Source organism: Lepeophtheirus salmonis, chromosome 9, assembly GCF_016086655.4.
Source record: "Lepeophtheirus salmonis chromosome 9, UVic_Lsal_1.4, whole genome shotgun sequence".
Taxonomy (NCBI): domain Eukaryota; kingdom Metazoa; phylum Arthropoda; class Copepoda; order Siphonostomatoida; family Caligidae; genus Lepeophtheirus; species Lepeophtheirus salmonis.
The window spans coordinates 7,738,423-8,026,780 of NC_052139.2; the positions used below are offsets into that span (position 1 = coordinate 7,738,423).

The 288,358-nt window shown below is 31.3% G+C and overlaps 2 protein-coding genes and 3 long non-coding RNA genes across 6 annotated transcripts; 4 read left to right on the forward strand and 1 right to left on the reverse strand.

The window, feature by feature from the left end:
• Positions 1-17,538: 17,538 nt before the first annotated feature.
• LOC121124590 (uncharacterized) lies at positions 17,539-18,753 on the reverse strand. The gene is made up of 3 exons (XR_005866347.1): positions 18,563-18,753; positions 18,130-18,357; positions 17,539-17,995 (listed from the first exon to the last, which is right to left on the reverse strand). It is a non-coding gene; the product is annotated as an uncharacterized lncRNA (long non-coding RNA).
• A 70,419-nt stretch (positions 18,754-89,172) lies between these two features.
• On the forward strand, positions 89,173-220,722 carry LOC121124580 (uncharacterized). 2 transcript variants are annotated; one of them, XM_040719738.2, is made up of 4 exons: positions 89,173-89,376; positions 158,215-158,249; positions 183,982-184,242; positions 219,305-220,444. In XM_040719738.2, exons 3-4 carry the CDS (start codon positions 184,003-184,005, stop codon positions 219,704-219,706), a joined length of 642 nt encoding a protein of 213 aa, XP_040575672.1. In that variant the 5' UTR covers positions 89,173-89,376; positions 158,215-158,249; positions 183,982-184,002; the 3' UTR covers positions 219,707-220,444. The 2 variants fall into 2 exon arrangements, with proteins under 2 accessions (XP_040575672.1, XP_040575671.1); XM_040719737.2 differs by lacking the exon at positions 158,215-158,249 and having other exon boundaries at positions 219,305-220,722.
• Positions 220,723-274,195: 53,473 nt separating this feature from the next.
• Positions 274,196-274,705, forward strand: LOC139906399 (uncharacterized). Its single transcript, XR_011781891.1, has 3 exons — positions 274,196-274,236; positions 274,291-274,430; positions 274,493-274,705. It is a non-coding gene; the product is annotated as an uncharacterized lncRNA (long non-coding RNA).
• Positions 274,706-276,439: 1,734 nt separating this feature from the next.
• LOC139906321 (uncharacterized) lies at positions 276,440-277,705 on the forward strand. Its single transcript, XR_011781768.1, has 2 exons — positions 276,440-276,841; positions 276,891-277,705. It is a non-coding gene; the product is annotated as an uncharacterized lncRNA (long non-coding RNA).
• A 4,829-nt stretch (positions 277,706-282,534) lies between these two features.
• Positions 282,535-283,649, forward strand: LOC121124483 (histone H3.3A). The gene has a single exon (XM_040719637.2). It carries the CDS (start codon positions 282,697-282,699, stop codon positions 283,105-283,107), a length of 411 nt encoding a protein of 136 aa, XP_040575571.1. The 5' UTR covers positions 282,535-282,696; the 3' UTR covers positions 283,108-283,649.
• The last annotated feature ends 4,709 nt before the right edge of the window (positions 283,650-288,358 follow it).

Sequence of the window (288,358 nt, forward strand, 5' to 3'; positions counted from 1 at the left end):
CCTTCTGCAAGGTTTTCTCTCTCCGTAAGTCGTCATTTTGTAACATATCCACATTATTTGTTCTATTTTTGGGAAAGCTATTATAATAATTTACACTTAAATGTAGATTTGCACCGTGAACTCCAATCCAAGGTAATTAATTTACTGAAGCTCCAAAATACTATGAAATCAAACCGTTATATATTTGGGAAGTTACACACCAATAATTATTTAATCAACTTAGAGAGATACACATGTTTTTAAGGGCTGGTAGCATACACAGCTTGATGAATGGGCCTAGAAAATCCTGGAAGATTATTATTATTGTAATATTAAATTAAAATCATTTGCCTTAAACAAATAATATATCATTAAAAAATGTAAGTTCCACAGTCAATGCACAAATATATGTATAGTTTATACCTTTGATATGCACTTATTATTTTCTTACTAAGAAATGCAGTTATTAGCTGGTCGGTGCAGTCTGGGGAGGATTTCAAAACTTCTTTACTTAATCTAGAACCCGAGATGTAAGACCACAAAGTTGTCATAGTCATGGGCCCCTAAGCTATTTTTTCTCTGGGGACCCCCTTATGCATCATGTTCTCCCAGAACAAAGTAATTTAACACTCATTTACTATAACAGCCTTTATTTGCTACAAACATACTACAGAAGGCCATTTAAAGTACATCAGCAAGCTTAACAAACATTATGCAAACTGAAGCAAGACATATCTGCTGCAGCAGCAGCACTGACCACCTTGCACAAATCAAGCAGTGGGGCAGAGTGATACAATTTCCAGAAAAAACATAATACAGCAGCAGAAAACCTGTGTGTGTGTGTGACAGAAATGTAACAGAACTGCAGCCTAGTAACTACACACAACTCATTTTTCCAGGGACCAGTCTCTTGTTTTCCTGGATGAGAAGTCTTTGATGAGGCTGGTAAAATCCAGTTTCCTAAGAATATCGCTCTCAATGCTCATCAAATACATGTGATTGAGTCTATTTGGGGCCCATTGTAGATCTCAGTTTATTCTTCACAAGTCCAAGTCTTGAAAAGGAACGCTCCACAGTGGCGTTGGTAAACGGTAAAATCAAAAAGAGTCTCAGTGCTATATCAACATTCGGAAACACTGACTGTAGTCTCTGTCCTCTTATATGACTCAGCAGTGACCTAGCTGAGGTGTCATCCTTCCCCTTAATGAATTATCTGAACTGTCCAATTTCATCCACAAAATCTTCTTCTAGATCACCTGAATATTTCCTCTGGAGATCAGCTGCTCCTGAACAGTGGTCTTGTGTGGAGATAGATGGAATGATGTTCAGAAATCCAAATGTGTGCTGAACATGTGTGGAGGAGGGATATCTCCGATCCATTTCAGCAAGGAGACGATCTATGGCAGCAATGAACACTGTCGCTCTGAACATGTCACGGCCCGACTGCTCACAGTCCGGTTCAGTTGCCTCATCTTCTTGTTTTTTTTCTTCTACTGTATCTATGTGTGTCCACTGTATATTGCTTGGAGACATGTTTTTTGCTTCACTCACAAAGTTGTCAAAATTATCACGTAGGTTGGCCACAGAATCCCTCATTGAGCTGATGAAATTGACAGCATAACATCAATTCAGTTCCACAGTTTGCCGTGCAGTACTGGTCTTATGGAAACGTTAGAGTATTATGTTCTACATATTGGACAGGAATGCATTTTCTATCTTTTCCATTTTACTATAGAGTGCCCTTGCTTCATTTCGACTTATAAGATTTTGGCTGGAGTCAACACTTAACATCACCAAGAACTCTTGGATCCTCGCATAGTCCTGGTGCAGTGCTTTTGTCGCTTATGCGTGTGCTGACCATCTCGTTTCATACTTTTTAAAGTTTCTATTCTGGGGTTATCATTCGACTGTAAACCTGCTGTAGTAACCTGCCAACGGGATATGACTTTGGAGGAAAAATTAAAAAGTGTCTGGACAAAGTTAAAAAATTCCTCCGTTTCAAGGCAGCAGTTAACACTCCTAACCCCTACTAAATTAAGTGTGTGTGTAGTGCACGGTACCCATTCAGCCCAAGGTTTAATCTGCTTTATGTGGGACTGAAGGCCACTGTAAGTACCGGATATATGGGCGGCATTATCGTAGTATTGCCCTCCGCAGTTATTTATATCAATAACCATGTTCTGCGAAACATCAAGACCAGATCGGCAGAGTGACTCTCCTGAGTCACTTTGAATGTGCAGAAAGTTAAATAACGCTCCCTCAGTATTGAAAAGTACTTTTCCACTTTTATTTGCCTTATTATCTCTGCAAGGACCTGCTCCCCCATCATCTCAATAAACTCCAAACATGTTGTTGAAGACAAATAGGAAGGATTGGTGGAGGCTAGCATATCATGGACACTAGAAGCACAACCCGCTGTGTCTGCCGAATCTGTTCTCGACCCCTCGGTCTCACACTCGAACACTGTCAGACACTCCTCATTTGAAAGCAGATACAACGAAGAGGCGCGGTGGTCGCGGCCAGCGTTATCCGCCTTCACATCTTAAACCTAACAACCAACATACTTAAAATACCACTTTAGTTTTGGAATCTTCATTAATAATTGGTTGTCCCTTTTTTCTTTCTCCCACTGCACTTTACATTTCTGAGCGCCACTGAGTTTCTTGTCGGACATTTTGCCGCTGTAAAATTGACAGGTGTAAAGATTAAAGTCTCTCTCAATAAGCAAGGATGACAAATATAGAATGGACTGTGATTGATTACTTACCAAATTATGCTGAAACACATGGTTGTTGTTGACTACAATGTAAATTAAAATGTATATTTTGACTTAATAAAAAAGGGAAGGAAAAGGAATAATTAAAGTAGAACGGGTCCGTAAAAAACCCTCATGTGCGAGGTAGGGGAAATCAAAGGGAAAAACTCTCCTACGTGGTACAGGCAGAAAACCTTATTCTTGTGAAGGGAAAATCCACGTGATGCAATCCTATTCATGATTACGTGCATGTTCGGAATTGCTTGTAGCCAGATTCCAGCAACAGGTGACAGCTGAATGAGCTGATTGCATAGAAGTGATCTATGTTTGCCGAATCAGTGCTTTTTGGCTTCTTTATCACCCCACGGACGAATAAAGGTCCATTCTTTTTAAACCACTACAATTCTAAAAAAATAGTCTGACTAGTTCAAGGGCCCCTTCATACGTAGGGACCCTAGGCTGCAGCCTAGGAAAGCCTCTGCAGTAATCCGTGCTTGGGCGCAGTGCATTCAGGTCGGGTTGTTGCCGAAAATATAGACAAGTAATTCGGGACTAAATTTATCCTCTCACACGGCAAGTACCCCCTCCCCTCCACCCCAAAGTCTTGGAATAATGTCTGTAACAATAAATAATAATTATAAAAACAGAACCTACCTGTCTGGATTGGTTAACACTGTAGATAAACTAAGACCACTTTGGGTATATCAGAGATGCACTTACAGAAGGAATTAAAAACCTTTTGAAAAAATCAGCAAAGCAATTAAAAACCAATTAGAAGCCTTGCGAAAAAAATTCAGCCAGAAAATAAAAAAATGAAACCCGACTTGGCCTGACAATTAAAGACCGACCAGACCCTAGTTTTATGTGTGCAACTTGTCTTAACTATAATGATAGAAAAATTGAGCGAGGCCCAAAAGCCAGATTATATTCTGGGTCACCTTTGTCTTCCTCTCACCCATTATGGCATCCCTCAATGAACGGCACACATGGCATTTTTTTATATTGTCTTTGCCACGGATCAACCTTTCCAGTTAATCAGGTAACTCAGAATATGACGGTTCAGTTATTTCTTAAAGGAGTGAGGCTATTAAAAATAAATTTGAGGTTGGTTTCTATTTTGTATCTATTAAAAAAAACAATTTGACGAAATTGAACACCATTTTATAAACATTGAGAGTATCATTTTAGAACCACTGGGATATCCTGTTTTGCTTTTAGTTAGCTACGCCCTTGTGGCTAATTTTTATATACTAGATAAATATTAAATGAATAAACAAAAATTGAAAAATGAACGAGTGAGCGGAAAAATGAACAAATGAACGGTGAACAGATTTTTTTTTACAAAATGAACGATTGAACGGAAAAATAGTGAACGGGTAAAACATTTTTTTATTGATGTCAAAAGATACACACATTGTATTATACATTATTATCAATGCTTTCTTTAAATTTACTCAATACTTTATGTTGAATTCATTATCAATTGAAGCCTTGATTTTAAATATAGGTACTTTTATTCTTATCAAATTTAATTTAATTATCTTAACAAATTTAGTTTTATTATTAATTGAGGCGAGTAAAAAGTACCATGAATACTGTTAATTAATAATTATATTCACTAAATTATTATATGTATGTGTACTAACAGGCAAATTTTGGTAACTCATTTTTAATTATATTTAATTTAATAATGAAATTCTGTTAGTTTTTTAGAACTAAATGTAAAATATATTTTAATTTAAAACTATCTTTTTAAAATTTGTATAAAATTAATTTTTATAGGTAATAAACAAAGATGTATAAAATATTTTCTAGAAAGTAGTGATAGGACGATTCCAACCAAAATCCCAATGCTAATTCCGATGCAATTGTTGTAAAAATTCTCAATGCCAATTTTAATTCCGTAATATTTTATATATAAAATACAAATACGTTTTTGCTATCCACAGGATTATATTCTGGTTGGATTTTAATTTTTGGATTTTTTCGGAAAAAAATAGAAAAATAGAAATTTTGGTTGTAAAAAATTTGAATATTACAATTAAATATTTAAATTTTTTTTCAAGATCTACAATTATTTACATAAATTGAAATGCTTAAGATAAAAATATCAAAAATTCAAACAATAATTTGACTACAAATTTAATTTTTGAAAAAAAAAAATTAAATTTCTAATAAAAGATTTAAAAAAAAATGAAATATAAAATTTTTTGAAATAAAAACAAAAAATGAATGAAATATAAATTTTTTTGAAAAAAACAAAAAAACTCAAATATATGTTAGTTTTTCTGAAAAAAAAATCAAAAATACATAGAAATCGACAGTAAAATCAATTTTTGGAAAAAAAAGTTCAATTATCAAATTTTCTAGCAAGAAGCACTTGAAATTTTTGAAAAAAAAAAATTAATATTAATTTGTTTAAAAATGAATTCAAATATGTAATTTAATTGTAAAATTTTTTCGAACAAATCCACAACTATTAACAAAAAATTTCAAAATTATATTTGTAATTATAGATTTTAAGAAAAAAGAAAAACCAAATTTTAAATATTTTGCTGAAAAATTATTACTTTTTAGATTCCGATTAATTGTGCCATCTTGATTAGAAAACGAAAGCTGCTTTTTCTGAACATGCTTTATAATTTTCAAAAGCTGCAATCATTATTATTTATTGTTGTCGACAGAACATCTAAGTATAAAATAATGGCTGTGCCCATGAATGACAGAGAATAACACTGAAGGTTTGCTCTTCGGGAGTTATAAGTGTAAGTACTTGTTGGACTCGGAGTAGAATCACAGATCGTCATCAAAATAATTTTAGCAAATATTTCCTTGCTATATATATGGAAAGGTTTGTGTTTATTTTCTTTCTTTCACGGCTGCTTGGAGCTGATCTACGGAAAAGTCAGGCAGGACAGATAAACTGCTCTCCTCAATTACCTTCTTTTAATTGTCAAGATTACGACGTAAACTTTGGGTTATTTTTAATTTTTACATTCTGGGAGGCTATATTTTTTGAATCACTGCTTATAACAATAATTTTTACTTTATTTTATAAAACATGGGCAGAAAAGTCATGTCCTTTACAAAAGAAATACGTTTTTTGTTAATTCAAAATGACCTTTTTTTAATTTATTATTCTTATTTTTTTCCCCGCTTAGATTTGAACTGAATTTCGACAGATGTCTTTTGAAGGTTGTTACTAACTGACAAGGAGGTGAAGTACAAAAAATAAAATAAAAAAATAGCATGTATGTGTTAAGGCCAGGACTTTACATCCCATGTTTTGCTAAGACATGTCTTCTCAAAGAAAAGTCATATTTTTTAATACTTTTCTCGTGTCTATCTTTGACAACGGCTTAAACAAACTTGAGTTAAATAATCACAAAACTCTCAAAGAAGATTTTTAGTTATCTTTCTAACACCTACACACAGAGAGAAACACATTATTAAAGCAATCAATTGGGAAATTAATGGATTTCTTTTCATGTTGATACAATTACACGTTCTAGCTGCCCGTCAATCTAAATTAATAAGCGTTTATTCATCCTTATTATTGTATATTACAAATTTTTTTGAGGACTGATAAATCCTCCTCTTACTTTGGGATCTTATATATATAATTCGTACATCTTCCTCGTTTATTTATTCAAAATTTGACTCAGCTTTAAATTTCCCTTTTAATATATAATATTCAGGTACTCCATCATAATACATATTTGTCATGCAAAATTACTCTGTCATTTTCACTCTGGAGATATTGGGATAAAGAATTACCTTGAATAAATTCTATATGAAATTATGATAATAGATCATAATAATTTCGTTTTTTCCTTCATACGACTTTAAAAATAAAGATTTATTTTTTATTAAATGTTTGTGTTGTCCTGCCAGTGAAATTTTCAACAAAACCCTGTTGCAGCGATTTAAAACAAAAGATTAAAAGGAAATCTAAGACTACAAGAACATTGATAAAATTGTTGATTTTCTTATCTTTATTCAAGAAATGTCTGTAGATATTTGCAAATGGTCGACTGCAGATAAATGGTAAAGCCTCTATCGATCAATGGTCATTAAAGATAGAACTACTACCTCTGCCAACAAAGTTGAACGGAGGTTATGTTTTTGCCCCTGTTTGTTTATTTGTTACGCATAGGATTACGGCAAAAAGTTATCGGATAGATTTTGAGCAAAGTATATACGAAGATTATATATGGTCAGAATATGTGGGCATTAAAATTTGAGAGGGTCAATATAGCACAAAACATTAAAAATATAGAATCGAGCATTAACGTACATAGCTCAAATTGGTATTCTTATGTAAGTTTAATAAATAGGTTTTATAAAGCAAAAAACCCATTTTTTGGGAAATTGGCCATAGAGGTGTGCGCTCTGTCGAGTGTCCATTATATTTTTCTAAATGTTTCAATGCAATAAAGGGAATTTGAAAGCTAATGGAACAATAGATGTTGCTAAAATGCTGTGGTTTTGGGAAACTTGAGGATCTAATTAACTTTCCTTTCCATTTATCCTATTTTAACCATATTAAACATCTTTTATGTTTGATAAAATATATTTTCTAGGAACTTTATCATTGATTTCATCAAACGGGATCATGCTTTTCCTCTGAGATAAACTTAATTAATATTTTTATTGATTATTTGGATTGATTTCTTTTGTCACTCTGATGATATTATCATATAAAAACATGTAGCCTAAAATGCTCTGACTGAAATTCAATATTAAGCTTATTTACCCTTGACAACAAATACTTCAAAAATATTTTTTATTAGCTTATTATATATGAAAAACACAAGATTATATAAATTTTCTAAACTAAACCCAGGATGTAGATATATGTAGAACCCAAAATCTTCGAGATGGAGGCAGAATCTACGCACTGGCAGTCCTAGATTTGTCGCAAGTATCTGCGGAGTCGCAGGGGAGCGTGTAACTTTTGAATATTTTATAGGACGCCCAACAAGGATAAAAAAAAAAGGAATCAAGAATCCAAATTTATTTTCTAAAAAAGTAAAAAAAAAAGTATAATTATGAAACTTATTTAAAAACTAATATTTCTTTAAAATATAGAATATTCTCGGTGAAAATTTGGAATCTCTCAAGAGTCAATGACAAAGTATGAAATTAATGAAATAGACGCAAGAGAATAAAAAGAACTTTTTTTCAATTGCTAAAATTAAAGAATAAACCGTTTAGTGAATACAATTTAAATGTATTTAACGTTTGAAAAAAGATTGATTTTGATTGATTTTTTAAGTGTAATAAAAAGTTTACTTGAAAAGTTCCGAAATTTAATTTTAATAAGTCGATTAAATCAAATATATCTGTCATTAATACTAATCAATTACATATCTAAAATAAGTTTAATATCTTTGCCTCTAAAATATTAATTACTTATTAGAAATGTCAAATAATGTAATTTCGGAACTTTTTTTCACGCAACCTTATATTGCTTATTTTTTAAATATTCTATCAGAAAATCAAGTGTTAAACTAAAAAAATAAATTAACATCAAGCTTATTTTTCAGCAAGATCTTTTTAAGGGGTAATATAAGGTTTAATCTTTAGTTTTAGCAGTAATGGAAATAATATAATAGAATAATAAATTATTCTTTTTCAAATACTGCAATGTTTGTATCAATTTGTTATTAACTTTGATTTTTATCTATAGAGATATTTCAGTTTAAAAGATGGTATTGAATTGTAATTATGGATAAAAAAATTTATATTTTGAAAAAAGCTCCAAAAATTAAATCTATAGAGGTTGAAGATAGTTTTGTGGCCATTTTCATATTCTAAGGCTAAAATATCAATAATAAACGGTGATCCTAATCTGTTGAATTTCGGGCATATTAAAAAAAAAAAAACACGCACAATGGCAACCCTAACAATTTGAAGAATGTTTTGGAGGAGATTAGCTTAGCTATCATGGCGTATTATTAAATTAGCTACAAGTAGCTATGACGAGGGGTGATAATAAAATAAACAAGAATAATAGCAAGAAGGACTCTAATGTCGATCTTCAATTCTACTCAAAGTCCAACAAAAGATTAATCTCTGTCTTTTATAAGAAAATGCAAATGTTCACTTTGCGTTCTGTATAAATCAATAATAGCTTGAGTTTAGTGCAAGAGAAAGTTCACTCCTAATGAGTTAAATAATCATGCTAAAAAATTAGGGGGAAAAAAATAATGTTTAAATTGCCGGCTTAAAAAAACGGACGAGTTAAAAAATGAAATCGATTGGCATCACAAATGGTGCCGAGGGTAGGTTTACCTACCCCCAAACTAAAAAAAAAAAAAAAACACAAACTCCGTACTCCTAACCACATAAAATATTAACCTATTTCTTTTAAATAACAGTAACCCAAACAACCTTCTCATGAAAATGATTGATGGAAACTCTGCCATAAAAATGAAAGCAAACCCCTTCCCTAGACTCAGTATTAAACCTAGATACTACCTCCTTTCCCCCTCTGAGAAGTCGAAAGGAGTAAGGATTAGTCCCCGCAAGACCTGCCATAAACAATTAAAGGCCTTAAGAAGTAAATATAAAAATATCCAGTATTCTCCTTAATAGTCTCAAACTACCCCTCAGTCCTATTAACATAAAGCCTGAGCTCCTGCCCTCGCCCAGCCAATGTGGGAATAAACACAATTAGACCTTCACCCCATTAAAAATAAAGTATAAACCCTAATGCTTATACCCGCCAATAAACTAATCCAAGAAATTCCCCAGGAGCTGTATTATTACAGTTGATAGGTTTGTAATGAAAAAACTACCTTTAGAAATTAGAAAAAGAAAAACGGTGGTTGCTTCTACTTTTTCTTCTTCTTTGTTCCTTATTTAATATGTCAACGTGGTGTTTACTTCTCCCTTTGAAGTAAGCATTATTCCCTATATTGGTGTAAATTATTTTAAATATGCATAATAAAACAAATTTAATAAGAATATGTTCCATACACAAATGCTATTTTAAAGTTCTCTATTGTATTAGGTTCTCCTTTTTATAGCATTAATTCATTTTCTCCCCATAAATCTTATAACCGGAAGCTGATATTAATAATGCAGTGGTACCATATGTCTCGCTCCCGCCTTTTTATTTTTTTTCTTAAAGAATGTGTCATCTCTACTGATAATAAATGCGTGTTTCAGGCGGTGAGCGAAAATATTGTTGCATAAAGTTTTCATTTGATAGTTTATTTAAATGATATGTGTTATTGGAAATGCTCTGAACATCTTGCTATTTTTGGAATTTTTTTATTATTAATATTGTTATATCCTATATGTTATAAGGGTCCCTGAATATTTAACAACTACAAATCCTATGATTTCATCATATATATATTTGTTCTGGAAAATATTTCTTGTGTCTATCCGTTGCTTGTATAATACATTTATTGAAAAACTATGAACAAAATCGGAAACATATTTTTGAGGAAGGAAAACAAAGAAAAACAATAAAAGTGTTCCTATTTTTCTTACTTCTTCATTCTGTATATTTTGTTACTCATATCTAGGGATGTGAAAATTGTTGGTATAGTCACGAGCGTACATTTAAAAATAGTGCAATCAATTAATATTAAAATATAAATTCTATTCCGAATCTAGAAATGATATGTATAGGCAGTAATTGCAAAGATATCGATCCTCAATTTCTACTCCGAGCCTAACAAAGACTTACACTTATAGCTCCACAACAAATACTCAAGTTACTATTCGTCACTAGTGATTATTTTATACTTACTTGTTTCTCTTCAAGAATAAACGAATAATGATGACAGCTTTGGTAAATTAAAAAAAATCTCTTCAGGTAGCAATTACATAAAAAGTGCTATATAAAAATGCCTTGTAGAAAGAACTTTTTCCCTACTACATTCTATTATATTCAATATCTGATTGAACATCCTTGTTTGCTCATAAATGACAGTAAGTAAGCCTGCGGATTACATGTGGAGTTATAATTGTAAGTCCTTGTAGAACTAAGAAAGAAATTGAGGGTCGACATCGGAGTAATTTTTGCCAATATTCTAGTTTATGTTCTTATCCCCCAGCTCTAGATGATTTTAGCAGATCTAATAAAGTATCATGACTGCTAAGCCCCTCTCCTCCAAATTATCAGAGTTACCATGTTGATTTTCGGTTTTTTTTTAATCATGTTCAAATAGCAACGTTTTTCATGAATAGTAATCTCTGTCAGCAAATATTTCGTCCATCAAAGTTTGCCAACCTATAATTTTCTTTTTGATTTACACTCACGAGGATTAAGAACATTTTCCCCACCCTACCCATATCAATTATTATCCATACATACAAAATAAATATTAATACCTATGAGGGTGGTCTGAAAAGTTTCCATTCTAACAAAGATACAATACATTTTTTCCCTAATTTAAAATAATATAATAATAATTTAATATAAAGCCCTTCTGAAAGAGGAGAATCACAATAAAAGAAAGAATGTCTTGCTTTATCCTCGGGATCTCAAAATACAACTTTCGACTCTCAAAAACTGACCTCAAGTATACTGTAGTAAAAAAAATATAATAATAGTAAAGAAAGCCACGGAGAAGGGACTTCTAGCTCTTAAATCAAACGTATATACGTATATAAAAATGAAAAATACACTTTGAACTCACCAATTCTGAATTTAATTTATAGAACACACAAAGAAACGTCTGTACAAGATACATAACACTCGTATTTTTCGTTTATGTCTGTTTTGAAGAAGCTAATAAAATTTATATGAAATATAAAACCGTGTAGTTCAAATATTAATAAATAGGATCAACAATTCGAATGTAAATTTTTATTAGATCTTTATTTGTTGCTGTAGTATTCCTGATATATCTACAAATTATCACGTTCATTCAAATTGCTATCCTTTTTGGATTACATTTTAGCATTAAAAAATACCCGAACCCTCCGGTTGCAGAAGATCCGCATGACGGTCATAAAACACCACCAAAGTTACACATACCTTTACAGAGCCAACTAAGTATAATACCAAAAAAAGTTAAATCCCATGAGTTGTGTGAATAACGAAGGTTCTTTATGCTCAATGAAGTGGTGGCAGTGGCTAATGACCCACCTTTTCGACTAGCAATTCACTTGCACAACCCATGGGCTGGTGTGTATTATAGGATATTGAAAGGGGTGTTTGATGCTGAGTAAAGCAGTGGCGGTGGGTAATGATCCAATTCTTGAACATGTGGTTCTTTTGGACAACTTGTGGGTGGTATGTATTATAGAATATCGAAAAGGGTCCTTGATGCTCAGGGAAGGGGTGGCGGTAGATAATGATCCCCTTTTGGACCAGGGATTCATTCTTACAATCCGTGGGCTTGGGTGTATCATAGTCTAATAGAAGGGGTCTTTGATACCTTGTTGACAAGTAGTTAAATAGCGTCACCCGTGGCTGAGGTATATCTTATAAAATAGAATTGAGTCTCTCGTGATTTCTTATGATAGAATAGTTTGATTGTGTGAATACAATATAATTTTCAATGAAAATAAACTAGGGTATCAAATTGCTTTCAACGAAATTGTATCATAATCAAATTGCTTAGCAATGAATTTTTAATAATCAAATTACCCACAATCATTTCACCTGACAATGTAAATTAAGTTAAAATGACAATTGAAAACTCTATTGGAAATTCTATAGATTGCCCGGGTTTTTGTAAATTGCCCTCTCTAACGGCATTTTGCAAAATGTCCGATTTTCCACATTGCCCGTAAATGATATATTTACTATATATCATTTCCATAAATTCACTGTTATGTTGAAGATATACATAATTAATGTGGTGATAAAACAATTAATTTTCTATTATTCTAGGTAAAAAAATATACAAATGGAAATGATAATATAATTTGGGACGAAATGAAAAAACCATAATTAGTGAGTATTTATATTCCAAGAATATAGCTGAAATATTTTTGAATAAGAAAAAGTTGAGTGATTTTTCAGTACAAAATGATGCGATAATATTTGTTTTTTATCTTTTTCCTTGTAGGACTTATCTCACCAACACAAAAATTTACTTTTACTTGTTGTCATTTGTAGATGTTTCTGCTTCTTTTTTCTGAATCACTGATCATGTACATTTATTGCTCGTATTCAAAATTAGCTATAAGTCATTTTCAACAATGTTTGAATAATAATTCCAATATTCGGAATTTTTCCCAGATTAAAGGTTGCGTCATACCATAAAGGTATCTAAGGGAATTAAATACTAATTAAGTAAAAAATGAATTACTTTCTTTATAATCTATTTATAGTATGAATAGGGGCGTAGTTATATTTCTTTGGGGAAGAACAAGGGTGTCCGCAGGACTATATATATATATATTTTTTTTTTTTTTTGGGGGGATGGGGAATTTTATAAAAAATTTTTTTCGAAAAAAATTAAAACTTTTCACAAAAATTAAAACTTTTTCGAAAAAAATTTAAAAATTCTATAATTGTTCACAAAAAATTAAATGCTTTGAAAAAAAAAAATCAAATATTAAATTTTCTTGTAAAAAGCAAAAATTCTTTCATTTAGGGCGGGCTGCAGCCCCTCCAGCCTACTTTCTGCGGACACCTCTGAGGGAGATAAATTCATGTACTCATTTTTCGACTGACCTCGCATTTTCCGCTCTAATAATCTACATATAGGCATGGAATTCTAGAGACATGTGTCTAGAATTTCATGATATAGCATAATAATAAAACGGGAATATTTTTCGCCCCAAGTTTTATTGGACAGGGTAATAAAACATATGGAAAATTTCTATATCATTAAGTTAATTAGCCAGTATTTCAATTATATTTCGTATATCTTCTCCTAAACAGCTCTCGGTTTATCTGTACAAAAAAATTATCCAGAGCTCATAACTTGAAGGTGGCTTATCGTCGAGTTCAACAACCCGACCTTTGCATGCTACTGCCTTTCATCGCATTACTACTTTAGATTTGGTAATTGGCTTTGGTTTTAAAAGACAGTATTTTAGCTCAGGATTGTAGTTTTGATATTATGAATCCATCCTGTGCTTCAGTTCCTTATACTTTCATTGATGCTTCAGTCATTTCTTTGATCCTCCTTTCCACTGATTGAGAGTGGCAAGAAAACTCATTTAATTATACCTTACTCTTCTGGTAAATATAATTATCTATATCTTCATCTATCATTTGCAGTGTTTGTGGTCAATAAATGTAATTCATGGCATCTATGTTTAATTTAGGTACTTCAAAAAATCTCTGAGTCTTTCTTTTTTCTAATTGTCTCACTTTTTTTATTATCCTCCATCCCAGGCTCCTTATGGCCATGTTATATCATCAATCAATGAAACAATGATGTTCTTGAGGTGTGAAAAGTGTGCATTTCTTTGAATTGACTGGGAAAACTACTTTGGTCATCCCTTCATCATGAAACCGAGTGAGCTCAATAGACTTGAACACATGCCTGGGGCCATTAAGATATGATAAATTTTGTTTAATTGAGAACCACATTGGTACATGAACATTCATTATGTCACAATGGTAAGTAGGTTTTCAGATGGTACCTCAGTGGGAATTTATAGTCGAAGTAAGCAACTGGTGATAGTTATCCAACGAGAATCGCCTATATTTCCTGGATAATGATTAGCAATATCTGGTAGACAAAATCCTTTTTTTTTATGACTTTGTGAATTTCAAATTGAAATCCACCTTTGCTGAAGTTATTTTATATGTAACAATTGCTCTTCTCTCACAAGTTTGTAATCATTTGCCAATCGGACTTGTGAATCCATGGTAGCCAGATGTTTTTCTGTCGAGTTTTTCCATCAAATGACGAAGTGGCATTTCAGTGGCATGTAGCTGACAAATGAAATGATGAATTGATCTATTACGTTTCACCTCAATTAGTCTTATGGCTCATCCTTTTACTCCGGTGTTGCCTGTAGTTCCACCACATTTAGTTCTGTCAAATCAACATTATTCTTTTGCAACATACTCATATAGTTCTTTGATAATTCCTTCAGTTGATCCACATTTCACGAAATAATGACCTATGTACCTTTTTCTGGTAACACTTGTGAACTATGTTTTTGCAGGTTAATGTTTGATCTTTTCGACCATCAAAATAAATCCCTTTTATTTTGGCTGAAACCTTATCTTTTTGGAAATAAATTTTTTTCTTTTTTCTAGCTCGTCTAGATTTGTTTCTTTCAATAATATCAGATGTATCTTGACTGGACACAATTCCAATATTCTGCAAAAGAGAATTAGCAATGAGTGCCACACCTCGATCAGATTCTTCAACACGATCACATGCTATGGTAAGCATTAGTAGATAGTTACTTTGATTCTTCTTTTGTGAGTCTGTAGCTAATTCTTGAAGGTGCCTCCTAGATTTTGATAGTGCAGTATATACCTCCTCTCCATGTTGGTGATCAGTTATACTCTCACCGTCAGATGATGTATATTCCATTAGTGTGACATTTACTGTTTCATCTTTCTGTTTATGTTTGTCATATAAATATTCATGTTTTCTCTCTTTTCTGCCAATTCGGGCAGATGTAATCTGTAATCTGTATATATGTTAATTGGTATTATTTAAGATCAGTCTTATCCGGGTTTGAATATAAATATATGTGTGATACGTGTGTAGTTGTATAGAAGTATCCCATAAGTGTCCAAAGACTGTATCCGTGATATAATCGGATAAGACATGACACAGTCTATAGTTTTAGAAGAACATTAAAGAGCACAGATCTGTGGACTCATAAGAACGCGATAAGATGTCGAATGAAGAGAAAGATACCATGCTTTTCATTGTGAGAAGATCACAAGGGGCAAAAAAAAAAAAAAAAATTTGAGTCGCAACCTGATAATTTTAACAAAAAATTATAAGAATAAGAAAATTCGTGCCCTCATAGAATTTGTCGGACTTTAATAGGTATAAAAAAGAAGAAAATAAGTATATTGAAAAAAAAGAAGATGTTTTCAGTCTTTTGGAAGAATCCTTGGAAGAGAATATGAAAGAGAAAAATAATATGAGAACAATGGGAGAAAAACTCGTTGAAATTGAATCTTGAGTAGATATGTATTTGGAAAGACGTTTGAACAATTCCACAGACCCTTCAGTAACGAGTGTAACATCCAAATCAGGGAAAATTACCCAACAAAAGTGATGAAAATATAAAACACGCAGACTTCCTGAAATGGATTGAGACCTGGGATAATTTTGTAAAGTTGACTCATTTGGAAGAGAAGACCAGAGAAGAGAAGATTGCAGTATTATGGACGTTCTGCTTGCATGGATTCCTTATTAAAGTACGCCACTTGTTTGAAATTCCAGCTAGTACTGCCAAAACATTGGGAGAAGTAATTTAAATGTGGGTAAATATCTAAAAGATAAGAAACAAATTGCAGCAGGAAGATATAAATTATTCAGACGAAAACAAGCGGATTTTGATGAGTTTTATCGTGAATTAAAGATGTTGGTGGAGGAGGCAGAAATTTATGAAATGCAATGAGAAGATTGGTTTGCCACTCTAGTCATATGTGGAGTCAGGAATGCTCGCCAAAAACTTTTAAAAAACACTAATCAGCTTAATTTGAAAGATACCATGACCTTTTGCAGAACAGTTGAAACTTCAAAGAGTAATAAAGAAAGTTTAAATGATTTAGTATTAAAGGGTATTAATAGAATTTCAAGGGTCGATAATTTTAAAAAAGTGTACTTGAAAGAAGAAGAAGTAAGAGTAGAGAAACCACGGATGAGAAAGAGATAATTAATATGTAGATAATGTGGATTTGGAACGAATCAATATGGAAGACTATGTCCTGCTTAAGAAATGAAATGCCGAAAACATAGGAAGAAAGGTCCTTTTGCGAAAGAATGCTGTTCCAAGAACAGAAGTTCAGTATTACTCGTCAACTCAGTTCGTAGATGTGAACTAAATATATTGATATTATGAATGAGCGTGGGGAATAGATTGAAAATAAAATTTCTATATGTGATGGCTTCTCTTGCAGGTTTGAGAGTTTACAAAGATTTATATTTGCCATCAAAGAGACTATGGTATCCATCTGCTAGCCCCAAGATATTCAGAATGAACGGCTCAAGATCGGATGTTATTATTAATGTTAAACTAATATTTAGACTAAGTAATCGTTAACATTAAGAGATTGTTAATTTTGTGGGGAAATTGGCCAGGAGGATATATGTTTAACACAGCAACTTTGTATGGGATTGGGAATTATTCACCCAGATTTCCATATACAATTAGAGGAAGAATGGATTAGTCAATCGTTAGTGAATGCAAGCATTAAATGTAATAAAGGTCTACATTTAAACATATCAAAAAAAGTCAAAAAAGGATCTTTTACGATACTTGAATTTTCAGATGTATTAAAGACAATGAAATTCCCTCCGATAAAAATATAACTTTTAGATAGATAATGCCAAGCGATATGCCCTTCATGGATCGAGAAAAACCCCATTTTACAACAGAGATCAAGTTAAAAGAACGTTAGAAGACATAGTGGAGAAAGACGTAATAAAGAAGATTGACGATGAGGTGTAATCCAATTATTTTTTGACCAAAAACCTAATGTAAAAATACGCTTAACAATAGATTTTATTAAATCAAATTCTCAATTAAGAGATTAGGTCACCCTATGAGGACATCTAAAGAGGCCGTTATGAAAATTAATCCGAAATCAAGATACTTTACCAAATTTGATGCAGTAAATGTATATTGGCAAATCCCTCTCAATGAGAGAAGTCAGATCCTTAAAATACTTATAATACAGTGTTGTAAATTTTATTTGAAGAGAGCATTAATGTGTGTCATTTCTACTGGTGATAGATATAATTGTACATGCGATCAGGTATTAGAAGGAATTCTAATACTCATAAAGTTGTTGATGACGTCCTTATGGATTATGAAAATTTCGAATGACATGTTGAAAGTGAACGAAAAATATTATTAAGATATAGAGAATATGATATTACGCTGAGCAGGAGAAATTTAAATTGGCACGTGAAGAAAATCAATTTGGTTGCCTATAAAATTTGTAAAGATGGGATAGCATCGGATGAAAGGAAGTTATAGGCGATCAATGAATTTATATGGAACAATACACATACTAAAGCTATGGAAGAAGTAAAAGACATATTGACAAATAACCCTATCCTCGTCATTTTCGATCTGAAGAAGGAAACACCCCTCAAAACGGATGCATCCAGGTTAAAAGGTCTTGGACTACAAAAACATGAAGAAAAATTGAGATTAGTTGAATTTTCTTCGAGATTTATCACAAAAACAGAGTCAAGATATGCGATGATCAAGTAAGATGCTCTTGCCATCAAATGGACCATTAAAAAGGTCATATTTACCTGGACTACGGGACTTCGAAGTAATAGCTTATCATCATTCTCTCTGGATTATCTTCAATAACTATTCTTTAAACCAAATTGAAAAAAGCCATAGTATAGAAAATTAGAATGTGCCTTCGGCATTACCAGCTCAAAGATTCTTTGGATATCCAATGTTAGTGAACCATTGGAATAAATGAAAATACCATATTATAAGAAATGCTTTGTCACGAGCTCCAGTAGATGATCCTGGAAGAGAAGTAGAAGAATTAGACTATGGAATGGAAGACATGATTAAAACTAGCAATAGTTAGATAAAATCTGATATATTGGTTTTTTGGATCTAATAATTAAAGAGATACTAAGTATAGCGAAAGCAGATGAAGACTAATGAGCACTCGTGCAATTCGTGGAGTGTGGTCTGAAAGAAAAAGAAAGAGCAGAAAATCATTACGTAAGATTATTTAAGAATATGATCGAAGAATTAGCTGTTGAGGACGGTTTAGTATTGAAAGGAACATGAATTGTTGTTCCTAAAGCTTGTCAGTGAGACATCCTTGCTAAACTAAATTCGTTGCATCAAAGAATGACTAAAACCAAGAGAAGAGCGAGAGAGTCAATTTTCTGGCCTGGAATGAACAATGAAATTGACATGATTATTGAGAACTGTAAACTTTTCAAAAAAAAACAAAAAAGCACCTTCACACTCCCAAGAGACTTTGAAACCTGTCGATATACCCCAACTAATAATATTTAAATCCATGTCGACAGATTTATTTATGTTAAATGGACAATCCTACCTGGTATGTATGGATGCATTATCAGGGTACACTGTAGTTGAAGAATATATATATAACCCCAAGTACGGAGAAAATTAAAGAGACATTTTCAATATGGTTCACTAAGATTGGATATCCGAAGAATCGGAGATCAAATCAAGGCACAGTCTTTTCGTCCCATATGTTCCAAGAATGTTTGAAAAAGAATGGCATCATTTAGTAAACTGACATATGAATATTTTTGTTTGCGATTTAAAGAGAAGGGAGATTGTAATATATTATACATGTTAATTATTATTATTTATGATACGTCTTACCCGGTTTTACAATAAAGAATATATGTGTAAATGTGTGTCATTTTCCTCTCTATTTTTTAATTTATTTTGAAGGTATGCTCTGTTCTGAGATTTTTTTGTCTTTGGGGTAACAACAATTGCGAAGCAATGCACAATTAAAGGCTGCAATATCAAAAAAACTTTTTCTATGCTTCTGTCTTGAATGCCTTAACTGATTTGAGAATATAGCAATATTATTCAGGGTAAGCCTTCAACATAGTTTCAATTCGTTGATACGACATAATTGGGATATAGTTATTCTTCCAAATACTTTTGAGTTTGTCAACACTTCTTTACAATTTTCTGACACTGATGGATCTTTATTTTTTGCTGCTTCAATGACTGTCTTATGTACAAATAGTATTTCTTCGCATTGTTAAATGTTGGAACCTGATAATGATTTCCCAGATCTTTACCACATCTTAAAATTGGGCAATTCACAGAGATACGAGTTCGCTGTTTAGTAGCCATTTTTCTTGATTAAATTCTGAAAAACAAAATGTCATTCTTATGAACAGAGACATAGAATGGTCTCAAAACTATAGTGTTTTTTATAACATGATGCAATAGAAATAGATTAATATTTCCTTATATAATAACATTACCTATATGAAATACCTACTGCGTCTTTTCAGCTCAAGCAATACTAAGCATATTGTCTTATAGTAACTGTGAACATTCTCATAATTTCTATTTTTTTCTCGTAATTTCATATATTTTGAACTGGGTTGGGGCACCGGAACATGTATATATACAATATTTAAACTACACTTTGCATGCTTAAATTAATCCTTATCCAGCACCTTTTCCATACCAATAAAATTAATTATACAAAAAAAAGTTTTTTTTGGTCCACGCATACTCCTATATTTTCCCCGACTCCGAATTTTTTCATGAAAATTTGTAATTTGCTGTATTTTTATGAGTAAATGGTAGATTCAGTTTTAATTTAATCCGAAAAAATAAATTGAATTTTCCAGGACCAAATTAATGAGCGTCAGTTTAAACTGACGCCGGTAACACGAGGATAGCAGGTGTTTTTTTAAAGAAATATTAGATTATTTTATGATTGTTCATCTAATATTTTTTTTATAAAAGAAAAATGAATGTTTTAGAAGCTTTTCAATATAGATATATATGTATATTCATCATCTGCAATTTTCTACAAATAAATATATTTAAATTTTTAGATATTTAAACATTATTAACACGACTTTGTATGAAAATCCTCAAACCAATCAGGATGAAGACCTACATTGCACTTTTCACAAAAATATTACCTAATTTTAGAGAGCATTGTACACATTGTCATTTCTCTTGTCTAAACCCTAAATTAGTGATTGAAATCTTTTATAATAAAATTCGACAATTTCGTTTTTTTCCTTGATTATGAGATTGTAATCGATGAAGCTGATATGCATTGTTGATTGATATATCGACACAAAAGCGGAAAAGTGGCCACCACCATTTCTTGTTTCGAAGATTTATCATGTAATTGCGTATGTTTTGATCCAACCTGTCAACACCACCCATGTGCCTGTTATATACTGAAACTTTATGAACCATATTTAGGAAACTGTCAAGGAACGACAGTTAAAGAACGGTATGATGTTGATATTACAAACATGATTGAAAATTCGTGTGTACTTATAAAAGACGAAGATCAACAATGATGTTTTGTTAGGGAGTTATTAGTATAAGTCCTTGTTGGACTCTTGGTAGAATTGAGGATTGACATCGGAGTAATTCTTGCAAATGAACTTTTTTATTTCCTTCTCCATCTCTTCCCTTGTCACAGCTGCTTGTAGCTGATGTAATGAAACGTCAAGACAGCTAAGCTACCCCTGTCCAAAACTTACATCAAATTGTCAGGGATATCATGCTGACATTCAGATTTTATTTTTTATCGTGGCCAAAATACACATAATTTTCATCCCTAGACTGAAAAGTGGACTCTACCAAAAATTTGAAACCCACATAACACTGGTCAACCTTTACCTCCCCGCGGCAAAGGCCCTGGATATGTAATACTATTTATACCTATATAAAAAGAAAACCATGAATATTGAATCAAAGGAGTGTAATCTCCTAAACTATGTTTATTTAGATACACAAAGCCACATTTTCTCCTCTCCTTTTTAATCACCCATGGTTCAAATCGTAATATATTAAAACTTACTTTATGTTTTCCTGGAAAACCATTCTCTTTATCTTCCTTTCTCAATCAATGTATGTATGAAAGGAATGATACAGAGTCATTATTCTTTTTGATTGATTTAAAGCTGAAAAGAGAAAACCTATTACCGGGTGCGGTGAAAAAATATTTACACTTTCAATCTAGAAATTTATCAAGATGTATTTCAGCAACCAGTTGTAATAGGGTATGTCAATAAAATAAAAATAACTAAAATGATGTATTGTCTACCCTAATCATCGATGCTCCCCTCCTTGGCAGCAATGATGGCTTCCAGGCTGGCACGGAAGGCCTTGCACCCATTGTGGATGTAGTCATCAGATATGGCATTTCCAATGAAGGTTGACAGTATCCTTGAGGTTGTGGATTTTTGGGTAACGGACGGTCCTGACCTCGAACTCAACATGTACCTAAAAAGTGAAGTCAATAGGTGGGCAACTATTGAGTAGGGGCCACATTTTCTTTGTCAGAAAGGCAAGTTGTCCTCCAACCACTTCTGGGCCTTTTTGAACGTGTGTGCAGTCGCACCATCCTCCTGGAACACCAATTTGATGTCTGAATAGTTGGTCTGGACCCATGGTATCCAAGAGAACTTGGGGTTTCACACCAAACTGTCCAGAGAGTTATGAAAAAGTGGGCGGAAAGAGCCTTGTGAGGGCGAAGAGGGCACTATTGACACCACCATTGAAAAAAAAACTCATCTCATCTGTTGCAAGATTCTTTTGAGTACTTTTAAACTCTTTTTTGTTATTTACACTTTTGGCTCCCTTAGATCCCTAATGTCAATCCCTTCTAGTACACCTTTTGGGTACATGTCGAGGGGATGGGCTGCAGTGTCTTTTATCCAAACACCTTGGCCCTCAAAGCCACTGCCAGCCAGCACTAAGACACCATGACAGAGGACTACATTGCCGCCTGGAAGCATAATGGCTGCTAAGGATGACTAAATTAAATGATTAAGAGAGCTCAGATAAACATCTATTTGTAGTATTAATTTTGGTGAAGTTTTATTGTTAAATAATAAATTATATCTTGTTGAAGTTTAGAATTAAAAAGGAGTCAGATTTTAATGGACCACTCGGTAATTGAATACAGATAGGTCTTCTAAGATATGGTACAGTGAATAACTTTTATAAAGCTTGTGAATTTATGATGCATATTTATAATTTATGATCAATTTAAACACCTAGATTTAGATGAACTATTCAAAATAATTCATTTTTTTAAATTCATGTTAAGATTTAAATATCTTTATTTTAACTGAGTAAAAATGATCATTCCTTTATACGAAAAGAAAAAAGAAAAAAGAATACAAAGTACTATGATGAATATTTAATATCATCTAAACAAGTTGAACTCCTACATTCATAAATCTCTCTAGTTTGGTATTTCATGAAACCTCTATCGAAACCATTAAACTCCCCTTACATCTCATAAATTTCCAAGGATCTATAATGATTAATTACTAAAATGTCTAATTGTACTCGGGATATATTTAAATAGAAGTATCGAATAAGTCATTTACATTCATGTAAAATTTAAATCGGTGTTATCCCTCCATAAATACAATATAAGTAATCGGTTATGATTGTTGAAAAATGAATTGATTAGTTGAGAAACCTTATCTCCAATTGGACTCCTAAATAAATAATGGATGTATCTTTTTGTATGCATAATGCTCTGAAAAAACGCTCCTCCATTATTTAGTGACTAACAATTTATGAATATGTCATCACTAAACTTAGAAAAAGTTACACATTAGGATTTTTTTTTTTGAAGAAGAGTATATTTTTTCAAATTTTTCGATTTATATCCTTTTTTAATAATAAACGACTTTTTTTCGGGAAATAAAAATTGGCATTCGATATATTTAATAAAAGGTCTTTCTTTTTGATTTACTTAATTTTTAGCAAGAGTGTTTTAGTTCATTTTTTAAAAAGATCTTTCTACCCTTTTTAATGAACCATTTCAATATCTCATTTGATGACTTGTTTTTTAAAAAAGTAATTTTTTATCTATTTTAAAAGAGGTAATTTTTAAAAAGTTCAATTTTATGGATTCAAAAGCCCTTTCTATTTAAATTTTCTGAGGGACATTTCATTTTTTTTGAATAGGGGTCTCTTCGTGGCACTTACCTTGGGAATACGTCATATACAACATATGCCTAATTAGCTGTAGCTGTTAGGAACTTTCAATTAATTAAGAACCTTTATTTGATTATTTTCGCATTTACTGATTTGTTAGTTTCTCTCTCTCCATCACAAACAACTAATTTATATTTAATTGAGCTTTTCTATTGATTTATATTGAGTGACTATCTATTATTAAGAATGTTTATTATTGAGTTTTTTCCAATATTGCTTCTACATCTACAAATATGTAGTTAATAAGTGTTTATCTGTAAAATAAAATAGCAATAATCTTCTTAAACTTTGATAATAATAATTATTAATAAGGTACTTGGAGGTTCCCTGTTGAATGAAGCCATTAAAGAAAATTGATTTAATCTCATGATATCTGTATTAATAAAGCAATGTTTGTCGTCTCATAGGAAAATAAATATGAAGAGAAGACAAGTCATTTTTTTAATGTTACTTTGGCATTGTGAAGTATTTTTGAAAATAAAGCCCTGCTGGAATAACTAAACTGCTATAAAAAGTGACGGGTAGAGATGTGTTTAGCTTAAAGAACAAGTTTGGACTATTCAATGTTGACCCTACTTTTTTTTTTTTACATCTGCTGAGTTAATTTATGTTCATCAAGAGACGTTCTTCTCTAATACAAGCGAAATATGATAATGGAAATATGTAATTAGAAGTTAGACCTCAAAGGAATAGAAGGAAATTTTGTATAATTTTTTTTTTTCACAAAATAGAATCAAATCTGATAATTGCATAGGGAGTACTCTTTCAAGTTTCATCCCAAAAAATGAATTTTTCCAACGAAACATTTTGTATTTCCACAGCTGCATTATTTATCACTTAAATCACAAATAAGGATTTTCAATTAACGATGGGTACAGATGGTGGTTTTTTAAGAGTGCGAGGAGGAGGGAGGAGCGAAACATATAGTACACTTGTTTTAATACCATTGTTAAGGCTGACCATCGAGCGAGTGCCAGTAAAAAGCGGGAGCGATACATAGGGTACTTTTGATTAAAGTTACTGTTTTGGAGGATAGAATATCGAGTGATGCTGGTATAAAAATGAGAACCTTCTATATTTTAAATAACACTAGAAGAATTAATATAAAAAGTAGATGAAATTTTCAAATTCAGGAATACCTTATCATGAAAAAACTTCCAAATTTCTATATTATAGATTTATTAACAAATATTAATAAAATTTGCAAATATTATATGTGTCATACAATGAGCAAAAACTTCAAAATTTATGATTATCACTTTACCCGTAGCAGCCGATTACTAGTAAATTTATAATTTTTATTAATTTAAAATATTATTGTTATATTTCAATTCATAAATGTTTATTTTATAATACATTTATAAATCAATTTACACCGAAGATAGGAGAGAATTCTTCTTTTAGAGTGAGATGTTAACACCCCCACTAAATATTAAATAATGAACAAAAAAGAAGAATACACGCAACAACCGTTTTTTTTTTTTAATCGCTCTACTTAGTTGTTTTTTTTTACACACACTTTGTATTGTATATTTGAAGTTTAATTTTTGAAATTCTTCTAAAAAAAAAAAACTTTTCTGATTTTTTTTTTGAAAAAAAAAATTCCAAAAACTAACCCTAGCTTAAATATTATCCTGTGGACGCCCTTGATAGCAAAAAAGTATTTTTTAACTATTATTTAAAATATTAAAAAATAAGCATCGCATCAATATCTGAATCGGCATCAGGAATTTTTACTAGAATCGTATCAGCATTGGGATTTTTTTTGCAATCGTTCCATCACGAATCTATAGTATTCTTTTAAAATCAATATATATAAATTTCAGCTAGATGGGATGTCCAGCCACGTTTTATCAACACTGGAATTTATCAAAATGTCATATCGTTTCAAAACTTTCTCTCATTTTCAATAAATTTTCAAAATTTATTTCATGACATATTGTAGATTTTATTCGTGACCTTTTCCTTTTACTTTGAATAACTTATAAATGAGCTAAAGAAACCCTAATAGACAGATCAGCTTAATGCAGTTGCAGAATGCTTGAGTTTATCTTTGCAAGAGTTGACCCAACATTGGAAAACTCCAGAAAAATGTCTCTCTAATCTATATTGTTCACTCCTTTTTTTTTTTTTTTTTTTGTGAAACTTAAATACAATGAGAATTTGATTGTTGTATTAACTATAGAACCAGTGTGAAGGGGTGGGAGTGACCCCTCCCCCTTCTTAAAGATGATTAGATTAGGGAAGAATGGGAAAACTGTAGGAAAATATAGTTGATGATTTATGTAATTACCATAAAGAAAATTAAATATCACTCTAAAAAAATATTCTTTCATTTTGATTCTTACAAAATTAAATAAAATGGTCTTTTTAGATATTTAAAAATATTACAATATTAATATTATAAAAGGCTTTAATGTTTATTTAGAAAAATGAAACAGCCCATTTTTTATTTGAAAAAAAAGCCTCAATAGATATTCAAGCCAGAAAAAGTAAGATTTCTGTTGAAACAAGTGGGATATCAGTCCAAAAATTTGAAAATTTCCTCAAAGAAAAATCATAGCATCGCCTCTGGTTGACTGTTAAAAAATAATTAATATTCATTTACTGAATCATATGTTTACATTATATAACATAATAGAAATATAATATTAAACTAATAACGTATAAGTTTTCTGTCTCGTATCTGGGAGAATAATTGATAACCGGGTCTTAATGACGTTGTATGTAATTGATAAGTATTAGTATAAAAGGAAATGAAAAGGCATATTTATTTAGGGATTAATTTATAAGTTCCCTTTGTACATGTAATTCTTACATCCTTTTCCTACTGAATAAAAAAAGAAGATAAAAATTGTGGGATCAAAGCCTGAAGATAGTCTTTGTTCCTGCTGTCATGGAAAAGTTGAGATTTCCTCCCATCTACATATTTTATGATTGTATTAAAGTTATTCCAGTCATATGAATGGTATCACCAAAGATTATATCAGGAACTTAGATCTTCTGCAAAATATGGGAGAGGAAGATTTTGCATTCTCTGAAAATTATACAAGACTTTTAAAATTACTTAATTACAAACATATTTTAGATTTGAGGCAGATATTGGGAAGCATGGATGCTACCTTGTATTATGTTTAAAAGAAAGCAGAATTCTGATGAGGAAAACGTAATTAGTGCAGCTATTAGTGACTGTAAAGCATTTATTGCTCAACAGCTCACAGAAGATAGATTGATTGACGGGAGAGGTGTGAGATCTGTCTAGATATCGACTGAAGCTAGATACCTCGCTCCAATCCTAAGGATTCCACAACCATAAGACTTACCATGGCATTAAGCCGCCAAATTTATTAAATATTTTCCATCAATATCACTTCGGTATGAAAGTACATTTATGCTACATATTCATCGATATAAGAAGTATAAGGAATAAACTACAGACTGAGTTCTCTTATTGTTTTTTTATTTGAGTTGTTTTGCTCAGTTTTTTTTTTCGTTAAGTACATTAAGTTTTAAAAAGTAAAATATATTTTTTATATAAGTTTGTCTCAGTACTTGTAACTTGGAGAGGTCATAAAAAGGGAAATTAATTTTAAACTAAAAATGTTATTTATTTCACAAATTTCCTTTATTACTTTTTGGCCTCGTAACATATATAACACATGGATTGAAAAGTTACAGGATTCACACATAGATGGTGCTATTTTTTTATTCACCTCATTTTCATTTAGTACCAACCATCATAAGAAAGCTGTCAAAATTCCAAGGCAATCTGTTCTTTAGTTTACGAGTTATTCTGCCAAGTGTGACGACGTTACTTTTGTTATTTCCAAAACAATACATAAAAAAAAGTATTTTAATTTTAGACTGCTTCTTGATAGCAAAAAATACTGTTCAAGCTAAGCAATGCCTTCAAAATTGCTATGGGGAACTCCCCTCCATGAAGCGAATAAAAAATAAAAATTAAGTAATTTTTTAATGATTTAAAAAAAAAAACACTTTTGACCCAAAAAAAATCCTCTGTTTTCTTTGTTAAGTTTGGGACTTTGGAGCCCATGTTTTATCTAACTAGTTACTTTTGAGCCCCAAGGATACTAACATGATATATTTATTTAAAATTTTCAACCTAAAAATGTTGTATTAAGAATGGTTTTTGTACACCAGCAGATTAATATTTGTTCTCAATATTAAAAACTGTAGAATAATTTTTTTACGCTAAACTTTGCACAAATCTGCAAACCTGCATTAAATGTGTAGTATTGAACTATAAAATAAAACCAAAATTGACAGACATTAAAATGATAAAAAGTAGAATACTGTAATAGTTAAATAGTTAATGAAAATGCATTAGAGTTTCACGTTTACTTTCCTCTTTGAAACTTATCATACTAAAAACAATTGTATTAAATAATTTTTTCCTTTAAATAAGGGGGAAAAAAAAAAAGGAGACATCCAAAATACTACAATAGTAAGTATACAAAGAAAATGATTGTCCGAAAAAAAAAAAAAGGAAAATGAATTCAGTAGGCTCCTCCTCAAAATTTTCCGTCCTTGTTATCAGAAGTCAAAGCCATTTTTGACAACATTATTTGGTAAACATTGTTATTAATAAAATTATAAGGAGTGAGACCCATGTTTCAAATTATGCTTCACAGTACTCACTAAAAAAATTCAAAGTCGACAACATATACTAAACATATTCAGCAATGAGTTCTTACGAAATATTAGACGTGTATGATTTTTTTTTATTTTTCAAAAATTGGTCAAAATAATGACATTTACAGTATTGTGTAGGTCCTTATATCGAACTGCAGTCCAGTTTGATGCAATCAGTCCTACCTGACAGTCCTCAAAGAAGGTAAAATTGATCCCTGTGACGTCATAAAGGTTGTTTTTCCTTTTTTAATTATTCCGTAACAAAAATTATATAAATACGTAAAAACATAACATATTCGTATTATATTAAAAACAACAATATTTTTTGCTAAAATTGTGAAATGCTCTTCATGTATATTTTATTTGTCTTATTAAATCATCGACATATTCATAGAATATTCCATGGACCAACATTCCTAAAAAACTGATGAGACCGGTCCTAAGGCTGGACTGGACACAATGAATAACCACCGACACAACACTAATGGCATTACAGCAAGATCCAATTTTTCATTATTAAGAAAGTAAAGATTTACATTGTCAGGGGCGTCTGCAGGGTTGTATATATACATATATCTATTTTTTTTTTTTTTTTTGGGGGAGGGTTGGGCTTTTTGAATTTAAAATAATACATTTTTTGAAAAAAATTTGAAAAATGATATTTAAAAAAAAAAAAATTAGAAAAAGGACATTTAAAAAAAACCAAATTTCGAATATTAAATTTTTTGGAAAAAAATATCACAAATTCATAGCTATATTCAAAAAATTAAACTTTGTGGATTTATTTTTAAAAAAATTATTAATTTTTTTGTAATGAAAATTAAAAAATTTAATTTCAAATATTAATTTTTCTGGAGAAAAATTTCAAAAATCCATAGTTATTCACAGAAATTTAAATTTCTTGGAAAAAAATTCAAAAATTCAATTATATGTCAAATATTAAATTTTTGAAAAAAAAAAAAAATTTAATTTTAATGTAAAAATTCCAGTAAATTTGACGTAGCTCATGGACAACAAGCTCGAGATAAATTATTCTTGTAAATTCAATGTGCCTCGGAATTTGAGATAGTGGATAGTTGAAATATCCACTTTGCAACTTTTTAATAATAAGGAAATGACTTTACAAAACGAAAAATATATTTTTGGACAAAGAAAAGAACGATCTCGACTCAATATGTCTAAAGTAATTTTTTTGTCTGAGGAGTTAATTGGATTGGATAGTATTGAAGTTCATCTCCATGGTAACTACTACGTTCATCCTGTAATTATACAGTTGTGATTCACGGTAGATACAAGAAAAGTCGTAGTTATTTACTTAATGAGATGTGATCTTATGCGCCCTCATCTCTCAGTCACACGGACCAACTCCGACCTTCCCCCCCGGTAATATTTCATCAAGAGACAAACTCACAACTTCCTTCACATAATGAGACCGACCTTCCATTTATTTTGTGATCCACCAAAGTGCAAATTTGTCCGAATATCTCGAAAAAGTGGAGATTCCTTTCTTCTTAATCCAATAATAAATTATTCACTTTATTACAGGGTTGCAATAATTGAAATTTACTATGAAGGAGAAGCCATTACCCGCCCATCAAATAAGGCAGGTACATATCCATCGTTGCAAGGCCTCCCTCAACTGCTTGAAGTCGGCGCATACAGGTAGTGTCCTCATCTTCAACGATGAAAACACACGGACTGTGGATTCAAGATAGGAGCAATAAATCGGAGTCTGATAGGATCACTGGGGGTTATCATTCTGTATGAAGATCCGGGTTTAAATAAATAATATGTTACCGTTTCATTTGTCATTTTCTACATTTTTTATTCCACCACCTCAAAACGAGTTTTGAAAGCAAATCATTTTGGAGACCCTTTACAATACCTACACTTACTCAAATTAAACTTCAGTAAAATGAATGTGAATCATAATTGATTTGAAAAATTACAAATTTATTTGCCCGTTTAAAAAAAATTAATTAATAGGCTATTAAATACATAAAGCTATAAAAAGTAATATATATGTATAAAACGAGGAATTTAAATGCTAATCTCAATTCATAAATCAACAATACTATTGCAACTATATATAGGATTTTTCTAGTATTTCATATGTATTTTTCTCACAAAACATCTAAATAAAATCATCAAAAAGTGAACCATTTTTTCCATAAAAATGAATACAATCAATCTAATTCAACTATTAAGGGATCAAACGATAAATCATATATGTACCATATATTTCAAAGAAGTTTTTCAATCTAATAAAAAATAAGTGAAACTTTTGATATTACAAGATAAAAATGCTTGTTTATATTTTGCAGTAAAAAAATGAATTATAAATAATTGTAATTATAGAATCAAAAATAAACAATGTTATTGCATTGCATTGTTTGTATGAATGTTATTATTTGTACTTTTCAGTCTTGACATAATTAATTAATAAGTTGCAACGAAGAAATTATGTAACCCAACATTCTATCTGATATGGGCTTTTAACGGCTATTTTCCGGCTCAATCCAGTGTGCCATGGTGTCGGAATTCGTTCCAGTACACTGCTTCAATTAGACGTCAGTTTTATTCATTATAGCTAACTCTTGTTTTTTTTTCTTCTTCTTGCAATCAAAAAGAAGAAACAGAAGGAAAGATTAAAAGATATAATAAATGGTACAAAATTAAAAGCAAAATTTTTATTAAACTACTCAAAAATATCAATATCATCACTACTACTTAGTCACAGCCTTGGAAGTGAAAACGAAAACTATGTTGTTGAATGGCGCTTCCGACAAGCACTTTTTTTTCTTTCAATAGTTACTACTTTTATGTTAGGAGGAAGGGGTTCGGTAGACCCTTCAATCATGCTTAATAAGCGTTCATCCTTGCATTGAGTTAAAACTCCCAAAAAAGTGAGTGAATTTTCGGGAAATCCAGTTCCCTGCTTTCCTCTCTCTCCCTGTTTCTCATTCTCATCTCCTTCTTCTTTTCCTTTTTTTTCTTCTTCTTCTTAGAGTGCCGAACAAAGAAGGAAATTCTGCCAAGATAGCATGGAGTAGTGTGCTTTAACCACGGCAAAGTTTTGGAAAACTTTGGTTGCAAGAGTGTAATAATCAGATTCGTAATCAACACGCCAAGTACTACTAGAATTAAATATGGAACTTTAGTTATTTTTTTCTTGACTTGATCTATTCATGAAGATTGTTTGATCATAACGTATCAAGGTGTGTGTGGCTGAGAAAGTTTTCGAGGCGAGTTGCGAGTTGTCAGATGGAGTAATTGTAATACTATTATGCTTACATATACTTAATCAATCCAACTCCATCTGACCAATTAAAAGAACATTAAAAAAATATGAATAATTCAATGGATCTAACGGTTTTTACAATTTTTCAAAAGTAAGCATTCAGTTTAAACTTTAAAAAAGTGAAAATGGCTTTAGTTATTACCATTGAATATGGTAAATACAAGGAAAGAACGAGAGAAAAACAAAAATTTTGGTCTCTTGGTACAGGGATGATCTTATCTAGTGGTATACATTTTATTATTTTCAATTTTTCAAGTGTAAAATTTACACAGGAGGTCTTGTGAGGACATTTACTTTTAAAAAATCATTTGAAAATAGTGCATGGCACAACTTTTATTCAATATGTGACACCTCAGCTCTAATAATTACCTCAATAAGAGACTTAAATCCCTTACAGGCATTGACTATGTAGTCAGACTCGAGTTTGGTCCACTCCTTCTAATTGGAAGCCTCTAGAGACTGGACATTTCTATGAGGAGTAGCACACAACCTCTCTTCCGGACACATCTAGATAGAGTAGTCCAAGGGGTTTGTGTCTTTCGAGGAAGGTAGCAACATGTTGAGGTTCCAAAAGGTCGAAAATTTGCCTTTGGGGAAGGACTGTATCTTAGCCGCGTCATGACACAGAGCTCCGTCTAATTTGAAAGCAAAGTTGTCCCCGAACATTCTAATGTGGACAATGCCATCCGAAAGGCAGCAGAAAGGTCACTTAGAAGAATTGAGAGGCCACTCCTGTCTCAACGTCAAAAAGAACTCCATCTTCAGCGATGTCAAGAACTGTTGAATACAGTTTACCTGGAGCCGACTAATTGATGGTGTTGAAAGAAAATGTGGTCCCATAGATCACTAAGACCATGAATAAGTCCAACAAGGCCACTTACGGGTTTTAGCTGGACTGGGCTCTGGCCTACACTGCTAATATTGTACAAGAGTGGATGAGTAGCAACATGAGCTTCTGGTCCAAGAAACTTTGGTCCCCTCAGAGCTTAGAATTGAATCCACTTGATTACTCCATTTGGTATCAAATCAAAAAGAAGGGCTGCAAAGTCTGCCACGTGAATATTAATGCCATTAATACTACCTCTTTTAACCACTAATGGAGGATCATAAGAAACTATTAATGTATGCAAGGGGTTCCGGAGGCGGTTGGAGGTTGTCATTGGGAGTGATGGTGGCCAGAATTAATGTGCATTGTTATAGTAAAAATATTATAAAATAATTTTTTTTATTTGCAACATCATCCTTACTACTTAGAGTCAGGTCATAGTACTTTTTCTACACCCGGTATAATCAACACCACAGATAATTAATAATACGGTAGCTTTGGAGATTGCTGACAAAGATAACTTTAAACTATAGTGCTCATTGCTGGCTTGAATTTTCGAAATAGAGAGGAATAATTAATAAGAGTACTAATTTCTGGTAAGTGCATTATTTCCTTTCCACTTATATCAATTACCAACTATTAATCGATAACATTTTTTATTTTATTTTGAACTATTCAAATTAATTACATATTATACACGTACTTAGAAGTAATGTAATTTTGCGTTCGATATTTTCGCTGAGCTCTTTTACCTTCGTCAGCTTTATAGCTGAGACCAATAACTTCACGTGACACCAAATAAAATAATGTAATGATCGAGGCGGATAATCAACTGGTCCATTTCTCGAAATAACGCACTCACCAAATTTTCTTTGTAATAAGTCGATGTAACGTTTGATTGTGACAAATGGCACTGTTTTTTTTAAACTACATATTTTACAGTTCCATACCGTGTAATTGGGGCAAAAAAGGAAAAAAAATCGTTATCGTGGTGCAATAGCGTTTTCCATTTACAGTAACGTGGCGATTATTATCATGAACGAAAAAATATGGAGCAATAATCCCTCCAGAATGAAGTCCAAACTAAAAAGTAATTTTTTTCGAGATGCAATGATTTCTTGCGAAGCATTCGTCGATTGCTCACGTACCAATACTGCATATTTTGCTTATTAACAAAGCTATTAAGCCGAAAATGAGCTTCATCACTGATGCTGATTTTGCAATAAAAATCAGCATCACCATTGAGCAGTTATTTTGATTATAAATTTGGATGATTTGGAATCGAGGATCAAGTGTATACCCCTCTATGATGAAATGTGTACTAATCAAGTTTCTAAATGTCAAAGGAAGAAAAGAAACAAGACATTTTTTCCCCTAATGATGCAAAAAAAAAAAAAAAAAAAAAAAAAAATTGCTTTCTCTAATTTAAAATTATTTTTATGATGGATTAATAAAATATTCCATTAATGCATTATCATTATCTCATTTACTCTAAATTCTTCTTTTTTTGTTTTTGTTTCAGCTTGTTCTATTCGCTTATCTGGGTGGTCTGAAAAGCGTCTCAACGTGAAAATGGCAGCACTGGTAAATAAAACCTAGTCACATATATTTATAATCTGTTGATAGTTACTCACCAAAGTTTCTGCCATTTTGGACGTGTAGTTGTCATATAACCGTCGTTTGAGTGAGTGCATGCGAGTGTTTTTGTGAAAATTGACAAAATCGAGTATCGAGCTGTCATTAAATATATTTTTTTTAAAAATGCATCCTTTAAATGAATTCAAACAATAAAAGACATATAATGGTATGTGTTAAAATTTGACGCATTTAAGTCATTTAAAATTGGAGTAATCGGGACAAAACATAAATTGTCTCGTGAGCAATTATTGTGCAGAGAAAAACGCCGGGTACTATTTGGATAGATTACAGAGATGGAACATCACTGGAAGAATTACTTAGAGTGATAAGAAGACTATGTAGAAAAAAGTCAGAAAAAATGTCTTGTATCATTGTTAGGTCGGGAACTTTTCAGATAACCCTCGTGCAATTTGTTTGTATACAAGATATAAATAAAAAAAATCATATCTAACTTTCTAATAATAATAATAAAAACAACAACAACATCTCTATTTCTATTTTTTGATATTGACTCAAATTTATATTACATTTGATTATGAGGAAATACGAAACCAGAGTACATTTTGTAAAAAAGACCTAAACAAACTGCAGAATATAGTTACTCGAAGGTGTGATGAGTAGAGGGTAAATATAACTACATTATCCTTTGAAAGGGGATACGATAAGTATAAACAAGCAACATATATACATAAATGTGTTTTTTTCCCTTTCTATATTTAGAACAAATATAAGTCCAAGGATAGGCTATGATAAACCAATGAATACTTAAACAACAAGGAAGGAAAGGCTGCCGTGGGTATTTACTAGTGTTGTGTCGGCCTTTATTTATTCGGTCCAGTCTTAAGACTGGTACTTGTAATTCTTCATCAAAATATCAATGGATTATTAAGCAAAACAAGATATATGAAATATGATTTTAGATTATTGATCATATCTTGCAAAAAATATGTTAATAAAATACAAACATATTATATTGTTACAAAGTTATATAATTTATTCTATTAAATAACGGAATAATTAAAAAAGGGAAAAACATCCTCATTGAAGGATCGATTTTACCTTCTTTAAATGACCGACAAGTGGGACTGGACTGGATCCGGTTTCATCACACCATTTTCTATATCACACCCGAAAAGTTTTATTTTTATTGTTAAATATTCACATTTATTATCATTTATTGACAACCCATACTTATCTATAACTCTCATACAAGATTTTAGATAATTATTGTGCTCATTTTGATCTTTTCCACAGATAGTAACGTCATGTATCCGTCTTTACCAGATTCTCTTCAGCTATAATGAAATCTATCACACGTTGAAAGCTAGAAACTCTAATAGAGAACCCCAAATGGTAAACGATGAAATTGATATAATAGACCACAGGCTTCAAATGTCGTATATTCTCTTTCACTCTCTTCAATCACGACCTGGTGATAAACACTTTTAGGACCCACAGTTCTGAAAATTTTGTTCCTTTCAATTGTATCTCTTCATTTTGTGGAAAAGGATAGGCATCTAACAAGATTAATTTATTTATAGCTTTTGAATAGTCGGTTAACTTTCATTTCTTATTTCTTTCATTTTCATCAATCAGCACTTGAGCCCTCCATGGTGACGTACTGGGCTCGATAATTTCCTCGTCCTTTAATCTCTTCACTTCTTGATGAATAAACTCTTTATCCTCTTATAAACATTTGGTGACTTTGTTATGATAGGTTTAAAACCTGGAATAAGGGTTGGAAAGGAAAGAAGGTGAAGGAATACCCTTGATACACATCAACTTGTTAATTAAAAAAGTCCTCTTTCCTGCTAGAGTCATGTGCAATCCTGAATGAAGGCCTAAAACATCCAATCCTAAGATCACATCGAGATATAATTATGATAGAAGAAACAACATGACACACTCATAGAATTCTGCATTATTTGAGACCTGCCCATGAACCAGGCCCAAGGTATTAGTTTGAAAAACATTAGAAACCATCTTAATTAATTTCTCTGACTTTTTTATTTTTTAGATTAATCTCTATGACTTTAATAAGACTAATAAAATAAATAACTAAATGAAACTATCGGAGCTTCCAGAATCTCTAAGAGCCCAATACCATTAACAAAAATCTTGACCATTGATTTTTCTAATTTTCTTATGGATATGGACACCACAACAACGTGTACGTTCAGTTCAACCTCTCGTGTCTGATGGCTTCAAGGTTGAATTCTAGATTTGCACATACGGGCAAAATGTCTTAGTTTAGTGTACTTTCTACAAGTGTCATTCTTAGCAAGGCAGCTGGACCTGGCATGCCATCCATTCCCACAGAATAAACAACGATCATTTGCAGCCATAATTGTATCATTGTTTTTCCATGCCTTCCTTTCATTTCTTGCAAGGGTAGCCACACGTACAGAATCATAGATCACTCAATGTTGTAGTGCCATTTCTAGAGATTAACTAAATCAAACGTCTCGTTAAAGTGATTTTAGTTAATATCCAAGATTCTTTTTATAACCTAATTTATGTTTATAATATATATTTTCTTTTCTTTGTATATTCTATATAGAAACAAAAAAAACAAGAACGGAGACCGATAAACGATATATAGCGGTCTCGGTTTGACTTTGTCGGTTCCGGTTCTAGCACAAGGCACAACCTTGCATATCACAATTTCATTATCATCCCCCATGCGTCCGTGGAAAGGGCAGGCTCCTACTAGTCGTTACGTACATAAATACTCTTATACGCACACTCAATATCAACTGGATAAATAAAAAATGACTACAAATGATAGATACAATAATATTATCACACTACCTTAAGTTTTGAACAAATTGATACGCATAACTCTAAAGAATATTGATTTTTAGGGGAAAATATTGAAAGCCAGGTTTGGGTTCTAGCGAGTGCCCATTCTAGCTTCTTTTGTTTTTTTTCGTAGGAAAGGTTGTGAGCTACAATAAAACTAACGACACGTCAAATATTATCTGTGAATATCCTTATTATTAAATAAAAGATAGTGAAACAGTTGAGAGAATTACTTAATTAGCTAATAATAACCAAATTGATATTTATCTTCTTTTTTTTAAAGAAAAGGGTGAATATAGATGTGAATAAACTCATGATTAACTTGACAACATAGACTTACCCTTTTCATAGTCTCTCTTTAAATCGAAGCAAAAATAACTGAAGTTTTAAATAGCAAATGGAAATTGAATTTCCAAGTATGATTTGATTTTCCTTAGGAAAATTTAAGCGCTCAGAATAAATTAAGCTCAAGGCTTTCTCCGCAAAGATTTGTTCGTTTAATTTGTATATTGATGAGATGTTGACTTGAAGGATGTCAAGCTGAATTATTATATATGTTTAGAGAAATAAATATGTTACGTTTACACAACTCTAAATATGGGTACACAAAATTTTTCCCCGGATTAAAGAACTAAACAAATACAAATAATATTAAACCTTTATTAACAAAAATAGTACTTGAATGTAGATATTGAATAAATAAAGAATAAATAATAGATCACATACATACAATCTTTAAACATTGAATTTCTTCACTAGATCCGGAGAGGTTCTAATATAAAGCTTCTCCTGGAAAAGGCCTCTGAATCAGGATAAATATTTGGAAGGATATGTACTTTTTTTTAATTAATTGTGTAATATTAATTCATTAATCATTTGGATAAATATAACACAAAAATTATGTTGAACAAAAATCAAGGATAGAAGAAAGTACCTCTATATTTTTTTTACATCATTTACCGGGTGGAAACTTGAAACTAACACACTTCGAAATAAAATCAAATATCCAGCCATTTTTTAATTATAAATTGAACAAAAATAAAAATAAATCCTTTTTTTTAATATATATTCAATGTCAAATGGATTTATTCTATTGGGGCAGCAATGCCCTCACAGATGGCGACAAACATCCCGGGAGAAGAGTTGCAAGTATTACAAATGAAGTTCATGGCAGCCCACTTCTCGTCAACGGGCATTTTTAGGTTTCAACGTTCTAGTGAAGGATGCTACAGGCCGCCTCTCGATGTTCAGCCAGAAAGAAAAGACCATTATGATCAATTCCCGTCAGTCTATGGCCACCTCTGTTTCAGTGTGATCTGCACGGAGAAGAATTGATGGCATAAGCCTTGAATCTCGTCCGATTTAAAATTCAAAAAGAAGCAGGTGCTTGGGACACATGATTACCCATACAATTACAGACAGTTTTAATTTCCTCTCACATAACCTCTCAAATCAATATAATGCAAGTGTGTAAGTTTTAATTTTTATACTTGGTATACAAAATTAAGTCCAATATTTCATAAACATATTAAAGTATTTTTATTCGAATTTCTGAGGGGGAGTTATGATACCCAAGAATGTTAACTATTGAGGGTGTACCCTAAATACTTTAAAATGAATAATTGTATGTTACTTTTTTTATATTATTAGATACCTAAATTTATACATGAATACTTCCGACTATCTCAAAAAAATAAATACAAAATGGTCTGAAAACTACAGTTTTGAGTCTGTTAGGGAAGATATCAAAGCAGCCACGGATCATATTCACGGGAATGTTGTCTCATTCTCGAAATAAGGAGGCTTTTGGGTGAGGTTTTATTCAGGCCCTGTTCTCCGAAATGTGCCAGATTCTAAAATCAATCTTGATATATGTGACTTAATTTGGCTCTGTTATAGTATATAAAATCTATTAATTTCAAGTATTTCATTGTGACGACATATTTTGGAACTTTAAGTGCAATTTACTAGTTCTCTATGAGCATTTATAAAAACAGATCGAGGATGCCCCATTTCCATTAGAGAACTAAGTAGTTCTTCACTATTAAAGTTGTAGTAAAGAAGTTGATAGAGATGACTATACAATAAAACATAATATCACTTGATCTTTTGAGGCCACCTCTATTGATGCAGTTAAAAAATACACCAACATCTTCTTCTATATCATTTTCTTCTACTTCAAACTTTCATTTTTCTTCAGATGGAAGGAAGATTCATGGAAGGGGGACTGCAAACTCTAGAATGCTTGGAGGGGACAAAATCCTTTCGAAGTATTGCTCTCAACCACTGTTTCTTCAAATCCTCATCTTTGGGAAATAAATGGAGAGAGCCTTTTGTACTTGTACACAGATGAAGCTTCCTCTTATTTTTCTGTTTTGTAGGCGCTGGATACCCAGTCCTACACCCCGGAACACAGCAAGTTAACATGTTCGAATTCATCGAAAACGGCTCAATTTATCACTTAATTCTTAAGTTCAAAAATTATTAATTATAAGTTATAACACTTTTGCAATGAGGAAGTTTTGTATTCAATCTAATGTTTATTTTGGGGATCGATAATTTCCATATCGATGACTTTTTAATCGTGCAACCTCTTAACGCATAACATGTAACTATTGTGTTTATATCAAGGTTGCGTTCACTACTATTTCCATGAGTCCATATACAATATGCAAGAAAAGAGAGAAGTAAATCCCGAACAGTGAACAGTAAATAGTGACAAAAAAAAAAAAAAAGGAATTTCTTATTTCTAAAGACTGTATTGAGAGAAAAAAATTGATTATTCCATATATTTAGTATTCCTTGTTCCTTGTGTAATCCCACATAAATTATAATATTATCTTTGAAATTAACATAAGTATTACTTTACATAAAAAAAGAATATCTTTATGTGAATCTATGTTTCATATTAAAATACAAAAAAAAATAGAAAATTTGTATTTGAAGAAAAATATACTTTTACAAGAATAATTTAAAGTAATAAGTGTTCTTTTATATTTATCATAATTTATTCATAAATTTTGCTATATTATATCGACAAATCAAGATATTTAGAAAGATTTTCTTACATTAATTTTTGCCTTGATCAGTATTGGTAGTTGCCAACTTACTTAAAGACGTCCAATTTAGTAGATGGAGATGGTGTGATCTTCAGGATTCTTGTTAGACAGAAGCGTCTCATCATTACTACCACTGATTATACGTCCAACTTTTTGCATAATTTGAATATATGGATTTTGTAATTTGGCGCAAAAGTATTTATCCTTTAATGTAAATTAATGCAAGATTCATAAGGGATTATTAGCAGTCATTATTTCCCCAAATATCCCTTTCCTCTAATTGGCTGTTTTGGAATCTGGCTTCTAACATATTTGATCATGTGATTGCTTCATATACATATTTTTACCTCGAAAAAGAGCCCTAATATAAGAGCGTTTTTCCCCTCATCAAAAGCTGTTGTGTAATCTATCTATAACTCAAATTCTCTCTATTTAATTCGTTCCGGTTTATAAAATGAGCAATTTTCAAAAAAAAGTGGCAAAATGAGTAGTTTTTTTAGGGATTGAACAATTGCTCACAAATCCTAAGTCGAATGATCACACTTAGTTTGGTAGAAACAGGATATAAATGCCATGTAAATGTTGTCCTTTCCTTCTTTTAAAACCATTTCGGTTTAATAATAATTAATTAAACCAAAAGTAATTAGTGTTATAATTATCATTGTTGATGCAAAATATAATTTGCAAACTTTTTTATATTTTTTCACACCAATGATTGATTAATCATATACCGTGCAAAAGTTTTGAGACTAAAATGAACGAATTAAACAATGAGGTGTAATTTTGGATACATTTATTATCCTACACTAATTTATTAATATAATTTATAGAAATTATATTCAGGATAATTGATCTTCAAATATGACCACCGTAGGCAGAAATAGAGTTTTCTGGTGCAGGTGCTTTTCATGCAGGTATCTTACACGGCTATCCATTGCTCCTTGATAGAGTTCTCTAAGGTTTCAGCATTTGGGTGTTGGATTTTGCAGGCATAGGACTCTACTTGCCATCAGATACTATATTCTCTATAGGATTCAGATCTGGGAATTGGGGTGGCCAAGAGTTATAAACTCTAACTGCACTGATGATTCACTTTTTCATCATCTCTGCTGTTAGGAGTGGTACTTTTTCGGCTTGCAGAGAGACACCTCTAGACTCTTCGATGCGACTTGACCCGGTTGACCTAGTGGCATCCACATACATATTCAGTTCCACCATGGAGAGATCTAGCTGCTCATTAAATGCTTTGACTAGAGTTTCAGTAGTCAATTTTCTTGGACGACTACTCCTAGGGGCTACTCCGAGATCCTTAACCTTATCCAGGTACTCCTTGACACAGTAAACATTTGCATTTGAACAATATTTTTGCAATAACTGATTTTGGGGATATTACAGTGGTAAGGAATGTCAGTATCTTTCCTCTGTGTTGTCTTGCGATTTGATAACAAACTTTAATGTTTTGAATTTTGCAAACAAAAGGCTCCCTATATAAGAGAAAAGTAATGAAACTGTTGTTGTATACGCCGAGTTTGTGAGCTTTTGCTTGACCTGGTATTATAATTGCAGTTATTAGTTTTGGAACTTGTTGATTTGTTCATTTTCTAAATATATTATTCAATTTTTTGTTCATATTCATTATGAAGGCACCATGATTTTGTAGCTTTTCTCATTTCCTATGTAATATAATAATGTATGTATTCACGCTTATTCTAACAAAAAACTTATTTTCTTTCTTGACATGTCCTTAAATGATAAGAAAAATATTTTAGATTTCTTCTGATGTAACTTATTTTTAATTAATGCTTTACAACCAAATTTCAAGATCGTGAAACTAATTCTGAATTTTTCTTTACTTTTTTTTTTTTTTTTTTGAAGTAAAATATAATATAATTATTATTTTATTACTTTTATATATCCTCTCCAATATACAGTATTATTAAATGTAATTTATTTCATTTTTAATGTAATTACTTTTCTTTAATTCATTTGAGGTGAAAATTTATACACATTTATAAACGTATAAATTACTTATTACATACATCTTTAGTTATTAATTAAGTCTTGACAGTGTTTACTGCTTACAAATATATATATAAGATGTACAAACAAAGAATAACTGTCTAATTGATAATTTATCATGACTATCTTTTTTACCCACTCCTAACCTCGACCGTCAAGAGGATAAGGGAAAACTTGAAAAAAAATATAGTATTACGAGTGGACCATTTAAATCTGAGCACTTTGAATTTTAAACTTCAACAAGATATTATTCATAAACTAACGATATATTTTCAACCAAATTAATGTTATAAATAGATGTGTGTCGGTGCTTTTTTAATCGTTAAAGTAGCTGCCTGTACGGCAATGATGGCCTCCAGGTGGTGGTTGAATGCTTGGCACCTCTACGGATGTAGTCCTTTGTCATTGTATACAAGTGCTGGCTGACCATAGGTTTGAAGGCCTTAGTGTTTAGATAACGGGCGCTGCAAGCCTTCCCCTTGACATGCACTTAAAAGGTGTGGTCAAGGGGGTTGTCATCAGGGCAGTAGGGGCCCAAAATAGTTCAAAATAATCCTGCAGCGACGGAAATCGTTTTTTTTCATTGCTGGTGTCAAAAATGGCTCTTTTTTTTAATGGCTCTCTTGACATTCTGGTGTGAAACCCCGGGATCTCCTGTATAGAGTTGATGGGATTGGACTGGGCTGTTTTCTTTCACTTTTTTGGGTCCAGTTTGCCTTTTTAAGAGAGCCTTTCTTCCTTTCCAACGTTTTGGACTTGCTAATGGCGTAGATGGTGTTCCTCGAGACGCCCAACTAATTGGAGTGCCGATCGTATTGAAGGGCCGAGCTCTCAACTTGTACTTAAGCTAGAGAGCTCAAGTTATTTTTGTTTTGTAACAAATTGTTAATGGTTTAATATATCGGAATATGAATTAATTTCAATCACTCAACCTTAATTAAATATATTGAATTAGTATATTTATATTTGTCTTGTTGCCAACTGTTCATTATTACTTGGATAATAGTTTTTAATTACTACTATTAATATTGAAAATCTTACTAACGACTGAGTATGAAATGAGAGGAATGTTATTTCAAAAATCAAGCCGAGTATAAGATGTACATTGAGAAAGAGAGAGGGAAGTATAGGACATAAAACATGTCCTAGAAAGTGGGAGCGACATTTTTGAGGGGGCAATCTCAACAGTTTTTTTTAATTTTACAAAGCTTTTGTCCTTTTTATTTAATTCTTATTAAGGGAATATCTAATCTATTAAAAATGGAGAGTAACGCTGAGGTTTTGCTCCTCCGGATTTATTTGTTTGACTCGGAGAAGAATTGAGGATCCATATCGTAGTAATTGCAACCTATATTTCCTCGCCATATACAAAGTGGGATTTGTGTTTATTTCCTTCCTTGTATGGCTGCTTGTAGCTGATCCAATAAAACGTCATGACAGCTAAACTTCTCTCCTCCCGAACATTCTTCAAATTGTCAGGGTTATCAGACTCATTATGTGTTTCTTTTATTTTGGCATACCGGTGGGAAGTATTTCATGTATCATTGGAGTAAAAAGGTCTTGATTTTTACATTCAAGGAAAGTTGTCCACCATTCACCAGAAATTTAAGGTTGGATTATACTTCAATACGTACATGCGTTAATTAGATTCAAAAGAATTGCATTTACTTTTGAGTTGAATTTGAAAATACAAGAATTAAAATTGGAACCAAGTCGAGATGTCACCAGTAGTTCTCTGGTCATAAACTTCAAGTTGCAAGTGTTTAAAAAAAAAAGAAAACTACATATAATATTTTAATTATTTTTTCTAAATCCAATTTGACGCTAACCTAATATTGTTTTTCTGGTTTTCATATCTGATTAATATGGAATGACATTTATTTATATATTTCATTTTAGTTATAACTTTGTTTTAGATAGATTTGTATCAAATATTTTAGACTTGGATAGGAAATTTTTTCGTACTTAACTATATTTAGTTCTACTTCCACCATTTCAAAAATTTATAGGACAAGTCAAAGTGGCATTCCTCAAGCCCAAAACTTAAGCCTATTCACTTCTATTGGTAGGACGTGGTCTAAAGTACGCCAATACTACCAGATACAAACATTTGGGGGCCATAAAATCCGCCATTCGTAATGTTTGACCCATATTTCCTAAACATAAATTATCGGGGCCTGCCAAAGTTTCAGATCTGTTTTAGAGGATACAGTAGATGCTAATTACATTTCTATAGGATGAATAAACCGTCTATATACTCCCTGACAATTTAAAAAAAAATCGAATCGGTGATTTTGTATTCCAAATATACATATACCAAACTTAACGTCCGGTATATTTTGGATTTTTTTTGTGTTATAAATTTGTGGAGTGTGACATGGATTCACCCAAACTGAAATTTTTTAGTTGAGGACGGTCAATTTCCCCACAACTGATTTTGTTAACGTCTATATTTTGAAACTTGACACATTTGATCAGTTTTCCTTTATATAAAAAAAAATACTAGTTATTCACATTTCACGGCAGGGGCTTTTGATGTAGGATCCTGACATGGCAGTTCATTGTTCATTGATAGAGTCTTTTAAGGCCTCAACATTTGGGTGCCAGATTCTACTTGCCACCAGATGCAATACTTTCAGGATTTTCGATAATGTGATTGGAGAGCAAATGAGATTACTAAAAAACTAGAACTGAACTGATAATTCATTCTTTCATCATCTCTGCTGTAAGGAGTTGAACTGTTTGGGCTTTGTATACAGACACCAACTCCCTCTTCGATGCTCGCTGGCACGATTAACCTCGAGAGACTGACGTCCATAGCCATTTCCGTCATGGAGAGACATGCTGTTATTTAAAGGCTTTGACTATAGTTTCAGTAGTCATCTGAGGACATTCCAAGGGGCTTCTCTAAGGTCCTCATCCCTATCCAGCCGCTTCTTGTCACTGTAGAAGGTTGCTTTTGAGCCATTTTTGCCCGCAATAAAGGTTTTTGGGGACATTCCGGCGGCAAACAAGTTTGCAATATTTCTCCTTTGATGTTTTTGCAACATGATAATAAACTCTAATTTGATAAAAAAAAGAAGCAATTTTTTCATCGTTATGGATTGAAATTTGCTGGAATTGTCGAAGTAACAGTGTACGGATTAGATATGCGTATGTTCGTTAATGGTATTATTAAATTAAGTTGCTGATATAAATAAAAACTATTTATTCCTTAATAGCCCCAAATATACATACTTACATATATTATAATCAAACGGGATTTTATGGAGAATGAAATATTTTTCCTCGTAAAATAAAAAATCACTATAGATGTGTGAATATATTTTGTCAGAAAATTTGATTTAAATTACACATTATTTAATTCTATGTATGTAAATTATTCCTACTTTAGAAGTGAAAACAAAAATCCGGATTTGTTTCATTTTTTTATGCCAAACAAACCTTTATTATGTTCTTTCATAAACATTTATCAAAATATACAAAAGATAGTGAACCAATCTTTAGGCAGTAAAAATATTCACAAATTCCAAGGTTTATTACAATACTAGTGGTAGTACTCGGCATTGGCCATATTTTTGACGTCGTGAACCGACAAACTTTGTTTTAATAATATAAATGATAACTCCCCAATCAATCCTTAGTCTTACTCCCCTTCTTTCATGAGCACACTCACATGTAGCTATTCAATACTTATACGATCTCTCATCAAAAATAAAAAAATAATAATAAAATTTAGAGATTATTTTTTTCATATGATTTGATGATCCAGGGAGGTCTTTGCTCAGCCTAAATTAAAGTCACATTCATTTTTTTTAAATTTAGTATAACAAGTACTTACTTCTCTTTTAATATGAGTTAAACTAAACAATCGCCATATTTGATTTATTTTGTACCGAGCTCCCTGCACACGGTGACTGTTTTACAGACATTCATACAGAGATAAAGATAAATTAAGATAAAGGAGACAGTTGAAATAAGTGCTTTAATTTCCCTCGTATTTTTATTATTTAAAAAAACGTAGTACCTGGGATTGCCAGGCCTTATTAGGCATCGACGAAGATAGTAATTTTGCTTTTAACATGGCATAAATGAAGGTCTTTGAGGGTTCCTGAGTGATTTCGGATTTATCTTCCCAGAAGAAGACATGTAGAAAATTTGCTTATAATTACTAATGAAAACAAACCATGAATGGTGGAAATTAGAGGAGACAAAGATTTTGTGGTGACACTATATCCATCCAAAAATCTACTGAATATAGTCCTTATGAAAAAACAGAAACAACAGGCATTAGCCAGAAACATAAATTTAATACAGAAGAAAGACCTCTCTGACATGCATATTTTTCACGAAAACCCAATCATCAGTGGAACAAGAAATGAAGAGGGAAGGGTGATGGAAACATGTTGAAATTGTCACTCATTTATCTTTACCAATGTCCAAATGGTACTCACGTAGTTAGAAATGGATTAGCGATTGGAAATCACAATACTACGTAATTATCTGCTAGACAAATAATCTTGATTGATGATTAAAGATTTAGAGACGACCTCGAGAGTGGAAGTGTCGATGAGGATTTGTCCAAGTACATAGGAGCTCCAAGACATTCGATGTAAACGATTGATCCATTGACATTGTCCAATGAATCTCAATCATTGATAGATTTACTCCTTCCTTTCTTTAAACATGTTTTCTCTTTCTAATTTATTTATTAGGAGGTTGTCATGATTTTTTTTACAATTGTTCTATTAGCTGTTCGGACTAACTTTTTAAGCATTTTAATAATGAAGTGAATCAATTATTAATCAATAAACACTTCATTATTGCAATTCGTGGCAAATAATTTAACATTTTATTTTTTAAATTGGAGTAACATGATTGAGAATCATAATTATATAGTATTGTGACATGAATCAATATCAATATCATATGTATCAATTGTAAATTAATTTTTTTTCCGCAAAAAAATATGTATATATTTAAAAAAAAAATGTTTATCGAAGATCAACTCTTAATATTACATCCCATCTAATATACTAAATAACAAATATATCAATAATTAATCATGGCCTTGAATGAGTTTTGGCAAAAAAGCTGCACAAAAACTTAAACTGGTTCAAATATCTGCTGTATGGAGATGGAGAAGTTCGAATTACAGTGTAGATTTACTTTATAATTGTAACAATAGGTTGGGGAAAAATTAATTTTGTATTTCACATCCTTTTTTAAAAACTAAGCATATCTTCTTCATTATTGGTGACATTGAATCATACGATAAAGCGTTGCAAAGGTGTGAGTGTATAATAACAACGCTTTTTAGACATTTTGTTCAGGCGTAGTGAAGGTGAATCCTACACTCCGCACTGGCTGTCTTGTCGTCAAAAATGTCGATAAAATCATGGAAAATATGGAAATATACTATCATGTTAGCAGTCATGGAATTGCCCAAGAGCTGGACATGTTTAGTCTTAATTTAGATCTATGAAAATTGGTTGTCCAAGTTTTTGAAAATAGGGACGAGGGTTTTTATGAAAAGGTCAGTGTGAATTTGGACTCTCATTGGCAACAAGTATTCGTATGGAACGGGCCACACTTGACCTAATTTGGAAAATTGTAACAGTTCTTATAAAGCATTGAAATAAAGCGAAGAACACGAAATTACTTTTTCCCAAAACCTAAATATTATGCCTTTATTTTATAGTCTAATACAATCTTAAGTCTGCTTTAGAGTACATGTCAAATTAAGTTATGAGATTCATAAAAATAATAAATATATGAATTAATTTATTTATTTTAATGACTATAGGGAAATAACGAGTAATCAATCCTACTTCAAAAAGGATTAGTTACCTCCCTATGCCTCTTTTAAAACATCTAATACTCGTGAAGTCATAGTAAAAATTAATTAATATTATATAATTTGTATTTGTAACCAAACATGCGTTCACCTAGTAAGATACTTCCTCAAATCTGATGCTTTAATTTCTTTTTCATCATTTAGGAGCCGAATGAAATATACTAGCAACACTCATATTTTTCCCCCATATATTTAAATATTAAGCTAATAAAAATATTCAATCTCATATTATAATATACTAAATGAATGTTGTAGGGGAAAATATGAATTTCATTGATCTTTCATACACCTACGATGAAAGTTTGTTTGATATGAATCATAAACAAGACTAAAATTTCTTGTTAAGCAATAAAAAAAAAGTTTTAATTATTAAAGACGTTTGCAACGTATAGGTTAATAGCACGTTATAGAAATATTACTTTAAAAGTGAATCGTTGATTGAATATGCATATAGATAAATAAATGGAACTTGGAATGCAATAGGAATGACATATCTATGTACATACATTTTAGATACCTCTCAATTCAAACCAATAGAAAAAAGGAAAAAGAAAAAATGAATGACGAGAGAAAGATAGAATATTATAAGTGAAATGAGTTAATAATTGAGAACCCATCAGGAAATTTATATCTATTCTACAAAAATATGCATATTAGTGTTCATAGTATTGTTTAAAAGTTTATGATCCTATTCTAAGTAGATGTAAATATAATGTACCTTTGAAAAAATAAGCATTTGAATTATTATTAAAATACCTCTATTCAGTTTTAATGATTATGATTAGTCATTCCAAAATATTGCTTTCATGGTAGGTATGTATATTTGCAGACTTATCTCTCTAAGTTTTCTATAGACCAAAAAGGCGGGATGAAATCTAAGAAAGTGCTAAGAAAAGAGGCGACAAGAATATCCACAGAGAGAATATATGATTACATTGAGTTATAAAATATTATTTGTATTCTCGCTCCATTTCAATGATGGGCATTTTGTAGAGAAAAATAACAATTTCATTCTCTTCGTACTCTACTCAGGTCCCAAAACTACTTTTTTTTTTTAAATTGAAATTGTATGAATGAGTGGAAATAATTTAAAAACTTTTTTTTGTTTTATTATTACTTCCACAGTTTTGTTTTCCCTTTCCTTAGAGTCTTTTTAGATGAGTTGAGCGAATTTTTGGCGTGTGACACCATCGGGGGGCACTGTGCTGAACATAGGCTACAACTGCCATGGTTTTTTAAAGGTGTCGTTAAATTCAATTTATATTTCAACTCAGGCACTTTTGTAGCATTAGACCTCTTCCTGAAGATAAAAGTGCCTAGCTTGAAAAATATTAATGGAGCTACGTAGCTCAGTGATAACGCACTTTAGAGAAAATACCCTCCTAAACTTAATGTGCGTAGATTCAATACTTTCTTGCTGCTAGAGAAGAAAATATACACATTAAGGACAATTCCTGGGTTAGATTGAGTAATCATAATACAATAATGTTTAACTAAGGGATCAATCATTTATGTTTAATATATTATAGCACTAATACTTTCGAGATAAACAACTTATACATCCCTAATAATTATTTTCTTTATGCTATTTGCTGTTCTTTTCATATCATTGCTCAACTTACAACCAATAATTAAAGAAAAATATCGTGACAGAAAAAGCAGGAAGCGCTCTAAAGTAATTCCTGTTATGCTTTTGAGTAGTAAATAATATGCGCTGCCGGTATGTAAGATAAAAAAGGAAGAAACATGACGTCATCATTTTATATCACATAGTTATCACATTTTTTCCTTTCTTTATTCCAATAACTACCAGGAGCGCGGAGGATTTAAACCTCTTGAATTATGGAGTAATGCTAATACAGATTTGTATTTCTCTTTTTTTTTCTTTTAATGTGACGCGTTGAGCACTCGTTGCTACATTGTTATTTCATAGATCCAATGCTCAGGGAGTCCGAAAATGAGTCATCCATAGACCAACAGAAAAACATTGCAAAATAGTATAAAATTTAGTATCTTGGAAATTCAAATATATTAAGGCGAAAGGAGCACTATAGTTAGAATGGTTGAGACTTTAGTTGAAGTGAGTGAGTACTCCAACCGTTGCTATCTGGCTCTTCTCTTTCATTCCATGAGCTGTTTGTTATTGACAATAAACAATACTGATAGAACTGATAAAAGTTGCAAAGTACCTCCTATTCTTCTGCTTTCCTTCCCTAAACTACACTCTTCTTCCGTATTTCTCAAAAGACTTGAAGAAGGACTAGGGATATGGAAATTGTTTAAATTGCAGTCACCGTAAAAATCGCGTCTGATAAAATTGTCATAAAAAACATTGTCACTTATAGAGATGACATATATCATGACCGAAATATCTATAAACTATCGATCTCCTAGATCACTGATAGGTTTGAATTTTCTAAATATGAAGGAGTAATTACTCAAGATACTAAGAAAAAACGTATTTCAGATTAATTTTTTGATCCGCACCAGACAGATCTGACGAAAAGAAGCTACATCATAAAGTGCATTGAGTTTCCCACACCTTTCCACCTTTGGACACTTAATATACTATATAGGGGATATATGTATAGTGCATGGAAGAATTCCATGATAGTGCTCATTCTCTTGTATTTGTGAGTTTTATACTCTGAGCATAAAAATAACAAATTTGAAGATTGTGCCTTTTTTTTTTTTTTTTTTTTGGTATTGCTACCTCAAAATAATTTTTTATTTATCAAAGCTGTCATCGTTATTCTTTTTTTCTTGAATAGAGGACAATAAGGATAAAATAATCACTAATGTATGAAATACAAAGACTGTGTAACTTTCAGGATTTGTTGCAGAGTTAGTAGTGTAAGTCGTTGTTGGAATGAGAGTAGAATCTACATTATTGTAATTCCTACCTATATCATTGCAAGATTGTTACATACTTCCTTCCTCTTGTAGCTGCCTGCAGCTGATTTGATGAAACGGCATAACAATTCTCTACTCTAAAATTTTCTATCAATTCATTTTTACGACATTACTTTTCGATTTTTAACATACCAACGTTGCATATTACTAGAATCTCTCTTAAAAATCATTATCTAACAAAATTGGGTGTGCTTTTCAATTAAAATAAAACCGTCTATATAAAATATATGCCTTACCTCTAAGTATCTTGAACTTAATAAAAGGACTCATATATTTAGGTTTACTATCAAGTACTTTTTATTTTATTTTACACTTGCTTAGATTTTGACAATTTTCTCACCCCTAATAAATATTTTATGAAATAGTGTTTTTTATTCTTGTTCTGCTACTACTAGAATATCAGATTTCCCTATTAAAAATATGTTATTCATTAGTAATTCATAGGCTTGTTAGTTAAAAAGATGAAAAAGAGGAGGAAAAAGGCTGTATACTACCATATACATATACCTGTATATTATATATCATATAAATTTTATTTTTATTTATCAAATAGATTAAAAAATCCCTTTTAAGTATGTATATCTACATATTGAATGAGGTAAATCGGCTTCTATGGCTTTGTTTGTTTATCTGTTTATTACAACCTCTAGATTAATTTTATCTATGGTTATAATGCTCACTTTGATTAAAGATTCCATGTGATGCATTGAAAAATGTAGTAATCAGTATGTATCCAGATTTTATATAGATATGTTTAAATAGTAAAATTTAAGATAGTGTAATTTTTCTTCATATTTCGTAATCCATTTGTGCATGCTTTAAAAAAAATATAAAGTATGACACGAAAATTTAAGCAAGGGAAATTCCAAGCCTTGTTATGCCTATAAGTAATTATTTACCTATATATCATGCAGGAAATTAGATCACCTCCTATTGAAGTTATTTTTAAATCTGTACCAAATGGATAACGCAGTTACAAATTGTATTTGTCCGTAGCATGTATTCAATTCCATTTCAGCACAAATTAGTATACTTTTCGCTTTTTGTTAGTATTGTGTATCATGAAAGACAGACCTTGGATCTGGCAGCAAGACGGGGTACCCTGTCACACTATCCAAATAACACTTGATTTTCTTTATTATTATAATGTGATGTACATTCCGTTCTCGGCATATAACTCGGCAGAATTTAAATTTTTAGCCTATTTTATCTGAGTCAGTGTTGAATGGGTTCCCAATGAAGGTCCCCACAGCCCCACAAGATCCCTGAGAACTGGAATAAGGAGGGGATTCCTGACTTTATCCAGTAGGACAGTCAAGAAGGTATTTAGGCAAGAAGGGAAATTTATAGGTAGGCTGTGAACGTATGGTCTAAGCTAACGGCAATTTCATGGATTGAATTTCAAATTTATGTTAAAAGTTAATTTTTGTGAAAATTTTAATGAAATCGCTTGAAAAAGCAAGTCACAGCAGCGTTTTACTTTTTTACTCGGCTTGCTAACGTTTAGAGTAGGGTTTCCCAATTTTTTTCCCCGGCGAAGAGAATTTCTCTTCCAATTTGATTAAAAAAAAACCAACAAGATTTTTGCTATAAAAAAACATATATCAACTTTTTTAAATAGGTAAAATATATATTATTGCTTTTACATCATATTTGGTAGAATGGGTTACACTGAAGGCCCATTCTACCAAATATGATGTTGTAAAAGCAATAATAATTATTTTACCTATTTTTACAAAAGTTGATATATGTTTTTTTATAGCAAAAATCTTGTGAGATATCTTGATCTTTTTACTAAGCTCAATATCGTTGTTGGGTAATCGTATAAGTTAGCTGCACGTTATATTTTCTCTTTCTATCTCAAAATAGGAGACTGCAAGAGCAGATAGTTGAAATTCAACTATTGCAACCTTTTTATGATTTTGAAATAAGGATTATACAATCATTATAGTTTGTATTGTATATTTTATATTTATAGTAATTTTCTGTTTCAGGAGTTAATGGATTTGATAACATCAACGTTACTCTTCATGATACCAATTACGTTCATTCTGTAATTATACTGTTCATGGTTCATGGTAGATTCAAGAAAAAGTTTGAGTGCTTCACTTAAGGAAATGTGATCTCCAACAGCCTTATCTCTCAGTCCACGGATAACCTCCTCCACATAGTGAGACCTTCCATTTACTTTCATGATCTTCCAAAGTGCTAACTATCCGAATATCTCGAAAAAGTCGAAATCCCTCTCCTCCTATCCAATAACATATTCGTGATGATTAAAAGGTTCCAATAATTGAATGTCAACTTACACTGTCTACGCCCCCAATTTCAAGAAAGAAATAGAAAGTATGATGTGTGGGAAAATTTATTCAATCTACCCGTTGTTCTTGATTTAAAATAATTCTTACTCTACCTCTCTTGTTTTCTCACTCTTGACTTCTAAGAATGGATTGACGACCCAGTCTGGTACTATTAGCGCCATAAAATATCCTGATATCTATGAGACATTTCTCCTTGAAACTCTTCTAGGAGAGCACAATACACTTGAAGGTGATCATCAGATATGCTATTTTCACAGAAGCTTGGAAACTTGTAAAGTGCATGAAGGGCTCAATTTCTTTTGAATAACTTACACTTGAACAGGAAGGTGCGGATAACAGATCTAACTTAGAAATGATTAGCATAATTTCATTGCAACTACAAATTAATTAAATTTAATTATTTAAATATGTATCTGGAGCCTTATTTTACATATTTTATCTCTGGAAGTCTTATGAATGAATGAGAAACGATGTCTTCCACAAAAAAGAAATTCTCCTCTGTAATTACAGTATTAATTGATTTGTAAAGTGGACCACTATTTTTTTTTGCTATTTGATGCTGCCTGTGGATTATAGAAACCACTGTAAGTATATCAGGTACGGCTTTTCAAGAAACTGATGAAGCCACGATGACGAACCATCTATTGCACACGCAAGAATATTAGCATGTGGGTTGTTATTCTCTTAGAAAAAAATATTTTATAATATGAAATACCGACTCTCCTTTAGTATTTGCTATAAGATTTCTTACAAATATCATTTCTTGTACCAACTTTTCATCTTTGACAAACCAATCATAAGCAAGAAACAAATATTCAAGCCTATTAATATGGACTCATCTAACGGAAAGCTAAATTATGTTATGGCAAGAATGTTGAACAATTTATCTTCTATTTTTTCAGCCATTTAATCTATTCTTCCTTGAACTGAGTTATTACTCAGAGGTGTAGACTTCATAATTTGGTCAAGTGATATACAACTGTCTACATAACCTTTCTTACATCCCAATCGTGTGAAGTTTACCATATGTAGCAAACAAAACAGATATGCTGTGGAAAGCACACAAAACGTTAGTATATTGTTATAAAGTTATCAAAACCATATTTCCAATATTTTTTCGTGCCTTGAACTTTTTCGAAACGATTGGAAATTTTTTATATATTTGTTTGCTGGATCAAAATACATTTTTCTCAAATGTATCTAATGTCTTGATGATTTTATGTGTTAGTTTGAGAACACTTTCTCCAGTAGTAGACACATATGTAAGGGTTGATTCAGTGGTGGTGATACAGATCTATATTTCTATTATTACACGATATACGGGTTACACTTCTTTTTTGCTTGCCATTAGAGTTACAAATGGGTCAAATTTTTGGTCACAATTTTCTCCAGAAACTTTGCTTTTACTCATTGTACAAATAAATGAGTTATGTGAATTTGTATTGCTGATGCAGTGGGAAGATGGATATTTCATGACTCTCAAGGACTTGTTGTCCAATTAGTTAAAGAAATAAAAAATTGTTGATACCAAAAATATCTTAATACAGCTGTATAATTACTGAACATTCTTTAGGTACTTGCTACAAGCTTTAGGGTACGGAATTTACGTTTTCTTTTGAATCTCTGTTTTTTTGTAATTCCAAAGTTTTTAACAAGATTATAAGTATTTATTCTAAATAGTCTGTTTGCATTTTAGAGTAATAGTATACTGAATATAGGATAAAATATAAAAACTTCCAATAATGAAGTACATAAATACAATTTTGATATAACAAACTTCCATCGTATCAAATGGGTAGTATTCAACATATTCAATGCTGCAACCTTCTAGTCACATTTAAAAAAAATCTTTCGATCAATTTGTTTGTTTTATTTTTATAATATGTAACCCCTCCCCCTCTTTTGCTCGCCCCCTCTCCCCAAATAACCCCTTTTCGCATTACCGCTCCCGGAAATCAAAACACCGCTGGGAAACACTAGTTTAGATTAACCACCTTTTATAATAAAATTGCAAGATTGCATGACTAACACGTCACCATAACATTAATTGTGACTTGCAGGTAGATCCTCATTAAAATTACTCTTTCTACATTATAGTCTAAAGAGTCAATGAGAAAATGAAGAGTGACAATCCCTGGCAGATAACTTTTTTGCCCTCCCTCCTTCCCAAAAAGTTACTTAAGTAGTAATTGGAGTGGTACTGTTTTGTAAATTAATAAAAAAATATGTCTCTGCAAAAGAACATTATTTAATGTTCTATATAACAAATTTATATAGCATATGCGCCATACCTATCTATCATACTATCATGTTTAAATGAATTAAAATATATCAACCGCATATATCAATATTATTTTTCAGCAAAATGTTCTAAATTGTCCTTCAGCAATTTGTTCTTTGGTAAAATGTTTTGGCTAGTAGTTTGTTTACAGTAGATAGCATAAGAAGGGCCATGTTTTTCATCCTTCGAAGCTTCGGAATTAAAAAGAAAGAAATGGAATATTTTATTAACTAAATCAAAGAATACTAAAATAATAAGGAAGAGAAGATTGATTAGGATACATACACTAAAAGATGCAATGGAAGGAAAAGATGAAAAAAGAGAAAAAGTTCAACTGCTTGTTAATAATAACCAAGTGATTGATCGTTTTGATTTATTAGTAAGGGACATTGGTGATTTAGGTTCTATTACCTTTGAATTCATGTTTCGATATATAAACCAGCGCATTCATGTTCAGGAATTTCGTCTCTTTGGACAAGGTACTCATGTCTCACTTGGTGGATCTCATCTCCTTTAATTGAAGGATCGTTTTTGTAAAGATGCTCCATAACGTCAAGGTCTGTGGAAGTGACTTCTTACCTTTTGATCATCTTCTATAGGCTCAATAATAAATTATGAACAAAATGTTCCAATAAAAATAATAACAGAGTTTTCATCCACAATCTTCAGCTCCTTCATTTTAACACACGAATTTATTCCCACTAAAGGCAACTCCACTTCCTGGCCTACACTAAAGAAAGCTATTTTATTGATTTGAGTCCTTAATGTTCTTGATGTTAAAAAAACCAACAAATCGATACTCTCTACCACACTGATATCCATTCAACTTATAAGGCTTAGGTCGTCTGTACAAATAGTTCAAATTTATTTTGGACAATTTAAGTTTAATTTCGGATTCATTGAAAAAATAAAAAAAAAAACGGTAAGACGATCTTAGACTCCCAGAAATAATGTGAACCTCTACTTTGGATATTTTTATCCCCAAAATATATTTATTCGGCTACTATACTTATATGTATATAGGTCATAGGAACTGAAACTTCTGAATTCTTTACTTCAATAAACTAATTTTCATTGCAATTTCAAAACTTAGTGAATCCTTTTCTTAATTAGTAAATTGTTTTAGATCAACTTGGAATATTGCCTTCGTGAGGATCTTATATCTCCAAACCAGAAAATGATTTACCGACAAAAATTGAATATAAGGGTGGTTTATACTCGAAAAAAAAAACTGTAGCAAAATAATGGGATCGTTTTAATATCATTAGACAAAATGTAAACAATTGTTTTTCCTTGTGGAACATGTGTTCAAAACTATTAACATTTATTTAGGTCTTTTGATTCGTTGCTATTCCTTTTATGATCTAATTTGTATGCACTTGTTTTCTTTTTCACCAAATAGAAGAACAAATCCTTTAAATACAACAAGTACTCAATGGCAGCTCTAGTAAATAATAATTAATTATTTTTACTGCACAAAATATTATAATTTATTGAAGGTGTCAATTTTTAATATTTTTGCTCCTTATTAGTGTTTTGAACGTTTATTAGTTAAATTCGAACTAGCTCTTGTTAATTTTCTATGACCAATTCCAACCAATTATTTAGAAAATTAGCTAACTAACTTGCCTATTTCCAGTCTGTTTTCTTTCAACTTTTGGATAAGGAAAGGTTAAGTGATATAATTAATATAAGGACGTAATATGAAGATTTTATTTTGCTAGCATTGTACTGGGTGAGCCACTTTGAAAAGACTGTGAATCGTGTAGATAAAGTCTAATCTTAGATGAAATAGGATACACTGTGATCTTATTTAATGGTACACATTATATTATTTCAATCCGAAATGAAATTGGTACAAAATCACTCAGGACATCTCATCTCTGAACAGAGCAAGCTGAGATGGTAGGAAAGATCAAAGAATATTCAAAATTTTCCTATGCCAAACCAAAATTCGGGTAAATTTTTCCTTTTCAGATGAAAAAAAATTCACAGTTGATGTCACAGTGGATAAGCCGCACAACCACTCCATCACAAACAAAAATCCAACTGGAACCATGGTCTTGAGCATTGTGGAGTTTACCCTCCCATTTTTGTAGAGAGGAAGGAGCGGGTCAATGCAGATGCTTATATTGTACTTCTAGATTAGAAATTGCTACCTTGGGGAAGGGAAAAGTTCGGGGAAAACTTTTTTTTCACTCAAGGCGGACCTCCACGTAATTGCACAACTAAGACCCAGGTCTTTCTGAAAGACAAATTTCCGGTCTTTTGGGACCTCAACGTGTGGCTCCCTCTTCTGCAGATACAACCCCCTTGGACTACTCCATATAGGCGTGTCTTGAGGAGAGGGTGTGTGCTACTCCTCACAGTAGTGTCCAGTCTCTAGAAACTTCCATCAAGAACGGGTAGGCCTCCTATTGAGGTAATTATTAGAGCTAAGGGCTCACATATTGAATAAAAGTAGTACCAATCACTACTTACAGATAATTATGTAAAAATAAATGTCCTCACAAAACTTATCCTTTAAATGTTACTCTTAAAAAATAGAAAAAATAAAATCTGTAACAACTATATAAGATCAACCTTGTATAATATGAACATTCTAGATAGAGAAACCACTTGCATTTACCTAATTCATAAAATCTAAGAAGGCAAAGTAATACTTTAGAGTAAAGGACTCCTGACTACATACAATTGAGTCAAAAGCATAAAAGAGATAGCAGGATAGTCAATGAAAACGTGAATAATTCTTGGACTTACAATCGGTCCCAAATGTTACTTCGAGTTCAACAAGGACTCACAATTAATACTCCCCCCCCCCCACAAATCCTCAGAATTACTATTCGTATTTCTTAAGCAAACGCACTCGTGGTTACTTTATATTTATATGTTCTCTCCTCAAGAATCAAAGGCATAACAGGTAAAAAAAATTGTTCCGATTGGACACTACTTTTTTTTACAAATCTGTACATGGTCCAGTAAGTACTGAAGAGTAGAAAGAGAGTTTTTCCATTAACCCAAGTTAATTGTTAATTGAATAAGTGAACATTAAGAATTTTTTTCTAATGAAAAATCAACTATTCATAGAACGAACCTTTCGTATATTACCTAATTAATTGTCATTTGTTATTCCTTTTCATAGTCTTTAAGCAAATGGTTAACAGAAGCAATGACAGAGCTTAACGCATAGATGAATTACATGTAAATGAATAAATGAATGATTTTTGACTAATTAACTATTAATTTGTGTATGTGTATACATAACATGGATTGAAGAAATATATATATGTAGGTGCATAGTATATACATATTATATTCGCTGTAAAAGTATATGCGATTAAATAAATAATCGTTTAGTAGTTAGTCAATTTATGTTATTGAAATGGTCATTATTGAACGCTAATGGATATATAGGCTCCTCTGTCCAAAGTTATGGTCACTTTTGCTCTTTTTTATATTTTTGAGTATTTTCTGCAAAGTCCGAAAATGTCTTGATGCGTTTGATGAATGATATCAAAGGCCCAGTCTCAAGCACCCTCGATCGCCCTAGATATCTTCTATTTGAATTTTCTATATCTTGCCACAATCAAATTTAAAATAGCTCGAATGAGCTCCGCAACCACGGATTCTCCTACAGTTGTATTCTTTGCTAGGTAACTCTTAACATCTAATAAAGCTTTCCCTATCGACATAGTTTTAGGAGTACTTTATTTATTTTTCAATGACACGCAAAATAGAATTATCGCAGTAATTATATTATAGTTATTATCCTCCATACCCCTCATGCTTGAACTAATAAATAATCTCAATATATGTAATTGTGGACATTCCGAAAAATTCCATCAGCTATTTGGGAAGTGGAAAACATAATATTTTACATTAAATTACTAGATAGATTTAATTCCCTTATCCATCCATTACACCTTGACAACATAGAGTCCTCTTCTGAATAAGAAACATTCATTTTCAAATGACAAGGAACGGGTACATTGTATAGCTTGGCACGTCTAATGAGAGGAAAAGTAAATGTCCTGGTAAAAAAACCAAAAAAAAAGAAAGTGAACAGCAAGATCATATATTTTTATCTGAGATTTTGTGAGTGCCTCCCATCTCAAAGACAAAAGTTCTTAAAAAAAGGTTTCTTTCCAAGATTCTTATGAATAATATCCACGGTCGTTCCCACAATCGTAATTGGGAGTTACTTTCCAAAGAACTGTTTCTGTTGCAGCAAGCAAACGAAAAATTTGTCGATATATCTATTTATAAGATCTGTTCCAAGTTCCAAGTTTAATGTATTCATAGTATGGACTTGATGTTATCACATATCTCTAATCCATGTTGGGGTTCTTTGTTATCAACAAAAACTGTCGAATATATTTTTGTGATTATGTCAATTTCTTGGTCTCTTATATCCTGAAATGTAATTCCGATAAAAAAGTTCTCCAATCGACAAAATTTATACAAAACATTTGGGAAAACAAAAGTGTTATAAAGCTCATTTTTTTTTTTGAGGATTAAAATTGCACATGCCTTTGATAAATTTATCGATTCTCTTTTTTAGTTCCAGCCAATTTAATTCTGAATTACCAGAACCCACCCCTTTAATGCCAAAAAAATGTATCATTTATTTGGTAGAGCAGTTTGAGAATTTCAAACCTTTTCCCGGATGCCATAAACCAATCGGGAGAATTGCGGTATTTGATAAATTGATTTTCAATCCCCACTTTTTCTTTAGACGTCGTAAAATAAGATAAAGGGGCGTCCACAGGGTTGGGCTGGAGAGGCTGTACCGCTCCTCAAATTAACGAATTTTTATTAAAAAAATTCAAAAAACAAGATAGTTATTATATATTTCCTGCACTAATTGTAGAAGGTTCTGTTTTTTTATATAAGTTATTAATTTTCTCGCCCTAAAATCTAAACACTTATTACTCCATGAACAAGAGCAACCTCTCATATTTAATTATGTAGTTAAAAACAACTTTTGATGTTGATATACCTACGAGGGTTGTCTGAAAGTTCTGACCTCAAAGTGAAGATCGTTGCACTAGTAAATAAAAGCTAGTGACGTCTAACTAGAATCTGCTGAGAGTTACTGACCATATTTATCTGCATTTTAGACGTGCAGTTGTTATGTAACAGTCGTATGAGTGAGTTGATGTGTTTGTGAAAACGTAGAATGTCTACTATCGAGCTGTCATTAAATATTTTTTAATAAGTCTAACCTTTAAATAGATTCAAAGAATAGCAAACATATAAAGGCTTTTTTTGTTAACATTTGACGAGTCTAAGTTTCTCCCACTCGGGATAATTGATTCAAAACCATAAATTGTCTCGTAAATAATTATTTTGTATAGAAAGACTCTTAGTACTGTATAGACTGGTTAGATGGGAGAATCGCTGGGAAAAGTTTATAGAGTTACAAGGAGATTATTTTGGAAAATTAAAAATCCAGAAAAAATTTCGGATAGAACTCGAAGAAAAAAAAAACCTTCAAAAATCTTTTAAATGAGACTTAATTAGCACAAACAAAACTTCCAATTATTTATGTCTAAAATTTAATGATAAGTTTAATAAATAAGTTATGAAATGGCACATGCCCTACTTACTAAATGAAGGTACATTTAATATGCCAATAGTTATGCAAATATTCTGGAATTCCCGGTCTTGTTGCTATAAAAATATTGTCATCTTAAGATACATACAAACCTATTTGAATGAAAAAATGTCTTGAAGAGAAATCCTCAATTACCACAACGAAATGTACAAAAAACTGTTTGCTCAAATTTTGTAAAAAAATAAGTAAAGAAAACACCAATTAGCATAGTAAAGAGGAACACAAAATTACAAAGATTTTTTGTCGTATTTGCAAAACCAAAAAAGAAAAAGGATAATAATGTCGTCGAAAAAATAATCTCGATAATTTTATTCTTTTTGCAAATATTGCAAAAAAATTGACGTAGAATTTTCTCTAAATTGAAGATACTATATTGTAGTTAGGGTTAATAATTTTCTGTCAAAATGCAACGTTTTGTGGCATTTTTAAAAAAAATGCCACAAATGAAGTTTGATGTAAAAGAAGGAAAAATGAAAAATTATCCAGAAAATGACGGATATTTCAGTTAAACATTAATTTTTAAAAGTCAGACTTTATTTTATTTACAAACTAAAATTTTATTCGAAATCTAATTTTAAGCACCTGAAAAACAATACGAAAATTCAATTTTTACAGATTTCTTTTTTTAGCCCATTATTTTTCTATTTTGAATAAATTTAGAACACGTTATTATTCGTATAGTTGTTTTTTGAGACGCCAATAACTTTTTGATTTAAAAGTCAAACCCCTATCTACCAGGTATGCGCCTATGAAATGAGACTTTAAAAAAATTGAATTTTTATTGTAAAAAAATGCTTACAAATTAAATTTTCAAAGTATGCGCCTTCGCTAGCCACACATTTTCCCAATCTTTCAGGCAATTTATGGAAGAACTCACATCCAAATGTGGACTCACTAAAGTCCTCCATAGCGGCTGCGTGGGACAACTTATCAGAGGGGTTTGTTATCAACTCCTGCAGGGTCTTCAGGCGACGTGAAAAGACTGTGATTGATAATGAAGGCGGCTATATTGCGTGAACAAGGCTTTGCAAAAACCTTGTCTCTATGTTTTGTTAACTTTTTTTTTTTTGCCTATTATTGAAAGTATAAAATTATTGATGTATTTGTCTCGAGTCCACCTCTCGAGTCCACATTTTGCTACCCTATCCTGCACATGTATAATGTTCCATGATTATTTATATTCAATATTGAGAGTAGTTATGAGAATCAGTTGTTCATGAATTATGACTGTTGGATAAATGGTTATTAAATAGCTTTGGGTTGCAAAAGAATATTTAGGGAATAATGTATGAGTTATGAGAATATGCTAATATTTGGAATGACAAAAATAATACTTTGAAGTTGGGAAATATAGTATATTATTATGTATACAACTTTGGTGAAGTTTGAGCAGAGTACCTTTAAATTGGATTCTCATTAAGTCATTCTGCTTAGTTTTTAAAAAAATATTGAACATTTCATAATCTTTGTTTGTTTTTCCTCTTTCAGGATTATTTATATCATTTATACTGCTTTTCTATATAAATATTCATACAATAAAATAACGTACAATGTTCTTTTTAAGCCTTTATTTCAATATGTTTCTTGATTGAATTTTTTTCATACAATAAATTTCTATAAAATTCAATTTGTAAACGGTGTTGTGCTGGAGTATTTACGAATAAATAGGCAACAAAATGTTGCTTAGTATCCAATATAAAATGTAGCTATTTTGCTTTTTTTTAAATAGACATTGAATGATTTTAGTTACAAATTTACTTAAATGGATTTACTTCTTGTAGCCTTGCCCTCAAATGATTGAATAATGTTCTGCTACTCCTCGGGATATCCTTTTACTTGGTTCCACTCCTCCATGTAACATTCTTGTTTCTTTAAATGGGGATAACGTTTGATTATACACTTTGATCAATTTTTTATACTGTGCTTCCTGGTTCATTTTGATAATTTTTCAAAATTAAATCTTGATGAGAGGAATAAGAGTAGAATTGCAGCAAAAACACATTAAAAAAAATAAAACATGAATCCTTCATTCCTCAGTTTTCATAGATTACATTCGCCAGGTGTTCCCACTTAGAAAAGGCTGTTATATTGATGTAAGTAGTACACAATTGTAAATAAAATATATTGGTTATATTGAAAACCATTAATATACATACTTTATTTTGAAAAGGTTTTGTTGAACAGTGAAAGAGGGATCAGTTCTAAATGTGGCTGACTCCAAAATATCCAATGCCCCCTCCCTCTTCCATTCTAAAAAATCTTTAAATCGGTACACTCCCCTCCCCCCCCACCCCTTGTCGTCTGAACGTCATAAATATATGACTCCTTAGACGGACAGATGACAATTTTGCAGAGGCCCATTCTAAATTAATGACAGTATCCCCAAGGGCAATTTTCCTTAAGCAATCCTTTGTGAACAATATTAAATATATTAGGGTACCTTACTACTTTGGATAAAGTGTGTTGGTTTGATTGAATTCTATTAAAGTATTAGTTCTCTCTGCCTCATCCCATAAATCAATTATTTACTTGGAAACTTTGTTTATAGAACATAAATAAGGTACGTATGAATCATACATGAATATAAAGTATTTTTTTTTGGTACAATCAAATATAGATAAGAGCAACAACCAATTACAATTTAGTTCCAACGTACATAACGCATGAAAATCTAAAAAAGAATAAGTTGGTGTACAATTAATCAATCTAATCCGACAATGAGAGTGGAACTAGTCGGCAAACGGGGCAAAATTGTGTTTATCAATTTACAGCAAGTTTCTTCATATTGTGCTTCAGATTGATATGAGTCATCCAATTCTGAGTTGCGACACTTAACTTAATTTACAATCTCGGTGTAATTTTTTTCATATTCTTTCATTTTCGTCTGAAACTCAATAGATTCTCCAAATTTTATCTATCAACGTGCCCATTCTTTTGAAAATTGATCATAATACCGTTTGGAACCCTTGGCAGAAGGCTGAATACAAAAATAATCTTTAAAAGGAGAGGAATCATGTTTCATAAGGGCAAGGCCCCGCTATACACATCTTTGGTGAAGTACAAGAAGCTCTTGGAGCTCGGGTGGCAAGTTCTTATGCATCCATCCTACAGACCAAAAACCGGGACGAAGTGACTACCAACTGTACCTGTGGATAGGCAACGTACTTGTGGTACAAATTTAGCCTCAATAGAGGCCTATGAAAATTGGTTGTCCGATTTTTTTTGCCATAGGGACAAAGACTTCCACGAGAAGAGTATTAAGAAGTTGCATTCTCGTTGGCAACAAGTTATCAAACAGAACAGGACCCACTTGGTTTAATTTGGATGATTGTATTGGACGAAATACCTCGTGATGCTGATCATAAATTACAATTACCACAAATATTATAGTTTAATAAGTATACAAAGTTAATATGAGGACCAAGAGGAATTTATCATCAGAAACAATGTTTTTCACAACACCAAGTTGCGAGATTGGATCTTGTGCTCCTCCAGATAGTATTAGAACTCATATACTTTTCCTTTCTATTATTATCATAATAAATAATTTCATCATTTATTATTCTTTATTCTTCTTCTCCTAGCTATATAATTAATCTGATCAAGATACAACAGTAAGTTTCGAACGGGTGACCAATAATAAGATTTAATATCTTTATTATAACTGAGTAAAAATGATCATTCCTTTTTACGAAAATAAAAAGGAAAAAACAAGAAAAAGAATACAACGTACTATGATCAATAATTAATATAATCTCAACATGTCGAACTTCTACATTTCTTTCTCTAGGAATCACCCATTAATTTAATAACAAGAGAATAACTTATCCCAAGCGGGTTGTCCATAAGTGACGGCACCTCTATTGGTTTTTCTGGAATTTAATAAAAATATTTAGAGAGCTGCATAGAAAGAGTAAAACTCTTTATTTTTATGCAAATTCATTATATAATAGATAAATGGAGTTGATATTCAGTAAAATATTCTGTAGTTTATAAATGTTTGAATTCATTGAGTAGAAGAGAGAGGGGGGAGTTGTGTTGGGGTAGTGTAGGTGAGACAAACAATAAACAAAAAAAAAAAAAACCAAAAGCCCCAAAAGTTGGATTTTTAAATTCCCTTAATATTCAATAACAATTTTTGATATAAATTTAACAATTTGAAATAGGTATACATTGTGTTGTGTGAGTCCTTATTTAGGAAGGAAGGCTGCAGTCCCGTCTAGTTCAGTCACGGACCGCTCCAATTAATTCCTGTATATCAGTATAAAAATTATTAGAGTTCGGCCCTTGATGACTTTACTCACCTTTACTTCTTTTAAACACAGTTCTTTAGTACTTACAATCCGAAGGACCGATAGTCTTAAGAGCCAGTCATAAGACTGTAATGAACCAAATTAATAAGGACTGACAAAACATTAAGTATACAGGGTGGATAGGAAAAAAAAAATCTTTTAAGTAATTAGCTTTTTACGCCTAAATAAATTATCCTCCACAAATTCAATTTCGTAATTTGAATTCTTAGATTTCAAGCTTTCAACAGTGGTGAACCACGGTGCAGTTGCTCTAAAGATGGCGAAGCAATAACACTAACACCTTCTCTGAACAGAGACAAAATACGGCGAAAACGATCTCATTTCTTAAAGGCTAAAGCTGAATCAATAAAAAAGGATTAATTTCTTTTCAAGTGTAAAGACGTATTACATCGCGTTCTCGTTTTATTTTCTTTATTTTAACTTTTTACTAAATTACTTCCGTGTTTTTCTTGTGATATTACTAAGCTCGGGATTTATAGGAAGCTCCAGGCAGAGAATGAAGACCTCTAAGGCTATAAATAATCCGTACAACACTGGCATTATACGAGGAAATCTTGACTCCGAGGATCAAGGAGGAGAGGTTAACAAAAAGAACTATGTAATATCAGAGGAAGACGTTGCATCAAGGTCACCTTGTGATACTCCCACAACTAAAGAGAAGGAGGGTAATGTTTGTTCTTACTCTGATTTGCCTGTCTCTCAGGCATTTAATCGTGATGGAATGGACATCAACAAAGATTCTGAGAGGGGTTGTTAGTGATGCAAATAGTCGTAGAAGAATAACCTTCCAACATATTCATTTGGAAAACGTTGCTCTCATTGCAAGGGATACTTTAGGTCTCAATCTAATGGATGTTAGATCCGTCTCCTGTGAAACCCCCTATAAACCGGAAATAATTCTAATGAAACCTAAATAAATCACTTAGTCTTCTTGGTAATATAATATGTTTCCCTCTCACGGCAGAGTTAAATGATAAAGAGGAGAATCTCTTTAATCCAAAAATAAAATGTCGATATTTCACTGACATGATGCAAAGAGACGGAAACTTCAATATCAGATTGAAGAATAATAATATATTAGTGAAGCATGGCATCTCAAATGTGTAAAATTGTAATTTTTTCGTGACTGTGAATATCTAAAAGGAATATGATTTATAATGGCTGAACGACTCACTCACTACCTAGGGAGAGGCCCCACCCAAGAGGAAAACATTGATGGCTTTAACGACATGGCTCTTCTGTTCAGAATTGGATCCAAATCCATTGCAAAATTGCAAAACATGATTGCAAGGTCCAATTATGAAAACAAAACTTCACAAAAATATAGCCTACACTGCTCTTAATGAATTTCACTTTTTATCATGAGTGTTGTGATTATATTTTTAATTAAATATTTATTTACTAATTTGTCAGATGCTATTTTTTATTACTGTGTATATAGGTGAGGTGTTTTTTTGTTTTTTTTTCTCGCCTCCCTTTTTTCGTTTTCTTTTTAAGATTGTTTTATATCTAATATGAAGTGTTGTATTTGTTATCTTGACCCCAATCTGATGACAGGTTTATTCTTTTCCCTGCAGCACCCCTGGTTGTGGTTGTTGGGGGTAAAGAAAATTTTGATACTAGTGATAGATTGTTATATGAAATTATAACCTATTATATATTTTTATGTACACAACTCTAATGTTTGTATCTCTGTGTTTATAAGTACTAGTAAAAGTCACCTTTAGGTAATTATTAAATCAAATAAAGACAAAAAAAATATAAAAAAAATAGAAGAAGTAATCTTCTATAAAATAGAACTATTTTTGTCAAGCTTGGTGGTGAGAGTGCATGGGCAATACCAACAAGAGGTTGTCCACACAGTGGGATCCTCTCCTCACTTGCCTGGAATCATTCTATTCAAGCAGCAGTTGTACTTGTAGAAAGACCAATATATAAGATTGCAAATGCAGATGACCTGGCACTATGTGTTAGAGGGGCTGATCGTCAAACACTAACAAAATTGATGCAAGGAGCTCTCGACGGACTCAAAGCAGAGAAACTACTTTCAGCGCTAATAAAACCAAGTGTATGTTATTTACCAATAGAAGAAAAGGTTATAATTTTGCCCTTTACATGAACGGGACTGAGATACGGAGGGTTAAAACCTTCAAGTATTTTGGGTTCGTCATAAATGATGGACTAAAGGGGATTGGACATCTAAAATAAGTCATGGCAAAGAAAATCCTCTTTCCCTTGAAGGTATTCATGGTCCTGTACGGGCGACTCAACCCACTCCAGATGGGTTTATGAGACTTATGTTAGATCCTTAGTTAGTTATGGAGCAATTGCTTTCTCAGTTAAACTCCAATCTGGCGAGTTAATGAAAACTGAGCTTCACAAACAACAAAGATTAGGTTTTTTAGGAATCCTCGGAGCCATGCAGTCGACGCCAACAGCAACCATGGACGTTTTATGTGGATTAAGTCCTTTAAATCTTTATGTAATTGAACGTCCCTACCTAACAAGACTACCAACAAAAATAAACAGCCCACTTATATGGTTCGATCATTCACGTGATCGGCATCTACAATATATTGATGGCTACTTAGCGAGGTATAAAGTCTCAACCCCGAGCCAATGTACACAGGTCTCGTCATATAGACTACAGTACAAAGTGACAAAGGGTATGGAATATAGAAGAATATGATATAGTTGCATATACTGACATATCAAGAATAAATGGTGGCAGAGGTGCTGGATGGACCTTAACACAACATTGGGGAGTGTGAATTATGACTTGATGATACAAACACAGTATTACATGCTGAAGTTGAAGCTATGACAAATCTAGCAAGTAATTGTCACGAAGTGCAAGAGGATAAAAATACTATTTGATGCCTGCCATCTATAGATAGTTTAAATATAAAAATAGAGAAGAGAGAAGACATTTCTTGGTGTAAAAATCCACTCGATAATTCCAAGAATGATATCACAGTTTGATGTATCAAGGGCCATAATAATAGCACAGCCAAGGAGTTCGCTGATGCTTTGGCTACGGAGGGTGAAGAAGGGGGTACGCCAGTCTCTGTTCCCAATTCTGTGTGTCAACCTAAGAAAGCTCTCAAAAAAGCCACTTTGAAAGAGTGGCGAACTATCTGGCAACAGTTGGATAGCTGCTGCCATCATACGTAGTTTATCGTCAATCTATACATCGGAACAAAAGCTTACAAAAAGGAGAGTAAAAAAAAATCCTAGTATAGTCAGAATGTCTGGTGGCCATATACAACTTAATAGACATCTTTTTAAAATGGGTAAAACCCTGAGCCGATCTGTCGACTCTGTGAAGAAGATGAGGAAACACCATTTCATCTTATCTATGACTTTGGCCGAACAATGTAGGAAATGACTGTACTTCCTACAGAGTCTGTGGAGAATAAAAGATCAATGGAGGAGCAATTTTCGATGATTTTTAATATGTATTATAATTATGATTTATTTTTAATAATAAAGTTAGAAACTCATAGATGAACGTCTAGCAGCTGATCCCGGATTGAGTTCCGGTGTAGTTGGGTGCATCTAGGAGCTAAACAAAACCAAACTGCCCTCTCATTATTGATTGGGATAGGGAAATGATTCCTGATGAAGGAACTGTTGATCGACTCTACACCCATGTGAGTTTATCTTGCGAAAAAATCGCAGAAATCGTCGGAGTGACTAAAATGACCATCTGGAGCGTCCGACAACTGATAAAAACTATGGATGGGGCCGTCGTACGGATCAAGTTTCTAGTCTCAGTTATGGTTTTTGGTGCCATTAGATAGTTAAGTTTTACCACCCCAATTTTTTCGTACAGGGTGGAGAAAGTAAATCCAGAATAACTTTAACAACGAATTGTGAGACTTGTATAAGATATAAAAATATATATTTTTTTATTCGAAATCCACATTAAATATATTTTTTTTTATGTGAGCCCTCGTTTTTTTGTTCTCGATCTGGAGACAGCGCCTGAATACTCGGTATGCCCTAGCCACCTTTTGCGAATCCAGGTTATTTGTGGTCTTGATGAAGGAGGCCTTCAACGCCTTTAATGAGACATGATGATTCTTGGAAGGAATCCTCTCCACCCAGTTGTAGAAATCGCAGGGGCTGAGGTCCGGGCTATTGACTGGTCGATAGGATGATAGCCTAATTCTAGCACATTTTTCTCCAATAACTCGTGGACAATCTAGGTCTCATGAACACGTGTTAAGTCTTTCTAGAATGTGTATAGCTTCCTATAAGTGACCCAATTGCTTTGTGCTTTTACAAGAAGTGGGAAGAACAAATCTTTCTCTTATCAGGAAAGGCCTTAATCACGTCATAAACTGCAAAATTTACTTCTCTGTAGAGAGTCCGGAGAAGTGAGCTCTGATAATGGAAATTCGCCGGACTTACTAGGACGACAAGCTACTAAAAAAATGTTATGAACATAAACAGCTGACCCATATAGCTTGTCGTAAGTTAAGGAATTTTGTATCAAAGAACCTCTACAGTGTCTCAAAATGTGCTATTAAAGTTATTCCTCATATAGCTTGTCTACCCAGTATACTGCAAAGGGAAAAGTGCCTCAAGGAGCTCCACTCTCCCACTCATTGAACTGTGTTTTTGTCAAATGTGATAAAAAGACTTTTCTTTTGATAAGCTCATGTTCTTGAATGTGACTAATAGTGGATTTGAGGATTACATAAGGGGATTCCAAGGAAGAAAATGCATTACAAATGAATTAAGCAAATACAACGGAGAGAGTTTAATTAATGTTTCTATTGAGATATTCTGGGAATTAATGAACCATAACATCGAAAGCTGATGGATTATACAAAATTAATCTTTTTGTTTGCCAACTCAATTATGGAATACAGAAGTATATTTTTACGAGTTATACTGCAATTCAGCATGATAGAGATAGAAGCTATTTTAATGAAGTACACATAATCCTATGATTGTTGTTTATATTTGACATAATCATACGCGAATTAAATGTAAAAATCTAAAATATTATTTTAATGGAAGAAAAAAAACAGTTCCTTAAAACTGGATATACACTAGAATACCCCTTTGATTGTATATACTATGATTTCAGTTTATGTAGTAGGAATATATACAAATATTTACACTGCAGCAAATACTCAGACGTAATTTACTCCGGGGAGCTGTACTTAAAAGAGTGTAGATGTACAACTACCAATGCCACATAATATATAGCATTTGTATTTCAAAGTATTATAATTAGACTGGAGCTATGAACCAGGGCTTAGCTCTTTGGATTTTTCGGAACTCTTACACTTACAAGAAATTTCTTTCGTAATATAAGCGACATCTATATAATTCATCCAACAAAATGTTTTATACACACCTGGTGCTCCATTTAAATCTGAATACATACCCATTCAATGATTAATGAAGGTTGAGTCATTAAAATGATCATTTTTTGGTTAAATTACATATATTGTATCATCACAAATGAACGAAATAAAACAAAATTAACTTTTTTTAACCATTCCTAAAATATTTTTTTAATAAGTTTGTTTTTCTTACTTTATTTTTTTCTTCTATTGGGGCTAATGTTCTGCAGTGCCGCCATGTAAATATCTTAAGGATTTTGTTCACTAGCCCCGAGGAGACCTTCCTTGGGATTGCTAATTCTTGATGTATTTGGTGCAATGAGTCATTTTTTTCGAGATATGTTTGGCTTTGGATTTAGATGATGTTGACACAATATACTGTTCCACTTCCTGACTAAATGGAGTATCGGAGACCGCTTCACTTTCAATACTTACATGCACCACCATTGGAAATGTAATGTACTTACTATAGGGTTTTCAAAGATAAATATATATATTTTTTTTTTTGGGGGGGGGGGCTTTAAACCCCTAAAAAGAGACTATCAACGCCATTCTGATAACAGCAGTAGCAAGCACGAAAGAGGGACAATTCCAAGTCGAAAAAAGAATGAACAAACTATTTTAACGTTATGACTAACTTAATAAATAAGTGATATACTATAAAATTCTCATATAATTCTATAAAATTTGTCAGTTTGTAATCAAAATTATGAATTTTTCTAGTTCAGTTTTCAATCTATGTAAATAATGACATAAGTACACTATATAAAAACGTAAGTAAAATTGACCAAATTTTCGGAATAAAGTAACCTAATTTTGAAATCCCATAATTCCCAATATTTTTTTTTCTGACAAAATGTGGACTCACCCTTATTGAGAGAATGAATTGTTGGAATCAAGTGGTTATTCCAAAAGTAAACCGCATCCTGAGATGTACACACTATGATGAGACATTGTGCCATACTTGGTGGAAGAAATGAATTGATTTCGTGTGGCTACCAAAAACGAGCCGTTTCTTCACTCCCAAGATCTTTGGAGGCTAGGGAATCTTTTACTTAAGATTACAGTGTCATTTCTTTCTATTATCTTGGAGGAGAAGGGCCCCAATGTAGGCATTCCTGTGGAAGAAGGTGAAACTAGAAGCTGAAGGCAAAAATAATCCAGATCGTTTAGATTGGTCACCGACGAGATAAATGAATATCGTTTCAAAAAGCATACTGGCCAGCTATAGGCTTAGAGGTCCCAATCCAAGGAAATGAGCTGATTATCATAATCAAGTTGAAAAATTGAAAAATAATTTGGGGTTAGTGACAGTGGAATATAAGTTAAATGCAAGAGGGGTTCATCCTCTATTGGTGATGCAGGAGAATCTACTTCAGCAATACTCATTCAATCCCAAAATGAACAAAGACGAGGGCCCTTTCAAAGTTACCAAATCGACTATCAGGGACAACATCTCTTGGCAAGACAGACCAGTCAAATTTGAGGAGGCTGCGAAGGAAACAAAAAGAGTAAAGGACTTCATTAAACATATTAGGATACATATCCTCACACCAAAATAGATGTACTTGAAATATTGTATCTCGCCTTGAATCTTTTTCACAGAAGGGCTCTTCAAGGACTGGGGGGAAATCTGGAAGGAATTTAAAGGAAAAAAACAAAAACAATATCATATAATTTCAGGGACTGCAGCTCCCTGAGGCATATACTACAAGGAATTAGCCAAGGTGCGGAGTCCAAATTTGGTAGGAAGCAATCGAGCCACAAAGTCTTATATGGTTTTGGGGGAGCTAACAATCTCGGGTGAATTACTTCGAAAGTTGAAATCAAATTAAAGTGTTCGTTGTGTGTAGCACAGTAGCATAATGTTTTTCCTACGATTCGTTTAGCTTTGTCTGCAGTAAACGAGTTCAGGTGGACATGGTTGGCCGAGAGGAGAGACGATTGATTGGGTGAGAGAAGAGAATAAAAGAAACTATCCTTACCCGCGTGTAGGCTAAGTTTTAAGGAATGATTTAACAAGCTTCGGATAAAAAAACTGGATCATCTCATCTCCCCTTCTTCGATATATTCTCTTATAAGAACGAAGTTATTTAGGCAAAATTTTATATCAAACATAATTTTTATTTTTTTATAGTTCATGTTATTAATGTTTTATTTCAATAATCATCTAATGCCTCTTGGCTTGAAAATTTATATTTTCTCGTTTTAAATTAATCGTGATTGTGAATTATTTCATTTATTTTATTGATTAAGATAGTAAACCTCTGCATTGCCATATTTTGATGGCGAAGTAATAAAGAAATCTGTTTCTGATCCACAGTATAATTCAAACATCAAACTTTATCTGACGTAACCCAGCATTTTTAGTTTGACAACATAATGAAGTGTAGAATAAATCATATTTTCATGCTCCTTTTATTTTTGTTCAACTAATTTTATTAGTTCAAATGCCATATTTGATTGTTTTCTTAGGTAATTTTCTTTGATATAATTTTCATTTTTATTTGTGAAAAGTACAAACAGATCACGGAAACTTTTTTTCGAAATATAAGATACTACGTACAAAACATCTGCATGATAGCAGAAACCGACTCTGGAGGGAGGGGGGGGGGTGTATTATACCCTCCGAGTCAAGTCAACGGAAAAAAATGGGTAAAAGAAACTATAAAGACGAAGGCATCAGTCCTTGTTCGAACAATTCTTTACGAAGAAACCGGATAACTTGGGGTTTGCTGAAAATTGAACAAAGCTCAGGTAACAACCGATTTATCTAACCGTGATTGCAATGTGCAGCAGCAATGTTGGAATATCAATAAAAATAAATCGTGGAAAAATTCACGAATAGTGAAAAAAGTATTTCTAGTATCTCCATCTGACCTAGGAATTACTTTTGATGTCTATATTTATTAGGTATATTTCCTTTGCTAGGAACGACCAAGTATCCATTGAGCTACGTCGTTCCATCAGGACTTTGAATAACTCTCCAACAAATCACCCTCACTCATAGATACACTATATTATAAGTGTTTTCTCCTTGAAAGTTAAATAATAATGATAACACCATTGAAAAATAAATAAAAACTGCTCTAATTGACAAATATAAAAAGTCCACTCGTGAGTAAATTTATAATTCTTCTTATTTCATTGATAAAGGATTGATTCTTCAGTTGCATTTTTTTTAAATACACAAAGTGGGCGTGTATGCAAAAGTAGAAGATGAAGATGTTTTATTGAATTTATACGATAACTAAAATCACATAGTAAATTGATGATAATAATATAACGCAGGGTGTGGCCGGCTAATATCTTTTTTCTACTTTTCCCTCTCTTTTTTTGAAAGCCAAGCGGGGGGCTTCCCCTCCCTTTTCTCTTCACTCTCTATTCAATAACAACCTTGCCTTGAAATAAAGTATGTCATTTCATCTTTTCAGCTTTAAAAAAGATATAAAAAAAACAATAAAGTATTTTTTATCGTTCATATGCTTCAATTTTCGTATTTAATGACTTTACTCTTGTGCCAAATAATCATTATAAAAATATATATGGTACACCATCTTAATCAATGATCGTCTTAATGATGCATTTTCTACATCAAAATTGGAAAAACAACATAAATAATAGGTAAAAATACAAAGGAGTTGTAGTAAAAATAAATCCATTATTTTAAATTGATTTTTTCACCATTAATGTTTATCGGCTATCAAAACACTGAATACATGACGGTAGTACTCGACTATTTGCATTATTTTATCCAAATTTTCGGATTTTGGCCTTCTAGAACGTGGTATCGACTAAAATAAAATACCCCGTAATTGGGTGTTACCTTATCAGAACCCTAAATACTATTAAGATTTTCAGTTGTCTTGCTCGTGATTCGCCTTGTTAAAAAAAAACTGCAAAATATAGGGTATTTCTATTTGCTTGCGCCATCTTTGACGCGTGCTCAAATAATACTGAAACAAAGAATCACAAAAAATAAATTAGATTTTTTTTTGTAGGAAATCGGATCTTTTTATGGCTATTTAACAGAAACAGATTGCACTTGTATGACGCAAGATACACATACTAAAGGCCTCAAGTCAAAATAATAGATTTTTGTTCCCTCCATCTTTAATTTCTAACCATATCCTTCAGTTTGGCAAGTCAAGTTCTTGTAGGGGTCTGTATCTCATGATGACTATTTGTATAAGCCTAAAGGAGTTACACTCTATGTATATCAATTTGAATTGAGATAGAAACATCCAAATTTTTAGACACTATTAAACTTTTGATAGCTATTGGGCTTGGTTTAGATATAGCAACCAGGTGACATGAATTTTACACCTTGTGTATACACATCACCTTGGAATATAATTACAAGGTTCAGAAATTCTTTATAGTCATGTCGAGGACGATTTGCCGTGCATCTAAATGAGACCGGATGTTTTGCGGTGGACACTTAACAGAGATTGCAGTTGACTTCCCCAAAACATACGCCCCAATCATTTTGCCAATTGTACACGGAATCCACTAAATGTGTTCTTGTCCGAGATGAACAAAATTCGGTTTCCGTGATACTTTATATCATTGTAAAGCTTTTTGCACCTATCATATCGTAATTGTTGTTGTCTTTGAGGGAGCAAGGATCAATATGTTTGGACACCGTGGAACGGCTCAGCGACCCCTTCTTCGCCAAGTCTGTCATCTTCGGAAATTTGAAAAAACCTTTTTTTTTGCCATTTCATGCTTTTACTTGATCTGTCTTCAACTTCTATGACGATCATTGATGACTTCACCATTGTAAATGAAGTAAAGGTAAAAAAAAAAAGCTCATCATCTTTGCAATGAGTATTTCTTGATACTCGATTTCGAATTATAAAATAGATTAAGCTTCTTAAGTATTTTTTTAATTTTGTTAGAAAAAAATGTCAGTAAAATGTTCGAAAAAGGTCGGAAGGAGGTCAAACCTATCCTAACTTTACCTGGTTTTTCTATTTCGAGTAATAAATTAAAAATTGCTAATAATCTGGGACATATAAATTGTTATTATTTCTTTTAACGAGCATCTGTATGTGCCAGACTATGGACTCCTGTAAGGAGGACAGGACACTGCGCTTACGCGTTTCCAATATGGGTCTTTGTTGATTCTATATGGAATGTCTCTACTTATAGTGTTTTACTACAAAATAAAGAGTTTTTAAAAGTATTTTGCTACGGAAAATCATCAAAATAATAATAATGAGGTTCAAAATTTCTAATAGAAGTGGTATTTTATTAGTACTTTAATAAAAATAAAAATTAAAAACATATAAAAAAGAAAATGCGCTATCAAAAAGTAGAAAGTTGGTCCAAGTCTACAAGTCAGAAGATTTTGATTGAAATTTAGCTTTTTTTTCTGTTAGCTTCTCTTTATCGGAAATCATTCAGTTTAGCACTTAAATTTTTACCCATGACATTAAACAAAGCGAATGAAATTCTTTGAAAAAAAAGCTGACCAGGAGTGTACTTTACTCCCACAACGGCGATAATGTCAGAGTTTAAACTGTCATGCATCTTGTCAATGAATGTGGCAACAAATGAAGCTCTAGAATTTGGGCTGCCAAGTAAACTGTATTTCTCTTCAGGAGTAGTTGTGATGTAAGAGAACATGGAGTTTGCATAAAGACAGGAGAGGTAGAGAAGGTCGGATGGAGTCGACAACCACCCTCTGCTCATTATGTCGATGCATTTTTTCAGGTCTACATGCTGATTGGTTGGGCTATCGAAGGTTATTGAGTCCGGAGTTCATAATGTCTTCCCAGGTTTCCGTTTGATTCAATTCTTCTTTTGCTCTCAGAAAGGAAGCCGAATTGTTGGCTTGAATCACAGTGTTGACCTTGCCTTCTGAGGTGATGTGTGACACAACCTTTTTGTCAATCAACACACCAGAGTGGTTCATTTTATCTGTGTCAAACTGGATGCTGGCTGCTACTTGGGGCCCCAATTTCTCATCATGGGATAGCTTCAAGAGGGCAACACTTGGTTTTGTGATGAGGATGAAGTCTGATGGGAGTTACTCGTTATCTTACCAAACACGTTGCATTGTTTGTTTTGTTTCAATACACCTATTGCTGCACGCGTATTTGAAATCATGTTTGAGCGTGCCAGTTCCTGCTTACAGGAGTCCTTGGCTAGGCACACTATATTTGGGTAATTTATTAAATTTAAATATTTAAGCAATCTCTCTTCCTTTTTTGGGAAGATAGCCCGTTTATGATCATATAACTCAGATCAATTATCGAAAGAAAAAAAAGAGGGCAACAACGAGTTATAAAAATTAAAGAAATGAAAACAGGTGCAACTCTAGTGAGACAGGTAAGCGGATGAGTGCGAGTGCACTTATTTCCTCCTCAATCCATTCTGGCATTACTGAACTGTTTCACTGGCCTCCAGGACATTTATTTCTGTAAACATTGAATAAGAAACCCCATAATAAGTGTCTCGATCTTCATGTCTTCGTCAAATTCTGGAAACATCAAGAAAAGCCAGCCCTTTACCTCAGTGTAACTCAATAGCCTTCCTTAACCCTTATTCTTCGAGGGAGTGTTTGTAATTTGTAAAGAGAGAGACCGTCGCCAAAGGGTATCGAAATAACTTGTAATTCGAGTTTGTAAAGGTGTTACTTAAAATAAGTTTTGCGTTATTGAGAAGGGAGTCGTCAATAGCACCGCCACTATGAAGTACCCGTTTTTTAACAAATCTCTAGGGTTGTTATGCCTTAAACTCCTTGCTATTACAATTTAAAACAATATGCCGGTAACATTTCAAGTGACCAAGAGACCAGGAATTTGTGGCTCCCAGCAGTGTTGCTTATATTATTCATGACGTGACCTCTTACAAGGAAACTGTATTAAGTGAGAGTTGGTATTTTATATTGTCTAAGATGTCCGAAAGTGGTAATTCCGTCAGACTTGAGTAATTCATCTTGGTTGAATCACCTATTGTTGTATTTAGGTGCTTGTGTGGCCAAATGGAATCATATTGGAGTTCCAGACCTTAATTTTATCTAAAAGATTGAGGCAAAGTGATGAATGTAAGTTTTTGAAGTTATCTAGTTTTTACGATATTAATGACAATATATTTTTTAGCTTCCTCATGTTGGGAAGTGTCAATGTTGACACGGACGAGCAAAGACGAAGTGGAGAACTCAAGATGTGGAAATTTTCTTTTAAGAGTGAACGCTTCAGACGTGAGGACCACTTTTATTTTGAAATGTGTGATAAATGCTTCTTTGATAGAGCTTCTTAAGGTCTCCACGGAGCCTTCCATGACGGTTGTGAGGTCATCTGCATAACAGAGTGATTTATAAATTTTGTAAACATATTTAAGCCCTTAATTTTTTTATTTTTCATTATTTCTCGGTGAAGACATCTAACATCAATTAGAAAAGAAGATTGGGATAAACTATCCCCTTGTCGACACAGCCTTGTGCTAAGGAAACTAATCATATGCCCCCGTATTTGTACTATTTTAGGAACGTTCTCGGGAATAGTGACTATCATTCTTACAAACTTTTGTGGAAAGGATACTTCGAGCGATTTCCGGAGAATGAAGTGGTGGGATACCGTGTCAAAAGCTTTCTCGTAATCTTTCAGGGAAACCACAAGGCTTTTTATCTATTAATATTGTTTTTATTTCTTTTCCGATTTTTGAGACCGTCTGTTAATATCGACTTCAGTCTCGGTTATGCATATCTCATTATTCTTCTCTTGTTCGACCGTACATAAAGATTTTTTTGGACCTCTAGTATTCACAAAATGTGCACATTTTATCGTCAATATAGCCTTGAAGATAATATAATTTAGAATAATATACTGTAGCTGGCTGTGCAATATAGTGTGGATCATTTGAGATGTTTCCTGTGTTTGTTCTTAGGGTACTCAGTTTTAAAGATATTTGATGTAGTTTTTCTAGATTTTTGGAGGACATTTTTTCTTTTTAAGTTTGTCTCAATCAATTTAAACTCAAGTCGAATCATAAAACAATTTTTTCATACGCTCAAAGACATTGTTCATGTGTTAAAGTCTTTTGAATTTTCCATCAGTCACTGAATTCTCATCCTACTCTCTTTTTTCTCTGTTGCTTTCTTGAAATCAACATTTTTGAAGTTCTCTTTTAAAGAAGCTCTATTTTTTTAAAAGATATAACAAGAGGAGAGTATAATCTGTATTCTTTTTTAAAGGAGATTAAACCAAATAAATTACGCAATCAATAAAAATATTTCAAAAGAACTAAAAAGAGAAGTAAAAAATCCATAGAACCTCACCATGAACCATAACCTTTAAAATATTCTAAAACCTCGATCAACTTCTTTATAAGTTTCTCCAACCCGATGAGTAAGTTATTTTTGTAAGTTCTGGGCGCATAAATAACATGTAGGATCTTTGTCAAGATAGCTTCCCATTTAAAGTGGGATTTGTGACTAGGAGAGGACATCACTAGATATTCGTATAGGGAGATCGGGGACACATATGCGTCTACTAGCAAATTAGAGGCCACAGCTATAATGGGTAAAAACTCTGGAACAGTCCTAAAAGAGATGCTAAGACACTACCCAATTTTTTTTTTGAGTGTATGACGTCGACAGGACTCCTAAGAAGCATAGTAAGTTGGAGTTTATGGACCTGTAAATGCTATAGAGGAAGTATTGTTTCATTTTTTTATCCTCCTTAGTTGAAGGAATTTTTGAGGAGATATCTTGGGAGCATAATTTCTCAATTGGCCCATAAAGGTCAACCCCTCACTTTAGAAGAACTCATCTCTGTTGACAAACCTGGGATTGAAGTTGATTGATTCATTTTGGTCCCAAAGGGGAAGAACTATCTCTATTAATGTACTCCAAGACAATTTCATCGACTTGCTATATCCACCCAACACAGGCATTGTCTTAAAAAACTCCCGTTGGCCAATGAAAATTCCCCCATCCAATGTAGAGTAAGTGCAAGTTTGAAAATTGTTCTTCAAACGCGCGGCCCGGAAGTCTACACTACTTCTGAGCCGCTATAACCATGATAAATTTAAAGATTTCCAAACTATTTCCATATTTTGTAGGCCTAAACCCCACTCTGAAGTCGGAGTATACAGACGTGAACTTGATATACATGGACGCATCGAGCTTAAATTTTGTTGTAGTCTTTGGAGTTCTGTATTGACGGTTTTGGTAAATGGGGTATATCTAAGAAGATGGACTACTTTTGGAAGTACAACCATATTCCAAATTTTAATTAAATCCAAAGTATTTATTTGGAGTTGATCGTATCAGTTTACTAAGTTTGTGACATATTCAACCATTCTGTTACTGTTTAGCATTATTGAATCACCTCCACCGTCTTTAGTGATCGATATTCCTAGAAGCGTCGTGGTATTAGATAATTTCAGCGAAGGGAAAAGGGGTTTCAGCTTACAGGCTACTGAAGATATAACCTCCGTTTTATTGAAATTGACAACTAGGCCAGAAAGATATGAGAAGCTTTCTAGGGCAGATATCAATCCTCTTACCGACGTAGCCAAATAGTCTACATCCGTGGAACTGTATACGGTCAAATCATCAGTGTACAGGAGGACAAGTTGAGTTGAACGGACCTTTGATATTTGCTTTAAACGTTCTTCTTATTCGTTGATAGCGATTAGAAAAAGAGATGACGATAGGAGATCCCCTTGTTTTCATCCTCGAGTGACCTCAAAATAATTCTTGCTCTCCGGTGACTCTAGCCTCATTGAGTAAAACTTTAGGATCGTTGAAATCACGTTTATAAACTTAAGAGATAAACTATATATTTTTAGTTGAGATACAACAAACTGATGGGATACGGATTCAGTAGATTTTTGTGAAAATCTACAAAAAGTGCAACAAAGTCTCTTTTTTTGCTTATGTCCTGGTCAATAGGGTCTTGAATAGAACGGGGAATATCCTTGGCTAACTATTTTTCATAAACACCTTCTGAGAGTATTTGATAAAGTTTGGAAGGATTTTGATCCGTCTGTTATTTAGAACACCGCTGAGAATTTTATAGGATGTATTCAAGAGTGTAATTGGCCTATAGTTAGCAATATTTAATTTGTCTTCCTCTTTTTTTAGAATAAGAGCAAACACTCCGTCACTCAGGAACATGGGAGCATATTTGAGGTCCCAAATTTCGTTGAAGCAAGCCTCTGGTATGGGTGAAAGTCCGTCAACAAATTTTCTGAAGAATTCAAATGGCAAACCAGAGATTCCAGGTGATTTGAATTTTTTTTTAAATTATTTATATAATTACTAATTTATTTTACAGAGATTGGGAATTCCAGACCAGAACTATCTATCTCAGTAGTTTTGGAGGAGTATAATCTGTATTTCATTCAGTTCATCACTATTTCTACTTTTTAGTATGTCTGTGAACATTCATGATAGGACACATTTATTTTCCAAAACAGAAACTACGACTTCATGGAGATGGTCTAAATCTTGGTTATATTGAATGATTTGATATTAGTCGTGGAGTGTCGAGAATTCCGACAAAAGTGTATTAGTATAAAAATGATGTAATTCGGTCTTCCTTGTAACTTATATGGAATACCATCTTAGGGGTGTTTTATTGGTGGAACAAACCAATATAATGAAGTGACAGTTATGATATGATTTTTTCTAATTCACTTTTATTTCTGGTATTGTTAGAACCTCCATATTCTACAGCTTCACAATTTGGGTTCCTAGTAATGTTCAAGTCCGCTGCTATAAGAATAAACATTTTTTTTTCCGTCATGCACATCGATCAATTCCGAGAAATAGTTTGTTTTATCCCGATTGGGCCTGTAAAATGCATAAAGTTTTCTTCTGAAAAATACTCATATCAAGATCTAAATAATCACTTTTGTCACGATTTTTGCAACCACAGGTTTGAGGCCGTTTTTGACGAGAACCAAGACACCTTATTTGTCGATTACAAATTCCTTGTCAGTAGACATTTGATTATAAATAAGCGGAATTTCTATGCTATTTAATATTTAAACAATGTCAATTGGGTCCTTGGAATCAATGACTGCCTTGCTGGGGTCTATTTTTGCCCTGATATTGGAAATACTAAAAGGAAAAGAATACCCATTCTGTGGATTGCAACCTCTACGACATAATAGTTATAAATTCTTCCTCATCTGAAATAGAATTATCAAGATTTCTCACCTCTAATTTCAAGAATCGCCAGGTGTTTCTAGGAAATGCATTTAGCTTCCCGGTATCCTGCTCGTTCTCACTTTCAGAAGCATAATCTTTGGGAGAAGGACGTATTGACATCCTCATGAACCTTTAAGAAATAGGTATCTGAGTTGTACGTTATGGGAGGAAGCTCCCCCGCTGGTACGATCATTGATAGTTATATAAGTTTATTTATTATATCTAAAATAATTTTAAATATCGCTGTGCTTATTACACTTGTTGACACGTCACTCACTATTGACTTTTGGTAAAAAAAGTTTGATTTATAAAAATCTCCATCTAAGGCTACCCCGAAAAAGTTATAAAGCTTATTTTTTTACGGTTTGCTAGTTGGTATGTTTTGCACTGGGCCAAAAATTTGTAAGCATGGGATAAGTTCCAACAGTATTCTTGCATGTTTCAAGGACCAAAAAAAAATGAAAAGGACCGATTTTAAGTCTAATAATATTAATGACCAATGCAACCCTAATAATTAGTCTCTTGGTAATAGAAAAAGAAAAACTTTTATTTCAACTGTTTTTTAAATGAACCTATTTTATCTATTCGTTAGTCATTTCAATAATCATTATTTAATGCATTACATAGAAGACACAATGAGATGTAAATTGAATGTCTAAATACTTTTTTACGCTACAGCCTTTTTCTATGAATTGTTGTATGTACAATATAAATAATTTTTATTTAGTTTGTAAAAAACTTGTTTTTAAGCTTTAACAGTGTACAGTGGGCGAAGTAAAATTGTGGACTTTTTGATAACGAACAAATAGGGTGAACTTTTTTAAGAATGAGAAGAAGTACAACTTTGAGGCTTTATTACAGAGTTGTTTATTTATATATATTAATATTTTTCAAAAAGATTTTCTTTGGCGGAATAATAGAGGGGGAACAGTATGTGGAGTATATTGGGAAATGTTGACCCTTTGCTTTAACCAAGTCAACAATTTCTTGCTTCTTTTGACCTAGTTATTGGGATTGGTTGCTGTTGAAAGCAGTTGTGGATGTCTTCGTACATAAGAAGTCTTCCCCAGTCAAATCATCGACATTGAGAGCCTTGGCATGCTGCCACATTAACTTGGCTGAACTTCTGGTGATAATGGTGTCCACCTCCTCCATGATCCCGATTTTCCGGTGTCTACTGCTCCCAAGAGACCTCTCATGACTCTGATCTGATTTAAAAAAAATCCTTTAAACAAGTCTCTAGGAACCCCCAACGACCTTTATGCTCTCCTCTACACTCACCTTGCACACTACTGTATGTGTTCTTTTAGTTATAAAAAGTTGAACGACTCAGCTAAAAATAATCTGCACATGATGGAAAACGTTTACTATATTATTTGCTCAAAAAGTTTAACTACTCATTTGAGGGGATAGTGATCTGGATATTGTCGAAGGAAAATCATTATATAATTGAACAGCACAAACAAATTCAAAATGAATGAATTATCGTTTATCTTATGTTTACATATCATGTTTACTTTCTTTTTTACTTCTGTTTTTCATTGAATAAAAAAAGACTACAAAAATGTTCATACCATGTGCGTAATTGAAAACTATCATTTTGTATCTGGAATTTTAACTTGTGCAATTTAAAAAACTAGGGAGCTTGATCAATCAAACTTCAAAAAGATGTTGGCAAATGCTCCATGGACTTTGATAATGATTTTGATACTCCGCTGGAAGCTCTGAATGGTGGAAATAATGTAATCTGGACTTATGGAATTCAAATGCTCATCAAAAGAAACCTTGGGAGCTTTGCAATTCGGTACCTTTTTCTGGCCTTGACATGCAGCGAGAAGGAATAGTCGAGGGGTTGGTATATGGCAAGTATGGTGGCCACATGGTTTCGTTTTATTTGGGATGTTGGTGTTAAAAAAGGTCTTAGTAACCTTTGCTGTGTGTGCCAGTGCACTATCTTGTTCAAGCTCGTATTTGTGCATATAGAGACTTGGCTATGTCAAGTTTTAGATCTCTATTAGTTTGTGTTTCACACGAAATAGAGCAGCAATATTGATCTTTTTGTCTCTTTCTGAGGACATTTTTTGATTGATAGTATTTTTTTTTGTTTAGAAAAGTGTCAATGCACGCTACTTGTCGGCTATTGGGATGAATTATCAATTTATCTTATGTGCTTTTCTTATTCATCTCTTTAATACAGGGTTGGGTAGAAAAAAGCGGCTGTTAATTCATATTAATTTCCTCAATGATATAATAAGGCTTACTGATTATTTTTTGACATTCTGATTGAGCTATCCTTTGTGCATGAACAAATTCTATGAAAAATTTAGTAATATTTTCATCATGAGTGGGCAAGAAGCCAAAGGGTGCACATCTCAGATCTTCTAGATCCTGAAGTTGAGGTGGCGAGGATTATAGAAGAGGTCGAAGGGGGACACTGCCTAAATAATAGGCATCGTAGCCTCGGATTCCAAGACGAAGCCTGTGTTCGTCTTAAAGGCCAGAGAAAAAATCGGGCAGGAGACTTACAACAATGTGCTCCGGTACACCATCTTGCAATGGCTGAATGACTCAGAGATGCGTTCTTTCTCACATGTACAATAAGTGCCAAAAGTTCTACCCCGATAAAATGGCTGGATTCTGGTCCGAAGTTATGTGGCTGTTTATTGCCAGATTGGACTTTTCTATATGGGGCACTTTGGAGAAGGAAACCAACAGGACCTCACACCCGAATGTGGACTCACTAAAGTCCTCTATAGTAGTATCTGTATGGAACAACTTTTCTGAATAGTTTATCATCAAGTCCTGTAAGGCCTTCCGGCGACGTATAAAGGCTGTGATTTAGTCTAAATACAGCCATATTTAGAGACGAACTTTGCAAAGATCTTGTTTACAAGTTTTACTAAAATTTATTTTTTTGTTATTGATGAAAATCAAATAAATATTGAAGTCTATTGCAATCTATTGGGTGCAAGTTTTGCAGCCCATTCCTGAGGTGTCTAGAGTTCTAATACACACCCAGTATAAATGCATTACATTAGTATATTTGTTTCAAATATTTTTTTCTACATTATCCTATTTTAGAAAATGAACTATATTCGACATGCCTTCTTTAAAGCAGGTATAATAGTCTACTATTTAAGTAATTACATAGAGCCCCATTGAGTTATATATAAATGTTACGGGCAATGTGGAAAATCAGGCATTTTGCAAAATGCCTGCCAATCTATAAGATTCCCAAAAAGGGTAGTCAATTTACTTTTATTTACATTGTCAAGTAAAATAATTTTGGAAAATTGGATTTTTAAACAATGTACATCACTAAATTTATCTGCCTGCGTCCCTTGAAGACAAAAACTGCTTTAAGGGAGCCCTCTAAGTTTAATAGCAAAATATTTTAAGCCATTGAGTAATTTAGAATAACTAAGGTAATAACTAATAACAAGGAATAAACGCCGGTGGGGTTTTTGGTGCAATTATTTTTTTTAGTCTATTGTTAGAAATATTTTAGATAAAGTGAGAACGCTTTGGAGTACATGTATGATTATACAAAGAGTGATATTTCTTTGTTTTCAATCATATTTAATTTTTTTTTTAGTTTATTGTTAGAAATACTTTAGAAAATGTGATTTTTAAAGGGTCTTTGATGCTAAAGGAAGAAATGGTGGCGAATAATAACCCACCTTTTAATTATAAATGAGTTTGATTGTCCGAATAAATTTCAATGAAAATGCAAACAACTATCAAATTGCTTGCAATGAAATTGGATCCTTATTAAATCCTTAATGATCAAATTGTTTAAAAATCCAATTTTCCAAAATTATTTTACTTGACAATATAAATAAAAGTAAACTAATCACTCTATTGGAAATTTTAAAGAATGCTCGGGCAAAGTGGAGAGTCGGGCGTTTTGCTCATTTCCCGGGCATTATGCAAAATTCCCGGGCATTTCCAACATTACCCGTAACATAAATATATACAGGGTCCACAGAAAGTTCTGTTAAATGTTTGTTAAAGTACTAATGATATAACTAATTACATAATTTGCATATAATTATAGACATATGACTACACATATTTCAAAAACATATGACATAGTTTTCATTCAAAATGTTCAAGCTAGGCCTTGACCATAGTTCGAAGTATCTCTGTAAAGGACTTGCATGTTGCACGCACCATGTCCACAGGGATGGAATCCCTGACAGCCACAAGTTTGGCCTTCAGGTCGTCAAAATTCTTGCTGCGGGACACACAGGCTCTGGTCTCAAAAATGGGCACATTGAATAGTCCATGATGTTTGGGCCGGGGCTGGAGGGAAGCAGGACCATCTTATCTTTGAAAACACCCAAATTGTCCTTAGATCACCGTTGCGTCTCTGTGGATGTTTGGAAAGGGGCACCGTCCTGTTGGGAGGTTTATGGCTAATTCTGGAAGTGCTGTCGGGACAAAGGAAAAATACCTTCCTCCAGGATGATGCTGATTTACTCCGTGGTGTTGATCTTCACCCCGGCCGGTGCAAACACCAAGGGGGGACTTTCTTGTCTTAGTCACGGTCCCTCAAACCATCACAAACAGTGGCTTCTGCGCTATTTTGACTCAATCGTCACCCAAATCACCTTTTTAGGTTAGAATCCGATCTTTTTTAGGGGTTAAAAGCCTATTCCACATTGAAAGTTTTCTCATTACTAAGCCCAATGTTGGGGCCTTCTGATGAATTACATTACTTCTCTCAAGTCTTTTAGCCTTGACCTTGCTTGACAAGTGCTGCTGCCTCTCAAACTTGTTGAGGTATATCCCAAGGTCATCTCGAATAAGGTTTATCATTGTTGTTGCTCCCATGTTGAAATCTTGAGCCATCTTGGGGTGGTTCCTCCTGAGATTTCTTTTAATCCTTACCTTCACTGCTTTTACAACTCCGGGTGTCCTTTTTGACCTTGGTCTCCCTCATCTGGGGCTGTCGTTGATAGATTAAGTCTCTTCGTTATCTTGATGAGTATTGGGCTTAGCTCTAGGGTCTTAAGGTTCCTCAAGATAGCTGGTCGAGATTTTCCCTTCAGGTATCTCTCTTGGCTTTCTTTGTAATGAATAAAACTGTTATTTTATTAAAAACTGTATGTTTTAATCTGGTTCCGACCCAACTAGAGCTTAAACATAATATCTTTCAACATTGCATATAATTATATAATACAAAATTAATTTAACATGACTTTCCTTGGACTCGGTACATTACAAATAGAACGCCTTCACTAGGATAATCAATTGCATAATAAATTAAGGCGATACTTTTTTGAGGGCCTGGAGTTGATACATTTGGAAACTCAATTGGACAAAGCACCCTCAAATGGGCAAAATTGAATACCTAGAAAAAACAGTGATATTTGAGTATAATCAAACAATAGGGCTTCAAATACCCGTTAATTGGCTTAATTTTTACAGTTAATATTGCTTTTGGGTTAAGGATGAATAAAATTAGGATAGTGAGGGATGAGCGTTGCTGCTTACATAACAATAGTGTCTCCATCTTACGCCAGAATCATATTACATATAATTCAATATATTTATTATTTGTAAATTCAAATTCGAAATTATACTTGTGGCAAAAGACAAATACATTAAAAAGGATTGCTCTATATAACTTATTTTGTTACTCATCCCCTCATTGGAAGAAAATATCAAACCCTTGCAAATACTACTGGACTAAACAATTTATCTATAAAATTGGTATATACCTATAATATTTTTGGGATGTACCAAACTAGACCGAAAAAACTAAAAATATAACGGTCTCAGACCGGTCTAGGATTTCCAGACTGAAACCCAACACTAATAAATATATACATTAGGCCGGTTCTTTTTTCAACTTTTTTCGAATTTCAATTAAGGCTAATACTAAAAAGTAGTGATAATGTATGAAAAGTACCTATACAAAATTTCATTTCCCTAGGAGGTCATCTTTAGGTGGCTCATCTCAACAAACTTTGAACAAGATGTCCTCCTTAAAGTTGACAGTATAGAGAAATGAAATTTTGCATAGGTTACTTTCTTACCCAAAACAGTCGTAATCCAAATTCGAAAAACAACCACCCTTTCCTACATATTTAAAGATATTATTTAAGGACGGGGATATCATTCATCTTTCAAAAGGGGGAGGGGGGGTCTCCTCTCAGGACTTTTACTTTCATTTTAATAGAGTCTATGTAGAAAAGATATATAAACAGTGACATGGCTTTTTGTTTTGTTGATGATAACAGGAGCTCAAATCTGATGACGAGATTCAATAAGACATTTATTCTTTTGTTCATTCCTTTCGTGATTGATCACCTTATCTATCTATTGAAATGCGTCATATTATCTCTATGTGTGTGTTTCTACAGTATAGTAAGTTGTAAGAATCCACAAGAAGTAAATTGTGCATGTTACACTGACTCCTTTTTCCTCGTGTCCTTGTGGGTTTGTTGTAATGTAAAAAGCTTTCTTTTAGAGCAACAACACTACAATGAAGAGAGGGAATGTATACTTATCGGGTGGTTCATTGAAATATGAATATTTACTAATTATATAATTGATGAAGGTTAAGGGATTGAAATTATTTCATATTTCGATATTATAAAGCATGGACAATTCGTTTCGAAACAAAAGAAATCTGAGCTCTCTTGCTTACATACAAGTTGACAAAATGACACTTGAACGTGATCGACAAATTTCTATTCGCACACTCCAAGCACCATCGTCTACACCGTCAGTAAGTCCAAAACGTTGGAAAGGAAGAAGCGCTTTCTCAAAAAGGCCAAACTGGATCCCGAGGAGTTAAAGAAAAAAATCCAGGTCAAGTCCTTGAGGGCTCATGCAAGAGATCTCGAGATTTTACACCAGATAGTGTAGAGAGCTATCAAAACAGTGGTCGGAAAAATCCTATGAGGGTGGAGAGGCCATTTTTGATACCAGCAATGAAAAAAATCCATCTCCTCCGTTGCAAGAGTCTTTAGAGTTCTTTTGAAGTCTATTTTACCCTTCCGTCTCCCCCCTGGATATATAATACCAACCTGCATGTCGAGTGGAAGGCCTGAAGTGTACGTAATCCAAACACCAAAGCTCTCAATACCACTATCTGGCAGCACTGGGACGCCATCACAGAGGACAACATCCACAGAGGGTCCAGCTCCTCTCAGGGAGGATACATTAATGATTAAGAGAGCTCAGACACACATTCATTTATGGCATTATTTTGTTGAAATTGCATGGTTAACTAATAAATTATACCTTGTTGAATTTTAAAATTCAAAAGCGTTCAGATTTGAATGGAGCACTCGGTATTTGCACACTACTTTAGTAGTATAGATAGAAACAGTGAAAACTAGGGAATGGGAGAGAGAGAGTAAAAGAAGAAAAGAATAGAGTAGTAATACAGTCTAAAAAAAAACACGACGTAAAATAAGCGGTTATTTCTCCCCCCTTGAAAAAAAAAAAAACTCATTTTTGTTCGTACTATCTTTTTTTTGTTGGAAAGAAAGTTTATTCTTACTTCATCTTTAAATGGTCTTTGAAGTCTTAGACACATATTATTATATTCAAATTTTCTATAGAGAGCAAGACATTACATATTCTCTTTTGTGCTATTATTTATAACAATATTGTTCGTTCACGTTATTTAATCATCATAGAACATTGATTTATCCACAACTTGAGGTATGTAAATTTGTGTTTTCTTAAAATTTGAATATTATTGTTTAAAAGTTGTTCATCAATGCCATTATGTTTTTAAAATTATATTACATACATGAACTCTTTTTGCATGGAAAGGAAATGCTTCTTCAAGATTGATTTCCGAAATGATTCGCATATATGATTATTAAATATTCGAGTATATTTATACACAATTACCAACAATATCATGAAGATACAAATAAAAGGCTATTGAAAATAATGCATGTTGTATTTTTTTATGGTTATTATTTGTTTGATCAACACATGGTTAAAAAACACATACTTTTCCTGACTCATGCAAAAGAAAGCATTTATTGCCATGTATATAAAATTTTAAAGGCATAAAGTGGGACAAGTTTTGCAGGTTTAAGCATGTTTTTATGTGACTTTTAAAAGTATTGTTTTCATGATACAAAAATTATAAATATTGATCCCATACTTTATATATAAAATTATACTTAAATTTGTTTGGAAAGGGAATTAAAAAATGAATATATATTATTTATAGAAGGAGTAATACCTCAATTTGCAAGTGTTTTGGATAATGCTTTAAATGAGTTGATTCCTTACTTGATGTATTCCAGAGATAATCAAGCGTACCATTAAATAGAATGGGTGTCAATTTATGTGAGTCAAAACTTTTGAAGTTCGGTCTACCTTGAGTTTTTGTGCTTTCTGTGTTGAGTTGAGTTCTTGTTTGGGTAATATGAAAAATGCAGTCGAGTTTTTGAGACTTTCTACACGGCTAATGTAGTTTCTTCTTTTCAATACAATATCAACTCATCTTTTAGTAAGGAAATATATTGTTGTCTCCGTCGGTATTCCAGTTGAGTATCGGGTTGGTACAGTTCAATGCTGCTTATCAGTCCTGAAAAACTTATAAAGTTCCGTCCTTGACGATGTGGCTTAACTTTACTTCTTTTTTGTTTAATCAGTTCTTGTATTAAATAATCCATTGTTTTGGAAGTAACAAAATTAATGTCACACTTAGGAGAATAAATCACAGACTAGAGAACAGATTGGCATAAAATTTTGACAACTATCATTTCAAGGTTGGTACTAACTGAAAATTAGGTGAATATAATATTTCAATTTGGATACATAACTGCTTTTGTGACGAGAATGCTGCTCGTGATTCAAAGTAAGACACACAAAAAATCAATTTATATCTTTGGAAGAGGAAAAAATGTTTTTCTGGATACTATGTATATTTTTTTATGTTTTAATAACTCCCATTCCCTCAATATATAACTTTACTAAAACATTTTGAAGTCGTTTAGTTTAGAAATATGTATCATTCATACAAGCATATAATTATTATTAAATTGTCTAAAATAGTGTTGTTTGAATAATTATCTACCATAATATGAATGTATTATAGGCGAGGAACTCTTCTTATTATACATATTTACATTCTGTCTTGTAATAATTTAAAAATGGAATTACTACGCAATCAACGATTAACATACTCAACTGATTCTATAGTGGGAAGAGTAGAACGAGTTGATACAAAATTCAATTTTTTAAAAGGTCTTTTATTTTACAATATATCAAATAAAAACATACATCATAATAAATTGGGTAATTACACTTAAATAAAAAAAATATATTAACATTGTAGTTTAAAATTAGTGCCCAAAGACAAAAAAACTCTTTAAATAAAAAAGTAGACAATAAATAAACTTTAAAACGAAAAAAAAACAACTAATCATTGGAAAATACAACGTTAAATAAGTTTATTCGTCTATTAGATAAATAAACAAAATCAAACAACAACGAAAAATATAAAATACCCAAAAAGTCATACATCTCAAAAAATGCACCTTAGACTGACCTTTTTTTATGCAATTGAAGACTCTAATAACAGGATTTAAAAATGCAATATTTATAATACGACAGAATTAAAGTTAAGTTTGCCAAACCCGATGGCTTGAGCCTTCTTAGGAAATAACTTCACAATACAATTTTTGGGATACCATTTACAGCTTTTATAAATTGACGATTTATTTTTGCAAAGCTCAAAACAATATGGATATTTTAGCATCAATTTCATATTATATTATGGTTAATGGTACTGTAGCTGTTATATTAACATTTTTTGTGCCAAATTGCACCGATACCAATTCACAAGTTAACAAGGTAACAATGAATCATAACTAATAATATAAATAAATAAAATATTTAACAACATGGGTCACTGGACACCACACATGTGGAAAATGTATTCTTTTGAACTAAATCTACGTATGTTCGATTCCCACTCATGACGAGAGAAGAAAATATACATTTGTATCACAGTTTTACCTCGCTAACACAAAAAAAATATTTTTTGTATTTTAATGTAAGCTGTTAATTAAATTGTCTCACTTGATATGTCACAGCTGTTTCATAACTAGGCCAAATAATAAAAAACTGAACTAGATTCTAATCTGGGCGAGTATGTCCCTTTCTTTACTAAAGTGGAAATTTGGTTAGCTGACTTTAAACGAATCCGTACAAGGTGCCAAAACGAGCATTTGAAAATGTCTAACCCCAAAAAAACAAAAATAACAGTGTCATGAAGATGTTTCAATTGTGTGTTTAGCTTAGTTTCACAGGAACAACGTCTAATCTTTTTAATTAAAAAAACAAACTTTAAAAATTGATTTAAAAAAGTAAAGCTCAAAGGAAAATAAGTTCATAAATAAATCCTTATGACACTTTAAAAATTAAGATTGGACTCTTAAGGTCAAAAAGAAAAGGTCATCACAAAAAAAAAAAAAAAAAAAAAAAAATACCATGGTTATGAAGTAATCTCTATTTGCGACTTTCAATCTATTTCATAAATGAGGAAAAAAATAACGAATAATCTTTTTTGCAAAATGAATCCTATCAAAAATAATTTATGTACCTACAAGGTTCAATATTTGCATAAGATATCCATAATATAGTTATTTATTATATTTATTTATGTATTTTTATGATTTTCTTACAACTTAATAATATGTATGCGAATGGTGTACCGATACAACAACAAATATATTCATGTAAATGCAAACAAATTTTAAACTTAAGTAAAGGAAAATACTAAATATAAAGTTAATTATTAATTATCACACAAGTCAACGAAAAAAATATATTTGTAATTCTTAATTTCAATAGTACATGATATGCTGATTACGAATCTGTAATGAGTTTTTCCGTATCAAATCTGGCTGTTGATAATTTTCGATTTGAATTTAAAATATTATGAAATAAGTTGCCTGTATTATCTCCAAGACAATGATGAAACGTATCTGCCTACGGGTTGGTCCTTTGAAATCTGAACACTTACTAATTCAATATTTAATGATGGTTGAGAGAATGAAGAAATTAATTCATATTCGGATATATTAAAGCATAAACAATTTGTTACAAAACGAAACAAACCTGAGCTGTCTTGCTTACATACATTCAATAAAATGACAGTTCGACATGATCAACGAATTTCCATTTGCACAATCCAAGCATTTGGGTGTCTCCAGGACCACCATCTACTTTGACAGCAAGTCCAAAACGTTGGAGAGGAAGAAGGCTCTATCAAGAAGGCCAAAAAACTCAGGCCAATCTCCTTAAGCAAATGAGATCCCATGCTATAAATTTCGGAGGTTTACAAAAGACTGTCCCAAGAGCTATCAAAAATTGTGCGGATAGAACTTTGTGAGGGCGGTGAGACACCCTTTGAAGCAAGCATTGTAAGATACCCATATGCTCCGTTGCAATACTCTTTTGAACTCTTTTTTGACACCTTAATGCCTTGATGCCAACTCTCTCGACTACTCCTTTTGGGTGCATGCCGAGGAGAAGGCCTACAGTGTCAGTCATCCAAACACCGAGGCCCCCAAAGCCACTGTCACCCAGCATTGGGACTCCATGACAGAAGACTACTTCTGCAGTGGGTGCCAGGCCTTCTACTGCAGCAGGGAAGCCATCATTGTCACTAATGACGGCTACATTAATTATTAAAAGAGCTCTGGCACCCACCTCTTTATAGTATTTTGTTAGTATTAATAGTATTTTTGCTAATTAATTTATTATATCCTTTTGAAGTTTAAAATTCAAAGTTTTCAGAATTTAATGGACCACTAGGTATTTTTTCAGAAGTAGAACAGGCACATTTAATAGGAAATGAATCAATTGTAAGACAATATTAAACCTGAAAAAAAATATAATTTAAAATCTAATACAAATCATTGTCAGTAAGTAATTTTTTGATGGGACTTTAACCCTATATATTATTAATAGGAGAATATCAAAACATTAATAAAATACAGGAAGATGTGAATAATCTAAATTTTCCTTATTCTTATCACGTTTTTAGATTAAAAAAAACTAACTTTGAAGAAAAAAGTTTTTACATGATTCTTAATTAAAAATTATTTGAATATTTAACCAAACACATTTTAAAATTAATTAATTTATCATTAGCATCAATGAAAAAAAAGGAAGATTTTTCACAACCATATTTTTTTCTCTTTTTCAACAACATAAATAACAAATGAGATGTACAACTTGGGTAAACTTTAATCCACTTAAAAAAAAACAACAACAGATGGGAATTTTGTCATATTCAATACTACGTTGTGAATATCCATATGTAAAAAAATTACTAGTTTTTACTTCCTTGGTTAAACAGGAAATAAACATTTATGAAATATCATGTTGATACTTAAATATAAAGAGAGAATTGCAGATAAATTGGGAATTTTTCAAATTGCGGCATCTCGACTCTCACCTTGATTTTCCCACTAAAAATTGCTTTGTTGTGACTGGCGAAACTTTTTTCATATGATGCTTTGTTTACAAAGAAAATTAAGGCCACAAGACCTGATCATTGCCCAAACTTTTGAACTACTTGAAGAACTAGGGGGCTTAAAATGTCATTGTGCACGTCGATGGGAAAAAGTTTATCGTGGAGGAAGAAATTAATCGGGGAAAAATGATCACTTGTCCCACCAGTTTTGAAGTTCATAAACCCTGCCAGAGCTACGGTTTTAGGAGTTGAGGCCAGCTATAGGTCCATCATACGACAATATTTCAACGAAACTGCATTTAAGATCAACACAGCTGAGTATTTGAAGATCCTGAAGGACGTCTTGCTGACCTAGATGAAAAAGAAGTATGGTCTTAAAAATTGTGGTACTTCTGCTGGACTCTGCCCCGTACCATTCCTTCAGGGCAACTCAGTCATTCCTATCTGAGAGGGTACAATTTTTCGTGAAGGCTGAAATCGACCCAAGCAATAATTCAAAATAGAACATTCTCGATTACTATCTGTTGGGGGATCCTTTTAAGAACAGATCAGCTAACGTTCCTACAGCAGTGTCCAAGAACTGTTGGAGGACATTTTTTTTTATAGATTTTATGAAAAAAATAACCATTCTATAAATATAAAATAATTTCACCTAAAATAAATTATCAATTATTCTGCAAATCCTTGTATATTCTACATTAAAGAAGTATTTTTCTCTACCATGAAATTAATCTGTTCTTCAAGGATAAATGCAGATATAGTCGAGAGAATAGTAATTCATTTGATGGTCATTCAATACCACTGTTTTAATCAATTACTCTGAATACAAACTTTGTTATTATTAATGTAGTTTCCAAAGAAATATAATCCACTGTTCGCTGTATATACAATTACATACATACCTAAATATATATATTATTTAGCCAATTAATGTATAATCGTATTAATTGATAGAGCTCTAGTTTTATATATATATTTATAAAGACAAAGCCTTTTAAAATCAAAGAATAAATTGGTAGAAAAACTTGGAAGAATTAAAAATACAGGGGCAGCAATATAAATGCCCTTTTTTAAAAGGCAATATCACAAGTTCTATTTATATTTCATGATGATAATACACATTTAAAGTGTACCAATGCATCGGAATCGCAAGAATCGTTCCTTTTGTAGTATCAAATATCAGAATTGGCTCAATAATACTGATTCCACCGATACTTTGAATATTCATATATTTAGGTATAGTACTAAACAAAAAAATAATTGCTTTCTATTTTTTTAAATTGCATTATTTCAAATAGCCAACCAATAGAAGACGGTGATGATCATATTATAGAATACCCTAGGTTTAATTCTACGGGGGCTCGCTCCTACATGTAGGGGACCTGGATAAAATTATTATTTCTTCAATTTTTATTTTAACATATAAGAAGTGCAATAATAATAAACCTTTTGAACAAAATTAAGGCTATGACAAGTTCTTGGTCTAAAATCACGTTTATTATTGTTACTGCAAGCCCTAAAAATATGAATATGACCTTTGAAACCTTCAACAGATCCAACTCTGAGCTTGAGATCTTCTGAAACAGTTCACGTTTTTAGGATATTTTTATGATTCAGAGCCATATGAGGCCGTGAAATAACCATTCAAACAGAAATCAAAGTTAGTAACGAATTCAATAACAATACAGCATTTCCTGAATAAACTTTGAAGGCACAAATTGTACGCAACGATAAATTAAAACTTGATACCCCTATGACAACCTCTCTCAATGGATTTGATATGGCCCTCTCAGGCTGACTCCTCTAGGGGGTCAGAATTATCCGGAGAAAGAACAAAATAAATTATGTATTCTTGCAGCAGGAGTTCAAACATCAGGGCTGTCAAGTTTAATTCGTTTGGCAACATATTCACTTAGTTTTCTTCTCTCAAAAACGATTTTTTATGTATTAAATTAATATAAAATATTCACTAATCACGTAAATTCAACATTTAAGAACCCTGCATCATATTGTAACTTTATCCAATCTAAGTAAGAACCAACTGTCAACTATCACAGGGCAGGGGCTTTGATATCCAAACAGATAAAAAGTGTGAATGATGTTGAAAATCACAAATTCTTGCATACAATTCCATGTAAATTGATAAATATTAATATTCAATTGACCTCGAGTTGATAGTTTTGACAAGTATAACATATGTATATTTCACAAAAAAAGTGCATGTAAATACTTATCATGTCCACTCTCATCCATTAAAAGGAGGAAGACTTTTCAGTAATCCTAGTAAAATAAGGTGTATGAGCCAACCAGGAATAAATTTAATGCTGAGCACTGAGAGGAATTAACTTATGTTAACTTTGAATTTAAAATTACTTACAGCTAATTCTAATTCTAATATATATATTTATGTTTTTTTTTAATGTTCCTTTATTTGGTTGGATGGAGCTGCTGCACTGGTTAAGTATAAGTAAACATTATAGTACTACAATTACTCCATCTAACCTAGGAATGTTTTGGTGAAATCCATATACATAAAGTAAATTTCTTTATGCTTATGAATTTCTATTTGTTGAAAGCTTACGTTCAAAAGAGTAAATCTTTTTGGAATTGGTTGATGTAACTACTTTATAAATAATAAAGAATCGGCATCAGAATGGTCCAAAAAGATAGTAGTATCGGTACATCCATAATTTAAAGTTTTGTTGTACACAGTTTTGAAAATTATATCCTAATTTTGAGATTTTATACCTAGTAATTTTATTTTTAATTGGTCAAATGGAGTTACACTGATTAAGTATGTACACGTAAATATAATAGTATTACATATACTCCATCAGAATTAGGAAACTTCTTTGAAGTCCATATACCTAAAGTATAGGTCCTTATCTCAGAATAACCGGTGCACAAAACTACGCACATTGAGATCAAGAGAAATATTTCTCCTGAGCGCGTTGTCCCTTGAGTTACGTCGATTTTTTTCATTTTTTCATTTCTTTTTAAGTAACTTTTCATTCACAAGTTTTAAAAATATATTTTTTTTCATAGAAAAAATAATCCATAAAATCAATTTTAAAATTAAAATTTTAACCGATTAAAATTCATAATAAGAGGCAAATATTTACAATTTTTGCTTTTAATGACTTTCAATCTAAGGTCCCTTTATATATGTGTAACTGTACTTATACATAATATCCATTAATGGGAAAAAGAAAAACGTGTTTTTTTGTCCGAAAAATGAAGAGTACACATTTATATATGTCTAGAGATGTACAAATGCGTGCATGCTTAACCCCTGTGAGAATACAATTGACCAATTTGCTTCTATTATATACCTAGTAAAGAAAATTGTATGTATTTTGGACATGTTAAAATAATAATGATAATAAGAAAAATGTTTTGGGGGAGAAAACCTTAGCTTAAATGACTTTACATAAGATCAGCTACAAGCAGATGTATCCAGAGAAAAATAAATAAACCAGGGCATTGGCAAGAATGACTCCGATGTCCATTCTCAATTCTACTCTGAGTCTAACAAGGACTTGCCATTATAACTCTACAACAAATCTTCAAGATTACTCTCCGTCTGTTATGAGCACACACGAATATTTAAACTGGTTTTGAGTATAATTGGACGTAGCACAAAAAGAAGTTCACATATAATTTTGTAATTTTTTAAGTAGTCAATTGGAAAATGCTGGGGAGAAATTATTCTTTTGCATTCAATGTGCGTAGGTTCGCGCCCGGTCGTTCCTAGAGAAGGATTGATTCGTGATGTATATGGACTTTAAAGAAGATTCCTAAGTCAGATAGAGTAAATGTAATAATACTATAATATTTACTTAACCTTAATCAGTGCAACTCCATCTCACCAATTACAGGAACATTAAAAAAAAAGTTCCCTAATCAGGAGTTAAATAATAAACTCAACAACTAAGAAATAGATTAATTATTTTTCAGATTACCAATTACAAAAAACATAAAACAGATGCCATCTATAAAATGCACTCAATTTACATCACTATATATCTCACTTGTAACATTGTACAAGCTAAGTCTTCGTTTGTATCCTCGTACGCTTAAAAATGTGCGTATTTTTACATGTATAATAATGATATATTTATATATATAACATAGAACATTAAATCTGTCATTTTGGGATGAATGAGTTTGAAGGCTTCTGTTTACATGCTAACACAATAATGTGTATTTAGACTCAAAGTCGGAAATGAGCAAATATTATTCTACATTCATTTTTAGGGTAGTAGGTAAATGAAGGCTCTAATTGAATGGAGGTTGGAATTAGGTTGTAACTCAAGTATAAATTATGAACTGTACCATGTTCTACATAAAACCATTTTATAGATATAATGGAAAGTTTTAAAATATATTACGTAAACACGTCATACATTTTTTGTATTTGGCAATCTGAACAATGTTTTATATTTTTAAAAACTATTAGATTTTATTATTTAAGGATTGAAAAGTGGTGAATCTAATTTTCGTGGTTGTACTCATGAAAGACTGAGAGTAACACTGAAGTTTTGTTGGGGAATTATATGAGTTAGTCCTAAGTTAACTTATTTCAGGCGATAATTATAAGGGAAAATCAAGATCAAATAAGAAAATTATATTATTACAAAAATCTCAAAAGGTCCCTAGTACCCCAAGAGGAACAGGTTGATTAATTAACCAATAGTCAGTACCAGTAACATTAAGATGTAAGGAGAAATATATGATTTAGAGACATATTTGGTATTAAATTATCGGATTAATCTTCAAAGATTATATATGTAGACATATATGTGTGCTTTTTTTTAATGTTCTTTCCATTGATTAGTTGGAGTTTCACTGACTAAGAATAACTAAACATTATACTATTACAATAATTCTGCCTGACCGAGGAATCTTTTAGAAAAATACATAAAGTATATTCCTTTCTCAATGAATCAATCGCCTGGGCACAAACGTACATTGAATTCAAGAGAATAACTTCTCCCAAGCGCGTTGTCCATGAGCTACGGTGATTTTGTATTTATATAAGCATATTTTCAGAAAAAATACTCTAATGAGTAATTACTAATATTTGTGATAATTATAGAAGAAATGTTAATATAGCTCAATATTGCATCTCAAACACTAACATTTTGTATTTTCCTTATACCTTGGACCTTTACAGCATCTTAACTGAGAGGTTGTTGACATAATAAGGTGAAGGCAATTGTGGCCTCTCAAGCATTCACTAGCTGTTCCTTTCACCAACCAGTCATAGAGACGGGGTTAATATGACGCAGGAATAATAAATAGTGAAGATATACAAATGTTCTAGCTTTCATGAGTCGCTAGGCTTGAACGACAGAAGCATTACTTTTCCACCTAAATATAGGTCACTACCCTTTCCCTCATATAATTCTCCCTCCATAGATATCTCCTATTCATCCAAGAGCTCAATTCCTTCTATGTCCTTAGTATATTAAGAAATACTATCAGGAAATATCAAGTTTACTCTCTTACCTTAGAAAATGAATTATAATTTTTCCTAAATTTTGTTTGTATTAAGGTGAAAAAAAAATTATTATAAATAACAATGCTAACCTTGTTGGCGATAGGTTAAATTTTTAACCATCTAATTTTGAAATGAAATGTAAATGTAATAAATGAATGGAAAGGAATAAAAATCGATCTGGAGAAAAATCGAGGATCCCAATTCCAATTTAAATTTAATATGTAAACCCTACACTAATTATGAATTTAACAATACTCTCGATTCGAGCTTGACTCTTGAGTAAAGCGGCCCCCCAGTTAGTTATATATACTTTTCTTTTTTATATAATACTAAGTAAAATACTCTAGACGACATGTAAACAGAAATTAATTAATAAATGTTGAATGTAGATTCAAAAAGTCATACTTATATATACATTAAATTAATTAACCCATCACTTGTAATGGGTTAAATTCTGTTATTTGTAAAAATTTCTTTATTTTATGGCAGCTTCCAGTTAATTTAATAAAACATCATGACAGCTAAGCTGCCCTTCAGCCCAACATTCTTCAAGTATGGAGTTATTAGCAAAATAACTGTCTGCTTATCAGTAACTGATTCGAATTCAACCAATGAATTGTCAGAATACTGATAGGGGGGAGGGGAGAAGGAGAAACATCGACAGTTAACCACAAGGTATAGTGTAAACGTGAAGGTAAGTGAGGCAATGTCTTGCTAGTGATGTAAATCGTATTTATTTTTTAGCTGGCCCGTTTTGTAGAATTGGTATCTGAAGAATACATTTTTGTAGCTATTGTCGTTATAATATAACTCCTGAGTGGTAAAATTCTTCTCATACTGCATTCAATTATGTTCAAAACCTGATTGAAAATTCGTGTGTGCATATTAAGGAAAGAAAGTAAATATGAGGATTTCGTGCGGATTTATATTTCCTTGTTGGACTGGGAGCAGAATTTTGGATCAACATCAGAGTCATTCTTACCCATGTTCTTGTTTATTTCCATATCGCCCTCCTCCCTTGTTACAACTGATTGTAGCTGATTTTCATCACTAATCGTGCCATACATTTTTATGATGATACATTTACTTTAATTTGCTACATAGATTTATCTTTTTGTTAATTCTATTACAAATCTGACAGTTTTTTAGAAGCAAAACTCAGTTATGCAGTTCTTTCTTACATAATTAATAGGTTTTTAGACTCCTTCTTATCACATATGTAAAACATAAGATACCAACAGTTTTTGTTATATTTGTAAGTCATTTTTTCAAGAACAATTTACTCAAGTATTTTATAGCATAAAAGTAGGGGGTTTGACTGTAGAGAAATATAAAAATATTCCGATTTAATTTATTTGTCGACCGATTATTAAAATCCAAAAGCAAATTGATACGAAATTATAATTCAATAGTTGTTATTTAATAGAAAGTTGAATCAGACAATTATTTATACACATATTATTAAAATAACGTGCAGATAAATAAATGGTAAGAGTATATTCTTCTGAAAATACTTGCCTGATGAATTTCTTTAGTTAAATATTGATTATGTAGTTTGAAATTTAGTTTTTAATTATTATAATCTGTCATCAAATAAATGAAATATGATTACTTTTTCATTTTTCGCAAGGATATTTTTGCTATAAATATTTTTTTTTGATGAATCCTTCTTTAGAATTACAATTAAAATAAAAAAAAGTTTTTTAAGTTTAAAGTTTCTATTTTAAGTATTATTATTGGAGTGTGTAAGTCGTTAGCATTTTCGGCTATCCTTGGTGTTACCCTCCCTTTTTCACACACACATACGGAGCTGCTCACTCAATACTTGGATAGGATCTCCTCAAGAATAAAAAATTTAATTACAGATTGCAAAAAGAATAAATTATAACAATATGATTTGATGAGCCAGGGACTACTTAAGCTCGTTGTTAAACCTCATCTAAAGTCACATTCATATTTTTAAATTTGATAAAAAGTGCTTCCCACTTTTTTAATTTTTTTAATATGAGTTGAACTTAACATTTGTAAGATTTCATTCATTTTATATAGTCACTATATTCAGTGCATCCGGCGACGTGTTTTTAAGCATGCATAAAATATTATTTACTCTCTAGATGGCTCTTAAGTAGAATCAATGTTACTTTTTAAATACTTTTTCAACATTATTACTATTCATGTTTTCTTATAGAAAAACAGAAGTTTCAGTCAAATGGTATCAACTCACTGAATAGTCAATTTGTATTTCCTAATCGCATAATGAAATTCCCTAATTACCTTAATGGGACATCCTTTTAAATTGAAGGAAGCAAGAGTTGATGTTATTCTAAACACCAAGGAGTGCAACATTTTTTTTTTTTAAATAGAGATAATGATAAGAGCTATAGTAAATAATAAAACACACCTTTAAAATTGACAACAGAAAACTTGCATACTAAAAATGAAACAGAAATTTAAATTTGTTAAAAAACGAAACCCAACAAGGTAACTCTGACAATATGAAGATTATTTATAAGAAAGCAGCTTAGCTGCCATGAGGTTTCATCAGATCAAAGAAACACAGCTATGATAAGGTAAGATGGGGAGAAGGAAATAAACAAGGACATGGTCAAAAATGACTCCAATGTCTACGTCAATTCTACTCTGAGCCAAACAGGAACTGACAATTATGACTCCTCAATAAATCCTCAAGGTTACTCTCCATATATTATGGTCGCTTTTTTATTTATGATGCGTGCTTGGATGTGGTAGAAAAGGAAGTTCACTCCTCAGAAATTAAGTAATAATGGCAACAGCTTAGGAAAATAAAGTTTACTCTTCAGTTCGAAAACTCATAAAAATACGGGCGAGTTATAATTGCACCCGATTTTCATTTCTATAGCTTAGCTGTCATGACGTTTCATTAAATTAGGTTCGAGAAGCTGTGGCAGGAAGGAAATAACCACAAACCCCACTTCGTCAAATGTTAAACCTATATGTAGGGTTGTGTCCGTCCTTACTTAGAACTAAAGACTACAGTTCCTTTCAGTTCAGTCTTGGCCTGGTTTCGTTCCTTGATGATCACCCTTATTTACTCTTTTTACTGAGAGTGCAAAGTACCGGTCCTAGGGGTCAAGAATGAAAGAGTAATGATTACAGCTCTATCATGTTGCTCTAAATACAAAATTTGCACACTAAGAAATGCTACGGATTTACAACCATATATTTATGAACCAGAAAATGGCGTTTTCTCATGATTTCATTTTAATGATGTATTTTTGAAACTGTGTATTCATATTAATATAAAATAAAAAGTACATGCTCCAGGGTCTATTCAAGTCTTATTTGCTCCAAGGAAGAAGTTCAATGGGTGATGAGTACGTGTTATTTCTAAACAAAGTCAGACACAATCAATTAATGAAGAATACTTACAATCTTTCAAGTTTGAAACATTCAGACATCCTTAAGTATATTTCAATTTTCGTAGACAAAAACTTTTAAAGAAATTAATTTTCGTAAATTAAAAGTATCTTCTTAAAGTAGAAAAAAAATTTATAGACACAGTTTTCACATAAAAAAAAAGCAAGGTAAGAAAATAAATTAACAAAAAAAAAGTGAATACAACGGAAAGTTTATGTACAGAAAGTTTTTTTGTAGACACAAAGTTTTGCTAGGTTATCTTTTTTTGTGTGTTAATAATGTAAAAAGTGACATATTGTGTCTGAAAAAATAAATAATTAGTTGTTCAGTACGTTATTAGATATGATTTATGCGGCTTGAATGGTCAGTGATCAAATGGGGAAGTTAGTTTGTTTTTCTATCCCTTTCAAACTTGATTAATGTTAAGTTGATAGACTTTTACAAAATATGAACCGACATGCGTAAGCTGCTATTAATTATCATTTTTCTTTAATTCTGGAGGAAATAACATCTAAGTATCAAAAGAATTTGGCTCATGAAAGACGGAGAGTAACTCTTAGGAATAGTTGAAGAGTTGTAAGTGAGAGTCCTTGTTGGACTATAATTGAGGATCAACATCAGAGTAACTCCTGCCTTGCTGGATACAAAGTGGCATTTGTATTTATTTACTTCCTCTTAGAGCTGTTGGTAGCTAATATGATGAAAGGTCAAAGAAGACAAACTGCTCTTCTCAAAAAACATTGTTCTCATGGTTTTACATAGCATGTCGTTTTTCGCTTTCTTTTTTAAGAATAACCAATGACCATATTTTCTACCATTCTAATAATGACCATACAAGTGGGCTGGGACTTGGGACAATTTCATAGTGTTACAATTTTCAATTTGATATAAATGAGATTATAAGGAAAGAAGAGAAAAAACCAATATTACAATTATTTTTGTTGACTTAGATTTTTTATACTTCTTTAATATTTTTGACACATGTCCATGCTTTCTAAAAGTGCAAAAAATAATAATAATAACAGTTGTTTTAATTAATATTCTGGCTACCGAGTAGTTTCGCATTTTTTCATGGAATGTGCACTTAGCTAATACGTAACATAAACTAGTTATAAAATTTTTGCGGCCTCAATAAAAATTGTGTAGGAATTCGTCGAAGTTTATCGCCAATCTCATCAACCATGGATTACTAATACAAAAATCCATAGCCTAAATCCCTTGCTATCTCTTCATATTTATTTCATATGATAAACCTTCACAATTCCTTTAAATACACCTAATGTTATTATATTTTGATTGATAAAATAGGAGTTTAGGGTTTGGGCATCTAATTTTAGCTTTAAATAGCATTCTTAACATATTGCATGACAAAATATTGATACTAATTAGTTTAGTATGGCTGGTGGGAGTTCTATATTGTTACAAAGGGTTAAGTAACCATAGGGATATATCCAAAAATCAGATTCAATTCTTTTGGCAAAAAAAATAAAATAAATATATATATATATATGATTTTTGGACTCTCCCTATGTATAGTCACGTAGCCCTTTATAATTCAGTATACCACCAAGTGGATTACCATCAGGACTTAGATGAACCAAAGATCATAGAGACCAAATCTCCAAACCCATGCCTCTACACATCTTTGAAAAGGTTTTCAGGGTCAGATATTTAAATGCTATGGATGGATCAATGAGAACGCTGACAACTATCACTCGTATGAGAAGAAGACAGTGTTATATGTCTAAGTAGAATACAAATACAAAACTTTAGCAAATTTGGTTAACGTTTATCTCTAGCACAAGTGCAATTTCTAAACGTGTATGAAGCAAAAAAAGTTTATAACGGGTTTTATTAAAATCATGTTGAAAAGTATGATATGTCTATAATCAAATGAAAATTATCTTGAAATATAATTTTTTTGGTCACTTTACTTTCCTTGATTGTATCAAGCAATAAGTGATCGCGCCTAGACCGTTTATTAAATAAAGAAGACATTATTACACTTCAGTTGAGAAAAGAAGAAGAAAAGAATAATAATTTTTCTTTTTTAGTTATTTTCTTTTTTACTAATTATCATCTTTATATTATAAGTAATATAAATTTATAACTAAATTAGTAACTACTGTACACATATAAATACATAGATCCTTCATCCATTTTTAAATACTGGTTACTTTTTTTTTGCTTCCTGTTTCTTTGATTTGGATGGAAATAACTTGAACTATGCCTCTTGATGTAGAGTATTTCTCTTAACGTCAGTAATTTCGATACCATGTATGTTTTGATGTATGCCATTTCTAACTTGATCAAAAAATAACGCTAATGGTTCGAGTTCTTCAGTTAGGTACCACAAATGTCGATTGCTGCAAACCTTTATTGCTGCATCTACACAAGTTGTATAGATCTTCGTATAACTCATCAAGTTATTGGCTGGTATGAGATCATTCAAAGGTACTGCTGAAGGAAGTGGAGCTGTAAACCAACAAGATAGGTAACCAAAAATAAAAAAAGTATACAAAGCGATTTAGTTTCTGCTGCCGTCCAGTCACAAAAATAGTCATCTCATGTCATTCTTGAACTATATTTTCCTGAGGAGATCAATCTTTATAGCATAATGAGTCAAAAGTCTTAGTTGACTACGTTTTACAAAGCTAAAGGATATCTTCTTGTTCTATTCATGTCTATCGTCCTGAGGTGGATAATTGGAGTCCTTTATAGAACAAAAAAATAATGAATTGGGCTAAAGATTAGTTAAGCCCAACAGTCGAATATTTACCAAAGTATGCTCTGTGAATGAAAATTCGTCCATCAATCATACCTACTTGAAACCAAAAAATGAAAACTTACGCACTATGTAGTTAAATATGACATATGTACAGTATCTGTATATGTGTTGTGTTCAACTGACGTTATTGCAGTATTGTAGAAAGGGCCATCTGATTCTAACAATGATTTATAATTTGGGGGGGGACTGCAACACTCTAATTGTAGTTATCGTTCTTGTTGGAATATAAATACAATATTTACATTCTAAATTTAAAAGTATATTCTATTAAAAGGATAATTAATCAGAAAAAAGGAAGACAGATTTTCCTTTCTTTATTTTCTATACTGAAGTTTGATACTGTATATTATATTTAATAAACGGGCTAGCCGCGATTATTTATTCCACTCAACGATCAATGAAATTAAAGTCACAAAATTTTTTGTTAAATATCATATTTGTTCATAGAAATTTTTTATTGCCAAATATGTTTTTAAAATAACGGATTTTTTTTGTTGCATCATTCGTGCTTAGAAATTGCAATTGCAAACCAAATTGTTAACCAAAATTGCTTAAATTTTGTATTTGTGTTCTACTTACCTAGTTGCAGTACTAAAATTAAGTTCCGCTTATTTCTGACTAGATTTTCTGATATTGGGGGCACATTGTACATTATGGTGATGCAGTCTTCAGTTGAAAAGTATTTTTTTTCTTGTGAAGACAAAAATAGACTGGTCAATGACGAAGAGAGTAAAATAATTGTTTTAGCCCTACATTATCTAATTTATGCTTGAAAGTGTTCATAGTAACTCACTAAAATATTTACAATAAAATTTAACTAACTTAACTCATCCAATGCTTTTGGATGGTTGAGAGAATTGTTTACCAACGTGGGGTGGACGCTCTAGAGGGGGAGGCGAACGTATTTATCACACAGAATACTTTGAAAAATTCCCACACAAAAAAGGAAGTCTTCCTTTTTTCTGATTAATTATCCTTTTAATAGAATATACATTTAAATTTAGAATGTAAACTTGATACTGGAAGTGATTACATATTTGTAGATTGTCTCAAAAAAGATTAGTAACCACAATTATACAAGAAGAATTATTATTCTTTTAACATAACTTTCGTCATTCATTCCCCTTCCCTGCCTGCCTGACTAATATACATAGAATATCATTAAGACAAAAATTAAGACAGTATGTTTTGTTACAGCAGATCAAACATTAATTGAAGTTGACTTGTCAGCAAATGAAATAAATAACGACGTCATTTGATTTTTTTTTATTAAAAACTTATTTCCCATAAAAAGCTTCGAAATATACTTTGAGAGCAAAAATTTTACGAGGGTTCAAAAAAATAAATACAAACCATTGTAATAAGTTTGAAAATCCAAAAGTATGTAGCTTCATTTTGATTTATCTCAAGGAGTGTTGTCACAATACCCATACTTTTTATTACCGGTTCCAGTACTAATAAAGGGATCGGTATTTGATACTTTTTGATACTTTTTCAACAAAAAAACAAATGAAAATTTCAATTGACATGCACTTATGGAGTGGAGACCACAGACTTTAATTACAATTTTACCCATATTATTTTTTATTATGAGGCTTCATTACGCAACCAAACGAGAGGTAAAAGAAAAATAAACAAGTTTATTCTAATACCATGTCCCTATGTTTAAAATTTTTGTAGCAACAACAAGAAAAGACAATGGGTGTGTGATCTCCTACGGTCCAGTGTCAGTGCTGAGAAGGTTGTAGAGACTGTTAGTATCTCCATCCAGACTGCTTACAACACCAAAAAGTCTATTACAACTTCATATGGCTAACTTATCCTAACTGCTCAAATCCTGACCTCAAATCCAGACTGCTTACAACACCAAAAAGTCTATTACAACTTCATATGGCTAACTTATCCTAACTGCACCAATCCTGACCTCAACCCCTGTAATTTGCCATTTGGGGTACCTTGGATAAAGAATATTTGGTAGACAGTTTAGCCAAATTTAGATTTTCTCCGTAATTTGTCATAATGACAGCGTGGTACACCTTCAATTTCAAGAGATGTCAATCTTATCTCTGGCGTGTCGAAGCTGTTATTGCTTGGGAAGGGGGACATATTGAATAAAGTAAAAATATAGTACTTAAACATATCAGAAATTGGTTTTGAGTCGTCTATTCTAGATTGAATTAAAATAATGTGTTTTTTTGTAATTTAGTCATGCTATTAAAAGTTTAGCGTCCACATACTTTTTGTTGCGTGTGGGAGCTAGCTCAAAAACCTTTTATATGATAAGAGTTTTATTATAAATAACAATTTGGTATAGGTTAGTAGGGAGTCATAAATTGAAATGGTTACATCATCAGCGAGCAAATTTTTAGATTAGTTGGGGGAACTGAAGGTACCGGTTCAAAAATCAGTTTGATTTAGAACCGTTTATACTCATTAAGACTTTCCTACGGGTATATAGAACAATACTAATCTATTGTTTGATACTTTGGTAATGGTATTTAGCTTGTTAATGTGCTATGAAATTAATGCACCTTTTTTGAAGTTGTAACAATATAGTTCCCATTCACTCCATAAAAAAATAAGTCCGTTGAAATTTCATAACAAGAAAATTATATAGATTGTAGATCCTAATGAAATCTTATTTTTTCATATATTTCATGTCTAAAAAGCTTCATTGTTCTTAAAAATAATTAAGAGGACAATATGCATGTTAGAAGGTCACATATATATAAGCATACTTCTTTTTTTTTTTTTGAAGAAGAACAATTTGTCTTTCTCTTTCTTAAGACATTTGGAGATTATCTATCTTAATGTATCGTTTCCAAAACAATATCTATTTAAAAAAATAAAAATGGTGGCGCTGTATTATGTGTACTTTCGTCAATTATGACTTTAAGAAATTGGAAGGGAGATGAAATACAAAATAGGGTTGATCTCCGACGATCTTGGATCCAGAAATTTTTTAGAATTACAATCCTATTGGAAATTCCTAAGAATTTGATTATATATAATTCACCAAAAATAACCTTGTTCATCAGAAATTATTTAATGGGGGTCGGATCAAAAAACGGCATTTTAAAAAGTTGGACCCGGATTCTCTAAACAACAGCTCATAATTATGAAAATAAAAAACACAAGAATCATTATTATTCATAGGTAGGACTGGCCTAAAATTTATTGTTTTAGCATATAAAGAGAGATACCTTAATTTCATTTTATTTATTATTTACCAATGGAATCCTGATATTCCCTGGGATTCCGTTATATAGAGGTGTGTTTCCCGGTATCCTCCTCAAAGTCAACTTCCCAAGAACTGACAAATCCCTATACAAACAAATATTTTATGTATATATACCTCCATCAAATGATGAGTCAATTTATTATTACGTAAATTTCTACAATAATCTTATTTGCACATTATAAATAGTGTTATGATGTTCCTTATTTATTCGAACCAGTCCAGTACAGTCTAAGGACAGGCCCTTAGATATTTTTCCTTATAAATGTCGATGGTTGATTAAGTTTAATAATAAATTTTAGATACTTATTGATACAAAAGTTATTACTATTTGAAATGCAATATCTTACAAACATATTATAAAGTCTGTCTCTGTATATCGTGAACAAATTTTCCTTTGTTCATCTTTATTGTGATTTTCAAAAAGTACAATTAATTAAAAGGGAATTATATATATATATCTATATGACTGTATACAAATATTAAATATCAAATGGACCACCCTTGGGACTCTCCATGTCATGATCTTCGACCTAAAGGCCTTGTAGATCTTCTTCTCGTATTCTTTCGATATATCAGTCCATCCCTTCTCCACAGCAGTGATTACATAATCCTCATTCACATGGTAGGTGGCACATCCCTTCCTCTCAATGTATTCCCTTCCCCCGATAATACAGGGTCATTCAGGTAAATCTGCAAGATCTTTTAGTACATCCTGAGCAATAAGGAAAGAATTTTAAACAGTTATTTAAAATTTAAAGCGAGAGGTTGAGCCTTAGCTGTAAGTTAGATGTAAAATTTTTAATCGAAATAAAGAATTTACCATGGAGGACATCCAGAAGAACACAATCATCGAATTGGCTTGCGTGGGACACAGTCCAGTGCTCATCAAGAAAATACCCGGGTATCCAATGAGGACAGTCTACAACTGCTAGAAGGAGGAGGGGGCATATAACTGAAAAGCCCAAAAGTCCTGGAGTGATAAAAACGCAATCCCAGATTCCTAGGAGCCCTGAAACGTTCTGTAAAGGTATCTCCTGGTACTCCGATTAATCTTCTTACAAGAAAGTGACAACTATGCCGTGGAACAGTCTTCCGGACCATAAACACTGACCTGAGGATGAAGTCATCCACCTCTACAAAATACATATCCCTGCAGGTAAAATGAAGGCCACCCGGGCTACCCACGGAAGAAAATTGCTGAACTATTGAAATACCATGGTAACCGAATCAATTTTTATTCTGACATCCAGAATGACAAATGGTTTGCCGCAGAGATAGCTTATGTCCCCACGTCTTTAAACCAAGTTCCAGTAAGAATAATTACCCTTGAGATCATTGGGTGCAATGGCAGCAACATGTCCTTCATTTTCTTTAAGCCAAAAGAGAGGGTGAGTGCTGACAGTTACTGTGAACTCACGTTTGACCAAGTTATACCTTAGATGAAAGCTGAGGCCTATGATGTTGATTTTCTGTTTCAATATGATTCGGCCCCCTCTCACAAGGCCCGCGAGAGCCAAAACTTTAGTTAGTGAGGAAGGTCTCTGCAACTCTGCAATTCACACAACAGGATCGACTCTTTGAAGGCCTCCATCATCAAGTACTGGGACGAACTCTCTCACACGGACGTGGGCAATGCCTTCAAATCCTATAGGCTTCGAATCGAGTGAATGATTTGCGAAAATGGCAGACAAGACATTGAATAATGTTTTCTTTTGAATTATTAAAACTTGTAAATAAAATTTCAAGCCTCAACTTTCTTCTCTTATTTATCAGGATATAATTAAAGGTAATCTCGATTGACCTTAATACACTGCAATCAAGATTGTTGTAGTCTGATGAGGACAGAGGCCACATTGACCAGGGCCAGAAATTTGCCAAGTTGTTTTCACTTGGCTATTGGTCTTTCAGGCTTCCTCTCTAGGATCTTTTTGTTGTTCTTCAGCTTTTTAATCTTAGTTATGATAAATTTCAAGAGGGGACCATCTCCTGATAACTCATTCACGCGTCAAAAAGCCCTGACACACCATTTATTTTGGTCTCTATCTCACTTATCCTTGGTCTGATAAGAAATTTATTTTGCCATAATTGTTTTGCTTTTATAACTTAACCAGTTTATATTACGGTAAAAATCTTTCAATTATTTAGTAAGTCAATGAAACATTTCCAAAGTTTCATTCACAATTCGCAGGAACACAATGTAGTTAATTATTTATTTTATTATAATATAAAACAGAATAATTATAAAAAGAAAAAACATTCTTTTTGGCGTCGCAAGAGAACAATTTTACCTCCTGAAAGGATTGACAAGGTGGAATGGACTAACACAACACTAATTTTAAGTGACTTCAAATATTGGGGATATATTTATTTACACATGTATTAAGTCATAAAAGACCTTATCCATATGTTTGTATATTTTCATTATAAATAAATTTATTTTTTTATGTACATATGGGAATTCTTATGATAAATATTTAATAATGTACATATAGTAATAAATTAAATTGGAAATAAATTTACTCACAAAAAATAAACTACAATACATTGAATATTCAGACACTTGATTAATTATTATAAAAGATGTGAAAAAAGCTCTACTCGCCGAGTATGTATAACTCCAAAATCATGGTAGTTGACAAATTATAGTACAAATAATATTTTATAGTAATTTTTATTCAATGTTGTCATCATTTAACATCTATTAAATACATATATTTCACATTACAATTGAGTTAAAATAATCCCTAAATAACATTTTTTTTTGCAGTAAATATACATCAAAAATGTGTATTTTATAAGAGATGACTTCTTCCATTGTTCTCATAGCGATATATTCAATTGAACTATATAAATATGCATTGGAATAAAAACTATAAGCTCTATCGTCGTTCCTTCCCACATTCAACGATCGTTTTTTTTTGTTTAAATAAACAAAGATATAGTGTTTTTTCCTTCCAGCTGTTTTTATAAATTTTATCAAGTGGACTCTTCTATGATTTAAACAAGAGGGTCTGCCGAATATATCTACATGCTTTTTTAAGGGGGGGGGGAAATAGTTAAAAAAAATTATCCTTGTTTCCTCATTAATTTTTTTCTTCCAGAGCGATAATTTTTTCTTGTAAAAAACCCTCCTGCGGATGCCCTGTTAAAGCACCTAGCATTGTGTTGTTCCTTATTTCTTGGTCCTTAGGACAGAACAGATTAAACTAAGTAAAATAAAGCTCTGTTAGGTCATCAAGGACCAAACTTTAGGCATCTTTAAGACTGATATGCAGGAATGAGCTTGACCAGACCGAGCCTTAGCTTAAAGGAACTGCAGTCTATACTTAGTCCTAAATAAGTACAAACATAACTCTAAAAGGACCTGACTCGACGTATAATAAATCAAAAATGGTAGAACATAGTATTTGTTTTTTAATACAAATTCATCATTGATACTTATTTTTATACAACTATCAATTCAATGTATTTAATAAATAATAATTATTCTCTAAATAATCCTGTACAGTTGGCAACAAGAAAGAAAAAAAAATACAGAAGACTTACTGGCAAGCTGGTTAAGTTCAAATTAATTATTATTTTTTTTTTTTTTACATCTAGTTGAATTAAAGTTAATTTCAATTTCTATGAAAATGAACTATTTAAATTAAAGTTAATTTCGAGTTTTTTTAACTAGTTAAGTTTAAATTAAATAACTTTAGAATAATTTAAGTTAAATTAACTCACCCAACCTTGGTTAAGTTAAAATTATTTTCGATATTAAAAAATAACTATTTTAATTTAGTCTTTTCAAAGATTTAGCAAGGGTTTATAATTAAGATTATTTTGTCGGTTTCTCGACCTCAAATTTTCTCCTCTTCCAATTGAACGATCAAAAAAAAAAAATAAAAAAAAAAAATACAAATTCAAGTTACTACTAAAATGGAAGTCAAAGAGACTTAACATTGTAAACAAATTAAAACTTAACTGGTTAAGTTGAAGTCCAAATAACCTTGTTTAAATAATTAACTAGTTAAGTTAAAAGTTAGTTAACTTAACTTAGTAAGATATGTATGTTAAGTTAAGTTGCATTAACTGGCCCAACTCTGACTGAAAGTACAAGTTTGACTACTAATTTAGAATACAGAGTGGGCACAAAGGAGGACATATTGAATAAAAAAGATATCTAAATATACATAAGTTTTTTAACATATCTTAAATTACTTTTGTTTCGTCTTTTCTTGATTCAATAACAAAAAAAAAAAAAAAAAAAATCGTAGTTAAGTCATGCACTGCAAAGTTTGGATCCCCACTTTTTAGCAATGCTTTAAATAAGTCAATATCTTGCTACGATACCGAACAACACTCATAAAAAGAAAATTTCTAATTATGAAAATAAAGATGTTGCTTTCAAATTTAAATTTACAAATTTGCACTCCAAAAATGAGCCAAATTAAAAGTATAACACCGTTCGTCATATTTGCATAAGTGGATTTGATTGGACAAGGCATTTTATTTTCATGAACTATTTAGGTATATAAGCCTATATACATAGACTGACTACAATGCTCTAAAAATGATACTTTTAAGCTATCTTCTAAAATTTAATATATATGTAAATATTTCTGTATGTCAGTATTTTAAGTAAATAATGCTTGTATAATTTACCATAAAACTGAAAGAAGAAATTAAAAAAATTCTTCATAATATGCTACAAACTGATGTTCATAAAAAACTCTCTAAAATGATCCCTAATGATTGTGATAGAGATACATTCTAAATAATAACATGAATTTACTCATATTTAGGTAATACACAAGTAGTATTTCTTATTCCCCGGGAAGTTGTCTTTGTTCATTTATTTATTTTTTGAAGAATGAATGAATACATTTTTGGCTTTTGATTTATTCTTTAATTATCATTGTCATAAATAGTATCCAGGTTTTTTTTTGTCTTTTTTAGACAGTGGGATCTGCAGTTTTGATAGAGCTGGGAGTTGTTTAATGGTGAACAATACATAACCAAACTCGCGTTCTAAAAGTCAACACAGTAAGGGATGCATAAGATATTTGAGTCCTGAGTTTGGCAGATCATATTTTCAGATTTTTCAGTCTGTTCCCAGGAGCACAGCAGTATTTATTTATTTAATTTCCGCCATAAGTAGAAACGCTACTCAGTGTTCATGATGAACTCTACCGGACATTAGAGACAAAATCATTGCTGAATCGTTTGTCTGTAAAGTGAAATATGAGCTGATTAAAAGAAAAATGATAACTTTAAAGCTGTGGATACTTGAAAGGAACATTCTAGAAGGTTTTACTTACAGTGAGACGACAAAATTATTAACAAATGATTGCTGACAACTTCTTTGACTTCATGTTTGAACTTCTAAGTCACCCAAATGTAATCCCATGGCCTTCTAGGTGTAAACGTGGTGGAGGGAGATACTAACAGAAGTACCATTAAGAGTAGGATGTTGTTACCAAGGCAGTTTGCAGTTCAGACGCCGTATAGATACCGTAATCGAGACTAAGGGTAGCTTCATTGAATATAATGATTCTGTTTATATTCTTAGGCAAGGAAGCCTAAATCATACGATACACATTTACATCTGATTCAAATCTCAAATGAAATCAAATCTAAAATTCAACATTAGTTCGAAAATAAGTTAAATATGATACTTGTGAATGAATAGTAATATAATTTTTTCTAATCAATTTGGTAGCCTATTTTTCTTTTTTCATTTGCTTGCTTACAAATATTCAAATTTAACGTTTCGTGTTTTAAATTTTAAATTTATGCTAATTGGGAATCCTTACCTATTTCATGAATACATAATATGTCGATGGGTGAAAATTGTCGATATCCCAAATTGAAAAAAAACAAAAAAATATGTTGGTAATCTGGTAGATATTAACTATTCCTCCCCAAACCTGTAAAACAAAGTGACGAAAGCTTGAGAAGATTTCATTGCCTAATTAATTATGATATTGCTCTTGATATACCATAATCGACGTCATTTTCTCCTAATTTTTCTCCACAATTACAAGAGTAAATTCAAGGTACCCTCAGTTCCAAATTTAGTTGGCTACATAAGTACTTTTTGTAGCCAACTAAATTTGATTGTAAATTGATCTCATTGTTATTTCTGTCAGCAGATATGATGTGTATTAAAACTACTCTCTCAGTAGTTTTTTTTAATGGCTTAAATATATATATTCATTTTAAACAATACATTGATAAAATATTGGAAACAGTATTATCATGTTCTGTATCTAAAAAAAAAGCGACAACTGCATGTTTAATTAATATTAGATCAATGACACAAGAATAAAAACAAAAACCAGCAAATCCAGAGATCTGATAAATAAACCAAATCATGAAGGTAGGGAGGATCTTGAGCTAGTTCTGACAAATAATTATTAATAAACATTCTAAGACATTGTGTATTAGTACTATTTCCCATCGATGGAGAAGGAATTGAGGATTATTATTGCCCTAGTGACGTAATCATGGAGCCACAAAGGGAGATCTTGGTTCTATTGCTTCACTGCGTATACATTGTTGTTTGGAGATGAACCAGTCAATTATCATGGAATATCAAAATATCATGAGGATGTTACATTGAACCAGTACGAGGGACTCAATCTCAAATGAAAATTTCTCCAAAATTCTTCCTTTACCATCCTAAGGATCGGTGTAATTTTTAAACATTGGTTGAATAAATGAAAAGAGAGGTTTCCAATTCTTTCTGGGAAAAATAACAATTTCTCTCCTTATGATCTTCCTGGGACTTGTTTGAAAAAATGCAGGACTTCCCCAGCCATTTTTGACGTGTGTCAGTGAAATGGGCTCTTCAAAACGACGTTTAGATCTGCATGTTCCATGCCATCGCTAATAGAAAGCCGTTCAAACTTTCGCCTTCTCGAAACGACCAATATTATTAATCGAAGCTTGCCTTATCATTTTGTTAGGAACGACTTCTAATGCAAAGGATGCAGGGATCGGAGGACCAATATAATTACTTTTGAAACCTCGTCCAGAAAACATCTGCCGTTTTCTATGGTATAGGAAAAAGTTATTTAACTCGGGACTCCCTTCTGATATATATTGACCTGCAGAAGTAAGTCCTGTACTACTAAGGAACCCATTCCTACTGTTTAGTCGAGAATTACATATAATTAAGTGGTTCGTTTAACCTTTATAAAGGGAGGACATTCTCAATGATAGAGCTCCGTAGCTGAGGACATCTTCCTCCAATGATGACTCGATCTTTTCACCACTCCAAACATTTCAGATGGGCCTATACAGATCCATTTAGCAAATTAAAAACAAATCCGTGGGTAGAATTTTGTTCTGATTTTAATCGCCCAAAAATCACCAGAGCTTCTGGGTTGTTTTGAACAAGAGAAATTCACCGCCTTCCCCATACCTTCTATGTGGTGTTCTTTAGAGGGACATAAACTTCCATCTTTTTTGCCTTTTAACTAAATTATTATAGATGAATATTCATTCTTTTATACGTTTTGATTATTTTTTTTATATAATGACCTGTAAAATATATCTGCACCACATATATTTAACTCTTTTTTTGTCCTTAACGCATAACTAGAACTGAAATGTTTGAAATAAAAAAACTAAATTTAAGAATAACAAAAGAAATTACGCTTGTGGCGTACGCTCTTTTTATTTATTGTTCATTATTTGATAGGTCCTGGTGGTGGTGGTGACTCCACCATTCTGAAGTAAGGATTCTAGCCTGTTTTTGGTCTAAACTTCTTTAAAAACATATTCAAATAGATATATAGCTGAATTTAAATATAATTTTATTATTTTCCTGCACTAACACTATTTTAAATGTAAAAGAGTCTTCTCTTTATAGCAATAATTCATTTTGTGCCAAAATCAATTATCAGGGAGTTTATAACAACAAGGCACCTTTTTAGTTCGATGTACCATGTCTCTTTCCTACCTTCTCTTTATACTCTTTTTTTTCTTCTTCAACTCTATGTAAAACTTATGATCTTAAATTTTTTTTCTCTTGATATTTCTTCATACATATATTACCAAAAGGGACATTTTTGGACGATGTCAGACCCTCAATATTTCGGAAAAACTATTCAAGAGCCAGTACAATATCCACATTGTAAATATATGCTTTGAAATGTGCATTCATTGATCTTGTCTCACCTTCCAAAGATACATGAAAGGGTGAAAGAGACCTATCATTGTTTTTTTTCTTCATGAAATAGAAGAGTTTGAAGCCCATATTTCTATTTAACTTAAGATATTTGGTTATTGTTTTCGTAGAGCTATTCTCAGATATGTGTACTCTGACTCAAATTTCTCTTGAAATTACGTACATCTTATCTGCTCGACACTAAGCATTACCTACATACTACCGTACAAGATCAACATGCACCTCATAATCTGATAATATCAGAAGATTAACCGTTGAACGTAGTTTTTTTTACCCAGAGGCTAAATATCAAATAATCATCTTTTAATAACATAACTTCTCCAACATTATTTTTAATAAGATATATTTTTAAAAATAACATACAACATAAAGCAAAATGCCGATTTTATAAGCCATTTTCCTTTCTTTAAAAAAGTTTTTTTCAATGGTTGTTAATAAGCCACGGGTTTAAATCCACTGAAAGAAAAACTTGGTGTTATAATTACATGCACATATTCCAATATTTATTTATTTTTATATCAACCAGCAGCGATATTCAAGCCTTATAAAGAACGACTTTAAAAATATAGTTAGTAAAATGAAAAAAATAGGTTGGGGAAAAAATTAATTTGCACTTTCTATTCCAAATTAATTAAAAAATATATCAATTTGATGAATTTTCTTATCGGATGATACAATAAGGCGTTGTAAAGGTGTGTGTGATGGCTACACACACTGTAGCACTTGGTCGCTACAGTCTTTAGTCGAGTATGGAGGTCTTGAAGGAAGAATTTCAGCACATTTTACATTTTTACTGCCTTAATGGGAGAAACGTGTCAAAAGCTACTAATTTAAGTAATTTTAACGGATCAAAATTAAATTATGGCATTGAGTAATATTTGGTAATAAAAATGACTGATAATGTAATGAAATAAAGCCCAATGAAAAGTAAAAATACTAACGTATACAATTTCCTTGTACAAGTTGCAACTTGTGCACAATATATATATATGTATCATAGGTGTATAAAAAAGAAATCCATTATTCTTCCAGTAGATGAATTTAGTAATGTGTATCTCACGTTGTATAAGTGCGATCGGAGTACATTAGATGACGTTACAAATATAATATTTCCTAGAAAAAAAACCTAATTTTTTTGGAGAGTTTTGTGAGTGTTTTACACAGATTTGTTTGAGTGAACTTCAAAAATAGACACCAAGAAAGAGAAAAAACGCCATATTTTACAGTTTTTCTTTGACCAAGACAAAACTGCAAGTCATGCAGCAGAAAATATGAGCAGTGTCTATGGTCCTGATATTGGTACAGCAAATCATGCGCAATTTTGGTTTAGTAGAATCTGATTTTGATCTCAAAGCGCACGCCTTTCTTGAATGCCCATTGTCAAAAATGTGAATAAGATAATGGAAATCATCGATTCGGACCGTTATAGAAGCAACGTTATGAATGGCAATGGGATGACATTACTGGGAAAACAATTAAATTATTTCAAAAAAAAACTTTACAAATCATGTATTTCTTTTTAAAACACATATTAAATGTCAGATAAAAAAAAGATGTGAGCATAAATTGTCGGAAGTCAGTCTCACTTCTCCGATCCAAGCATAAAGGCATGGAATTTACTGATGCAAGCCCTTACAATAGGTTGTTTGTATTTTTCGCTTTATTTCAATGCTTTATAAGAAGTGTTACAATTATCCCAGTTAAGCCAAGTATGCCTCATTCTGTTTGATAACTTGTCGCCAAAGAGAATCCAACTTTCTCATCTCTTTCTCGTATAAATACTTGTCCCTATTGGCAAAATAATTGGAAAACCAACTTCCACGGGCCTCTATTGAGGCCAGATTTGTAGCCCCAAGTGCGGTTGGCCTCTGACAAGAAGAGGTGATAGCCACTTGTAGCCATTTCCGAAATGTAGGGTGGATGCAAAAAGAACGTTTCATCTGAGCTCCCAGAGCTTCTGGTGCGTCATCAAAGATGTGTGAGGCCTGGCGTTGTCTTGATAAAACACGATTTCTTTCCTATTCAACAATGTAGGCCGCTTCTGTTTGATAGCCAGCTTCAAACGATCGAGTTGTTCATATTTGAGGGGAGAAATGAGAAGGGGGAAATAGATCGAACCACTGTTGTACAACACAACCGAAAGAGTATTGGCCCCGAATCCATCGAAATTTTTCTATTATTTTTCTATTTATAATAAGAAGGGATTTTTAAAAAATAAATTATTTACAAGAAGAATAGTTATGAAAAATCCTTATATGTATGCAAACTATGGTCAACGGGTCACATGTGCTTCTATGAAGCGATATATATGAAGCTTCTACATTTTAATTTTCATTAATAAAACACAACGGATCATTTATTATATATATGCCACTTGCTATTAGTCAATTGTTCGAAAATTAACAACAAGTTAATCTGTTCAAAACACTAAGGAACACTAGAGGGAAAGAAAGTAAAAATATCGGCAGCTGACAAAAAACCATAGGAGTTATTGATGTTTTGAGGATTCCATTGTAAAAAAAAAATGTTTTCTTCTGATAAATATTCAATTTTGGTTATTTTTTCTGAACAAATTAAATATGTTAATTAACATTTAAGCAAAAAAGTTACAGGTTTAACATAGAAAACCCGTTTTTTTTTTTAATTATTATCATTATATTTGCTTTATGTAACAGAGTCTCCACAACACTGCTTAGCTTGAAAGGTAATTTTTCCATCAAGAAGCAGTATAAATTTGGAAACACAAAATTATTTTTTGGTTGTTAATAAACGAAAATGAGGGGAATTGAAAATTAAAAACTGCATCTATGTGCAAAGCCCGGGACTTATCAGCCAGTTATTAATATAACTTTAGAAAAAGTATTTTTCTGAATACGGCCCTTTGACAATGAGAATTTCCTATGTTTAGTAATTTAATTTAAAATTTGCCCCACCCCTAACCCCTCGAGGGTAAAAAAATGTGTAAGGCATGAAAGTTTTTTTCTTATTTGAATGTTTCTGAATGTGAAAGGAATTATATTATAATTAACTTGTAAACAAACTGCATGGGATATATAAATGTAATCTAAACTTATAATAACTATTTGTTTGATGCAGAGTGAAGGTAAAATAACATAATGAAAAGTTTTAGGAAAGGAACTTTGAAATTGCATCTTGTAAAGAATTACCAAAGTTCATATACTTTTTTTTTTTAATATTACGCTTGTCTGCGTATAGATTACATTAAGTAATTGATATGTGTATACAATATATGTACATACATACTTTCAGAATGAATAAAAAAAAATTACATATTTTGCTAGTAAAAGTTTGAAGTCAATATCTATTTCTACTGGACTCAGTTTGTACACCCCCATATTTTCTAATTAATTTAATAGTAATGTTTATTTTTTCTGTTTCATAATAAATTTGGAGCCATAATAACATGAAAGTGTGATTATATTAATGTTTACTTAACCTTAATCAGTGCAACTCCATCCAAGCAATTGAAGGAACATTTAAAAAAAATACATATTGAAGAATCACTCGGTTTGACATAAATTGTAAATAGTAATGCTTTTTAACTGATGCAGTATATACAAGGCTCGGTGGTCATTAAAATTAGCCACTTACTAATATGGGCGGTATTTTTTTATATTTCTTTTTTGATAGACATGTGAAAAATTTACTAGCCCAGAATACTACATATATCAAAGTGAAAGACTCTTGACACTGTTTGAACAAAACTTGAAGGCTTTATACGAATATAATTTTATTTAAAAATTGCCTTGAGTATTCTTATGAGAAGAGTAACAACTAGTGGAATTACAAAAATTGAATTTGAGTTAACAATAGAGACAGTAGATAAAATCTCTGATACTCAGTTGATAGCAAGGGATTCTCCTACATTGAGTAAGCCAACAAGACAATACTACTATAGGGATGATAGTAATTATACCTTTATTTATAGTAATATGGCTACTGCTGTAAAAAGAAAACATAATACATTCAACAAAAAAGATAAGCAATGAAGAATCCAGGGGTAACAAAATTAATTATTATTGCCTTTTATAGTACACAAAATATAAACTACCTATCTATTTGCTATATATATAGATATATTTTATTAGCTGATGGGAAACCCCAATACAATACGGTTTTTACCAATCAGAAACAATGACACAAGGCACTTTACGAAATATGGTAAGTGGATCGGTTGGTTCTGGAATTGAAAACTGTGTGTTCCGCGCTTACAAATGTCAGTTTTGTCAAAAACTGACATTTTTGAACAACACAAGCAGTGAAATATTGATAAATCTCTAAAAAAATATTATTTACTTGAAGATCATCCATAATATTCGTTGTTTATATGCGGTACTTTAGATACGGCCAAACGAGCAAAATACAGGACATTCTGCAATAAAACGACTAATTCCTTACTAGCCACAGACTAGGGGCTAGCGTGTCTGTTGAGTCCTGAGTATATATATAACTAATAATATATCCCTGTTACCCCGGGCTTTTTTACCCACTTCCAACCTGAACTGTCAAAAGAGAACGGATAAACTTATTGTAGCTAACCGTTATGTATTTTTCATTATCTTAACTATTAATGGTCATTTAGGGAATAATCATTATATACATTGAGTTGATAGTTTTATCAATGACTGAGTATGCAATGACAATAATTCTAAACGAAGACTTTTGATTGCTATAAATTAATATAAATATATATATCCTTTGTAATACTACATATTTGAATTCATAATATGTACAGTCAGTTGCTTTAAATCATACAAGAGTTAACTTATTCAAGTTAATAAAAACAGCTGATACTTGACAAAAATAATTAAAAATAAAGAATCAACCTAAAAACTGACACATTATTTATGGGTCTGGTAAATTATTTGTAAATTTTAAGGTGTTCCTTAAGCAGTATAACATGGGATATTTTAGATGTCTCATATTAAAAAAAAGGAAAAAATTCCATGAGTTTTAGTGATTCGTGAATCAACATTTAGTCTGTGCTTGGGTTGGGTATTTCATTAATATCTCTTTGTTGTTGTCCATCTTTGTCACACAGTTTAAGCAACACTGAGTTTGATAATCTCAAAATTGTTGCAAAAGTTTTGGGGGGATAGTTGTATCTTTCTAACACCATCTAGAGTATACAAATTGCACTTTTACAACAAGAGATATGCATTACTAAAACCATCTATTGGAAAAATATTCCAGGCCAGAATATGTACTTGTAAATTTTTTTGATGAATATCATAATGGAAATACAACTAAATAAAAAGATATCAAAGTAGATATTCCATAATTAACACCTAATTTATTGGAAATAATCTTTTATTTTGTTGTCCATTTTAAAGGACCAATTAATTGTACTAATATAGTGGATATATGTTGTATATAATTTGAACACATTTCAGAATATCCCTACCTACAAATAATAGCCTTTAATCCATAGGTTTTTCTAAAAAAGACTTGAAATTTTTATTCCTATACCTCCCTTTTAATTATTCAAGCTCGTAAGTAATTTCGAGTAATCTTTGTATACGAGTATAATCATATCCAATTCACTCTGCGTATGCAAACTGAAAGAATATATTTAGTAAATACATTAAGACTCGGGCCTATCTATTTATTCCTTTAATACCACCTAATTACTACTATTAGGAAAAAAGATTAATCCTTAATTATCTTCCACCCAACGTGACATTAACTACGTAATCAAATATTCAAATAGAAAGTAAAATAGAAGCGAAATATATTTTATTGAGAATATATTCTTTTTTTGTAGAAAAACCATTAACGTCCCTTGAGAAAGGGGAAAAAGTCCTTACAATTCCAGTTTATATATACCTATATAATACTAACAAAGGGTCCCGGCGTTGCTCAGGCCAAAAACGGAGTGGGAAATCAAAATGACAATGAGGAATGCAATTTTGTTCATGTTTAGACTCCTTCGTTGCGGGCAAGCGTTAGGGTTTTCTATACAAGCACTATAATATAGTGCTTGTATATTATATGAAATTTATTTTAATGAAACACAAATTATAAAATTTTTGTTATAACTTCAAATAACATAAAAATATGAAATTTTTTTCTAAATAAGAAGTCCATCTTTTATTTTTGTTTAAAAAAATTGTAAATTCAAATTCGTGAGCAAAAACTGCAAAACACTTTTTGCACTATTTTTTTAGCCAAAAAATTCATTCATAGAACTTTTTTGGCATTCTAAGGAAGAATATAGACCTACCAACGATTTTTTCGTATTTGCAAAACTAAAAAAGTTATGAAAAATTTAACTCGTCAACAAAATAACTGTTGATAACTGGTATATTTTGTGGAAATATTTGCAGAAATTATTCAACAAAATGATCTGAAAATTAAAAATACTAAAGTGGTATGTAATGGATTACAATTTTATGTCAAAAATGCTGCGTTTATGTCAGGTTATTTTTTTTTCAAAATTATAAATTGACGTTTGATCAAATAATGAAAAATTCTTCATAAAAGAACAGATATTTCAGTTTAACATCCATTTTTATTTGTTAAACTTATATACAAACTAATCTCCAGTCAAATTTATACAAACTTTATTTATCTATGAATCCAATATTCTATTAGAAACACGTTTTTTTGTACGTGAAAAAAAAAATCAATTATCGCCATTTTTTTTTCTTTTACTCATAGATTTTTTGATTTCAAATTAATTTAGAAAACGTCTTTTTTATCCTTACTTTTTAAATGAACTTCGTATATACAGATAATATTGAACTTACATATTTAATTTTTCTTATTTGGCTTAATCTTAGCAGGGGTTGTCTTTGATCTTAACTACATATACATGATTCTTTGAAGTCCTTTGTATATCTTAGCACTTTAGTCGTTTTAACATAAAATAATTTTCTGAGAATTTTTGAATCTTTTCTCTTATTTGTGAAAAAGAAAAATAAAATACACAAAGGAATGAGTTGAATCTTCAGGCGTCATTTATTTTAAGTCAAGTGAACATCATCAGAGTTGTAGAAAATATGATCTGTGGGTGAATTAAGAAACAACAACCACCCAAAATTAAAATGTTTACCCTGGTATTTGAAGAATGCCTAGAAAATGAGTAGTTTAGCTCTAATGTGATTTCATTTTAATAGCTGCGAGCAGCTAGTAAAAGGATGGAAATAATCACCAATCCCATTCCACATCCAGTAAATTTTTACTTACACGTCGATCCTCAATATTATTTCAACTCCAACAAGGACTTATAATTAAGGATGGGATTTGTTTATAAGGGCGAGGAGAAGGATGGAGCGAGACATATGGGGTTACTGAATTAAGACAATGGTTAATATCAGCCGCCTTTGATATAATTTTGGGTCGATAAAATATATTACTGCTATGAAGAGGAGAACCTTCCACATTTAAAATAACATTAGTTTAGGGAATACAATATAATTGTATTCCCTAAACTATTATATATTAATTTTATTATACATTTTTAAATCAATTTACACCGAAGATAGGAGATAATTCTTGTTTTAGAGAAAAATGTTGATACACCAACGACTTGTTGAATTATGAACAAAAAAGAAGAAAGAGCACACACATCAGCTAACACCTTTTCTAATCGGTAAACCTACCTTTAGAGTTACTTATACCTGTAACTCTACTACAAATCCTCCGAGTTACACTAGAAGTTACTTTATGCTGGATGTTTTCTCTCCAAAAATTAAAAAATTAAAACTTGGTGGAAAAAACACTGCTCAGATGCCAACTAGAAAAATTCTCGCACGCGTTTTAGGTCATATTTTTCTACAACTCTAGATATATTATATCAAACAGCTATTTTTTATAATTGTAAGTATGCACTCTCTTTTTTTTCCTTTTTTAATATGAAGCCTTGCGCTTCAGCTTCACACATTCATTGCTATATTATCACACAGTTCTAAGAAATTAAGTGCACACAAACCAACTTGGCTTTTTTTGTGTAGAAGATGCGGCCACCTATTTTATATTTCACTTCTTGAATCTTTATGTCTAGTTGAATGCTAATGAGAATTATGTTGATAGATCCTCTTTTTATTTATTAAATATTGTTCAAAGTGAAAAAAAAAAGAAATACTTATAAATTATGCAAAAAATATATAGAAAACAAAATATTTCCCAACATATGATTCCTCTCTCATTGTCACAGCATGTTTAAATGTTATATATAAATGTTCCTCAAAATACATATATCTATCAAACCTGTCTTCTTTGATATAACATGGAAATTTCAATGAGGAAAAAAATACGTGTAAGCCAGGAATTATGCTTGAGAATGAAAATTGAAACAAACAAAGAAACTTATTTTCTTTCCTTACTCAAGCAATATTTAATAAAGAAAATTTAACTTCATTTTCCTTATGAATAATGTTTACAAAAATAGTTTGATATTTTGAAGTGCATACCAAGATATGTACATAGTCTTCCAGTAAAAGGTTATTCTGTTCCTTATTAGGTTGATGGAAAAGTAATTTCGTATTTTCTGTCAATTTTACATTAACTAAGTATATCTTGTCCATTATTGGTCACATTGGACCATACTATAAAGTATTGTAAAGGTAAGAGTGTAAACTAAAAATACTTTTGGAACATTATTGGGCTTGGACGGTTCAATCGGGAATTATCGTGGCTTGAGTATAGAGGTCTAAATTTTACATTTTACCTGCCTGAAAGGGAAAATGCGTCAAAAGCAACCAAAAAAAATTTACATTAGAGGCATGACTCTGTCGGTTTGTGTTGCACCTTAGTGCTTGAGATTATTATTTAAATAAATAAATAAAAAATCACAACAGTTCTGGCCACTACTGAGGCATACAATTGAAACGAGGGGCTATTATTGTTGCATAGAAGAGGAATTGTGTTCCAAGAAGACAATACCAGGCCGACCACACCATTGATGATACGCCAGAAGCACCGAGAGCTTGAATGGTCAGTTCTTATGCATCTACCATATGTTCCTGTTTATAGACAATGCGCTAAGGGGTACAAATTTGACCTCAATAGAGGCATGTGAAAAAAAAATCCGAGTTTTTTTTTACGAATAGGGACAAGGGATACTACTAAATGGGTATTATGATTTTGGATTCTTGTTGGCAACAAATGATCAATTTGAACAAGGCATATTTGGCCTAACTTAGATTATTGTAACACTTCTAATTAAACATTCAAAATAAAGCAGAAAATCCAAAACTACTTTTTCTGCTACCTATTATTAGCTTGCCACGTAACAAATATACAACTATTTTTAAATTAATATGAAAATTGTCAGATTTTGAAGAGTCTTTTATTAGGGGAGTTAAAACTAATAGGGTTCTTCTTAATACAAATTTGATTATAATATAATCGGAGCAGTTAAAACATAGATACAAATTTTATACAATTTCGATTTTTGTTGTGTCTTCTTTTCTTATCAGTTTTAGTACTCAGAGTTTCGAAGAAACAATGGTCTTAAGGACCAACCCCATGGAGTACTAGGATCAAAGTCCTAAGACTCGACTTAATCAAATATGGACCGACACAACACTAATTTTTACAGAATGTTTTTTTATGAATGCCAAATTGGAGAAATATAATTTTAGAAAAGTGACAAACCACAAAATTTGACGGATTAGCTTTTTTCTGTCAACATTTAACAAATACTTTTTATGTTAAAAAAGGTAAAATTTTGAATACGGTATATGTTAATTTCAAAATTGTAACAACAAAAAACAATAATTGACAAAAAATGTTTTTTTTTGACAAATTTAACAGCAACCCCCACAGTATTCAAAAGTCTACTTTGAAAAGTTTGAACACTTTTAATATTCATAAAGCTGGAGTCGTTTTTTCAACGACCTTTACTTATATTAAATAAGAACGTATAAAATATGTATTGTACATTGGTACAAAAAAAAAGAGCTTAAATTTAAAAAATATATATATATTCATAAAGCGAATAAAAATTAAAAAAATTATTCTATTAAATAATAATAAAAAAATCAATTTTGAAAGAGAAAAAAAGTATTTTCTTAGTATATGCAGAGCTTTTTTGCCCATATGTTACTTGTGCAATGACAATACGATGATGCATCAGCAGTCTTATTTTATTAAAAATTATTGGATATTTACAAAGATAAAATTAGTACAATAGATGAATCTACCCAATGTTTTACTTTGCCAAAAAAAAATAAAAAATACGATATTGTGTACACTACTGATGAACTGATTCATTCAGTTTCTCGAAATAATATAACCCATACTTAGTAAAATGTATATTGCACGTGCTATATTATCTTTTGAAAAGTTAATAAACCTAATATTAATTTCAAAATTCAATGTTTCATTTAATATGAAAGAAATCATTTATATATAAGCGTCAATAGATACCGTGCTAAATAAGGATGAGGAGGTTAATTACACAAATGAAGTTTTAAAATCCCAATATGTATCCGTAGAGATGTGTATTGTGTGTGTATTTTCCAAGTGGCCTGCTTTTTAAAAAAATGGGTAATCTGAGGAATGAGCTTTCTTTTCCTACGCTGTGGTCAATATTATATAACTCCTGAGTAATGAATTTATTATTCGTCTACATTCAATTACATTCAAAACCAGATTGAACATTCGTATGTGTTCATAAAAGACGTAAAGGATTTGAGGATTTGTTGCAGAGATAAAATTCTAAGTCCTTGTTGGACTCAGAGAAGAATTGAGGATCAACATCAGAGTAATTCTTGCCAATATCCCCGTTTATTTGCTTCTCCCCCACCTTTCTTGTCCCAGCTGCTTGTAGAGGTACTACACAGACTTTGTGACATTTAAGCAGCTCTCCTCCATATTTTGTACGATGTTGATTTTTGGTTTTATTTTTTTGACATACCCAATATACTCACAATTTTCATCAATAATATTATATCCGCCACATCGTATATTTGATGTTTTGTATAGGTTTTCTTATAAAGAACATTCTTCAAATTATTAGTACACCAGCACGTCGTTACCTTTATTGTATCTCGCAACCTTTCTTTTAAAAAAGAAAACGAAAAAAGTCCCACCATCAATTTTGAGAAGTTAACCATTTCTTAATTTTTTATTTTGTTTATTGGTAATTTGAATTCATTCAATCAATGCTCAAAAACTGATGGCTAGACTGATATAGACAAACCGACATCTCTGAACAAAACCCAGTGTACATATTTATAATAGGAAGATAATTTGGTCACAAAGCTATCAATTTGAAGATATTGAAAGATGATATGGAGTAATAATTCTGAATAAAAGTTTCAAAGAGAAAAAAAAAGTATGGTAGACAAGAATTCCATTGATTTCGTCGAATATGTAATTTTAATTTTTGTATTAGTAAACGACAATCCACACAACACAAAGTCAATTTATACAAATTTGGGGGCTAAACATGGAAGTTCCATCTTTCTTCCTACAACAACATTATGTTGGCATTTCAAGAGTTGGGAAGCTCTCTATTATTTGTTTTAATACTTCAAAGGGGGACAAATGTATTGAATATCCAAAAGCACATAAATAATAATTTAATAACATATATGCTTTGATTAATAATGTCATCCTCAATTTGATTTTTGAATCTACTGCAGTGTAGCTACAGTATTTTTAATGTGGCTTCTATTCAATAATTTAATTTGTTAATGTATTTTTTGTCCTTTCCAAGAAATGAATTTCAGGAAATTTATTAAAAAAAGTTATATGTACAATACATCGATACATCCATGTATGTATATCTTTTACGTTCTTAACAATATCAAAACTATCTGCCTGCATATCTTATATCTCGAGTTGATATTTTTGTAAGGAAAAAAAGAGTACAAGGGGAAGGCGGGGTAATACAAATGGCACAACTGTATTAAACCCCTTGTTTATATATGAAGGGAGAAATGAATTACTGCTATAAAGGAGATAACTTTCTATATTTCAAATAGCATTAGTGAGGGAAAAATATCCTAATTATATTCAAACTCATTTATATTTATTTCATTATGCATTGTAAAACAATTTACACGGAAGTTAGACCAGAATGCTTACTTCAGAAAAGAGAAGTTGACACCACAAGGACTTATTAAATACTGAACAAAAAAGAAGAAAGAGCACACGAAAAAATGTTTTTTTTTTCTTTTTATTATTTTTAAAGGTAGTTTTTTAATTGTGTGGCAATTCTTAGAGTATAATAACTCTTTTTCTTATACCACAGATTAGTTTTTCACTTTCAAAACTATTAAATAAAGTTTCCTCCATTATTTTAGATACTTTAGGTGGATTTTTGTTGGAGCAACGCGCAAAGTAGAACTATGACTCATTGCTCTATGAACCCTTCTCTATTGGCCGTATCATTTTCTGTCGAGACAAAGTAGAGCTATGAAATCAATCTCAATAAAATCCACGAATCAAATATCGATCTATTATCAATTTCTTTATCAATAACTACTTGCTACATATATTTGTTTTGCATTCGATAAAAATTGAAATTCGAAAAAAAATTTGAGTTAACTGAAACCTATAATTAATCCGAAAATTAATCATACCTACTAAAGACGCACCTTTCTTTTTAAAAGGGTGTTACCACATCTATTGTGCGTGTACACGTCTTAGTGTATTTAATATATAGGTTTTAAATATATACATAGATATAAATGATATTTTTCTGAAAGCAACTCTTCTTAACTATGTATTTGACTTTTTTTATATATACCTATATATTTGTATATATAAATACTTATGCTTGTACACGCCAGATAGATGTGGTAACCCTCCTTAAAGGAAGATTTGATATATTAAAGGGGGGGGGGGTCACATTACATAATATGGGGAAATTGTCAAAGAATTGAATTCGAAAATTCACTTATTATCCTAACAGAAACTCAAACTCGACCGAAGTCGAAAATTTTGACATGATCTCTATACTCCGGGTTGCCTTAAAGGGATTAAAGGAGTACTTGATACCCTCAGCCACTTTCTTGAGCGGATTCCATGTTGAATATTGTTTAAGAACAAAATAAAAAAGTATATACCTATTCTAAAAAAAAGGTTACTGGAATAGTATTCTAAAAAATGCCATCCTATCACATATGGACTAAATTTATTTACAAAGGCTGCTGGAGAATAGTTTTTACAAGGTGGTCCCTCGAACTAAATAAATTATATTTATTTTTATTGTGTATCAAAAGAGAAATTGTAAAAAAAAAGATATGAAAAATCAAATTTTCAAAAGTGTAAAAAGAAAGGCTCCTTGCACAGCCCGTTGAGACTATACCGGCCTTTCTATTTATACATACATATATCAATAACTAGTTCCCCCCCCCCCAATATTACTTTCAGTAGTAATCTGTAACTTGACTATAATCGCTCTATCCCAAACTAAAAGTGCAATTAAATCCTGACTTACCCGTTTTCAACATTTAAAAAAATTGTAGTTATATTTTGATGCTCTCTTCAGCAATCAGCAAAATTTGTATAAAAATGTATTTTTATAAACAAATGTTGGAATGAATACATTGTATGTAGTTACATATTACATGCGTAAAATTTCTCATTTTACAGTTCACTTTTAAGAAAAAGAATCATATCTAAGTAACTTGTTTTACAGCGAAATATGCTGGGTGCAACAACGAAATCTATGCTTAAAATATTCGGATTTTTTAGTCATATACGATGACTAAACTGTACAATCCTATTATTATTATTTTTTTTTTGGTAGAATATTTTGGTAAATAAACGATCTGAATATAAGGAATGGAGGATTATTAAATATGACAAGGATAGTGAGGAGACCGTCCATGGGTATGGCAACAAAGTACTACTCCCTTTTAGACCTCCAAAACGACTCAAGATTGGCTCTATAAGTACTGCTACGACTTGGTATTCATAGATATTTGGCATCCTAGCTCTACTAAACTGAATCCAATTGATTATTTTGTCTAGAGCTACCTTGATTCAAAGGTCGACAAGGGTCCTCATCCTGCAAAAAAAAAAGTCAAGTCCCTGATCGACTCCATCGTCGTAGAATGTAAGAACTTAGATAGGACTTTAGTTTCCAGGGCCTGCGTTTAGATCAGGTTACGAATTGAGGCCGTCATTGATGGCAACGGAAGGAGACATTGAGTGAGATTAATTTTCCATGATTGTATCCTTTGCTCAGTTTTTATTTTTTTCATAACATGTTAAGAAATTTCCCTTGGATGTTGTCTTAAAGTAGATGGATCAAAAGAGCCGGACTTCGTTGTTATAGCCTGTATAATGTAGGTACATATATACACAGGGTCCAACGAAATTAATATTCTATAGTTTGTATAAGAGTGGTTTAATATTATCCTATTTAAATTTTTCAATATCTCATTCAATGAGCTTGTCCTTCTTTTGAACAACTTGGCGAAAACGCCTCGTTACTTACTGCACCTAGTAAGCATCACATCTTCCATAATATCTACCCTTGTAGCCTGCATGGCTGCCGTCAGGGATTTTTCGCTGAGCCTGGAAACACTACAAAGCAAAAACGGTTCTACTTAATTTTATTTCAAACATTTTCACAGCCGGTAATTTTGCATCATGAAAATTTTGGCGTACGACATATTCGTCGACTTTTTATGTCATTATAAAAATTGGTTCGAACTTTACACATATTATAAAAAAGACTCCTCATCTCTTGTCCGTGATTCCTTACTCTTTAGATCTAATAAAGTATACACAATTACTTCCTTTAATAATATTTCGCCGATATTTTACTCTTTTTTTCTTCTCCTAGCTATAGAATTTATCTTATCAACAGTCAAGTTCGAGCCGTTTATAAAAAGGCGGCGAATATTTCACCGAGGTAAGTTACTCAAGGTAAAATATTCAGAGGTAAAAATGTCGTCAGCAACATTTCCAGCACGAAAATATTCATGGTAAAGTTACTCGTCCCAAACAAAATCAAGGGAATTGAGATACAGCGTAGAGGAAGACAAAAAGTTTTTGTTTTAAAAGTACTCAAAGTTGTTTTTGAACGATTCTAGCACATTATTCATTCTCTATTATTTCAATATTTCTGACTAGGTTAACAAACTATCTATAAACAATACTCGTAATTTAATGGCATCCGTATATGTAAAACTCCAGACTATTTTAAGATACCCATTTAATACAAATTGAATGTAAAAGCACACTGCTGTACGAAAAATAATTACAAACCATTGTCATAACTCCATCAATTTCATAATTGTTTTTTAGAGCATATACGTAAATAAACCCCCAACAAATTATTTTTTCACATTTAAGGAAAATTTAAAATTAATGCCTTTTCTTATTTTACATAAGGTTTTTTAAAAACCAATGCTTTAAGCTGTAGAAAAAGGAAAATATGCCAATGACGTAGAATATTAATGGGCAAAGTTTATTCATTTCTGCAAATATTTCTTTTATCTTACAGACATAGTTATTGTTAAGATGTAAAAAAAATATTTTATTCTGTTAAATGTTTAATGAAAAGACATTAATTTTTATTGTGAAAAATAATAAGTTATGAGTAATTAAACATTAATTTATAATTATCATTTGTACTTATGGGGGAAATGTTGATTTTCCTCTCTCTTTTTGAAGTGAAGAAATATTCTGAGTATATATTATATTAGTAGTGATGGAAATTGGATGTATTTATAGGGCAAACTGAGGAGTGAGTTTCCTTTTCCACAGCGTTCAATTATATCCAAACCTTCACTAAACATTCGTGTGTGCTCATAAAAGAGGAAGAGTAATTCCTAGGATTTGTTGTAAGTCCTTGTTGGACTCAGAGTAAAATTGAGGATCAACATCAGAGTAATTTCCTTTGATGACGCATTCGGCAGTATATATCTTATTAATACGCTGTGTTTTGTTTTTGTCGAACTTAATGTCATGTATCCTAAGCATGTTACTCGTGCACGTGCCGTTGGCTTTATCGAGGCAGTAATTGGTGTAACTATAATAGCAAATCAGTTGAAGGCATCCTGACGTTCAGTTTCTTGATGCTAAAACCACCACAAAAAAGCACAGAACCCTCGGCTTTGACAACCTGAAACCCGTAACGAGTGACAAAACTTGTGATTGGGAATTATATGAGAAAATCTCATCAAATCCTGCATCACAGCCAAAGGGTACCCAGTCAGTAAGGATATGGTTTATTATTACGGTTTTATTACCTCCGAAACGTAGTTGAACGGAGGTTAAGTATTTACTTCTGTTTGTGTGTCTATTGGTCACGAGAATTAGGGTTAAAGTGTGGGATCCGTTTTGATCTAATTTGGTAAAAAAGCTCAGTTATAAATGGTCACATTAAATTTTGATAGGTCAAGGTATCAGAAAACGTTAAAAATACATCATAGACAATAACTTTGAAACATATTTGGGTACAGAGCTCAAACGGGTGTCATTATGTAGGTTTAATAAATATGTTTTATACAATAATAAATTCAAGGTCAAGATATAAGGTCATATTCACACAAATGATCAAAAACACTTAGTTTACCATCTATTTCGAAAAAAAAAGATATATAGCTTCATACATATCTTGAAGAAAAAATTAGCGGTGACTCAGCAGGCTGACATCATCACACCAACAAATGAATATATCTAGAGAGCTAATTGTTATTATTTTAAGTCAGTTTGGAATAAAATTTATATTGTTGGAAACTAAGGATAGGTTTCTTTGCACATTGCCGCAAATACTAAATATACATATATATATAACATATTAAAGTATGAATGCGATAGATATTCAATTTAACAGTGCACATTTTTGACTTTAACGTAGATAAGAAATTATATTTAAAAAATGACCAAAAGCAGAAGTTTGTGCTCTACAGAGTGTTTATTCTATTTATTATAGTAGTTCTTGTAGTGAGACGCAATAAATGAGACACCCTTTTAACAATTGTTCTACCTAACCTATGCACCGTAATAGATATTTCTTGAAGCGTATTAAATAAAAAGTATACATTCAAGCCTCAAAAGTTCTTGGAATAAATTACAACAATGTGGAGTAGAACTATTTGCTCAAAAAAAAGAAGAAAAAAAAGGAAGTATATAATTAAATAATCAATCCACTTCAGGTTAAAAACTAATGTACATACATGCATATGTATTCCATATTTAATCTTCTTCATTCTGTACGAGAATACTTTTTTGGTTCTTGACAACCGTTATGTTATCATTAGAGTTATTATTTTATATACCTTAATAACATACAACAAAATGCAAGGAGATTTATATTGAATTAATTTACAGTTAAAGCAATTGCTAATCCGTTTATTAGCTAGGAAAATAAGCGTTGTTCATGCATTTTAATCTTCTTTAGTAAAAGATAGATATATGGAAAACAATTATTCACAATTAACTATGTGATCTTTTTTTTCTAAATTTAATTCCCTACAAGAATGTTTTTTAGATCGCAAGGGGTGATTAGTGTATCATGAGTAACATGCCCCTGCTTGTTTGTAGAATTTAAATAAACAAAAAATTTACGTGGTAATCCGGACATTTAAAAGAAGGTTTGGAGGAGAGCAGCTTCGCTGTCCTAACATTTCATTAGATCAGCTGCAAACAGCTGTAAGAGGAAGGAACGATACACAAATACCACTCCTTTTATAGTAAGGACATATAAGCTAGAATTACTAGAATGTCGAATTCGTGTTTAATTTTAACTTTAAAAAAGTTGAAATAAGTATGTGTAATACATTCAGGATTAGCATTTGTCTTTTGCTATCTACATATACATAAGAAAAGTACTATCCTATAACTATATATAAAGATGCTTCCTGTCTTTTTTAAAGATGTAGAGGGGAGAAAACGTGATCTATTGACGACATGTTTTTAACAGACAATCAACGGTATCTATAGCAAACTCAAGTATAAGAAAATATTTTAGGTTTTTATCGCTTTAAAATCTTGATATGTATTGTATGCTATATATTAACTTTCAGTACAAAAAAGCTCAGATAATTCCAACATCAAGCTTTTATCATTTAACATTCCTTTTTACATTGTTACATGTTTATATCCTTCACACATACAAAGCATACACTATATTTTGAAGTGTAATATGGATTTTGTAGGGATGTATTTTCTGAGTTTGAATTGCTTTTTATGCTTGGACACTCTAAATGTGAAAACAATTAAAGTTAATTAATTTTTATCTCTCTTCTCTCTTTTCCCGAATTTGGTCAAGTGCAAGGGTGGTTTTAAAATAAACATAAAAGTTATATATATTTTATCAAATATAAATTTACAGAGAGTTTTCACGTGACGTAACGTTTTTGATGTGGTTCATATTTGGAGCCTACACAACCAAATTTTATAAGAGTACAAAGCTCTTTTTTCCTTAGTATTAAGGAACATAGTAAACTATTGCATGTCAAAGTGCGGCAAAAAAAAAACTAAACTTAAATCTTAGAGTTTATGAAAATTTTATTGCTCTATTACATAGTTTAATTATATATCTCACTCTAAAATGTATTGAAAATATTTTAATACATCCTAATACAATCTTATTGTCCTTGTTATTGTGAACAAATTAACTATTTTAAAGGAAAAAAATAAGATCTTTTTCTACAGCTATCTTACTTTTCTCATCCCTAATAGATAAAAACATTGTAGAAATAGTTATTTTCACTTATTTTAACCACATATAAAATTGTTTATATTCAAATATTAGTATTTATCATTGACATTAAATAGTATCCCATAGAAATGTGACTCACATAGAGAGTGAAAATCAGTCTGCGTATGCCCATTTTAATAGTTCAAACAAGAAGCTACGGAAAGTTAAAATGAAAAAAAAAATACTTTTAAAAATAAGAAGAGGAACAAACGGCTGTTGCTTGTGTATCTTCCGTGTAAAATGTTTTAATAGTGTATAATATTACCACATACTCTAAACAAAGACAAAGTAAGCTATAATGATCCACATATAGTTGACTAACAATAACTATAGAAGGGATCTCTTAAAAATACAAACGGTAAATTGATTTAAAAATACATAATAAAGTCAATATATGAATTTAAATATAATTACAACTTTTTTCCTACACTATTTTATATTTAGAAAGTTTTCCTTTTTATAGCAAATTTAAGTTTCTCCCACCAAAATCAGCTGATATTAACAAGGGTGTTAATTCAGGTCGGCCAAATGTTTCCTTCTCCTCGCGCCCTTTTCTTTTTAACAAAAATGTCAACTCTAACAATAATGACTAGTTATGAAAATTATGTGTATTTTGGGTATTTAAAAAAAAACATAATAAAATCAACATGATAACCCTGACAATTTAAGAATTGTTTTTAAAGAGAGCAAATTAGCTGTCATGACGTTTCATTGGACCAGTTACAATCAGCTGTAACAAGGAAAGAAGGAAATAAACAAGAGAAAGAATTACTCCGATTCGATCATTAATTGTACTCAGAGACAAACATGGACTTACAATTATAACACGCTACAAATCCTCGAGATTACTCTCCGTCTTTGATGATCACACAAGAATATTCAATCACCTTTTCAATATAATTGAATGTAGAAGGTAAAAAAATTCTCATCTCAGAAGTTAAATAAAACAGCTGAGGAAAAGAAAATTTATTCTTCAGACTACCAATTCAAAAAAAAAAAACAACAAGCAAGCAAAAAAACATACCGGATTTCTATCACTAGTAATGTTTAGTTATGCCAAATATGTGCCACTTCATTTGGCCAATAGGGGGAAAACACAATCAATAATAATTAACTTATCATAAATGGCAAGAGCAACTGTGTACCTACCATTTATAATAGAATCATCAGAAGAGAAAAAGTCAACTCCTCAAAAAAGAAAGACTTGTCCCCATTTGACTGAATTACATATCAATTTCACTCCAAAAACAAACCTTTTTTGTAGTCATAAGCCATATAACTATTTATATATCATCTAACAAAAAAAAAAGAATATATATTGTAAAGGAGGGAAAGAAAATAAATCCTAGAAACATCAAGTAAACATTTATCTTAATAATCGTAGCACATCAAGATTACAATGTTATACATTAATAGAAGGGCTTCTCCTTTCTAGTAAATTGTCTTTGAGCGAGATCCAACAAAATACATTTTTACATTTGAGGATCCTGAGAAATTCAAATATTTATTTTTATATTTTAACCTATTCAGACTTAAAGTTTGAAATTTTTCCAAATTTTGATTGAAAATATATTTTGTTAATTAAAAAATCGATCAATAAGTCTCAAAAATGTTGTATATATATTCTCCTCAACTATTACTTACAAATTAAGTATTAACATAAAAAAAAGGTATGAGTGAAAAAAAATTACAAAAGAGATTCTGAATTGTTCTCCAAACAAGATATAATTTGATAAAGCCTTCCCCGTTGAAAAAATAATACATTTTAAGCAAGTATTACCCTATATCCTCAATGCTCATTTTCTATATTTAATCATTATCACTATATTTGCGCGGGCGGGTATTTTAGAGCCTGCAGTCACGCCTTATTGAATACTTTAAAAAGGGATGGACTGATATCAAAATAATTTCCGATCCAAATATTAAAATAAAAAAAATTCTGACCCAATCCCATTTAATATAGATGATTAGATGTATCTTTTTGGAACAGATTCATATTCTAAAATCACAAAATTTAATTTATTGTTTCAAGCGTTACTTCATCAAAAATAGAGACTAATTTATTTTGATAAAAATATTTAAGTTATAATGTACGGATTCACCAATTTAGTTGCATGTTACTAATTTTGGCTATATGGCTGCTTAAATAGTAAGAACCCCTCTGTAATGAATAAATATTATCTGGGATTTTGTCCTATGTTTGTAATTACAGGAGAGACAAACCTTGTGTCGCACTCTTTTTAAGAAGTAGATCAATCATAACTCATAACTAAAGAAAAGATCCATGTAAAGAAAAAACGAAGTTGGCCGATTAGAAAAGAACAAACGGTTGTTGTTGATGCTTTTTCTTCTATTTTGTTCATTTTTTATTAAATTTTTGGTGTTGTATCACCCTAAAAGAAGAATGAGTGCCTGTCTATGCTGTTAATTGATTTAAAATTTAATAGCATAATTTATGTATGTAAATTTAAATATATTTTCCCTGTAATAATGCTATTTTAAATTTAGAAGGTTCTCCTCTTTATAGAAGTAATTCATTTTCTCTCTTGGAAATCATATAACATTCACTTGATATTAATAAAGGTCTAATGCCCCGCCCTTTCCTTGCACACTTACACAAATCACATTTCTTCTTGTACTAAAATTTGCAATGGTCGAATTTCCTCCTTTTTTCTGATTGCATCATATAAAATATCGGAGCTAATATCAAAATCTAAAAAAATTCTTTTATAACAATACGGTGCAGATATCGCATATTTTGCCCAATAAATCGCTTTTCGAATGTAGCATCACAGCTAACTCAATTCTACCCTAAATAAAGATTTATATAGTAAATGTTATAAGAGCTATTTTTGGTAGAGGGGTTTGTATTGTTTTTAAGTACACGCCCTGACCCATAGGATAAAAGTAACATGGCATGCATATAAATGATACTTAACACATGGAATGAAAAGTCCCGTGCTTCCCCCATCGATGGTAACTATTTTTTTTTTTTTTTTTTAAATGAACTTCATTTTTAGTTAGGTCCAACCTTTTAAAAGACAGCTCTAAAAATTTATGAAAATCTGTTCTTTAGTTTGTGAGTGATTGTGCTAATTGTGAGGCTACTTTTGTTTTTTGTGAAACAACGGATCAAAAACACTTTTGTTCTTTTAATTTTACAGTGATTCTGGATGGGGAAAAGTACCACTCAAGCTAAGTAATACCTTGAAATGGTGACTCTGCGCCCCACAAAGCGAATAAAAAATAAATAAATATAATAATATAAAAAACCAATTTTGATCGAAAACATAAAAGTGTTTTTTTGTTTTTTTGCTAACCCCAGGACAAAACAAACTTTTACAAATACTATGTTATGTATTTAAATTATTTGAAATATGTGGATGTGTACGAAAACTTTTTGTATACATAGAGTACTTATTCAAAAAAGTTCTTTTATCTTTTTGAAAGATGTAAAATCCATGTAGAAAAATTAAATTGAAATATTTCATATTTTCTTAGATATAATAGATTATAATATAAATTCTTCATTTTACTTATGTCTTGTAGAAGAACAAGATAAGTTCCATGCAATTTTTGTGATTCATGGACTTATTTTTCTCCTATTAATTTTTTAATTCATACTATTTTTTGTTCTACGACGTTTATGACTTATCAAACATGCTGAAAAAATGTACAAATGTATATAATAGGTACATTAAGTATTAATTAAATGTTTATTTAAATAATGGAAATTCTATCTACGGAAGACTCGTAAGATATTCGTGGGAACCATCCACTAAGAAAATGCAAATGCCTTCTTAAATTAGTGAAAAGTAAGAAAATTATAAGTTATAAATTAACAGAGTATAAGGCATGATCCTAAATTCTACAAAAAAGCTCTCATAAGTTATGCAATAAAGAGAAATACCTTAATCAAAATATATGTGGCTCATCAACACAAAAGTATCCTATAATAATTTTCTCAATGTTATTAAAACAAGGGTTGCCAACCAGCAAAAACACAGGAGATGTATTAAATAACTCTCGTTCTCTCTTTGTATAGTGACGCCATTTGGTGCATTTGTTTTGGTACATGTAACACATAAAAATTAAAGAATGCAGGGTCTTCCAATAAATTAGAAAAATCTTTAAAGGTTTATAAGGAAAAAATTAGCTAGGATATAATCATATTTTTTTTTCTTATTTGAAAGCTACATTCAATTAAATTTGATTATTAATAATCACATTTCTAGATAACTCCGGCCACATAACCCCGGAAACTTTGGGAAGGGCTAGGCGACCTTGTGTGGATCTAGCTTTGTCATTGTACGGGTAATGGACTTCTTCAAGGCTTTTTCAGACTAATTATACTTGACACAGGCCTCATGCTCGACTAAATCTTTAAATTTGTAGCGTTCTTGGACCTTTAGAATTCGATGACCCCCCCCCCCCCAAAGAATAAAACCATATTTGAAATTAAAATTTTGCAAGAAACTGGTTAATTAACATTTAGATTAAAAAGCATTTCCCTAATCAAAACTTGTCTCCCACTTTTAAAAATTTTTAAATTTCTAACACTAAAAAAACAAAAACAAATATTCATAAAGAACAGAATACATAATTAATTTAACTATTTACAGATTAGTGATGAACAGATCAATTATTACTTGAATTATATGAGACTTAATAGATTTTTGGAAACAGACAATTTTTTTTTCTTGTCATCAGTACATATTATCAAAAGTCTATGTTCAAAAAGATTACTTACAGAATATCAACACTTATTGACTGGAAAGATACTTTGAGTTATTTCAATAAGATCAAATTTGACTTTTATATTAAATGGATTATAGATTTCACAATTTTCTCAGCACTTGGATATATCTAAATGTCATTATTAGTACCTGTGAATCGTGAACAAAATTTTCCCAAGCTCAACTTTATAAGATTCTCTCATAATATAAGTAGTAAGACAATTAAATATCAAAATGGCCACCCTTGACCTTCAACATGGCTTCAATCCTAAGCCTGAAGGACTAACAAGTTTTCTTCGTGTATTCCTTCTCTTTTAGGGCATCCCCACTTACATGGAGATGAGACAGGCCTTTCTCTCAGTGACACCTCAGATTCATTGGTCAAGAGGCTTTTATTCTGCTGAGGACAGAGGCCACATTTGACCAGGGCCTAGTTCTATTCGCACCACTTTTGAGTTTTTTGTCCTTGTGGCCGAGGAGGAGTATTTTTGAAAAACAAAATTACTCTTGGGATAGTTGACCTTCAAACAGAGAAAAAATCACCGCCTCCATGACCTCCAGCTACATGTCAACGCCGATCTTGAAGACCTCTGGAAAACAATAAGGTGGCATCCTCTTCCTGTCGGAAGCACCGACCCACTAACATACAGGCTTCTTTTTAAGGCTCTTATTGTCAAGTGTTACTTTTTTATCTTGTTAGAGCAGGAGATGATGTAAGAGATCTCATTCTAACTTTTACCCTTGCGAAGGAGGGTTGTCCCACCATTTCTTTTTACCTTCATTTTATTTCTCCTTGATCTGATGAATAAATTTGTCTTACTAGAACTGCTTATTTATATTGCTTTACCATTGAATATTACGGGGAAAAAATCACTTAACAATTATTTAAGAAGTCAATTAAAGCATTCACAATTTTTATTCACGATATGCTGGGACACCCTGTACACGTATAACTTTCTAATATGAAATACATATACATATATTTCCAAAAAAATTGACTGAGCTTTACCCAATATTTCAACAACTAGAATCCAAGTATGTATTACATGGGATTGGAATATATTATGTAGTCATCAAAATAGCAAAATATAAGTATCATGTACATATTTGACTTTCAAAGTTCTGAAACAACAATTTTTCTCGAGCAACTCTCTATATTTACATGCATATATATATATATATACACGAACAATAACTATTTTAGAAGAATAAACAATATTTAAAAAACTTTTCATAGAATTTTCCCAAGATATATAGCTTTTCTTTCCAATTTATACAATTATAAATGTTTGCAGAGCACACAAAAAGAAATATAGTCTTTGTATGTGTCAAAAACCAACTAACAATACAAAATGGCAAATTTTGTCAATATACGTTATATATAGATATGTGTATCAAAATAATTATCAAATAAATTATAGAATTGAATGAGAATTAAATTATGTACTAGAAAATAACAGGTTTTTTTTCTTCATCAGAGTAGTATAGCATGTCTCTTCTATTCTTAAACGCATTTATTACCAATATATATATTTACTAAAACAGTCAAAGGTAAAGCTATAAGCGAAGTAGCAAACCGGACTTCATTAATTCATGGTCTATGTAAAATCTTTTTTTCCCATAAAAGATGAGGCTTTTTATGCCCCAGATGACGTCAATTTAACAATTTCTGTTAAGTTTTTAAATACTGGACGCCTCTAGTAGACAGTTATCACTAGCGATGATATTTGTGTAAGACCACAAGGAGATGGCCGGAGAGAGACATATGGTGCTACTGAATTAAGACCCTTGTTAATATCAGCCTCTTGTGTGAACTTTCTAAATTTAAAATTGCATTAGTACAGACAAAATATTATAATTGCATTTAAAATTCAAAATATTTACTTTATTATGCATTTTAAAAACGATTTACATCAAAGTTTGGTGACAAATCTTCTTTAAGAGGGAGATGTTACTACCCCTACGACTTATTAAATAGTGAAGAAAAGAGAAGAAACAGCATTTGTGCGAACCGTTTTTTCATTTCTAATAGATATACTAAGTTTTTCCTTTACGCAGATTTATTCTTTAGTTATCGGATAGTCAACTATATGTAGACAAATATTGATCACGTGGTCTTTGTTTCGCCTCTTCTGTAATTTTTGGTAATATTAGCATATCTGTAATGAAGAGAGCAACGCTCTTTTTTCTTACAAAGCACTTGAGTTGTAAATCTAATTAATTTTTCGATTAATTACCAACTTTTTGTACAACCTATTGTACATTTTTTCATTCTTGATAAATCCTTATTCTCATTATGCTATACTTTTCGTGTGGTGTACTTGTACCGAGTGGTTCATTCAAATCTATACACTTTGAATTTTAAACTTCAACAAAATATAATTATTAGTTAACTATAGAATTTCAACAAAGAAAGTATTATAATTAGATATGTATCTGATCTCTTTTAATCATATATGTAGACACCTTAGCGACAATGATGGCTTTTACGCTTTTACCAAAAGGTGTAGTCAAGTGGGTTGGCTTCAGGCCTGTAGAGTGCCAAAAGTGTCAAAAAATAGTTCAAGATTCAGGAGAGTCTTGCAATGAAGGAGATGGATTTTTTTGCATTGCAAGTGTCAAAAGTGGCTTCTCCAGCCTCACAAGACTCTTTCCATCCACTTTTTATAGCTCTCTGGACAGTCTGTTGTTAAACCCAGAAATCTTTTGTATGGGACCTCATGTACTTGAGGGATTTGTCTTACCCGTTTTCTTTCACTTTTTCTGTACAGTTTGGCCTTTTCGACAGAGCCTTCTCCCTCTCCAACATTTTTGGACTTGCTGACGCTGGCCCTGGAGACGTCCAGCTGCTAAGAGTGTGCGAATGGGAATTCGTCCATCAGGTTCAAGTGTCATTTTATAGTCTTGAATGTAAGTTAGAGAGCTCGGATTTGTTTTGTTTTGTAACTAATTGGTCATCCTCTAATATATCGAAATATGAATTCATTTTAATTAGTCAACCTACATTAATTATTGAGTTTGTGTGTGTTCAGATTTCCATGGACTACCCAGTACAGAGAACAGTACAAAATATGTTGACATATGAAACCTTCCTGCTTTTCATTTTACTCAACTGACAATTACAACTTAATATATTTATTCAGAAGTACCATACGTGAAAAAAGAACAAAGGTTTAACAAAAATAAAACAGATGTACCTAACTATGCGTAGATAGAAGTATTTTTCAATAATAAAAAACCTTAATGCATACGAGAGTTATAGAATACGGTATTATGCAAACCTTTTTTTTCTTAGAAACTACCAGTGTTTGTATATATATATTTTACATCCATTGTACGTGCTTAAAACTTAGTTCATCACATCATTTCCTTGAGTTTCATTATCATACTGGAAATAAATCTCAATATGAATGTATGAATATGAATAGGGGAGACGTGAATCAGTTGACATTTTTCAATTTTACTATAATTTTTACTACATGTACATTAGGGTGGATTTTTTTCCAACTTTTTTCACATTTCCATTGCGGCTTGATCGGAAAAGTTTTGATATGTCAAAAAGTTAAACAGTGCAAAATTTCATTGATCTACGATGTCATCTTCATGTAGCACATTTATTTACAAAACTACACCAATTTAAAATTCTAGTAGCATGCCACCGAGTCTGTTAACATCAATTTAAGCTCTCTAGCATGATTATCTATGGAGTTTTTTTAAAATCATGTTCGAGCACACAGGACGAAGGCACACAATAATGGCCACACTGGGTTCAAATTTGGAGAACGTCTCAAGGATTTTGTATTTTTAATTATACAGTTTTGTAAGTTAAATCTCAAGAATACACTTTCATAAACAATGATCGAGTTTGAACCAAAATATTGAGTTCTAAGCTTGTTCTGGATTGATTATCCCCACTCTCTAATTCCAAGATGATGGAATAAAAGAAAGGAAATATCTTAATTCTAGGTGGATATGTATACAATAACTGTATAGTGAAGAGTTTGTGTATATTTATTTGATGATAAAACAGAAAAAAAAGATATATTATAAAAAAATATTGAATCATAAAAGCCTTTTCTTTTGTATATTTTTTTTTGATCGGTCAGGGATTTAATTATTTTGGTGAGCCATTGGTGCTGGCGTTTTCAACTAACAAAAAAAAAATATATTTTTTGTAGAAAAAAAAAGTTTTGTTAAAAGTTAGAGTCGTTATAAATTATTGTTTCCCTTCTTTTGAAATGAGGTTTTTTTTAAATTATACCCTTTATAGTATAATATGAATATATTACCAATTTTTAAATTAATTTTCATTTTACCAACTTTATGTTTATGTTGCAATAATGTTGTAGTATGTATGAACAAGTATACCCACAAAGGGAAAATGAAAATAAAAGTTTTTCCTGACAATGCTTTTCATTTTATTATTTTTCCACAAATAAATTATAGGTATGTACTACCTTGATAAATAAGAAACTAGTATTTTCTAAAACCGAATTCATTGTTCATTTGATATTTAAATTTTTTATCCTGGTGCACATGCCCCCATACGTAAGTAGATAATTTCAGGGATTTTCTATTTTTAGTTTGTATTTAAAAGATAAATAGATAAGATAATTCTTTACTATTGAAACAAACGGAAAGAAAAATAATTTTAAGGGAACATTCTTCCTATACTTTTGAAAGACTGTTTATTCATCTCAAATAATTATTATTTTACATTATGCAATATTTTGAAAAATAAAGTGCCTTTTATGTGCTCTGTAATTTTATTCGTGAAAAGAATGGGAAGGAAAAATTAATTTAGGCGAAAGTTCTTTAAATTAAAAAAGAATATTGTCTATTCTTCAAAATGGAGTATTTTGTAAAGCTTTATTGAATTTCTTCTTGCAATTTTTTTCCCCAATAATATAAAATTTCTGAATATTACCACTTTTACCTACTTCTGTTTTTCTTATATTAATGCATTTTTTAAAATTGCAATATGTAGTGACGTCATTCCAGTAGAGCAATGTTACCTTTGTGAAGTCTGACGAGACGAAATCACTTCCAACGACGAATGACGAAGACGAAACAAAAAATAACTATGACGAAGCGAGGACGATGTCAAATTAATGATCCAACTTAAACGATATTTCCTTTTTTTTTTAAATGAGAATTACAGGCGAGAACCAATTCAAATTTGGTCGTACCCTGATCTTGTTGAAAGTAGGTCTCACCCACGTAGGTCTTATACAAAAGGAGTTACGTTTTATAATAATCACACGCGTTTTAGATAAAGTTAGAGTTTTAAAATGGGTACAAACTAGTGCAAACGGGCGGACCGTATTTATTCGGAACTCCTGCTGGGATGTAGTTAACTATATACCTATGGGAATTAAATATATTTTTGCAAATGGATGATGTTATAATTACTTAGTTATTAGGGATGGGTCACGAGTAAAACTCGTCAACAAATAGTCGTCATTATAGAAGTACCAAAAAATTATGTAAGAAAATTTGGCTTGTCGGTCTAAGAGACGAGTTTTACTTGGTACCCGTCAATTACTTGTGAATCGTCTGTTACTTGTGGCTCGTCAGCTACTTTTGGTAGATATGATAGGTCTAATAGAATTATGTCAGAATACAAAACTTTGACAAAAACGAAACTTTGACGATACACAAAATCTGACAAAATGATGACGAAGACTAATGACTGACGAAGGCGAGACGAAACAGAGAATAGCTGACGAAGTTAATTCTGCAGTAGAGTATGTGAAGGCTTGAGTTTCTTTAATATTTAATTTTTTTTTCGATTATCATCAAAGACACATTTTTTTTTCGAACTAGCATGAAGAATATAATATCATAAAATTGAAAGTATGAAAATAAACTTGATTATGTTACCGATAACTGTATAATAAGTTTTATTTGAAAGAAAGAAGTGATTTTGTGAAATAAGAGTCTCAAAGGGATTAGGATATATCTAGGCAAATGCAAGAACCTTGCCCCAAAATTAAATAAAATCCAATATACTTATCATAATTGATATTCCTTTATTTTTTTCGATCGTAACACAAGGGAACCATTAGATGGGAAATTTTTTTACAATTGAATTCAAGACAAAATAGGAATTTATCTGTGAGCGCAGAATCAAAAAGGGATCCCCGTTTTTCTCTCAGTCTTTTCAATTCTGAAATATCTGTTATTAAAGTAATTCCGGACAATTGTTGTGCATTGCCATTTATTACATTTAAGACAATCACCTAACTAAAAGTAGGATAGTACAGCTTATGTAAAAGTGTTTTTATTGATTTTGTATCTTGTTTTGAACTAGATATATTTGTTTCGAATTACAAAAGTATTCATTATTATTCCACCATTCTTAATAAATATGAAATAGAGTTTTTACAAGGCGTACCTATCTACTGAAATTATAAGGTATGAACCACTTCTGTTATAAAAAGAAGGAAGAAAAGTTATAATGGGCTAACAAATTGTCTTTATTTACCTTAAATATTATTATAAATAAATATACAAGTATTATACACACATTTAAAATGAGTAATGGATCATTATAACAGATCACTGGACCAAAAAATAGAAAAAGTATGTACTTACTAATTGCAATTAATTACGGATTTACTAACCCTATAATTAAAGTTTATTTTTCTTAGATTTTAATTCGACTAAGATTATTTGTGAAATGTATTTATCTACACTCCGAGACGATTCATAATTAAAAAGTTGACTGTATTGTTCGATATGATAATAACATAGAAATATAATTGATTAATCAATAAATACATATAAAGTGGGGATTTCAAATCCGAAAGAAGCTTAGAATTCCATATCCTGGCAAACCTGAGAGCTACCGTATGTTTAAGAAAGTATGCTCATCAGATTCAACCCACAAAACTTTATAAGAAAAAGTAAAAATCATTGATATGTACTCTGAATACAAGGCCTTAGGGCACTTATTGTTGCCTCCATGCCGGGTCCAAGCCATGGACGCAAATAACTCCATAGCCAATTATGCTAGAGAGCTTAAATTGATGTTTATTGATCGGGTGTCATACTAGAATTTTAAATTGTTACGGTTTGTCAAAAATAAGGTAATTGGAAACGGATTGATTCCAGAAAAACTAACATTTTTATTATCTTTATATTTTGAGCAAAGGAAATTTGGCCTCCTAACTTACCCAATCTGAGCCCTTTGGACTACTATGTGTGCCCCACAGAAAGTCCAAGTAAACGTGCACATAACACTGTTGACTCATTGCTCCTTCCATTCTCGAGGCACTGCCCAACATGAACAAAGAGTTTCCCACCAATCCTTGTGCAACATTCAGGGCCAGATTGGAAGCTGTATTTGAAGCTAGATATGGTTGGTTTGAGTTAACATGACTTCACTATGGACACTGTCATGTTAAAGCAAAATATTTGTGAATAACTGAGCTAATAGTTTTATATATTATCCTTACGCTTTCCGGATTTAAAATCCCCACGTATACAACACCTAACTCATGCTTCTTGAATAACGCATTTTTATATTGATGGGATTGCAAAGCCCCTTTGAAATTATGGTTACATATTAAATATGTCCTCAATGAATGAGTTTTGAATTTTGATAAAACTATATCAACTGATTGAAAACAATTAACATTTCAAATAATATCAGCTACAGCAAAAACAACTAAAAACATTTAGTATTGTTACATAAATATTATTTCTCCCAAAAATTACTTTATTCCATCCAGAACAATTTTTATCCCATATCTCGAATTACTGTTGTCAAAAACTATTGATTTTTTTCAACAAAAATTTACATAATAATCAATATTATACAATTGTAATTCACATTTTGCAACTGCAACATTTTTAATGTCTAAGAAAAAGTAGTTGTTGCAACTTTATTCGATCTCTTATATTACATTGATAAAAATAATTGTTATTTCTTAATTTCAAATCCAATCTTCAATTTTTTTTCATGTTGGTATACCTGTCCACAACGTATGTTGACGATACCACCCATTTTGTATTGTTAGTTTTTTTTACAGATAAAAAGGTTGGATGTCTTTTAGTGTAGTTCCACAATTATTTACTAGTGAAAAAAATTAAAAGAAAAATCAATTTAGAGGAAAATCCTTTTCAAACTTTTGAAAGATTGTTTTTTTTTTCTAAAATAATAATATTTTACAAAATTCTAAATTTTGACAAATAAACAATCTGTCAATAGTTTTTATAGAACTTTCACGTAAGTATATTTTTACGTTCCATTATTTTTTTTCAATTGTAGAAATCGTGGAGCACAAAAAAAAACATCCAAACTTTGTATATGTCAAAACACACTAAAAATGCAAACGTTCAACACATGTGTACTAACATATTTAATATATACAAATTTACCATTTGAGCTTTTATTTTGTAGGCATTATGATTTTATATTCGGATAAATAAATCTTTGAAAATTTGATATACGTTCATAAAAAATATTATATACCTTTATATCTAATGAAATAAATCAGATAAATGGAACTCTATTCTAATTCTCTCGTTTATAGATGTACACAATACATTTATATGAACAAAGTATATATATTTTTTTTTGTAAGAAGAATAAAGACGTCATTTGTTTAAATTTCGTGGAATGAGCTCAATAAAGAAAGGATTCATTCACATATTTTTATTAATTTATTGCACCATATGTTAAAAAAACAAAACAGGGAAAAGATGTAATATAAGTTTGAACTACATTTAAAGACACTCAAACAATTAAATGAAAATAGTATATATGAAATAGAACAAAGAAAAGGTTTTCAAATAATACAATGAGTGAAGTGCATACAGTCAAAAAAGATGCAAATTTCCAATACTAAATAATAATGTAAATATTATTTGTAATTTATCTTTCTCGACTTTACATCACGTATTTACTCACACGTCGTTTTGAAGTCATATTTGTAAACTACATACGTATGTGTGACGTCAACATAAAAGAAGGTTGGATTGTTTTTAGATGAAAGATATACAAGCTTAGTCAATTTGATCGTTCGGTATTTGAACATGAAATTGAATTTTAATATCATCAATTTCCTTTAGTGAAGCTTGTTCTTAAACAACTAATCCCTTTCTTTTCTTCGTTATTTTTGCAACGTGGATACTTTACAATCTTCACGTCATGACAGTGATACCAAATAACCGATTTTTATCAAGTTCAGTTAAACTTAAGAACCGCGGCTCCTATGGACTTTACCACTTTTTTAAATTAATATAAATTATAGTTCTTATACCAACTGATACGTTTATCATAGTGTCGCAATATTGAGAAAAAGTATCCTTTTATGTTATTGCCATACATATACAATATTTGACAAATGTTCTCCATTAAAAAACATGTTATAATGTCATGAACATATACATTTTTTAATTAAAATACATAGCGTACGAGTTATAAATCGTAAAAATTTTTGGTAAGTAAAAATAAAATAAAACGAAATGCCAACTTAATTTTGTTTTAAATTGGATTATCTCCAAGACTTTTTTTTTTTTTTGGAAGACGTGTGACAAAGTGCTCTGTGTTTTAAGTTATTTTTTAGAGTGTTTTATAAGTTATTTAGTGAACAAAAATGTTTATAAAAATCGAGGGATTTGATTCCTAAGGGATTGTCATCCCAAAATTTCATGGAAGGCCACTCAGAGCCCACTAATCACAGAGATTCAAAAGTCAGGATCTAAGGGAAATGAAAAATGCTGTATCGTCGAAGGAGGGAAAATAAAAAAAAGAAACTGGCAGTATTAATAGGAAAGAGAAAATAGCGTGCAATATACAAGGTATATATATGTAAAGAACAATTAAAAACAATGAAAGAAGGAAGAGAAACTAAAACAAACAAAAAAATTAACGAAAACCCTTTCTGGGAATATTTTTGCTTGGATTGGAGGGATAGTCAAGGAAATATAGTTAGAGGATTTATTCTCAGCCCTAAAAATAACAAGAAAATATTTTAGGACGTTAAACTCAGTTGGGATGAAATAAAAAAATAAAATTATTGTAAAATCGGGGCTAGATAAATATATTGTTATGAAGAAAAAAAGTTTGACCAACATGATCATCAAATTTAAGCATTTTTTTGGCTTAACTAAAGTAAATGAAGAAGTTGGTTTTATAATTAGAGGTTGAAAGGGATTAAGAGAAATTCACACCCCCGTACAAGTTTTGGTAAGTAATGGCTCAGAAACGAATGTTGGGATTCTTAAAGAGATCATGAGCACATTTGGAGATTTGATTGGAGAAATAGAATGTATCAACCATAAAAGAGAGTCTAAGGATGAAGAGGAAAGGAGATTATTAAAAATTTTAACAAATTGCTATCAGGAAAATTAAGGGTAAAAATTAGATTAAATAAAAAAGTTTTTTAATTGGTTAGAAAGAGTTGCATTGATTAAGTATAAGTAAACGTTAATAAATATTACAATTACTCCCTCTAACCTAAAAAAGTTCAATCAAGAATCCCCGTGAATGGTAGAAAAGTTGAGTTATCTTCAAAATGCAAGAAGTATGCACAGTGCTTCAAATATTTAAAACATACACACATTAAAGTTTTGTGCATTGTCATAAAGAACATTCCATATTAGGAGTTTGAAAGAAACTACAGGAGATAATTAGGACTTCCTATTAGAATAAAAGTTATCGCAGAAGTAAAAGATATCAACGAAACTGTAAGGAGGAAAAAGGAAGGTGAAATGAACGAAGAAAAAAAAAGGAACCGTTATCATAATCTTGACGAAGATTCTACCAAAGAAGAAGTAGAAGTAGTCGAAATTGTAAAAGCTGCTGAATCTACAACTAAGCTAAATAAGATTGATCAATGTTTGGAAGATGAAAGAAACGGAAAATATGCCAAAATTATGAAGACAAGTGAAGAACAATCAGAGGCAATCCTTGACATAAATAATTATTGTGCCGGAGGAATACTCCTCAGAGAATATCTTCCAAGGAAAACTTGTACCAATATGAAGTCTAGAAAGAATCCGAAAAGAGGATTAGAGAGTTCCGAAAAAGAACAAAAGAAGATAACTCAGTTCTTAATAACTGTGAGAGAACCTCTAGAAGATTAATAGATATACGTTATCGGAACGGTAGACTAAATATTGTTTATTCAGATGAGTTGTTTATAAGTATTTAAGAAATCTTCATTTCAAGGCATACACCCCCCCCCCTCCCTAACTTTTTTTATTTTTTATGAAGGCTCCAAAATATTTATATTATATAATATAAAATATGTAGAGAGAGGAATTGTGTTTTACATAACATAAATAAGCAATTTAGTTTAAAATTATTCCACTCCCAAAGAACCTTTGAGTACATGCTGATATAGAGCAATACAAAAAATTAAAAAAAAATGATAAAACATGATCAGATGTAGAAATATAAAATAAAAATAGAATGTGACGAGTAAAACGACCATATATGATAAAACATAGAAGAAGAAAAAAGACCCAAAAACTGAGTCAAGAGTTTAAAATTCACATTCAAAACAATTACTTCCCAAAGTTTCATAAGACCTATTAATTCTTTTCTAAGTGTTCAAATATCTTGCTGATATTTTCGGGTAGTATCGTACCAAATCCGCTCCATATTGCCATCCATAACCCGACACATTTGGAATCCTTAAAAAGAAGGCTGAATATCGCGCTGCAGCAGATATCAAAATTGTTCGTAATTCCGCAGCTTCCAATGGTTGATGGGTGCATAACTTGTTTGCAATAAGGGATTTAGCATTAGACAAAGGAAAATCCTATGCCTTAATATTATCAGAGGCATCCTTGACTACAGCTTGTTCACTGGAGTGACCCTCGATATTAATAGTGGATGATCCATTATAAAGCAAGGCTCTAACTGGATTAAAGAAGGGTTGTGGGAGAAACTTTTTAACGGTACTAAGAATGTGTTTGTGTTCTATGGAATCAAACGCCTGATGAAAGTCCACCGCAATCATTGTTCCAAATTTATTTCTATCAATTACAGAATCAAGGGATGCTCTTACGGTTCGAGACATGTCATTAATTTTTCGATTTCGTAAAAAACCCTTTTGATGATGCCGAATCTTGGTGTTGAGGATTTTGTTTTGTAACTACTCCCGCCAGAATTCTATATGTTTCATTTAAAATTGTAATTGGTCTCCAATGTTCAAATTTAATACCATTTCCTTTTTTTGGGATGAGTGTACACTGATTATGACATGTACATGAAACTTTACTTCTTACATCTAGTAGACAGACAAAGTCAGGGTTAAGTTTCACCAGTTTTTCATTACTGCATGCTCTTTTTTTCGATTCCGCCCGCCCCTTGTGTTCAACGAAAGTATTTTGAGACTATACATGATTCAAATTATTAATTCTTGAGGACCTTTCTTGGAGTTTCTTTATTACCTGGCGAGAGCCCAGTGTATAGAGTTGATCTCTTAGACCCAGAACATGTCCTATTACGTAATGACATACTAAGCTCTCCATTAATAACAGGGGTTTTTTTTCTTGCGAGGTTTTACATTTTTTGGGGACTCTGTAGTATATCTATCTTCCAAATTACAAATTTTAGCTTCTTCTTTTTCCGGAGGTTGTGGATTTTACTTATTCAAAGGTGAACAAGACAATTGTTCACTGACAAATAGATTTCGGTTTTAATATTAAAAACTGTATCTATGTATTCCTTGGTGAAACCATAAGTGTTTGTTTAAGTATCTCTTAGAAGTGATAAGTGCTGATCCTAGTGATTAATTAGTGATTTTCATCATCTGAGGATCATCAATTAGGATTTCATTTTCTTCTTCTTTCTTGGCATAAAAGGAACTGTTAGGAACCTGAAAGCTCAACGGAAGGATACATCCGGGAATCCAATAATATATGACAAAAAAATCACAATCCATTCTCCAAATGAACATGTGAAGGAAGATGAAATAGATTTTTTGAAAAGTATGGAACTATCATCAACCATGCTAAGTGTAGTGTATTTAAGGATGGTAGACTAAAAGGGCTTAGAAATGGAAACTTTAATTTAAGTTTAATCCCGAAACGTGAATTGCCAGTGTTCTTACCAATGAGTTGGGTTCAAGACAAGAATTAGTGTTGCTGGTCTCCCTAAAACGTGTGTAAAATGTTACAAGACTGGACATTTTTCTAAAACTTGTATAAATAATTTTTAAGATGGACTGAGTTATAATTCAAATAATGCAGATTCAAGGCCATTTGATAAGGCTTAAATTCCAAGGATCAAGTAATCAATTTTATAATTGTTTTAATTTTGGACATGCTAAACATGTATGTAAAGCTGAGAGTATCAAATCAAATGAGTATGATAATGTTTTGCAAAAATCTATTATGGAATGGAGTAACAAACGAAGTGTGTCTTTAAATAAGGATTAGGAAGAATACTCTGACTCTGTAGAAAGCCTGAAAAAAAAGTAAGACTGTTGCTGATAAAACTAGGAGTAAGAAGGAGCGAAGGAAGGAAATTAATCGGAGAAAATCAGAAGAGAAAAAAGGATATTTACAACCCGAGCGAAGAAGTCCAAAACTCATTATATGCTGAAAGAAACACTCTGATAAGAACTGGTCTATGAATGATAGAGAAGGAGCAGATAATTTTTGAGAGGATAGGGAAATTATAGAAAGAAGGAAAATAAGTGTACCAATAGATCCGGATGGAATTAAATCAGCAATGGGGATAACATCAGTAGGTAGATTTTTAGATTTCTACCAAAAATTTATACACTCTCGGTCATGCAAAGATGGTGATGGAAACACTATTGGTTTCTGTGGTGCTCATTACGCAAATTTTAATCCCAAAATAGACACTATCCCTCAGTCTTTTCATAATTTCAGTAGATCCAGCTAATTAGTATTTTAACATAAAATTAAAGGTATAACCATAGACAATATCAGCCACAAGAAAGAGGCATACGCGGACGATATCACAACTTTATCTTCCGCTTCAGCCAGCCAGGGAAATTCAAAGTTCCTTTGACAAAACGATAAATATCATCGAAGGAGCACAAACCTACACCGGGCTGCAGATCAACATTAAGAAAACTAGCATTTTATCTAACTCTGCTCAAATCTTCGAAGGATGGACAGTAGGGATCATTCATGAGGTGATAAAAATACTACTTGGCACAACATTAATGATGAACTCATCACGTGTGTTGACGATAACCTGAAAAAGATTTTAAAAAAAAGATTTTGGTTTTACAGTCAATGAATGTACTCAATTGCATTTTAAATCAACAGTCCAGTTAATAATTATGCCTTTTTTACTTTGTTCATATCTTTGCCGCTTTTCATTTTTGTTTACGTTATCTAAGTAAGTACTTTCATCATCAATTTTAGTAACAAATCTGCACTGTGAATTGTCATTTAAATATTTATTGATGTCCTGTTATTAGACATGTGTATTAAGAGTAACATTTTGAAATCATAATTATGCATCATATGATGTCATCCCATTCCATGCATAAAACAAATTTATGTTTGTAAATTAAAATTAATTAAAAATTTTAAAATTATTTTTTTGTTTACTTTCTTATACAAGATAATTTTATTAGTTCTCAATTCGTACCATTTTTAATGTAATAGCACAAACCTCAGAGTAGCTGCAATGAAAACAAAAAAATTATTTATAGAATTTTGCAAAAAAATGAACAACGTCAATGAAATAGCTAAAGGGCTCTTGCAGGAGGCATATCCAAGGTCCAAAATCAAAATTGTTTATATATTTAGTTTCGACCTTGGAAAAAAAACGGGAATGATATCAGTTTATATATTTTTGAAGAAAAAATAAAATTTGAAAGGGTGTAATATCCTAGCAATGAAAGAAGTGAATTTTGTTTAGTTTCTTCCTAGACACAAACCTCATTGACAGACAAACCAATAAACTTTGTTTCAATAGTATAGCATTAGTAATATTTATAACATTGCAACGTTCAAATCAATCAAAAAGTACACATGAACAGTTGAGCTAATCGTATAAAAAGATGTATCGATGATCTGGGGATGGCACTGTATTAGTATTCTCTATCTATTTATGAGTATCACTCTCCTTGACAAACACCTTATTAATTCAAAGATTTTATAAAGACTTCAACTGTTTATTTGAAGTTATGTTAAATGTATATGTACATACATCATGATAATTATGAATATGTAGATTGTATCTTTCCTTTGTAAAACTTTTTCTATCAAATACATGATATATTTTATTTTGAGGAATATAATCAAAGAAGAGATAAAAAATAAAAAAGAGTTTGCCTGAATTTCAAAATGAAATAATATTTTTTATAGCAAAAAAAGCTTTAACTTTTTTTTATCGATGAATGTATATTGTTGTGTAAAGTCTTGCTATTATATATATATATATAGACAAAAGTGTAACAATCAATATTCCTAGAATGTCTTTCATTTCTCCAAAAAGGTATACTTTGTACATATTTTTGTTTTTGACATGTACAGGTTGGGGATTTTAAATCATAAAAATTTAAGGATATTAAAATTATTCTCTCAAAATTAATTGACCAATTTATAAATCTTTTGCTCTTACATGATGGGCTCACTACCGAAGTCAATCACTAGTGAACCCCCTCCACCTTCAACCACAGTCTTCAAGCTACTCCTGAACCAGGCACAGGTCTAAATGAGGAGCTTCTTGTCCATGTTGGCCGCTGCCTTGTGAATGAAAGACCTCAAGGATTCAAACATGTTATGTGCACGCCACTTGGGCTCTCTCTCCCGTACGTACCACTCATAGTAGTCCAAGGGGGCATATCCGGTAATATAGGAGGCCACATTTACTAAAGCCCTAAAACGGCTCGTTTATATGGTATAACTTTGGTTTCAATTACACTATTTGGACAAACTGCTCCAATTTAAAATTATAGTATGAGATCGGGTCTGTTAACATCAATTTAAGCTCTGTAGTATTATTATCTATGGAGTTACTTGCGTCCTTGAGTGTGTACACAATAATGCCCGATTGGTGTACGTATTCGGAGGACATTTTAAGGATATCGTATTTATTCTAATACTGTTTTGTCAGTTGAGTCTGATGAGCACACTTTGATAAATATAGATCTTAGTGTTGCTAAGCCATTGAGTGGGTAAAAATTAAATTTTCCCACTCATTACAAGTTGTAACCAAGTAAATAACTAATACTTAAAATTTTGTACTAGTGACAAAACTAAATATAATTACTGATTGATAAGTATTGTGTGAGGTACACTCTATAAGTTTCCACGCTTGTCATACTTTCTCAGGATCTTACTGTGTGTACAATAATGCATGTCATGTATAAGTTACAAATTGTAACTTATATGTAAGTAAATTGTACAAGCTACAACTACATAATATAATAAATATTTTTTATGAAGAATTAATAGTATACCTGTGATTTGGATAATCATGATAATCATATTAAATATTTTGTGGATATTTGATATATTAACGCTGTCATCTTTGACCCTTTTGATGAAATTACTTTTTGATAGGTATCATTTTTAAATATTGTAATGTTTAATGTACAAATGCCTACAGTAACATTATTCGTAAATATTGAAGTAATTTGAATAGAGCGAAATGAAAGGATTGAATCAATTAATAACTGATGCTATATAAGAAGCAAGAAAATATATATGTAAAGCCATTAACTCTTCTATTGGCACTGCAACAAAATCAAAATTATGAAAGGAGTGGTGAGCCATTTCAAGAATAATTGAAAGGACAAAACTAGGTCATAAACAAGATTTAATTCATTTTAAATTTAAGCAAACTAAAGAAATCTGTCTAAAGAGTACATGGCGTTTTAGTTTGGTAGTAAGTAAACCATTATTTAGGAGATACAATTCAAATTAGGGTAAATATCAAAATAATCCAAATTTCAATTACACTAATCAAAGTAATTCCAAATCAAAGCGTATCTCCTAATAAATATAAAAACACCCTGACATTTTCTTGTAATTTTTAATTTCCCAAGGTCTGTTAATACTATAAACGATGTTGGTAAATTTGATGCATTTCAGCATTTAAGGTTCAAACGCTGTTCCCTGCTCACGAACAATTTTTAAAGAGAAAGGAAGTGTTCTATTTTTTGGAAAAATAGAACACAAGGGCTGAAAAGTAGGCATAACAAAGAAAACACGTTTTTGCCCCTTCAAAATTGCTAGATTTTAAATTACTATTATTTTTTTATTTCTTTTTATTCGCTGTATGGACTGGAGTCCCCATAAAACTTTTGAACCCATTCTATAGCTTGAAACGCGACATTGTTTTTGATCAATTGTTTTGTAAATAAAAAAGGTTGAATATCACTTTGCAAAATAACTCACAAACTTAAGAACAGATTGTCATGAAATTTTACAGCTGTCTTTTCCAGGTTGGTACTAACTAAAAATGAAGTGAATTGAAAAAAATTATCAACTGGCCCCACTGGTAAATATTTGAATTTAAAAATTAATATATCCTATCATACATAGTAACTCTATTTTTAATAACATTTAACTTTGAAATTAACTAACCATTTTTACATTTTATATTTTCCAGGTATGTTACTACGAATCAAAAATACTCAAATAGAGGTATGTAATTATTGTCATTACATGTATGTATTTCCCTAACAGCTTTCAAAAGATATCACAAAAATAGATCCGTAAGATATTTACGGAAAATTGTAACTTTTTGTAGAGCAATTTCTCATTCCTTTCCCCTACATATATTAATCTTTATTTTAGATAGCGTTGTTGTATTTTTAGTAAGTAAATATTATTAATTATGCCTTGAAAACGTGTCCAAATCAGACATAAAAGTCGTCCAATATAATTTTTGCTAAATGCAACCATTATAGATATTCAATAGTGGCATCATCATCAATCAAGAATCCAATATATACAGGATCTTATGACAAATTCAACAGCCAAGAGAGTACACAATTGTTTATTCTTCGAAACATTTTTTTACTCCATTGCAATCAGCGTTAAGGTTCTTCGAAATAAGTGTCAGTTCATTTCACATAGACATCATTTGCGGCAACCACAGCTTTCAGACGCTTCAGAACTACTTTACACGCTGTACAATGGTTCTCCACCGACAAGTTGTCCCATGCGGACACTAAGACGGCCTACAGTAGTCGACAATGCGATAGGAAGTTACCCTAACCTCCCTCTACAGAATGGACTATATGTAGAAGTACATTATTTTGAGATCTTAAGAAGAATGGGGCAACATGTCCTTGCTCCAAAAGTGCTCGAAAGTGATTTGGTAACACTCTTTTCTCGAGACACATCAGTCTCAAAAACCCACTTTTCTCATGGAACACTTTTTTTTTGTAGTTGATCCTTAACATCGTTGCTTCAATCAACCTGGGTGTCCTCATGGACCTTGGGCGACCACTCCTGGGACTGTCGTCGACACTACCGGTTTCCTTGTATGCCTTTATTAAGTAGTGAACCGATGACTTGGACACGTTGAGGTCTTTCGAGCACTGGGTTTTACAGCTCTTCCCTTCCAAATGAAATGAAATGATGCCCAGTTTCGGGTTCATGATGTCACGATCACATTTAACAACAGACAAAGTTTGAGGTGGTATAAATCATATTTAACAAACAGATTAAAAATATATACAGCCATGTTGAAGAAATATTAAGCTTGAGTTGCTGTCCTACAAGACTTATGGGGCAACTTGTATATAAATAATAAAACACTTAGCCAAAAAAAAAAAGTCTATATATTTGATGATGATTCATGCATCTGTACTATATAATTATTTACTAAACTACTCAAACCTCAAATATATCTTGGTAATTATAAAGTTAGAGACGATTTCGGTCAGGACTTGACTTGCTACACATTTAACCAATTGATCTATTCACATTATCCATTGAATCTCAATCATTGATTGATTGACTCATTCAATTCACTTAAACCCATTTTCTCGTTCAATTTTTTTTTGTTGGGCAGTTGTCATGATTTTTGTAAAAACGTTTCTAATAGCGGTTTGAGCCAACTTTCAAAGTATTTCAAACTGAAATGAATCAATTATCATTAATTAATCAACCCCACTTATTCATCTCAACTTGTGTATAATATTTTATCTTATAAAATTTGTGTAACATGATTGGGACTCATAACTACAAAGTATTGCAGTATGAATCATCATCAATTATATATATTATTTTTCAAAAATTGATCGATTAAGTAGCAATTAGTAGATGGAAATTCCGTCCATGAGATGTTTAAAATATGGCAATTTTTTTCCTTTTTGACTTGCATACTCACACACGATAATTCACACCTGAACAGCTAAGCGCAGTACTGTTAAAATTGAGATTTCTTTAGTTTACACTCACACACCTTTAGAGCAGGAAATACGAAATTACTTTTTTCCCGACATAATATATATTCATTTAATTTGAAATTGTATAACAACTTTTTATTGCGATAAAAATGAAAAGGATACAAATCTTAAAAGTAACATTGATTGAGATGTATTTTAAAATCTATAGTATACAAAATAGTACATATAACAAAACTTTGAAGTGTTATTCTTAAAGATTTTGCTAGGGCTTTTCTTTATTGCACCTGTCATTTATGGAGCTCTCTTCTTTAATAAGGTAAGACATAGAAATGTTATTTAAGAGAAATAAAAGTATACATCATTTATGTATTTTGTATGACTAGATCATGGATAGTTAGCCATTTACCGAAGGCGCTAGCATTGCATAAGATTACATCCTCTCCTATATTTTCCTGTTGTATGATATACTTAAACTTACTATTGCAGCAATCCTTATTTAGGATTAAAAGCTACAGTTCTATCCAGTTCACTCTGAAAACTTTTAAAGTTCAATCCTTGATGATGTCAATCAACTTTTTTTTTTTAAATCAATTCTAATACTGTCAGTTCGAAGGATCGACAGTGTTAAGGATTGGTCTCAAAAACTGAAAGGACCCGTCCTAAGACCAGATTGGACAGAATAAATAAGGGCTGATACAACACTATTTATAATTATAGGTATATTGCTTGAAAATCAAGAAAGATATATTTTTTTAATTAGGCGTAGCAAAAAGAAATCCATTAATTTGAATGGATTTTTATTTTTATTACTTAACAATTATCTTATGGCAATCAAAACAGTGCTTACATGAAGGTCGGACTCGATAATTTCCGTTATTTAATCCTTATATTCGAATGTTGGGCTTCCAGAGCGTCGTACTTCTTTAACATCAAAATTAACAGTGCAGAATCGATGAAACCAGAATTGGCTGTTACAGTATCTGGATAATTTATACAATTCACATTTTCAGCCACCTGGCTTGCAGTTATTATTTGCTGGGGAGTTATTATTGTAAGCCCTTGTTGAATTGAAGTACAACATGTCAGTAATTCCTGCATCGTTAGATACGGAATGGGATTTGTGTGTGTATTTACTCCCACTTATAGCTGTTTTAATGAAATCACATGATAGCTAAGCTGCACTCCTCCATAACATTCTTCAAATTGTTAGGGTTATCATGGATTCCGTATCAAAAATGCTTACAATTTAAAGTGCAATGTATAATGTATTTTTTTATTAAAAATAAATAAATGCTTCTTCATAAATTATGACATCTTTTTTAATGCAGATCATTTGTCAAATACTTATATGTAATTTCCAAATAAATGACATTTAAGTAAACACATCAATGAAGATAAATTACACCTAATATTTTCATTATTATTTAGTATTGGAAATTTGCATCATTCCGTCCTTAATTACACGGATCGGTCCTATTGTTTTTAGGATTTGTTACTCTTGACACCGCTCCTTAACTTTTGGTCTTTAGAATTTATCCTAAAAATGTCGATGTTTTATTAAGCAAAATAAGATATAAGATATTTGTACATTGTAAGAACATTGCACATTAAGACGGTATGGTATGTCTTCTAACTTTTTTCAAATTTCGATTACGACTACTATGGAAAGGTAGTGATATCTTAGATTGTCCTTCGAGATCATCTTTAGGTTGCACATCTTGATGATCAAATTATGAAAAAAACAAGAACTTTTCGCTTAGTAAAAACAGATACTAAGAATACATTTTGAATCATTTTACTTAAAATATATTTAATAGACATTTTTCTAACGAAAAAAAAATTGTTTTAAGTTGTTGTTTTTTTAAATTGCTACATGGACCAAAAAATCCAGAGGGTAGCTTTAAAAAAAACACTTTATAAGCCCTTTTTATATGTTAGAAATATGTCTATGGTAATTATGTAATGCAAAAAAAAATATCGATGGTGTTTTTTAATTTTAATTAATAAAATAAAAACTTTGGTCACCTTTCAAACTTTGAACTGGATATACTACTTAAAGATGACATCGTAGAAAAATTCAATTTTGTATAGGTTATTTTCTTAACATATCACAACTTTTCAGAAATAATTGTTATTGAAGTTCGATAAAGCTGAAAAACAAACCCCCTATTGCATATATTTTAAAAACATTCATGTTTGCATTGTAATGCAAAACAATAGGAACGTATTATAACTTTACTTCATTATATAATTTCTTTATCAAAACAGAATAATTAAAAATATAAAGAACGGCGAAGGTACTTTAGACTCATATTATTTTGCCACAAGACTTTTTCACTTCAACAATTTCCCCTTAGGATATTTCGCCTGAATATATAAATAAATGAAATTTGTTCGTCCTTTTTGTATATTTTTGCTTAAACTCGATGTTCCCTTTGATTTTTTAATCTAAAATATGCATTATTTATTACTATAAAAAACATTAAATAGCTATTTTCTGTTAGAATAATTTGAAATTTTAATTTCTTACTATTGAAATCACACTATCTAATGAGTTTGTACTAGAGACAAGATATATTACAAAGTTATAAATTAATGTAATAAGAAAAATAAACAAACATGACAACAGTTCGAATGGAAGAAGTGCTAATCAATTTTCTGAGATCTATTATCACTCGACATGAGAGATAATTCATATCGAAAAATACTCATGGACATCGAACTAACATAATATGAGGTAAGAACAGTAATTTCCAATCACTATGATCCATAAAACATTAAGAAAATGTTCTTTAAATCGATATTATAACTTTAATAAAAAAGTAATTTTAACAACAAATATGAACGTATATATAAATATATGTATATTAAAAAAATACTTTGTGAGAAAGTTAGACCAAATGAGAAAAATATATTTACAACATTATTTAAAGTAATAGTTTTTTTTTTTTATAGAGTGTTCAATTTAATGTTATTAATGAAAAGTAATTCATCTCTATAAGAAAATAAATCAAATAAATGATAGTGTCATGTTGCATACAAATATTATATACATGTGAAATATGATAGAATAGTGACCCAATTAAGACTCAATCTTTAGTCATACTCACACACACAAACACATACGTTCTCATTAGTGTAAATTATAAATTATTGTGGTAGGTATGAGAAACTTTAATCAAGTACATTCACAGATTGATTAGTTTGTATTTGCGAGCATATTTATGTGTCATTTGTTCATATCATATTTGTACTCTAGAATATACCTTAACAATATATTCAATTATAAGTTATCAATAGCCAAAAATAAGTTTTGAGTATTAGGGGGGAGGAATTAGTTGACACGTAGGTAAAGTGACCAAGTTCAACTTTTTAGCAATTTTCTTCTAATTGTGCTCTACCATTTTCATGAAATAATCACTTATGATGTAGTAAAATTAAGGAGTTTGTTATGCAAAAACTACCTTTAAAAGGAAAAAAGGTTATTGCATGTGCTTTTTCTTCTTTTTGTGTATTATTAAATAAGTTCTCATTGTTTTTAACTTCTCTTCTCCCCCCAATTAAGCATTCTCTCCCATCTTCCGTGTATGTTGTTTTAAAAATGCAATATAAAATAAATAATTATGAATGTGAATATAATTATAATATTTTTCCTGAATTAATACTATTTGAAATGTGCCTTAATTCAACATTATCATATGTATCGCTCCAGCCTTCTCCTCGCGCTTTTTTTTCTTCATTATGAAGATATCAACTCTACTCATTAGTGTCTTTGAGAGTCCTGAGTACATGACCCCAATCCTAAGCTGTAACTAATTTTCTGAATTTAAAAGCTTGGATTTATTTATTCTTCTGAACCTCATGTATTAACTTAGATTAATTAGTCTACAGATTTATAAATTATTTATCATCTTAAAATAATGTGTCAACAAAAAATGAAAGGCAATTTACAAGTAAGGAGCAACGAAACAGGTGATCAAGTGACCAAGGATCAAAGCTTCCTAGGGCTCTTAAAGTAGAGGCTCTCATTAATATTATTTCAAAGAAGAAAAATAAATAATACGTAATTTTTTTGTCGTTTTGAGTCGTTTTTTTAATTTTTCTTTATCCGTGTTAGACATATTTTGTGATTGTATGTTATTAAGTTAAATTTTTGTTTCGTTTTGAAATTTTTCTGCTTCTTCCTCGTTAAAAAAAAGTAATGGAAATAAAGAAAGATTATTGGAATCTTTAAAAAACATGGTATTGGAACCAGCTGAAATTCCAGACCGAAACCCTAAACTAATGGATACCATTTGCTTGGACTGATTACTGATCTCTATTGAAGTAATATATAGTATCAAGAGAAGCTGCCTAACTATACGGACATGGTGCCGTCCACTTCTGTAACACTAAGATATTCTTTGAATAATTTATGAGGAATCTGAAACTCCTCGTCATCTCGCTCAAAAATATTCAAAAACTTTCACTTGTACCGATATGGTTATTTCTATTTTATTTTCAGGTGCCTAGACTTTATTTTTTTGGTCCAAATTATACTTATATAATTTCAATTATGAGATAAACAATATTACTTTTTATTAGTAAATCTTTATCCATATGATATATATGCATGTTTATATATATATAACATTGAATAAAATGAATTGTTGGGGGTGGTTGTATTATTCTACCACAAATAAGCACTTTAGCTTTAAATAAGCCCTTCCATGTTTATCTAAAAATAACTAAACATAAGTTTTAAGACTTCTAAAAAATTATTTAAGCTAAAGATGAACTAAAAACTTTTTAAACTTGTTAAATAACCCTTTGGTTTTTCTCGAAGAAAGCATTCATATCTTTGAATTTTTTTTTTCAATTAGTGATGGATGTATTTATCTGAATCAAACAGTTTGAATTTGATTAAGTTAATAACATAGTCATAGGACTCATCATCCATCTGAGGTATTCTCAAATAAAAATTCAGCACAAGGAATACAATGTATTATCTCGTTTTAAGCTAACCATTTCATCATGCTAAATTGTCAGATTGAAGTTGTTTTTATCTGTCGACAAATCAGGAACAAATGTAAATTTTTTTACTTAGAAGTAAATATTATAATTGATGAAAATAAATATTGTTTTTCAAACATTTTTATATGAAATACGCAGATGGTCTGAAAAGTTCCCGACCTCAATAGGAAGATGACAGGACCTGTAACTAAAAGTTAGTCACATCTATTCAGCATCTGTTGAAAATTACTCACTAGAGTTTTACCAATTTTAGATGCACAGTTGTACATTTAGAGTGCTGTTGAATAATGAAATTAAAATTAAGTATTTTTCACAAAAACACTCACTCAGACGACTGCTACATAACAACTACGCGTCCAAAATGGCTGAAACTTTTGTAAATAACTGTCAACAGATGTTAGATACATATAACTAGCTTTTATTTACTAGTGGTGTACTCTTCACTTTGAGGTTGGAAATTTTTCAGAACATCCTCTATAATGAAATCATTTTCATAAATTTATGTACATAAATATTCATAATATCTACTTTTCAAACCAAGTATCCGTACTCAGGTCTCATCAGTACTTAAGTTTAAGTATTCAACTATAGGACTTACCGACAGTTAAGACGGATATTAATATACTTGGCCCGGGGTATACTGTAAATGGATAAAACTATATCAATGTATTACTGATTAAATATTACTCTTTTTTTCTTTTTTTTTCTCGGCCATTATTAGAATATATTACTCATGTTATGAAAAATTATTCAAAAATATATTAAAAACAAAAATAAGGAAATATTTTATACCATAATAAAACATATCAGGTCGAAAGTTAAAAGCGATATTAAATTAAAATTTCAAATTAAATACAATTTAAAGTACTCGAGTACAAAGTTGAAATAGGAATTTTTCCATTTAAATCATTGTATTAGCTTTTTTTTTTAAATACAGTACCTTGGTGATCATGGTGTCAATTTTAGCGTTTTGACTGTTTGTCAGAAAGTCGATGCTTCCAAGTTTTTACCATGTCGCTTTTCAATGAGTTGTATAATACCCATTTAGGTCAAATATAGTTGGACACATTCTCACATGATGTGATCTGTCGTTTCATGCATTTCTTTGTAGAAAAAGGATAAATTGATTTCGTTTTTGAAAAACTTGTCAGTGACTTCAAGTGTGCCTGTTAGTAAATACTATTTAACCATTTTTCAGGAAAAGTTAGGAATTTAACTCTTATAGTATTTATACAATCTGCTGGACTTCGTTGGAATATATTTCGTCTTTTTAAATAGTTTTGGAAGGGCAGAAGAGAAGGAGTTTTGGAACAGTTCCTTAGGAAGGCCGTTAAAAATGACAAAGTTCTCACAACCTGAAAGGCACAATTGGTCTTTGGAAATTCATATAAGAGCCAAACATCAAGATGGGTGTTTCGAGGCAATTTAATTGATCAAGGACTTAGGTGATATCACATTCCCTACGATATCGGAGCATATTGTTATTATGTTCATATTTCTTCAGAATGCTTCTAGATCCAACTTAAAATCTTTTTATATTTGAACTGAAATTATTGACAGTATTGATAATATTTTTGAAAGACCAGATTTTTTTGGGTTATCTAAAAAACCACTACATACTTTCCTGTATCTTTCTGGCAGATATTCCTTCCAGAAATTTTCACTGTACCATAGTTTACGAATCCAGATGCTATTGAGATACTTGTAAAAATCAAACAAATTGGGAATGCTTAAGCCTCCATAGTCTAAATCGTTATAGATCCGATATTGGAGATATCTTTTTTGTCGTTAAATTCGAAAATTGTGATTTCCATATTTGATATTTTAAGAATGTTAACATTTCAAAAGGACAAAGTAGATGAACTGCACTGGGTATTATCTATATATTCTAGGCCCTGAATTTAACCCACAAGTTCAAAATTGGAAAAGAGCAAAAGTCATTTTTTTCTTTATTCTTATATAAATATCTTACAGATTCATTTCCACGCTACTGGGTTTAATCCAAGGGCTTAAAATTCGACTTCTTAAGCCATTTTGAAGTCTAGCCGCTGCTGAATTAAGCCGTGATAGCGACTTATCAACTCTGTTTTTCAGAATTTATTGATAGTCCTGTTTTTTTGTTTTTTTTGGAAAATAAACATAACACATCCAAGGTCTTCTTAATCGATTTCACAGTTTGAAAAGCTATTCCGGAATAGACCATCAAATAATTATTCTTTATTGTATGATAGTGAAACAACTTTTTGGTGAAGCGTCAAATTAAATAGTTATTATAATAATCAAAATAAGAGATAATTTAAAAGCAAAGGGGACCCATTAAACTTGTAGATACATATTCTGTACTCATTTATCTTCTATTATATCGTATATGTGTGTACATTTTACATATACTTGTTAATGGATCTTTTAAGTAAAACTATATACTACATTGTACATATTTAAGAGTTGTTTACTGTACACTAAAGCAAGGTACACTCTTTATATACCTAGAACAGACACTCTTTTTCCCCTTTCCTTTTTGTAGATCAAGTATTGGGGATTTTCTGTTTACTAATAATTGAATAGTTATGAAATGAAAGAGGGAATTGAATTAAACCAATCATCGAATGAATTTCTTTCGAAATTAAAATAAATTTCTTTCGAAATTAAAATAAATTTCTGTATGATTTAGTATTCTTATGAAATAAAAAAATTGATCAATTAAACAAAACTAAGAGGATAGAAGGTTGTACTCTTGAAGTTAGACCTTTGCAAAGCTGTAATTTCAGAGAGGAAAAATTCTCTGGAACTCAATTTGTGTAGGTTCGGTACTCAGTCGTTCCTTTCGAAGGAAGTATGTATTAATATATCCATATGGACTTCAAAGACTATTTTTAGACCCATTCTTTCATAAATTATGGTGCAATAGCATACAAATTCCATATTTTGAGTATTTCTGGACTACAGATAGTCTTTAACAGAGTATATTTTTACATGATATTTTTAGTGTGAGGTAGGTAAAACAATAGTTAGCATCTTACTAATTAATGTTCCTTAATATATATCATATGAATTTGCATTGTACATAATATTAATAAGGCTTTTCATAAGCGTATTATTTCCCTCACACAAACTCCTTAAAAAAGAAAAACAAAATTGCTTAACATTTTTGAAGTGCTTTTCAAAAGGACAATGAATTATTTAGAAACCCTTCTACCTACACACCTACATCAAGGACATCAGGATTTAATTAAATTTATTATATGTCTACTTTAAAAGTAGTATGGGCGGATATAACTTTTATTAATCTGTCTTTGTCATCTATGTGTAAGTAGATTCTCAGTTTTTCTCCCTCCCATTCTGAATAGGTAGAGAGATACATTCATTAATCAAAAATATATTCATTTTGAAATTTAAAAAAAAAATGATGTAATGAATTATTGTCAGAGTGTTTTATTTTTATTATTTTAAATATCGTTATTGTAATCATAATACTATCATATTATTTCGAAGAATTTAAAATATCCATTACTCATCCATTCAAAAATACACGATACGTTGGTAGAAAGTTGCTATCATTATCAATTTTTTTATTGATTTATGATTCATTTTAGATTTTTATATAAATAAATTATATCTGGGACTGTTGTATCACTTGTGCTGTAACTCAACTTGACTCAAATATACCAGAATTTAGCAAAACATACTAGCATACAGAATGGGGACCCAAAACTTAATTACGATTTTGTTTTAACGTGAAGTAACCGTCTCTGGCGACAGGGACAATTGCAACGATTGACAAATTGTATTGAAATGTAATTTGATGAAAAAATATATATTTAATTCCTAAATATATTCAAACAATAGCAGATGTACCAAGGAGATACTCATAACTTGCAGACCCATAACTCAACTACAAAAAACGTAATTTTTATGGAATCAAGATAATATAACTCAGAACGAATTTGTGATATGTTTAAATACTTAAATATTTAGGTATATTTTTATTCAATATATCCTCCTTCACAAGCAATTATAGCTTCATCAGCACGGCAAATAGATTGACAGTACTTGACGATGAAAGCCTAGTCCATGGCATATCACCCTGTTCGGAGCGAATCCAAATTTGATTGAGAATTTGATATTCTTCTCCATGACGCTTCAAACTTCAACGTCCAGAGATTTGAGATCAGGGTCAGAGAAAGGCCGCAAGAAGTCAGGCCAGAAGTCCGCCATTGCTTTGCTGCAGAATTTTTGGTTCTTCTTGGCTGTTTGGGGTTTTAATGGATTTCTTGATGTTGTAGGGAGTCCAAATTGAGATGTCAATGATCTATGCAGCCTTTTTGGCACTAACACTAGCGTGGGGGAGATCGATCATGCGTTGCCTTTTTTTGTTATTGGATTGCCATTTTTATACTTTAAGGCATAGGATAGAAACAAAACTTGTTTATTGTTTGTTTGGACGTTCGCTTGGTTCCATAGTGAAACTTCGTAATTAAAAAAACGGGGATACAATTGTAATTAAATGCTACTGCATGTTTCGGGTTCCCACTCTGAACATCATAATATTTTTTATTTAGTTGCTTATCAATGGTGGTTTAGAATAATAATAAAGCCTTACGGATTATTATTTCCTAACAACCAATTATATATATTATCTAACAGTCCATCAAATTATCTTCTTATCTGAGTCAATTAATAAGAACAAAACAAAAATGATTTTATCCAATTAACTTACATCAGAACGAGAAAAAATCATACTATCATTTGCTCAGTTCATCAAACTACATTGTTGTTATTAAACTTATTGTTGGTATGTACATTCTATAATCTAATATTTCATTTTATAAATATTATCATGAAAATGGGGAGGAAATCTTATGAACACTACTTTTTGTTACATGTTAAATCGGTTTTGGAAAGAGAACCATAATTATTAATCAATTTATACAAATAAATAGATTAATGGGTTTAGTATGTACTTGTCACGAAGCAAGTGCAGGAAAATTATAATTTTAATAATAAAATGAGATTTATGTTACTTAATTTGTTGGAATTGATTTTGAATCAATTGCATACTTATTAGAAAATTGGAGCCTATTCAAGAAAATTATGCCTGAATACAAAGAAAAAATAATTAATCTTTTTTGTAGTTGTTGTTTTTTTCACAGGAAATTTATTAGCTCAATAAAGATGTTATTTAATTAAATTGGGGTGTGTTGTTCTAAAGTAATCATGTATGGACAATAAATTTGATTAAATATTAATTACCTAACTGAAACCATTTAAAAATTTTAGATTAGTTTTTTTAACAATTTTTGAGAACCATTTATATTTAGGTTTTTGTTTTTAAAAAATTGTTAAAAAAACTAATCTAAAATTTATCTTCAAAAATTTTTACATTGATAAGCATGCCCTGCTAATAAAAAAATTCTAACATAGTTATCTGATAGAAAATTAAAGTCATGGCCTCCAGGCTAACCGGATCTTAACCCTTTGGGCTATTATGTTTAGCGTGTCTTGGAAATAGAGTCCAAGTAATATACACATAGCACTTTTGACTTCATGCAGGCTTCAATTTTTGAGGCAGTGTTCAACATCGAAAAGAAGTTCCTCATCAAACCCATTGCCAGGTTCAAGGCTATGTTGGAGGCTGTCGTTGAAGCTGGAGGGGTTTGGTTTGATTGATTGACTGTCCTTTTTAGCGCTTCATGTAAAGCAAAACATTTTTGAAATGCTTAATTAACATATCGTTAAACTTTCTCGATTTAAAATCCCCACCCTGTAAACATTAGCAACATTGGAAGATTCATTACTAAAAAAAAATGATATTTTTTTTCAATTAAATTGTGAATTTTCAATTTATCCATTAGTGTCAATTTTGTATCTATCAAATATGATACATATGTATAATTATTTGGATAAATCCTATCCATGACATAACCATTCAGGATTATTAAGAGCCTTTTAAGGGATTTTAAAAATATATTGAGTGTCAAATATTGATAATCCTTAAGAGAGCATTCACATCATAGTTTTTTATTAAATGAGAATGCCTGTTCATCGACAAAATGTTTTAGGCATAAAATAATAATAAGATTGATGGGTTGCTTTGTTTTTTTAAGATGATGTGTCAAATATATCCCTTTCTCAACTCATACTTGTTTTTATAACGTCATAATATACTTTCAATATTGATGTGCATAAAAGTAATTCTCAATTCTAAGAGAAGTTTTCCTTATGTTAAGCATTTAACATTTAAGTTAAAATGAATATTTTTACAAAATAAAAAAAAGAAAGTTTTCTATATAATTAGTTACACAAAGAATAAAAATATAATTTTAAAGGCATATTTAGAACTATGTAACATGGACAAAGAGTAGTAGAATGTGCTTAACATATTTTATTATACTGCATTTCAACTGTCAAATATTTTTCTATACTCATTAAATATTAATTTTTAAAATGTATGTATGTATAGGAGGGTTCACATAAATTGGGAAAATCTTGAAAGGCCTATAAAAATAAATATAGTAGAACCATATATATATATTTTTTTATTTTTGTATGCTACTTTTTCAAATATTTCTGCCTCTCTTGATAACCTCAGCCACACAGTGCTGGAAGCTTTGGAAGGCCCTGACAACCTCGTGCGAATCCACCATTGCCATTCTACTGATTCTGATTTTGCGCTTTTAATTTACATTCCCTGGAGGGATGGAATATCCCAAAGAAGAAATTTCACCTTCCAACAAGACATTGCACTGTCCCAAAAGACCAAAAGAGTGCAGGATATCTTGGCCACAAAATGTCTTCCTTTTTGAAGTCGGGATTTGCGGCCTACATACAGCCATGTCCTGAACTTATGTAATTTCTATCTCTGGGGGAGGTTCAGCGTGAGGCCTGTGACAAATATCATTCGTCTGTGGAACCCCTCAAGAAGTCAATGACAATGCTGGATCTGCTCGAGTTTACATATTTTTTTTATTTATGAAAGTCCACAATTCTCTCTAATTGAGTATATAATTAGCCTTCCTTTTTTATAATTTTTTGTCGGTATTTTGATAAGATGTTTAAGCTGGATTCGTTATAATTTATCCTAAGCTTCAGTTACCAATGATCCCACAAATATTCCTGTTTTTATTTTAAATTTGACTATTTTGAAAATAAATATTTGATGTGCTTAAATACTGCATCGTCATTATTGAGGTATTTAATTATTATGCATTTGGATTTATGATCCATCTATCAATGATTATTGTCTTATGTTTAATTTATATTTCTATATTTGGTTTGTTGAGACAAGACCATCTATTTTTATTGAAAATCTATATTTCTGCTATCTTAAATACAGAAATAGTACTGAAACATGTTAAAGTGGGCTCACTGTATGTTCAATTATGCTACAATCTTAACTTCACACAAAATCCTTTGCGTTGTAGTGATGTTTTTTTTTTTTAGAAATATTCATTATAAGATTGACGTTGATGTTTTTGCTTCATAGGAAAAATATTAAACTTTTTTCAAAACTACAAATATAAAATATAATTGCATAAAAGTTATTTTTCATAAATTGTCTATGAAAATAATACCTATTAAATATATACAAAATATTTTTTTGTTAGGCTGTCTAATGATTGAATTGATATCTTTGATTAAATATATTCTCATTCTCTACTATATATTATAGATGTATAAACTAAATATTTTATTGCTTACAAAAGCAATAAAATAAATATGTACTGTTCAATTCATTTTTAAATTACATTGAAACCTTGAAATAATCTCAATAAGTTTTAATTAATTAAAGAAAGTATAATGTGTATTTGTTCAATTTAATAACACTCTTGAAAAAATAAATGTACTTTCGTAGAACATTGGTTTCTATCCTTAAAGCATATTTATTATCGATTTTCGATTTACTATATTCATTATTATACCTCACCTTGTTTTTTTGCTATTTACTCCACCTAATAGTGTCAACTCATTTCCTAATATGCAACCCCTCGGAGGAAGAAAGAAAATACATTTTGTAGAGTTTTATTATGAAAGGCATACATTTCTTAGGAGTTGAGTCATATATAATTCATGACAAACCATTACTTTGTTGCTAGCCAAAGCACTATCATTTCATATAAATAAACATCGTGTTGATATTTTTTAATGGGAAACCATTTAAACTTCTTTTTTTTTTTTTTGAATGGGTTCATTCACCATCAAATTGCCTGAACAACTCAGGAATAAATGAAATTTATTATATATATAGATATTTACTTAGTAACTCCATATATATATTTCTTACAATCAAATAATTGGTTTCCGACATAAGAAGTCCTTTCTTTTGTAATTAACAAAAAAATAAAAATAAATTAAGGGCTGCGACAAATTTCAAACAAATATCATTCTTATTTAATACTTGACCTGATAATATGAATTTTTTTAATTTTATATCGAGACTTTAATCCTAAAGAGAGCTTGAACTATAATAATACAAATCACGAGGCTGTGAAAAAGTTTTATCACCTATTTAAAAATTAATAGCTCAGCGTAAACAATCCCAATTTAATTTTTTCACTTTCTACTGACACGTTGTTACCTTCATTGCATCACGCAACCTTTCCGCAAGAACCAGGTCTACAACCCTTGGAACGACTGTTGGTTTGGGGGATCACCATAGGAGGTCAATGGGGTGTTCCGTAAAAAACGACCGGCCCAAACAATGGCCCTGGGGGTCGTAGCGTACGAAGGCAAGAAGATACCTCCCTTCTTTTTTAAGACTGTGAAGAAAATCGCCCAGGAGTCCTACTACAAGGTGCTGAGGTTCACCATACTGTTACGGCTTAAGGCAACCTACCCAGAGGAAAACTATGTGTGGACCTCTAGATAGTGCATCCCTCACACACATTGGCCAAATGCTAGAAGTTCTGCACCGACAACATGGCTGATTTTAGACCCAAGCACATGTGGCTATCATTTTCCCCGGATTTGAACCCGTTGGACTTTACTGTGTAGGGCACTTTGAAGAGGGAGACTAACCCGACACCTCCCCCGAACGCGGACTCTCTGAAGGCCGCCTATGGGAGGGAGTGGAACAATTTGTCTGAGAAGTTCATCATCAACTCCTGCAAGTATTTTCGGCACCATGTGGAGGCATTGATTGCTGCTGGGGGCGGGCATATTGAGTGAACATGTTCACAAAGGTCGTGGCTCAAAGTTTTGTAAAAAAAATTTCAAAATTATTCCTCAAAAAATTAAATTATTAACATTTTTCTAAAATCAGTCATTCAGTCCTCCTTTTGCTTCCGAACCCTGTATATTGACCGACGAGAAATTAACAAGAAATAGTATTCTCTTCCTTAGAGTGGTAGTCTAATTTTTTTAACTTCAAACCCTTTAAAGAGCAGACGGATCTATCCATGACGAAGATGTTCATGGACCATTTCTGTCTTGAGGTCCACCAAGTTAAGACTGGTGGTATATCTCTACGTATCCGAAAAGTACTTCTTCTGACTAGTGTTGTGTTATCCTTATTTAGGACCGCAGTCCAATCCCTCTAGTTAGTTGTAAAAGAAGGAAAAATCGATCCTTTGTGACGTCAATGGGGATGTTTTTCCTTTTTTAATTACTCCGTTATATAATAGAATAAATTTACTAGCATTTCACTTAGCAAAAATAATATACAAGTATGTTCGTATTAGACTAAATTATAATGAAAAATTTCATATTTTGAAAGATATGTGTAATAATATTAATACATATTTCTTATTTGGCTTCATAAAACATCGAATTTTGTTATAAAAAATTCCAAGTACCTACAGTTAAGGACCGGTCTCAATGATCAACAGTCCTGAGTACCGATGGAACCAGACTAGACTGGACTAGAGCGAATAAATAAGGACCAACACAACACACCTCCTGACAGCAGACATGGTGAAAAAGTGAACCATTAGTTTAGTTTAGTTTTTTTCTTTTTTTTGTGAACGCTTAGCCTCCCTTATCACAAGATCTGAATCTTTTCAAATACTTTTAGTATTTGACATTTTTTAGTTCGCAATTGATGTTCAATAAAGTTATTAATAACAAAACAAAAATATTTATTTTCTTCGATCGCCATTTACGTAATAGAACACACAGTCAATAATTTGGACAGATAGTTCACTCCTGTTAATGTTGTGCTTTCATACTTTAATAAACGATGTTTTCTTTTCACAAAATATAAAAGAAACTAATTGTACTTACTAGAGTTTCCCATTTCAGTTTCAATATCTGTTTTTTATACGAAAAAAAAAATGAAGAAAAGGACCATTCAGGTATTTTGATATATTTATTTGACATCTGGGGAGATATTACAACAGATATCTGGGAACAGAGATTGAGTTACTTCCTCAATTTCCTTTTTTATATCTTTGTAGGTATATACAAAATATTTATGGTTGGCTACAATGGGATTTGTCTTTTTGTTTGTTTTTAGAATCCCACGAAAAAATATAGTAATTATACCTTGGTAAGTGTTATTTTATAGTTACACAAGTACGTAACCACATAGTACAAAATAGCACATTTACGAGGGTGGTCTGAATAGTTTTCGGCATCAACCTGAATAGAACAGCACTCGTAAATAAAAGCTTCTATCTAGCATCAGTTGACAGTTGCTCACCAAAGGTTCAACCATTGAGTTGATATGAGTGTTTTTGTGAATTTTATGTTTATGTTGGTAGATCCCAGATCCTATACCCTAGCACATCTGTTCACTTTTAATTTAGAAATTATATTACAACGCAACCTTTCATTGAATAACAAGGTTATATCTCAAATTATAAATTGATAAATATATTATTATACTCAACAAAAGTATCTAAAATACAGTGGGGCATAAAAATTTTAAATTATAGTTAAAAAAATATAAAACATACGAACAAATCATACTCGTATTTTACCGGAGCTTTCCAGAAACAATTCCTCAAATGATATTTTGCTGTACTTTTGAGGGAGTTGTTTTTCCGTAAATTTATTTTAGGCAAGTGTAAAGGTATTTTTTGAATATTCAAGTACTTGAATGTATGGCCAAAGACTTGAGACTCGACTTGGTTTTGCAGCATAGTGACTTTTTCTTATCTCTGTCTTTCCTCCGGTAGCACTGTAGTACCCGTATGCTGAACAGCACATATATATAGACAATAAAAAGAAAATAAAAGATAACTTATCATGTCGAAACTGTTTTAAATCTTCTTTTCGTGATATCTCTCATGAACAGTGCGTAGTCAATTCAATAAATTAGTACCATTATATGGTTGATTTATTTTCTATATAGTTTATTGATTTCTAAAGTATTTAGAAATGAGAAAGCACCTAAAGAAACTTTTTTATGTCTATGTTTTTAGTGATAAATATACTACTATGGACCAGATTTGTGAAAATATAAATAAAATGTACCTTTCTATTGAGTTAGTTAAATCCAATTAAAAAGCAATTACTTAATTCCTTCACTTACTTTCATAAATAGATAAATTTTTCATCAAAGTATTGATCTTGAGAATAAATAAATTGCTATAACATTATATACACACTGCTATATAAAATTATCTTACATAGTATAAGATCTTTTTCTGAAAATGTATTCAGAGTTTCCAAGTATAAATGTACAAGGGCAAGGAATAATTAAAATTTAATCGAAAAATGATGAAAATAAAAAACTACCTTTCCTGTCACATATTTTAATAATAAAAATGAAATCTTTTGATAAGTTGAAAAGACACTGACAAAGTCAATTTGATTTACATTAATGATTATTTTAATCCTTTATTCTATTATGTAGTAAGAAATTGCTCTTAACTGAATAAGAGCATTTTGAAAATATAGATTAGAAATTGAGAATGAGGGGCACGTTTTGTTATAGCCAATGTATCTTCTTTATTCATTAAAAGTTCCATTTTAAGTATGAAAAGGGATACAACATCTATCGTGCGTGTACAGCAGGTATAGCTGTACACATTGGAACATATATACATTATTTTACATATTAGGTTAGAGAAAAGAAATATTTTATTTTAGTCTTTTAATTTTACACAGTTCCTTGATAGGGAAAAATTGATTGAAAAGTGTAATGGGGCCATGGCTCCATAAAGCAAAAAAAAAAAAAAAAATAATAATAAAAAATTGGAACAAATAATATCGTGTTTTCTTTGTTAAGGCTCGGACCTTTCAGCCAAATAATAAAATGCAAAGAATTAAAGAGACTCTAAGTAAAAAGGATTCACATGCCCTCAATAAAAAAATGATTAGGGATCGTACTTTTGTAGAGCATGAAAATAATAATAAAATTATCAGGTTAGCTACAAAAATCACATCCCTAACAATGATGGGTAACAATAGTAAAAAAAAATCAAACAGGTCAGAAATCAAAAGGATATTTGTTCCTATTAACATATTTGTCACCCCATACCTGAGAGTATCTTTATATATATCCACCACTAAAAGAAGATAGGGACCTAATGTAATATTTTATAAATACCAGGTACAGCGAAGAAATCTTTACACTTTCCACCTAGAACTTTATCAAGATGTATTTCAGCAAACAGTTGTAATAGGGTATGTCAATAAAATAAAAATAGCTAGTATGATGTCTTGGTTACCCGAAATCATCAATGTCGCCCCCCCCCTTGGCAGCAATGATGGCTTCCAGGTGGCCACAGAAGGCCTTGCACCCGTTGCAGATGTAGTCCTCAGATATGGCATTTCCAGCGCAGGTTGACAGTGTCCTTGAGTTTGTTAATTTTTGGGTGACAGACAGTGCAGGGCTTGGACTCAACATGCATCCAAAAAGTTTAGTCCAATAGGTTGGCATCTGATGACTAGGGGGGGCACATTTTTTTGGCCAGAAAGGCATGTTGTCCTCGAAACACTTCTGGGTTTTTTTGGACGTGTTTGCAGGCGCACCATCCTGGTGGAACATCATGTTCATGTCGGATAGTTTTAGTTTTTTTTTTGTGTTTAATTTTAGAATTTGAACGGAACAATTTTATTGCATTTACAAAAACATTGATTTATGGATCAAAAAAGAAATGTAGTTTTTTTTTCGCCGCACCCGGTATAAAAATGTAAACTACATTTTACTCCATTTGATATGATATAAATCATAATATTCATATCCATTCCTTCGATAATTGAATCAAATATGTATTAGTATTTATTTATTAAAAGAATCGGAATGAAAGGATGCTCGCTCAAGTATGAAGTATGAAAAAAATAGGTACCTGTTTTTATACCATTTATAAATAAATTTATAAAAAAGGGACTCTTTGATTTCTTTTCTAATAAGGCCCTAGAGGGATTATAGCTGTAGTGAATAAAGAAGCTTTTCTATTTTGCATGTCTTTTTAAGAGCTGAGTGGAAGTTGGGAAATATGAAATATTCCTGTCAATTTTTATCTTTTTTCTTAGTTAATTATAAGGATTTTACATTACTTATAATTACAGTGATAGATAAATATATTCTAAGTAATTCATTCACTGTAAAATTTATCCATGCACATGAAATATGGTTTATATTTATAGAATAGTAATTAGTTTTTGCTTAAAGCTTTATAGAAAGGGGTATGAGGAACTTGCGTATTGCTTACGTACATTTAAATCGGAAGGAAAGAAAAATGATAATATGATTGGGGATTGACGTGAAGGAGTAGACGAACGGCAATAGTGGGGAAAAAAATGAAAGGAATTACTTATATATCCCAAAGTACAAATAATAACCAAGGATTCTATTAACACTATCAATTGTACGATAAAATTGAATTGAATTTGAACGAAAGGGACTATTCAGAGGCATATAGATTGTGGAGAGAATAAGTACTTAGTCCCTTGGCGATCTTGTAAGTTTCCTAACTGACAAAGAAAAGAACAGTCTATAATTTGAAAGTAGGTTTATTTTAACAGTGAGTTATATTCTATCTTTTGGGGAGGTGCTTGGTGAACTTTTAGGAAAAATATCAAAGATTAAAATTTTTGCTCTGCCCAAGGATTTGAAAGAATTTCTTTGTCACAAAAAACATTCTTGAATTTGGGACCGGGGCACAGCCCCTCCAGCCAAAAGTGTTTGGAGGTAGAAAATGCTGAGTATACCACAAAGAACATCACCCCCACTGTCGTCAAGAATAGGAGGGGAAACATTATGTTTTGGGGTTGTTTCTCTGCTAAGGGAAAAGGACGACCTAAACTTATCGATGGGAAGATGGATGGCCCATGTACCAGGATATCTTGGGAGAGAGCCTACTTCCCTCAGGCAGGGGCAATAAAAATGAAGAAGATTCACAGTAAGGTTATGGAGTGCATGGCTAATATCGAGACCTCAAGTCCATAGAAAATTGTCATCTGTAGACAAACTTAAAAATCGTCAAGAGATCAAATACTTACTTCTTCCACTGTATTTGCTCCAAGTATCAAACATTATGTTTAGGGGTGTTTCTATGCTAACGAGAAAGGAGGACATCGGTGCATCATAGGGACAAAGAACAGAGCTATCTACCGGGAAATATTGGGCAACAACCTCCTTCTCACAGGACAGGGCACTTTAATTGGTCGTGTAATGAGTCTTTTAGTGTGACAATGTCCACTTAATTGCTACATGCTAAAAACCAAGCATATATAACGCAATAAACTCAAGTATATTATTTAGTATATATATTCAGATATTTTCTCACCCTACGCGCATATTTTATTCTGTAGTATTTAAGTGGAATCAAATGCATCTCCAAAAACATTTAATATCTAAAATAAATGGAGAATGGACATGCTGTCTTTTTTTTACGTCAAAATACTGAATTTGTGACCTCATGGATAAAAACTCATTTGGTTGGCTTATTCAATGAAATACAACAAAAGAAAAAAAACCAATTATTTATGAAATGGTTTTTGAAATAGATATATATCTTCTAAAACATTTAAACTACAGTGATTTATGAATATAGGGTACGTGGCATCAAGGCAGAAATTTTAGAAGCCTCTCAATCCTGATCCGGAATACAAAAATGTCTGAAATTTTGGATTTTTGAGTTTTTAACTAGTATTAGAATATGTACCAAATTTGAAAAAAAAAGCAAAATAAAACTCAAAGATGGTGTTGTTTTTGAGAGGTGGATTTGTCTTGAAATGATTCCAACACAAGAAATGGGAGAGTGGGCAAACTTATAAAATCCGCAAGGGATCAAATACTAACATCTTCTTCTACTGTACTTTTATACATATGGTAGTAAAATAATAGTATTATGTTGATGAAGTATGGAAGTAAAAGTTATATTATTAAACATATAGGAAAATATTACAGGGGTGTATAAATAAGATAGGAATAAAAAGGTTACTACTGCTATAGCCATGTACATAGCACACCATATGTCACACTCTACAACCTTTTATCATACTTATTACGTATACTACAAATTAACTCACGAAATATAAGTATTTTTCGTATAATGTAGGTGTGAAAGGATCTTATTTTTAGTTGTACATATGTACAAAAAAATATGTATGTATATATATATGTGAAGATAATAAGATACAACAGAAAAATACCAAATTTATACATTCATTGATGATGAAAAACAACTAAATGACTTCTACATAATACTATTAGATATTGTAAGGCAAGTCAAGAAGGGGGAAGTTGAGAACAGATATATTTACATAATATTTTGATTAACTGGGTATATCATCAATTAATATTTCTTCTTTTTTTGACAATTATTTTTATAAGATATGTATGTGATGAGCTATATACAAAACCAATCAAAGTCCACAATTGATACTTTTTTTTACACCGAACAGAACAACCCCATACTTTTTTTGTCTCACGCAGCTTTTCCTCAAAGAAGAATCCGTTTGTAGTTAGACAATTATTCCCAACTATAGAGCTTTTATTCAATGATTGTAAGGAATTATTCACTGCAGAACAAGAGCAAATTTTAATCCAACCAATCAACGTTCAGAAACTGCTAAGAGGAAAATAAGCAGAACTATCGATACTTGACAACAACATACTCTTTCTGTTAGCAAAGTGCCCTATTGGCAAAAACTCGGACAAAAAAATTTCACAAGCCTCTATTGAAACAAATTTACACCACCGAGCGCATTAAGTATATATATACAGGAGCAGGTAGTAGTTACTTAGCTCCAGGTCTGAGTTGTAGAGTGGATTAATACAAAATTTGTTTTTTGAACTCCCAGAGCTTTTTATACGTCATCAAAGATGTGTGCGGTCTTGCGTTACCTTATTGATGTCTTGTCTTCTTTTTACGGATACTGGCCGTTTTTGTTCGATTGCAAGATTCAAATGGTCGTGCTGTTCACAGTAAAGGGCAGAGTGAAGGGTAAAATTGAGGAAAAAAAATAATTGAACCCCATTTGTACAAAAAGAACATAAAGACTATTGACCCCATAAACATTGCAAATTTTCTTGCTCGCTTTCGACACGCTTTTCTGTATTTTAGATTGTAAAGATCTAAAATATGGAAAATTTCTTCTTTTGTGACCTCCATATTCGATGCAAAGTAATTCACGACAGAACTGGCAAGCACAATACTGTAGAAAAATCGTTTGTAGTTTATCCTTACACCTTTACAACGTTTTATCATATGTTCCGATTTGACCAGTAATGAACAATATATCCTTGGTTTAAAAAAAGGGGTGGGAAATACGATATTAATTTTTTCCCTTCATAATATCATTTGGTAAATATCCTCTCAGTTTTTAAAGTATCACATTTAAGAAGATCATAGCCTTTACAAAATCTATTAATTATCATCTGACGAAATTTCATAAGTCTGATATCCCTTATTATTAAGCTGAAAATTTTAAATAGATTTTTCACATTTTCAAAAGATGGCTCTAACCTATAAAAAGGCTAAAATTACTCAAACCCCAGATTTAACACAAAAAAACCTATTTCAAATTCGTGATCAGTGCGTCAAGTACAACGGATATTGAATATGGAATTTCTCTGAGTATCTGTGAGTAGGAGGTAGAAGTTTCATTAAAATACATTGATTTATCCAAAAAATGATAAACAGTTTAATATTTCAATAATAGAGACGTCATCTTCAAATGTACAACTTTTACATTTAAGCATTGGAAAGCAATTTAAATACTTTTTTATCCTTATATTTTATACTTAAATTAAAGTCATGATCGAAAAAAGAAACGGCAGAGGGAAAAAGGAATATTTAATTTTATAAACTGTAGGGAATAAATTATTTCTAAATTAATAAGTACATCTTAATTCCAAATTTTATCCCTTTTTTTCTTATATTTATCGCGTTAAAGTTCATAAACAATAAGAACGCAGGAAAAACACATCCGTTGACACCTCGATAACTAATTTAAGATCTCTTACAACATTATTCATAAAGTTATTTGTTTATAAAGAATTTTGGAAATTTTTAAATATGAAAATGATTTTAAAAAATCATTTTTTGTGTTTTAGAAATTTTCAGAATTTGACTTATAAAAACTCATGTGTTCATTTTTTTTATATGTAACTACCATTTATGGAGGTAACATTTTAACTTGATACAAAACAATTAAAATAAATTAACAATTATAAAGTAAGAACAGAACAAATCTAATTAAGTTAAAAGTGGAAACATGATAATAATTTAAATTTTTAACTACCTTTTAAACTTCAAAGTCTCCTATGTGAAATATTAACAAAATAAGAACGAAACTACAGGTAAAGCAAGACAAAGCTAGCGCGTATGTGTAAATAAATATTATAAAATTCGATGTGCATCAAAGTTGGGTTAATATAATTGTCTAATTTATCTACGAACAGTAGTATGGTACAGCTACTTCTCGCTTTATGTTGATAAATAATTGTAGGAAGTTTGTTATGATGCGTTCTAACTACATATTTTCTTCCACTGCATGGTTCATCATTATGAGCCAGTCGCTCTCTGAAATCACCATTTCAAAAGCGCTGAACACTAAACCTTCTGCTGCCTTACGGAGGGGAACCACCCAAGGACAACTATATAATAAATAGGGAGAGGACTCTACTTCGATTTTACAAAATGTACAATATTTCTCCAGGGGATTCAAAGTCTTATTAATTTTTAATTAGTCTAAGGATTTCCATAGGGATTCAGTGTTAAAATATCCTAACCCCCAATCGTGAATGGAGGCCTCAACTTTGCATTTTGATATCTGTGGTCGCATTTAATTCCATAAGAGGTTTGAAGCTGGCAAACATACAAAAACGACCAGCATTGGTGAATAGGAGAATAATCGTGTTTTATCAAGACAACACCATACTGCACATATCTTTGATCACGCGCCAGAAGCTCTGGGAGTTCGAATGAGAAGTTCTCATGCACCCACCCTACAGTCCAGACCGGGAACCAAGTGACTACTCTTTTTACTGTCTATGGCCAACACACTTGGGGGTAAAAATTTAGCCTCAATAGAGGTCTGTAAAAATTGGCTGTCCAAATTTTTTGCTAATAGGGACAAGGCCTTCTATTGGCAAGGAACATAATGAAGTTGTATTTCTCGTTGGTAACAAGTCATCAAACAGAACAGGGCATACTTGGCTTCAGTCGGATGATTTTAACACTTCTATAAAGTTTTGAAATAAAGCAAAAAATGCTAAATTAATTTTTCCCAAACTATTATTATTAAATAATATGTCAAAATATTTTTCTGTAATATTTATTTTCAATTGCAAACTTAAGTTCCCCACTACTCCAATGTATGATAGCAATATATCTAAGAAAACTTTTAAATCTTGCCTTGGGATGAAACCATGCCTACCCCACTACTACTTCTACTATCCGATTGCCACCCATCAATAAAAGAAATTTATGTTTTTGCACGATATAGGTTAACAAATAGGTAACTCCAGCTTTTTTTAGTTAAACTATTCCTTAAATGGAATAGTTTACTTTCTTATAATTATATCAATATTAGTAAGATGAACAATTAATATGTTATATTAAACACTAATGAAAGCAATTAAACTAATGTTTTTATTTTTTAAATAGAAAGAAAGGAATTAAGATGATATGTCGAACAATACTTGGACACATCTAACAGAAGAAAGATATACGCACAATTGGACTTTAATTCAAGGCAATGACGAACAAGGCTTGCCCATGACTCTTTTTGCAGCTATAGCCTTTTTTGTCCTTATCCTCTTTGCTGCTATGGCCTGTGGACTCATCCGTCTCTGCCAAAAAGAGGATACTACACCCTATGATGAGAGACCCCAATACTCTGTTGCAATTTCAAATAGACTTTTTAAGGTAAGATAATGATTTATGTATTACTTTACTACGTTAAAGGATATATCCAAGCTTTTAAAATATGGAGGAAAAAATTAATATTTATGCATATTATACAAAGATAAATTTTGATTATCAAGATAATCTACGTCGCACTATCATAATGAAAACAAATTTTTGGAAGAAGAAAAAAATAGATAGCATACAGAATTTATTTTATTGTTACTATTTCTTAATTAAAAAAGTATACGTTCTATTCAAATCAAGGATGAATTGATATATATATTTTTTAATCACATGAACTGTTTATTGATCAGTGAATGAATTTCTATTACAAAAATATGCGTCTGATTTCCCTTTTAAATCCTAACATGCAGAAAAACAGAAAACCTCGATCAGAAGACACCAAAAAAATTAATAATGATTAATAACTTCTTGAACATTTGAGAAAAATTAAAAAAAAAAAACAATAGTATATTATAGAATAATTAAGGTAAATGATAAATTTCAGTTGAAGGAGGACGAAATATATACTCAAATTTTTTTCAAAACTGAGGAATATAACACCCCAAGAAAATAAGGGACTTTAAAAAGGATAGAAATTTATTAGAATTTAATTTCATGTGCTCAAAGTAGGAAGCTGAGCTTCTCAAAATTTTAAGACATCTCTCGGATTAAGAACAATGGACGATAAATTAGAGACACAGAATATTCATCCCTTAGTAAATGTGACCAAAAATTAGCTTCTGAAATGCACAATCAAACCAATTATAAGGCAAGGAAGTCCTTATTATAGTAATATGAAGATGATATCTTAGCTAAATATGACTTCAGCAAAAAGTTTGTAGCTACAGTATTGAATAAGGGAAACGTATTTCAATATCTCACGACCATTCCGGATCCAACGGAAATGTATTTATAATATCAGATATTGTGAGAGATCTTCCTTACCGCGAAGGATCTTAATGAGACTCGGTAACATTGTGAAGATCTTCAGCATATTCCGGGACTGTAGGACTCTGGAAAGCATTATAAGGAAAATTGAGAGTGGTGTGAGAGGGAGGATTGGAAGAAACCCAAATCTCCATAAGCTTATGTATGACTTTGAAGGAAGCAGAAAGAAACTTCGTTATGAATCAAAGGTAAACTTCAAAACTTATTTTGATCTAACTCGGTACGAGGATTATATATGGTCACAGTAAGAGCATTTAAAATTTAATATAAATAATCGGCAATAACTTTAGAATTTCTATCCAACCAAATAACGAGTTCACTCGTCGAAGCTCCCAATGAGTTGGTAACACTGCGTACAAAAAATATAAACGAGTTACACCATGATGGACAGAAGAACAGACAAGATTGAGCGAAGAGTAAGAAAAACCCAACGGACTAACGATAGAGTTGACTATTACAAATGTAAAACAGAATATGGGAAGGTAATCGAACTGGAGAGATGAACGGAGTTGAATACTTGCACAGCAATACCACCTGTAATAAAACGATAAAATGGTCATAATGGACCGAGTATAGGAATGTTAACTAATAAAAATTTCGGTAATGGATGACTTAAAGGATTTAGTGAGAGGGCATTTCGGTGACTCAATTATACATGAGTCAGATGAAACATAGGAAGAAGGAAGTCCGAATGTATTACTTGAAAATATGAACGCAAGATGGACGAAGTATATAACTGTTTCTTTGATTCGATATGTTTTTAAATCGTTTAAAAGGTTTAAAAACCTGGACCTGATAGACTTGTCTCTGTAGTTTTCAAAAATTGTTTATATTCTATTAATTATGTGAACAATTTGCTATTATTATTATTAACAAATTATTCTTATTAACTCTTTGGCTGTGTCACAAGTTGCGCTTAGCCAAAAATGATAATCTTAATAAAAGAATGTGAAATTTAAAAAAAAAAATTACTTTTTTCAGGCTTAATTCTGAAGCAAATGTAAACATTTTTGATAAAAGTCGAATAAAGAAGCTTACCAATCCATATAAAATAGATTTTAAATTCTTAGAAAAACAATATAAAAGATAAAAACAACCCAATAACATTTGAAAATTAAATAACGTTGGTAGTAAATAGTCTTCTGTTAAATATTTAGTTCCTTTCTTTAATAACTTTGATGTATACATTAATAATGGGGATTATGTCTCCAAGGTTTAAGCCTTTTTTAGTCCTTTTTGCAAATGTTATTTATTGTCTTTTGGTAATAATGGCGTCGACCTTTCCTTTCTTCTCCTCACAATAGTGTCATAATAATGTATGTCTCTCATCTGTTGCCCCCAAATTCTGGAGCAGTTCATATGAAATCTGTTCATAGGCTTTTCTTTAAAAAAATATTTTTAATAAGAATGTAGAAAAAAAATAATAGAAAACTTTCCCCTTCCTCTCTCAAGTCTCAATATAAGAAATATATAGTATCCAAAACCAAAAGTTAAATAAGGATGTTATTAGAAACTAAAGTTTTCTAGAGACAAGTTGAGAAATAATCAATCTTATTTTTCCAAATAAAATTCTTCTTATATCACAAAGTATGCTTGTGAAGATGTATAAGCCTCGAATTTGTATTCCAACATATGTATACATATACAAATGAAAGGCATGATGGATCCATTCTATTATTCATGAATCAAAAAAATATAATTCAGAGAAAAAGCACTGATATTATTACTTGATACATTTAGAAACTTTCAAAAGTCACTTTAGATTTCATTTACAGTTATACAGGATAAATTGGGAAAATCTTTAAATGCATATATCGAACGAACTAACCCATATTTTTTTTATGAATTTGAAAACTACTTTTAATGAAATTCATATAATTATTTATAATGAGATCCGCCTTTCTTGATAACCTCAGCCACACGGTGTAGGAAGCTTTGGCAGGCCAGGGTGACCTCGTTCGGATTTAGGTTTGCCATTCTACTGGTTCTGATTTTGCACTTTTAAATTACATTCCCTTTAAGAATGGAGTAGCCCAAGGAAGAATTATACCTTCTAACAAGACATAACAGCGAACTACAAGGCCAGAGAAGTCCAGGATTTCTTGACCAAAAAACGTCCACAAATTTGGAGCCCATATTTGTGGATTGCAAACAGCTTGGCCCCATGATGTTTAAGGGAGGATCGAGCATGAGGGCTTTCCTTAGTGTTAGTCGTCTTTGGAAACCCTAAAGGAGTATTTTACCCCTACAATGGTAAAGCTGGATCTGCACAAGGTCGACCGGGCTTCCCAAAACTTCCGGCAATGTGTACTTTACAGATTTTTCAAATTTATTCTAGATCCCCCTTTGCAAACAAAGCTTTTTTTATGAATATACATAGTTTTAATTGTAATTTAAAACTATTGACTTTTCATTTTCAAAATAGTATTTTTTTATTTGTACCTAGGTACCACTTTATTTTAATTTATCTATTCTTAAGTATACAATATTAAAAAAAAAATTCTTACATTAACATATGGGCTGAAAAGTCCCGGGATTAACAAAGAAAATACGTGTGTTTTTTTTCGTTCAAATTTGGGTTTCCTTATATTGTTTTTTTATTCACTTTATGAAACAGAGTCCACAAAACACTTTTTAAGCCATCGTTCAGCTTGAATGGTATTTTTTTCATCAAAAAGCAGTTTAAAATTGAGAAACGATTTTTTTTTTTTGATCCATTGTTTTGGAAATAACAAAAGTAGCGTCACACTTAGTCACAATAACTCACAGACTAAAGAACAGATTGTCATGAAATTTTAACAGCTGTCTTTTGAAGGTTGTTACTAACTAAAAATGAGATAAATTTATTATTATTCTTGATATTTTTTAAACTATGGAATTATAAATTGAATAGACAACTCATATCTCATATACAAAATCTAAAATATCCCCTGGTAAAGGAGACCTTGTACTTTTAAATTTATAAAGTATGCTTGCTATTTTTGTAACGGTAAGATTAATAATTTATGGATGGGGCCCAATATAGATAAAGCGAAAATGATTTTCCTATAAGGTAACTTTGTACCTCTCAGACAATGTCTCTGACACTCGACTCCTTATTTATTCACTTACATTTTGGGAAAAAAATTGCTGGGATCTCTTTTCCAATTTTTTCAGAAAAAACATTGTCTCTCCTAAATAGTTTCTCCATTCATGTTTCGAAATGGGGAAGTATTTGTTATGGTTCTGTCAATGAATCAATGCAGAGAAAAGTCCAGTCCTTTACCATTTAAAGCATGAAATATTTCCTTAACAGAAGTTCCTCTTATTGTTATATTTTGAAGAACTCAAGCAGTATTCGTCTCTATAGAGGAAGGCCAATTTTAGAGGGTCACTCACGGCACTTGCTCTTTCTGGAGACAAATAATTTTATATAAAAAAAAAGATATATATGATAAATCAGTATTATTTCAAACCTTGTCAAAAACTTTATATAGAACACATAGCTAGTAATATATATATATATTTGGAATGTGTTTGCAAACTTTTTTCTCTCTCTTAGATTTAATAAACAAACATTTGTAAAGGTGGAAAATTATATTCAAAAAGATACAAGTGTTGAATTAGCTCACGTGGGTACTACAATCAGGAACATTTTTATTACTCAAAGAGTACAGTTTATGATACTTTCCTTTGCTGGAAAGGGTTACATGGATCCTCTAAAAGTTCAAAAGGCTAATTTTTGAACCCTTTTTTAAAAAGGATAGAAACACTGTGGGATAGGAACACATTCCCCTTTTTCAGACTAAAACTGAACCTGGTAAAGAGTGTAGATTATGATGAAAATTGTGTGTATTTTGAGGATGTTAAAAAATGAAAATCAACGTGTTAACCCTAACCATTTAAAGTTTGTCTTGGAGCAGCTTAGCTAACATGACGTTTCTTTAGATTAGCTGCAATCAGCTGTCACAAGAGAAGAGGGAGGGAAGAAAATGAATAAAGACATTGGCAAGAATTACTCCGATGCCGATCCTCAACTCTATTGTGTGGGTATAAGCAGGATAAAAGATGAGCATTTTAAGTACCAGGACTAAGTTGGGTCTTATGCCAAGGGGTTAAAATTAAGGCATTGAAAAACGACTTATTTTAGGGCTGAATCTTCAGATAATACTCATCTCAAAATTCCTTCACCCCCCCCCCCCAATTATTTATTCATAAAGTACTATACATCATACAATAATAAATTCGAATTAATATTTGGTAGCTATCGACAAGCTCAGTAAAATAAAATTAACATACTATATGTATTATTTTTGGGTGGGGCATTTAACAATATTTAACTATTAGCATCAGTATTTACAACTTTAAATCTTATTATATGGTTTAAAAGTGTTTACTTAATTAAGCTAATTCCAACATACTTTTATGTACATATTTGCACAGCACCATATTTATCATGTCACAAACCCTTCTCTCTTACTCCCCCCTTTCAGCTATTGTGGGCGAGAAGAAGAAAGAACAATGTTCAGCCATATAGGGGATATTATATTGGTGAATCGCCTGCAGATGAATTGTGGCACAAACTGCTTCCTGTTTTCTTTCACTTCCCCTCCCTAAGCCCACACTAGGGACGATCGCCGCCATTTTGACTCGGAAGAATGCTTATTACTTTACTTACCACTGTGATACTACGATATTTATCCTATCCTCCTTTTCTCTTCTTCAATATCCTCACGTTACACTACCAATAACACTACACTGTGCATTGTAGCTTCATTGCTAATATGACAAGGATTCATCAGTAGTAATGTTCATAACGTGAATAATAGTAGTGTGTTCAGGTACTTTGTTATAAACAGCATCCATGGATTCGTATGGTATGACTTTGATTTTTTATATAGCTCACTTATTTTTAAGGATATACACTCATTAAATTTTATACTTCTATAATCTCTTTACATGATGAGATGTGTTAATACTTAATAGCATATCAATCGAATAGTGAGTTTACAATAAACTAACACTATGTATTTATAAACTGTACCTATACTACACGATATGGTCTTGGATCTTCCCCCTGACCACATTTTATATGAATCATTGAGCACTTTAAGCTCAATGTAAGCTAACTCCCTTTTGTTAATACCTAGCTCCTTTATGACTTTGAATGATTTTTAATGTGTTTTGTAGCCCTTTTTGGGCCACTGACAGGACTATAGTTTGGTATCTGATGTCATGAAGAATATACAGGAGAGATATTCAATGCATACCTAAAGAGACGAGGAAGATGTATTGGCTCGATGTAGGAAGAGTGGCCCTCCCTCCATGAGAGTAAGCTTCTCAAAATAAAAATACATGCAAATATCTTGGATTGAAAACGATAGACGATGTTTTAAAAACTGAGACTACTCGCCCCCTGATAATTATGGTCCCAATTCAACCTGGGCCATTCACACTCAAACCAATTACGAGGCAAGGGAGTCCATATAACGTCCCAAATAGAAAGATGAGGATCAACTTGGGGAAGGACCATTACAGAGATAAGTAAAAATATGGATCAAATTCTCAAGAAAATTTGGGATCTAATCAACAATCCAAAGGATATCGTCAGGGTTTTCATTACACGGAGACATTCTAATGACGCACGGGACCTCTATATGAATTGCAATCAAATAAAGACAACCCCTCACATTTTCCGGGACTGTGGGACTCTGAGTTCCATCATAAAGAATATTGGGAAGGATGTAAGAGAGAAAATAGGGATAACCCCTGATCCAAATGAACTTCTGTACGACTTTGAAGAAACAAACGAAGGACTCCATTTGGCGTCGAAGGTGATATGCAGGCTCCAGACTTTTATCTCTCCAACGCATTTCAATGGTGTCAGCCCTTCACCAAGAATTGCAAAGTTGGCTATTAACGAGTTTAAATTAACGCAAATATAGCTGGACTGTTTAATGTTTGTATTAGTTTTTCTTAAAAACAAATATTCAATCTGATTGTCGTCATGATGAAACAGCTTAATCCAAAAATACTAAAGAGGTTTTTATTTGTATACATATATTATATTTGAATACAATTTTTTTTTTATTTACTAATGGAGAATATATGTATGTGTAATTTATTTGAGTACAATATATTCAATGTTAAGAACTTAAAAGTCGTCAATCACTGTTGGAAATAGTTTTATACAAAAAAATTGAAAAGGATCTAAAAAGGCATTCAAATCATTATAATAATATATTTATGTACTTATATAATAGGATGATTATCATTCTCCAGGAAATAGTCCTTTAGCGAGATCCCGGGATGAGAAAGATAGTAAATAATAAATATACTTAAATTCAATTAAGAAAATATGATCTATGTCATGGTCATTTGGTGAGTCTTGGATTTGTTCACTGACTGATGTTGTTACATTGATAGGGAAATTGTAGTGTTTTTTTAATTCTACCAAGCAGGATTTCTACTTCTGTTCATTGTCATGTGATAACACGACAGAACATAAGAGTCGGGTTATATTGCAGAAAAGGTGGGCAAAGCTGTGATCCGAGATTAAAGAAGTCACATTGAAGTTGTGAGCTGTCTGACCTGTTAAGACAAAGTCAACTTTTAGAAACAGTGTTTGAGCAATAGACACCAATTGCTACCTCTATAATTTCAAATACTTTCATCTTAAGAGTAACCAATTTTTTTTTTTTGCATTTGTAAGCAATGATAGTAGGTATTTAAAATTGACAATTATGGCTTAAACCGAAATTGACTCAGCTCCTTCCTTCATTGATCCATCATTTGAATATGTAACCACAGCTTCTCCATTAGAGTTATGATTTCTTTAACAATCTCATCGAGTGTCATAAACTCAATTATCTTGATTGCTTCCATCATACTCTTATACTTGACAGAGTGTCAAGATCAATTACTGCTGATCCATCATACTGCTTCCAGTTTCTACCGAACATATTATTCCTGACTATAATGATTGCAGCCGAGGCTTGTATGATGGGAATTTGAAAGCAAATTTTCATGTTATCAACAGTTTCACAACGCCCTTTTCTTATACTTGTAGTTATTAGCATATGAGTACTTCATGGATTCTACACCCTTACTACTCATATAAATATAATTGTTGAAAGGAGGATAACAATTTACAATTCCATATAACATCTAAATGTATATACGAGGTTGGGAAGGGGAAATATACTTAATTAAAAGTATAAATCGATAAATCAGTTGTAACAAAGTGAATTACAGTGTGTGTTTTTGCTCAAAAAACTAATTAGTTTCTTATAATCTACATGAACAAATGTTAAATATTACCCACAAGGAAAAGCTCTATATTAATTGATCATCTATTTTTATAGTGTTATATTTTGTGGATGAATAAGGCTAATATTAGCCTTATTTCTTATTCAAAATGTATATTTAACTTTGGATAAAGAATAAGACTCTGTTATAGAGAAAAACCATCATGCGATGGTTGATTTCAATCATCACTTTCATCTTATAAGTATTCTACGTAAATAGAAAAAATAGACCAAAGTTTATAAAAAGAAATATAAAATATTATCTTCTTTAGGTGAGACTGGAGTTAATGGGAATGTTATAGCTCAGGGACATCTTACTCTAGGTTAAATAAGAAGATATTGTTGCCCTATTTAATTTTGGATAATTACTTATAATGTAAACATAGAACATTTTCCTAACGTCACCGTTTGAGTCATTAACCTAAGCGACACACAGTTGATGGCATTGTGTTGATATATTTATTAGATAAAACAGCCAAATTTCAAGAAAATCTTGAAGAAACTTCATTAAATGACTGTGTCATGATAAAAGACAGAATTCATTTTTATTGAATACTACTTGATGGTAAATATATCAGTGATATTTGAATTATTTTAATCAAATATATAGGTATTTAAATACCTTATGAAATGGCTAAATTTTTATATTTAACATTAATTTTGATCAATTAGGGACAAGAAAAATAGGATTATTGAAGAAAAAATATGATCCTTGCTCATGTAATAGTTAAATATATTGTCTCTACTAGGGATCTTCAACACGTCAATTGCGAGCTACAACTAAAAAAGATTGGATCTTACAGTAGTATGACCTTTTTCACATGTTCAGCTGCCTGGCTTGCATTTTACCCTTTATATAAGGAAAGCTGTAAAATAAGACAATCACAAAACTGGCTATAAAGTTTTTTTTTAGTACGAAATCTTCTCTTTTTAACACCATCTAGACCAATAACACTAATAAAACGAAATTACTTAATATAATGCACAAATCTACTGTAATAGCTAAGGCTAACTCAACCTGGGTGGTCTGTCATTGACAAGGCACCATAAAGTATATCAATAGTTTTATTTCTTTCAAGTTATTCAATCCCTAGAGAGACCATATTAGTCTACTTGTTTTTCAGTCTCATTTTGACATCCAAATGCAAGGTTTCATTTATATAAACTTTGGTTGTTTAGTCTCCCAAGATACCTAACATTAATAAGGCAGACATCACATGAAAATATTATCTAAATATATGCACACATATAAGTTTTTCTTGACTTATAAATACCAAACTACCACATATTTATATAGATAAGTATATTAAAATTCCCATAAGGGGACCAGAGGGATGTATATCGTGCTCTTTGTTCAATTTACTTATCCCCTAGAAGCTGTAGAGTATATAGGTAGTATATCAGTGAGACTTTTTAATATAACTAATTATGATTACATAATGTTTTAAAAAAGAATTATTTTAAATAGTTGGGTATACGTACTTATTTAATTTAATCAAATTAAATAATGATCTTTTCTTCATACTATTTTGGATTTGTTCACAGTCCATACAGATTCCACTTGATATTATTATTTTTAATGTGACGTACATAGGTATCAATATAAATAGAAGGATCCATCAAATTTAATCTTACCGACAGCGTGTAACCGTTGTTTAACAAAGAACTTTGAGTATATGCACAGGTTGGATGTTGTTAGTTGTTTTGTGGCGGCTTGGTTGAAGTGGTTGGCCTCAGTTTAAAAATATGGCATAGATCAAAGAAGTATTTATTCCACAATCGAGGAAAAGGCAGAGCAGAGTGTCTATGTTGCAATCTCCACGGGACGAGGCAATGTTGAGATTGTAAACTTTTTCAACTTAGACAGGTTCTTTGTTTGGAGAGTGAGGAAGGAACTGGAAGAGACTAGATGTGACAGCAAGACTCTTCTCCATGACACACTGCCAAGAAAACGTTCACCTGGTTGGCCAAGAATGTATTATTATTTTTACTTGGTTGGTCCCATAGTTTGATCTCCAACCTCACTGTACCTCAACTCAATGGGAAGATCCTCATGAAACACAAAAACTGAGCTTATGCCAAGGATCAAGTAGAAATTCTAGAATCTGCTAAAGGAGACTGTCATCAAGAACTGCTCCCGATCGATGCAAATCCCCTATTGACGGGCAAATTCGATTGTACTGAATATTAATATATAAAAAACTATTCAGCTTATATTTCTAATGCAATTTTTTATTTGATTTTTTTTAATTAGGAAAAAGTACATTTTTTTAATCGTGTTGATTGTTAAAATCACTTCCTGCACATGAATAAATAATATAGATTCATTATTAATATTGTTTCCAAGGACGTCTGTTCATTATAAACAAAATACAGTAATTCATAATTCAATTCATTTGAAGAGGGAATTGAATTAATCAACAACTTCAATAAATATTGTCTTTTTTATGAAACCACCAAGTATACGCATATGCATAGGGGGTACTAGGGCAACTGCTCCCTCTCTTCCTGCTTATTATTATTATTTGAAGATTGGTTTGGTAATATTTGTTTTAATAATGTATACCATTTGTTGGGGGGGGTATTGAAAAAGGATTGCATTTCCAGCCTCTCATAGTTTAGTTGTTATTATGACGTATCATTAGAAGTTGAGCAAGGACTTACTCTTGAACAATAGAAATAGGGAGAAATCCCTATATACAATGTTTTATAGCTTAAAAGTCCATTGAGTCCATATATCTCACGATTGTTGCATTCAGAGGCCTTCAGGGAGAGGAGTCACTTTTGGTCAGCTATCATCAATTATCATTAAAGTATTTTTTATTATTCCCTTCACTTTAAAGTCATTTTCTCCTCTCATAGTAAGAGCAATGAGCCAATTTGACGCATTGAGACTTATACCAAACCTATCTTAATTATATTCTCCCCCTATAGATATTAGAGGTATTACTTGATCACAAAACTAAAATAACTGGAACGAAGATTCCTCAGCTTCTTTGTAAAAAAAAAACCTCCACGGTTGGCTTATTTGAGTTGCTGTAATACATATATTGAGGATTTCGCTAACCTGTACCAAAACCGCTTCTGTGACCATGTAGTAAAGGGGTTTCAATGTATTATTCAGGGGCTGATAGCTTCTTTTTCCATATTTTATCACCATCAAACTTGGTGTAGATTTATTTTTATTTATTTATTTTCCTTTGCACTCAAACAATTCCTATGAACAAGGGGATTGGCTGGTCTTGTTAAAGGAAATTAGCAGCACGAGTCAAGGAAGTAACACCTGTATTAAGAATCCAATCGGCAATGCTTCTTGTGAATTTTTTCAGCGTGCCTGTTCTTTATAGAACTGAACTATAGTTCTAAGAAGTAGGTTATAGTTTATCTTAATTCTACTTTTAGCCAATTAAGTCTTTTAACCAACAATGATAACAGCTCTAGATAATAAAAACACATTGCAAACTGCATACAAATTTCACACACGATAAGGTCCTTAGGGTATACTGTAATAACAAAAGTTGGGAATTTGGTATGGCCAGATATTTTTTATTTTGCATTCAGGATATCAAAAATAAGAGACATAAGAGATTGAAATGATTTGGGAAATATAAGTGTACGGCCAGACTGTTCATCTAACCTCAATTGGGATGCTACTTCAATCATTAATATCCAGGATTTGAACAACGTCACTGGACCTTTTATCATAGTAGTCATTCCTCAAAGTCAACTGATTAGTTGTGTCTCTTCAACGCTTCGACTTCATAAAATACCTTGCCACACACAAAATTCTGAACGTCCAGTAAAAGAAGTAGCCAATGCTTCAGCTCAAATTGTTGGACAAGAAAGATGAGACGGCTATATCAGAGCCAGATTAAAATTTTGTTCAATTTTCCCTATTAATGAAACAAACAAAATAATTAAAATTAATTATTGATTCCTAGTTTCTTTTTGAAAGGTTATTGGAAAAAAAGGAATTAAATATTTATAATAAATGAAAAATATCTCACTTACAGTATATAAAAATAAAAAACAAATCAACGCTAGAAATTAAAGAATAATAAATTAAATGTCGTATTTTTAAGAATTTATTGACAGTTTCAGTATTACAAAATTATAAATTTGTACAATAAGTTGTCTTATTTGGCATTAATGAACAACAAAAATACATTTATTAATAATATATAATTCACATTTGGAATCAAAAAATGAGATTTTAGTAATAAAGACGAAGTGAAACATCAAAATACATGAGGGTAATACGCGTTACGAAATGATAATATTTATTTATTGGCAGTATGTATGGCCCTTCATGGATGTGTTTTGATTTGAAAATCTGTAAAATGTCAAAAAAGAGGAAATTTTGGTGTTGTTTCATTAAAATTATCGATTTGAATCCAGTTCGAGGATTTTAATTTTATTATGTATTATAAATTAAACATATATTTTACTACTCATCCTTTGAGTCGAGTTAAAGAAAGATTGTAAAAATATTGTAGTTAAAAATATGCTTAATCTCTGATACTTGATAAAATTAAAATCCTCTAACAGATTTTCAAAAGAAAACACGTCCATGAAGGACCATCTTTTTGGACATTTGATGGTTATTTTCTTGTTTAGTGGAATGAAATGCAAAATAAAAAATATCTGGTAATACCAAATCCAAATTGCCGACTTTTGTCATTTCGGTACATTCTAAAGGTCATACTTTATACAACACTAAGTATAGAGGTGATACAACTTCCTGTGAATATGCAATAACTAAAAAACTTCATTGACTATTTTATACCAGTGACCTTAATCGTTTTTGAATATCATATTTTTATTCTTTTTTCATAATTATGCAATCAGGTCATTGTCCAATTTATGCAAAAAAAGATCATATGCAGTGTCCCAAAAAAACACCGTGAATTGTTAATTTTAATTCCCCGTGCTTATGGAATTTAAAGACATATTTTTTCTAGGTCGGTAGCACTGTTTTTCCTTATGATGCCAAGTTTAAGCGAAACATCGTTACATAAAAATAAAAAATCTCTAATTCATATCATATAAGACACTTATATAGCAGAAAATAAATAATAAATAAGGTGAATAAGTAAATTAGATCATGTGCCTGAAGTATAATTCTTTCTTTCAGTAATTAATTGATAAAATGAGAACCTTCAGACCAAAAAATATTAAAATCCTTTAAAAAAAATTGTATTTTAAAGTGGCTCAATTTATTCACCTAATCAAGTGGAGCTTATATTTATATTTTGAACTTTTTGGATGAATAATAAGAGATAGCTTATTGGATCTACGTTTTTGAAATGTTAAATTTAGTGTATACATGTTTTTATATCATATGATACTACATATTAGTTTTTTTTAGTTAAAATAACAAATTTAGTGTAAGTTAAAAGTTTTTATGAGCATTTTGTATTTATCTTTCGAAAAAATTTGTTTTTTTGTTCTTTTTATCTAAAAGAAAAATGATTTTTATTTTCCTGGAATAAAAAAGTGAAACTTTAAGGGCTATTTAGTCAGGCACATAGTTTGAGAAACATTGTCATAGCGTTAAGTTAAGACCTCACGATTAATTTTTGTCCAAATATACGATAATACTTTTTATTCACTAGGGTGCGCTCAGGATCCATAAATAACCATGCATTCTTATTAAACTACTATATCAATTGAATTCCCAAGATAAATTCTGAAGTTTATATGAATATTTTTCGTTGTCGAAGTTTATAAATTCAAAGTTTAATACTTAAAATACACTACAAAAAGCCTATCACATATTTTAGAATATTTCTTAACATATTCACAACATATTTGATAAATTTTTTTTAAAGATATTCACAATATATTTGATAAAAAACTTTACACATTTTCCAACCCCAACATGTTACTATAAAAACACTGAGGTTTTGTCACTTCTTCGTTTCCTTTTTTGCAATTGTCTAAAAAAATCGCAATATGTTTAAAAACTACTCCACTTGTACACATATGTTCAGAGTGAGACGCGAAACTTGCGGGAGTGTAAATATATTACGAAAAACGTGATTTTTATGGAATTGAGAATGGACAGCTTAAAACCAATTGATGATATGTATAAATAGGATATTAAGGTATATTTTTTATTCAATATGTCCTCCTTAACAGGCAATAACAGCCTCAACACACCGGCAAACAGATATCAGCTCTTAACGATGAAAGTTGTGTCCATTCCGTACCACACTGTCATGATTGCAGCTAGGAAAATTCCAAATTTGGATGAGACGTGTGTCAAACATTAGTCATATTGTTGCAGGATAAGTTTTAGTACTTCCGTGCTTTTATGGAGCTTTCAACAACATTCCTAACCTTAGTGGACTTCTTGATGTTGTAGGCCGTGCACCGTATAGAGATGAGTCTCTTTAGTTTTCTCGGTACTGACACATGTACGGAGTAGATGGCACACCCGATAACTTTTTTTTTGTTGTTACTCCGACATGTTTACACTTAGAAACACGGGATAAAAACAAAACTTGTTTATTTTTGTGTCAGGTGTTGTTTGCTTGTAAAATTTGATAATAAAAATAACTGGATTAAATTGTAATTAAATACTACTCCTTTGAATAAACGTAATAGCTTCATATTAGTATATTATAAAATGTGTTAAATAATATCTTTTTTTTTACTTTTATCCTTAAGGAATAAAAAATACTCGTTAGAAATTTTGACAAAGAGAGAAATCTTTTTCATAACACATTATAGAATTTGAAAGTCACAAAAGTAAATAAAAAAATATGAAAATACATGAATAACAAGATCTTTTCTAATAAAATTTCCTGAGTATTCTCTTATCCCTTCTATTACATAGTTATCATCACAGTAACCTTATTATATGAGGGTTTATTTATAAAACTATAGTGTATGAGTGGTAAAGTTTAAAGATGGCCTCTCCTCTGAAAGTCGTGCCACTGTCTCACAGCTCCCATCCCATTTCTTCAAAACAATCTCAAAGTTGATTACAGACACAAAAATACGATAAGTGCAAAAAAAACAAAAAAACTCACAGAATTATCTTAAGATTGTTTATTTTTGTCCACTATAAATCAAACCTAAATCTAAGAAAAACGAAGTGATAAGTGAAATTTAGTTAAACATTTCCAAGCCGAGAAAAAAAAAGTAAACGCTGTTGTGACTTTATTTTAGAGCTTCTAGACGAATCGAGTGGTGCACCCAACCGCTTTTTCCAAAATCGTGTTGTCTATTTTACCAATTAAATTGCACAAAAGTGTACAACGTTTTTGTTTCTGAATATAAGAAGATGGAGGTATATTGTTGTACGGAAGAGTAATGAGCAACCGGCGTGGTAGTTTGACATTTGTACTGAACTTACTCTCCGTTTGTGAGTGTTTGTATTTAAACCTGTTAATCGGGGGATGAGGCCAAACAAAATTGGGAATCTTTAAAGGAACTAAACTTTTATTATTGATTAAAATTTGGAAAAAAAAAAATTTCAGTATATCCTCATTCATCGATTTTTTTAATAATTAAGGACGAACAACTCAACTTGAACTGAGACTAAGAGGACTTTATAGCAGTCCCCGGTTTTCTGTAAATTCGAAACTGAACAACCCTAGTTAATCACTTTTTATAATTGAAATTTATTTAATTATCCAATGTTTAGTCAATTTACAGCAAACGAAATCAAATCCAGTGTTTATTTAGCCACAATGTACATAATTAATCTTTTTTTTTAAACTATTAGTTAGTGAACTGGGATTTTATGTATCCCAGTTTTGATAAATTGATTTTAATATTGGAAAACTGTAGCAAAAGTTTCATTCGCAAATTGAGCAATTTTTAACTTAGTTTTGGGGAATTTGATTACTTTTTTCCCTTTTAAGTCGTTCATATGCTTTGTCTATTTCTCTTTTTCCAATTTGTGGTAAAGGCATTGCTACAAATGTAATATCAGCTATTATCCCATATATCACACTCAATCTCATCGAAGTTAATGAGTATATTTTTAGTACCAAAAGTTTGTTAAAAGTAAATATTATTTAATAGAATTTCTTATCGAAAATGAAATTATAATAATTCAACTAAAGGTTTGATCTGACCCAGTAGTACACATTTTATTTTTTTCAATCTGGAATGACATTGGTGCAAAATCACAGAGGAAAACAACAGGATATCTGTTCCTTCAACAGAACAAGCTGAGATGGTTAGAAAGAGCAAAAAACATTCTATATTTTCTCAAGGCCAACAAAAATTCGGGCGAAATCTTGATTTTTCTGATGAAATTTTTTCACTTTTGATGCCATTTTGAATGAGCAAAACAACTGCTTCATCATAACGGAACATCCATACAATATCTGAGCTTCAGTGAGATATATCTTCAGATAAAAATCCAGTCGATATTATGTGCTTAGAGGTTGTTGAGTCCGACCTTCCATTTTTGTGGAGAGAAAGGAGCAGAGCAATGCAGATGTTCGAACTTCGGGATAAGAAAGTCCTACCTTGGCAAGAGAAAAGTTCGGGTTTGATTTTTTTTTCACCCAAGACGGAGCTCCGTTTCATCATGCGGATAAGACCCAAACCTTCCTGCAAGACAACTTTCCAGACTTTTGGGACCTCAACATGGGGCCTCTCTCCTCTCCAGACGCTATCCCTTTATCTCTATCTCTACTCTATCTAGGTTCGTCTGGAGGAGAGGTCTACGAGTCTGCATACGTGGTATGAATGAGATTTAAGGCTCGTATTGAAACAATTATTAGAGCTCAGGGATGAGTAAAAGTTGCCCCAAGCACTATTTTCTGATAATTTTGATAAATAAATGTTCTCAGAAAACTTTGTGTTTAAATTTTACTCTTGAAAAATTGAGGAAAAAAAATGTGTAACACGTAATAATATCCACCCTGTATAATTATATCTTGTTGAAAGCCAAATCTAATGTTGTTATGATCTAATAGTGTAATTTTGAGTCAAGTCATACAATTCTCTTAATAATTAGGTTAATAGTTAATCCAAGTTCATCAACTTTGTCATAAAAATGTTTTTCATTAACGGAGGGTTAAAAACTTGTAGAAAAGAACAAACAAATACTTTTTGAAAGGCAGGAACAGATGCAATATTCACAGTCTACATATCTGGTATTTATTATTTAGGTATTAATTTTCAGAAATAAGAAAGGATGAATACTTTTCAAATTTGATGTTAATGAGGAGAGAAAATTAAATATTTAATTACTATGTGTGCATATGTATGTACATTATAGATAATGACTAATTTACTACCTTCAAAAAGATGGAAAGAAGAATATTAAATATTTAATAAAAAACTAAAAAGATGTTTGTATGTAGTAGATAGTTTGAGTGAACGAAAACTTTATTTTGAAGAAATATATATAAAATTTATTAAGGGGGAAGGTTATATTAATAAAAAAATCATGTTTGTATATACATGATGGTTTTTTTTTCTTGAGTAAATTTATAACTAGTTATATTTAAGTTTAAAGGAAGGTGGATTCAAGTAGATTTAAAAAATACTCAAAATTTACCTTCCTTGAATAAATATAAATAATGATTAACAAGCACAATTTCTCAAACGGAATAAGTATATGCATGGTCTAGTACCATAATTGGAACACACTTTGATATCATCCAGATTCCGTATGAGTACATCACACCCGCGCTTTCCCCCTGCTTCTATAAGAGACTATTTAAACGGAAATTAATAGAAGAATTTCCCATTTTTGCAGTTGGTTCAGTTGGGATAATTGAATCCAATTCTGAGACTGTTGATGGAAGATAAAAATTTATTTTATTGAAGTAAAATGCAAGGGATCGGTTTTACTCTATAAATTCGTATAAGTGCAAATATTGAGATGTTGTAAAAGTTGAAATAGGAAAAAATCTTATAAATAGCAAAAGTTTCAAATAGTAGCACACGGTCTAATAAATTTTTGAAATTATGATTCTTTTTCATTAAGCGTCTTTTCCTTGAAAGAGATCTAAACAGAAAAAAGTGGAAAGCTATACCAGAAAATACCCATCTTGTTTTATTCAAAACTGTGTATATAACGGGGCCCATCTAGCGATTACATTTTGAACTACCATTTTTTTAACGTCTGACAGCTGTAGTAACTGTTCTCATTGTCTCTAATATTTTGTAAAAGGTCTCCGGTTTACGAAATGGTTAAGTTTACGCTCGAAGAAAATTGGGAAATACTGAAGACTTACTTTCAAAATGGAGAGTCTTCAAACGAAACTGCAAGAAAATTACGTCGGTCGAAATAAAGCGCCTTCCAAGCAGTTTGTGGATAAATTTGTGAAGCGTGTGCACGAAACTGATTCGTTAATTGATAAAACAACGCGTTCCCGTGTTCGTCTAGTGCGCTCAATCGAAAACATTGCTGCTGTTGCCGAAAGCGAAAAAACGAGCAAGGAGCTGCTGTTACGGTCAATAGTGAGCACTATCGGGCCCTGTTGGAAGACTTTTTGTTTCCCCAAATGGAAAAGGAAGACATCGACGACGTTTAGTTGCAACAGGATGGCGCTACGTGCCACACAGCCAACGTTACAGTGGATCTTTTGCGCACTGTCTTCGACAATCGCATCATAAGCCGAAACGGTAGCGTCAACTGGCCACCTCGTAGCTGCGATTTGACTCCGTTGGACTATTTTTTGTGTTACGCCAACCATCCAGAGACGATTGACGATTGATCTAGTAAATATCATTCCGTATGACGCATTCTTTCCTAAAGAATGAACGAATAATTCGGAAATTATATGTTGAAATGACTGATGAGTAGTTTGTCTCTTGAGCGCTCACTAATAAAAACAAAGAAACCAGTGTTCCCCGTCTGCAAAATACAAAACGCCTTCTAGAATTAAATCGTTATTACATACCAGTGTTTATGTTTTATTCAAATCTTAAGATATTCAGAAAATGCATAGTAATTATGATATATATGAGAAACCAATAACAAAAACAAGTAGAAAGAGGAATCTTGTTATACATCCAGAATATTTCATTAATGAGACTATATTGTTATTTCTTCGAGTATAAATATATATATGATACACATCATGGAGCACTATATACAATAAACCCGGTATACACGTTAAATGCTATACGTATATAATTGTATTGGTTCATTAATACGACCATATTGTTATTTCTTATATCAAAATGAGCATATGATTAACATCAAGGGTACTATATTCAGTACACCCCGTGATTTTTTTTACAAACAAACTTTGCTTTAACAATATAGATTTAGGAGGAATGTCAATATGGGCATTCGAATTATATAAAGTAACAAAAAATACATAGGACTGAGTAATTTCAAATTAAAAGTTATGTTGACTCGAACTACTCTTTACTTGGTTGTATGTTTTTTCGACTCAATTCGATTCGTGACTTCATTTTTAAATTCTTAAAAAAATACAAAGAATATCTCCATCATAAGTACTTTAAATTCTTTATTTGAAATTATTCCATTCGTTTTTAGGTTACAACTTGTATAATTTGTTTTGACAAGTTAGATCTGGTACACAATATAGGGGAGACTAAGTTAAGTTGAGCAAGCCTCTACAGGACGTTCACAGTTCTATTATTTTTTTATAATTTATTTCCACAAACTCACAAAAACATTAATTGACAAAATATGTCTATCCTATTAAAATCAATATCACCATATACATTGGTGCAATTTATAATGTCTCCTTAATGATGTAAAAATGCTCAACTTTCCCAATGACAGAGATAAGTTGATCAAAGCAATGTGGTAAGATGATCATTTTCTAAAAAAAACACATAACTACTTACATATTTTTGTAACTAGTTTAAAAATGAAGAATGCTTTGACTAAATTAATTCGTTAATTGTTGGACGGTATATAAAAATATAAATTGGATTTATCAGTAAATGTTCTATTGTTCCAAATTATAAGAGAAAGTAGGCTGATTCACCAACAACACAAGGAAAAGGAAGTTTTGGTAATTTGCCTTGTTTCTGGAACGAAGCCTTGTCATTATTGTCAAGGATAGAAGATGGTTTGTCTGTTATCCGGCTTAACATCTTTCGAAAGTGATCAACTTACTCCACCTATACATTGCTTAAACGTTGTCAATGTGTCCTAAAACTCCACATTGTACATGCAAATTAATGTAGCAATATCCTGAGAAAATGGATAGAATATTCTTAAATGTACATATTTCAATTTCCTATAATTAAGGACAGATACAAAAACTAAATAACTTCCCTGAAGATCACTGATTTCACTTCCAGCTGATGCGTTCAGTCACTTTTGAACAATTTGTAAACAGAGTCAGGGAGGTTAGAGAAAAAAGACATATGATGGACAACTCTCTGGAGGGAGATAACTAAAAAAATATGTAAAGGCAGCGAATCAAGACATGGTGATCATTCTAACCAGGTTATCGTTGAATTATAGCCTCCAAAAGATTCTACAGAGCGTTGCAGAAGTCAGGAATATATTTTTGAGGAGTTTTCTTCCATTCCCGTACAATATCATGTTTTCAAGATCTGACATCATGATGGCTAGATTAATTAACCTACATTATCAGATATTCCAATGTAAAATATTGGCCAAATTTCCTTAAGCCAAAATTGAATATTCGATACAAAGCAATACTTGTTTTGTTTTGTTTTGTTTTTAGGCCTGACTAGGTGCAGAATCTTTTACAAAAAACGTATTTTTTTTCCTTTTGTGTTTTCTACAAATCAAGGCTTCACAACTTGCTCCAAGATGGTGTCTATGTAGGTTAAGGAATTGATTTTTACTGATTTTTTTGATGTCCAAGTATGATTTACAATGTATTTTTAAGTGTTAAATCTTTTTATGAAATATCTATCAAAGGAGTCATATTAATTGTCATCACATGGTTTTTTGTTCAAACTCAAAATTTACCACCTATTTAAAAAAGCCTACATGTTTATTGTCCCAATGTGGTTTATATATAGTATAATCTTTTACAAAAGTGTATTTTCTGTAGTGAGTGAAATTTTGTTTATTTGCTTGCATTTTATTAGAAAACAAGTTAAATATTGTATTCAAGATGAATAAAATATATTTTTCAATTGAAATGGTATACATTATGTATAAATAAATTACTTTTTGAGGATTATAAATAAGATCTAAATCTATTTATTTTCTAAATATTAACTAAGTAGATCATCATCATAGAAATTAAATTCTATAAATAATAATGAATGACAACATTTTAAATCTTAGTTAATATTTTAAGATTAATTGAATTCGTTGTTGCTCACTACGTTCTAAAAAAGTTTTTATTCACATCACAAATGAAGAAACAGATAAGGATAGGTACTACATTGTATAACTAACTAATATCCATCTAGATGATGCTATCTATTCATTGTAACATTCTAAAAACACTCTATAAAGTCGTTTAAAATAAAACAGATGTTGCAAGTCCATTGCTTTATAGAGTGAGTCAAAACTAAGGTAGGTAGGACCAAATCTCGACCCTTGAATACAGATTAGAGATAGGACGGTTCCTGGATCCAGACCCGAAGTACCAGAGTACGCTATAAGTAAACTTGTATCAGCCGAAAGATGTAAGACTTGAACTGGCCTCGGATACTCGAGTTTTTTACAGATCTTTATAAGATCCAAGGAATTTTTCGGATCTTAAAAAGCCTAACACTAGTTTAAAAAAAATATACTGTCTTTATTGAACGTAGCATCTCTATCAGTGCTTGGAGCAACATCCACATAAACAGATACCTTGCTCACGTGGTTACCTCTTTTGTATTACTCAACCTTTCATCCGATCAGAAACAGAAAAAGGTCTAAAATCAATTAGTTGTTAGCTAATTCTTCTCAACTTTTGAAGAATAATTCCATAGTTGAGAAGAATGGCCAACAGGTTTTGGGCCATATTTATATTTCCTACTTAAGGAGAAGTTGCAAGATATAGTATAATTAACGACTTATCCCATGTTATTATAACCATAATTATAATAATAACTAATAATTATGATCTAATACTAATACTTTTAGGTTATTCATTGTTTCAGAATCAGTAAAATGTAACTTAAGACTAGATCTTATTTTATTCAGGTCTGAACTACGGGAAAAATGCTCATAGAATTCGAGACAAGTATTCCTTTAATTTTCGTTCCAGATCTGGATCCAAATATTTGGATAACCAAAATTTATTAAAATATTTACGTCTAAAGATCCGAAGAAGATCAGAAAAAATGATTATCCCTCCTTTTTTTACTCCATACAACCCAAGACAAAATAAATTGAGAGGGGTAAGATATAAATAAAAGGATATCACAATATATTTTATTTTTTTCGAAGTATAGTTCAAGTCTTGATAATACTTGACAATTGCGACCAATATTAAAAATATTTTTTTCTAAATGAAAGAAGGACTTAACAGTTCACTGAGAGGAAGAAAAGATAAATGCGAAGAACATTCATTTACATTTTTTAAAGAAAAAGTCATTTCTTGGTATTATTTTTATGCTCTTTAAAAAAAATATATTATCAGAGTATATAATTATTTATTTTTATTTTAATCTATAGATAATATGGCCCCTCCCTTCCAAAAAACCCCGCCCTAATCACTAACTTATGCACTTGAATCACAAAAAAAGTCAGGTTCTTTAATCTTAGAAATGTGGTCTTCCTACTTCATTTGAAAGCCCTCCAGTAAAAAAAAAAGACAAGAAACATGATGGTGTCCTGAGCTGGAAATTTCCGCCCAGAACATTAATTACCGACTATTGACTCAATCAGGAATGAATTTGTCGTTCATTGAATTTTATTGTAAAGATCAAACTATGATTTAATCATTTTTGTAGTTAATTTTTTGATTTAGATCCAATTATTTTCATTGCTGGAAAGGATGTACTTCAAGTTGTAAAAAAACAATTAACAAATTTCGAAATCTTACTAATTCCTTTATATAAAAGAGTTCTCAATATATAATAGCAAACTACATTATTAACACCATTCATGACGTTATAGAATAAGAAAGATTGATATTACAAATACGACGCAGTAACTCCACGAAAAATGTACCATTGCATACCTATCTTTCATGATATAGAGTATGCAGCATCAAATCGTGCAGCAATTGATTGACGTGTACAATTTCACCCACATTTTCGAAGATTAAAGAGGCAGAGAATTAAAATTTTTACTTGTTTATTGGGATTTCATTAGCTATTCATTTCTCAAAATAATCTCCCTTGGCCTGCAGTATGGCCTTGATCCTGGGATGGAAGGCCAAGCACTTCTTCCACATAAAGTCCTCGCTCATGTCCTCCCACTCTTTGTCCACCACAGCCTTCAGGGACTCCATATTGGGTTGAGGGTTAACACATGTCTTCCTTTAAATGGCACCCCACTCCCCATAGTCCAACGAGTTCAGATCCTGGCTTTACAGCGGTCAAAAATCCTTTTACCACAATCCTTTAAGGGGCGTCCGCAGGAGTATAATTTGCAGGGCTCTTGGTTTTTAGAATTTTTAAAGAAAAATCAAAAAATTATTTCAAGTATTCCACTTTTTGGAAAAAAAAATAATTAAAAATTCACTACTATTTACAGATTTTATTTATTTTTTAATTTCAAAAATTGTCATCTTCGTCATGCTCTTCGTCGGGTTCCTGTCTATAAAATCCTTCACCGAGTCCACAAAGACTGGAGACCGAACTTTATTGATACTACCGCTGCCAGTACATCGTGCAAGGCTCGGGCCATCCTTTTTCAGCTTTTTCATCTTGAAGACGAGCCTCTCCGAGCAGCGGACGATCCTGACAATTTCTGACACCTTTATATGGGCGTCGAGCAAGTCAGATATCCTTTTTATTTTAACCCTCATCGTTGTTCTCGATCGTAATACGACTGTTGTTTTAAAAATGTTCTAATGGGATTATATAATAAGCTCATGTAACCTAAAATAGTTTAAAATAAGGGGTAAATTTTCCATCGTTCTGTTAAAGCAGTGTGGTAAGATAAAATAGTGACTTAAAAGTCCTTTCACTTCTGGGGGTAATTATCCGAAAGACTACAATCATTGATAAAATTAAGAACATCCTTCAATTATATTATGCCCATTTCTATACCATAACTTCTAAAGAAGACTTAGACTTTTTTTTAATAAAAAAACTTCAGTATGCCTTATATGGAATTAATTATGATTGTAGGTGTTGGTTCTTGAATGTTTTCAAAAATACTCACGGACTCATTAAGCAAATCTCTCGTTGCTGGAGATCTGAGTATTACGGGTATACCAGAGAGATATAAGGAGATACAGAGGGTCAATCAATCAAAGCCGGAGACTTGCAAAAAGAAATAATTTTTGGTTCTATAAGTGTAATTGGCGGTGCCTCGAAAGGTTTAATCATAATATTTTGCTTATAAATAATTAATTGAAAATAACAACGTAGTCTGTACTAAACTTTAAGAAGAAGTAATATTTTGCTTTATAGTTGTACCAATAATCAAGTAATGAATAAGATCTTAGAGGTATTTTCTAGTTCATTTGATAATATACAGGATGCTACCTAAATTTAACAGCCAACATAATTTTTTAATTAAAATGGATTTTCTCTTAAACTAATCATCCAGTTTTATTAAAAACCAACGTTAAATGAAAGCTGAATCAAAAAAATAATTATTGTTATTCAATATAATGCCCTCTGGCGTGAATAACAGCCTCAATTCGACCTCAGAACCGGGTACAAGTCTTAATGATAGTCTCCTTTAGTAGATTCCAGAATTCTTCTTGGATCCTGTACATCAGCTCGGATTTTGTGTTGCAAGAGTATTTGTTGGTGTTTCTGACAACCCGATCAACGTTTTCTTAGGTTGTGGTATGGGACAGAGTCTGGTTGCTACACGAATGGCCTTCCAGCTGCAACTTTCTCAATCCCGGCTTTGACAAGATCTTCCAGGACCTTGTTGTACTCATTGGCATTGAAATTGATGTTATTAAGAAAAAAAATATGGTGACATAAAATAATTACTTCGTTGATCGATACCTTTTTTTCTAACTTTCTCTAATCACTTCTTCCTAGCCACCAAAACAACATACAATGTCCTACTTTGGCATACGCAGTTGTCTCAGGAGCTCAAAGTTTGTTGTTAAACAACGACCGCACGCTGTACATGGATTTTATTAATATTATCGAATATATTGCTAAATTATTTTTCTTGTATCAACGTCAAGTTTTGTGCTGAAACTCCTAGACTAATCTGAGTCGGTTATCATTTTAATTAATTTAGTTCAACTTCCGTCTGAACTGGTCTGTAGCAAAATTCGATCTACTAAAAAAGTCGGTCTTGATTCGGTTCCGAAATATCAGTACGAATCCGTCTAGAAACATTGAATTGAAACAAAATTCAGTCGCGGACCGAGTTTCAACAATGATTAGTAGGTATATAAAAAATTTCCTGAGGTATAATATCAAAAAAGAATATGAAATATATTCTTTGAGTTACTTGATGAATATACTTTCATTAAAACTAAGATGGGGAAAGCTTCTTTTTTTTTTTTTTGTAAAAATAAATTAATTATGATCATTTGGAAGATGAGAAAAAAGGGGGAAGCGGATAATATTTAAGAAACAATCCAGTAAACTAAAGCATTAATCGTTGTCATTCATTTAATGAGTACACCTTTTTATCATTATTAATTTTTCAAATATGTTATGAATAAAAAAATGTTCAGCATTAACGACTTTAATGAATAACTGGAATTTTTTTAAATGTATAAAACTATAAAATATTAGAATGAGATCCGCTTAATGTAAACGTATATGAAATAAATTTATTATAAAAGAACTCAGAGTTGAATTGAGCTACTGATGTAATATTTATTTTCTGGGCTAAATGACTCTAATAAAAATTTATGATGGAAGGACCCATTTATTGTATGTCACTTTTCTAAATTAATAAAGTCGGTAAAAGTTTAAATATATATATATATATATTATTTGTAAACAATTTCTATTGACATATATAAAATCTCACTCGTTCCCCTTGGAGTCCGTCTTATTTTTAATCATTTAAGGGCTCTAAGATGTGCTTAGTAATTTTGTAGTTTACCTGTTGTATCAAAGATAATGTTCCTCTTGTTTGTTTAACAAATATACCTGCAACTATGTTTTGTAGTAGAAGAACATCTAAAAGGAGGACAGTGAAGTCCTTTCTTTTTTCCTTTCATTTCTAATGCCTCAAGCCTAATGGCCTAATTATTGTCCATAGCTGTTTTTATTTCTGATAATGTTATATTGAATGCAATGTTATCATTATTAATTACTATCAATTGCAAAATGGTAGATAACAACACTACTCTGGAAAATGAGAATCCATCATATTTCACCGATTTTTAAGGATCAACATTGGGGTTTTACTTAAGAAGATCAGGAAAAAACCTTTTTCATGAGTCAGCAGTTTTGATTTTTCCACCTAAATCAGAGAATTTATTCAGATTCGACACTTGAAAGAAGGGTTGAACTTATTAAATTTTACTCCTTGCTCTCTGTTCAGCCCATTGTCAGAAAAATGAAAAAAACTTTTGAAAACATCTATGTATTTTGGAATCTTTTTACATAAAATTTATTATATGTAATTTGATAGTTTTTTAACTTTTATTTTGTGATTAGCTGTGAATTTTTGATTTTTTTTTTCTAACAAAAAATATTTTTGTAAATAGGTGTGGATTTTGAAAATTTTTCGAAAAAAAATAATGTTTGTGAATAGCTGTGGACTTGAAATTTTTCCAAAAAATTTAATTTTTTAATTTTTTTTTCCAATTTTTTTTCAAAAACAATGGTATATCGTTATATAGTACATGTTCTGCATTCTTTGTTGGCTCCAAGTTGTAATTTAAATATTTATTCAACTGAAATTTGCCTTTGTTAATTACTTTATACTTGCTTATGAAATTACGTGGGCCAGCCAAACAATTTTAGTACATTTAACTTACGGCATGTTTTATCAAACAGGGAATGTGCAAAGCATTAGACACATCTTAAACCCTTAAGTAAAGAAAACCAGTTGCACAATTACAATTTTTTACTCGTAGCATCATATTTGCTATGATAAAAAAGGCCTAAAATATGACTGAGAGGATTCAAACTTTACTAAATTTAGTTTTTTATTGTCCCCAGCAGAAAAGGTATTTGTGCAAGGGAGGGGAGTGGAATAGCTCGAAAATGGGACAGTTTTGTATAGGTAAAGGTTGGGGTAGCAAAATGTGGACTCGAGAGATGGATTTAGAAATACATAAATAATTTTATATTTTCAATTATAGATAAAAAATAATGTTAACAAAACATGTAGACAAGGTTTTTGAAAAACTTTTCTCAATCAACATGGCCATTTTCATAATCAATCACTGCTTTACACGTCGCCGAAGGTCATATAACAGTTAATGACAAACTAATCTAAAAAAATTGTACCATGCAGCCACTATGGAGGACTTCAGTATGTCCACATTTGCGTGTGAGGTCCTATTGGTTTCTTTCTCCAAAGTTCCCTCTATAGAACAATCTAGTGGGTTCAAATCTGGTCCTCTTTTATATTTCTCTCCAAACTTAACAAGAACTTCGTTTTCCCCCTTTAAATTAAGGACTCTACTTCCTGACATCCTGGACAGGTCTTATTCGCTTTTATTTGATTTTGGGTAACTTAAAAACCAGGCTCCTAGAACACTTAACAATGTCCATAATCTTCATCACATCAACTCCAGCATCTAGGAGATCTGATATGCACTGTCTTTTTGCTAATTGCTCCCTCATAATGATAAAATCACTAAATGATTATTATAGTTCGTTTATGTAAAAAAAGACGGGCAGAAACATAACATCGAAAAATAATCACAAAACTTTTATGTAATGAGAAAAAAAAACATAATTTAAGAGTACACTTTTTGCTGCACTATTCTCTATAACTTTTTTATACAATGTGAAGGTAAACTCACACCTAAAACCTAAATCATAACAACATCAAAAAGGAAATCACATTCCTATAAAAAACTTTTTAGGCATCTGTTAATAATTTGGCTCTAAGCTTTTGTAGTAATAATTTTTTTTTTGTTAAGCTCAATATAAAAGGATGTAAAATCTTTAGTATTTAATAATATTTTATCGTTCAAATAAAAAAACACACATAAAGTGATCCCAGACATTTCCTATATGGTCAAATTCAAATAAAGAAGCCTAGCTATTTCCCTTGATGTACAAAAGAAGCAAATTCTTTCTTCATAAGTCTTCCCATACACACTAACCAGGAACAAGGGCTCCGGAACTATTTTATATTTTATCCAAAATGGTAAATGATCGAGCAGAGGGTTCCCCAAGCCTTTGACTATCTTCTGACACAAAGCATTCAAAAAGTGTAGTGATATTCTTATCTCCACTTGTAAATATCTAAATAAGATTGTTTAAAGTATAAATAATTTTTTTTTATTTGTTCAAAAGAATGAAATCAACAATGAAATTCTGCACATACGCCTATTAATTTATCTTCCTACAAGGAAATACGTCAAACCACGACCCCAAAAAAAAGTTATAATTTTCGAGGAAAAAATGTGAAAAAAGTTTATTTTTTTATTTTTATTTCTTTAACCACATGTTTTCATTACTTTTTCTACCATATGATGTGATGTGTGGTGCACTACAAATTTTGATCGCCAAAAAACAACATGGTGAACAGAATACATGTTATTCAAAATTCGAAAAATTTGAAAAAGAAACCACCCAAGTGTACAATGTGTACAAAAATTAGGGTAATTCAAAAATACATTCAAAGCAAGATTATATTTCAATTTACGACATTTAAACTTTATGCATATAATTTTAATTAATTTTTATTCAACATACAAAAATTACATGCAAAAATGGTCACTTACATCTTTCACAGTTCCCGTCAGAAGTGACGAAAGTCACAGACAGAGGCATAGAAAACTTCGCAGCAGATTTGGTCCTATACCTTAACTAGTGAAGCTCTCCGGCTCTAAAAATTATTATGAGGGTTTGCAGATCCCCTTACCTCAAGAATGGACCACAAATAGTAAGTAACCCATTGAATGAAGAACGAGTAGTTTTGAGGCCATTCTTCCTTGAGATTTGTGTTTATTTCCTTCTTTTAACAGCTGCTTGTAGTTGATATATCACAACCTCGTGCCAGCTAAGCTGCTGTCATCCCAAAAGTTCTACAAACAGTCAGGGTTACCACGTTAGTTTTATGTTGCTTTTATTCTTATATAAAAGTATAACGGATTTTTCCTTCCTTGAAGTAAGTAAGCTGTCACTTTCCCCTGGTTCTCAGTCAGAGTCATGTTGCTGACATATTGTTTTTATGACTTACACAGATCAACCGGTTGTGTATAAATTAATACACAGAAGATGAACCTGATATCACGAAACTTTGAAAAGTTAGAGACGAATATATTTTCGATGCCCCTAATTTTAACGTATTCTAATGTATTTACACAGTTGATCATTGCGGGATTTTAAATCTCATATTACTAAGGGATAAATGAGATAATGGACAGTGTTCTCATAATGCCTTTAGCTCTTATCATCGCTATAGTATGTATAAAATGATTTTGCTGTACGTACATATGTACGTATTGATAATTAATTATTATTGCTGATGTTTCACTAAGTGCATTCAACAATTCATGAAAAACTAATAAAAGGGGAATAAATTCCCTTCTACAACTCAAGTGAGGGTCTAAATTATAAACAATTAATAATGAAATAAATAAAATAACAAATCAATAGTGATATTATATGTCAATAGACTTAATGTAATGTTAAGCTAAATAGAATATGACGTTTCCATTTATTTAAGTTAAGAAATTAGCAATACAAAAAACATTTTAAAAGGGGTTCGGTCCAAGGAAGTGTTATTTATACTTTGTATTCGTATTTAAGCTTAATTCGAATCTAAATAAAAAGTTAAAACTAGAGTTGTGACAGTCGTAATGTATTTAAGCGAGTCTAAGCATCAGTCTTATCAGTCATTGATATCTGTCTTTACGACTGTACATCCATCGGACTGTCAGTATTAGAACTGAATAATAATAATAAAAAGTAAATTTGAGTGCCGTCACTAGAATTTTTTGGGGCTGGTTTTTTGTTAGAAGAGACAAAAAACATTTGAAAATGTTTCATTGTTAATTTTTTTTTTTTTTTTTTGAACGAATAACCTTTGTTAGAAAAGAAAAGTTAAAAAATGCACCTTGATTTACAAATACAATTGTTATAACTTTTGCAACCAACCCCAATTACTGTTGCAACTATCACTAGCAATGGGAATGGCTGTCAAATTTGACAAATTGCATTTAAATGAAATTTATGAGGAACTGGTGATTAATAACATCGTAAAAGAAATGCAATTAATAACAAAGAGTATGTTACGTTAGACTTTGGCATGTCTTAGTCGAACCAGTCTAGAGGCATTGAGGCTATAACGAAAAAGCTTGGCAAATATTCCTGTCCCCCTTATTCTAGAAATACATGCTGATTTTAAGGATTTTTTTCGAATCTTACTAATATCAAAATTATTGAGATTTCAAAAAACTAACAACAAGCAAATACCAATTAGGGGCCATTTAAAAGGTATGCATGTAATTTTTTGACATTAAAATCATAGAGTGGTTTAGCAAGTCTCCACCCCTCAATACCATAGAAATCCTTATCAATAGGAAACCTACAAAATTGTCAAGGCTCGAAAACATATTTCCTTCTCTGTATGTAGTTCCAGCACAATAGATCATTTTTTGGTTAAATTGCTTTAAAGAAAGTATAAAACAACGCAAAATGCAAAATTTGGAATCCTTGTTATAATTTTTGGCAAGGTATAGACACTTGAGTCATGAAAATTAGGCCTATATTTTCATTTGTAAAGTACAGAAAAGACAGTGAAAAACAATTTACCCGAATTAAAAGACAATTTAAATTGTTCACATGGAGCGACTACGTACTCGGGGGAAGTGGTTCGCTTCAATTCAATGTGCGTTCATGCGATTCACGGTCGCCCTATCAAAGGAAATATATATTATGTATATGGACTTAAAAGACAATTAATTTTTAGGTCAGATGAAGTAATTGTAATAATATAATGTTTACCAAATACTTACTTAGTGAAGCTCTACCTGTCCAATCTAAGGAACATTTAAAATATATAAATAGAACGATTTGAAGCTCTAATGAGCTAAAAATATGAGTTATAATGTGTCAAATTATGCGAATTCTATTATCTTCAAACTGTCGTGTAATGAATGTCTCAAGAAATTAAAATAATTTATTGTTTATTTATCTATAAATTTTGAAATTGGTTGGGAAAAAAGTAATTTCTTATTTTTTGCTTTATAAGAAGTGTTACAATCACCCAATTTAAGCCAAGTACGCCTCTTTCTGTTTGATAGCTGCCTGTTAACGAGAATCTAACTTCATAACGCCCTTCTCGTGCCCTTGTCACTATTTTCAAAAAACTTGGCCAACCAATTTTCAAAGGCCTGTATTGAGGCCAAATTTGCACCCCCAAGCGCGTTGACCATAGACAGGAACAGGATTCACTTGATTCCATGGCTGAACTGTAAGGTGGATACATAAGAACTACCCATTGGAGCTCTTGTATCTTCAGGCCTGTCATCAAAGGTATATATGGCCTGACGTTGTCTTGATAATGTCTTGTTGTCTCCTATTCATCAATGCTGGCTGCTTCTATTCAATAGGTAGCTTCAAACAATCAAGTTGTTCATAGTAGAGAGTAAAATTGAGAGGGGAAAAAGTCGTTTGAGCCACTGCTAACCATCACGAACCGAAAGAGTTTCGGTTCCGTATAGATCGCAAAATATCTTGTTGCTTTTGAAGTGTTTTTCCCTTTCAGGTAGTAAAAATGTAAATTATAGCAAATATCTTCTACTGCGACCAACATACTGGACGCACGAAAATTCACAACTGAAGGAGCCAATTACAACATTGCCAAAAAAGCGTTTTTAGTATACACTCACACCTTTATAATACTTTATTCTATGGTTCAATGTGATCAATAATAAACGAGATATACTTCGTTAAAAAAGAACGGGAAATACAAATTATTTGTTCCTCAACTATTATCCAAATAAAAATTTATCAATAAAAATTCTTAAGTTGAATTCCTTAAGACGTTTATTACACGATTACTCTTTTTTATTTATTAATACCACTTCTACTAATATAAAGAAATAATTTTAATTTGGTCCAAAAAAAAGGGAGGAAAAAAACGAGCTCGTTCTATGTATAAGTATATACGAAGTAAAATAACTTTTTATTATCTTATGACTCCTAAATTATACTTCAACTAGTTACTCTTTTCAATAGGACAAAGTTCCATTTCAAATCCAAATATTTTTATATAATTGTTTTATTTTGAATTTATCTGCACATCTTGTAACATATATTAAATTTTGTAGTTATTTTCAGACGAAAAACTAAAAGATTTACTTCAAATACATAACTTTTACTTCTTCCCCAGTTTGTGTTATTACTTAAAAGCTTCAGTTTCTTCAAATAGTTTAATTTTTAATTTACTCGTTCAGAAGTACTTCTTTAATCTATTTTTTTCCTCCTTGTTTACGTACAAGGTTGGCTATCCCTGCCGCATGGGCCTTGAAAATTTATTGTTGGTGGCTCTAAAATAAGGCTAAAAAACGTGACTATTTGTATTCTTTTGACTATTGCTTCGCAATGGCTTATCGTATAGCACTGATATGGGTATTGAATCAAAGTCAATAAACAGTGCTTTAATTTTATAAATATACTATTAATTATTTATTTATACCCGGCGGTAAATTTTACCCCAGATATTAAAAATTCCTATTTTTTCTCTGTCTTTTTAGTTATTCACTTAAGTTATTATTTTCTTGACGTATAGGAATACAAAAAAAAATAATAAAATACTTATACTAAAAAACCTGACAATCAACATTGTTTGTCTAGGTGTCATCAACAATGGGGCAGCAAAACTGATTGAAGGCAAACTTATACGAAAAGTTTTCCACTTCACTTGCAGATCTCATATACCAGTGTTGATAATTTGAAGAGTATGGGAGCTATTTTTGACATATTAGATAAAGACAATCCAAGAATTTTAGCCAATGTTGAAAATGATTTGGACACCATGAAGAAAAAATCAAATAATCCCATAAACAATTTTGATAGAAGACATCTCCAAGGGCAGACTTCAGAAGCAGAGATGTAACTTATTATAAAAAAGCCTTTTTGAGGTATTCATTAAACTGAGACCGGTGCAATTATCCGAGACCGTTGAATTGCCAAGAATACATTTGCTATAAAATTGTTAATGTTTTTAAATTGGCTAAAATACAAAAAGAACACCATAATTAAACTAGGAGAATAAATAAATTCCTGCCTTTATTTTATACAAAGAACTGGATAATAGGAAAAAACAACCACTGATGCTCCTATCCACGATTTGCAATTGATTAAAAACATGCTTCACTATCAACATATTGATAATGAACTCGCAACCTCTGTTCTGAAGAAAATTAGAAAATCATGGTTGGTATATGACTCTGGACCACTCAGCTTATTCAGTTTACATGAGAACATGCCAACGCCTATAAAAAAATCTGGGAATCATGCTATCAAACACCGAAGGTTTGAGTGTTATAGAAAAGGCAAGCTACATCTCCCACAGTATAGAGTTTAGAATAGAGTTATTAGCTTTGAAAAGGAAAAAATGTATTTTATTCTATTGCATTCTATTTTTGTATACATATACGTCAAGATAATAATAACTTTTTTCAGAAAGTCAATATAAAAAACAGAAATCAGGTTAAATAAATAAACATTTACCATATCAGCTTTTTTTTTTGCAAAATATATTTATAGAAATATTTCAAAATATTTCCATAACCAACGCTTAGATCTACGTCAATTATTGTCCATGTTTAATTGATATATTTACTATAGGTTCATATTTAGTACGTTAACATAAAAATAATCTTGTACAAAAATCAAGATAAAGAAAATTTCCGATTTACTTTGTTCCATCATAGACTTTTAGCATATTTCGGTCAGTTATAAACCTTGTATCCAAATATCTTGGATGATTTGAGATACCCTAAAATAATTATCACTATAACACATGGGCTGAAAAGCCCCGTCTTAACAAAGATTTTTTTTTTTTTGTTTAATGTTTTTTAATTAATTTAATTTTTTTTATTTCCTTTAAAAGATCGACTCCCCACAACATTATCAAGCCATTCCTTAGCTTGACCGGTATTTTTCCCATCAAGAAGCAGTGTATAACTAAAACATAAAATTGTTTTTGATCCATTGTTTTAGAAATAACAATAATAAAGTAGTGTTCTATTAGCACAAACTAAAGAACAGATTGCTATGAAATTTTGACAACTGTCTCGGTACTAACTGAAAATGATGTGAATTTAAAAAAAAAGAAATATTGTCATCTATATATAAACGCGGGACTTTTCAGCTCATGTGTGAGTTAAGAGCCTGCATTAGCCTTATATGGGTTAATTTGGCCCCAATATGGTCTTATTAATAAAAATTATTTGGGTTTCTAATTATTTTATTGTAAAAAGGAATGTTAACTAGCTTAAGTCCGATTTACGGCGCTTCCTAAGGAATTATTTGCTTATGGAAAGGAACAATAATCATTTAAAGAATACTATTGTTAAATCGACTCAATTTTGATATAATTCGTTCTGACTTATTTTAATGCTGACATATTATATGCTATAAAATATAAATGAACAATATATTTGAATAATTGATTCAAAGGTGATTATACTAATTCGACATTTATCTCATTTTTCCAGGATGACACACCAGGAAAGGATCTTCCATGCCTCAATTGTCGACTCATAGAGATGGGAGAGATGGCCTGCTACGAAGAAACTTGCCCCCAATGCGGGAAAATCCCTCCCAGCAAGAAACTAATGTATGAGGCCTATGAGGAAAAGAAGAGACAACTGGAGCAAAAACGTAAGAAAAAACTCCAACAAGTTCATCAACAGGCAAATCGAGCTGCACTTCAAAACCAAAAAAATCAGTCATATGTGTCAGAGAGTCACCATCCTTCCGCGGCTGCAATGGTGGCAACAACGACGACAGCAACGTCAAATGGGAAGACTCTCACAACCACCGCTGCCATTGTTCAAAGCTCGGATAATAATAGTTCGGAACAAGGGCAGTCGCACCATATGGACTCCAAAGTCTAAACAAATATGGGTGGAATGAATCATATATTTATTTTTCTGTTCATTTGTTCCTTCTGTCCCACATTTTACGTTGATGAAATTAAATCCAAAAATATGGAGTATGTTCGAGTTACTTTGTATTAATTATATAAGTACATATAGGGGGAAAAATAACTATTAACCTTGTATTAACCATTTAGTATTAGCACTTAATATAGTATTCATATGTATATATATATATATATATACATTTTTCAAGTGTATATTTTTGTGAAAAATTAAACTACTTGATTCTAGTTCTACTGTTTTCCTTTTCTTTCTTAAGCTGTATCTCCTTATTAATTTATTTTTTGTTACGTCCTTAACTAAATATTACCAAATATGATATTATTATACAATAAATTGTCAAAAGAATGTTATTTCTGAGGTAGTTTTTGGAGATATATGTGTAGAGTACACGTAATGAACCATATGTTGATGTAAAAAATTGCCCACCTTTTTGACCAAAATATATTTTCTCTTCTTGTTTTACAATAAATAAATAATTAGATAGCTCCATAAACGAACCTCTCATCAAACATGAACAAAAAAATATAGTAATAAAGCAACAAACTAACACATTTTCAAATTATGTATTTAATATATTAATCGACTACGGGTTTATTTGTATTGTTTGATTAAACTTGTGCAGACACACTGTACTGAGTTACAAATATATATTAATATATCGTACAAAATATATTTCTTAACATATAATAATACTTTTGATTATATTCTCTATAATTTGACTCCATAATTCCGGCTGATTTTTTTTTCTGCAAAATTATTCGCAATAGGAGATGTGAAATGTATAAATTCTACCTATGACCATTCATTTTTTATGATAAAATGATGTATTAATTCCATATAATCCATTTTTTAAGTGTCTTTAAAAACAAATATATGTTATTGCCCTATAAATAAATAATTAATTTTTCTGTATTCTAAATATATTCATAAATTATTATAAATAAAAAATAAATTATTATCAACATTTATTCCATATGTTGTTGTAGCATTATTCGAGTTGTAAATTAAAAGAAAATATTCGTGTGTCAAATATTTTTTGTAATTGGTTATCTCAAATGTTTTTGTTTTTTTTTGTTTTTTTTTCAAATCTGTTATCATTTTTATCTGTTTTTGAGAAGAGAACATATTTGACTACTTCATAATGTATAATCACAACGAAATTTGACTTAATTCATAACTTTACCGACATTGATACCAATCGGGAGCATTTTGGGCTTGTTAAAAAAAGAGAAGCACAAATCAACATAGTAAACCTGAGCATTTAAAAGAAATATAAACAGGTCAAGAAAGCTTCAATGTCGCCTTCATATTAACCCATAATGTCGAAATATTTAGCCCAACTGCCCTTTATCAAAACGCCCGCTATTTAAAATTCCATTGTGACTACATTGTTAAATACCCTAGAGAATATCAAATTATATAGTGTACCCAAAACTACATGTACAGGTAAATGAACGGCTGTAACATTGATTTGTTGGGAAGTAATAAGCATAAGTTTTTGTAGAACTCTGAACCATCGAGTAATTCCTACATCTGTCCATATTTATTTCCTTCCTTACCTCCTACACATATAGATGATATAATGAAACATTATGGCAGCTAAACTATTCTTCGGCCAAAAATTATTCAAATAATCGGGATTACTGTGTCATTTCTAGGGGTTTTTTCATACACCGAGAGTACACAAAGTAGAATGTACAACTACATATAAGTATATTTAGCTTGGTCATCATTCTTTTCATCAGGGGTATCATTTTATTCAAGAGACTCAAATAAAAGACCATTAGATTAGATATTTATAATTTATTCATCTAGCTTGGAAAAGTTATTTATTTAAATATGTATGTACTTGTGATGCTGTCAGTTTCATTAAATAAAAATGTTTGGGTGTTTTTTTGTTTTTTTATCTCTCTTTCTAAAGAAATGGAAAGTCATCAAAAATATGTACAACATTTTTAAACTCATTCATCAAAAGTCCATGCGTGTGAAATGAAACACAAGAAAAAATTGTTTAGAATAGAATGTTTATTTTATCAAGAGCTAAAAAAGTTGTATTTAAATACGCACAGCATGAGATGAGCAATAATTAATTATTTGGTATTTTTGGGTAGTCGGCAAACCAGGAATGCGTTTGCTCATTAATGGGGGAAAATAACACACAAAGGATTAGTGGTGTATCAGTCCTTATTTATTTGGTCTATCCCAGTCTTAAAACTGGTCCTACGAGTACTACTGGGGGCCAATCCTTAAGACTGTTGGTTATTCGGACTGTCAGTACTAGAACTGATTAAAATGGATATATATATTTATATACAGTTGAGTGACATCATCAGGAACCCAACTGTATCAATTGTAGGACTGACCTGGACCAAACCGATACTGAACTGGACGGGACTTCAGTTCTAAATAAGTATTGATACAACACTACATAGGATTGATTGATGGACTCAGAGTAGAGTTGAAGTAGAGTTATTCCTACCTTCCTAGTTACGGAGTGAAATTTATATATATTCCGTTCCTCGCCTTCTGATATATACTTACAGCTAATCTAATAAATCGCTATGATTGCTAAGCTACTACCCACTAAAAGGATTTTCAAATTGTCAGGCTTAGTATGTGATTTTTTTTTATTGTTCCTTTAATTATTCAGAAAGAGTTGCACTGATTAAGTATAAGTAAACATGTTATTGTGTTACAATGACTCCATCTGACCAAGAAATTGTCTTTGACGTCCATACATTAGGTGAAGTAGATAGTTCTGAGTGTTTTGTCACTATATTTTGAAAATAAAATTAAGAAAAGAAGGATTATCGGATTTAGATAGTTTCAAACCATTGGTTTCTGCCTAATCTTCAGATCCTGGGCAATTGAATAAGTGCTCACATGCCGGTCAAATTCGACGATTTCCATTATTTTATCGGCATGTGCGACGTCAATATTATGAGATACTACAGAATGTATCAAATATCCTCTTTTTTACTTCCCTTTTTGAGCGTTGCCCCGCACAACTGTCTGCACCCAACAATGAACTATTTTTAAAGTGTTAAGCTAATCTCTAAGCTCTTTTTCATAGAGTGTATTAAATCGTGAGATATAGCCCAGTAAAGATATCTAGCGAGGAACGCTCAGAACTTTATGCTTAACCTTATACATTAAGTATATTTCCGTGTCTAAGAGTAGCACTGAATTAAAACTAAGCACATTGAGTTCAAGAGAAATAATTTATCTTGAGCCCTTTGCCCACATTGCTACGTCGCTCCGTATGTCAATTTTTGGTTAATTTTTTTACATACCGGCAGGGATTAGAATTTACACTTAATACACATAACGAGAAACGTCTCTTAGCTTGATGAGATGTCCTTGACTATGATAAAACTTTTTCTTCGAAAGATTTCGTTACTAAAAATCCCAAATAATGACACTACTTTTTCTTTTAATGTTCCTTTAATTTGGTCAGATGGGTTTAAGCTGATTAAGTATATGTATACCTAGGAATATTCTTTGAAGTCCATATCCATTATGTATATTTCCGTTTCTAAGAGTGACAGTGAATTAAACCTAGTTATATTTCCTTGTCTAGGAATGACCAAGGTGCGAAACTACGTACATTGAGTTCAAGAGAATAATTTCTCCCGAGTACGTTGCACTAATTTTATCTTTTTCCTCGTGATGTATGCAACTTTTTCATCCCTTCATTGAGTTTGGCTTGTTAAAACTCAATTCAAAGACTGGTTTTATAGAGATTGCGGTAGTTAACTATAAAGTAATTCATAGAACTTTCAATGGTCCTGGCGGACATAAGAGTATTTTTTAAAGACAACTCACCTTTTTTTTTTTTTTTTTTTAAAGGCATATTTTTGCCACCTTGTTTATCACTTTTTTTTTTGCAAGTCTTTTTGTTTGTAAATGAAGCATTTCTTATAAAGATTATTGCAATTAAAATGTATTTATAACAAATAAATTAAATTTGTTATATTTTTTTATTAACATAATTAACTTAAATAAAATGTAATATCAATTCTTGAATTTTTAATGTTTTTCTTTAATAAAACAAAATTCTTGAGATTTATACTAATTATATTGCATAAAATTATAAAGTTACTTATAGAAACAATAATTAAGCTATTTTCAACAATGTCAAAATATCAGGTCTAATCTAATTAACTGCCTGACTTGTTGCAAAAAATACTAGACTGTAATACTGTAAAAATAGAGGGATGTTAAAATAAAATTCAATTTTAACTCTCATTTTTGGATACAAAAGCATATTCTAAGACCTATAGAAAAAATAACTTTTTAATTTCCAGCTAAAAAAAAACAACTACCCGAATTTTCGTTTTCGCATGAATACTCATTTAATCAAATTTTACAGTTATTTTCCTTCAGTTTTGTCGACATATTTATCAAATATTATTACCGTTAATAATAAATTTTATTTATTCCATGAATCAAGAAGTAATTTTTGCTACAAAGTCCATGCCACTGGTGGGGTCATGGGGGTATTATCCCTCACTTCTTTATAATTTATATAGTAGCGACGATCTTTTTGGAAATAGCTATTAGTAAAACATACACTACATTTTGGCTTAGACATAGGTGAAGAAAAATTTACTTTCCTGACGACTGCCACGAACTAACACTATAGCTTTAAGAAAGAGTTTATCGATTGTATCACCAATATTTTAGTCCTGATTTGAACTATATTATAAATCATGAAAATCAATTCATATGAATTTGAAGATAATTTTGTATGAAGGTTTCACCTTGTGCCATAATTATGTACCCTAACTTTATATTTGATACTTTTACTCAAAGTATAGGGGTGTCACATTAAGTTTACTTTCATTATCACATGAGGAACCAGATTTTTCCTGAAATTATTTTAATAGTCACATGTATTTATTAAAATCTTTCCTACAATTATTAACATCCACAAATGTCAAATACAATAAATACATACTCAAAATGAAAGAACTGTCTCTTAAATTGAAAACAATAAATCCTATAGATAGTGTTGTATCAGTCCTTATATATTCGGTCTATTTCAGTCTTAGGATCGGTCCTATGACTCCTTGGAACCGGTCTTTAAGACTTGTTACTTTGAACTGTCAGTATTAGAACTTATTTAAAGAGAAGAAATCAAGGACCGAACTTTATAAGTTTTTAGGACTGATTTGAAGGACTGGATTAGACTGGACTGGTACCCGTACTGCAGTCGTCAGTCTTAACTAAGGACTGACACAACACTATCTAGAGACTCCATAGCTATTTCTCTGCCAAACAGCATATCAATTGATTAAAACATGTCATCACTCTTCCCAAATTTTTAATTTTTTCCTACTAAAATACTACCAAGATACCAGGTTAAAACTTTGATTTTTGTATTATATTTATTTTAGAGGTTTTATATCAGGAAATTAGACCTGTTTTTAATTGTATAGGTAGCCATATATCTCAAGCACCTAATACTTTTTGATTCTTAAAATCGGAAGAGAAGTGTCATCGCAGTAAGATTCAAGACTTCGGGCATCAACTCTTCTTCGTGGGGGTCACACTCCAATAGAGGTGGGCATATGCTGACGGGAATAGCTTGTAATACCATCTACAATCTTAAGAAAAGACTAGACAACAACAACACAATAGACAGGAAGAAGGGCTCCAGAAAAAATCACATCATTGAGGGCATCTGCCCTCAATGGACGCCATAAAAAATGACTTAACCAAGTTTCAGCTCACCCATACCAATATCAACGTCAGTCACACGGCCGTATTCAAGAATGTCAAAAAGTTGGGGGAAAGTCCTTAGAAAGGTTAGAGAGACCCTTCTACACAGCTACCGCAAAGATGAACCATCTTCAAGGTTGCCAAATACTCCTCAATAACATGAAGAGTGCAGCGAAAGGAAGAGTCATCCTGTTCTCAGACGAGAACACTTTTGACGTTGATCCAGTCTACAATCCCCTTAATGACCGTTATAAAAGCCTCATGGAAATCAATGAGGTCCTTTTGGACGGTGACCACCATCTAACATCCAGCATCATCCATGGTGCTAGGTATTGTTACCCGCAAATGTATTAAGGCGCACTGATCTGGTTCCTGGAGACTTATAGACTAAAAGCACTCATGTACATCGACGTTTTCAAAATCAACCTGCTCCTTTAGGTCCAAGCAAATTTCCTCTATGGCAAAGTTGCCTTTTCTGCAAGATGATGCCCCCGCTCAAACAGCAAAAATGAATCAGACCTTCTTAGCTAACAACATCACTTTCTGAGACAAGAGAATGTGGCCTCTATACAGTACGGATATCAACCCTCTTGACTTTTCATTCTGACCGCACATCGAGAGTAAGGCCTGTAGTATATTTCATCCGAATGATGAAGGCTGCCATGTACCCAAACTTGAATCGCATTACTCGCAACTCTTCTTGCTAGAGGCATATCGCTATCTTTGAGGCCAATGGTGGCCGAATAAAATAAATCAATTTGTCATTGGCTATGTATCATAAAAAACAATAATTAAGATTTTTCTTAAATGTATAATTAAAGAATGGCAGGCTATATTCGTTTTTCTTTCCATTTGTGTAAGCTTCGAGCTTCCATCCGGTATGTGGTCATTAGTAAATTTGGTCTAAAGTTGAATTTGCTGATCTTTATAAACTATCACGCCTAATATCAAAAATATGGCATTGGTTTACGAAATTGTTTTAGATACTGATACATTTTTAAAGAAGCAAAGTTATTCAAAGCTACCAAATGAGGCTAAAAAGTATGTAGATCTAAACCAATACTGATTTTCATTAAATCTTTGGTCCATATAATAATCTGAAGGCATCTGAACATTATTATATACATACAATATGAATAGAGGATCCAATTACAAGTTTTTTATTAGCTATAAATGGAATGTTGGAATGTTCGTTCTTGTCTATACCTTATATTTATACTTTAGTCGTAATTAACCAACATATTCCTTATGCCTCTATTTCCTTAGTGATGTCTCAGTAGAATATATGTTTGTACCAAAATTAATAATAGTATTTTGTTAATTTCTTATAAAAATAAAAATGTTGTCAAGAACAATTCAAGCATACAATTTACATTAGTGTCCCCCTGTTTTTTGTTTAGGTTAAAGGGGCAGCAAGCAAGTTTTTTAATATGAATAAAATTTTCATTCATATCAATCACTCGGTCGACTATTAAGCGTAGTGCATTTGCTTACTCAAAATAAGTTAAACTAAATATATAGAAGTAATTTTTGCAAAACATAACATGTGCTGGACAGATTCGCTATTTAGGTGCGCTCTCCTCTTCTCTAGTACTCCTTAACCTACATAAATGAGGACGTCATTTAAAGTACTAAGAGTGAGTATCTGGAGGGGGAATAGACATTATTGGTCTTCATTCCATCTAACGTCAAGATAATTGCCAAGAATTACCTGGAGTACGTTCTCAATGTGCCAAGCCCTAGGCCGAGCACGAGTTTGACAAGGAGCTTGAACTTTCCTAGTCAAAAAGAAGCCCCCTCACACACTGCCAAGATCCCGTACGACTGCCTATTAAATATTTTCCTTCACTTTTCTCAAGGAAAGAATGGCCCCTCCAAGCTCACCTGATTTAAATTATATGGACTTATCTTGTGAGAGCCTGAAGGCTACCCTGGTGAAGACATGGAACTAAAACAGACATGAAATTGTCTGTATCACCATCAAGGACTTTAGTCGCCGTCTGACGGCAACTGTGATGGATGATGTGGCCATTTTGAATGATATTACTATTCATTACAGAAAATTAAATTAAAATTTTCTGTGCCAGGTTTATATTTTGTTATTAAAAAATAAACTGACTACTAAAGTTTTTCTTGATGGCCCTCATTTCCGTACAGCCTGTACAATACATATGTACATGTTTTGAAATTGTTCTCTTTTTTGGGGTAGGATCTTATTGCTCTCAATATCTCAAACGAGTCAATTTAAAAAATCAAATTACTACTTTTCCATGTGTTATGCAAATCAAATGAAGTTATATATTATGTAACTCAAAGGTGGTTTTCGAAATTCAATACAAGTACATAAATAATATATTGAATCACATTTAAGTTTTTAAATATTTTTCCTTTCAATAAATAATTTCAATAATATATGCTTTTTGTGAATGAATTGATGGAATAAACTATGAAGAATTTGAATATATTTAGGTTTAGTAGTACTAGATAGGGGATTTACAGTTTTGATTTATTCCTCTAACTTAGTAAAAAAAAATTGTTAATCTTTTTTATTATATTAAGGATTTAAAGGGTAATAGTAGAGGTGAGGAGAATAGGGTTTTTTTATTAAGTTTCATTTTGGGGGACTGGAATAATAATTAAAGGTAGTGTTATGTTAGTCCTTATTTAGGAATACAGACTGCAGTCCCCTCCAGTTCCAGCCTGTCCAGTCCATTTTAGTCCTAAAACTTATAAAATTTGGTCTGGGATGACGTCAATCGACTTTATTTCTTTTAGTTTAAAATCAGTTCTTGTAGTACTGATAGTCTTAAGGACCGGTCCTAGGACTGACCTTGACCAAATATATAAGGAAAGACACAATAGCAATTAGAGGAACAGTATATATTTATTCTTTGACTTACATAGATTAAGGAAGGAATACTTTTGTGAGATTATTTATCCTAAGAACAATGCTGCTAAGAATTAATGTCGTTCAGTTAATTTGAGTGTGATATGGTCTATGCTTGATGTCTTATATATAGGTTTTGTTTGTACAATAACATAAATTCCTCTGATGGAGCATTCTACATCAAGTCTCCACACTTTTTTGTTTTTGAAATTTTCGAAATGGTCATCGCTGATTTTGATAATTTTTAGAGAGGGTGTCATTACCAACAAAAACAAGATATGTGAAATTTAAGATTTGTGGAGGAACGAGGGCCCATTTGGGAATCCCTAAATGTTAGCCCCCTTTGAAACATTTTATATTTTGCTTAAAAGATTTGTGGTATGTATTAAATTAACAATTCCATGATTTGAAAATAAAAAAATAATAATAATACAGCGCAAAAAGAAAGTTTTTTATGATATCATTAAGAAAACTTAAAGTAGAATAAAGTTGCACCTAGGTAGAAAAAATAATATATTGTTAATGTAATTTCATTACAAGCTGAAGATTTTGAATAAGAATACGTTTCACAAAGAAATAATTTGTAATTTGATCAGTGGTAGCCTGGCATCAGGGGAAGGGGCCTTCTACAACAACTATTTTAGGAGTGGAAAATTGAGAAACTTTGGTTCTCAAAAAAGAGAGTAAAAAGTTAGACAAAAATTCAGACTTTTATTTATAAAAAAGTTGATGCTTTAAAAAAGAAGTTTAGATAAAAAAATTCATTAAAATATATCTTTAATTTTTATGGTTTCCAGCATTATTCAACGCAAAAGTAAAATTGAAGATCACGAAAGACAACAAAATTTTGATTATAAAGCACAAAATCAAATTATATTAAGAATCTGTAAATAGCTTTATTTGTCAAATCTGGTTTTGATATGTATAACGTATTTGAATTTTTTTTAGGTCAAGTTTTGGGTAAGAAAAAAATCAAAGGCCCACAGAAAATAACATTCATTGTTTGAAAAACTATGAAATATTTTTTAGTGTTAAGACTTCTTTACAAATTTGATGTTAATTGGTTTTGACCAATTTTTATTTCCAAACCGCAATTTTTTTGGTCTCAATATCAGGGGGAAATATAAGGACCGAATTAGTTCAGTCCAATAAAAATCATAATGGCATCAAAACTGGCCTAAGGTTTTTAGAACAAAGCCCAACACAAATATTTTATGTGGGATAATTTAACTATTAAAAAATTTAATTCAAAAGTCACAACTTCTTTTTAAGATTATTGATTTAGAAAGGAATACCATCTTTGATGTTCATTTCTTTTAAGCTCATTTAAAATGTAAAAAAAGATACTTTGCTTCTATTTGGTTCTATCTATATTGCTTGAGATTAATATAATATTATATAAAACTTTACATTTGTGGTTTTTATACTTATAAAACTTAGTTTTCTCATAATTGGAATTACGTACAAGAAATTTAAAGCTAATATTTAATTTTTTTTTTTGTAGAGAATATTTGTATTTTTAAATTGATTACTGATGTTTTTCGTACTCAAAAAATGGGTCAAGTCTATAAAAAGGGTAAAAATACTTTTAAAAAATCAAACTGAAAGTTGTTGAAAACCAGATTTGATTTGAAAAAACTAATTTTCGATTCGCAATCATCATGTCAAGTGCTACTAGAATTAGATATATAATTTTTAATTTTCTCAAATGACTCAAAATGATATTTACATTGTATCTGCTATTTTATTTGACGAGAAACACTGATCCATTGAATCTACTACGGAAAAAAAAAAAAAAAATGTTTATTACATATATGCAAGATTGTGCCTTTATTGGTTTAATGGTTCCTGCGGTTCCGGTTTTTTAACTGCTAGAGCCAGAACCGACAAAGTCGAACCGAGACTGCAATATATTGGTTATCGGTCTCGGTTATTGTGCTTATTTTCGGTAGTTGTATTTTTTGGTATATTCATAACCTTTTAATATTCCATTTGAATAATTTTATGGACATGAAACATGTCGTTACCTTTGTATCACTCAACCTTTCCTCAAAAAGAAACTTATAAAAAGGTACGAAATCATCTGGTGGTTAGCCAAAAAAGGCAACCATTTTCCTAGCCTTCTCTCATGGACCCCCTTTGAAACCCTTTATTTTAAACAACCTTAGGTTATAGGACCTCTGCTGGAGCTTGGGGCACTAAGCACTTTATGTATAAGGTATCTGTGTACTGTTTGTATCTAATATCATTTCCTGGGCCCGATTTTTCTAGAGACACCTCTTGTTTTAAGTGTCTGTAACCAAATTGAGCCTGTATAGAAAAGAATGGAGACGGAAGAGCGGAACCGAGACCGATAAAGCTGAACCGAGCCCGTTAAAATGAAAGAGCCGAGACTGGGACCAATGTAACCTCTGAATCTGAACCGGGCAATACCTTGCATATATGTATTTACAAAATCATTAGATAGATCAAGTGAAAAACATTCATATTTAAAAAAAAAAAAAACCCTTACAATGAATATAAACCACCAAATATGAATTTATAACAAACATAGAATTACAAAATCCCCAAATAATATAATGATATTATTTTGATCTTCGTATTATTGTGGGTTATTCTATTTATACCAATCGATAAAAAAATGAGTCGTATTGATAAGTTGCCCGATATCAGAAAAATAAATATAATTATTATTTGATTAATTAATAATATTTATTATGATCGTTTGATTTGACAGATTTTACAACATCTTATCTTATGTGATCTCCCTTACGAGGATCAAACTGTAATGATAAATTTTATATCTCCATGTATGCATAAACTATTAGATTTGAGTTCCAGTGGTTAAGTTCTGAACAAGTTGAATTTTCTATTACGATCATATCCAGTCGAGTTAGACTTTTATTAATGTTCCTTTAATTTGTTCGATGGAGTAGTACTGTTTGAGAATAAATAAACACTATAGTATTACAATTACTTCATCTGAACTAAGAATGGTTTTTGATGTTCATGTTGATACAGTAGTTATATTTACTTCTCTAGGAGTAACCGAGTATCAAAGTATTATATATATTATACAATAGAACGTTATACATTTACCGATAGGATGTTAATCAATAATTCACTTCTTTGAATATAAATTAAAATCAGAAGGATAAAATTTTCTTTCACATATAAACAATTTTTTCTTCCGCGCTATAGTAGAAGGGCTTAAAACTTTTCTTTTGGGGAGGTGATGGAATCTCAAAAGTCTTTTTAACGAAGTGGCATTTTCATAGAATCTTTTGAAGAAAAAAATGAATTTCCTTTTTTATGTCTATATAGGTTGTTAAATATTAAACATTTTGATAAATAATGATATCACTATTTCAGAAATATATTAAATGTTGATTAACAAACACTGTCTTGTTTACAAAACATACAAAAATAAACGGAAATTTTTTCTGGGGATTACACACACTCGTATTCATGAACTTGGTAGACGAGTTTCTTCAATTTAACTAAACCTTTTGAAAGTATGTTTGATATTTTGAGCAAAACTAATACAATTGAATAATTATCATATTCCAAAACCAGAGAACAATAATTTATAATCAAATAAATGGAAATTAATTTTGCTCTTAAAAAGTACAATTTAAAAAAAAATATTGAAAATAATGATGGTATCGTTAATTTTACAACTATGTATATTATACCGGAATTGGCCTATAGAGGGTAATAGTAGTCAATGTACTTGTCATCATACAAAGTCATTTTATCATTTTCTTTAATTTGACTTCTGGCAAGGAAGATTTTAAATTCTCCACAATAAAAGTTTCATACAACAGTTGAGATGTAATCGTGTTGAAAATGTCGAATTTTGTGCCTGGAAACTACTATTTGCGGACAGCATTGGTTTTTATCTTCCCATTTGAAGAAAACTGCTGCAGAGTCGCATCGAATGTTTTTCAAAGGTTACAGCGAACATGATCTTGGTCAATCATAGTGCTTGGAGGGTTTTAAAAAATTCAAAAGATGCAATTTGGACATGGAAAACGACAAACATGAAAAACCACCGAAAAAGTTTGAAAAATGCTATGACCTGGCGAAACCTTTACCACTCAACACTACAGTAAACAAATTATCAATTTGAATAGATTTTCCTTTGAAAAAAACAACAGGAATATCAAAATAAGCAACATAAAGTGATTTCCTGCATGAAAATGTACCATCCCACTCACCAAAAAATGGTCAAGGAAACGATTGAGAAGTTTAATTGGGAAATACTATCGCATGTGGTTTGATTACCAGACTACTTTTCCATTAAATTATCCCCTGTTATCACAACAGCGCTTCACTTTTTACAAAGATGTTAAAAAATGACTTAACGGCTGGTTTAGCTCAAAAAAGTTTTATTTCGTGGTATCCACAAACTATCAAATAGGCGGCGAAGATGTATAACTAACAATGAAATAAAATATTTTTTATTATTTTTGTGCAATAAACGTGTATCTTTATTATAATAGTTCCAGTTTCATATGTACACACTTGGTATACAGGGTGCTTTTTTCAAAAAAGTACAGTCTGATAACCTAAACTTGAAAGATTGTTGAATTAATAGGCGTATCTTTAAGAAATTGAAAAAAAACAAAGAATATATTTTAAGCATAGTTTATTACATGTGATATCCACTAGCCTTAATCACATCCTTGGCTCCTCATCACATATCAATAATATTTCCACATAATATTTGATGAGCTCCTTGGTAATGTCAGTCCTGAGGCATGCCATGATATAAAAAAAACACTATCTCAGTTTCTAATCTTTTTTTTTTTTTTTTCTTCTTGTTGTTCTTTCATTTATTCTAATATTTTGATAAAACTTTCGAAAACGGAGCTTTATAGTTTGTAAATAGAGAACATATAATAGAACTACCAGATATTTAACTATCTCTGTTTGTTAAAATATAACAATTTATCTAGGTATTTTTGAGTACGAACTCTCTCTTATCGAATATTCCACAAATATATTCACACAAACTATAAAAACGTCACATTACCCTGATTTTAATCAAAGCTAAGAAACAGTATGATAAAATACAACTCATTAGTATGAAAAGATTTACTTGGCAATATGTCATTTTTAAGATACGATTACTTTATCATTTTTTGTGGTGACGTATGCAATTTCTTCTTCACTTTGTAAAATCTACCTGGTTATTGCTCAATTACTGGGTCGTGATGATTACTTGATGATTTTACAAACAAAAGGGCTTCCCTAAGCTTGCAAGATCACAAAGGAATCAAAGAAAGCCGATTATTGCATTCAACAGGATGGGGCTCCTGCACATACGGACAAAGTTGTACTGGATTGGATGGGCAAAAAAAATGAAGTTCTGACCGAAGGACTTTTGGGCGCCGTAGAGCCCTGAAATGAGTGCCCTTGATTACAGTATCTGGTGGTCAATTGAAAGCAAGGCCTGTAGACAATTTCATAGAAGTATTGAGTCCCTAAAGCGATTGGTTGAGCAAGAATGGTGGTCAATGTTGAAACACTACGTTGGAAACGTGTGCAATGCGTTTCAGGATCATGTGGAGCGTGTGATGTGAGCCAAAGTTGCTCAAATTTATAAACAATGTTCCCTAATTAGTAATTAACAAGTTTTAAATTTAAAAAATCTCTAGAATTTCATTCAAAGCCGCTAGGTGTAATTAATTGTTCAATGTTGATTAGTTTTGTAAGACTTCCTGACAGCCTGGTCGAATTGATGAAAGTTCCATAGTTATTAATATTATAACTCATGACAATCTCAGCTCTCCCTAGTTAAAAAAAAAAGAATTCTGAATTTTGGGATAAAAATTGATCGTGTGGTCATCTTTTTTCCATATCAAATTTATCAAATTCTGTGGTCGTCCAGATAAATATTTTCCTTTTCTCTGCGATTTTATATGACTCTTTACTAACTATAATCCGAAATTAAAAATAAATACGTATATAAAAAAAGGAATAATGAACTGTATTAAATCAAAAAATCTTTATTTAGTTGACATATGTCATTAGAAAAGTCATAAATTTATTCGTTCGTATTTTGTATAAAGTGAATGGAGCACAATATGCATTTGTGAATGACATTGAACATAAATACTTGAAGATGCATACTGAAAGGATAAGATATTCCATTCAATCATCAAAGCTGTATAAGGCATATGTATATGTTTTTCTATTAATCTACTGATTAGTATACTCCAATCGCCCCAAATAAATAAATAAACTATGTAAATCACGTACCATTCATCAAATGAAAAGGAATTTAAGTTCAATATTACGGATTTCTTTTTTAGAGAGGGGGGTACTAGGCTTATAATATGTATTACAATATATATTGGAGAGAGCTTAAGTTATTTAGTTCCATTCTCCTTTATGACAGATTTTATAGGAAATAGAGATAAACACTTGGGCTTTTCAAATATTTCTAGTCCGAACCGGTTATTTTCTTCAGGATAGCCTATTGAATTTGAACTTCGTAGCCTTTTGACGCAATAATTGTTGTTGTTCCAGACTCTCGGATACTTCTGGTATTCAATAAGGTTAGCTGCTTTCGAAAAACATTAAGAAATCAGATACATTAAGGTCTATTCTAGGCAAAAAGTTTTCCATGTGACAGAACGAATACCTCAGTTCATATTTATTATGTTTAATAGATATACAAATGCTATTGAGACTCTGTGAAATAGAGTTAGTTTTTGTGATATTGTTCCAGTGGACTTCAACAAGGCTATCATCGATAATATCTCTCTTGACCATAATCTAAGATTAATTAAAAAACTTCTCCCTCGCATATTTTTCAAATAAATACGAGCTTTACTTTCAATGGTACTTCCACCATCTCTATGGATGATTTGGAAAGTGAACCAATAATTTAAAAAGGTGTTGTTTAGTTATCAAACAATTTATCACCCAAGATAAAAGAGCAGTATCAATATTTGCCACAATTACTGTGGCACTTATTCATTAATTATTAGACTGAAACAGTAAAAGAAGCTGAAAATAATATGAACCTTGATGGACTTTGTGAATAGAGAAACAGAAATTGGATCTCAATCTCCAAAATAGGGTAAGGAAAAAAATTAGAAATTTCTGCAGACTGCATTTATTAAAAAGTTACCTGTAAAGGTTGCTGTAAAATGTTTAATACGACAATTCACACTTGTGTTAGTTGCTGGGCTCCTACAATTGTAGGAGAGTTTATCCATAGGATTATATATATGTTTGTCACTCTTTTTATCATTTGAACTCCCTTCAAAAATCCCAAATGCTAAAAATGGAGTGCTGGTAGCAAAAGTTTTATTGTAGACAAATTAACGAATGCAAGGGCCATCAAAGGAAGAAACTCTACGAATTACGAATGCTACCAAATATACCTGAATGAGCAGCGGAAGAATCTTTTCACCAAAATATCTTAGAAAATGATAACAAACATTTAAGAACTTACAAAAATATAGTTAATTTTCTAGGCAATCTCCTATTTAAATGAAAGGTGAAAAATTTACAACCCAAATCCATTAGATTTTGTGGACGGAATCAGCTCTGTGTGGTATTGGGAATGTGATAAATGGCATGAATCTCAAAATGTATTATCTGTAAAACATGCAGAAGTTATATGAAAGGGAAGATCTAAGTCTGAAGTAATAATTAGTTCATGTGCTCATTAAAGACGGAGAGTAACCATGAGGGGTTGCTGTTCGGGACCTATTTGGACTCCAAGAAGAATTTGAGGGTTTACATGGGAGTAATTACTATAATCTGTAATGTAAACTGTAGTTTAGATTTGCTTAATATATAAGGACTGGGATTTGTATTTATTGCCTTTCTCTCACGGCTGCTAGCAGCTGATCTAATGAAATGTTATGACAGCAAAGCTGTTCTTCTTCCAAACATCTTTCAAATACCACGTTATATTTTGGTTTCTTTTATTTTACATAAAAGAAAGTTTTCACGCATCACTGATTAAAGTTGTAGATCCTTCTACGTCCAACGTTCCACCCTCCTTGTTATATACAAAGTGGGACTTGTGTTTATTTTCTTTCTATCAAGACTCCTTGTAGAGGATCTAATAAAACGTCATGACAACTCAGCTCCTCTCCTCCCAAACATTCTTCTAATTGTCAGGGTTACCAGGTTCATTTTTGGTTTCTGTTGTTTTTATATACCGGCAGGTCATATTTTGTACTACTCTATCTTCATGTTCCACTGTAGGCCTCGCTGATATTGAATTATATATGCGTGATACAAAAAGGAAAAAATTATCCACGGGTTTTTTTTTTTTTTACAAATATCCATATATGATGTAAGGATATATTTGAGGCTCCTAAAGAAAGACTATAAAAGAAAGTTATCATAGCATTGAGAGTTTGTATGTATATGTTGTATAGAATTGAGAGATTATTACATTTAACTTTGACAGTTTTGTTTATTCAGCATGAAATTTATACAAATCAAGCAGTCAAAACATTCTATCAATTCTATCAAACCTTTTTCCTTAACAAAAATCAATAAATTTCCTCTCGAAAAAGCATTGTAATCTATATCTATTGGAACACGAAGAGCCCTTATAAGACGTTATAGCCCAATGTATATTTACTATTTTTAGATATGTTGGATTAGGGGTGGGGTATGTTGGAGAAATACATATTCGTATTGCCAAGTTACTTGTGTATACATACAAACATATTATATAACAAGTTAGACTTGCCAACAAGATTTTATGTGATATTTTAAGAAAATTTGATTAACATATGTATGCATTTTCTTCCATTTGAGAAAGTTTCCATTACTTTTTTTTAAAAGGCATTTAGTATAAATATACTTTCAAAATTATTTTTTTAAATGAACTCTAATAGTAGCTCAACAATAGATCGATTAAAAATGGAAACGTCGGAACCGAATTTACTGATATTAATTTTACTCTATATAAAGAATTATAATGTACAATAGCACTTTGAGGTCGATTTTGCATCCATTCAATTTTAATTTTAATGCAGAAACATAATTGGCTATCCTCTTAAAAGGGCCATTCAATGCAAACTATATGTATAGGGTGGTCTAGAAACATGCGGGATTTTGACTTGTAGTAAGCACGCACAACTTCAGCCGTAATATCTTGCCCACACTGCTTCAGCACCATCTAACATGGTGGCCTATAAGAGTCTGGGAACAGGATTGGTCCTACTTCAACCAAAATTAAAGGTCATTCGATCAAATTATGCACCGGAGCAGCAAAAAATGTAATATTCAATAAAGGGTGGAACAATTTAATCGGTCGCAACTTTGAAGCACTACCACAGCTATATATTTTGTACTGGTACTAAATTTTACAAGGATTCTTGTAGTAGTTGGTTAGTTACAAACAAAGCACTCTGACAACAACATCTGTCTAACATAGAAAAAAATGGCATTTTTCAATTAGAGCGATCAAAGATGTACCGCTATTCAACTTATGCTTAGTGATGATCCAAATTTTAGGAGGTAGTGTTGCTGAGGATACAGCAGGTGGTGGGTAAGAAGACTTAAGTATGGCAGCAAGACTCCACCCCCGTCCATAAAGTCAATGCTACCCAGGAGTTTCTGAAACCCAATATGTTTAAATTCACATTGGCCTCCCTCCTCACCATATTTGAATCCCCTTTACTAATGGGTGTAGTTCTACGTCAAGAATAACAACAATATGATCCTCCACAACACCAAATACATCGTGATTGCCATTATCTGCCGCACATTCGGCTTTCCGGCCGGCGCAAGTTCAAAAGGTGTGCTCCCGTTTCGAGGTGATTTTGGAGGTGGAAGGCGGTTTCGTTTAATATTCTTTATAACCTAATAAACCCGTGTATTTCTTGATTTCAATAAACATTAAAAAATAAAGCTGTAGTGTTATTTTTTCGACGAGGCAAATTTAATTGTTTCGCCCAGTAGTTCAATTTTATAAATTTATTTTTTGATGAAATTTAATTTCAAAAATAAATGTTATATTTAAAGTTTGTAATAAAAAAATGTGAGGGAAGATCAATTTTTGTTAAAATTTCGAGTTGGATATTTAGAAAAGTTAAACATAATATACTGAAAGCACTTACTACGATATATCATTGTAGGAGATATAGTACCCGGCATTGCCCAGAGTTATAAGACGTCGACTAAACGACAAATTTTGCTTTAAAATATATAAGATAACTTCACAAGAAATCCGCAGTGCTACACTCAGTTTTTTATGAACAGACTTAGTCGTAACTACTCCATACTTATATCAATTCATAAGACGTCTTCTATCCTCAAGAATGAAAGAATAATAATAAGAGCTTGGGAAAAAAGAAAATATTGGTATAAATGATGACTCATCAATAACCCAATTATATCAAATGATCATCAGTACTCTTTGGATTTTTGAAGTATTTTTTTGGCCAAAATCAACAAAAAAAGAGCGCTAAATTTTTTGAAAAATGAGCACCAAAAATATCAAAATTGAGCAATTTGAATTTAAATACAGTTTTAGTAAAATAATTTCTAGGGTTTGGTGATGTTATATATTTACCATAACTTATCGATACATTATTGTAAATATATGTATTATTTCAACAAATCAAGACTTTGGAAAAACTTTTTCCAGTGAGATTTGCATCGTTCAGTACCTATTTGTGGTTTTAAGCATACCTCAGACCTTTAAACGTCTTCATTAATAGTTGGAGCGAAAATGAAGTTGATGAGATCTTCAGGAGTCTTGTCAAGCGGACGCATCTCATCATCATCACCACCTTTTGCATAAATGAAAGATTAGGATTTCTGTGAAGGATGAAAGTTATTTTTATCCAAAGTATTTTCATATTTCATTTTCAAGTATATCCGTTTTTTTCCAGAAATTGTTTTAATCTTTTTTTTTTATTAATATATAAGAGTATTCCTACTGTTTCAGGATTTTTAATAGTTTTCGGTAAAAATGACAAATTACTTTTGATGAAAGATCTTCAAGAACTTGTAGGCAATTATCAATGACGAGGGCATCACTTTGATTCAATTCGCATACATTTTTCTATTTTACTATAGTCCCCTGAGCGCTCACTAACTTAACAAAACAAAAACAGTGTTTCCTATATGCTAAATACAAATAGCCTCGTAGTGTTAATTCTGTTGTACATATTAGCCTGAATATTTTAATCAAATCTTAACATATACTAAAATTGTATATGAATTATGATATACATCAGAGAGCAATGAAAACGTAAACAGAAACAGACTTCTTGTATACAAAATTAAAAATTGCTCAAGATATAAGTTGTAAACGTACCTTTAAAGAAAAAAACCATTGAGTTTTTTTGTTTTTGTTTTTTTTGTACCTTGGTACAGCTATATTTTCATTTATTATTGTATTAAACCATTAGTTTGAATTTTTTTAACATATTAAATACAATATTCTACAAAATATATAGTGAAATCCTTATGCAATTGTATTTTTGTGTATCTAAATTTATATAACAGAATTTGTACTTTTGCAGTTAGTTAATTAATTTCCGCTTGATATGGACCGGTCTAAAAATAAGAAGGAAAAAATCTTTATGCACAAGATGCAACTAAAAATGAAAAAAAAAAAACACTCCATCAGTTGATCCATTATTTTAATTATATGCGTACACTCAAATAAAAAATGTTGAGATGTCTCCAGTGATTGCTTAGAGAAGAAACATGTTCTCTCTTCCGATATTTAAGTATATAAACTACCCAAAGTTAGTAAGTTGATAACTACTCTGTACTTGATCCAAAATAATGAGTAGTCTGAGTTTTTGTTTACCAACTTTGACATAGGAAAATGTCTCTGATATGGATGAATTATGGAAGCCCAAGGTATTACATATGTTTGTTCATAGATAACGATTCAAAAAAACCCTTTCATACATTCATTTTTAAAAATAAATTTTAAAGTTAGTAATTAGATTATATATTTCATAATGCTTTTTATTGAAAAAAAAGCATTTAGAACGATGATGCTTCCATTACAAAAATATTTCTTTAATTTCCTTTTGATAAAATATTTTAACAAAGATTTGTTGATTTATTGTATTTTATTTTTTGAAAATTACATTACATTTATTCAAAACAATAGATATTAATATAAATTACTAAAAAATCCTATTGAAATTATTACATTTCTATTGTTTTGAAATTTATGTTTCTCATTCATAGAAAATAATCACAACATTTAAATAAATTGAATAAAACTATTCCTTTTCTCTGCTGTGAAAATGCTAACCAGCTTTATTACATATTGCAAGGAATTTTGCGTTAGAGGATTCTTTTTAATTAAAGGATAAGTCCAATCGGTCCAAATTTCTTTTATGGCATTTCCCTATTTATGTTTCCTTTAGATTTGATGGAAAAGGAGTTCAAAACTCATATTTTTGTTCTTAGATCAAGTATCTACTCAGTCCTAAGATATACTCAAAAATGACTGTAGATATTTCATACACAAATACTTACAGACCATCATTGTTTTAGAATATAGATTTTCTATCTTTGAATGTTTTTTATTATAGAAACAATAAATTTTCTCTTGTTTTGCTTCTTTTTTTTTTTTTTTTTTGAAATTCACTTTGAGTACAGTTTACCACGAGGCAACTTCACCGCCTAAAAACAAATTGGAACTTTTTTTCCTTGAAACAAATGACATGTGATTAATAACCTCTATAATTTAATTTTATAAACGGATGTTCATAGTAAAGAGATAATCCATAAAAAATGGTTTAGTATCTACATATTTCCGTAGAATTGATTAAATTCGTCTTCCATTTTTGTTTTTTGAAAATCTTATAAATTCTATAGATGGCTGAATTAATCTACCTTTTGATAGAGCTTGTAGCCATGGACTAGGCTGAACATTAAAATATAAGGCATGGATTCCTAATGTTGGGAATTTGGGGAGGAGATTTTTGGCGACATACCCCACAACGTATATAAATCCCTCTTCCTCACAGTTGATTTTGTTAGGAATACTTGCAAAATCTCCTACAATGTAGCTTATATTTTCATCTTCACAACCAGATTCTGGGTCTTTGTGTTCTTCTTGTTCATCAAAAAAAAAAAAGTTGTAAAAATCTAAATCTTCAATGTCTTAGAACGTTTCCTCAGTTATAGATGTATAATTTTCTCATTAATCTTTTTCGTTCTGTGTACTCCCTGTGACTTGTTGAATAATGGAATAAGAGTGATTGTCATTTTAAAAATCAACCGAAGCATTTACAACAATACTCTTTCTAGAGCCATTGATTACAATAATACAATATCGATCTATTGATTATACAACATTAGGATTAGAGTTAGTTCGTCCAATATATCTAATTCTGGAAAAAAAGTTTTCAAGGCAATGTTAATTTAAGCGAGACATCAATACTTAGGGAAGCTGAATCTTCATACAACACCATCATCAACTTTGTTGAAATAATTATGTTTTTTTGTAAGGATTTAAGATAGATAACTTGGATAGGATAATTATGTTACTGTGATTACTTTTAATTCTTTTCATTTTTCCAACCGCATTAATCATTTAAAGAAAAATTCCTCTTTGCTCCTCCAAATTATCCCCATCATGTTTTTCATTTATCAACAAGTTCTATAAAATCAGCAAATTCAGGTTTAAATTGATCCTCCTGATTTAAAAGTCGAATGGCACTAACTGTTGTATGACTCAAAATTCAACCGCTGCTCGAACTCGTTCTCTGTCACTTAGTTTATGACATATTCATAATCAGATCTTATCCTTATCTAATAGTTTTGTAATTGTCTCGATGAAAAGAAGAGTTTCAGCCTCTAAATAAAAGCCCTGATCAATAAAATGACTTCTCAGTAACTTCATTAAGTGAGGGACAACTACAAAGGGATCAATCTACGAATGAATATAAACCGAATTCAAAACATGAAATAAAATTAATTGAATTTATCTCCGAAAAATAAAATATTGTATCGAAAAATTATCCATATAAATTTACAAGAAACATCTGGAAAATTCATCGGATTTTTTTCACTGAATAGACGATTAAAATTTATAATTAATTATGGTAAAAATATATATTATTTAAATGGTCGTGATACTAGCAAATATATTGGACTACTTGACTCTAATTTTTATTGATTAATTGTTACTGAACGTCATTCAAGCAACTATTTATAAAACAAAACAAAAAAACTAGTACATATTTTATATATTGTAATTAATAATTAAGTCATGGATTACTTTAGTAATTCATGGTTAAGTGTACATGAGAGCAAAACGCAAAAGTAAACACAAACTTAACAACTTTTTGGACTCAATCTCTAAAAATGTTGAATTTGTTATTCCAGTTTGAGCTCTGATATGAAGAGTTTTTTACATACATATTGCCATGATTTGTAATAATTACTTGACTAAAAATATTAAAATAATGCTAAGACATACGAATTTATTAACCCTTTTTTTCCTAGCCCATCAATATTCTCCATATTTTGTAATATCATATATATACTAAGGGGTATATCAAATAAATCATTATAAGTGTAAATGCAATGATTTGTTTCTTTGTATTTTTTAATATATTTCATAAAATGATAACTGTTTTATTGGTTATGTAAATGTTCAGGAGTTGATTATTGAGTCACACTGATCCACAATAAATCCCTGGAGTTTCAAGATAAAATTTCTTATTTGTTGTCATCATCATGGATAGATAAGGTGGACGAAGCTATTGATCTATAAATTCACTTGTGGAATACTAAAAAAGGTCTTTGAGTTATCCAATTTATACAATGGTTTGTCAATCCGTCTCGAAATATGATGACTAAAAACTTCGAAAATTATTACCATGATTTAGCTCCAAAATAAAAATGACTCAAAGATAAAATACTACTATAGGAAATCTTGATATGGTCCACAATTTTATTTCCCTAAATAAAATATATAAAATTACTATATAAATAGAGGTATACTAGAAAAATTTATGAATTTAATATAATAGTAATTTATTACTAATAACTATTAAAACGATGACTAAACAATATGATATTATCAACTTTTCACATCGATTCTGACACTCCAAAATAATCTTTCTATTAAGTTTGACTAGCGGTCGATACAGTACAACAATTTAAAAAGGATTACTGGCCCGATGTATGTTATTGACATACCTTGTATATCCAGTTATTTTGGTTATATGGACTTCAAAAGACAAACCTAGGTCAAATGAAGTAATTGATATCCTTACTTATACTTAATCAGTGTAACTCCATCTGACTAATTAAAGGAGCATTAAAAAGAAATCCCATTCAGTAACCAGCAAGGACATATGCAGAAGTTCCACCAATGTCAATTTTCAATTCTACTCTTTGTCCAACACTTATAAATCACTCTATAGAAAATCATCATTGTTACACTCACCCGTTGCACATTATATTTAGATGTTCTCTGCTTTAGAATAATTATGAAATCTTCGGAAAATACCAAACACTGATTAGAATGGCAACTAAAAAAACTTCACGCTAGAAAATGATTAAAATGTACAACTTTATTAAATGTTATATTTCCTCAAGGTGCATTTCCCACAAGTGAAATGAGCAGATGGAACTTCTAGTAAGCGGGTTATCGCAGCGTTACCTCACAAACACACAAGTTTCAACTGTATTTTGTTTTCACCTGTCGATTTTTCATGATCCCCCCCGAAAAAAAAAAAAAAATATGTGAACGTGGAAGTAATTTCTATCATAATAAACATATAGGTATTTCAGAACCCATACAACTATTTATTTCGACCAGTAGCGATTAACAAAGCCAATAAACGTCGACTTATATTTAAGTCAACTGAATGTATTTATATATAGTTAGCACAAAAAAGATCCCAAAACCTCCACCTAAAATCCAATTGAGTTATGCTCGATTATACATTTTTTTATGTTATGTTGACCTTTGACCTCAACCCCTCAAAATTTAATGTCCTCTTACTGGGACGATAAATAATCTTCGTAACAAGTTGGATCTAAATAGATTTATGACTATTGGCCTATTTCTGAAATCCTAAAAAATCATTTTGATGAAGTTTTTATCCAATTTTGTCCATGCAGCCTTGATAGCAACCTTTGAAGATGTTGAGGAGTATTGTAACATTATTATTCTTCAAAACTTTTATCTAAATGTTTGAAGTGTTTCTTTTTAAAGATGATTTTTCTGCACTCTATGATAAATGAATACTCCTTAAAAAAATACATTTCATTAAGTAAAAACTTTTAATTTTTTCATTTCAAAAGGCTTAAATTAAATTGATGTATAAAATATTTAAAACAATATGCAGTATATACAGGGTACGGCAAATAAATAAAAATTCAAGTGAGCACAAAAAATCAAACCTCTTTAAATATTTTTCCCTCTGTCACAGACTCACCACAGGGGTACCTTGTATAGGTGTGCCTGCGCCTTATACTTTCTCTTTCTATCTCAAAATTGGAGACAGCGTTACAGGATAGCTGAAATGATGTAATCATTGCAACTTTTTAATAATAAGGTAATAACTTTGCAAAGCGAAGAATATTTTATTGGATTGGAAGGAGAGGGATCTCGACTTTTTTGAGTTATTTGGACAATTAGCACTTTGGATTATCATGAAAAGATGTGGAGGAGGTTGTGAGTTTGTCCTCTTATCTTCACTTCCCTTAGCAAATTATACCTTTGTTATTGAAAGGCTATTTCAACTATCCACTGTCGCTGTCTCTAATTTCTTGATAGAAAGAGAAAGTATGACGTGCGGGCAAACTTATACAATGTACGCCACCAAGGTAGATGAGAAGTTATCCTAAATCCAAGCAATGCTCTAAATTAAAAAATTGGCAAATTTCCCAACAACTTCACCTGACTCATATATTTTTTAAAGAAAAGACGAGTCTACCAGGGGTCCCATGCAATAAACTCTAAGATCGTTGACCCTTCACGTCAGAAGGGATTGAAAGTGTATTTACATCTGTTGAGTCATGTGTTGTTATTTTGGATCAATGTATGGTAATAACTTGTGTTGGGTTTCGTTCTGGTAATCCTAGACTGGTCCAAGGGAAAAATCGGTCTGGACCGGTCCTAAGAAACAATTCGTTCTTAATGAATTAAGAATGATCATAGGTCTTAGCAACCGTGAAATTTAAAGCACATTTAAATTTCAAATTGTTATATATTTTGGTTTTATGGATATAATTTCATATTTTAATATATGGATGGATAGATTCTGAGTTCTTCTGAATTTTATATGTATACAGTATTTTTTCTAGAGCAAAACGTGTACTTTTTAAATTTTCAAGATTATTCAGATACATATATAATTTATTTAAGTTCTGTGTTTAATATAATTAATGACGCTTAATCTATGTAAAAAAAAAATTGTATATGAGACAAAAAGAAATTCGGTCCATCAATTGAGAGTGAAGAAAAAATAACTTAAGAACGAACTGAACATTTTCCAAAAGGACAAAAATGTTTGGCAAAATTTTGATTAAATTTTTGAACGATGGCTTTACTTGTCTAACGTTTACTCCACGGACTATGAAGCCTGGTACATCTTTTACGCAAAAGCTTACATGTAGAATATACCTAATTTGTATATTTTTAATTGGCAATTTGAAGAAGAAATGGGACACATTTGGAGCAAAAGAGTTCCATGTTACCATTGGAAGCGGTTTTTAGATATGTGAAGCTGTTGTCAAGGCCGAAGGTGGACTTTTTTTTGAGTGATTCCTTCTCAAATAAATTAATAAAATAGTGCATGTTATCTACAGGGTTGATTAGCTTAATCCGAACTATTTTAAACAAGTGTTTTTAACAAATTGATGAGCCCATAGTAAGAAAAAATTTAAATAACGGTATATGAGATCCTAAAATTATAAATTATTTTAAACAATAATAATTTACTCAACACGAGGTCAAAAAGACTTAGAGGCATTCACTCCATTTGCAAGAAAAATAGCAATTCAGTGTCATTATTCCCAATGATACCCAATCACAATGAAGGCTGGAAACTTTGGTTCGAATATTTGAGAGACGTCACCTCCCACTTCAGCTACCCAGGGATCCTTCTGAACCTCTATCCACAGTCCAGTGCATCCCCACCCCTTGAAAAATATGATTATTTTTACTTATATATTTTTTCTAAAGATGTTTTGTTTGTCTAAGTCAAGAATCTGTGCTCTGGAGACAGTTGAACGGTTCTAAGGATGCTGTTTGACCCAAACACTAAAAAGATTCCAAGATTTTACCTGATAAACTCTGTTTTATATATACTTTTATATTTATTTTAGTTTCAATTTTGATGATAATCATTTTCAAGGTATAATCATATAAGAGGTCTGTTGAACTGATCATTAATTACGAAAAGAATAACAATAAAATTGATGAGCTTGAGTTTTTTTATGTGTAACTTAATTTTTCGTAGTTAGATATAAATTAAAAAGTCTAAGAGCTCACCTCTTGGATGTATTTATTTTTGTTACACAAATAAAAAAATATATTTAGTAGATGTATGTATGTACATTATACAGTGTAGAAGGCATAAGACTCTAAAATATAAAAAAGTTTCCCAATATATGTGGGATAAGCAGATCGAATAATGAAAGCAAATCATCCAGAGATATAAATACTTATTTCTCTTCAATGAGTATAGATAACGTATTATTGATAGTCTTCTTATTTCTTATAAGATATCCAATAGAATTAATTTCCTTCCGTATTCTGTGTCTTTTTTTTTCTTTTTTGGCCTTATTTTACAATTTATATATTTTGTATTCCTTGGAAGAGAGGGGTTTTCTTTGAACACTAACCTTCATTCCAAAGAATGGAAAAGGTAAAAAATTTAAGACTAGTTAGTGATACAATTCTGTCAATATTTCACAAATTAGGTATTAGGTAAATTAGGTACCTTTTATACATATATAATTGAGATTTTTTGCATAAATAATGCAGCAATTTTTACAAGTCGAGGACCATGAAATAAATAGCATAATATAATAAGAAGTTGGGAATACTTGGGTGGCTAGAAAAAAAAATCGTTTAAGTAATTCACTTTTTACTCCTAAAATAGTTGATACTCTTCAAATCCAATGACGTTATTGGACTTCTTAGATTTCCAACATTCAAAAGAGGTGTGACACGCTACAATTCCTTTAAAGATATGGAAGCAACAACCCAAATCCCAAACAGCTGAGTGTTGATCAACTCTACGCCGATGTGGGTGTATCTTACACCAAAATTGAATAAATGGAGTATAAGTGTAGATTTTTACCTAAAATATTCAAATTTAATCATAAGTTATACAATTAGATGATTGGTTCCTGAGATATTTTTAGCAAAATCTGTCGTGTACACCAAATTTCAAATAGTGATATTTTTTTTACTAAAACAAGGTCTTTGCAAACTTGGTCATGCAATATGACCACCTTCATTATCAATCACAGACTTGATACGTCACCGGAAGGAGTTGATGACGAACTCATTAGACAAGTTCTCCTACACAGCCACTATGGAGGTCATCAGTGTGTCTACATTTGGTTGATAAGTTTTGTTGGTTTCCCTCCCCAAAGTGCCTCACACTATAAAGCCCAGTGGGTTCAAATCTAGCCAAGAAGATGCCACATATGTTTGCCTCTCTACCTTTCAATCCTCCTGGCATTCATAACCTCTTTAAGAAGGTGGAGTAGGGTCCTCGTTTGTGATGTAAATCCCAAGTCACCGTTCACGACCCTCCTGATGGTCCTAGCAGCCACGGATGAGTCGTTGTCGAGGCAATTCATCGATTTAGTGGAGTCTTCCATGATCTTCTTCTCCAAGATCGACAAGAACTCCGGATCCTTCTTTAAATTGTATCCTCTACGTCCTGGAGAGGTATTCTTCATCTCTTCATCCTTGAAAACCAGTATTCTGGATCACTTCACAATGTCCATAATCCTCACTACGTCAGTATCAGCATCTAAGTGATCTGAGTGGAGCTATATTTTGACATTTTGCTCACTCATGATGACGAGATATCAAAATATTTTTCATAGTTTGTTTATACACGAAGGATAGATGAACCAGAACGTCAAAAAAAATCATCCCTAAACTTTCCAATGTTAATTATAAAATCGACAATTACAAACAGCCTACGTTTTGCTGCCAAACCCTGTATTTACACGGTTTTTATTAGTGTAGAGATATAGATTGAGATCTTTGCGTTGGAACATCCTTTTGAGGAATCATTTTCATATTAAAATTATTTCTTTTATTCCTATCTTCAATCATGCGGTATTTTATGAATTGTTTGTAAACTGTCGTGATTTATTATTCATATAATGTACATATACGCAAGACTTATAAATCTTTTACCTACGTAATTATGTATGCAGAGTCTATGCATGAATTATTGTTGATGTGTGGGTAAGTAATAATACATATATATATGGAAAAGCACACACAGGCCGTAAAAAAATGAGCAATGACAAAAAAGCTGATTGTCAGATATCAAAGAAAACACACCATATCATTTTATTTTCCCCTTTCAAGAAAAAAATAGATACATTATTTTGAAATTGATTTTTATACCTACATTTATAAATAAATTAGCCATGACAAATCTTGTATTCTTCGGTATGTTTTTATACATCAACATAAATGCTTCTACATTAATAAATGATGATGAAGACACTTGTTAAAACTTTAAGCATATATGAAATACTAAATACATATTAATGTTGGGGTACATTATATCACTTTGTTACCTTTATTGTACAACTCAATCTTTCCTTCAAAAAAGTAAATAAAAAACAGAAAAAGGCCCAAAATAATATCTTAGTTATCCAAAAAAGTCCATCACAATAACTGCTAATTATCTCTTAAGTAATTCAAGCCCATCATTTTTATTTTATTCCTCCACATTTTTTTAAAATGAATTACCTATATACGAGTATATTTTATATTATTAAAATTCTAGACAGTATTTCATTGGGTACTGTTTTATAATATTGGCTAATACAATATACAAGGCTTTATATTTGGTCCGGAATTAAGTGAGTTACCCTGTACGTGTATCTACAAATATAGGCTACATTTTGTATTAAATATATTTTTACATATAGAATTTAATTGAAATATTATCTTTAACATATGTATTTAATTGTATATTTTGTAATTATTATAGTAATTTGATTTACTCAATTTGTAATTTTTTTAACATTTGTAATTCGAGAAGAATTTGTTTCCTTTTTTTTATATTTGTATATACCTATCTACTTGCATACATTCAAGAAGTAGCTTCATTTTATTAATGACTTGCTTTAGTTCAAGGATACAAGCTACTCTTACAATAAAAGACAACATTCAAAGTTTCAAAAGTCGATCAACTTCACCTGAGAATAGGTAAATTGATATAAATTCCCACAAAAATATAGTCAATATTACGTACCTAGTGATGTAAATCTTCTATAAGTTTAAGTTCCCCCGTTTTTTTTTTTTGAATTCGTAATCTGAAGAAGGAGTTTTCTCTTCCTCAGCTGTTGTCTTTATTAGCAAGGTAATAGCATAACGATGTTTGACTTCCACCACGCTTTTTAATAGTGACGTATAGAGTATAAATTTAATATCACCTTCCTTGACTGTTTCTGTTAGAATACCTCTGTTATACTCTATGACGGCATATCTATCTGTCTCGCCCAGCAGTCGGTATTGTACATCGAAATGAAGTTCTGGTGAATTTACTTGTTCTACTAGATTCAATTACATTCAAAACCTGTTTGAATATTCTTGTTTGCTCCTAAAAGTGTATCCTTGAGTATTTGTTGCAGAGTTATAATTGTAAGTCCTTGTTGTACAACAAATAGAATTGAGGATCGACATTGGAGTAATTCTTGCCAATGACCTTGTTTATTTCCTTCTGGCTCTTTCACAGATGATTGTTGCTGATATAATGAAACGTCATGACAGCTAAGCTGCTCTCATCAAAACATTCCTCAAATTGTCAGGGTGGTCATTGGTCACCCTGACAATTAACGAACAATGTGAATTTTAGGTTTCCTTATTTTTAACATACCCAAAATATACACGATTCCCATCATTATATCTATTTACAGGTCGGCGTGCGTAAAATGCAGCACTTATATAAACATTTATTTCTCTAGAATGAATGAACATATGTGAATGATTATTATTCGCAATATGATCTCCATGGTTTGCAATTACCAACTCAAACTTTGGAGACGGAACATAATATAGTTATTATGTTTGAATTTCGGCTCCATATTTTTCTTTTCTTTTTCATTCATCCCAATGTTTCAGCCATTTTTATAAAAATATTTAAATATAACAAAAGAAAAATACAAAACAAATGAATTGAATAATTAATGGGACATAAGGTAGCTTTAAACAATAAAAGAGGCGTTCACACTTTCTCATTGGGATGATTCTGTACTTCTTCTGGAATTCTTTGAACCAAATTTTTGGTTTATTAAGAAGCTTTGTAAAATTGGGTCGTCAAATAGGAACCATATTCCTTCATTAAAATATCGCATTGATATGAGGTAAAAAAGCGGGCAACATTTCAGCGGCTCCAACGGCCTTGTGTATTCATCCATTTTTTTAGTCATTATTGATTTTTTTAATTAAAACTAATACTCCCTTACTCTTTCCGTAGGTCCAAAAAGGAAAGTCTATGCCCTTTCCCTTAATTTTAATTTCGCAAGGATCTTAGATGCAAGATGCCTTAAGTCTTTCGTCATTTTACACAACGTATAAATGTGAAGTTGCGTGTCGTTTCACCAGATTTAAAAGAGCACAGCCTTTCCTCCTTGTTTTTTTCGATAAAATTATTGAATAAAAGTGTCTTGCAGTTTATATGAGCTTGTATAACCCACTATGTCTTTAACACTTTCTAAAGATCAAAAATGTTTAAGATTTTTTCCTTTCCGTCTTTCTCCTTTAGTCCTGTGTAGTGCAATCTAAATAACAGACATGAGACCGTCTGATTATTGTAAAATCTTGTTTATTTTTAAAATTTGTCATCATGAGACTTTCTTCCCTCTGAAATTGATTCCAAACATTTGATTGTTTTTTACTTTGTCCATGAGGGTACAAGTGCCAAACCTAAAAGATATGGAGATAGGGATCTCCCTGGTGGGTACCCCGCTTGTAACTTATTGCTTTTGAAAAGGAGGCCCCATTTGAAATAAAGCCTCTTATCATGTTATATATGTCACTGCTAAAGTTGTTTTTTCAATTTATCCTAAAACCATCCTCTAACTTATTGTATCAAAAGCATTCGGAAATCAACAGCTAATATTACACCCTATTCCCCTTTGACTCAACATTTTGAATAATTCCATGTATGTATGTTTACATCGTATTATTGTAAATGTGTCGCTTAGGCATGAAACCAACTTGCTCTTCATAATGGTACCTGATAAACCTCCAATAGGGTTATCGGGCGCAAACTTCTTCGATCGGCTGCTTTACAGTCGGATTTTGGTATTAAGGTAATAATTCCAAAAATTCAGAATAAAAGGCATATCCCCTATTTCCCATTTTCCTCAGCTATTAGAGCTGCTATCTTCGCCATTTTGTTGCAGAATTTTTTTAAAAAGCAGAACAAATTCTACTAAAACCCGGTGACTCTTTCTTTTCAAATGCTTCCTAATGTACAAATTAAAGTTCGATTCTGGAAAACTATAGTTCTGTTATTTTACCAGTTTCTTTCATAGTCCGTGTCGTTTTCCAGATAAAATATCTGTGTATCCTTTGCTTGTATTAAATTTATTTTCCCAGGAATATTCTGAGCTTGGGGATTTCTGCTTTTTTAAAGACAGACACATATCTTTCAACACGGTATACATCCTCATTCAACTCTCTAAGGTATTTCAATTATTCTTTGAAAGAAAGTATTTTATATACAAGCATTAATATTTGTATTTGTTTAAACTGTTGCGTATAGGACTCAGTCGATTGAAGCCGGGCCCCTAGCTGTCTTATCTTGTGATATGGTTTTTTTCACAAGATTTTTTTTCATCTCGTTATTTCCTTTATCGCAATTCTCTTAATTCCATTGAACAGTCCACCAACAATTTTATTTGTATTTTTTCCATTAGCCTTTAGTTTATCTATAACCCGGTCCATTTGTTTAGAGGCCCTATCAATGAACCTTCGATTTTTCATAATCTTTTTGAGCATTATCTATCTCTTCCTTTGATGACACAGAGAAAGCTCCTGTACAAGAGCTTTACGGTCTGATCTGCCGATATTTGCAGTCTCGATGTTTTAATCTCTTTGTCAGCTCCAAATTTATAAGTAAGTGATCTATGCCACTTTTTTTCGATTTAATTGACCGTGTATCGATAAATCTGTCTCCATGCCCAAATTTAACTGCGTCAACCATTTTCAAATCTTCCATCATCAGTTCCAAAACCTCCCTAGATTTGAAGTTATATTCCCCTCCGTAATTACATGAATCCGTTATTTTCATGTAAAGGAACAAATTTAGATCACCAGCCAATACTAGATTGTCATAGTTTAGTTTTGCTAATTCTTTATAAATTTCTTCATAGAAGTCCGCCACGTCTTGATTTTGTGCATAAGTTTTAACTACAATAACTTTCCAATCTTGTAGCTTAATTTCAATCACGGCATACGAAACATAGAATTAACTTTTTCGTTGTAGTCTTTTAGTTTGGATTCCAGGCCATTTTCTGATCAACGTCCACGTCCCTCTTTGTTATCCAGGCTGTTCCGATAATTAATGAATTATTTAGGATCACATTTTGTACAGTCTTCCCTACAATTTGATTTCTTCATCGATTGCATGGTCTTGAATACAAAAAATGTCTTCCTTTCTAGATCGAAGGTATTTAATATAATAGTGTCTTCTTTGATAATTTTTAATAGATCGTACATTTATAGAGACAACTCTAAAATTTGATTTTTTAGTCAATAGGTTATAATTTCTTGATATGATTGAGGTTGTCTGTTTTTGCAATGCGTTGTTACTCATAATATTCTTATTTGTATTGTTCATATTAAATTTTAATAAACAGGCTGGAAAACTTTTTGATGTTTTATACCAATTTATTTTTATTCTCCCTGCTTCCCCTGGGGTCTTCGTTTGCAGGACTTGTTTTCAATAATCTTTTGTGCATGCCATCAGTCTTTTTTGAATCTTGTGAATTTTTTTGCTTGTTTCTTAACACCATTTGCCAGTCTTCTCTCAATCATTTGCCTTGGTTTGAAGTTCTATTCACCGCTACCTCCTCAACGAGCGCTACAACTCCCGTTCTGTCCTCCTTATTAATCATCAAACCTTCATCGACTTCCTCCCGTGAACCTATTACAGCTTTTGTTGTGACATATTCCTCTTGAATAAAAGGTTTTTGGAATGGGGAGGAAACAACAACCTCTTCCAATTGCACTGCGTCCTCAATTAGTTTTGTATCTTCTTGTCCATTGTTTGGATTGTAAACTTGTAATAGAGACTCCTCTTCAATAACTTCAAGTTCTTCCTCCGTAAAGTTGCCAATTTTTTTCCTTTGTCTTCTAAATCTTATTGAGGTTTTCTAAATATTTTTCAAGGGAAACTTTAGAGAGTCCACTTTTTTATTTCTGCATTCATTAAACTTATAGCCAATTTCGGTACAATAAGAGTACTGCTTTTCAATTAGACTACGTTCTACCTTCACTAATCTCCCTCCAATTGGCAGAAATTGAGGAATGTCAATCATAGTTTTAATTTTTACAATTATATTCATCGATCTATCTGGCGCTTTAAATACTTTTGCGTCTTGGTGTTTGATAATATGTATCCCCCTCTTCAATAAACAGGTTTGTGACCCTGGCTGCATTCGGAATCATGCAAATATTCTTTTTTTCTTTTCTTTTTAATCATGTTGCTGATTTAATAAGCTTATAATCTTTTATTCTTCCTCTTATCAAAACATTTAATCTTGAAGCAGTTTCCCTCGTCATCAATCCTTTCAATTGTTTCTTTTAACTTCAATTACTATTTCTCCAAAATTTAGAATATGATATAATAACTTCTAACTCAATACCTATCTCGATGAGGATTTCAGCTATTATCTCCATGTTCATATTCTTCTTGCCCTTTTTCGTCTCTGAATTCAAATTCAAAATGCCTTTACTCACTCGCTCACTCCCTTCTCTCTAGAATGAATCAACATATGTGTATTATTATTTTTTGCAAAATATCAATAACTTTGGACATCTAAATTACTCAACATGACCTTCATAGGCTACAATTAACAACGCAAACTTTGGAGACGGAACATACTACAGTTGTTTCGGTTGAATTTCGGCTCCATGTTGGCTCAAGCAGTCTGAACAGCAACCTTGAGCTGTTCCTTTTTAGTATATCTGACACCAGAAAACATAACATGTCTCTTTCATATCCCCAAAAATAGAAAAGTCGATTGGGGAGAGGTCAGTCCTGTGAGGACAGGGCTTTGGAGTCAGTACATAGGGCTTTGGAGTCAGTACATAAAATACCCGACTTCGACTCCAGTATTTTGAATGTCACCGATTCCGACTCGAACACACATTATTATTATTTTTTTAAATATGTATTTACACGAGCAGGAGTGGGTGCACACTCACAAAATTAGTAACTGAGCGGGAGTGTGTACATAATTTCTTAGGCAGACTAATACTCTGAGCACAATCTTTTGCTGCAGAAAGGTAAAAGCCAGTGCCACTCACCACAGTTACTCCCAAATTAAATGGGGTTTTATCTAAGAAAATGATTATTTTCCTAGCAGATTTCTTCTTCAATTTGTTAGAGAGCCTTTATTTCTGTTAGAATGTATTAAATCTTGTCTTTTATTTACGAGTGCTACCATCTTCACGTTGAGACCAGAAACTTTTCAGACCACTCCCGTATATATTAAAATTTGTCAATAAATCAAAATATTCGGTTATTTATTAGAAATTTGCATATTCATAATATACAAAATAATATGCTGCTCTTTTTTAGGGGATTACCTCAATATTTTTACAACAATTTATCAATTTGTAAAAACGTGCATTAGGGTACATATGTACGATAATGAAATTCATGCTCAAATATACTTTCAATATTGCAAATATGGTATTAATTAATTTTATATATTGTTAAAATGATTTGAATATAGAATATATTCTATTCATTGTACAGCCGATATTTTAAGAATTTTGCGACTATGGAGTGACATAGCATGGTAGACAAATGGCTCGGAGTCGATCCCTGGACTGAGGAATAATGTCAGGATACAAGAAAAAGTCGTAGATCCTTTCCGCTGTCTCTGTCTCCAATTTTGAGATAGAAAGAGAAAATATGACAATTGGGCAAACTTATAAAGTGTACCCAGTTACGTTTAATCCATTAGATATTCCATGATGTTCAAATCCGTTTGTGACTCAGACAAAACATTACAAAATAATTTCCAGGACTATAAAAACACTGTGACATTACACTTTGTCTATTTCAAATCCGTATTCCATGACCAACAAGGGCCTGATTCTAATCGGAAACTTACAACAAACTGCCGTGTAGTGATGTTATTGTATCTATTGTTTGTAGCTATTTATCTGGTTGATATTGTGTGAGTGTATCAAAGTATTTATGTATGTAGCGATTTGTTAGTTGGATCTTACTTGTAGTAGAATTAAGTCGAATAAATCCAAATTCTACATTACATCAATTTATTTGACTCACTTTTAAAAATTATCAAAGCTTAAACAAAATGGAAAAGTTACTTCGTTGAGACCGATTGGACGGGAATCCGAACTCACCAGATGTAGACAAGCCTTCGAATTACTGGAAGATTACTTTCAAAAGTTTTCTTCAATCTTTACCAGAAGCACAAAAAGAGATTAAATTAAGACTTATCAAACACTATGTGAATCCGTCGAATTATTAATTTATTTAAGCAGCTGAAAGTTATGACGAGGCCCTTACAATTATGGAAGGTAAAATAATAAAGAAAAAGAATTAAATATTCACAGGACATTTGCTTGCTTCACGTAAATAGAAGGAATACGAGTCGTTGGATCAATTTCTTCAAGCTCTGAAGATATTGGCGAAGGAGTGAAAAAGAATATACCACTTATGAACCCATATGGTCGATTATATCAATTTCGTCGTATACCATTTGGGTTTACTAATAGAGCCTCTAATTTTCAGCGTGTGATAGATTTCATTATAGCCGAAGAGAATCTGGTAAAGACGGATACATGTGTGGAAAAGATCAAAATGAGCACAATAATTATCTTGTATGAGAGCTGTAGATAAGTATGGGTTGTCAATAAATGATAATAAATGTGAATATTCAACAATAAAAATAAAACTTTTCGGGTGTGAGATAGAAAATGGTGTGATGAAACCGGATCCAGATAGACAGAGTCACTCTTGTGTATTCCTGAACCTAGGAATAAGAAAAAGTTACGACGTATCTTGGGAATGTTTGTGCATTATTCTCAATGGAAGCCCTCTTTCTCGTAGACGTTGCAGTCTATGGTACACCCTCAAGATTATCCTTAGAATGCAGAAGTGGAAGTGGTTTTTGGAAAAATGAAGAAGGGCATTGGAAATACAGTCATCATGCTTATGGATCCTATGGGAAGATTAATAGTAGAGACGGATGCTTCGTAAAGTGCAATTTGGGCCTTCTTGAGTCAATGTGAAAACCCGTTTGCTTTCTTTTTGAGATTGTTGAATAAGTCTGAGAGGTATCATTCTCCAGTAGAAAAGGAAGCTTATGCAATTTTTGAAGCATTACAAACATGAAGTCATTTTCTGATAGGAAAAAAATTGGAGATCAATTGTCGAGAATGTATGGAATCATGCTTGATACCTCATCTGATAAACTGCTGAGTATTGATAAGAAATGGCACCCTCCTGGAATCACCCGAATGTTCCCCTATGTTAGGTCTTGTAATCTCCCATTTTCCATCGAAGATGTCAAGAAGGTGAGCTCCACTTGCAAGAAATGGCGAGAACTGAAACATAAATTTATAAGGAATGATTGTAACAAATTAATTAAAGCTACTAAGCCTTTTGAAAGAGTGATCCTTGATTTTAAGGGACCCTTACCTTCAAATAGAAAAAATAATTTATATTCTTACCTTAGTAGATGAATATTCCAGATTTCCATTCACTTATCCATGTGTAAACCTCACCTCTAAATCATTGATTAGATGTCTTCAGAATTTTCGTGCCATTTTTGGTTTGCCGGATACATTCACTCGGACCAAGGATCCGTTTTTATGTTGAAAGAATTGAAAAATTATCTAACTCTAGGATAAGTTGCTACAAGTAGTACTACGCCTTACAATCCTCAAGGGAGCGGACAGGTAGAACGATATAACGGCATGGTCTGGAAGGCTGTGACATTAGCTCTCAAGTCTGGGTACCTGCCAATATAAGAATGGGAATTAGTACTCAATGAAGATCTAAGATCTATTAGAGGCTTACTTTTTACTGCTCCCAATTCAACTCCCCAGGAAAGGATGTTTAATTTCCAACGAAAGATGGGTCTTCATCAGACAATTCCAACATGATTATTAGAAATAGAGACTGTACTCCTTAAAAATCACATGAGAAGCAATAAGAACGATCCTTTAGTTGAAAAAGTTGACTTAATAATTCCTCGAGTGTGTTTTTTTTAGAAAATCAAAAATACTCATGTAGCAAAATTCAGCACGTGGCACATCACTAATAAAACTAATTACAAATTCCTGGTCAGTGCGTCAAGTACTACTTTTATTGAATATGGATTTTTTTAAGATTTTGTTGTTGTTGACTTACAAGTATGTAATCAATGATGAAACAACTTGCTATAAGGGTAAATGGAGCTATAAATAGAATTAATTAAGAAATATGAGGCTTTTGTAAACTTTGGCATGCATGTATCTAAGTTAGAGTGGCCTCCTTTGAGTACTACTTTCTATATGTAATGAACATATTTGTGCTTTTTTTTTTCTTCTATTACAATTATTTATTCTCAACCAAAACAGACAAACATAATGATTATCAATAAATAAGTAAAATAAGTGCAAATAATACATAAATTAAATCATACTAAAAAGAGATTGTGCCAAATTCCTTCATTTTCATTAGCAAGCTTTAAAGACACGTATAAAATTTTAAAAAAATCAGTCATTAAAATGGTAATTTCATTTTTTGTTTTCTTCTTCTTTTCATTTCATTTCCAAACTACACATCTTCTATTTCTCCACAACCCCCCCTCTCCCACCACATAAAACAGATCAATTATCAAAAAAGAGGGTAACAGCGACTGATAAAAGAAATATTTTAACTCTAGTGAGACAGATTAGCGGAGGAGTGCGAGTGTACTCATTCCCTCTTCAATCAATTCCGGTATTACTGAACTGTTTAACTGGCCTCCAGGGCATTTATTTCTGTAAGCATTAAAAAAGAAAACCCGAAATAATTGTCTCGATCTTCACGTCTTTTTCAGCTTCTGGAGACGTGAAGAAAAATTAGTCCCTCTCCTTCAGTGTAACTCTGTAGCCTTCCTTAACCCTTTCCTCGAAGATGACTTGTAGCTCTCATAACTCCCGGCAACCCAAGAAGAGGCGAGTGAACGTTTTTACTTTTTCTTTCTTCTTCCAGGGAGTGTTTGGAATTCGTAAAGAAAGAGCCCCTGATGCGTGTTTGTAAAAGGGTTATTTAAACTACGTTTTGTGCTATTGAGAAAGGAGTCGTCAAGGCAAATCCAACAAATCTCTGTCGTTTTCATCCCTCAAACTCCTTGCTATTAACATTTTAACCAATCCACCCGTAACATTTCGATGGCCAAGAGACCAGGAATATATGGCTTCTAACAGCTTTACTTATCTTTGAAACTCAATTTTTTGGAAATATATTTATACTTTGAGCACAAAACAAATGAAATTTTGAACAAAAGGACAAAATCTATTAGGATCACATTTTGAGTTAATTGGATGTCCATAAATTTGTTTAGCTTAATTTACATTTTAGATTAAAATTCAATGGTTAGTAAGTATTTAAATCATTTTTTCAAAAAATTACTATTTAATACCAAAAAATAGATGAGAATTTCAAAAAATGTAAACATTTATATACAACTTCATTAGTGCTGTACAATCTATACATAAATAACTGGAATAGACACTCGTTATAGCACAAACTCGTCATAAAATCATTTTCTCTAAATATCAACATTCATTCATGCGGTATGTTATAATTGAAAATTTGGCAATGTTGAACATTTTTGACCTTTTTTGGGACCTTGAACTTGGACCGTATACTGTATAAGGAGTGCCTTTATTATCTACAAAATGACACTAATTTGAGTTATCTAATCTTTTTTTTAAATGATTTCTTATCATTAGCATACCAGGTGGTCCATAGAAATTTGAACACTTACCAATTCAATAATTAATTAAAGTTGAGTGATTAAAATTAAGTCATATTCCAATATATTAAAGAATAAACAATTAGGTACAAAACAAAACAAACCAGAGCTTATTAGCTTACGTACAATTCGAGAAGGGACACTTGAATGTCATCGACCAATTTCCATTCGTGTAATCCAAGCATTTGGGCATCTCCAGGATCACTGTCCACACCATCAGCAAGACCAAAACGTTGAAAAGGAAGGAGGGGTCTGTCAAAAAGGCCAAATGGGATCAGAAGGATTTAAAGAAAACAGCCCAGGCCAGTACTCTCCAGTCCATGATGGGCCATGCAAAAGATCTCAGGGTTTCGCACCAGACTGTCTAGAGAGCTATGAAAAAAGCGGGTGAAACAGTCTCGTGAGTGTGGAGAGACCCTTTTTGGCACCAGCAATAAAATATACCTATACCCTTCGTTGTAAGACTCTTTTGAGTTCTTTTGAACTCCTTTTAATGACACTGTCTCCCCACCCCCACACCCCTGAGGCTAACCCCCTCGTCTACACCTTTTGGATTTATGTCGAGGGGAAGTCCTGCAGATTCCTTCATCCAAACACCGCGGCTCTCAAATCCACTGTCAGTCAGCACTTGGACCCCATTGCAGAGGACTACATTCACAGCGGGTCCCAGACATTCCAATCCCACCTGGAAGCCATCATTCCTCCTAAGGACGGCTACATTAATGATTAAGAGAGCTCATATAAACATCTATTTATAGTATCAGTTTTGTTGAAATTCTATTGTTAATTAATAAATAATAACTAATTAATTAATATATCGTTAAAGTTTAAATTCAAAGTGTTCAGATTTGAATAGACAACTCGGTATAAATGCTTCCTGCAATGTTTCGTTATAAGCAATCAGTAGCTTTTATGTAAACAGACAAGTAAAAGAACAAAGCTAGGCGAAAACTTCGTCCGAAGAGGGAATAATAATTTGTTACTTTTCATTTATAAATGGTGGGGGGATTTAAAATCAGGAAAATAACAATGTATATATTAAAAAAATTCCTTAAAATTAATTCGATATTTCACAAATCTTTTGCTCTTACATGACGGGGGGAAGTCAATCACTCAAACCAATCACCTTCAGCTTCAACCACAGACTCCAACTTGGCTCAGGTTTGAGGATGAACTGCTTGCCTGTGTTGGTCAGAGCCTCAAGAATGGAAGCCTGCAAGGAGTCAACAGTGTTTTGCGAATGTTTATTGAACTCTTTCCAAGACATCTCACACATAGTAGTCAAAGGGGTTCAGATCGGGGAGCTAGGAGGTCACATTTCCTTTGACCAAAACATATACAAACTATCTTAACACCAATTTCGGTCTATTCCACATCAGGTAACAGTGGACGGGGGTCCAGATGGTGTGTTCCCCGATCCATCAGACTTCTTGAAAAGATTGGCAAAGTTGTAAACAGTTGATTCGGTCAGCTTTGTAAATTCAATAACCTTTTTGGACATGCATCCGGTACGAAGTCACATAATAATGACCACACAGCTTTTATATTCTAAGGACATCTCAAGGATGAGGTTTTTTTAACAAGTTTTGTAGATTGAGTCAGATGAGCACACTTTTATAAATATAAATTTCAGGATTGCCAAGATTTTGAGGTCTAAATTTCTTTTATATTTAAAATTCCCAGCCGGTATATTAGTTTAAGGTCGGATTTAAATTGGTGGTTTTAATAGATATACAGTAAAAAGTTATGAGACTCATTCAAGGCCCCAAAAATGGGATTTTTATAGAGTTTGACACTTTTTAGGAAGTTTTTTGCTCAAATTAGATATTAATATTTTTCAAAGAAATTGTACATATCTGCCCATTCCAATTTACAAAAAATATGTTAAGTTTTTTTTGGAAAAAGATCTCTCTCACCCTAATGGACATATTATGTTAGTGTTTGAATAATTATTTTCTTGCTTTTATATAATAGATGTATACTTTGAGCAAGTATACCCAAAATAATATACATGAAAGGTTGACATCTTTTGATGAAGTTACAATATACATACTACATATCAAAAGAAAATATTCCATTCTTTGAAACAAAGGATGCCTGAATAAAGAGCAGGTTAATTTGCACATAATTAATCATGAGTCAATATGGTACACGCAGTCAACAAATGAATTCTTATTTAGTTATATCTAGTTTGACAAAATTGAATATTTATTTTTTTAAGCTTGTAGATGTTGACATTCTAAACACCTTTAACAAACCGTTCCTTTCTAAGTATCTCGCAACCTTTCGTACGAATAAAAAAACAGAAAATGGCCCAAAATCCTTTGGTAGTCACCAAAGGATTATCTCTGTAATTCCTTTCTTCTCTTCTCCTTCTGTCTTTTCTTCTATCTTGATTATTTGCTTCTATTCCCCTCTATTCAGCCCTGCTCTTCACGGACTTTCACCTTGCAACTTATATAATAATTTTATATCATGGTTAAAATCAAAACTACTAAACAAGTGGCGAAACGATGGCCACATCATGATCAATTTTTCTAAAATTTAGTTAGCTAATACTATACTTTCTTTTCAGCTAAGGGTGCTTAAGCTGCCATGAATTACTCTATAACTAACTATGTAACCTCCATAGTATTCAACCATTGACTTACTAATTAAAAGGCGAGTTCTGTGCGTGTAAGCGTTTGGGAATGTTCAATATGTTTAGTAGATTAAAATCCTTAGTTTGCTGCATTGAAACTAAGTCATGGAAAAGGTATGATATTCGACGTTAGCAAAACGAAAAAAGGGATTGGATAACTATTTATTAACCCATCCGAGATAGTCATAATTGAATCAAATTTCCCAAGTTGGGATTGTGGATAATTATATTGCTCTAAGGAAAAAAATCCTATGAAAATACCCTTTTTTTACTAACTATTATGCACTTCTTGTCGTCTTTTTTTGTAGAACTTAACCTTAACCTCACTTAAATCCATCATATACCTCCTCATAGTCTAGTCCAATTACTGACATATAGAGCTTTGGCAAGCTGCCTTTCGACTTGGCTGGACTTCTAGTGATAGTGATGTCACAGTCATCCATTATCCCGATTTTCCATCGATAACCACTATCAAGAAATATTTTAAGACTCTAACTTGAAGCTACCATGTTTATAATCTTACAAAAAAAGACTCTGGGAGCACTCTACGACCTTCATGCTATCCCTGACACTCACTTGGGCGATGAGATAATCAGACACTTATTGCCTCCATCTGACAACTTTTGATTTTTGCACGTTGTTCTTTATTGTTTATTAACCGGAACAGTCCCTACTTTTAATGACGTAAACTCCTATTTTAAAATATTCACCCTACAGTAATCCAGATTGATCAAAAGTCAAGTCCACGATTCTATCCCATAATAACTTATTACTTAGCTTATTTATACAATAATAATTTAACACCCCGACGACAGATTAAATAATGAGCAAGAATGAAGAAAGTGTCTATGCAACAACCGTGTTTCCTTTTCTAATTCTGAAGGGTAGTTTTTTCATAACAAACTACACAGCTCTGCCCATGACGTATCAAGTGGAACATCGACAGCTGACAACAAAATGCAGTGGGGGTATCTTCTGAGATAAATGTTTTCGATTAGCCAAAGGAATATCTTCAAGCTAACAGGCGTATTTCGTTACTTTTTTATAGCTTTATATAATATTGAGTAGTCAGTACATAGAGCCCCAATAATACTAATTTGTAATTGTACAAACTTTGGTTGTATACAAATAGCAACCAAAAATGAAATGAATCATTCCATATATTTAATGTTGCACATTATATAGCTCAAATATCCATGGTCATGTATATATTACTCGTAAATAAGTAGGGTAGAGTGAAACTATTCTGGAAATGTTTTTTTTTATTTAATATTAAAGTTTTTTAACATCATACTTAGCCCCTTAAACAGTATACATGCTAGTGTACTTGAGTAAGATAAAAAAGTTACTTTAGATTCTTAGGAGTATTTATGTTAAAAATTCATTGAAAAAGGTTAAAGTATGTATGAAGATATAGTTTCTTTTAATCACATTTTTGTCACATCCACAAAAAGGATGTCAAAACTTTGTATTTAAAGCAAAGGGAATTTAAAATTAGCTTAATCGTAAATTTCCCCATAAAAATGTATGACGGTATAGAACATAAAAACAGCTACAATTCTTGTTTTTCTTCTTCTTTTGAGTCAAATGAATAAAAAAGAGAAGATTGACTAGGTATCAAATATATTAAATATTAACATGTAAATAAATGGAGCTTATATAGTCGATGAATATAATATACTAGCGGTATTGATTTTAATTGAATTGTAATGTTCGAGCGAAATGCTTAAAATTGAATAAATTATTTTTTCAGTCACTTAATTCCAAAAAGGTCTATCGAAATATAAGACCTTAATAAATAAGTGCTTTAATAACTCCCAATCAAATGATTCCTCTATATGTGGAGTAATCCTTGGTAATTTGAATGTCCGATTTGATAACTATATAAAACGACAATATGAATTGTACAAAATGAAACAAGTTCTAAGTTGCACAAAACATGCACAACCTATCTATGTGTGGCGATAACATAAAAGCAAGCTGTGAAACTTTTTTTCAATATTGCAAAAGTATGATAAACGTATCTGTTGATATGAGTACTATAATTTATATTAATGCAAAAAAGTGAGGATGTCCTTAGAAGCTTCGGTTTTTAAGGTTAACTGGAGCTGGTAAAAATAAGTTATTTGGTAACACTGACCATACGAGACACTGAGACGCCATGACGTGAAAATTATTTTTAAAGAAGAGTGTATAAATCTTCTTTACGTTGATAAAATAACGCAAAGAAGAAAGAGATTAGCTGGTTAAGAAAAAGCCTTACCAACTGAAATTGATTATATTGATGATATCAAAATTTGATTTAAAGTTCAAATGCCGCAGGATCAAAATGACTGAACTTGTATGTAAAAATGTATACAAATATCAATCATATTAATAACTTGTTGGGCAGTTTTTCAGTGGTTTAATTTTGTATTTGACTCTTTAAAAAAAACCTCATCTGTTTTTCATTGAAGTAAAAACTTATAATGCAGTTTCCTCTGTTTCATCAAAAAAAATGCCGGCTTGCTTTTATGTTATCGTCACACGATATCCTATACACCGTCCAGGAATAGAATGCCCTTTAATTTAATTATAAGTCTATTAGTATTAATTATATTTTCTGCACAGCTTTCACTTTTTGGTGAAAAAGGTTATTTGAGATTTTGTTTTTAGTTGTAACCCGCAGTTGTAATTAATTTATAAAAAAATTCAAGCTTACAGACCTGTGGCTCCCCGAAAAACATTTTCTGTCACAAAAAATTGCAAAATATATTTATATAATTATTAGAATTTGGTTCTCTCCAGCAATAGATATACCCAGAATATAACTAAAAAGGCTTAACTTTAATTTTCTCAGAAAATATATTTTGGATCTATTGTTCTAACGCAATTATTAGGAATTTTTTAACGATTTTCTAAACAAATTTACGGATACATACTTTTTCAACTATTTATGTATGTATATACTAAGAAAGATCTATGAGAAATTTATGAACTACTCAACTTTAACCCACTCCTTAGAACTGTCTATCAGTACTATAGAGAACATTCCCTAACTTCAACGGGCAAGGTGAAAAGATTCTCAGGAAATATTGCAGATTGGTTTCTTCACACAGGGGTCACTTCCATGACTTGTGCTCCTAATTCCCTATGATGAGGCCCCTATCCCCTTCTTTATAGGAGTTGATTCAGTGAAAAGGAAAAAAATAATGACCGAAAAAAAAATCCACGCTAAGCTTGTTGGTGGCAAAGCTCTGGAAGAAACTTAATATGGAAGAAGAAGGAATCAATCCAAGAATAATACACTTCAAACCCCTTTACAATATGGTCACAAAAGTTGTTTCGGTACAGGCTATGTTATGCGATCAGTCCTTGGATGGTGTTGATGGTTGAGAATATAATTACTAATAGGTAAGTCCCAAGGGCTCATACTGGCGCATTGATCTTACAATGAGAGGAGAGAATGATTTTAAAGTCCCAGCAATAGTAGCAAAGGCACTCACGATTATTTACGCTTATAGAACAAAAAGGAATCCTCTTCCTAAACAAAACAATTGCAAGAGATATAGAAACAATGAAATTTTAAAGTGTACAAATTTTACATTATAGTTTATAAAGTTATATAGTTACCCCATTCTTTTGATAATTTTTAATACTTTTTTAAATAACTTTTTGATAACGAACTTTATCACAGACTTCTTTATGGATATATTTTCTATTTTCAAGATGATTTCTTTTGACTGCTATTATGGCATCCATTGCGCCTAAAGGCGCTACAACAATTATTGATGAAGGGCTAGGACATACTCACCCACCACTACTCGATGGAGGCCTTCAGATCACCCAAGTTTCGGTGAGGGATTGCATAGTCTCTCTTCTCGACTACACCCTAAATAGCATAGTCGAAAGGGGAACAGTCTTGGGAGGAGAGTTGGAAAACCGACGTTTGTGATTCAACCAATTCAACAATTTATGGCCTATTTGGACTTGGTTGGCCTTTGTTGCTGTTGAAAGGAGTTGCTGACCTCGACGGATAATAGAAGTATTTCCCAAATCTTTCTCATACTTCATCACAGTCCAATCACTGACATTGATGGCTTTAATGAGCTACCTCTTCCACTTGGGTGAACTTCTGGTGATCGGGGTGCCTACGTTCTCCATGATCCTAATTTTCCAGCGTTTACCTTTGGAAGGGGACCTCTCAAGGCTCTAAGCTGAAGTCACTATGCTATTAATCTTATAAACAAGATTCTGGGAACACTTAACGACTTCCTTACAAGGCTCTTTTCACTCACTTTTTTGATAGTTCTCTGGATAGTTTCGTGTGAAATCCCGAGATCTCTTGTATGGGCCCTCACAGACTTGAAGGGATTAGCCTGGATTTTTTTTACTCCTCCGGGTAAAGTTTGGTCTTTTGACAGAGCCTTTCTTCCTCTCCAACGTTTTGAACTTACTGACGGTATAGAGAGTGGTCCTGGGGACGCCCAATTGCTGGAATACACGAATGGAAATTCATTGATTACGTTCAGGTGTCATTTTCTCTTGTTATAAATAGGAATAAATTTTAGATAATTCTTTTCCAGCCACCTGAGACTGTTTCAAACAGGTTGATCTTCATAGGAATTTCTATATATGGTCCTTGACAAGTTGAACTTAAGATAAAACACACTCAATATCTCCATTGATGATTGGAAGACAGATAACACTGGTAAAAAAAAAAATATTTTTGCATAGAGATGTTGTTTTTCTGATAGATTTTACTTCAAAAACATGAAAATGACCTTTATAACCCAAAATATATGTTTTTGTGGTCTACAGAGAGCAATATTTTATATACAAGATGATCAAGAAAAATTGGAAAAATCTTTAAAGACTTATAACGGACAAGCTAGACGGACAGAACCATATTTTTTTAACTATTTGAAACCTATAAAAAATCCAAAAACAAAAGCAAAAAAAAAGAAGAGAAAATATATATATTATCCTGTGGATGTCCCTGAGAGGAGAGGTTGCAAGATACGGTATGGGGTAACAATATATCCAACATTAATATAACAATACTCCTAATGATAACCTATAATTATGTTCTGATAGTAATATAATTGGTTTTTCATTGTTTCAAAATCGATACCTAAAAATGTATATAGGTACCTATATGGATTGTAAAACACGGGGATTTTTAATTGGCAGAACTTAAGTCTTCATTGAAACATTTTTAACAGCCTGTTTTCTTAGGAAAAAAGTTATATTTGTGATATTATTAGGTTCGGTTTGAAAATCCTAGACTAATCTGGGATGTTATCATTTTTAGAAAAATTCATTCGAGATCGGTCCCGAAGAATAATTCGTTCTGAATCAGTTTGACAAAATAATCAGTTTAAATCTGTCTCATATAAAATTCAGTCTAGACCAATTCTATGTATTAAATGTTGATGAGGAAATGTGTGTTTTAAAGATAACATAATAAAAAGTAAAATGTGGTACTTAAATAAATTCGTACAACTCATCAATCACAGATTGAGACCCAAAAAATAGGTCCACGATTATTTGAAAATTATTAAACTTCTATTTGCGTTCTGAGATCGCGGTCTGGGCCAAAATATTGATCTAAAAAATCAACAACCCCAAAAAAAATCGATCTTGAGCCGAGTCTCAACACGAAATATTCCCATATGTTCCTTTGATTTACAAATGAATTCTCTCCATCCCTTAATCCCTAAATATGAAGAAACTGACAATTTAATAACTAGGACACAGCTGGTCTATTAAAACTTTTCTTCCATTAAGTTTAATAAAAAATAACTACACTATACTCCATAATAGAAGAAATCTGAAATAAGATGACATATACAAAAGGAATAGATTGAAATCTTATAAACGTAAGAATTTACCAAATTGAGTCGTTTCTGATAAATATCACAAGTAGTCTTTAGAACAATCGTTTGGCACTTGAAAATGAAAGCTTTGGGGAGGCATCCAAAATGAACATGTTGTTAATTCATCTTGTTTTAGGCCTAGTTGATTAATGCTTGCATGTTTGAAGAGGCTAATTCGTGGGATACAAATTTATTTGAATAAAAAAAAAATTGAGTTCTATATTAGTAATACTTCAATTTGATCACGGCTTAGTAATATTAGACCGTTTGAAAAAAAGAAAGCATTTTGTTTCCTCAACTAGGTCTAAATAAATAACTAGTTGAGGACTAAAAAAAATTAAAATATGTACACATTAGTAAAGTGAATAAAAGAAAAATTTGTGTTTTGAATAAAACATAAATAAACATTATAGTTCAAAATCTCTTTTATAGTTACGGTTAAGTAAAATAAAATCGCTAACTACAGTCAACTCAGGTTAGTCAAAAAAGGCGTGTATAACATTATTATATATTCGGCCACAGGCTTTGCAGGGTAGTAATAATTTGATTATGTCTGTAGATATCTGAAACTGGGATGTAAACTTTTTCCTATCATTAAAACCCCTCAAAGAGCCTATAATTATTTTATCCCACGAATAAGGAAGGTCCAAAGCTTTACAATACCTCCTGGAGGTTTGTTTCGCATCCAGGGATTCAGTAATCCTAAAGTCAAATTTTAGACATCACGGCTACAGTTCGACAATCTACACAAGTTATTATTTAGATCATGGAGTTTTAGAAACTTATCCCGAATTGCAATATTTTCCAACTCTACAGGATCATCCAAATTCTTAAAAAAAGTTCCTTGTTAGAGTGTTGGCGAATAATGTCTACAGTACTATTAGAGTCAAACCAAGGTATTTTAGTCCATATTATTCCATGAGCAGCTCAGCATTCACAAGGAAATTCATAATTACATCCTTTGATAGATCTGAACCGAATAATAAAAATTTATAAACAGGAGACCCAGCAATACCATTCCTTCAATCTAAATGTGATTCAGCCACAATGTTTGTAAAAATCTTGATGTAAATTTTTGACAAAATATTAGACAAAAGAACCCGTCCTTCTTCTAATTGATTGTGAGGCATCTTTAGGGCATTAATGTAGCTATGATCAAACAACAGCTTCAACCATGTTTCCTCTTCCCTTTACACTTTTTAAGTTATAGCAGGGATGGCTGTAGCTACATATTATATATACTTGGGCAATTAATTTAGTATTATATAAATTAATTATTTTACACAACTTGTAGTAGCTCCACCCTGTTTGACACCACTTTTGAGACGGGGAGTTTAACTTTTTGATTATTTATCTAATGTAACTTTAACTTTGTGCTGTACTTTTTTTAAGAAGTATATAAGTCTTAACAGATGCATTTGTTCATTAATTCATACTCGTGTGTATTAAGCTTTTCCTGCCTACCAAAAAATTAAACATCTTTTTTTTTTTTCATTTCTCCTTTTTTCTGATTACATCAAAAATAATATCGGAGCAAATATCGAAATGTTTATTAATTTTCTCCAATACCGAAACGATGCAGATATTGGATAGTTTCCCCGATATATATCAGTTTATGGATTTTGATCCTATGTATAAGTGTACGTGTAGTATGTACACTGTACACCTGTGTAAATATCAGAATCTTTAAGTACCATAATTATTTGTGACCAAACTAAATATCAGGCTTGGGCCCGTTTACTCTTTCTCCGTTCTTCCGTTCATTTTTTGAAAGGACTGAAGAGATTTGAAGTACTAACGAGCAAATTGTATGTATATTTGACACAGTAACAAATTTAAAGTGTATTTAACACTGCTAATTTATTTGATATTTTAGAAGTAGTTATTTCGTGTTTGAATAATTTTTATTTTTACAATGCCAAAGATCCTCAAGACGTATGCAGACAGATGGGGAATTTCTATATATTTCTCATTTACTTATTTTTTTTCTCAAATAAGAGAACTTCGGTAGATATTAAAACAGAAGGATAATTTAAAAATCGTTACTCCATGAAGAATTTAGTGACAAACGAAGACTTTAAAGCATTTTGTACATTGCTTCTATTGGAACGCCTTCCAAATTATACTCTATTACGTATCCTACAATTTGTAGTGTCTACGCACTCAACCAGCTTGACCCTTTAATATAAATCTACTCTTTTATTTATTTGATATGTGTACCTTATTTTACTTTTATCTTATTTTACAAACGCACTTTCAGTGTGTGAATCTCCACGAGGATGTTGCCAGTCCTCGTATCTATTATGTCTTTATACATAATATATTACCTCTTCTGTTAAATCTCAATCATGCCTCATTCTTTCTTCCCGACGTTCTTATCTTCCTGGCCCATGGCCTCGCGACGAGTTTATTAAAGAACACCACAATATTCTTTGAAAACTTTTTCATTGATTTGAATCCTTAAATGTCTTTGATGTATATAACAAACAAACAACTTATATCTATGACACTGAGTGTATCTATAAGGCTGTGTTATTTCTGTAATTCTAGACAATTCCTCCTCACTTCGAATTCCATTATTTCTTGTGAGTCTCTTCTGTCATTGGAAAAAGTAGAAAACGATCCTGGAGCATGAATTAAATGTGGTCCTCTTTTCTAAAGCCGCAAAACATATTCGACTATCCTATTACCTACATCTTAAATATACAAAAATTAACTTTTGAATCTACCTCTTCCTCCCCCGTTTTTTTTCTGGCTAGCAATAGTTTTTATTCTTCATTCTACTATTAAAAACTAAAAGGGAAGGAGAGATCGCATTAGCTAGTTAATTCGTCTTAGATGAACACTTATGAGAATTTAATCTGTTCAATAATTTTTCAGGTAGTAACATGAAGGGGAGATTGCATTAACCAGTTAGTTCGTCTTGGATTGCTGCTATTCAAATGAACACTTATTGATACAATTCAAATGAACACTTATGAGAATTTAATCTGTTCAATAAAGACAAATAGTGATAATGTATAACTAATTTGACATATTACTTTGGTAATATTTTAAAGTAACTATGGCTCATAAGTATTAGTAAAAATTTATTAATCATAAATTTTGTTTAACTGCATGCTGAGAGGATTGTACGTGGAAATCTGTTCATTGTTTACTGCTACTGATTATTTGGTATCTTTGCAATTTATTGGGTTGTCTTCAAAGCATGCGTAACTGTAAGAGTATCGCAGGATACATAGCCGGTTTAGGAGTAATTCTGACGAACGTAACTCCAAAAAAAAAAAATGCGTTCTTGGGTTTTTTTATAATTGTTCTGGAATAAATTAGGTACTTCTTCATTCGATTCAAATAAACAAACATAAGTTATAAATGACATTATTCATTTGAATTTTTAAATTATTTCACCACCAGCATTTTATGTCAAAGTTCGTCAAATCCCCCCTCCATGTGTCCGTGGAACGGACAGGCTCATACTAGTATGTACATACATAAATAGTTCATGGAATTCTTACATGATAAAAATGTTAATAAATTACCGGTGATCTTATAAATTTAGTAGAGTTTTATTAAAAAGTATAAATTAAGTATAACAGATTTAAAAGTTAGTGAGTGGGAAGTCATTTTCTGAATAACTAAATAACTTAACATTATATTTAAATATCACTCGATTGAGAGAATTTAGGATCTCCATATCAATAATCAATCAATAAATTAAGGATTACGGATACGTAACTTTATTTTTATCCAGTAAATATATGGCTAAATGGGCTAGTCCTACCACTTTAACCTACATTGAAATATTAATATGCCTTTTCTAAAGTATAACCTTTTAGTAGAAGTAGATAAAGTTGTTGTCCTTTCAGGAAAAGTTTGTTTTATCAAGTTTTTTTGGAATATCCATAAATGCTGCTGGAGCAGCATCAGATTTTAATTGATATCGCTTAAGTGGACTATATATATTCTTTGCAGAGTTAAATTTGTATCCGTTCTTTCATGCATAAAAGCGGATATAGGAAAATGCTTGCTACAGATTCTTAAACATTGATTTGGCTCCTAGTTTTTTCTTCTGATAAAATTGAGACATACTTTAATAAGTTCATGATCTTTTGGAAACTTATAAAGATATTTTTTTTCATAATCAATTTATTCCTCAATATGTTGTTGATGATTTTTTTTTTCTTAAGATAACCATTCCTACAACCAGAACAACAGAAAATTATTCGGTCTAAAATAATAGATGCAAAATATCAATTTATTAGATGAAATTGTTTATAAATTTATTAAATAATTCCTGTGAAAATGTACTAAATATTTGTGATAGATATTTCATATATTTTATATCTAATTAAGGTCCCTAGAATGGCACACTGTATGTATATTATTGTAAAAAATTATAATTACCAAATAAAAGTATATATTGTATAGCAATAAATATTTGTTGAAAACGAAAATACCTGAATGATCTTAACCAAGAAGTCTTTAAAAAAAACTAGAATTATCATTTGGAATGAATATATAAAAAATGAACGATTCATTTTTCTTTGCACTCTTGTAAAAAAAAAAAGCGCGTTCTATATTCATTTCAGTGTTCATTGGTTAATATATCTATGTTTAAAACCAATGAATTCTAAGAATTCCATGCTATTTATTATCATATTTAGATATAATTTTATTATTTATCTGTTGTTGTTTTTATTCCTTTTTTATCGTCCCTTTCCTTCCAATCCTTTTACATAATCCTAATTTATTCCATATTTAAAGGTAGTATTGTTTAAAATATGAAAATTTGAGTATCAATAATACTTTAATAGAATCCACGTTAGATATTTAGGTAGTAAAATGATTATATTAATATATATTTTTATTTTTTTTCAAAAAAATTTTTAATGTAAACTGATCATAATGTATGCATTTCTTTAGAAGAGGCTATGTTTATTTTACACAAGCGTTTATGAATATGCATAGATATATGTACATTGAAGTACTCACATCCACAATTGTTTGCTATTTAAGTAAATTTCGAGTAGTCCAACCTTCGAATCAAGATCTGAAACCAGAATTCGAGAGATAGTTGTATCGAATTTTATGAGCAGTTTACACAAAGTTTGGATCTTAATAAAAAGGGTCCGGAGTAAGATTACATTTTTACTAATTACAGATCCCGAAACAATATTAGAACATAATACAAGGGGGTCTGCAGGGGATGGGCTGGAGGGGCTGTAACTCCCTCCGGTGTGTGCACTATATATAATGTTCCCTGATTCTTATAACAATACACCATAAGTAAGGGTGATAATTTTGGTAAGAATAGAAAAGCGTGCGAGTAGAAGAGAAGAAATACTTATGGCATCATTGATTAAATAATATACATCTTCTTCTGTCAATCAAGAACGTCATCATTCTCACCTTTATTATTCAATATTAATATAATATTAGATGGTGATAGTCGATAGAGAACTGAATAAAATGCCTAAAATAACGTCGCCTTCTGTCTGGATTTTTGAAAATGGAGGCCCAGGAATTTGGGAATTACTTACCAGATGAGAAACAGATGGTTTGTCGGATATGTCGAAATAAATGTGCCTTTGGTCTCCTATCTAGAATTACACGCCACTCATTATTCTCATCTCATATCAAGAGAATGGATATTTATCTAAAAAATCAAGTTAATGATGAATACATCAAGTCATACTTTAACTCTGATCTCACAAAGATGCTTATTGCATGTAATATAACCTTATCAATTGCTAATCATTTATGTTCAAAAAATTTATGGAGAAATACACGAGTAAACCTATCCCTTCCCGAGGAGCCATCATTAAAATTAATGGAGGATGTTGGTACTGATGTCATTTATAGAAATACATTTAAACATGTTTTGAGTCGTCCACACCAAATGACGATCAAGTTATTTACTAATTTCGAAATGCAACTCTGAATTTTGTACTATCTAACAGTAAGTATTCAATCTTTTTTTTAAATCTAACCCTAAAATATGATTCTATTTTAGCTAAACATATCAAGAATTATGATACACAATTCATTAAATAGTAAAAACAACTGCTTAAATGGTCACAACAACGGGGGTAGTAGCTTTGGATGGTTCGCAACTAGTTTGTCTGAGACTAGTTTCTTCACTTAAAGACTTGGGTATGATCATTAGGTTTTCCAATATTACATAGTCAATAAATATTGCTTTTTTATAACTTAAGGATTAGCTATGGATCATAGGCTTCAAAAAGTGGTGTTCGGAAAACTCATAAAAGGCAAAAACAACTGCTTAAATGGTCACAACAATGGGGGAAGTTGCATTGGGTGTAGCATTATAATTACCAATTGTGTATATATGTTGTTATATAAGCATAAATAGCGGAGAAAAAAATCTTTTTTTGATGCTCTTAATAAGGAGTAATATCGCCGGACATTACTACATAATTAGCTTTTACGATGTCATGTTAGAAAACTACAATAAGTCAAGAATGGTTGCCTGAATTGTCTTATCAGTTAAATTTGACTGCATGGATTAACTTTTCTTTTTTTTAGATAAATATGAAATAAATGAAAGTGGGATTCTAAAGCTGTTCTTACTAAGATTGGAAGAAGATATGGATTGAAATCTAACATTATTTTATGATTTATTTTATTATTAATAATTATTAAAATCTCATCGGTAGAAATATATCTATCCTGTGCACAATTGTATATGCAACTTGCACATAAGGAAAAAGGTGATGATCTTTTTGATTAAACTCTACGTCTGGCTTGTATTTTGCAACCTCAAGTTATGACATATTGAACTGAATTCCGATGTTAGAACAAGAAGATATTATTTGGATCAATCTATTATTTCAATATTCTGTATTTATAATTTATTGTTATTATTAGTTATATGATTCTAATTGTTTAATTTTGTATATTTAACTTAAATGTATGATGGTTTATTTTTTAGTATGTAGATTATATTTAATTTAAGCCTTCTATTTTAAATTTGGAACTTCAAATATATTTCGAAATACTCTTATTTTGTCGTTTTATTAGTTATTTTTCTGAGAATATGGTTCACAATAAATTACTATTTCATGGAGTGTGACGTTTCCAAATCTACTGTAACGGATAAAAATCGTCTAAGTCAATTATATGTATTATATCTTTATTAAACATTTTGCTAATAAATACTTTCGTTACACCCTCAAAAATCATAATAAAGCAGGCAACTGATAAATACTGATGTGATTATCAGTGATAATCACATCAGTATTTTAAACAATGATACCATGTGTCTTTCTCCCCCCCTGTCTCCTCGCACGTGTTTTTCTTTACAATATTATTAACTATAACCATAAGGAAAAAAAGCGAGCATAATATACAGGGAGTACTGTATATCACATAAATGAAATTTTAAAGGCGTTCATTTCAAATTATATTAAAAAAGAAAAGATAAAGGAAAGTACTCTACATAAAATTTAAAAAAAAAAATGACTGTGACTTTAGATCAGGATAGAAACGATTTTAAGTACTCTCTAGCTCACCAAATCCTTTTTTTTCTGAATCTGTTAAGTGTTATTATTAATTTTTATTCTTGAGGAATGAGAAGAGAAACAAAAGTAGATAAGTAGCTACGTCATATAATGCTTAAACCTTCTAAGCAAAGACTCAAGAATTTTTAGAATATAATAGTTAAACATACATCTACATAAAAAAAAATCAGGCATGTGAAATTCATAAACTACAGTTGCTATGGAATCATTTAATTCAAATACCAATATTATCACAGGCCTCTTTTTAGGTATAGGTATACGTACATTCAATTATTTGAATCTAATAAACGAGGATATTTTTTTCTCAAAAAAATATGACAAAGGGCTGAGTATATTATGTCATTCTAGTAATTTATCAGTTATTTACTCCATTACAGGTTTCTAATATCATAATGGCTACGATTGCTCATGAAAAATGGAGGCTAACACCAAGGATTTTTTGGGGTGTTATCTTCTTTATTAGTAAAGGAAAGTTTGAGTGTTTGTCGGACCATAATAACTCCGAACAATGCCGGGCACTACCGCTAGTCTCTATTAGAGCGAGAGAGGTTAGTTGACAAGTAAGGTGGTACACTTCAATTTAGTAAAGTTTATACAGTTGAGTAGAATAACTTACCGAGTTATTAGTGTGTACAACCATGACCCATAGATATTACTCATTTTTAAATCTACAACCACGGAGTCATTTTTTTCATGTTTATTAGTAATGTGTCACGAGCAAAACTCGGAAATTGATACTATAGTTTTATGAAGTAAACAAAAAAAAGACACCCAAAACAAAGCTAATGGATAATAAAGGTTTGTCGCTTAGCGTCTCCATACTAATTAGCTGAGCTGAGTGACGTCACAAATGTTGTATTCACTCAGATGAAAACAATAATACTAATATAACAACGTGAGTTGAGAATTTATCAAGCTGGGGGATGATATAAATATCTTCAATGTTATAGTCTGCTAAGGGATCTCGACTTTCAATAGAAAGAATTAATTACATTATTGAGTTCATTGTGTCTTCATATCAAGGTGACTTCTGATCTCGTTAATAATTGTCCCTTTATATAAATTCCTTCAGATCTTCCACGGAATCATCGTATACTTCTACATATAAGAGCTAAGGAGTTCCATAAAACGACAAAATATCCGACTGACATACCCAGTGAGGAGCAGAGAGAATTCTCATCCTCCACCCACAACTCCTTCTTTGAAATTATTGAAAGTCAACTTTGCTTCGTCTCCTACTCTAAGAAAACTATTCCATTAATAAGAGACTTTCAGTTTCCTGGATGTATATAACGCAGAAATCACTCATTTCTATCACATTTATATCAATCACATTTATAAATTGGAATTCGTGAAATACAAAACAGTTTATAGGGATAATTATAGAAGCTGGATACTTCAAGCTCACGCCTGATTGATTTGTTACTACTGAGTCATTTGTCATTGGAATGCAAGTGAAACATTATTCTAGACTGATAAAGATAATGTGCTTCTCTTTTCTCGATATTTTGGTCTGCAAAGCATATTCTACTCTGCTAATACATATAAATAGTTGTTCAGGGCTGTTAAGTGATGCTGTGTTCTAGAAAATATATAACAAACCTCTTAACTTCTGTAGACGTATGTTAAAATATCTGAGTATCATTGAAATTCCCAACCTTATTGAGTCGGAAATCCTTCTCTAAACAGCCAAATTGATTGCCACTATATTGGAATATTACTCTTGCATAGATCTAGGATCTCAACACGAATTAATAAATATTGAAAGGTTTTCCATAATAGATAATTATAAGTTGTTTTACTGAAAACATTAGTTAAAATGTAACAAAATAATAAAACGATTATTTTAGTATTGATTGAAAAAATAATAAATTGTCAATAATATTCTTCAAAATTTACATTCCATATTTATGAGTTCTCCGCTTTTTTATTATTTTATTTTATTGATAAATTCGGTTTTATTTTGGACGTGTAAATGCTATTTTGTTATTATGATTGTTGTCAGGCGAGTAGAAATTTCAAAATCCTTTTTATTATTAATTGTAGAACTATTATTGGTTTGTATCGCAAACTGTTGCAAGCAATATGAAAGTGGGAAATAATTAAATATAAATCTCTTTCTGTAGAGATAAGTAAAAATCACCAGGCAACAGAGGCTTATTCAATGCATCATCTTCAGTTATGTTAGCAACATAAACTTTATATCAATATAAATAACAAATTAAGATCTAGTTCTAAGTTTATTTTTTCACAAGAGCGTTTCATTTTAAGAAAAAATAATATCCACTTATTTTTAATATATAATTGATTTCGTCGATATAATTTTTTTTATTATTTTAAAACTATGCGTAATATTAATATACATATGACCTATATACCTATCAAACAAAATTAAAAAATATTCACAAATGATTAGATGCAGTTGCTCAAACTTACAACTGCAAGGTAATAATAACAAAAGGCAAATATTACGTAAACTCTTTAGTAGTCCTTGCTCACTACATTGAATAATGAAGTAATTAAATTGTTGTACTTGATTTTGTAATCAGTGAGTATGCTAAACACAATGGTTACATTGAAATATTTAGAATTTAGTTAATTAAGTTAAGTATTTTTAAACAATATAAATATGCCAGACAATAAGTATCCGTTTAAGTCTTCTAAATTCACTTTATACTAAATTTTAAAACATAACAATAAAAAATATAGATGTCATCTACATGCGTAGTTCCATTTTGTAAAATTCAAAAAATATAAAAAAGCTTTTATTCATAAATTTCCTAGCAAAAATAGAGAGCTTTTAGAAAAATGGAAATCTATCATACATTGAAATAAGACACTTATTAATTTTATTTTGATACTTTTTTTTAATTTCGTACTTAATTGAATTTCATTTAAATATAGAATCGAATTGTACATAAAAAACTAAATTTACTTGAAATAACTACATTCAAAATTCAAGAATGCAACTTTGAACTTGGAGTCAATTTATTTGCTAAAATAAAATGATTTAAAATGTATTTAAAAAAAGATTAGTAAGAAATAATTTATAAAAGACCTCACTCATCCATTTCTTTGTAATATTTTTAGATGGAAAATTAGTTGATAGTGAAAATAAACTTATTTGTTCCATTCATTTCAAAGACGAAGATTTTTTCACAGAATATATATGCTCAGACATACCTTTTAAACGCCGTTCGCTGAAGGAAGATGTAGTTACGTAAATATATCTTCATGGTTATTTAGCTGGAAAATGAAGTTCAATTTTTATTCATAATTAAAAAATATGAAGGTTTAATAAAATTTAATTAAAAAATAGTAATTTATTTATCTACTATAATATAATATTATAGCTGTATGTTTGTCCATCAGGCGGATTAGCAAGTTTAATTTAGTATAAAATGTATACGCGGATTAGAAAGTTTCAAACTTTTAGTATATAATACGGGTACATCCTAGTTGTTTTATATAATAATATTAAAAATTTAATTAGAAAAAAATCTTTATTATACAATAAATATCAAACACAACCAACAAGAAATGTCAACTGTATAGTTCAGCTTTGAAAAATTATATTATAAAAGAGTAAAAATACTCATCACTATATTAAAAAAAAAACAATTGGATTCTATCCCGTTGATCCGATCGTTTATTAAAGGTATCTAGATTTCAATGTAGTTGGATTATGAATTGACTTCTAACTTTCTTCAAATATTGATGAAGCAAAGTTTCTTTATAACTATTATGTTTGAGCAAGCAATTAAATTGACGAGTAACAGTGTCTATTATTTGAGATGAAAGATTTCAGAAACACTAAATCTGAAATGTAATAATTATCTTAACACAATAATTCAATTTAAGGAGCTCACAAATACCATAATACCTTCAGTATTGAATTTTTCATTTTTCCTTATATTTTAATTCTATACTATTTGAAAATGTTGAAATATAGAATTTATATCATTATTATCAATCGGCTCATAAAATATAGTGATACAAGCAAAGGATTACTCGGCGTTGTGCGGGTAAAGGATGGATATTCTAATAATTATAATACGAATGTTTCGTTGTTGTCGAAAAAGATCCTGATAACTCTAATTCTATTTCTCTTGGATTCTTCAGACTATATCAATCCGGTTAAGTAATTTATAACGTCTCATAATAGCAAATCCCCCCAAAAAAAAAACTCTTACTATTGCTTCTTGTAACCTTAGTATTATTATTATGAATATAAAAAAAATAATGTGTTATAAACTTCAAATAACATACCATCAAAAAAAATTGTTTAGATAAGAAGTCAACTTTCTATTTACTTAAAAAAATTCCCAAATCGAAATTCGCGAATTAAATAGCAAAAAAAATGCACTAATTTTGCACAAAAAAAAATAGTTAATAGAATTGATTGGAATTGTAAAAGAAACACAAACCTACCAACATTTTTTTCGTACTTGCAAAAACAATAAAGTTGTGAAGAATAATGTTGTCGAAAAAATAACCCTCGATAACTTGTTCATTTTTGCAAGTATGCAAAAATTATCTGACAAAATGTTCCAGAAATTGAAAATATTTCAATGACCAGTTAGAGTCTCAAATTTAATGTTCAAAATGTATCGTTTTGTGGCATTTCTTTCAAAAACATTGAAAATTGACGTTTGATGAAAAAATGGGGGTAAAAAGAGAGAAAAAATGAAAAAATTGAAAAATTATTGAGAAAATGACAGATATTTCAGTTAAACTTCAATCTTTATTTGGTAAATTTATATGTAAACCAATATCCAGACAAATTTCTACAACATTTATTTTATTTACTAATCCCATATTCTATGGGAACTTCATTTTTTTGCAGCTGAAATTAACGAAATTGCAATTTGCACCCATTATTTTTTTCTTCCCATAACTTTTTTATTTTGAATAAATTTATAAAACGTAGTTATTCGTATAGTTGTTATTTGAAACGTCAATCTCTTTTTGATAAATAACTCAATAAAAATCGACACCCCCGTCTTAGCACGTCCGAGCTCAAAAGAGGGACCCATGTAAAATTTCAGCCCCCTAGGTTCAACCGTGTGGGAACGTATAAAGGACATCTACAACACACACACAGGCTTATCCTGAGACAATGATAGGATCAACAGTAGAGGAAACGACGAAAGGATAAATACATGAATGTTACGTTTTCAAAGGCTTGGGAGTCATTGCCTAAGGATGAAAGTAAGATTTGGACTGAATGGGGTAAGGAAAATAACATAAGAGTCATTGACAGACCTATTTCATTTGTGGTGAGAGAAACCTTCCTGTTGGCCCACCGGGAAATCCCTATAACTTAATAAGGCTATATATGAATAGAATATTATATACTATCTCCGTACGCTTATGCTGATAACTCTTCCTCGAAAACCTCAACGTGCTTGATTATTTATAAAGATATGGTAAATATAATCCTATATGTTGACGTTGGAGTAAGTAAATTAGGAAAACTCATGCACTAATGATTCTGAAATGTAATTAGCAACATAGATTATTATATACCTCCTTGATGAATTTTAAGGTCAGAAAGGCCCATTTAAATTAATGAGGGATCAGATTGGTGTTTGTTATCTTCCTTTCATTAAATACACTTGCTGTCTCGGAATAAAATTTGACATCTTGAATCCCATATGACGATAATGAAGTAAATACATATCCACCTCGTAATTAGAGGAAGAAATAAGGACTCCCGAAGACTTGCTGCTGTTCAGGAACTGATTCCTTTACTTTTTACGAAACATACACATGTAATTAATGACATTATTAAAAGTCCTAAGCATCACAACGGTAATAAATTTAAATAAACAATATCCTTTTAATAAATAGCTGATAAAGTTGAGCTTCAGCGGTTGTGTAGATAGTGATCGCCCATATGACCATATAGTATAGTAATTCATGGGTAATATCAGGGCGTCGCCAAGGGGTGGACTGGAAGAGATGTAGTCCTCCTAAATAAATAAATTTTTGTCTATATCATCCAAAATTATCAGTTAGCCTAAAATTGTAATTTTCATACATAAGAGAGTACTAATGAGCATTCAAATGAGTATTCCGGAGATTAACGAGTATAGGTCGTAATTCCTCTAGGGGTATTTACATTATATTTCAACAAATGCAATAGTTCAATTTGAAAAAATATCTGCAAATGGCATGTATGTAGTTAAGCTTACACTTCAAAAAAAATAAAATTTAAAATGAGCCAACCAGTTAGCGAGATATTGTTTTTTTTAAAATATTAACTCCTAGGTGGCGTTCACACATTGAAAAACTTTTTTTGGGTTGTTGGGTATAAGAGCTTGAATTGTTTGGTTTAATCAGTGTAAAACTAACGTAAAGCAATGATTTTATGTTTCGAGAGGCATATCTTTGGGGCCCAAGTTGAGTTTAATGTAGTGTACGAAATTTTGAAAAAAAAAAATATTTTTGATTGCTTCAAGAGTTCCACTTAAAAGAAATTAGTTATACATGGAAGTCTATAGCTTGATTTATGTTAGTTTCTTCCTTCAACTTTAATTAAACCATGCAAATTTAATGTTAATGTGAAAACATTGAAAAGCATTTATTATGAGTAAAAAACAAGAACGGGACCTTAAATTTCGCAAAGTTTGGTAATGATAAGAAGATCACGATTCAAAAAGTTTAAACTAATTTTTGTTTTAATAATACCGGTAAACTCATGGGTGTGTGTTTATGAAGCGAGCGAGGAGCAAGTGTGCGCTTGGTTTAAGGAATAAGTGTAGCATTAATCTGTAGCATCATCATGTATTCCTTTTTCTATAGATTTTAATTTATATTCAGTATTCTCAGCGACATTTCTGATTCATCATCGTCTTCATCAAACCTAACTTTAAATGGCGCGTACAAAGCAAACAGCCCGTAAATCCACGGGAGGAAAGGCTCCTCGTAAACAATTGGCAACCAAGGCAGCCCGTAAATCTGCTCCTTCCACTGGTGGAGTGAAGAAGCCTCATCGTTATCGCCCCGGTACTGTGGCTCTTCGTGAGATTCGTCGCTATCAAAAATCAACAGAGCTATTGATCCGTAAACTTCCTTTCCAACGTCTTGTTCGTGAGATTGCTCAAGACTTTAAGACGGATCTTCGGTTCCAAAGTGCTGCTATTGGTGCACTTCAAGAAGCCTCTGAAGCCTATTTGGTGGGTCTCTTCGAAGATACCAACTTGTGTGCCATTCACGCCAAACGTGTGACCATCATGCCCAAGGATATCCAATTGGCCCGTCGTATTCGAGGAGAACGGGCTTAGAGTAGTCTCATTTTCTGCATAATATTGTTGTATATAATATATGTTTTCATTTGATTATATACCTCCCAACAATATCGATATGTTATTTCTTATTCAAAAAAGTAAGATCCTTCTGCAGCATCGACTTCCTTGTTTCTTATCAAATTTGAATTATACGAAATCTCAACTCTCCTTGTCGGATGCATTTGTCAAGTTCATTGAAGGATTATTTATATATTATTTGACTTTGTGTGCAAATAAAAATTCTTTTTTTGAGTAAGAAAGCCTTTCACTATAAAAATAAAATGGTGTTCTCTTTCACTATACTTTTAATATCTATCTATCTTGCTCTCTGGCAAACCAAGATTTATTATTTGAATTGATATTCCGTTCTAATAGTTCTCATTGAATATGTTCAAGATGGTTTCCTTAGCGTGACTTGTATCCCAGCTTTTATTTATAATATATCAATCTCAATAAATACTGTATTCCTATGTGACTTAACAAATTTATGTGATAATATATTTATTTGCAAGAAAATAAAATAAAAACCCATAAGCACATATATATCTATATTTTTCATTGATAATCGCTATTTTCTCAACATGCTCCATATATGTCTCATTTTCACTTTATCTATAGATTAAGTTGGCACATAATTTGCCGACACTGAAATCCATATCACATCTAAAAAAAATATATGATAGGAAACTGATACTTTGAAGTTTTATGTTGTCTTCAACATTAGCAAAAAAAAAAATATGTATATATATATATGTCTTAATTGTGTGTCAATTAGCCCTTTCATCATTAATATAATGTCTTTGTGTATTGTTTTGAAACGGATAAAAAATCTTCCGTTTTCTTAGAAATCCTTTTTTTATATGATAAATGTCTATGACATTGTCTGTTTAAAAAATCCAATAATAAATGGCAATTGAATTAATGAATTTACAACGTTAGAGCTTTTAGATTAAAAAATTAACTTAATTTTAATTCTATAAAAAAGTAAAGCATTTTATATTTAAAAAAAAACAAAGATGCCAGATTTATCAGATAAAATTCGAAATTAAATTTAAATATGAAGGAAGGAACTCGCATATTTATCTTTGCCCTAGGTCTTACTCACAATATAAAAGCTCATACTCTACACTTCCTAACCAAATTCATACATAAGTCTGTTTAAGTATCGTTGAGGTGAGTCTTACGCACACTAAACTAAAAATTGTATTATTTCATTAATATGGAGATCAAACATTATTTTCTTAACTATTCAAAGGTTGAGTTATAAAAGACGGAAATTGTTCCGTGTGTTATATATTCAGAGGTACTTATTTATTTAAAGAGTGAGTTCTAATCGCGTATCTTGTTGTGGTGAAAAACATTATTTTTTATTATAAATTTGACTTGATGAACTCACATGAGCTTAGTAAAATTCTAAGGCTACCTTATTTGTCTTAATTTTAAGGACTACCACAAGAAGTAGTCTTTGATTTTAAATAAACATCACTGAGTATTTTAAGCAACGCTTCCATTTTGACATAATATTTGAAATCCTACAAAAAATGTGTTTGAGTGAAAAATGTTAAATTGATTTAATGAGTTTCAAACTGTTAGTAAAGGGTCCATAGGTGCCAACGCCTGATTGATATTCACTCTTCTAAACCAAAGCGACAAACAATTTTATAGCTGACAAACTTCAAATGTTGGCTACAAAAATTTGAGTCTTTGCTTTTCTAGTATCACGCCAATGTATGATGCTAGAAAAAAAAGAAAAGAAGTAACTTAATCGAATAACAACTATGGAAATTTATAAAGAAATATGATACACTTTTTTTAAATTCCTCATGTAGAGTAAAAATGTATGAGCTATTGTTAGGGAATAATATGTTTTAAAAACAACGGAGCTAAGGCAGAGATTATTCATAATGAAAAGGCTTCAAAATAAGTATAACTAAAGTAGTTTTCTGTCAGTCCTGATTGAGGACTGAAGACTACTGTCCCGTCCGCTTGAGTCCTGCATATCAGTCCTAAAAAATTGATAAAGTATGTCCTTGATGACGTATTTCAAGATAATTTCTTCTTTTTTTTAATCAGTTCTACAGGTCGTTACCTTTATTGAATTAAGCAACCCTTCATCGGAAAATAATAAGAAAAAGACACAAAATCATTTGTTATTCAGCCAAATAAGTCAATCATACCAACTCCTACATACTTCCTATGTACTCCCAGACTATCGCCATCATATTATTTCTTCACCATTTTTAAAATAAATTGCATTTATATATTTCGTAATATTAAAATCTACATAGTATTTTATTCGATATTGTAGTATAATATTGCCAAGTAATATTCTATTGAAAGCGTTGACAAAATTTTAATAATAATAACTTATTACTTTTGTTATTTATCACTAAGAAAACATTATGAAACAACATTACTTATCAAGCGAGATGAGGGAATCGACGGCTGACAACAAAATAAATAGGATATTTTTGTGTTAGTGAGGTAACAGCGTGTCTAGTTCTGACATTCCGAAGGACTAGTCCTTAGACTGGACTGGACCGAATAAATAAGGACTGACACTACACAAAACTAAAGGCTTTTTCTCGAATATCAAAAAAGCTACATCTACAAAATTGAAATTACAATTGTATAATATAATGCATATTGTTGTGTAAATAACCATAGTTTTTTGTCCACTTTTCTTCAAGATATTGAACGAAAACTGTATTTAAGGCTGATAAAAGGAAAGGCTTTTGAATTGTATTACTTTTTAACTAACACAAATTAGTTTATTTGTGTTTCTTATGATTGAGCATTTCTAGATCCTTTTATTAATATGTGATGTCAATATACCTATATGCTAATGTTGATCTGAGGGGGTACTTAATAATGTATTGGGAGAATAAATTAGTGAAAAATGATCATGAGATTATTTCAATTATTTTGTATAATGAAAGAATTAACATTCTACATCATCCTTATTGAAATATAATTGGCATAACGTTAATATGAAATATAATTGGCATAATGTTAATATGAAAATAATAATCATATTACATTTCCAAGATCGGTTTAAATTGAATTTATAATACACCTCTTGTCAATGTCACAGACAAAATATTGTATAATTGACACAATATTGACGCAGTTCAACAATTTGTTTCCAAATATTATTCTCATAAACACTAAATAATCTTTATACATTGTGTATATGGATTTCAAGGCAATTACTAGGTCAAATCGAGTAATTGTAATACCATAACGTTTACTTACACGTAATAAGTGCAACTTCATCTGACTATTTAAAGGATCATTTTAAAAGAAATGTTTATTTGAACCTCTAATGAGCTTACAATATGAATTAAAATGCGTCAAATTATGATATTTAAACAATCGTGTATTGAATGTCTTAGGGAATTAAAAGAAATTTGTTTATTTATTTATAAATTTTATATTATCAAAATAAAAATTTCTAAATAAGGATGCTAAAGTTTAATTACATTGAAACAGGGGTCGGCAACCTATGGCACCCGTGCCCCTGCTGGCACGTGGATACATATTCACTACCACGAACAAATTAGACCATATTCCTGTAGTTTGTGTATGTTTTTACCATTATTGTTGATAGTAGCACACTCATTACTCCATAGTGCTCCATGATTTATATCATAAATATATTTTAATCCAAGAAATAACAATGTAGACATACTAATGAAATATGGCAGGGGTATACATATAGCCTCTAGTGTCTATACAGGGTGCACTATATATAGTGCTAACTGATGTAAATCATATAAATATTTCTGATACAAAGAATAATAATATAGTCGTATTAATGAAACATTACAGGCGTATGCATGTATACAAAATTGACTTTTTCTGTTTTATTATTGGTGCCTTATGTCTATCATAAATCATGTGCATTTTCAGTATAATATGTTAAGATTTGAATTAAATATAAAAGCTCGTATATTCAAATGAGCACTCTTAAGACTAGAGTAATTATCCCACGATATTTTTTTTAACCTCTTATTATTATTCTATCATTCTTGAAAATGAAACACATGTGAAACGTGCTCATGAAAAATGACTAGTAACACTGATGATTTCATGGGGAGCTTTCTTCTATATTGTTAAAGCAAAACTTGTCTTTTCGCCGAAGCCTAATTTCTCCGGGCAATGCTGGGTACTAGCGACCATATTGATGAAAAAAACGGCAAATTTTCCGCAGGTTAAATTTTTCCTGACACCCTATCTTTATATTCACTCACACAAAATACACAGTGTATTTTGTTTTTAGATGTCGATGTATATTTTTTCTAATAAGTGTCTTGGACGTTGATTGGTTGAATTATAATGAGCTATTCCTAAGCTGGGAACAATTCTTAATAGTCGTTAAAAAATAGTTAAGAAAATAATTGACTAACTACAAACTGATTTTGGTCCTTTTTTAGATTTTTTTGAATGAAAGTTTGCGTGATACACTAAAAGTAAGAACGTGTGTACACAATGTGTATTTATCATTTTTATCCCTGATTAAACTACATGAATTATTTGTTTGTAGAATATTACTTATTATAGAAATACAAGGTTAGACCATGGAGCAAATACATATAGAGATCTAGCTACAAGCAAGCGCCATTGGTAAATATGAGACACTAGCACCCCAAAACCATCAATATGTATCAAGAAGACAGAAAAGTAAATAAATCTTCAAAAAATTAAATATTTCAACGAACAATAATTAGGGAAGTTGATTATAATAAACTTTAAGCCCCTTAAAAGAAACTTTAATATTGCTTCCACATTTTAATGGCTTGATAAAACATTTCTCTATTTAATTTTTTTGCAAGTACATTCATATTTTGTGCATTGTGTAATTATTGGTCTCTCACAAAACATCGATCCAAAAGAACCAAAACAATGAACATGATTAATCACTAGAACAAGACTTAGCTCATTTACTTTTCAGTGTCCTTAATCCAAAATGAAAACGGACGGAGGAACTTATTGTGCTGTGATAAATTGTTCCAACAATTGGAAAGCCACCCCTTTGGATTCAGAATTCTTTGTCGAGCCGATTTGAGAGGAAGGTCGAGTCAAAAAAAAAAAAAAAAAAAGACAAGACGAAGACGAAAACCTAACAAAAATCATGAAGAAGGCAAGACAAAGACGAAAATTTGACAAAAATCATGACAAAGACGAAACTGACGAAGACAAAACTCTAATGAAGACGAAATAAAAGATAACTACGACGAAACAATGA

Excerpts from the sequence above, each read along its gene's own strand:
- LOC121124483 (XM_040719637.2), top strand. The coding sequence starts at position 282,697 with ATGGCGCGTACAAAGCAAACAGCCCGTAAATCCACGGGAGGAAAGGCT.
- LOC121124580 (XM_040719737.2), top strand. The coding sequence starts at position 184,003 with ATGTCGAACAATACTTGGACACATCTAACAGAAGAAAGATATACGCAC. Across the intron at positions 184,243-219,304 it reads TTTCAAATAGACTTTTTAAG|GATGACACACCAGGAAAGGA; the intron begins GTAAGATAATGA and ends TCATTTTTCCAG.